Source organism: Pogoniulus pusillus, chromosome 8, assembly GCF_015220805.1.
Source record: "Pogoniulus pusillus isolate bPogPus1 chromosome 8, bPogPus1.pri, whole genome shotgun sequence".
In the NCBI taxonomy this organism is placed as follows: Eukaryota; Metazoa; Chordata; class Aves; order Piciformes; family Lybiidae; genus Pogoniulus; species Pogoniulus pusillus.
Window position 1 is genome coordinate 12,769,243 of NC_087271.1, and position 288,358 is coordinate 13,057,600.

Sequence of the window (288,358 nt, forward strand, 5' to 3'; positions counted from 1 at the left end):
GGAGATGCTCAAGTCCCCCAGCCATCCTCATGGCTCTCTACTGGAGTCTCTCCAGTAGGTCCCTGTCTCTCTTGAACTGGGGACCTCAAAATTGGACACAGTATTCCAGGTGTGGTCTCACTGAGGCAGAGTAGAGGGAGAGAAGAACCTCCTTAGACCTGCTGGGCACACTTTTCTTGATGCATCTCAGTTGTTGTTGTTGTTATTGTGGTTATAATCTCTCATGGCCTGAGTTTTTTCTCTCCTGCCTTTAGCTTTTTTTGCCCAGGTGCCTGCATGTTCTCATCTATTTCCACTTACCACTAACAGATTCCTCCTTTTTTGTTTACCATTAACATCCACCATTAATGTGCACATATCAGTGACACATCTAAGTATATGTGTGTGTGTGTGTCTATAAATATTGTGTCCAGTTCTGGGCTCTCCAGTTCAGGAGGGTCAGGAATCTACTTCAGAGAGTCCAACAGAGGGATACAAGGATGATGAAGGGACTGGAGCACTGCCTGATGAGGACAGGCTGAGAGACCTGGGACTGTTTAGTCTGGAGAGGGTATCTAATGAACATATATGAATATCTGAGGGCCAGGGGTCAGGAAGAAAGGAACAGGGACAGCCTCTGCTCGCTTGTGCCCTGTGATAGGACAAGGGGCAATGGATGTAAACTACAGCACAGGAAGTTCCACCTCAACATGAGGAAGAACTTTTTTACTGTAAGGGTCACAGAGCACTGGAACAGGCTCCCCAGGAAGATTGTGGATTCTCCTTCTCTGAAGACTTTCAAGCCTTATCTGGATGTGATCCTGTGTGATCTGCACTAGATTATAGTCCTGCTCTGTCAGGGGGTTGGACTTGATGATCTTCAGAGGACCCTTGCAGCCCCTAACATCCTGTGTGCAAGATGCTAAATCTACAATACTGATGCTTCCACCTTCTCTTTTTACCAAGCTTGCTTATGCAAAACAACATTGAGGCTTCAAGAATCAGTTATCCTACAGCATGTCACAGCCTACACACATCCTACAGCCTTCAGCTCACCCCAGTTCAGTTTTGCTCCAATAATTCCTTCTACTCCTTCATTTTATTCTTAATTATTTTCAGTGCAGAGAAGCTTTTCTTTTTTCCAGAACCTTTGTGCTTTCGAAACCTGGTCCCTCATTATGTATAAATAGTACTGGTCAGAGCTTTTCTGTGTTTGCACATAGTGTCATGCTTGCTGGCAAAGAGACAGCCTGGGAATAGGTTATGGAGTCCCTGCCCATCATGAGACTGGAGAGTTGCATATCTAAAAGGCAGAGGAAGCTGGTTTGGGGTTATTTGAAGGGGGGGATGTATCCCTCCTCTGCTCCCAGCCTCAAGAAGAGGGGGAAAAGCCACTGGAGACCAAAGACAGCTTTCATCAATTGAGATGTTTCATTTTGTGTTGGCTTTTTTCTCTTAAACATCCTTTGTTTTCTAACAATAAATCATATCCTGAGGCAAAAAGCCTTTAAAAGGATGGGCTATGGAGTCTGCTTCCCTTCTCTGGCTGGTGAGGCAGGCCACCAGCTGACAGCAGCCATCAATCTGCAACTCAGCAATCAATCTATCTTTATCTGTCAGTGCAGGACCAGCACACGAGGACTCTGGCTGTGCCAGCCTGCCATCCCCTGACAGCTCTAGCAGTGCCCAGGGCTTCACCAGCACCAGTCCCAATCTCCCTCACTGCTTGCACCCCCAGAGCAGGCTCCCACTGTCTCAGGCACCATCACTTTGTGCTCCCCAGCATGTTTGCAGTCAGAGGGCTGAGAGCACAGTATCTGAGCTACGTTGCTCTTCAAGTGCCCTCCCAGGATCTATGAGAGAGTGGGCACTTCATCTCCTGCCCCTCCAAAAAGCCAGCAACACTAACGGAGGCAATAGCATCTTTTCCAAACAGACAGTCCAACCAACAGCCTACTTGTGGGGTGAAATGTCCCATAAGGTTTCAGAAATCCCAAGCTGCTCTCCTTTTTTGTCATTGGTGGCTATTTCTACCTCCTGCCATTTACCTCCCAGGCTTCCAAGTTTGCTTTGAAACGTTTGTGCTGCCAGGAATCAGCAGTTTATGGTGGCACCGACGTCTTCTGTTTACCCTCTTAAATATTGTTCCCCAAAGATGTCCCATTAAAGCCTTCTTAACTGCTCTACATCATTTGTTATCCAGAATATTGGTTGCTCTCCCAGAGAGATGACTGTGGTCCAGCTCATGTGTTCCTTCAGAAAATGGACCCAATGCTCCATGACCTAGAACACCTTTGGTTTACCTCCATTTTACACCTTTTGCCCCTTGGTGGTCTCTCTCCCCTGTCTTCTTTTGCTTCCAAGATATGTGCAGGGATCTTGCCACCGATTGTCTGAACTTTCCTCTCCTTCAATTCCCTCCTGAGAGTTCTTGATGATCTGAGAAGTATTTTATGAGGCAATTTCATTCATGCCAAATGTGTCATAACCGATGGATCCTTGCCTACAGCCATCAGAGTCCAGTTCAGCCTCTCAGTGATGTTTGTTGCACTGGAGCAAAGGAGATCACACACAAGCCTGTCATACTTCTGTCCCCTCTTCTGCATCTGGCCAGGCAGATTTGTGGCTCCATTGCCATCGCTCGCTCACCTGGAGTCTGTAGGGGTCATCAAAAGGGCCATTATAGACTATCTGTGTCTTTCCCATCCTAGTTCAGGGTTGAGAGCTGCTGGTCAAGAGCCATACTTCAGTATCTCATGTCTTCTCCATCAGCACAGGCAACATCTTGCCATCTGCCTGCAAGTTTCCATGCACCAAGGACAATGTGATGCTTTCTCAATGGATCAGGGTCCCTGCTGGGCCACCATCCTGGGCAAATGGCCTCAACGCTTTGGGGCACATTCCCCTGCTCCCTCATGCTGCTGGCTGGTGACATTTGACCAGCCACAGTAACCAGAGACATCATTTGAGATGGGTTGTCCCTCACCTCACTGCAGCAGGACTGCAGACACCATGTTTGTATATCAAGGCCATGTGGTAGTAGGACAGAGAGACTCAATGGTCCCACAGGGCAGGCCAGCCTGGACATTCCTGCTTCATGGTATGCTCAAACAAGCATATATGAGATTAAGCCGTCCCATGAGCATCCCCAACTAGAAATGTATGTCCTGGCATGTCAAGGGTCACTAAAGGCAGGTGCTGCCCCCAGGCATGGTTACAGCAGAGGGCCCCCAGTTACTCCCTGATGCTACTGGTGATCAAGATCTGTCCTTGCAATCATCCAATTCTCACTGGATCAGGTCTGTGTCCCATGAGAGGCCTGTCCTGCTCAGAGCAGATGGGGCAAAAAAGTCTGCCCCACCTCACAACCCCAGGAAAGGGATGGGACCACAATGAGGTTTCCTCCAGCTCTTGCTCTGTGCTGGGTTTGGAAAAAGCACCTGGGTGCTTCAGAGTCAACTTCTCAGGACCAGGGCTAGTGGAGTAGAGACAGTGGTGAGATGAAAGGAGGTGGAGGTTCCTCAAGGAAATGGAGAAACCTACAGCTTGTAAACCCTTTCATTCCTCCTGGCACAGTTCAGGGCAGGCAGCAAAGCAAAGGGGAAGGCATGCTGGGGTCTTGACAAGGAGCTGCCTGGAGCTGATGTCCCAACCTCTCTTAAATTGTCCTTCAGCACTTGTGATTTGCCTCAGATGAAGTCCATTTGCCCGGGCTGGTGCATACCCATACAGGGGCTAAATGAGAACCACCTATAACTCCTCCTCCTCCACCTCCTCCTCTCCCATGCAGGTTCATTAAGGCCTTCCCTAGCAAAACCAGGCTACTTTTGGGGGGGAATGCCACAGCGTTTGATATTTTCCACTCTGCGTGTCAAGGGCATTTACAGTCGGCGTCAGGCTGTTCCGTCAGTCTGAGGGAAGCACTTTGAAGTGTTTGTGGTAGAGGCCACATGTGCAGTCAAGATGTGCTGCTGCTGGGCTCCCCAGCCTCTGGCTGCCTTTGCATTCCCAGCACCATGTGACAACCGACAACACGGCTTAACCCTTTTATGCTGCTGTCTCGTCCTGCTTGGAGATGGGAGACAGTGTCCTTGCCCCCACCCCATACGTATTCATGGCCATGCCCAGGAAGCCTGGGTCCACCCTGCTTACTTTCAGAGAAGCAAGAGCACAGCTCAAGCAAAGTCATTCGGTGAAGATGATGAGATGGAGCTGGGAGGCCTTGAAGCTTCTGGTCCAAGAAGAAGATCCAATGCTAATCCTCACAGATGCTGCCAGAGGTCCTGCTTTGATGATGAAAGTAGCATTGCTTTGCCACAAGCAGCTGTGAATCCGCTCCCACCCTCACCCATCCTGCAGTGGGACCTGAGAAGCAGTGTGGAAGGAATCCCAGTGGCTGCAACACACCAGGGACATCCACAATGACATTACTGCCCCTGCCTCTGGCTTGACAGATGGTACGTGATGAAATGGGCAGCACTTGGGCTGCTGCCCAGGGACCTCTGGGCACACGGTGAACAATTGCTGCTGTTTTGCCTTGGAGGCACTGGTGGGAGCCTGACAATGTTTCAAGGAGCTCTTCCCAGCAGCAGTGGTCAGGGCTGAATCTAATTTCTTTGTGTGGGGCTTGCACAGTAGTCATGTAGCACTTTGCTGTAGCTACAGGCTTCAGGTTATTTTCACATGTCCAGAGAGCACCTTGGAGAAGAGTTTGCTTTGAAATGAAACGTGGGGATCAGCAAGCACAGCTGCTCTTTGAGAGAAGGAAAGGAGCAGCCTGTCAGCCATATGCCTGTCCTTGGCTTCCTAAAAAGGCTGACAGGACAGAGTCGAGAATTCAAGGGTTTTTGTTTCACCAAGTGCTTCTTCCTTGGTGCCCAAGAGGCACCTTCTCCCCTGGCTCTTCACAGGTCCCCAGAGCAGGAGGAGAGTGGGCTTCTTCAGAGAGACTCTTGGCTTCAGTCCTTGTGGCTGGAGCTTCCATATTCCGCTGGCAGCCCCTGGCTGGCTATCAGGAGCTGGTCTTGGCTCACATCTTTGGAAGTCCCATAAGACAGAAACTCAAACTTCACAACCCCATAAGCCTGTCTCTGCTGGGGGCTCAGCTGCAGCCTCTGTGGGGTGGTTTTAAATCTCAGCAGATTCTCAGTGTAATCTGTGCAGCCTGGACCCACTGCAGTGATAAAAAGGACATGAAAGCCAACAGGGGAGGAAAGAGAGCTGTGGAAAAGGCAGAGGCTTTCCTGTGCAAGCCCAGAACTTAACAGCTATGAGCTAAGGGAACAGGAACAGGGATGTGAGCTGCAGTGAGGTAGCTCCCACCCTTTACTGCTGACACAGCAGTGGTCTTGGGGGGCTATAGCACTGCCCCACTCCCTTGACCCTGCATCCCCAGAGCAAAAAGCAGAGCCAAGGCTGCCAGCACATTCCCCATGCTGCTGCCAGTGGCATCACATATCCAGGCGGGAACACTGCTCCAGAAGCTGAAGTGTTAATGCATGGCACAGAAAAGAAATAATCATCCTTTTCATTACTGCATCGAAGAGGGTGGAGGCCCGGGGGAAGGGTGTCATTGTGCTGGCTCTCGCTTGGCAGGGAAGTCTTCTGGGCTGCAGCTTCCTAGAAAAGTTGAAGCCAAGGCATTATCCAGTGTAACTGACCTCTCCTCCTTCCATGAAAGGCCCTTCCCTCCAGTTAATCTGAGTCCCAGAAACTCTTGTCTTCCACTCTGATTTCCCAGCCCGTGGCAAAGTGTCTGACTCAACCCACATCTCTCTTAACACAGCTCTTCTTCTTTACCAGGATGAGTGACTCTCTTACCCAGAGAGGACTTTCCAACAGCCTTGCCTCTGTGTTTATGTGTTTTCATGTGCTTTTCTGCTGAGCTGGCACCAAGAGAAGTAGCATGACATTTTTTTCTGATTTATCAGACTTTTCTGATTCATCAGGCCACTTCAAAGTCCAAAATACCCAAAAGGTCAGCATTAGACTCATGATTCCTGGTGCTGCCCCCAGAGCATCAGTGGTACAACCTGATAAAATTAGGATCCATTCACAAAACTTCAGCCATTACCTGCTTACGTTGAGTTTGTCATGGGCAAGAAGGGAATGCAGGATGGCTACATCAGATGGGAATGGCTGCCCAAAACAGACCTGCAATCACTAGACAGCTGGAGTAAGCACTGAGCTGGCGGGACCTAGCAGATCCACACTGGGCTGCCTGGCAGCTGGTGATAGCTATACATAGTGGAGATGAGCTCTGCCACTTGGTGGCTGTTGTTCACCAAGGAGCTTCAAAGCCAAATCAAACCAAAGCTGAAATGGAGTAGGGGAAAGAGGTCTGAATGGGTTTTCAGGCCAGTTTCCTAAGGAAACACCTCTCTTATTTACCCTCTACTTATGTTTCCTAATCCATTTTGAGCAGATTGGTAAGTGTCGAAATCCATTTAGTCAAAGGGGCAGACACCTCAGAAAGCAGTAAATTAATGACAATAAAACACTCTTATGGGGAAGAGAGATCACAGAATCACAGAATTAACCAGGTTGGAAAAGACATCTAGGATCATCGAGTCCAACCTATCACCTAACCCTTCTAATTAACTAACCCATGGCACTAAGTGCCTCATCCAGCCTCCTCTTAAACACCTCCATTTCCTCTTGTCCTGTTGTTCATTACTTGGGAAAAGAGTCCAATGCTAACCTCATTACTACCTCTTTTTAGGTAGCTCTAGAGAGATAATAGTGAAAATAAAACATAGATGAAAGCTGCATTAACTCTCTCAGCCACGCCAGTTTCTAAGCACAGACTAGAAAGTGCTAGAATATAGAATATAGAATATAGAATCAACCAGGTTGGAAGAGACCTCCAAGATCATTCAGTCCAACCTAGCACCCAGCCCTATCCAGTCAAGTAGACCATGGCACTAAGTGCCTCATCCAGTCTTTTCTTGAACACCTCCAGGGACGGTGACTCCACCACCTCCCTGGGCAGCCCATTCCAATGCCAATCACTCTCTCTGGGAAGAACTTCCTCCTAACATCCAGCCTAGACTTCCCCCGGCACAACTTGAGACTGTGTCCCCTTGTTCTATTGGTGGGGGCTCTGTTAGGCTGAGAAGATGAATAACTTCACTTTCATTAGACACCAGGAGACAGCAAAGCTGGCTTCATGTATTTCACAGACTCACTTCTTTTATAGCTCTGCTTCAGTACAGAGAGGGGGATGAGTTTCCAAACTTAGTCACTATAGTAGGTGCAGATTTGGCACATTATGCCACTCTTATTTTGACCCTAAGCTCATCAGAACAGGAGTCAGAGCTTCCTATGGGTCTGCAGAGAGTTAACCTGAGTTGCACAGAGATGGAGATGGATGCCCTTCTGCCCTCCTGACAGCAAACCTAGAGTGGTATGGGAACAGATGCACAAGCTCAAGGAGCAACTGTCCACTGAAGGCAGCTCTTGCTGCTGGAAGCCTGCAGTCCTCTGACCTTAATCCTGCCCTGGGATCTGCAGTGCTTTCCAAGCCAATCTTGTTGACTCAGGACAAACCTGAAGAGCTAAAGCAAATAGAAGGCAAAGACACTACACGAGCAGAAGGCATTCCTGCCTATAGCACATTAGATTTTTTGATCTGAGGGATCTTTCTGCTGAGACTTGTTTTCCATTTCTGATAGAGTTGATACTTGGGGTAAAAATCAGGATTTTAAGAATTCTCGTTTTTCCTTTTCTATTCCTCAAAGGCCACTCCACTCTTCTGTCAAACTTATGACACCAAGGGCAGGTGGATTTTCTTCCATCTCATAAACCTCAGTGAAGCTGATTTCTCAAGGCCTGAACATGCCATGGTCTCCAGTTGTTCACAGAATCACAGAATTGTCAGGGTTGGAAGGGACCTCAAGTATCATAAAGCTCCAACCCTCCTGCCATGGGCAGGGGCACTTTCCAGTAGATCAGGTTGCTCAGAGCCATGTCCAGCCTGGACTTAAAAACCTTCAGGGATGGGGCTTCCACCACCTCCCTGGGCAACCTCTTCCAGTGTCTCACCACCATTATGGTGAAGAACTTCTTCCTAACATCTAAATCTCCTCTTCTCTAGCTTGCATCCATTCCCCCTAGTCTTATTACTACCAGACAACCTAAAGAGTCCCTCATCAGCTTTCTGGTGGGCCCCATTCATCCCTATCACCTTTGATGCCAAGGTGATAACTGTGGTTTGGGCCATGACTGGGGAATGAAGACAGCTTTCCCTTTCCATGCTCATAACACATCATACCCACTTAACCGTCCATGAGGTGCACACACCTGCAGTTCAACCCCACTGATGGCACAAGGTCTGTTAAAGGCAACATTCCACCCTTGTATAAAACCCCTACTCAGCTGATCACAAAGCACTTTGCAAAAGCTTGCTTATTAACCTCCACCATGATCCTGAGTAAAAAAATAAGAGAGAGGAGAGCCACCTCATGTGCTATGGAGAAGGAGGCACTTTCTGGGGTGAAACAGAGGCATTTAACAGAGGAGTGCTGCTCAACATAACACACCAGTCAGAAATGAAATGAAAGGAATTAAAATCGTGGTGAATGAGGGGAACTTTAGTGTGATTAATCACACTGAAACTTGGCTAAGACAACCAAGAAAGGCACCATGTGATTTTTATCAGGCTCTCTTAGGGCTCTGTTCATGTCAGTATGACAGGTAACACAGCATCCCAGGAGAACGGGCTGGGGTAGTGGGATCAGTACTCAGCTTGGGAGGGAAAGGGCTGGGCTAAACTTCCAAAAGCAGCTGTGTGATTGGGGTTGTTGGACATGACTCACTGCTGCCCATCAGGCCTGAGGTAGATGCCTGAGGGCAGCACCTCTGCTGATTCACTGGCTATGAAGTTCATGGTCCTTGTGACTGCAGGGACATGTGTCGCTCAAGCTGTAACAACTGCTCTTTGTGTCACACACACACCTACCACTAGCACTGAGGTGCTCTTTTGCCATTCTTACTGCTCAAATCATGTCATTTCAGGCAGACAAGACAAAGTCGTGCCTGGCCTTTATCTGCAACTTTATTTTCTCATTAATCTCTGCACCTTGCACTGCCTGCTTCTCTTCAAACCTACCATTCCTTTAGAATAGCCCTCAGCTCAGCCATACCCTCCAGTAACCTGTGCTTGCAGCCAGTTTGCACAAAATCAGAGGCAGGCACAGCTGCATAATCCTCACTGCTGAAGAATCCCAAAGTGGTTTAGAAATAACCTGGAAACTACACACTCATCAAAGCTGAAAAGCAAACTCTACAGAGTTGCAAGATGTACACTGCCTGGTCACCAAAACAGAAACATCCCAGGATGACAATACTGGCAAGGAAGAAAAGGTCAGATAGAGCTAGTTTTCACTGCAAGACTTCATGAGACAAGACTTCTCCAATCCTTTCCTTCCAAGAACTCATTCCAGAGCAGATTGTGTGAGACTTAAGGGCCCCAAACCAAACTGGGCACTGTGTAAACACAGGTTATTTTGCAAACACTATCAGATCAGCATTAGGTGATGGTAGGAGATGCAGAATGAGCTTGTATAACTTGAATGCAGTTCACAGGTTGTTTTTTTTTTTGGACACGAATATTTCTAGTAACTATTAGTGCCAGCTCTGCCAGCCCTGTGCCTCCATCCAGGCCACATACCACTCCGAGGTGGCTTTTGTATCCTTGTTGCAACAAAGTATTTTAGCCTACTAGGGTTTATTATTCTTTTATATACTGAAGGGCTTCAGCCTAATCTTTCAATAAACAAAAGGAATCTTTCAACATTTCAATGCTGTTGTAATTGGCTCCAAAAATAGCACCCTCAGAGCCACATTTCTTAAACTTCTCAAATCCTAGGATTAACCTTTATTCAGAGAAAAATAATAATCCAAAGACCAATTTGTATAGTTTTCATATATCAAGTCAAATAAACAAAAGGCTAACATTTGAAAGTTAATCTATAGTAGCTCTTATTTTCTCCCATTTTGTTTTCGTGCTTGCTTCTGTGTTGAAGGGGAGGAAAAGAGGCCACGCTATTGTTTCATGAGACACCACTGCATGTTTTATAGACCACCAAAGGCCCATGGATCGCAGACTGCCACATTTTGTCTTCAACTCCTTCACATTGCCCACCCAAAGGAGCTGTCTGTCTCCTTTGGGGATCAGGTGCTCTGCACTGCTCCGTTCATGCTGTCCTGTCCTTGCAATCACTGTGTATTCTGTTTATACCCTGGATCCATGCCATGCTCCATATACTCCACCCAGGTCAGCTCCACGGCAAAGTATCGTTGCCCAAGGGATGCAGAATAATGCAAGCTTGTTCTGTATCTTAAAAAAGACTGTATGTGTCCTTTAGGAGAAGATGAGTTGTCCCCACTGCTCCTCTCTTATCACTAGCGATGTTTCCTGCCAGGAAAACTGACCTGGCTGCAGCCCTTTCTACAACCCCTCCCCAGCTCTCTCCAAACTTTGCAAGCAGACTCCTTGGCACCTCCAGTTGCCTTCAGACTCTGTTAGTGTTGGCTGGCTGGGACTGATAGCTTCCATCTCCTTTCTCCTTGTTTCATTAACTGTCACACAGGGGTTTTAATCTTCCCTGGAACCAAGCCCTACCAAAAGATTTACTCTGCTGCAGTGCTCTGTTTCACACAATTGCCTGACAGAGCTGTGCAGTTGGTAATGAGCAAGGTAAAGAAACGCATTAGATGCACTTGGGATATGGCATTCACATATTGTACTTTCATAAAGGTATAGGAATGGAAACATTCCCTATTTTGATTGTCCCAAAGCCATGGGAAAAAATGGAATTTAGGGAATTGATATGTCTGGGATAGATGTCAGCTCTGATTTACTCACATTTTCACCCTGATCTGAAGTATCTTGGTCAGAAATGTAAAACTTTTATAGAAGACATGAACCAAATCAGGCCCTGAAAGTGCTGGTGTCCAGCTAAGAGCTATCTCAGCTGGCAGTCTGAGAAACATGAAAACAAAAGAACTGGGAGTCAAATCAGCCACAGCAGCTCTGTAAGAAATCTATTCTCTTCCATTCCAGCAACACCATGGCTAATACCCACATTTGCAGGCTGCCTTCTGACCACAAAGTGCCTAAGGTACCAGAACTGCATGAGTTAGCATGTAGGGGTTGGCCTGGCTCCTGGAAAGAGGATGTGCTTTATCATCAAATCCCAGCATGATTTGGTATGGAGAGGCACAGAGCGGTCAAGGCAGAGTGGTGAGCCCAAGACAGGATTGCCTTTGGAAACAGTATGAAAAGAAAATATCCTTGCTAGCATAACCTCTCCTTCTAGTTTAACCTCCCTGTTCCCTGAGAGAGTGCAAACATGCCTGCACATATTTTAGGCATGGCAACTCACTTAGGAAGACTCAGATGTAGTGTAAGTCCAATTAAAGCAAAACAGAATAAAATCTCAAATTATTTCAATGTTTCAGAGTGAGAAGTTTGCAAATCCACTGGTTACTGCAAAGTTGTGCTGGGAAAAATATGGAATTCCATACTACTTTGCTGAACTCTATGGAAGTTCTGCCATTACCAACACATATAAGCATTAATTAATTGAGCTTCATGCCAAAGACATTTCACTCTTTTGCCCAAATCCTGCAATTGACTTTTTATATGAAGACCTTTGTCCCTGCAGTGGTGCCCAGTGAACTTGCACCAGCAAGGTCCAGAAGCTCACAGGAACGGGTATCTATATTAACCTTGCTGACATTAGCATGAGTTCAATCAAGAGCAGAACTCAAGGAAAATGTCTTATTACATATCAAGTTGGAGGGTAGATAAAAGCTTTTTTTAAAAATAAACTCATGAATAAAGCAAACCAGAAATAGCAGAGCAGAGGAAACAGCTACTTTATGATAGCTCCCCTCTTTGAGAAGGCGAGTGCAGACACCACAAAATCATTACTGCTCAAATAACTGAACCAAAACACAAACTTAGGCAAACATTTAACACAGAATATCACCCAGAATTGTTTCTCTCATTAAAATTCCCAAGCACCAGGCAGTAAAGGTGACATGTTATGCCCATGTCACTCATCCCTAACCCCCGTTCAGAACGAGGGAAAATTGTGAAGGTGTTTTTTTTACATATATATATAAAGTTGGACACTGGAATGGGCTGCCCAGGGAGGTGGTGGAGTCGCCATCCCTGGGGCTGTTCAAGGCAAGGTTGGACGTGGCACTTGGTGCCATGGTCTAGCCTTGAGCTCTGTGGTAAAGGGTTGGACTTGATGATCTGTGAGGTCTCTTCCAACCCTGATGATACTGTGATACTGTGATAATTTTTTTCAACGTATTTGAATATTAACCAGGGCCCTAAAAAATCTGGTAGCATAAAGCACATTTATACCAACTCAGTCTTCCACCCCAGCAATGCGCCCATGGTTCTTCTGAGGTGGTGCTCTGCAGCTGAGCTCTCTGAGGCTTTGTCACACAGAGTTACCAAAGAGCAGATACTGGCATGCTTTTTTAAAACTCTCTGGAAAGTAATTTGCTCTCTTATGTTGAATTTGGTTGGGACAGTGGCAGGTATGGACTTCAGAAGGCTCCCACACACACCATGAAGACATTTCTCTGCACAACTTATTTTTCTTATATATAGTTAGAGTTCTATTCATATGGCAACCTACAGAGAGAGTTCAGATCACATCCTTTACTCCCCATGCATACTAATTACATTGGTTAATTACCTCAGACCTACGCCTGCATTCCTTCTGTTCACACTTCCATTTATCTTATCTACCATCTACACCTAAATGGCAGACCATTGTTTTATACTAAACTAGGCTGAAATATGTCATTACCATACCCTTAAATGTAATTCAGGGCATTCAGCTAGAAAGATTGCTTTTGATGCAAAATACTTTTTTATCACCTTCGTGAAGCTTTTCTACTTCATCTCATCTGGTTCCTATGGAAATCAAAAGTCTTCCAGAACTCCAAATTCTGTTTCACAGCCAGTGTTGGGAACGCTGATCTTTTTTTCCACACTACCTTCTGAGATAGTATTTGCACATAAATACTGTTCTCATCTCGGACAATACATTTGAAATTATTATTCATTATGCTGGAGACCTTCCATGTTTCCACATGCAGCTGATTTTTTTTCCCTTTCCACGTCAGAAAAAACAAACCAAAAAGATCTCCTGTTTGCTTTTGCCTTCATCCTCTGACCTTTTTTTTTACATGTTCTTCTTCACCAGAATTCTTCTTATATTAAGGAAAAAAAAAAACACAAGCAAAACAAAACCAACCAAACAAAAGCCCACTGAGAAAATAATAAAAATTGGCACCTTTATGGCCAAAACAGCACTTCCAATTCTTGATCCACGGGTGGCTGCCAAGGTTATAAAAGAGCTGGAGAACCAGCTATTCTTAAAAACTCTCTATTTAAAGTTGAACAATGAAAGCGTAAGTGCTCCAAAAGGCATAAAGAAAGTTGACAGGGATCTTTGCCATGGTTTGGGAACTTCTGTGTTAAGGAACAGAGAAAGAGCCCAGAGTTGCATGACTTTCATATAAGCTATGATGACAAGACCAAAAAAGTGACAGATTTTCTTGCTAAGGTGAACATCTCATATGTTAACGACAGGTAAAAGAGCCCTGCTGTTTGAGTCAGAATCAGTATGGCTCTACTACATACTACCCATTCCACAAACACAAAGGGATGGTCCTGCTTATTTGCTCACTGAGCTTCCTGAGCTTGTAGCTGGTGCTTTGTCGCTGCTGTCACTCTCTCTCTCTCTCTCTCTCTCACACACACTTTGGGCCTTCACCTCACTGCTGTCTACAACCTGGGATAGCACTTTCAGGTGTTAAAACAAGCTCAAAACACAGGAAAAAAACAACACTACCCATTAGGCACTGCAACAGCAGGGCAGGACTGAACATCAACGAAAACGATGTGCTTCCAAGTCTTGTGAAGAAACATCCTTCACCTGTAGTTGGGAGGAGGATGCAGAAGGGGAGGTGCATTAGAAGCAGCCGGATTAGGCTAGGCAAGGGGGAAAACAAGGATATTCTTGCACTGCCCTATACAGATAGTCTGTGAAGATCCCACTTGTCCTGAACAGTGGCCCAAACAAGGAGCAGGCAGAACACAGCACTAGATTAGAGCCACATGCTGAGATCAAGTGGTGAAAACCTTTCGTGTGTCTCAGCATCTCTCCTGCAGGGCACCTCATGAGCATTTGCAAAGGGTTTACTTTCTCTGCATGATCATTCTTGAGATAAGCATAGAAACTTAACGGTAACATAAATTTCAGCTGTCCCCTTGCAACCTCCTCATGCACCTTGGGATTCTTTTGGATCTTTTCAGCTGTTCACAGAGCCCTTCTTCACCTCTAAAAGAGCAGAAAAATATAGTTTGTTATTGTGCGCACAGGGTTGTGAGATACAATGTATTGTTGAGAAGATCATCCTCCTATTCCCTGCAAAGGAGGCACAGCATTAGCCAAGATCCTGTGTCTTTCCCTCTGCTAAATTAGCTACATTTTGGACTTTTTTTCAGGGCTTATGCAACTGGGAGAAGGCTAAAGAGGTGCAATGAAGGGCCATGAGTCTCTGGGTTTTGCAGCCAGAGCACCCATGGAAAGAAGACCTGCCATAGATCTGACAGTAATGGGTGAACCTTCTTTCAGAGGAAATAAAGCCACACTGGGAACTTCCCAAGAGAGCAAAAGAATACTTCCAGACACTCAGGTGGAGCAGCTTGCTGGCTCCATCAGGTTGATGGACTTGGCTGGTTCTTATGCTCCAGCTGGCCATGATCCTGAAGTCTGCAAAGCCAAAGGCAGAATTACTGAATTATTGGGAGAAAACAGATAGCTACATGAGCTTATAAACGGTGATGCACACATAGATATGTATATACACACCCCACACACATACATATGTGCACATCATGGAGTAAGCAGCATCTCCTTTAGTAAGCTTGCAGGATATATGAACTCCTAGCAGGACTTTAACCCCTATGCGTTATTCTATAGTGACCTAGCTGGTCCCTGTGTTGGGCACATTAACTCTGTAGCAGAGCTGTGACATCTTGCTGGAAGACATTTAAAGATACATTTTTATTAGCTTTTGCAGAAGAAACATTGACTAAATGTTCCTATCTGAAGCTTGCCCAACAGCCTCACATTCCCTGGGTTCCTCTGAGTCCTCAAAGTCTTTCTGTAGCAGAAGACAAATCTCACTTCCAGCTCCAGTCTTGGTGCCAGGCTTGCTTGCTAGGCTCTTGACTTTTTCAGTCCAGAACAGAGTTCCTGCTTACATCAGCAGTAGTTGGCCAGGAGAAAAAGAGAACAATACAGCCTTTATAGATTAACAATATTTCAATTTAGTAGAAATGATGCAATATATAACATGGCTCAGAGAATCAATTTGTCCTTTTTTCTGGATCCTTGCTTTTTCCATAATTTCTTATTCTTCTTTCTTCAACTTCCTCGTTTCACTTCTCCTTTCTGCATCTATCTCTTTACCTCCTTTGCTCTCTCCTTTCTGTTATTCCTTCATTCCAACAGGTGCCATTGTTACTCTGATGGCTCCACTCCAATCCCTACCTCTATTTTATCTGCACAAATCACTGCCAACAGACCATGTGACTAGAGATGCACTCCAGTGTCCTGGAAAGGGATGCATAGAGCAAAGAGGATGGAACTTGAGGAGCGGGAGGACAGGCATACGCAAGAAGAGTTGCAGGAAGGAAAAGCCTGGGGTACCTACATTGGTACAAGAAAAGAAAAGAGCTCTCCTCCAGCACTGGCAGAAAGAATTCCCTGAGCACATCTGCCTGGAACTGTCAGTCCAAGAAAAAATATATTTCATAGTGGGAAGGAGAAAAATAAATAGGAAAGTGTTTCATCTTTGGAGTGTTGGATATTTGATCTTATCTGGAGTGAGCGTTTGTGTACATGTGCGCATACGTCACTGTTGTTACTTTATTACAGAGTGCCATTATGAAACTTCTCTTACTAGTTTCCATAAATCCTCATTTTCAGACATGTGGTCACTGGTTTAGGGAATATTTACAGTTAAATGCCTCAGTTCCTGCAGATCCAACTTTTCTCTGTTTCAGTTTCAGGACTACTTGACATAACCAAAACCTTTGCCACAGGTATCTCAAACATTGCTCTTAAAAAATATTATCCTGACCAAAATTGGGGGTTTGGCCTGTGTGAAATACTAAACATCTTTGCAAAGCTGCAATTAGGCTGCAAGTTACTTTGCCTCTTCAAGCCTTAATATTTAGGTCACATGGAACAGTGTAAGTACAGACAAAACAACAGCACTCATGGATTGCTATATTTGTTCAAACTCACCTTTGGTTCTTTTCCAAAAGCCAGCCTCCCATCTGACAGATGATGTGCTGCTCTCCTTACCTGGATGACTGCTCAAGGAAGGAGGCATCCATCCTCCACAGTATGTATAGACCTTGCATTAAGGAGATGCCCCTCTCAGGCCAGGACCCAGAAGATGCCATGCGACCTAACAAAACTTGACCAACCCATCTACATTCCTGTTTAGCTACCATAAGGTAGCTCTTGTCTTGTTAAGATTTGTCCTGTCAAGGCTACCTGACAAACAAAAACAGTTTGAGAAAAGAAAATTTCCTTGAGCCCATTCTGTTCTTGTTAACACTGCCAGCACATTCTTCTTTGCTCTTTCCCAGACACCAAGGACAATAGTTTTACACCCCTCATTATGCATAATGACATGCTTCCAAGTCCCAGAGGCAAGCACAAACACAGACTTCCTAATATTACAGGTACACTGCAAGACATGGAAAACTTTGAGGAGAGATAGTGACAAGGTGAAACCCACATTCTGCATTCCCAAGGCCCTGAGAAATGCTGTGTCCAGCAGGAATAGGGAGGTGATCATCCCCTTGTACTCAGCTCTGGTGAGGCCACACCTTGAGTACTGTGTTCAGTTTTGGGAACCTTGTTACAAGAGGGATGCAGAGGTGCTGGAGAGAGTAGAGAGGAAAACAACAAAGCTGGGGAAGGGACTGGAGAATAAATCTTATGAGGAGTGCCTGAGGGAACTGGAGATGTTTAGTTTAAAAATGAGGAGGCTGAGGGGAGACCTCATCACTGTGTACAGCTACCTGAAAGGATGCTGTGGAGAGACTGATACTGGTAACTAGTGATAGAACAAGAGGGAATGGCCTCAAACTGCATCTGGGTAAGTTTAGACTGGACATTAGGAATTTTTTTTGCCCAGCAAGAGTGGTCAAGCATTGGAATGGGCTGCCCAGAGAGGTGGTTGAGTCATCAACCCTAGATGTGTTTAAAAGTCGTTTGGATGTGGTGCTTGGGGATATACTTTAGGGTGAACCTTGTAGAGTAGGGATATCAGTTGGACTTGGTGATCCTGAAAGTCTTTTCCAACCTGAACATTTCTGTGATTCAGTGATTCTGAGTGCACCAAAAAGCTCTGCAGCCTCTCCCGTTTCCTTGGAGTTCAGCCGCCTGTGCTACAGGCCAGCTCTGATATGGAACAACTGCAAGCCAGGATTGGACTGCTCTGAAAAACTGAACCAGCAGCAGGCAGAATCTGCATGGCTTGATCCAGGAGGTGCCTTTAAAACTGGGCCCTAGATTTTGGTCTTTGCCTCAGCTACTTTGCAGGTCTTACTGTGCTCATGCACCTTATTGATCCTGATTCTGGATGTGGTCAGAGAGGTGTTCCCTATTGCCCCTGAAAGTGATCAGATCCAGGAGCTGGTTGGTGAGGTACTCCTTGCTGTGATGCACATACCCTGCTTGCTCTACACCAGAGTGGGCAATTTAAGCAGCCATGCTGGTTCACATCATGAGTAGGTAATGATCACATCCTTCAGGCTATCTTCTTGGATAGAAACTGACTGCAGATAGAACTGTTCATGATATAAGTGACCTTTTGTCTTCTCCAGAACAGGAGCATGCTGAAGATCAGACTGCTGCCCTTTAAAAGAAACAAACAGGGAATCATGTCAAAGAGAATCACAGGGAACTTAATCCCACCATTGTTCTTCCTACATTCACTAGGCTTTTTGTGCCACTGTTTTATTTTGACATAATTTTTCTTTATAGTTTTCTGTTCAGCATAAAGTGATATGAGAGCACAGAAACCCACTATGAGGACTGGAGATAGCGAAAGCCCTCCTGGATCATCTGTTTCAGAGCAGGTCTCATATCCATCCCCCAGTTTTCACTTGCTGGAAGGCTACTCAGCCATCTGTTTGCAATTAAAGTCCCAGTTCCTCATGGGCTCACAGCAAACAGTCTGCTTCACCTGAGTCACATATCTAAAGGGAATTCCCCCAGACAGGATTTGCAGGCCATATTCAGTGGCAGCTCTAACACAGGTATTAGCCATAATGGAATCCATGTCAATTACAAGTTCATCCATTCGCTTTTCCATCCAGGCCTCCCACTCAAATTTCAGAGATCTTCTAAAATGCAATTTGACCCATTTTGGAATGGAGAGAGTTCCCTAGTCACTCCATTTGAGACCAATTAGGCTGTTTGATTTGGGATCCTTTATCCCTCAGTGCTCTTAGCCTGTCTGTTCCAATAAATGCTGCAAAAACTTCCAGAGTCTGAGATCCCTGCATGCTTTGTGGACCCTATTTCCTACCCAGTAACTGCATTCCCTTTACTCCTCTTTCACTGACCTGAGTCAATCACAGACCCTGGGGTGACTTTGTGCATACCAGTGCTCCTTGAACTGCCCTTTAACTTTGTACCTGTGAAGGCCTTGAGGATGAGGAGGTGGGATTCACTCATCATGCTTTCTTCTGGCTTAACAGCTCAAAACAGTCTCTTTTGAGGCTAACACACAATGTGAATGCACTCTCAGAGTTCATTTTTAATCAGCTTCACTGATTTGTTTGAAATATCGATCAAATCGTAACTGCTTCCTTTCCAACCACCCTATGGACAGTCCACTCAGCTCGTCTGGGGAGCATTCCAGCTTTCAAACTGAGGAGCAATCACAGATTTCCAGTGGTTACTGGAGCTCAAGGTTTTTATGTGTCATTCCCAGATGTTTCCAGCTCCTCATGTCTCTGTAGAACAAGCTGACAGTGTGGATTCAAGGCTGGTAACAGAAACAAGGTCACAGGCTGTGAGAAGACAACTGTGTTCAGTTCTGGGCCCTCCAGTTTAGGAGGGACATCGAAATGCTTAAGCGTGTCCAGAGAAGGGCGACGAGGCTGGTGAGAGGCCTTGAGCACAGCCCTACGAGGAGAGGCTGAGGGAGCTGGGATTGTTTAGCCGGAGAAGAGGAGGCTCAGGGGTGACCTTATTGCTGGCTACAACTACCTGAGGGGTGGTTGTGGCCAGGAGGAGGTTGCTCTCTTCTCTCAGGTGGCCAGCGCCAGAACAAGAGGACACAGCTTCAGGCTGTGCCAGGGGAAATTTAGGCTCGAGGTGAGGAGAAAGTTCTTCACTGAGAGAGTCATTGGACACTGGAATGGGCTGCCCGGGGAGGTGGTGGAGTCGTCGTCCCTGGAGCTGTTCAAGGAAAGGTTGGACGTGGCACTTGGTGCCATGGTCTAGCCTTGAGCTCTGTGGTAAAGGGTTGGACTTGATGATTTGTGAGGTCAGCAAGGGGTTGGAACTGCATGATCCTTGAGGTCACTTCCAACCTAAAACATTCTGTGATTCTATGAATTTCTATTTGAGTGTTACTTCTGGGTACTTCCTGACTCAGGAGTGCCAAAGCTTCCTGTGGGCTCCTCCATAGGGCATTTTGCTTATCCACTTCTTCAGATCAATGAGAACCACAGGTGTCTCTTCCAATCCTAATAATACTGTGATACTGTGTGATACTCTGAAGACATCTACTTGACTAAACTCAATAGTCTTTTTAAGTTCTCTGCACTTTCCAAACCATTAGAGTTTGCAAGGTTTGTGAAGTCAGGGTGCACTCACAGTACAGAAATAATTAAAGCCTAATACAATGTAAACCCTTGATTGAGGCATGAGTCTGAGCACATGTTTAACTGTCACCACAAAGAAGACAGCTTTCCTCATTAGGGACCCAGATAAATTGTTACAGTAAGCCCAAGACCTGTCAGAAGAGAAAGGCTGGAATCAGCTCTTCCCTCCTGAGACTCCAGGAACAACCTTGAACTTTCAGTCAGGGAGTTTTTTTTCAGAATCCAAATCTGAACTTGACTCTGAATTTGGCTGCTTGCCCCTCCTTGCACACGGCAGACCTAGCTCAGCTGAAGGCCTTTATGGCTTTGTGCTACACCAGGAGTTCAGAATCCATATCTGGATTTTGTAGCCTGGGATCATCCTCAACGTTCTCAGCTTCAGAACTGCAATTCCATTTGCTTTACATCACTTGTGCAATGCTTTAGGGGAAGAAAAAAACATACTAAAAACAACCCCAACCAGTAACAATCCAAAAAAGAGCAGCAGCACTGCCCCAGCACTGTCCCAGCAACACTCCTCCTCACGGAGCAAGGAAGAAGGCAATTAAGCCTAGCAATACCCACATCCTTAGTGCTTTGGGCCTCACAGTATTTTCTCCCTTTTTTCTCTGCCTTTCTTTTGGGGGTTTTAGCTAATTTTTTATCACTTTGACTTGTGCTTCCTGAGAGACAGAGACCTTGGTGGTATCCTTGAAATGTCTACTCAAGATTGGAGCACACCCAAGAGGTGGCTTTCAAGGCCCCTGCAAGCCTCTGAAACCCCACACTTGTGCACATGTTTTGCAGAGGGGGATGGCTGCAGCTGGCACTGCAGAACTGCCCTTGGGACAGGTTTGTCTGGCAGTGACGGAGAGGTGCTGGGAGTGAAAAGCAAACCATCTTCAACCTCCTTCTTCCTTGGTTTCGCTCTGGTATTTGGTTGTAGAGAAGTCGTTGTGCTGCAGGCTAGGCTCTGCCCCTATTCTGGGTGATCACCAGGCTCTCAGCAGCACACAGGTTTCCTGAGCCTACAGCACTGCCTCCTTTGGGGGTCTTCCCTGCACATCCTGAACCCAGGAGCTCTGATACCACCCCACAGAAATCAACCCTCCATTCCTCTCTATCTTGCTCACACTATTAATAAAAGAACACATCCCTACCCCTGCATCCTTTAAGTTAGGGATCATCTCTTCAGTGACACATGACTGCCAAAACCCAAAATGTGCAAGCTCTGCAAAATTTTGTAGCACTGTTACTTCTTATGGTAGGTTGCATACAACTTACAGACAGTGTTCAGTGCATCCCCATCCTCCTCAACATCACCATTTTTGCACAACCTCTTGAATTTGGATAGAGGCTTGTTGTTCACATGCAGAACAAACCAGAACACACCAGAATCATCATCCATGCCAGGAAATCTATCCTGCTCCATTCTGTTTTACTCCATTTTTATCCTTGTAGATTCTTCCTGCTTCCTTACTGTCCCCTGCTTCCTTACAGAAGCCTTCTTTTCTGTTTCCCTTCATTGCCACCTGCCTTCCTCTTCTTTCTGGTCCTTCATCTCAGAAGCCTTTTCCATTATTTTGAATTCATTTGCTCTTCCAGAGTGAGTTAGAATGTTTTATACTGGTGACAAGATAATACTTTGAAAATAAGCTTCTCATAGTCAAACTGTGCTGATAGATATACATAAGGACACATGTTCCACTGACAGCAAGTTTCTAAACAAATACATTTCACACTGGAAAACAGGAAATTACAGAACACTCAAAAACCCCACGGAACCAGATCTTTCTTGCACTATAGAAAAGTTTTCCTTTGGGAAAGATGAGGTTTTCTTTGCTTTTCTCCAGGACAAAAACATTCAAAGCATGTACTTTTTAATGCTTGCACCAAAACCTGACATGCTTTGTTTAAAAGTCTTCCAGTGAAATGTCCAGTGTGTCCCATAGCTGGGTTCGTTCCATAGTCATAATCCATATTGATGGTGGTAAGGGTAGTTATGCTCGACAAGAGATACAATGAAGAACTAACAACCATCCTGGATGTTTTGCCTTGTCCCAGCTCTCCTTCACTGCAGAGGCCCTCCTGTGCTCTGATCTTTTGGTAGGAAGGAATAACACGTTATTTGTTATTGGTTTCGCACCAGCCGTGGAATCTCATTTCTTGTGCAGCCTCCCAGGATAACCTTGGGTTCTTATGTGCAGATGAAATATGGCTCTGTTGGTGCATGTTGACAGGCCCTCTCCATGGGCAGCTTGCAATGAAACTCACCCATGGCATTCTGGCACCATTCTGAGCCCATTACCTCTGCTCCTGCTGCTTCTGCTTCCTCTGGCATTTTCAATGTTACCGTGGAATGAGGAGTGAGCCCCAGAAGGGGCACATGCCTGGAAACATAGCACTTGTCCCGCTGCTGCTAATAACTACTGACATTTGGTTTTCCACACCTCCACATAGGTGAATTAAGCTTTCTTTTGTTGTGCAGAAGAGTTCGAGCTCAACCAGCAGAGTGAACAGAAACTGAGTTCTGGTGATATTTGGATTGGAGACTGGAGTTGCACCTTTGATACCGCAGCTTAAACCCTTCTGCACAAACAATTTTGGCTCTTCCCATTGCAGTTTTTTGTGCTGCCAAACTTCGGCACTGAATCAGGAAGAGGAAGAGACAAAAGAGATTAAAGTGTGAGAATTGTGACACGTTTTTCCTGGCTTTCTGGGGTTTGTTAGGTTTTCAAGTGCAGTTGGTTCACTGCAGTAAGAATTTCCCTGCAATCAGAAGGACAAGGAATATAGCTCTGGAAAAACTGAAAACCTGAAAGGTTTGAATAATCACACACTAGTGTCTCATGAACAGCCCCGAGCCTGAGAGCACACCTCTAGTCAGTGATATCAGGATCTGTAATGGTTCCCCACAGCATCACTGAAAAAATGTTTCATGTTTGCAGAGCAAATTTGCATCCTTGATGTAAGAAGCACATCATAATGCAAGGGTGGTGAAACATTTGTCAGCCACCTCTCTTTTAAAGAGAAATCAGCATGGAACAGCAAAGGCTATGGCCATCTCTCTGAAAACCAAAACTATTTCTGACACAGTAGGTAATAATTAAAAGATTCTTATTGAGGGGGATGGTGAATTATTCTTGACTTGGGCAGGCTGTTGCCCAGTTGGACGGAAAATCTCTGAGAAATTTTTTATGATGCAGCAAGGTACAGGGAGACCCTGGCCTTTCAATGAGTCTCTGTGACTCTATTGTAAACATAAAGCATCACAGAAGTAACCATATCCCAACAGGAGTTCCAATATTTTGGCCAGAAACACTAAAAATCCAGAGCACTGTAGGTTGAATGTCCATAGTCACTTTGCTCCCACTGCAAAGCCAGTCACTGGCAGTAGGAAGAACAGCCTGGGCTTCTTGCACCTGGGAAAGAACAAGCCCAGGTATCAGTATAGGTTGGGGACTGATCTGTCAGAAGGCAGTGGAGGGGAAAAGGATTTGAGTGTCCTAGTTGATAAGAGGTTGACCATGAGCCAGCAATGTGCACTTGTGGCCAGGAGGGGCAATGCCATTCTAGGATATATTAGAAGGGCTGTGGCTAGTAGGTCGAGAAAGATTCTCCTGACCCTCTACTCTGCCCTGGTGAGGCCACATCTGGAGTACTGTGTTTAGTTCTGGGCCCATCAGTTCAAGAGGAACGTGGAACTGCTTCAGAGTGTCCAGCACAGAGCCACAAAGATGATTAAGGGCCTGAAATATCTCTCTTACGAGAAGAGACTGAGGGAGCTGGGGCTCTTTAGCTTGGAGAAGAGGAGACTGAAAGGTGACCTCACCAATGTTTATAAAGACGTAAAGGGTGAGCGCCAGGAGGCTGGAGCCAGGCTCTGCTCAGTGATGCCCAATGACAGAACAAAGGGCAATGGGTGGAAGCAGAGGCATAGGAAGTTTCATTTAAATATGAGGAGGAATTTTTTCACTGTGAGGGTGACAGGACACTGGAACAGGCTGCCCAGGGGAGTTGTGGAGTCTCCCTCTGTGGATATATTCAAAACCTGCCTGGATGTGTTCCTGTGTGATCTGCTATAGGAGACCCTGCACTGGCAGGGGGGGTTGGACTGGATGATCTTTTGAGGTCCCTTTCAGTCCCTGACATTCTATGATTCTATGACTATGAGCATCCCTTCCCTTGAAGCCATTTCAGATTGTTATAAAATGCTTCTTCAACTTGTCCATCAGCCTAAACATCCATTCTTCAGAGATGGCTTTGTTCTTCATTCAAACTTTGCTTCCTAATCATCAGATACACAGAAGCAAAGTGGTCTTTGGTCATCCCAGACAAGTTCAGAGACTTACTCCACCACAAGACCCCAGCAATGTCATTAAACCAAGCCTGAGCTCCTGATATCACTGGTGCAAGTCATTGGGAGTCCACTGCTTTCCATGGGGAGAGGATTTCATACATTGTATTTAAGCTACCACTGAGTTCAAAGGCAGGAAGCCTCTCAGTGTAGGGACTAAGGAAGCCATGAGTGGCACTAAGGAAATTCAGAACCCTCAGTCTTTGCAAAACAAGTGGAAGATTTTTTGCCTAGTAACAAACCCTACAGTATCTTTTGTTTTGGAAAATATGAAAACATTTCCATATAAGTTTCTCAAAAATGCAGCCCTCAGGATTCTCATGTTGCCCTGATGCTGAGAAATCCCTCTGCTCACTCTAGAAAAAGAGAAAAAAAATGAGAGCCCATGGAGTGTCTGAAAGATGGCAGCATCCTCAAGTGTCCCTAGCCCTTGGGTAGAAAGCTAAGACTTGTTATCCCTGTTTTGATCCCAGGTTCCCAGGGCTTCTTGCCAGCTTTTTGGGGGTCTGGCACCTCTAGGGGGTTGTCTGTGGGCTTCCCGTTCCACAGCATGATTGAAAAGAGCACAGGGCCCCCAAGCCCTGGAAAAGAGCGCAGTGGCCTGGCAGGAGAGCAGGCTGTGGCTCCTGCAGACTGGCGGCTGGAACTGGGCTCACCATAACTGAACCACTCTCAAGAGGGATTTCAGCAGTGACGAAAGATGAGTTCCTGACAATGAGGAAAGCTTTCCATTACAAACATCTCAGATCCAGCCCAAAGGCAGCATGGCACTCTGGCGAGGTGGCAAAGTCCTCTGTGCAGCCCAGCAGACACACCATGAAAGGCTCAGGAGCCACCTCAGGTCTGCCACTGGGCAGACAGGCAGCCTTTCCAACTGCCTAGTGCCCACCAAAACACTGGGGTTAGCTATCAAGCTATTCCAGCTCCCTCCATAACCTTCTGCAGGGATGCTCCTTCCTAGGAAATGAGTCGCACCTTACAGAAAAGCTGAGAAGCCCTCTAAAGGTGCCTGTCTGAGTGTAGACTCAGCAGGAAGGCAATTGCCTCCTGGCAATGCTGAGTGCCTTAACCATGGGCTATGGGGCAGCAGGCTTATGCTGTGCTGGCCCCACGGGAGCACCGGGTGTCTGGCCCATCCAGCTTTCCCCCAGTTCCCTGTTTGCCTGCACCTCAGCATGTTGCTTGCACACGGAGGGCGGGTGGGTCCCCATTACAAGCAGGCACAGACTCACAGTTTGAGCTCATCACAGATGGCCTCCATGCTTTCCTAACAACAAGAAGAGCATGTGGGCAGCAGCCACCACATAGGGAAGGGAATTTGCTTCACAAACCCCATAGCTATCCCACAGCAGAAAAAGACAGACCAGGAACCCCTCCAGACATCTCAAGTGGGTTTTCAAGGCAACATTTGGGCAGAATCTTTGTTCCAGGTTTTGCTTCGAGTTGATTTCTTAAGTGCTTATGCATCCAACCCTGGGCCTCCAGTCTCCAGCTTGTGCAAGAGCTTTTTTCTATGTCATGTCCTAATGTCCACATCACAGAGTTCTCCTGCACCGTTCAGTGGGCTCTGCACAATGCCTGGCAGAAAGGAATGGGACAAAATCTGTTGACAGATCATCTGTGGAAGGCCTGAACTTCAGCCAAGACAGATAAAAATAAAAGAAATTAAAATAGTTGTGTGTGTGTTTTATGAAGGGAACATTTATATTTTTAAACTAGGAGTAATTGTATTCTGTATCTGAAATGGCATCTGAAAGTGATTTAGTGGAACAATGTGGTTTCTGATTGGTGCTTGAACTAGTTCCAGAACATTTTTTATAATAAGCATCATAAAGATCCCAATTATCTGATCCTTTTTCCTAACATGGTCAGAGAGGATGTTTCCAAAGAAACAGCTTTTGGGGGTTGTTGGTTGGTTTTTTTTCTTCCCTTTGTGGCATTGCTCCTGCAAACATTTGCATACACTCTTAATCTTGCGAGTAGCCTTGGAGAAGTGAACCAAGGCAGCCCTCAGCAGCAAAGCTAATCAGAGAGTAAACTACTAATGCTCTGATTTGCTAATCAGGGCAATCCATAGACTTTGAGAGGAAGGTTTGCTGGTTATTCTGAGAGCTGTTCAGGATGCATTTACGATTCAATAAAGGAGGCCCCGGCATTACCAAAATAATTACTTACTCAAACAAGCCTGTAAAACTCAAGGACTGCCCCAAATAAAAGGAGGCTTCCCCTGCTCCAGTTTAATAACATAAATCTAATGAAATGCATCTTGCTGCCATAAAATCAATTCTACAGGCCTTAGAAACCACTGATTTACTAAGTGGGCAGGGAGGTCAGATCCTGCTAGGGTCTCAGAGAGATGAACACATGGAGAGAAGTTCTAATTCTGCAAGTTTTTCCACCCACAGAAATGGAAAGCAATTCAGCATCTTACCCTGTAACTTCACTCGCCAAAACAAGACACACAGAAGCAGCAGGCGATGCTACAGACTAAAACAGAGCCATTTTGATGATCACTCAGTAAAGGGGATAAATAATGACACTAAACCCCACTGTCTATTCTTGGCAGTAATGTTCCTGCCTGCAAAGCTGGCTTTACATTGTCAGCATCCAGTCCTCTGGTGCTGGGACCCTGCAGGAGGGCTGGCTGCCACATCCTGGGCACTGCCTTTCCCAGGCAGCCCTCACCAGGCTGCAGGCACGAAGCCAGCCCCACGCTGCGCACCAGACCTCCTGCTGCGAGCACTGCAGGGCAAGGCCAGCCAGGCATCAGGATGGCAGCAGTTACAGAAGGCAGCAGGCTGGCAGGAGCAGCAACAGGGCCTACTCCAGGACAGATGATTTCTTCCTGACAGAAACAAGAGTCTCTGCCTTCTTCCAAGCATCTCTTCCACTTTTAACCCCACAAGAAACAGTCCTTCTTTCCTGAATTAACTAGCTTTGGCTAGGTCCTTCCTGCCACACACCACAACAGGGGAACCACAGGCCATTCTGGGCACCAAGTATCTGTTCTCCTTTCAAGCACCACTTCAGTTTCCCCATTTTGAGCAATACAGAGTTTGATATGCTGCAGAGAACAGCTGTCTGCCACCCTAACACCCACACTTAGTAACTAAGACCTTGCAGGGGTTCTTGTGACAGAAAGGGCTGGAGGTCCTCTCAGGTTCCTTTATCCACTTAGTTCTTGTCTGGAAGAAGAAGACTCTTCTCTATACAGAAAAGCAGAAATACCCAAGAAGAGAGCAAGAGAAATTGTCAGGCACTTACTGTTCAGACTAGCTGTAGTTATGGGTAGGTGTAAGGGATTAATCTGCTTAATCTCACACAGCAGGGCGGCCAGAGCTCCAGCAGTGGGCTTGCATTTGTAGTCAAGAGGAACCAGCAGACAGCTTGAAAAATGCCAACTGACTGCGGGTATGAACTGATAGAGACCTTAAAACACTCCTCATAACACTGTTCCCTGCTCCCTGCAAACTCACACTGAAGCCCACTGTGACTTTTTAGCACTTCACCACTATCCCACACCCAACTCACCTATAAAGTATTGTCAGACCAACCCTGGACGGTGCTCAACCCCTGTAGGCCCCAGCACTATGTGAGGCTAGTTAGCCTGAGTGTTTGGGTGGACCTGGAAGTGTCACCTAACTGCAGCAGCCACCTTGTTATCAAGCTGCCCCTGGTTGCTCAGATCATGTTCTGATGATGTGTGAACACAGAGGTGGCCAAAAATAAATAATAGAAGACGCCTTAGTCCCCTGAGCAGTGAGGCTCCCATGCCAAGAAATAGTCTTGCTTCTTGCTGCCTCTTTTTGTGGTGGTTTTCCTGAGACTGAAAACGCTCCTCCACTGTAGAAGATGCAAAAAAAATCCTGCTGACCTCAGCACTGAGTTCCATCTTTTTGAAGCTTTGTTACGCCTCTAAGATAATTTATGAGGTGTCAGGATTTTCCGACCACAAATGTCTTGGACGAAAATGGGTTTTACACTACAGATGCCATGAAAGAGAAGCGATTTCAGTCTGTTTTTCCTACAGCACTGTCTGTGTCCACAATGAAGCACGGGTTCAGAGCTCCTGGAGATTATTTGTGTAAGAGCTGTTCAGGCCAGAGCTCCACTGAGACTCAGGCTGGGTCTGATTCCCCACCTTTGCCTCATTGCCCTGATCTTCTCTGTTGGGAGGGGAACTCCCATTTCCTGGTGCTGTGCCACGAAAACACAAGCTTGCCAAGTTATTCTCTGTATGTGTGTATATGCATATGTGTTGAACAAGCCAGCAGTACCAGAAGTATAAAGATCCCTTAACAAACCACATTTTGCAACATCCACAAGGATCTCCAGGGGATTTTTTCTGGGGGGGTTTGTCTGTGGATTTCTCTTCCCCATGCATTAGATTTTCAAGGGGAAAAAAGGAAACCAATAAATAACCCCAAGAACCCATCCCAGCTGCCTCTAATCCAGCATGCACCTCAGACTCCATGAAAGTGTTCTTGGGACGACAGCAGTATTTCCCTTGGCTGGGATGCCCAGCCTCCTGGCTCCTCTGCAGCTGCAGAGCTGTAGACATTCCGCTGAATAGTTTGCAACCCTGCCTGCCAGGAAAACCCAATGTCTCCATGGAGAAATCTCAGCGGAGGAGTTTGATACTCAATCAGGGATGGAAAAGAAGGGAGGTTATGCCTCCCTGAGACCAATGCCTTCCCTAAAAAAAAAAAAAAAAAAAGTAAAGCAAGAAGGGAAAAAAAGGGGGATCATATTCTTACAGACACGGGCCCAGACACACCAGTAGCATTGGTGTACAGTGTATTGCTTTGTGTCAGGATGAGCCCAAGTCACAGGGACTTGGGCCAAATGTCTGTTTAGGTCAGTGGGAGTCTATCGGCTTTGGATCAGGTCTAATGTTTAGTTCTGGAGCTGAACTTCCGAAAGTCCGGGTACGCTTGCACCTTCTGGTGTGGGGGGCTTGCTTTGACCTGGCTTTGAGATAGGAACCAGCTGCAAATGTAGGCCTCCAAGCATGTTCTAGGAAAGAGGTTATGAAAGAGTTCCTTCTTGCTCAACGCATTTATTCCCTGTGAGCCAGGCTCCAACATCTTCATTAACACTGAGCAGAACCTTGCTCCAAGAGCAGTTATATTGATTTGAATGGCACTATTCAAGGAGTCAGCAAGTGCCTTATGTCAGCAAGGGTAGCACCATCTAAAGGTCACATCTGTTTGCTTCACTGACATAAATGAGATTTTCTCTTTCCTGCTATTAGCACACACTGCTACAGAAAAAGCACATTGGGTTCCCTTCTTACTGGTACCTCTTCAGCAAAATGCTGGTTACAGAATATTCCTTACTGGTAACATGGTAAGAAGCAAAAAGTGCAGGAGCTCAGTTTATAGATCTAAGAGCTAGAAAAGTCCTCCTGCTATAAAAGGAAGCTGTGGTGAGCTTGTAGTTCCTTCCTGCTCATTGCTCTAATAGCCTCTTGTCTGCTTTTTCTCCCAGAGTGAAAAATAGTACCTGCATTCTGCAAAGGCAGAAGATGGGCACTACTGCTTACCTAGACCTTTGTGTTGGCATCTCTCCCTAGAGGTCATTCTCCTGCAAGCCACGGACATATTTAGTCACTGTAAAGTCACATAGATATTGTGCTAAGAAGGCTAATTGTATCCTGGTGTGCATCAAAAGAGGCATGGCCAGCAGACCCAGAGAGGTGATTCTGGCCCTCTGCTCTGGTGAGACCTCAACTGAAATACTGTGTCCAGCTCTGGGGCCATTCGCACAAGGACAACAACCTGCTCAAGCAGGCCTAGAGGAGGGCCACAAAAATGATCAGAAGGCTGGAGCACCTCTTCTACAAAGACAGGCTGAGAAAATTGGGGATGTTCAGCCTGAAGAAGAGAAGGTCATGGGAAGATCTTAGAGTGGTCCTAGAGTACCTGAAGAGAGCCTACAAGAAAGCTGCAGAGAGACTGTTTATAAGGGCATGTAGCAATAGGATGAGGGGCAATGGTTTTAAAACTAGAGCAGATTAGATTTAGATTGAACACTGCAAAGAATGTCCCTTTACCATAGGGATGGTGGAACACTGAAAAGGTTACCCAGAGACACAGTGGAGATATCCTTGAAGACATTCGAGATCAGGCTTGATGGTGGCTCTGAGCAATCTGATCTAGTTAAGGATGTCCATGCTTACTGCAAAGGTGCTGGACTAGGTGACCTTTAATGGTCCCTTCCCACTTAATGTATTCTATGATTCTATGGTTTGGCACCACACTTGGTAGAGTTAGATAATGGTTGGACTCAACAATCTTAAAGATGTTTTCTAATCAAAATGATTCTGAGTACTAGGCTTGCTGTTTTGGATGACTTTGGCAGAACCAGAGAAGAGATCACCCCTGTGGTTGCTGACAAAGGCAACCAGCCTCCTAGCATAGTGCCTGTGATGGGCAGCTTGTATCAGCCTCATGAACTGCCTGATTTGCTACCCAAATTTCTGAGAGACCTCCAAAAACTAGCTTTGAACCAGGCACTTAAGACTGTCAGACAGCTGAATGAATCCCAGATTTAGATATTTAAGTGTACCTGATTCACACAATTTGGAAGCTGTGCTCCTAATGCACATTCACACTTTTGAAAATCTCATCCAAAACACATCCAAATCACCCAATATTTACACATTTGGTTTTCTTCCTTTCAGGACAGTGATCAGCTCTTGACCCTACTTGTTTCAGAGCTGAGTAATTGCAAATTACTCACATAATTTTCTCCACAGCCACATCAGGTTACCCAGTCATGTCACTAAGGTTTGTCACAGGCAGGTTTTATTTTCTGTTCTTTATCCTTTCCCCAGGGAGGTAAGGGTATTTACACTGTGATATTAAGATGAATCATCATGACCATTGAAATTACGCTTCCTAAGAAACAAGGCTGCCGAAAAAGAGTGGCTGTGTCTGTAAGGACAGGCAAAGCAGTGTCAGAGCCTCTTTTAGTTCTGAGGAATGCTGAATGTGCAGCTCCTGGAGGCTAGCACTTGCAGAATAAATGCACATGACTTTGCTGGTGTCAGCAATGATCTGTACCTGATAGTTGTGTGCAATGCTGCAGTGAGCCCAAGCAATCCAATCCACGTTCTCCTTGCTGAAAAGAAGGGGAAATACCTCCACACTCAATAATAGTCAGCTTTTCTCATCGCTTCCAGCAGCTACTATGACTCTTTGAACCTTTGAACACATTTTGTATAAACCTCTCTCTTTCATTCTTTTTTTTTTTGTGTGTGTGTGTGTACTTATTCTACACAGCATTCTCAGATATTACAAGCAGGTATCCAAGAGTCTTGCTGCTTTTCCAGCAAGCACTGCAAGGTTTTATGTCTGCAGCAAATTCTCCGTTTCCCTGGTCTCACTCAGAAAACTAACCTGATGGTGTAATGAGAGTAGGTGACACTGTTGTTTGTCAAGAAAAACCTTCTGGGGGAGGTCAAGAAGAGGATAACCTCTGCTTTTTTTTTTTAGGATCAGTTCTGAATGGACAGATGAGCATAGAAGAGTTACCAGTCCATGGAGGTAAAAGGTCTTAAAAAGAGGACAGCTGAGTTCTGGAAAACTGCTACAAGCAAACCTGAGATGACCTGGGAGTGAAAATAATGGCAGGGCATGGAAGCTGGCAGAGTAGTTTGTTTGCATACATTTCACACGCAAGGGTGGGTCCTGCTTAAGATGTGAGGTCTGACCTGCTTTTGAGGATGTGAAGGGAGGAGATTCTGGTGTTTAGTTCTGTCCTGACACTCCCAGAACCTAAAGGCTTTGTGATATAAGTTTCAAGAGATCTGGAGATTAATATATGTAAACGTAGGGAGTACTGAAGCAGTTTTTTGGAGGGCAGGTTAAGCTGTTTTGTAAGACACAGCTGATGAAAGACCACTGTTGCTTTGAGGAGAAAACAAAACCAGACAAAGAAGGTTGCTGCAGAGTCAGCAGTTTCAACTCAGGTTTCCTGTGTCCCAAACTAGCACTTTAATCATCTCCCTTCTCTGTGAGAAGAAACGAGTATCAGAGAATGAAGTGAGTCTCCGAAGTGAGTCTCCACATTCTTCTAGCCCAAGACAGAACTGTGTCCATTGTTGGGATTAGCCCCCTAGGAGGAATTACTTCTATTCAATTTGTGTGTGTCACAAGCAGATAATGTTCTGGGTGGTATTTCCCTCTCTTCCCCCAATCTTTCTCTTTTATGACCACATGACTTCACCCCCTCGTGTGAGTGACAGTACCCATTAGACTAGACCGTGATGCAAACCAGCTGTGTGGAGAGAAGGGGAGGAAGGGAGTGGGGAACAGCAATTTAGAAAACAATTAAGAACATCAATTCCAATTCATTTGCTTGGCCAGGATAAGTAATTTCTAAGAGGTAACTTGATCTGTAACAGACTGAGATTAAAGGCGAACTCCATTATCTCTAGTTTACAGTCTGGAGGAATTTGTTTTAACTGGTTACCAAGGAGGCTGCATGGAAAAAAATAAAAGAAAAAAGGAAAAAAAAAGGAGAAAACCACCCCAACCTTTGCCTTAAAAATCTTAAACGTCTTAAAAATCTTCTTAATTTCTTATTTTAAAGGGCATGTTTGGATTTATGAACTCTCCAAGAGTATGGTTGCATTGAATTGCAGGAGGTACAGTTCAGCTTTTGAAAACAATTCCTGCCTGCAAGGGCTTAGAGATGCATTTTATCAAAGTCACTTGTCTGTTTTACACAGCTGTTCAAATTTTGGTGTGGGGTTCAGAAGCAGATTCAGCATTCTGTAGAGGAAGCAGCATGGTCTGGAGGAGAACTGTGAGCTGAGCACCAGGCAGCCCTGGGTTTTCTACTGGCTTTGACACTGCTGCACTCTGTGGCTGTGAAAGGTGATTCCCTGTTTTGTTTTACCACTGCTGTGAGTGAAACAGTGGTAAAGTACTCAGACACCTCTTAGAGGTGCTATAGGAATCCATGAGTAGATACCCTCAGTGTCCCTTGGGATACCGAGAGTATTAACCCAGGTGTGCCATGGAGAGGAGTTGTAACCCAGCAGACACCAAGTTTTCTCCTGTATTCATGCTAGCACGTGGGATGATATCAAAAAGTGAGTAGATGAGCCACTAGTTCTCTACTGTGGAAACACCACACTCTAGGGCTCTCCATTTCCACTTCCCTCAGCTCTCAACACTTTGCCATGAACCTAGGTCTTAGTCTTTGCCCCAACTCCTGCAGGTCTTGATCATCCTCGTGCAGAATACTACAATGTCAAGAAACCAAGACGCTCTGCAACTCCAGAGCATCAAAGTGCTCCTCAGACCATTGGATTCATCAGTTGGAAAGCCTTGGTAATCATCCTGGGCATTTCTCCTGGGAAACCAGAAACAGCAGCCACTGTGCTTGCAGGAACATAGAGGCTGCATGTGTCCCTGGACCTGATGTGAGCAGCTTGAGGGTGGGGTAAAAGCAAACATGGGAAAAAACGTCCATGAGCTGGCTCAAAGTTTAGAGTTGGCCCTAGATCTGCATTTCCCTGGCTGAACTCAGACTTCCACCTTCCCTGTGCAACTTGGTTTGTCTTAGGGACAAATCACATTGCTGCCATCATGAAACGTCCAGCCTGTGCTTTATTCAGCTGCACCCCTGTTAGCTACCTAAGGGTTGAGGGTGATGTAATTGCCTCAGTGGAAACAGGATCTGAAAAAATGTGATGTGATGAATTTTCCTGGACCCCCAAAGAAATTAAGACGCAGGCTCACAGCCCAGAAAGGTTACCCACCCAAATAAATACATGTCAGCCTCCCTCTGTTGCTCACACACTCTTACCTTCATCCACACCAGGAAGCTGAGCTATTCTCAGACTCCATTACAGGCCCAGAATGAACAGGTTCTTCCAGCCAGTCAGCATCTCCCATATAGTAATTGCTTTGGTATGGGCATCTGAGAACAAGACAGAACTGTGTATGCTAGAAATATTCTCTTTGCATAAACTTCTCAGTAGACTTACTTTTGTCTTCTTGCCAGGAAATACATTTGGGGCCTCTTGCTAACTTCATATTTCTTTGATTAGAGGGGCACAGGCGGATTGTTCAGGTAGTTACAGGGAAAGCAGTGAGGAGAAGTGAGAAGCCAGAAAGCCCTCTATAAGCACATCAGCTCTACAACAGCATGTGACCACCCCACACCATAGAATCATAGAATCAACCAGGTTGGAAGAGACCTCCAAGATCATCGAGTCCAACCTATCACCCAGCCCTAGCCAGTCAACTAGACCATGGCACTGAGTGCCTCATCCAGTCTTTTCTTGAAGACCCCCAGGGACGGTGCCTCCACCACCTCCCTGGGCAGCCCATTCCAATGGGAAATCACTCTCTCTGGCAAGAACTTCTTCCTAACATCCAGCCTATACCTACCCTGGCACAACTTGAGACTGTGTCCCCTTGTTCTATTGCTGGTTACCTGGGAGAAGAGGCCAACCCCCACCTGGCTACAATGCCCCTTCAGGTAGTTGTAGACAGTAATAAGATCACCCCTGAGCCTCCTCTTCTCCAGGCTAAACAGGCCCAGTTCCCTCAACCTCTCCTCATAGGATTTGTGTTCCAGGCCCCTCACCAGCTTCATTGCCCTTCTCTGGACATGTTCCAGCACCTCAACATCTTTCTTGAATTGAGGGGCCCAGAACTGGACACAGTACTCAAGGTGTGGCCACCATACCTCTTGCAACAGCCACACTTCCAAGGATTGGAAAGGAATGGGGGCAACCCATCATGATAATGTGCTTCTCCAGAACAGCAAATGTCATGGTGGATAACCTTACAATCTGAGAGCATTTAAGCAACTGTGGCAGTTACAGAATTAACACTCTAGTTTCATTTGATATTTTAAATAACTGTATTGGATGCAGAAAAACAACAATAAGATATATCTATAGAATTTCATTTGTTTGCTGGACTAGTATATAGTCTGCTCTGCAAATAATTTCTTTCTTCTTCCCTTCTGCCTACTGCCTGGCTTGCTTCTTAAATCCTCTGCACTGGTTTCTGCACTAACCTTGGCTGTAACAACAGCTGCAGCCTTTTCAGTTTACTCACAGCAGGGGACAAGTAGAAGGTGACTGTTAGCCCCTTCTGGGCTTCATCCAAGGGGTATGAGGTGAGGAACAATTCAGGGGGGTCCCTGTGAGGATCTTCATATTATTTCTAAATTGTAGATACATTTTGTACATATACATTGTATTATATCCTTGTAAATTTAGCTTGCTATAAATACATTGCTTCGTTTGTTTCTAAGTCATCTGAGCTGGTCTAGTAAATTTATTTGGGGGTAATTTCAACCCATGGCAGCAATGCAATGCAGTGAGCTCCAAGGTGAAAGAGGGGCCATTAAACAACCACTACCACCACCAAGTGATTAGTGGAATATCAGCAAACAGCCAAAGCTGGTTTGTTGGATGGGTCAGGAATTTAAGAAAGCAAGAATACAGTCAGCCAAACTGGAGTGCAGCCAGGAAAAGTGAGTTAACACCTTTGCTTTGCCAAAGAACACCCTAGCTCCGTAGTGACAGCGAACCACCAGCTCCTTGGCTTCACCACCTGCTCAAAATTCTCTAAGGTGGGGCACAGATATTCTGTGCCCAGCTCAGGTCACGATTACTTTGTGGCACTTAGTTTCTACTGGGCCAAACTCGTCTGTGTGCACAGCTCCCTAAGTTAGTACTCACTAGCCTCCTGAGGGTCAGTAAGAGTTTGCTAAAGCTCTCTCAAGAGGCAAGGTGATCCAGACACTGCAGAGTACTGCATCTGGTGTCCTGGAGAAAACAGCCTCCTTCAGAGTCTCACTCATTAAGGCAGCAGCCACAGTAATCCAAACTCCTTTGATGGGAAGGGTAAGTGAGGAGATTGCCAAAGGGAGGATTAGCTGATGGATGCCTTGAGAAGCAAGGGTGTCACACATGGATTTGTGTGGGATTTTCACCTCGGCCGCCCTGGCTGGAACTCCCAGCCTACCGTACCAAGACACTCTCCTTGCAGGTCCTGTTTGGCTACTAGCAGCCACAAGGCCCTGACCGAGGGCTGGTTTCTAGCTGTCATTCTCAGCTCCCCTGTGAAGCAAAGGTACACAGTGTGCCAAAGAAAACCTAGCCCCTACCTGTGGAAAACGTACCTGTTATACTCAAAGGGAAGTGGCAGCTTTGTCTGGAGACAGAGTTGATTCATGTGGGATTCCCAACTTAGCTACTCAGTTTTCCCAGGCCATTGTTTTCCCTTCTACAGCAGGGAAGCTCCTCTCTTCTGTGCACCCTGCGAGACCTATGGATGAAAGCGCCGGGAGCTGCTTTGTGCACACTGATACTTCCAGCACATACACCCAGACTGTGTGAGAGGCAGCAGGCTTCTCACTAAAGCCCTGTCAAAAGGAGTAGCACAATACAGTCTATGACTCTGCCTCCTCCTTACTTGTCACCTTTGCCTGCACCTTTGATTTCTGCCACTGTGCTTGTATGGCTGCCTCAGGCTATCTGTGTGCACTCTTTGGCAGCAGCAGGTGAGACCCACTTTTACATTCTTTCTGTATGTGTGAGAGTTTTCATTCTGAAAGAACAACTTTCTAATTTTCGTGGTGCAGTCAAGCCTTAAAGGAGCCTTAAAGCTCAAGTTCAAGATTACTGTTTCCTAAAATGCCACTACCTGAAAGCCATGCTCACAGCGGGTTGTCTGACAGTGAGAATACTCCAGCCTGGCAGCTCTCCTGCTGTCTCTGTCCTTTCCCACCACAAGCTTTGCAACTCACACACGACCAGCACAAGGCCAGAGCTTCTTTCTGGCTCCTGAAGCCAGGTGCTAGGTGCTGTTTTGTCTGCCCTTGTCTGACAAGCAAGGCAGAAATCTGAAGGGGAGAAAAGCATGCTGTGCTCCTCTGTGTGCTGCCAGACGCCCAGCACTGATCTGCCACACAGGAGTACAAACCCATCCATGGCTGTGTGTCAGCATTTCTGTCACAGGGTACATTGGAGCAGAGTAAAAGACTACTTGTAACGTTATTGTTAAGAGGTTCCCTTGGGCTGTTTTCAGCAGAAATTTGAGTTGCTTGTTTTCCAGCAGAGGATCAGTTACAAAAACAACACCAAGCAGAAAGGCTTTTTTGAGAAAGAGGCCTCTGTTTACTATGTTAATTTCAGGGAAAGTTATTTGGGAGGAGAGAGCAAGTAGTTAAATCCATGTTTACCATGCTGGAAACCCAAATCCCCTCTATTTACACAAATAAGAGAGAAAATGGTTCAGTGGTATAAGCACATGGCTGTGACTAAGGAGAGCTGGACTGGTTCCCTGCTCCCTAAGGCCCTGCTTCCCTCAAAGTGAGATTTTATGTTAGATATATGGTCCCACCTGAAGACCAGATCACTAATCAGCAGGATATTCCTAATGTCAGAGCATTCCTAATTGCCCAGGAACATCGGGTGGACTGTATAGTCTTGTGGAGGTACTGGCCTTGCTTCCCTGATGATTAGGCAGTTGTAATAACCAGGGGAACTAAACAGCTTAAGGCAGGATGAATGTACTCTGCTTCCTGGGGTTCTCACACATGCAGGGAAGTTAACTAGTCCTTCCCCACCTGACAGTGGGGTGGAGAGGATCGGTACACTAATTATTACAGCATACTCTGATGCTGAGATGCTAGAGGGCATACAAGCCTGATTGTAAATAGATCTGTCTACCTGTGAAGGTAGTAACATAAAATAGTCCACTGGTTCCTTAAATCCTGTCTGTTGTACATGCACCTGCACTGGCTGTTCCTTGGCTGCTTTACATCACCACAATGATGTCCTAAGCCACCTCTTGTGGGGCGGTGTTTCTCTCCTTGCTGTAGAGAATGCAGCTTGTTGAAGGAGAAAACAAAGCTGTCTGTGCTGAAAAAGCACAGAAATAGAGAGAATAAATTACTGATTCCACCTGTATTAGGGCAAAGGTGGGGTTTGCTTTGCCCATTGAAATCAGAATTATTATGTACTGCAAACTGAAAGCACAATCAGACATCAGCTTGGGGACCTACAAGATTAAGGGGAACAACATGACAGAATCTGAAACCTACCTGAGCAGTGAAATGACTTAGTGTAGGGCGAGAAAGTAGAGTCCCTCTGATCACAGACATGGAGCAAGTCAGACAGCAGACTGGCTCTACAGACACCATCCAAACAGAAGCCTCTTCAATAGCCTACATTTTGCCTTTGCTGAATGGTCAGGCCTGCCTCTCTCATCAAATCAAGACAGCCCAAGTACAGTTCCTCTGGGAACTTTAATGTTTCACTAAATCACCTGCTTCTCTTGATGACTGCTGCTTCAGAGTTTCAGTTGCTGGATCCCAGTGGGGATTTTCTTGATGGGGGTTTATTGACTTCTTGTTACCTTGAAGTTACTGCAGTGGCAGGAGTCACAGGTAGCTCCTGGAGTCTGTTTATTTTATGGGTTGGATTTTTAAAAGTTTACCAATGGTACTCTGATTTTTGGAGAAGCCACTTGTAGAATTAGCAGTGCACTCATGTACTGATCCATAAATATAACTACTGTGTTATTTAATAAGACCCAACAGATGGTCATGCCTGGCTCATTGGTAAATTTCACTTAAATACATAAGAATGACTCGTCTGAATGTAAGACTGTCCTGTAGGTTCCTTCTACAGTCAAGTGTATGGGATAACCAACTCAGGAGAGAAGAAGCTTTCTGGAAGAAGCTGATCTCTCCCCAGTGACCATCATGAAAGCTTTGACATTTACCACAACCTCAGATCAATGTCTTTTGGATGTCCAAATTAGGTGAGAAGCATCTCATGCCTGGTGTGCCCTGTGATTACAAGCAGCTATAGAGAAGGGAGCCACAAGGTCATGACATCTTAGCTGATCCTATGTACCACATTACAAAATCTTTGCATGACTGAGATGTTTCAGATACAAGCAATATTAATTCAGAGAGGCTAGAGCAGATCTGAGTAGGTTTTACAAGAGAGACATAGCAGGTGTTACTCAAGAGATTATACCACAGAGTGCTGGGATAAAGCCAGGTTGAGCAGATGACATCCAAAGCTGATCCAGCAACAGTTGCCTTGGCAAATGATGTTGAACCATTTCTTTGTGTGGCTGGGGATCCAGATTACTTAACAGCCCCTGTTCCACTGCAGCAGATGCCTTGTGAAAATCTGGCAAGACACACATATTCCAAAGACCAAACAGGTCACCTTGGCCAATACAAGCTGTGTACCATACATGTGTATACATCTGTAAAACTGTTGACTCTGTCAGTACACACAGTGAAATCTTCCAAAGATTTTGAAGCAAGATCTGTGATTTTTTACTTTCTGGAGATGCTGCTGTAGTATGTTTGTTGATCTGTTGTTGGAGTGTGGGAGGATTTTCATGTCGGAAAACAGAAAATGTCACCCCAGCAGCAATGGCAGCAGGAACTGAAGCAGCTCCAGCAGTGTCAGGCTGCATGTGCACACAGAAGGCTGCACAAACAATGCTGTGCACTGCTTCAGACAGGCTCAGCAGCCCTTGTGACATGTGTGTCATTCTGGGAATCTCTGCTACAGATCTGGAAGAGACAGTCTCTGTATCAGGATTTGACATTCATAGGGCACTGTTAGAGGTTAGGAAGCAGGCAACAATCACACATAATGGACCTACAAATTAGTTCAAGCCAACTTTCAGAAGGACTTTGCTATTGCTTGAATCTTTAGTGCATTTATGAGAATGGGATGAGTGCACAGGCCTACCATGAACATCTCCTGCACTGGCAAATTTTCTCCACTGTCTGCAAAGAGAGCCTACACAATTATTTCAGATGGGATATCTCTATTTAAGTCTCTCAATTCTTGTGAGATTATTTGTACATAAGATGCCTACATTTCCCTGAGGGGTTTACAAAGACATTCTAATGCCTAACTTTGGCCAATTGCTTTAGAAATCCCTCTAGATGCCTACCTCCAGTGACAGGTTTTCAAATCTGGTCTGCTAGGTAATTTTGAAAATGTAGTCTTGTGTGAAGCTCATGTTCCTACAAGCCAAATCTTCGCAGACATCCAAAGACACCAATAGGTAACTGCTAAGCCACTCATAGGACATATGCATTTTTAAATGCCTCTAAAACCCTTAGTCTCAGGAGCCTCAAAATACACCAACAGGTTGAAATGCCTGCAAATTAAACATTTTTTGAAGTGAGATACAGGGAAGACTTTCCAACAAATTTCTGTCTTTATTTTGCTGCAGGCATACACCAGGTTTTTCTTCCAATGCTTTGGAGGGAACAGAAGCTGTTTACATTCATGAATACTATGTTCAGCCTGAGCCCTATTCTTGCAGGACATGTCAGCTTGGCCTAATAAGCAGGCTAACCACAACCATACTGTTTCAATCTGCTCCAAGTATAACCAGAGTAAGTTTATGTCTGCCTGCAAAACACTCTGCAGCTCCTGTAAGTGGCCTGATCTGTGGAGGTGTTAATCATTCACAGCTACTACTTAGGTAAAGCTGTAATGCAGCCTGGATCACTCACTGATGCCTTAGTTTCCTTATACCAAACACAATGATAAAGCATATTTCAAAGCCTAGGCAAGTATAGTACCACACAAATATTGTTGTTTATGGTGATGGTGAGAATGTGAATGTGGTTCGGTCCTGCTCTGGCAGGGGGGATTTGATTTGATGACCTCTGGAGGTCTCTTCCAACCCCTAAAATCCTGTGATAAAGGTCTGAGAGTGCCTGCTGGATGTCAGTTGAAGGAGATGTGTATTAACCTGCATGTTTAAAGCACAGCATGTTACTGCTCTCAGATAAACAGAATATCCTCCTCTTAAAACTAAAGGTAATCTCTTTCCCTCCAGTGATATGTGGTGATGACCTCAGAGAACAAACTGTATTTGGCAAGTGGAGGAGGGATTTTCTTGGCAACTGGGACAAAGCATCAAAGGAAGAGGAGAGGGATGAGATGCAACGCAAGTGGTTTTAATCACACATAACAGTGAAGTTCCTCTGGACAGGTCTACCATCTGATGCACCATTGTAAATGTTCTGGGGAGCCTAGATGAAGAGAATGGAAAAAGCAAGTGAATGGCATAAAGGTATTCAGGGAACACAGTGGCAAAGCTTTAGTCAGTTGGCACTGTGCAGTGATGTATTACTCCCATTATTGTAGTGCCCTGGTACCAGGACTCTGAGTTTTACTGGGTGGTTTGTTATCCAAATCCACACCTTTTTCTTGTTTTGACAGTCACAGCTCCTCAGATCACACTGCACTTCTGTTTGATATTAACAGTGATCACACAGTATCACCAAGGTTGGAAGAGACCTCACAGATCATCAAGTCCAACCCTTTACCACAGAGTCCAAGGCTAGACCATGGCACCAAGTGCCACGTCCAACCTTGCCTTGAACTGCCCCAGGGACGGCGACTCCACCACCTCCCTGGGAAGCCCATTCCAGTAGCCAATGACTCTCTCAGTGAAGAACTTTCTCCTCACCTCGAGCCTAAATTTCCCCTGGCGCAGCCTGAGGCTGTGTCCTCTCATTCTGTTGATGACACTGAATTCATTACTTTCACTCCCACTGTACAACTGCCAGGGAGAGGGGACACTCTTATTTCAAAACCATTCAGCTCTGAGGTGGTCTGAATTGCTCTGGAGGAGCCAGTTTCTTCTTCTTGCCAGTTACAGAGTTTAAGGTGGCTGCTCCTTAGGCCAGGCACTCTGCATAAATGGATGGGATATGCCTGAAGAAGGGATAAGTCTTGACAGGACTGTTCCTCTTGAAACAACTGCCCCTCTGGAAATTGCTGACTTGTTCCATTAAATCTGAGGTCAGGGAATGTACTGATTTCATTAGTGTATTTTACAGGAAACCAATGTTTCACTTGAGCTTATTACAATCCTATATAATGTATCATATCATCATCTCAGATAACATTTCTGTTTAGATTATACAAACAACCAAACAAGACAGTCAAACTAAACTTATGTAATATGATAACTACAGTATTTCTGAAACTCAACAATTTAGAACATCCATTCAGCAATACATTTCAAAGTCATGTCTTTCTCTTCCAATTAGGAATCAAAGGACATTTGTAATGTCTGAGTTGCCTTCAGAACATGAGCAGCTTGACCTTTGATAGATGCTGGAGCTGCACAGTTGGGATCGTCATTCAGACTGCTGCAGTAACTGCTTCCCTACATTTCGTTTGGGCTGCAGCAGCATTTGGGGGCTACTGTCAGGGCTTAAGGATTTCTATTGCAAGGAACCTCACATTCATAGAGTCAAGATAATAGTTTGCCTTCAATCACACAGAACATGATATTGGGAAACCAAGCATCACCAAGAGCTTTGGTGGTGACATAACAGAAGTGGGCTTGTCTGTGCTTTGGCTAAGGTTTGACCTTAGTTGGTAGTAGCCTGAGTGAAACATCTAATTGAAGGACTGTGTATTTCACTAATTATCTGTCAGTGATGAATGGAGGCTTAAGGTTGAAGGACCCTGAAGGTTCTGTGAACCTTGCCTCAGGCAGGGTTTTAGTCTTGGATTAAATTCTTTGGTAGTGTCAAGATCAGGAACAAGTTTTAAATAAGCACCAAACAAATGGGATTCAGACTCCTCCTGCAATCTGATGAAGCAGGACTCCTTTAAGTGCATGACTTAAATATACTTGAAAGCTGAGGCAGAGCATTGAACAGTCATTGAAGACCAAAGAACAACTGATACACAGACGATTTCGAAGTACGAATTTATGTTTGAAATTTGAGATTCATTATAGTTATTACTGTTGTTAAATACTATGCTAAAGTCCAGAGAGCCCATAAAATTTAAGCCATGAATAGCCCTTACTCAAATTCATCAAGTCTTAAGGGTGGCCTACACTGGTTGACTGAGAAATCTTGAATTAAAATATACCTTGGAAAAGGAGGAAACCAAAATATTATTCAGTCTGCAGCAACCACATACATTTAGGGCCCCATAGGGCTTGTGTTTCTTTACTCCTGAGGTTCATTATGTCACCAGAAAAGCTTTAATATTTTACTGTGGAAGCAACATAGCCATGAAACATTAATTTCCAGGAATGTGGGAAACACAAAATTCGAGTTTTTCTACAAAATTAAGATTTTACTTATCTCTGCTCTCACATAGTTAAGGTAATCAATTTTCATTACATGTTTGTGTATTCACAAACTTGGAAAGATGCACTAAAGATGGGAAGAATATTTTCACCTTGAAAAATGTATTTCACTGCTAACAATACCAGTCATTTATATTTTACCTTTCATCCTAAACCACTTCATATTCTTTATCTACCTTGGAACCACTTCTCTCAATACTGAATTGCACCCACTCTGGTGTGTAAAGTGAAGAGCTGATACATTCTGCCCTGTGAGATGTGGCAGCCATCTAGATTTGTATAGAGGTGCTGTCTGCCCTATTTCCACAGTATTTCTCACTACTGTAGTGACCAACACCATTCAGCTACGTCTGACCCAGACACAATGGCATTAGGATCTCCAGTAGTCCCTAAATATTCTGCACAATGGCAGGTGTCTCTGGCTGGTACTAAAAATGGCAAAGGACAGAATGATTTGTAATACACAAAAAGGCCTTTCCAATATTCTCTACTGTTATTGTTAACCACTGTTAGTAACTACAGGACTGATGATGCCTCTGTCCTGTAAAACAAATGAATGGGTTTCCTTCAGATACTTGCACATACTCATATGCATACAAAGACCACAGCAGCTTTTAACAGCCTCAGCAAAATGAAGCATTGTGGTGTCTTAAAGGGAATTTGAAGCACTTTGTCCTGCAGACAATTTCAGAATGCAAGTGTTCACCTAGAGATTTTAACAATGCGATATTGTAAATTTATGTCCATCGCTCATTGATCAGAATGGAAGAATTAGCCAAAACATTCCAGAAGCATCTGTGCCATGGGGACTATAGGTTCCTAGATTATATGACAACCCACAATATTCACCAAATTATCAGGGTTGTTAACATTAGTGCTACAATTAGCAATGACGCATTCAGAGAACAACTATTGGGTAAGATTTGATGGCAGGAAGCCCTCTACCATAAATTGGAAATTACAGTATCATAGAATCATGGAACAGTCCAGGCTGGAGGGACCTCCAAAGGTCATCCAGCCCAACCCTTGCCTTGCAGTCAGCAGGAACATCCTCAACTAAATCATGTTGCCCAGAGCGCTGTTGAGCCTCATCTTGAAGATCTCCAGGGATGGGGCATCAACCTCCGGTGTTCTGCCACCCTCATAGTAAAGAGCCTGTTCCTGACATCCAGTCTAAATCTGCTTTTCTCTAGTTTGAAGCCATTGCTTGTCATCCTGTCACTGCAGGCCTTTGTAAACAGTCTCTCTCCAGCTTTCCTTTAGGCCCCCTTCAGGAAGGCTGCTATTAGGTCTCCCCGGAGCCTCCTCTTCTCCAGGTTGAACAACCTCACCTCTCTCATCCTGTCCTTGTGTCAGAGGTGCTCCAGTCCCCTGATAATTTTCAGGCCCTTCTCTGGACCCACTTGATCAGGTCTATGTCCTTCCTATATTGAGGGATCCACAGGTGGATTCAATAAGCCAGGTGCAGCCTCACCAAAGCAAAGTGGCTGAATCACCTCTTTGGATCTGCTGGCAATGCAGCTTTTGATGAAGCCCAGGATGCGATTCCCAACGTATGCAAGCATACTGCTGGGGAGAAGACAAGTTATGCAAGTAAAACCAAAACTGGAGATTTGTCATCAAAGGATAGCAAAGTGTGCTAAAATCCAGCTGAGAGGTGTCCCTATCTCGTTATTTTCGATGTCAGTTAATCTAACACAGATGTCAGTATCTGACACAGATAACTGTGCCTACAGTCACATGGAGGATATTTTATAGAGCACATCTCTATCAGAATGTAGAGTTTTGTCATAATGCAACTCTGTAAAGTCAGATAAATTTTGCCAGAACTGCATTTCAGGGGAATGAAACACAATAAAGACTCTGATGGAGCCAGGAGTGCCCATTCTAATGTTACAATTGATTTGTAGTATTCCAAACAAGCCAACTTTAATTTGCTCTCTACTGCATCTCGTAACATTTTTAGCACAAATTATTTTAGATGTCCAACTCAAGAGTTGCATTCAATTTTGATGGATTGAAAAATTTTAATCAACTTGCAAAATCTGTGGTTGTGTGGTTTTCCTCTAAAGAATTTCAAAATTCTCCCTTCTCATCCTCATGCAGAATGAAACAAAACTTCAAAGTCTGCCTTTTTATTTGGTTGGTTGGTTGGTTCTTGCAAAACAAACTCCTGCCTTCCTGCACCACTATCTGTGCCTCTATGAAGGGGATAAGAAGCTTAATGTGTAGTTTCTATGAGCCTTAAGAAGATGACATGAGTGTTATTTTTGAATCCAGGATTATCCAAGTGCTGTTGGAATATAAATCATGGATGCTTTTGGGTTACACTAATACCCTTTGCAGTTCAGCACAGTTGTTAATACAATACTGTATTAGTTCTTCTTAGGTCTTACTATTAACACCTCATGAAATCCCATCAGCTCTGCATCTGGAGCCACACTTGTTCTGAATATGGGAAAGAAAAAAATTTACAGTGATATGAATAATAAAGAGAAGCTTTCAAGTGGTTTCCATTGTGAACATTTTGAAAAATATTTTCCAGAGTGTAATTTGTGGGGGCAAGCTTTTGCCCAAAATTTCAGTGCAAACATGCATGTATTTGTCAGTTAAGTTTTCCCCTGGAGTCCAAAATCCCTTATGCACCACTACTGTTCTACAGTGGAAACATCAGGAAGATAAAGTAGTTCCTAGAAGTGCAAAATGGACCAGGTTGTCTTACTGTCTAAACTGACAGAAATGGAAAAAAAACCCAAACCAAAAAACACTCAAAACCCCCAAAACTGAATAGCTGACGGCAACAGTGGTTAAAACTTCCCTTAACACTTTTGGCTGAAATATTCTGAAGTACAGATAGTCACGGCAGTAAAATTTGGGTTAGGTGTTCCAGAAGTTATCTGAATTTCCTGCTTCAGTCATCTGAGAGATCCTTCTTAAAGTCCAAAGACATTTAAGTGCCATAGTGAAAAGCAGGCTTACTTGTTAACATCTCATACAGAACACTCCAAAATGTATTAGCCACTACAGAAATGTCAGATCTAAATATATTCTATGATTTGATTTTATCCAGTATTGACTTCTTAATGAAAGAGAGATCTGGCTAGGCTAGGAGCTGTTAGAAATGCTTTTAAAGATGGAGAGAATGATGAAGCAGGTAGGATTAAGAAAAAGACTTTTCCCTGAAGAAGCTCCATTGTGATTCTCTCCTGATCTTTCAGCAGTTGCTGCCCTAGAGCTGCAGTCGTAGCAGTGAATGGTTAGGAGGACTCAGCTGCTTTTCTCTTTCCCAGTCCTGGGCTTCATCCATAGTCCAGTCTCTGCAGCCTCAGTACACAATCAGGAATGTCCAGGGTCTTTCTGCATGGCCAGCATCCATACTGGGACACACTGCTCAGGGAATCCCTCCTGCCTCTCCTCTCGTAGGATAGTGAGTCCACTCATTTCAATGAGGCTGTGGATGATATTCAGGTCTCTGATCACACTGCTATCCAGACAATCCAGGACACAGCCCTCCCTGGCTACATTGTCCTTGAGAATGATGACACCATTATCCTTCAAGCCATTCTGGCACCGGATTAGAAAGTGCAGGAGATCTTTATCTGTCAGATATCCTACAGGTAAAAAGATGGAAATAGATCACTATTAAGCATTCAAACAGACTCCTCCTGTACACATCCGAATGGTGCCTTGATCCAAGTCTCTATACCCCGTTTATTGCAGGAGGAGATCAAGTCCTGACAGACTTAATTATGAAATCTTGAGTAAATCAACAAGACCAACAGTTACAAATGCAAATCAGCATTCAGCCTCCATATTAGTTGTAGAAACAGATGAGGATAGAAGTCAATGGGAACAGTGGAGAAAATACTGCATGATGAAGGATTCTTTAATCTGGTAGTTAAAAGTCATAATAAGAATCAGTGGTAGGAAGCTGGAGCCAAACAAATTCATACCGGAAATAAGTGACAACAATTTCACAGTGTAATGACCCATTGGGAACTACCAGCAGAAAAGTGCTGTTTACCACCTCTTGAAGTTCTCAAATCCAGCATGGTTGAATTTCTCAATATATGTTTTAATTGAACATCAACTGCTGCCTCAGCACAATATGTTACTGAGATTTTGAGTTTTATCCTTCCTTCTCAATGATCAGTACTTCTGAACCACTGAGATCACTAGTGCAGGACACAGAGAAAAGCAAAATGAAAGCTCTCATATGTCAGACATCTCAAATGAATTAGCATGGACAGGTGGTCAGAAACTGAATGAAAACTTGAAAAAATTTGTTTGTATTTTCTAGTCAAAATATTTAGTTTTCCTGATGGAAGATTTAAACTTTGATTAATGGAAGCTGTCATTTCAAAACCACATTTTGATATAGCATGCCAGGTTTCTTTAACCAACCTCCCCTCCCCTCCCAAAAAAAAAACCACACAAGAAAAAAGCTCCAAAGCCTACATTTGAATACCTTTCAAGTTGAAGGAAAACAGAAAATTCTGTAAGAAATGTAAACTATTATTTTTTCATAAAATAACAACCTGGGCTCAGAGACTTATACTTACAAATCAAGATTGCATTAACAAGATGCATTAGAGCTTTTGAACGCTTAATTTGGAAACTAATGTGCTCCTAACACTCAGCTTTTAGGCTAGCTTCTTAAGAAGATGAGCTCTTAATGGTGTTACTCTCTACCACACAGTCCTGCCCTCACTCCCCCAAAAAGCACTGAGTTTGTTGGCATGATTCAGCCAAAAGAAGGGTAAATGTTTGTTTAATGCCTAAGATCACTACGTATTTCATTGAAATTGATGGAGGAAGGAGATTCAGATCTGTGTCTATGCTAAGGAAAAGGCACACGTTCTCTTTGTTCAGCCACATAGCTGATCAGCACAGCCCCTGACCAGTCTCACATTGAGTTGGATTTGCTCTCAAGATGTGGTAGGAGCTACCTTTACTGCAGTGACTGGTAATTCAAGAAAAGCAAAATTTCAAAAGCAAGCAATACCATTCTGAAGCAATATGCCGGCACAGCTGCAAAGATGTGTTCTAAGAAGCTTGGTTTTATCACTTTTTTATGACTGTGTAGAGGACAAATAAGTGTTTCTGAAGAAAACCACCTCCTGTGCTAGTACCTCTGCCTCCATCTTGGTAAGAAAGTCTCCAGGGTTTTGGAGAGAAGTTATTTCTTTGGGCCTTCTCATTTGCTTTTGAGCAACAACTTCTGCACCATGGACACTTGGGTTCAGAGATTAGGAAAAAACTTTATTTTGCTGGATGTTAGGCAGTTAGGTACCACGGTAGGTTTTCTAGAAAAAAAAAAAAATAACTCTTTTTTGTTAGGTTTGGGGAGTTTTGGTGAAGAACATAGCCCACATTATCTGATTGTCAGTCTGCTGCTCTTAATGCTGCAGGGCATTCACTGTGGAGGCTGCAAATGAAGCAGATATTTCTTATATGAAGGGGGTACTGTGGGACATAGTTAAGTCAACCTGTTTGATAAGCATCAGTGTAAGTCTAAGACATGATTTGGTTTATAGGTAGTGGTGATTTCACTATGGCTTTTTTTCAGATTGTTTCCTGAAATCCCTGCTCACAGATGAGGCTGACCCTGTGTATCTGGCCACAGCACTGGCAACTAAGAAGGAGAACTGCTGCTCAAAAAAACCTATATATAAGGGCTACTTCTTAGCTGCACCTTAGTACACAGGCTGCTTTTAAAGAACATGAAACTTCTTCTAGTACATGACCTGAAAACAAACAACTTGATTTGTACCCACTGTGGGTGTGGCTAAGGAGAACTCTCAGAAGCCCTTTGTGACATTTTAGGAAGCAGTCCAAAACACCTGAGAACCCTCTTTTACAGCTGCATCATTCTTCTAACATAAATTTTAGCACAGGCTGTATAACTCTCTGAGATGTTTGGATGGATGAATCACGCTGAACTAACCTGAAACCCACTGAATCCAGATGACATCATATCTTTGTGGGGCTGGAGTGAATTCCTGGAGGCTTTTACAATAATACATCTCTACTCTGTCCTCCTTGCCCTGTAGGTAGTTTGGGACCTCAGCCAGGAAATTCTCCATCATATCCACCAGTTCCACGCTCTTGAAAACTGGTAACAGGACATGCTTGCTGATACGACCTATCCCAGAGCCGCAGTCCAGGGCACGGTTGGTACCAGCTTTCCCCACTCCCTGTGGGACACAAGAAAATCATTTGAAAGCTGAACAATACCATCTGAGAGATCATAGCAATTGTTACCTCTACAGCCTTCATTCCATCAAGCCTAGTGTCTTGTCTCCTTATTTGTGCAGGGCAGGTGATTCTACCAATTTACTTCACTCTGATGAGACCTCACCTGGAGTACTATGTCCAGGTCTGGAGTCCTCAACACAGGAAGGACACGGACCTGATCAAGAGGGTCCAGAGGAGGGCCACAAAAATGATCAAGGGGTTGGAGCACCTCTGTTACAACAACAGGCTGAGGGAGCTGGAGTTGCTCAGCCTGAAAAACAGGAGGGTCCAAGGAGACCTAATAGCAGCCTACCAGTAACTGAAAGGGGTCTACAAGAAGGATGGAGAGAGACTGTCCACAAAGGTCTGTGGTGACAGGACAAGGGGCAATGGCTTCAAACTACAGAAGAGCAGATTAAGATTGGATGTTAGGAACAAGTTCTTTACCATGAGGGTAGTGAACACTGGAACACGTTGCAAAGGAAGGTAGTTGAGGCCCCATCCCTGGAGATATTCAGGGTGAGGTTCAGCAAGGCTCAGGACAGATACACAACATCCTGTGTTTGGAGAAGATCTTGGAGTTGTAGCTAACTTACAACAACTGCAGAAGTTTGGAATGGAGCATATACAGAATTTTAGTTTTAGGTACAGAGACAGGAAAGATGGTTGAGTAGATTTTGCTTAACTGTTCCATTTCTCTTCATAAATATCATCTCTGGACAGAGACCAGTCATGAACAAATGTGGTACAAAGGCTATGTCTATGAGAAATAATGAGTCACTGTAAAACGAGCTTTATAATGAAGGCTGTTTTTCACCTCTGAAGCTTCCATACTGGCTATAAAAAGGCTCTTAAGAGCCTTCTGCTGTTTTGTAAAACAGAAATTTTAAGTCTGTACTTGCAATGACTGTGGGATTGGAGCTCCTGTGGCCAAAGTTATCTGTTAAATAAATATATTAAAAGTACATGTAAACACCTTTACCCTGTCCCCTGAAACTGAGTAGTGAAGTGGATGCTATGGGCCAAAGTTGCTGCTGCAGCTTTGCCGCTCTTAAAGGAAGTAAACCCTGGAAGATCCCTGCTCTTCCTGCATATTGAGAGACTCTGTCTGTCATGGTCAAATATAAATCACGAAACTCACCACTCTTTTGGCCCTGCTTCAGTGAGTAATTCAGTAGATTATTAAGGTCAAAGGACAGCACCACCAATGACATGACTATGAATAGCCCAGCGGAGCATCTGGTTACATGGAGTAACTATAGAAAGAGCACAAGGGCCTCAAAGGCTCTCACCAATCTCCAAGGCTGCTGGTCCCAATTTGTATACCTAGGAAGATTAATTTCCTGATGTATGCAAGAGTCCACAAGCCTTCAACCCTACAGGACTCTGGAGACTACCTGCTTGTAGTTAGCCAGAAAATGTGAGCCATTCTTCATTCACAGGCTGCACTTAGGAGCATGTGGCTTTTACTGAGGACCAGACTAAGTTGTAACAAGGAGTTTGTGAAATAAGGAACTGCATCTCGAACCTTTTCAAGGTGGATTTCCATACTGTTTGCTGGCAGATACACAGAAGTGTACACCAATGTGATTAAGCAAAAATATTTGAGGGAGCTGGTGAGCAAACCAGGATGATTCACCAAAACAACTAACAGAATTCAACAAAAAGTTGTAGAACTTCTTTGATATTTTTGTTTCAGAGAACCAATAGTCACAGTACCTCACTCTAAACAGAGAATTAATCTCCCATGTTGTGCCATGGTAAGGACCTCCAATCTCCATTTGCCATCAAAAAGAAGGAAAGGAAACAATCATGGGAGATGAGGCTTGATCCCACACTTCACTGAAAGGGAGCAAGAGCATTGCACAGTCAGTTGAGAAGCCCTGTGAAGCACCACAGCTCCATTTGTAGTGAAAATGTTGACATAATTCCATGTTCAGCTAATATATTTTCAGTTTGGAAGTGCTCAGAGCTTTGACAGAGTATTAACATTTTCTTTGGAAGGCAATCATTTTCCCAAAAGCCTAACTGAGTTGAAAAGCAGGTTCCTTATTTAAAAAAATAGTATAAGTGAAAATTTTAAGCCAGAACAGGCTTTGAATTTTAAGGTTGACTGCTCCTCTGATTACCTGCTTCCCATTTCTCAGAATCACTCTCTTTTAGGACATATACACACCCAAAAATTCCTTAGAGCTAAAGAGGGCACTACCAAATTTCCTTACAGATAAAAAAGCTGTGGAATATGTTCGTGATGCTACTTTGGGTCTTGCAAGGGCAAGAAGGTAGTGTAGATATGTAGGATAAGAGAAATCAGAGTTCAAAAAACATATACAAATCACAGTGATTTCCTTCCCAAATTTAAAAAAGAAAATAAGGAAGTTTTCAACAACATCTCTTCCACCCCTCTGATCAAGCAGGAGAAAAATCCCTTTAAAGAAGCTTTTCATTCAGTAAGTAACCAGTCAGGCAGGTGAAGCAAGGGCAAGAAAGGGAGAAAGCATTTAGGGTAAATTTGGAACTACAAAGTTAATATAGTCTCTGTCTGTATTATTTCATACACCTATATCTCAGAACTCTCCTGAATTAATAGTTTCTTTGTTCCATTTATTCTTCTTTTACATATTACCTCCGGATTAGGCACTTGAAAACACAGTGTCTGTGGACATAAAGTCTTTAATTGGCATTAACACATTGACATAAATATGCAGTGGTACAGCTCTGCTGATAACCCTTCAAATACGACTGTACCTAAAACAGCCTCTAGCTTGTCTGTACAGTTCTGCTGGCTCAGGTAATGTTGCTCTTGGTTAGAGTTCTGCCCACACACACATAAAACCTCTTAACTTGAGCACAGTGGCACTTTTAACTCAGTTTGACTAGCCTGGGCAGGAGACAGGCTAAAATATAAGTGAAGTCCTTAGTCCATTCTCTAATTTCTTCCATGTGCCCAGGCAAGATAAATTCTCTAACAGTAAAGAAATCTGTAGCTCAGTTTACAGTGGTGCTAAGAATCATGCTAAGAAATGCCATACATGAAGGTATGCAACATCAGTCATGTAAGGAAAATGTCACTGTGTGGCATTTCCACATCAGCCAAACTAACTCCAGAGGGGTAATTTGAGTGGAACTGGGCACCTGGTTTTTAAGGAGCTTTAGTTTTGCCAGAAAATAAAGTTTTGGAAGAACTCTCTAAGAAATGGGTATTTGAAATCTAGAAAGCAGTTATACCCAAAAAACATGTGAAAGAATGTTGAAAATGTCAAGATATTCCTTTTCTACAGCTTTCAAGGAAAAAAACCCAAACTTGTCCATTTCTCATTTCTAAACAGCATTTTTCATTTTGGAACTGACTTGAACACTTGAAAACAAAGGGAAAAATTTTGAAGAGGGCAAAACAATTAAAGAAAAAGTGAAATATATTCAGCTGATCTGAAACTACTTGTAGAGCCATAAATGGGGAAGATGTAACTCAAATTAGCTGCACAATAAAGTCACTACTATAAGAAAGTCAGTAAATATCTGTATCTGGTTCAGTAGGATGCAAAGTGTAGTAGGAAGAAAGGAAAATAAACCACAGTATAACAAATTGACTGTATCTCAACAGAGACAAGCCACAGCAAACTCAGAATTGGCAAAACATGCAGATTCATTTCTGAGCTTTTTTGTTTCCCCTTGTTTGATCTTGGCCATTCAGAGTATCTTTTCTATTCCCAGTTATTAATAGGAGCAGGAACTCTGCTCTGGAGTATTTTGTATCTGTCATCACACCTGATGCACTGGGTATGATTTCTCTTTGGCATGTGAAACCCTGCCACTGACTGTACTTTCCTTCTGGGGTCTTGAAGATGAGAAAATGTAATAGTATGATATAAATCTGCTGTTCAGGAAGCTGAATCTATATTATGTCCTAGGAAGTGTGAATTTTTTCCCTGAGTACACCCTTGTGTACCACTTGCATTCCACAAATGTCTTTTAAACAAGACTCAAGTCAAATTTAAGGGATAATTCTTTGGGCTGGCTCTAGGCTTGCCAGTTGCATTTTCTTTCTGAAAATACCATTTTACCACTGGGTTCAGCTGTTGCTTAACTTCCTCCGCATTATCTTATTTCGTGTTTGTAGAAAGCCTGATACAGTGAGGCACTGAAATGCTGTGAAGCCTTTTTGCATTGATCCAGATGTCTCTTCATAACAAAACTGTAGCTGTTCACTTGTGTATTACCACTCTAAAATCTTCCCTCTATCAGGTATAGCAAACTCTGCCATTAGTTTCCCTTTACTGGTGTACAGGATTTCTGTCTGTTGTTGAGCCACACTCCTTTTCCCTCCCAATCCATTCAAACTACACAACATCTAATTAACATATTGAGGGTTTTTTTCCACAGTAGATCATTAAGACTGAAAAAAAGGTTATCTGGTTATCCCAAATTTATACATATCAGCAGAAAATAACAGATCTATGTTAGCATTACATAGCACTAGTCATTAAGGGAGCAGGAGAACTGAAGAATAGGTTTTCTGGTAGCTTTGTGGATTCTTTTGCATTTAACACTGTTGTTGAGCTAATTCAGTGGGCATTTTCCCTGGGAAAAGGGTATGGGCAGGCAGAAAATGATCAGGCCACACTTTTAAATATCTGCAGATTCCCAAAAACACATTTAGGCATCAAAAGGATTTTCTGAAGCCTAAGTGCCAAAGTGATGCTGCTATTGTAGGTGCTTTTAGAATTCCAAAGCAGACCTTCAAAGATGTTTACAGACCTTTAGAAACTGGCATGTAAAAGGGCCCCAGTGACATTAGAATGTTAAATGATTTTTTTTTCCTAAACAGAAACTCCACTTTTAGTCCCCCTACTTTTCCAAATGGATTGCAGGAATTAACACTTGTAGACAAATCTCTCACTGAAGCCAGCAAGAACTTTATCATGAAAGGTCCCAGTCCTGCACTGAGAATTAATCTCACATCCAAATACAGCAGTAAGAACTCCTTGCATAATCCTGTTTGCAGCTTTGAAGGGTAAGAAAAGGAGGCAAAACAGGTAAATAACCAGACAAGGCCTGGCAAAATATGTGCTCATGATGATGCATGACCTGGCAGAATACAATTACTAGACCCAGTGAAAGTCAGTTACAACCTGTGACTGTATATCAAATATGACATTTGGTGCCATTTAAAATCTATGTGACTGGGCACGGTGCATGTCATTTATGACACATCACCACTGTTTCTGGCAGAAGATGGAATTAAATGACTCACCCCAACAAACTTCCTGAGAAACTCCTGGGAGGATTCAATGTCTGTATTGGAGAGCTCAATGTAGTCTCCCATCATGCCCTCTTCTGTGGCTGGCACCTCCTGGTAGAAGTGTTTGGCCCTGGCGTAGAACTGCATCTCCCCATTGATAACTTGACTTGTCAATGCGTAAAGTTTCACTGCAAGCAGATAAATCACTATTTTATTGTTAATGACAGATACTTAGTTTATTGCTCTGGAGGCAAGATGCTGAAGATGTATAAACTTGAGTTGAGCCTTCAAATCAACAAGCTCCTGTTTCTAAAGCAAAGGTGGAAGGAAAGGTGTTGGATAAAATCCCACAAGACCCTGAAGGGATATGGCCCACCTTGGGTTAATGCAGTGTTTTGCAGGCTCAGACATCGTTTTTGTCATCATGCTATATTTTCACATCAAAGAAAAACAGTTTCAAGTTTGAAGTGAACATGCAATACCAAAGAGAGTGAGGGGTTTGATGTGCTCCCAGAAGAGTTGTGGGTGGCATTTAGTGCTGTGCAGGGTCATCACTTCTACTATCATAAGCCTAACTGCTCTGCAGATTTCCATATATGCTTTCTAGCCATTGGCACTTGCACTGTACAGAATGTGCCCCAAGAAGAAAGTGGATGAATTAGGACCTTGCTCTGGTTTATTTTTAGTGATATACTGTACAGTCTGTGGCATGGCAAGTAAGCTGAACCAAAGAGCAGATAGTAGTCTAGACCTAAATGAGTATACAGAAGGGGAAAAAATTTAGAAAAGACAGTCCTAAATTTTCATCTGTCACAGATCAAGGAGTGAGATAATCAGTGGGTGATATACAGGAAAGTTCCTGTGTGCCAGAGGCTTGGATGTTTCTTTCCATCGCTTGGCTATATTGCTGGTAGTATACAGCAATGCTAAGTCTGAAGTTGGTTTACTAAAGCTTGTGAGCTTTGCTGGGCAAAGGAGTATTTTCTCCTATTCTTAAAAATCCTCAGGTCTGTCCTCTGCATCCTTGGCTTTTTCTTACTTGATGTGGACTGGTATATTAAAAGCAGTAATGTTTTGCAGCTCCAAAATCTGGGCTGAGGCAGGCACAACCAGCACCTGTCATTGTCTCATAAGCACATACAAGCATCTCAACATTTCCATGTGTACAAGACATTCCAACACAAACACAGCTACCTGCCTGCAACAACTAAGCAATAAAGAGAATGGAATTACACTGGGAGTATATCTTCCTTGCGAGCATCACCTTGCAGTCTGAGTCCAGTTCTGTTGTAGATTTCCAGCACACTCAAGTAAGTGAACAATCCAGCAGTGAACACTTTTTGGTTTACAGAGAGCTCCCTGCCAGTTGCACAAGGAGAAAGACCAGGCAGCAGTGCTTTGTCACTGCATCTTTAAACTGCCACTGGAGATGCTGCTTGGAAGGGTTTGGATAGGCCATGCCTGGCTTACACCAGCTGCAGAACAGGAATTATGCCCTCCATGCAGAGGATGAGAGCTAGGCCAAGAAGCCCTGAATATAAGCCTGGAATGTATTTATTGAGGGCAAGCAAGCTCAGCATGGAATGATAAGTGTGTGCCTGCCCATCCTCAGCAGGAGAATGACATTTTGGAGGCAAATGATGGGGGGATAAAGGAAGTAGGATGGGGAATAATTACCACCAAGGACCACTCAAAACAGAATAGTGCTATTGGGTTACACATAAGCAGCATGCCCAGCATATCCTTCATCCAACAAAAGCAGCATTACTAGCCCCTCTTGTCATCACCTGCTTAAGTCAACTGCTGAACGGATACTATTAAAGCTTTAATCCATTACACATTTATGTTATGCCTGAGAAATTTATACCACAAGAAGCACTGAGCCCAGCAAGGGTCAAACCTGGGAGTTTTACACACTCCACTGATTATATTCACATACTCAGAAGAAACCATTTAGCTGCAGAAATTAATACAAAGGGAGCAGCAGCCAATCTCCAGCACATGTCAGCCAGGGTGCCTTCCAGAGTCTGGGAAGAACACACCACCAGTGACTGTGATTCTTCCAGTAAATGGTCTTCATCCTTCCCCATGAGCAGCACCATCTTGTTTTCTCTATGGCTCTTATTTTCTCCATTTCAAGATGCCAGCCTGCCTGGCAAACAGAAATGAATCTCTGTCTGCAAGAGGCTTTGCAAGATCTCCCATGTAAGAGTCTAATGATGATATGTAGGGCTTTTTTAATGGACATATCAAGGGACAGTGAATTATCTTGCTCTGTTAGATTAAAGGGAAAGGCATTTGCAGGCTGTCGGCACACTAGGATAGGGTATTGCAGGCAGCTGGCAGCATGAACAGCAAATATTCAGAGACCTTCTACTGAAAGCATGAGCCTGACCCAAGGCAACACATGGGGATGATATGCTGTTCAGAATATCAGATCTACAGTGTGTGCTCTCAGATTTCTCCCTCAAACCCAGTATCAGCCTTGCAGAATGCCTGCTGGGCCTTGCATGCATACACCAGCTGACTCTGGCTCCTCCCAGACTATCTGAGGCCCCAGAGCTCTGCCTTACGTGCTGGCATTCCAAACCAGCTCTGTGCTTAGTATCAAAAAGGTCTTCTTTATGAATCAAATTTTGCAAAGACCTTTTAAAGCAAGTCTCACAATGGAGGGCATGCAAAGACACAAGCTAAAGGGTGTCACTGTACCTGAAGTCTTCTGCAAACCCACAGTGTCACTCATGCAGTATGTGATCTACAGAGATATCTCCACCTCTTGCTCCCTCAGCCTTACTCCTCCCTCTCATGAATCTGCAACACTGCCAACTCTCCCAATGCACAACCCAATTTTCCAGACATAGCCCATCATCCCCACTTCTGATCTGCCTCACAGCTGGGCCTGGCATGCAGCCTCCTGCAGCAGAACCAGAGGGAGGAGGAGGTTTACAAGCTTGCAAAAATCTACCCCAAAAGAGAAGTGCAAGGGGGCACACATATCCCTGGTGGCAGTTAGTGTTGCAAGTCTGCTCCACGGTGCTTCGCCCTCATGACAGGACATGCCTAGCCAGAGGCATCTCCTCTCTATGACCCATGTGGGACCATCTTGTGCATCAGGAAATTAAATACTTGGGAGGTCAGTTACAGATGCAGAGCCTGATTTCAAAGCCTTACAAAGTAGGGCATAGGCAGGATAGGATGATGGAGGCTGCCAGTCTCAGACACTGGGCAAGGCGCATCTGTCTTTCACAGACAAGGTTTTCGGTGTTAGGGTAGGTAACTTCTAAGGTTTAAGGTTAGAAATGTGTTTCTAGTAAAGTACCAAGAAACTTTTTTCATGGCACACTTGGTACTTTAGCAGAATCTGCTGGCAAGTCCCCCAAGTGAAGATGGTTAAAACAAACGTCCTGCAGAACCAGACTCAGCATAGGAACTGGCTCCCTAAAGGTCACTCCACAGTCATGAGACCTCAGTAATTTCCAGTCACTGCAAGCACAGTCTCGATGCAGAGTGGTGTCTAGAGCTGAATGCCAACCCCTGGACTAGACAGAAAGACAGAAAATATCTACCTAAATTGTTTTTGCCCTGAAAAGTTCAAAACATTATCTCTAAGATTTTCTTATGGATTGGTTAAGATTTTTCTTTCCTAGCACATTGGATCTGGATCTCTAGAGCAATGGACCACTTAATATGTAAGCCAGGGTGCAATCCCAGCCTGCAGTACACTGTCCTTCAGTTCTTGGTTGAAGGGCTTACTCAGCTAAAATTTGCCTGGCAGAGTCAAATGCTGCAAGTAATTCTTTTGAAGTTTTTATTTGTGAACATTATCTTGTAGCTTAAATTGCTTTCTGCAAGATATTGAACTAATTCCAGTTTGGCTGAGTACTCCCTTTTAAATGCAACATCTGCTTTGTTCATCAGCTGAAAAAAGAGTTATCTGGGGTGCAGGCTAGAATTCACCTCTCCACTGTGGTCTGAGAGCCATTTAAATTCTGCTTTATAGAGGATTAACATCACCCACCCCCAAACAAGATTTTACTTGCACACATGTGCCTCACGCACGGAAATATTTGTCTCTATGGACCAATCATGTAAGTTTTCCATTGCAGATCTCACCCCACTGGGACTGAGTCCCATAGCCCACATAAACACATGCATTATTTCCAGCATCTGAGTAGCTCCATTAGTGTCCACTGGGCTTAAGGGCATTCACACACATCTAAGTACATTGTTGGATCAGGGCCTAAAGTTACTCATGTCTTTTATTTATAAATGCTGCCCTGGTCAGTAAAAGTGACATGTTTCTCTTAACAGGGTGTAATACCAGATATGCCCCACTCCTAAATAAACATGCTTAAAAGTGCTCTACTACTGAACCTAGCAATGGAGTAGGAAGAGTGCGCAGTTACGGGAGCTTGAAGCAAGCTTTCAACCACACTGACCCCAGGCAGCAATTTCAATGTGAGGCTTGATTTTGGTGTTGTTATTCATGTTTAGGGTTAAGCTCACATTGACTACCCTGCTAGATCACAGTCTTTAGTGTTGCTTTAGTCATCTAATGCTATTTACACAGTGATATCTGGATCTGGTCTTGAAGCTTGAGAGTTTTGGTTAATTTCTGCTCAGTTCTACTACAAACTGATCTGGAAAATATCATTCTGCAGAGATGTTCAGACTCACCATATTTTGTCCTCTCTATGCCAGAGAGCACTGGATCACAGGACAATCCAGTTTGGAAGGGACCTAAGGTCTCTAGTCCACACTTGTTCAAAACAGAGACAGACATGAGGTCAGCTGAGGTTCATAAGAACTTTCTTCGCTTTGAAAGCTTCCAGTGATCAAGTGACTCTGGTCAATCTGTGCCAATTCCTGACTGCACTCACAGGACAAGAGTTTTTCCTTATAGCCATTCTGAACTTCCTTTGTCTCCATCTATGGCCACTCCCTCTTGTTCTCCTGCCTCACATCACTGTGCAGAGCTCAGCTCCATCTTTTTGATGATCTTCTTGCAGGTACTGGCAGGCTGATACATGGTCTGCCTGAAGGTGTCTCTTCCAGCTAAACATGCCCCATTCCCTTAATCTCTCTTTACAGGGCATGTGGTACTGTTTCCTCAAGGACTTGGAAGGTCTTCCAACTCAGTTCATGTCATTTCTTGCACTGGAGGTTCAAGACTTCAAGCATATGGTGTAATGACTGCTGTACAAAATGGGATGGTCACTTCCCTCCAACAGCTAGCTATGCTTTTACTAATACAGCCCAAGATACTGTGGGGGTCACCTTTGCTGCCAGGACACACTGCTGGTTGATAATTCAGTTGCTGCCTACCAGCCAGCCACTGCCCAGATTGTGTTGCTATTGCCAAAGCTTCCTCCTTTCCAGGTGCAGGACTTGGCATTTGCCTCTGAATTTGGTGAATGTGATTTTCACTAGGTTCCCACTGTCTCTTTCCACTAGTCTGCTTAAGCGCCTCTGGATGCCAGTCCTGACCTAGAGCTTGTACACAAATCCTGCCAGCTGGTTTCAGTCTGGAACTGTGATGAGCAAGGAGTCCTTTACCTCCTCCAAGTTATCAATCAAGATGTTAAACAGGAGTGATGCCAGGACAGACCCCACTGAGATCTGACCACAACTTTCTGACTCAAATCACCCAACCACTTTTCCTCATCCATCCAGACCATGACAACCTGTAAAGCTTCTTGGATGTGTACTTACAGCACACAAGCTAAACCCAGTATCTGTCCATATTGTATGTTTTTATTTCATGACATTAACCACAGAATAAATTACATCCTGCATGTTCACATGAAGGCCGAATGCACAGTACCTCTTCCATGGAATTAAATTGATTTGGATAGGCTGGCAACAAGCTTGTCAGCTCTTTTAGTGAAATTTTAATGATCCAGGTCATGAGAAGTCTGGCAGAGAGGATTTTCAGTCTGATAGAAACATTATACCAAGCTTGATGGCCAAGAATGGAAATTCAAATAAAATTCAGTCAAGAAATAAAATATAGTTTTAGAAGAATGAAGTATTTATGCCTGAAAGCAGCTTAATGATGGACTGATATCACTTATTTGCAGCCCTTAAACCGAGGTATTTTTGTCTTCATAAATATATACTGTGACGCATTCATAAGTTACAAGCATTACACAGGAGGTTTTACATGACATTCTAAGCTCCACGTTCATAATGGTATCTTCCAGCCTTAAAATGTTCTATTAGTACTTACATTAACAGTAACACTGTAGGAAATCCTGCTCAGTTTCTAATATGCTGTGTTTATTTTCAAAATAAATGAAAGAATAACATTGTCATAGACTTCTTGAGATCCCATCGACCTATAACTGCCTTGCCTTCCTTTCCATCGTTCACAGCTACCTACTACTAGGGAGAGGAGTATTTATCTTCCATGTTTCATTTCAAATAGCTGCAGTTATTGCTGCACTTGAAAAGCCAGATCAAAATACTAAGATAACACAGAAATGCTTTTTCTCTTTATGTGACTCAGGAATTCTACCATCTAAGCAGAGTTCTCACTGGGGTCTGTAGAGTTTCACACAATTAGGTACAATAATCCACTCTCTTAAAATGGACCATTCAGTTAGGAAGGAACACTCAAGAATTCCTCATGAAGAATAGCTTAATAGGCTGCACAAACACATCCTTTCCATCTTAAATTCCTACAGTTGTGACACTGAGTGGAAGTTGAATAATTCTGCTCACAAAGTGACATCCTAACATAATGCAGACCCATGTCAAATATACGTGTTAGCTACACTGTTCTGTGGAAATTTTGTTTGTTACTCAGGATCAAATTTTCCTAAGAAATGAATATTCATTTTCTGCTTTTAAAAAATGGTATAATTTTTGGCATCCTGTACTGGAGGTTTTCACTGAAATTTGGTTATAAGCAAACATTTTGGATGCATTTTCCTCCCAGATAGCTAATGGTAGGTTAGACAGGCTGCTGCATAGATAGGGTTTACAAAGACCCTTGAAAAAAAAATTTCAAATCATTGCCTTGTCCAAAACAATGAAAACGACAAGGACACACTGAATGACAACACCACAGGTATCAGGCAACAGGAGTAAAACTTGTAAGCTCTGCTCATCTTGCATTTGTCCTTCTAAGTCCCAAACAGGTAAATGCATGTTTTACTTACATGGTGACAAAGAAAGAACTATCACCAGAAACTAAACTTCCTTTCACTCTTGTGGTCTTTCCCTCGTACCCCTCTAACCATCTGTGGGGTATTTGGGGAAAACAACCTGATACTGAATTGGAGGGAACTGAGAGGGAGAGAGAGTACTGAACAGTTCAGCTAGCACTAAGGTGTCTCTGGCTGTGCTCTCCAAACTACTACTTAACATCATTAATATGTCTGCACTCTACCATCTAACACAATTTATCTTTCTAAAGCATGGTCACACACACACACAGATGCTCCTGCCCACCAGCTACTCACCCAGGGGAAGCTTTTCCAGCAGATAAAGGTAACTCTGGAAGAAGTCATTTCGGATGGCCTTATGCAAGATGAAGGACATACTGTGCCGACAGAGTTCTTCATCTGTCTTGTGCCATCGTGACTTAAAGGCCAAATGTGCTGCTTTATATGCCATGGTGAAGATGTTTTTTGTAAGGGTGGACAGTTGCTGTGGCTGCTGCTGTCTGCAGGACCTGTCCTTCTGAAAAGGCCGAGAGAGTGTCACTTAAATTGTGGCAACGTGCTGTCATTCTATATTGGGGTGTGTGTCTGGAGCAGTGCAGGGTGGAGGCGGGCAAGAGGGAAGTAAGAAATGCTGGCTGTTGGCACTGGCTCAGAGTAATCTCTGTAGTGTCGCCCTCTGAAACGAGCAGGTGCTGGAAAGTGATAAAAAACTCAACCAGGAAATTGCTGAGGTGAGATAAAACATATCTGCTCAAAAAAATTAGTGGCTCTAACTCAATTACACTTTTTCTAATCTATTCTGCCTTCACTTTACAGGAGCTCAGATATTATCCAGAGTCATCTCCCTCTTCTACATCTCACAGGGCGATATTGTTTCTTTCTTTCTCCTTTACTATTTGTATTTCAGTCTGGAGCACTCAAGAGGAACACCAGAAGACAGAACATGGACATGCCTCTACACGAACTGGATGTCCTCATAAACTGTAATTATAGCAAGCAAAAAGAAAGCAACAGATTTAAGTTCATGCTTTACCACTGTATATGGCAGGGCAAGCTACTCTCCATACACAAAATCTGCTGAGGCTCCTTGAATCTGTTTAAATTGTACAAATGATGTCATCAGCTGAGGCCAGCTGGAAGACACTGCTGTCTGGGAACACAGGAATGATGGTAAAGCCAGGGAAGGATAAAAACTTCTTGTTCTAGCTAACAAATTACACAGAAGAACAAAAGGAGATAAAAACTGCCTATTAACAACAAATATATTGGCTACTAAAAAGGATTCACAGGTCCAGGCCATTACAGTGGGCAAAATTCTAGAAGAGAGAGGAGTACAGCAAGAAGCTGAAGTGCTCCAAGGATGGAGAATGCTAAGTTTCTGAAAAGAGATGTATATCACAAGTATGACTCATCCCAGAGGACTATCAGGCCCTCATGGAAAGAGAGACAGGTACTGCTTCAAAACCTTGTTTACCCCTTGCAGTTAGGCACTTGATGCATTACACCTTCAAGCTTCCTATGCTGCAAAGGATATGGGGTCTTTGCACTGGCCTCCCCATGATGGGTTTCTCCTTCCCAAGCTGTTTATTCCAGCACTCAGTCTCTGTATCTTTGCTTTGATATTACTTATTAAAAGTGTTTAGGGAAAAAAACAGCCCAATGTATTACCACCTTTCTTGTTTCCCTAGCTGCCAGCCTGTACTGCTCTGTCTCACCTAACTGCACTTGCATGCTGCTCCCCAGGCTCTTTCAGTCTATGTGATTGTTGGTGAATAGATCAGGGAATAAACCTTATTCAGAAAAACAGAATTATTTGTCTTTAAAGTGGGATCAGTTCCCTGTTGGAGAAATTCTTGTTAGCAGGGCACACAAGAACTGATAAACATGAGCAACCCATGCTGAGAACATCCTTGGAACCCTGCTAGCCCAGGAAATCGAGCTGTAAACAACTGAGCACCCCACACACAGCTGCAGTGGGCAGAGACTAGATAACCAAGGGGGCTGGAGTGAGTGGTTGGGAAGGCCGACCCTTAGAATGTTGTGATAAGCTAACCTATGGATGCCTTACATGTAACTCTGGACCCTCTGACTGTAACCAATCTTGGTGGAGCACGCCTCTTGCTAGAGTGCATATAAGTCACTGTATCACGGAAATAAAGTGGATTTGACCATCTAACCATATTGGTGAACAAAGAGTCACTTTCCCATAGCGCTCCACCGAACGGTTTTCCCAACAGTTCCCCAATCCAGCCTGCAGCTCACACAAGGGAATTTGTCATGTGCGACAGTACAGGGACTAGAGCAGACACCTGGAATGGTGGTGTGGAGGTGTATAGATATATATATATATATATACACACACATATATAGCTCCACAGTATACTGTAGCCCTATGAATTATGCAGACCTTCTCACTGTGTCCTGTCAGAGAGGTGTCCTGGAGGCAGTAATGTGCAGTTGAGGATGAGGTGGGGAACATAGCAGTGGTTAAATCAGCTCTAGTGCCACTGGACTAAAGACAGCTCTTCCTTGAACTGACAGCAATGTTCCTCATGCAGTCTTAGAAATTTCAGCCACCCCTTGAAATAATTCTGTCTCAAATATCTTCCTGGTTATGGTTCTGTATCTATCAGAGAAAAAACAGGCTCTCTCCAACTCATTTAGAAACATCTGGGCCCAGACAAAATCCTGGTGTATGTCTTGGTATTCTCACAAATCTGGCCCTTTCTCTTTGCTTATCTATTTTCATCCACTCACCAGCTTCTGTGCCAGGAAGGGATGAGTCAAGACAGCACACTAATGCTTTAGAAAGATATTGCATAAGCTCACTTTATCACTCATAAAAGACATCCCTAGGAACTCAGAGTCCACCTGTTACACATTTGACACCGTGTTTCAAACTGGCCGTGGCTGTAGTTTCAGCAATGCCCATTGTGTAGCCAAGTGACCTCTGTGCTCACAGATAGCAGTGACTCCAAGCACAAAACCTAAGCCCTGACTTGCCCTCATGGAGTCAAATGCTGGAATTGCACTGTGGAAGGTGCTGGGACTGCACTCGACAGCCTTGACACTCAGTGACCTGGGCTTTTACATTCGCTAGGAGGTTGTGAAGTGCAAAGGCAGAAAAAGTCTTTCTGTGAACACGTGGGGTTTAATTCTCTCTTTGGAGCATCACATTTGGGTTCCCCAGTGCCTACAAAGTGCCCCAGAGACAGTGATTTCAGTGAAGCTCTCTTGATTTATACCCTCTGAGAATCTGGCCAGTTATGGCAGTGAACACATACACATGGGAAGCAGGGCATATTTCAAAGTCATTCCCTATCATCTCAATGTCCTGCTAGAGATCTCATAGCATACTTCTAGCTCACATTCCTTGGATAAAACAGGTATGTGCAATCATGTTGTGCATGTCTCTAACAATGTTTAAACCTATCCACCTCAAGTAAAGCCCAGAACTATTTCAAAGCTTACATCAAAACAGTAGATGAGGTAGAGAGGGAAGTTTCTGTGGTGGAAGGTCCAAATTATACCTAAAATACATATCCAAGACATATCCTAAACATCTTGCCCTCCCCTCTCCTTCTCCCCTTCTTCCCGGGTGGAAGAAGCGGGAGAACAGGCAAAAGCCTTGGCGCCTCTCCATCTGCCACAGAGACACCATACTTGGCCTTGTTTTGCACCCTGCTTTGACTTTGGTAAACATAGGTCATAGATGCTAGGCATGTGCATCTCCCTTTTTTGGTGAAGTAACCTAGAATTGGTTTCAGGGGTGTTTTTCACCTGTTGCTATTGGTCAAAGTCACTCGTCAAAATGCTTAAAAACCTAACCAATTTGTTTGCTTGCCTTTGTTTTGTCTGCTGCCTGTTTGCCTTGAGTGCCTTTGCACCGAGTGTAGCTGGGGACTTGCCTCCTCCTCGAAAGGAAGACCTGATCCTACCCATCTTCCGCACGAAGGGACTGAAATGGCTTGCCCCACGCTGGGATACAGCTGCTGCCTGAGCTCAGCCGAGCCCGAGTCCGTTTAACTCTGGCCGAGTCAAGGTGACGACCTAGCAACGAACCAGAAACGAGCTGCAACACCAGGCCCTGCCGGCTCGCCGCTCCAGCCCGAGGGCCGCCTCCTTTGCTGTACACAGTGCTCGATGGGACTGCTCCAGCCTGCAAACCTGCATCCTGCTTTACCCAGGTGGCTGACCACTCCGACGACCTCCAGAGAGCCACGGAGGATTTGCCCCGTGCCTGTGGGTCTTCTCAGACAAGGTGCTCAATTTGAGCCAGGCAAGCAGCAAAACCCCGCCTGTATCATCACCACGTGGAAGGCCAGCACATGGCAGGGACTGTATTTTTCCCTGCTGATGCTTCTGCTTATATCACAAATACTGAGACTCTGACCAGTGAGTAAACTAACTCTCTTTTCTGAAATTTGTGAGAGTTTATGTTTAACCCTTAAGCAGCAGTTTGTGCTGCATGACTCTCCAGTCTCCTAAATCGTTTAAATTTAATCTGGCTGTATATATACATTCTGCAAAAATAGTTTACCAACAGCACAATAGAATCTGTGTGTGCTAATTGTAAATAAGTTTTGGGACCTTTTCTTTACATATTTAATAAACTATTTAATACCTTTTACATCAGCCTCATTACAATTCACTTCTAACCCAGATTCAACCTCCTCCTTAACAGTCTTACCCCAGTATCACTCAGCAAAGTTAGTTTTCCTTTTCTGAGACACTATAAAACCCATGAGGAGGAACAGGCATAGGTACATTTGCACCTCTCTTTCCAAAGTACTATTCTCAGCCATCTAACACAAATGTGTTAGAATCAACAGTTCAGAGACTTAGTTTTTCTGGCTGAATGTTGGTTGTAACTCCTTTAGATATCTTAGTGGTGTGTTTGACCTACATTAATTCTGCCCCACACAAAAGAGCAAAGATCTACAGAAGGGTGCATAAATACTAACTTAATTTATTCTATTTGCATGTAATCAAGATTAAGTCCCTGTTTCAAACATCTCTGTAGTCTAGGAGCAAAAATCTACAGAAGGGTGCATAAATACTAACTTAATTTATTCTATTTGCATGTAATCAAGATTAAGTCCCTGTTTCAAACATCTCTGTAGTCTAGGATTTATTGAGAACACACTAGTGCAGCTAAGCAGATGAATCACAACAGCATCAAGCCTTTTAAAGCACTTTCAGAGCACTTCCTATTGCTGTAAAAGGTTAGGCAGAGACATAAATTGGTGCCTAGAAGTGCCTGAAAAAAAATCACAGAAATAGCAAGTTTCATTCAAAAAGTAGATGCTATATTCTCTGCCTATTTCTCAACAACAAGCATCTTACTATCTTCCCCTAAGACCAACTCACAACTGCTTCACGCTGTCTCCTAACACCATATTTTGACAGTATTGGTCTACCCAGAAGCTGCAAACAATTCAAACACTTTTATATGCCCTATATCTTAATTGACAAGAATTAATGTGGGGCTCGAATATGGACACAACAGCACCCATACTACTTCTAGAAGTGGAGCTGAAGTGTGAGTCAACACATTTCTCAGCTTCAGTTCCCTTTCTCCAGTGGCCACTTGACTCTTTCTGAAGCTGAAGCCAGATAATCAGCATTTTTCTTGGTGGTAGGGACACTGGAGAATCTGGACAAACTGAAGCTCTGCACCAAAATAACAGCAGGCACAGCCATAATGTATGACAGTCACTGCTCCAAACAGCTTCTGGTCTAAACCAAGAAAATGTTGGTATTTATGTGGGAAAACAAATAGTTCTTCCATGTGTCACCATCTTCTTCCCCATGAGATCAGGCAGTTCTGGGACATCAGGTTTATAACAGATTAAAGTGAAAGATCAGCTGAAGCAGCTTCTTATTAAAATACCTGCAGTTGATCTCTGCCTGAGGGTAGCAGGTTTAAAATAAGGTATCAGATGGCTTATGATGAATCACTGCAAGATCCAAGGCAGATCTGTTTGATGGAACATCAGCATATCTAAAGAGGAGGTGGACTGATTTTTGTATTAGTAGGTAACTACCTGCCTCTGTGGACCTGAGCTGTGCACACTACTTCTGATGCACAGAAAAGAAAAAGAAAAATACAGGCAGTAGCTCCACATAATCATGTGGGTCACAAAGGGTCAGTTTTGCATTTAAATTACTGTGTTCTGCTTACAAAACACCTGGTATGCAATCTGATTTCCACACAGACAAGCCATTAGAGTTGCTGTAAGATGTCTCTTTATCTTAAGGCCTCTATATTAATTCTTCTCCCTCATCCTCACACCTGGCATATGCTGTTAGGAATGGATTTGGTTAAAGCAAGTAATTTTTGTTTTATCTTTGACAAGTTTTTTAAAGTTCCTGAAAACCACAGGATCACGTTGCTAGAGGAGGCACAGGCAGAGAGCAGCTGCAAATCAGACAGCAAGTGGGAACCTTAGAAACTGACTGCTGCAGCCAGAAAAGCAACTGCCTATTTTGTTCTGGCTGCAGCTTTGGTAGCGTATTCAGAGCAGCAGTGTACAGCACTGTCTGGGTGTGAAGCTGGTAAACAGTAATAGGATAATGGATGCACTACTTGTCTGACTTGGTGAAATCTAGAACTCTTAGTCACAATCTTCACCCACCAAACATCCACTCATGGGTTCGATTAGACTCAGCAGCCTGAGGCTATTTAGTTTGAAAAAAAGGAGGCAGAAGGGGAACCTCATCACTGTCTACAGCTACCTGAAAGGATGTTGTGGATAGGTTTTTGCTAGTCTATTCTCACAGGTAAACAGTGATAGAACAAGAGGGAATGGCCTCAAGCTGCCACTAGGTAGGTTTAGACTAGATATTAGGAAATTTTTTTTCAGCGAATGAGTGGTTAGGCATTGGAATGGGCTGCCCAGGGAGGTGGGTGAGTCACCACTCCTGAATGTGTTTTAAAGGTCCTTTGGATGTGGTGCTCGGAGAGATGATTTAGAGTGAACCTTGTAGAGTAGGGTAATTGGTTGGACTTGGTGATCCTGAGTGTCTTTTCCAACTTGAATGTTTCTGTGATTCTTCAGAAGTATTATTGTGAAAATAATTTGGGTTTGAATTAAGTGTGAAATTGAGGAAAAAAGTGTTTTGGTTTGATGAGAAACTGAAATATTTCTCTGTTCTCACACACACACACACACACAAATCTCTATCAGGCCAAACAAAATGTTTTGTTTGCAGGGCTGCTTCCCTTCTTTATTTGTAATTAACTTTAGGCAACTTTGGTTTCAGCATATCATTTACAAGTGCTATTTTCACCAGTAGACTAGTCGGCCTTGCAAAATCACTGTGGCAAAAGGACCCAAGGAAGTGCAGAGCAAAACAGGTCCGTGGGCAATGACCCAACCTTGGGATAGGACTTCTGATCTCTCATGAGAAACCCTTGCTTTGAACCACATTTCCAAAGCAGAGTTCACTGCCTGTAGGTCAGGATGACTCATGCCCTTCAGGGCATATCCTGCACCATTCCCATGCGCTGCTTTCAAGGGTGCAGTCCCAGCAGCAATCTGTTAGCATTTATACAATTGGAATTTAGCAATATGGAATTTCATCTAAAGCAACAAAACACAGCATGTGAGCCCTATGGGTAAATACATTATAATTCATGTAAATTAAATTGGCCAGAGCTTTATCCCTATGGAGAGAATACACAGTTCTTTCACTTTAATCCATCCAGCTCTGGAGCCAACACTAAATTGCCTTTTCAAGGGAGCAAATGAAGCCACTCTTAAGTAGGAGTGGGAGCCAGTCTCATCACGTCTTAAGCATTTGGACAGTCACAGCAGGACCCTAATTTGGAGAGCCATAAACAGTATGCTAATGTAAATAGCAATATTTGGGGGAGGACTCCTGCGTGCTTTGGCCGTGAGGACTTTATTTGGTACAGGTTAGGGACTCTCAGTAGTGCTGGAGCTGAAGGGAAGGAAGGGCAGGCTTCCTGATGGAACTGCAGCAAGGGCTGCTTAGCTGTTCCTGATAAGAAGCATGACAGCTGTGCCCACAACATCTGGTTTTCATTGAACCCTAGTGAGAGTTCCTTGCTGAGTCTCTTCCACCCCATATGTGGTGGTTTAATTGATGGAGCCTGAGAAGGTTTTTAGGTCCAGCATGGAATGCTGCCTTTCGCTGTGATATGTGACTCCAGATACAGTATGGGTTGGGCTGCTCAGCACTGTTTTTTAAAAGCATTTCTTCTCAATATTGAATTTTGTGTCTGTTGCCCTCTGTTGGCTCCAGTGCAAGACAAAGCCTCTTTCCGAGGTGGAAGCTAACAGAATCTTCTGTCTGATTGGCAGGAATTGTGAGTTTTTGAATATGCAGGATCAAGCTAGCTTTAGCCTCCTGTATGCAGAGCTCAGATCCCTGCATGCACAGCTCTGCATTTAAGAACACAGGCACAGGTCTTTAACCAAGGAGGAAGGGGTCTCCACATGCCTGTCTCAGCCACTGTGGACTGCACATAACATGAGAATTTTAAGGAGTGACCAGGGCAGATAGTGATTTGGTGAGGTAGGATAAAGAGGATGTTGCACACCCAGGAAACAGCACTAAAAACAATATAGAGAAGCTTGTGAGAGAACTGGGCAAGTGAGAGAGAATTCTTAATGTCTTTCAGCTCAGGCACACAGCTGCAGAAATGCTTTGGTAAAAAGTCTCTCAAGACTTTCTTTTCAATCCCAAAGCAAAAGAAAGATGGCAAGCTCCTCCTGCACACAACACTGCCAGAACAACATGCCTTCCCACTTCCTCTCAGCTGTATCCTTTCTACCTAAGGCATATGACTGACTGCTCAGACCAGAAAGCATCCCGGCCCAGTTATCTTGTCTCACAGCAAACAGCAGCAGTGCCTTGGGAAACAGCCTAAACCCATTGGCCAGGAAATGTGCTTTGGGTGGTACTTAGCACTTACATGCTGCTCCTGCGTAGAGCCAGAGCACTTGTTTTCCTGAACTCTTAGAAGACTGAGGGATGAAGACCCATCATACTTTAGATGACAGGAGAGTGGTAATGCCAGGAGAGAAAGACTTTTTCTGGAGTGTGAACATCATGACAAATAGAAACTCCAACCTGAGGAAGCAGAGATTGCAATGGATAAAATAACAGATCTGTAGAAAGAAGTAATGTGAGCAGACTGTGGGTTAGAGAGATCATCCAACCTTCTGCAGTATGCCCCTCTTATAAGAGAGGCTGAGATGTAAAGGTTCAGGCTTTCACACTGAGGCTCTATAATCGCCACACTTGCTGACTGTGGTGGCCAACGTCAGACTGCCATTTCCCTGATCTGTTACAATAGCACATTTCACAGCAGTGCTAGAGAGCATCTTTTTTGTTAAGATGTTTAAAACTAAACGGGAAAATAAGTTGTTCTGTGAGCCACAGAGCAACACGACAGCTTCTTTTACATTTATGTGCTATTGCTTCTACCTGAAATAAGCCCCACCCTCATTTGCCATCTATCAGGAAAGATCCACCCTGGACAAGAATTTGCTTGTGCTGCAGCCAGTCTAGAGTTGCTCTGGGACAGCTTGGCCAGCCCATTCATCTGTGCTATTTGTCTGGCTAGTGTGCACAGAGTCACTGACCTCTTGCTGCTGCCAAAAAGCTGAACTCTGCTTAACTCTCCCTTGGTGCAGTCCCTATCATGGGTCTTTCTCATCTACCCCGCAGCCAGAGCTCACAAACCTCTAAAAACTTAATTAACTTTCAGACTCTGTGCACATCTTTCAGTGGTGACTGCACTTGGCCAATATGTCATGAAGTCATTAGAGGGAGGAAGAAGAGACATGATAAATGCATGGATAGGTAAAGCAAGATAAAACTAATTTCCTGAGGAAGCCAAATGAAAACAAGCTGAAAGGAAAAAACAAAAGTTTATTATAGGGAACAAATCTGACAAGAGACCTTGAAAGGCCTCTTCCATCTTTAGCTCCTGAGAAGGAACAATCTGGCAGATACTCTGTGTGCGTGTGTGTGGGCAGAGCAGCATTATGAGAAGGGGTCCTGAGCTGTAAGCAGCATTTATAGTGGATCTGTACAAGTATCACAATTATTCTCCCCCTGCACTTCAGACAGATTGTGTCTATAACGTTGTTGGCTTGGAGAGCCTTCATCCTTAACACATCTCTAAGTGTGTGGAGTCTCCCAATGCCAGGAACTATGCAGTTAAATCCTGTGCACACCTTCAACTTAGTTTCTGGAAAACTAAGTGCTAAGTGTCAAGGGAAAAGAAAACTAGATTAAGCCCAACTCCTGGACAGCATAAACGCACAGGAACATGGATTGCAGAGCCCATAAACACATCTCTTCTTGTGAAAAGCTGCTCTTACACAGATGAGTGGCTCAGAATTTGCAGAAAACCACTTTTATTCAGAACTGCAAGTAGAAACCTAAACGATCAAGACTGGAAACTGCTTGCTGTGTATGAACACTTCCTCTCTGAGCTCTGAGGCTAGAACCATTCAAAAAGCCAAATGTATATGTGTTGTCCTTTGGAACAAAAAATAATCGAGACATGAAAAGTTTGAGATGGTTAAATGTTTCCTCCAGAGGCTAGGGATTAGAAGTCTGGGCAAGTAGCAGAGGAAGAAAAAAAAAAGGAGTAAAATAAAAGAAGGAACTGTTAAGTGACCTAACAAGGGAAACTTAAATCTTATTTTTAAGGGGCTATGTTGTACTAAAGCTTGAAAAATTAAATCCACAGCTGTCTCTTGAGGACTATATCTCATGAAGAAAGCTTCAAGCAAGTTTATCATGTATCCAACACCTAGACATTGGACCTCAGGGACTACTAAGATAGTATTTCCTCTGGATTAGCAAGAAAGCTAGCAAGTGACATTTGTTTGAGACTAACTTTAAGTTTAAGGCATTTTCTTATTATAAAATGATAAATGGAGAATGATCATAGTGGGAAGGAAAATCCTTGCAGTTTGTAAATCTAACACATCCAAGCTATTTCTTTTAAAATGCACTGTTATCTCTTAAATTAGTTATATTTGGTGACATCAGTAATTTGATGGCTTTACATCTATCATCCTCCCAGTGAGGATCCACATGCTCTTTATGAGCAATAATTTTAATCTTATAATCCTCTTTATGAGGAATGCTTTTCATTTCAGAGACCATGAGCACTGGTATTGAGACAATGTAGTCTGTATAAAAAGTTCAAAAATTAAACCAACACAGGATGGATCTGGTATAATCACAGAGCTTTCTTCTCTGGGATTCTTCATCACTAGCCAATAAAGTCCAGGATATGTTGAAATGTCATTAATTAACTCATCTCGCTGTGCCTTGCCATGACAACTGCTATGCCTCTGTGTTGCAGGGAAATCTTATGAATCATATGAGATGTGATACTTAGCTGGAGCTGGGTGAACTAAGGACAACTTTAGTATCTTGCATATGAAATACAACAGCAAATTGAGTTTTGTACAGGAGGCATGAGATAAAACTAAAGACATCTATACAAACACCAGTGCTGGAGTTTTGTAGGGTAAAGCACATTTTATTTATGTATTTTTCACTTTCTGTGTCTGTCTAAAATACACTGGTGTGAGGAACAGACCACAGGTCCCCACAGGAGCAGCCTGTGGATAGGCTATGGTAATCCCACATTATCTCACTCTGCCTATAAAGTGCATCAGTAATCCTGAATTACACACCTGTGTGGTATTCTGTGCCTCTACAGATGTGTATGTAGGAGGTGTAACAAGAAGGCATACATCGCAAATTTAAATGGGGAAAGTGAAATGAGGGGAATCACCTAAACAGCTTACAGATGGCAACTAAATTAGTTGAAAGCTGAAGGATTTTTTTTTTTTCAACACACAGCTCAACAGTGCTGTAAAACTTCCATTATTGTAACCCAGAAGCTCACAAGAAATAGCAATTACCAGAGCTGAACTCCTGGGCTCTCGTATTGTCTTACTCATGGGCCAGCCAGATGAGCCTCATATCCTCCCCCTTCCCCTGGTGTCCAGACTCCTGGAATGTACAGCTGGAAGGGAGAAGAAATATTCTTCACTCCATGTTCCCTGACATCTCTCAGGTTTCCTGTTGTGTCCTACATACACCTTGTTTTGAACATCATCCCCTTTCTCTTCTCACAGCCTCCTTCTGATGCCCCATAACTCTCTTGCCATTCCTTCGTTGTGTTTCACAGCCAGAAGTGCTTCTGGCTGTCTCTGTGTGGAGCCACCTAGGGCAGCATCACTGCCCCTCAGCTCAGGCTGTTTGCAAGTCCTCTGGAAAAGATACCCTGCCTGACATAACTCCATCTAGGACTGATAGCCTAGGCGGAATATGGGGTGGGCTCTAGGCAGCAAGTAGGCATAGCCTTAAGGCTCTCCTAACTACAAGGGAAATGCAGCCATAGCCCTCCTGGCAAGTCTTTGTTCTCCTGCATCTTGTTTCTCACAGTTTCCCAGTTGACTGCCATGTGAGTTACATTTTTTCTTTCAGCTGTCTCTGTTGCAAACATTCTTCAGTTTCCACTCGAGCCATGCTGCCACAGATAGTTCTGAAAAACGAAATAGGCTGAAAGGGCAAGTGCACTACATCGAACAGAAATACAGCTTCTGCCCTGGTTCCTGATGAGTCACAGAATCGCAGAATTATCAGAGTTGGAAGAGACCCTAAGGATCATCTAGTTCCAACCCCCCTGCTATGGACAGGGACACTTTCAACTAAATCAGATTGCTCAGACCCACATCCAGCCTGGTCTTAAAAACATACAGGGATGGGGCTTCCACCACTTCCCAAAACTGACTCCTTACCCCTCCTACCCGGTAGACCACTTCCTCTATTACTGTCAACCATGATGTAAATAAAACAAATTGGCATAAGAACAGAATCTGTGAAAGAATTTACACACACTCATCATCCACACTCTCTTTCTTAAAGCCAGGAGAGACTGTCATGACCATCTAGTTTGCCCTTCAGTACACTACACACAAAGACCCCAATCCATTGATCCCTGTATGAAGACCAGCCTTATCACAAAACAAACAGAAGGATTACTTCATCCCTACAAACAATATTAAGTCATCCTTGTTACCTACTCAGCACTGGAAAGGCTTAAGCTACAGTACTATACCCAAGTTTGGACGTGGCTCTTCAAAAAAAACATGGGCTGAGCATCTTTGATAGAACAGCTGAATGGTTTTCTTGCAATAACAGCAATTCAGTCCCAGAACAGATTTCCCAGGAAGACTATAACACAAATCACTGGAGGTGATATTAGTGATAGGAGTAAAATGAGGACAAATTATTTGGTTTGGGGCAGAGGGATAGGCTGAAAGAGATTCATCACAACTTGCTATGAAACTGTGAGTCTGTTTAAGCTGAAGCATTGGTTTCTGAAAGGCATCTGCTCCTGGCATAAAGACTGGTAATAACGGGGAAGCACACCCCGTTAGCCTAAGGTAAGTTAATCCACTGGTTAAATGCTGTCCTATTAAAATTGTACGCTTGAATTCAATGATGAATTAATCTAGAATAAATGTCTCTCTTTCTCCATACATTTCTCATATGCTTTGGTTAAAATTAATACTGCTATCTGTGAAAGGGGCAACATTTGCCCTTGTATGAAGAACAAGGCTAGTGTTGTTCTAGCATAGCTCAAAAACTTAAGAGAAAATTATTTTGGCTGTAAAATGCTGTGCAAAATCTTCACTTTTTCTAAGGAAACAGCCATTGTCCAAGATATTTTTAACAAGCTGTTGAAAATAGAAATTTCCCTTTTGAATCTGTTTGAAATCAGTAACTTTTTTAAGTCAAGTCACCTGAGCAAAATCACTTCAGCTAACGTACTTATTCCTTACTGTCTCTTTCCTTATTTTTCACATAAAAATGTAATTATTTTTGAGTAAAGTAGAAGGAATTTGATGGTCATGTGCAGAATCCTCCCCCTTTGATTTTGTTTTGAAGGGAGGGATAAGGAAGAGGGAGAATTCCAGATTTATGATCAAATATAGATTTATTCAAGTGTAAAGGAGACCCCTTCTTGAAAACACTTAGGCTGGCACTTAACTTTATTACTGTGGCAAAATTAAGCACGTGCTTGAGTGGTTGCAGAGTCAGAGCCATAAAATGTCATAGCCTTTATAGCTGTGAGTCTGCTTTCTGCCTGCTGCATCTAATAAACATTAAGAGGTGAAATCTGTCCCCATTGGGGTCAATGGTAAAACTCTCACTGACTTCAGTAGCACAGGATTTTGCACAAGAAATCTTGGCCAGTGTCAGTGAGGCCCACAAGGTGACAGAGACCAACTGCTTGCTCATTTATGGTCACTTTTGTATTTAATTTTCCTGTGTTTTCCTTAGTCCACTTAAAATAAACCCAAACTGAAAGCACATCATTTGCCCTTTGGATAGGGATACTGCATTTCAGGTTGTTTGCCAGAAAATAAGTACAAACTTAACACAAAAAATCTAATGCACTACACATACTGAACATGCACACAGAACTTACTGATGGAAGGGATGTGGGTTTGTGATGGACTTGGTAATGTTAGGATAATGGTTGGACTTAAAAGATGGATGATCTTCAAAGTTTTTTCCAACTAGATGATTCTATGAAAATATACAACATGCTGTTCTGTGTTGCTCACACCAAAATTCCTTAAAGGGTCGATCCCTTATGGAAGAAAAAGGTAATGTAGCACCACTGAAGTACATTTTATATCTTCCAACACTTCTTAGATCAGCCTTGCTTAGGACATGAGTAAACTGGTATTGTTTTTCATAAGTAGCAACTCTGAAATTTCAGGTCAGGCACTGAAAGCCTACGCAGATGGTTGCTTTGTCACACCAACAGCTGAGCTTGGGTGCTGTGTTTCTACCTTGCAGGTTTGTGCAGGTATGCACATGCAGTCTGTAACACTCCAGCTGCTGAAGAGTGCTGAGGAGCACTGAGGCACAAAATGGTGGAGGTCAGTTTACCACTCATTTAGCCAAGTGAACGAGGACACAAGGCCATCAAACATGATCACTGGCACAGAAGTGAGCAGTTCTGGTATGACTAAGTCAAGGGAGAAAACAGTAAACCCTTTGCTTAAAGAATTTAAAAGAAAGCTTTGATTCTCTAGGAATAGGTCTGCTTCTTTTCACATCTTTACATTTCCTTTCTGCATCTGAAACAATGAAAACCTACAGCTAATTTCCATCTCATTCAGACCAGCAAATTAGCTGTCAGTGTTGAATTAGATACATTACAAACCACAAATCAAGCTCTCCATAGAGAGTCCTGTTTCCATTTTTGTGAATCCTTCTGTTCAAGGGTAACAAGAGCACCCAGTATTTACCAGCACAATCATGTGCCATATTGAAAATGCCCTTCTTTTGTGCATATGTCCCTGTCACTGCTGATCAAGAAGGCCTTCAAGAATCACCTTCATCTGTGTCCCAAGATTATTTTCAGACAGAAGAGGTAAGCTAGACTTATCCTTTGCATGTCAAATTTTGCTTTGCCTCATCTCACTTCCTCCTTCCAATATAAACTTTTAAGCTCAAGGTTTATTACCTCCATACCTAGATCACTTACTATGTGACAGCACATCAGAACACCATTATCTCCATTCCCTACTGAGCAGCACAGTCTAATCACTTGTTTCTCTGAATGTCATGCTTTCAGATTGATGTACCTTCTTTCAGTTAATAAAAGGCCTTAAGGAGGTTTATACATAGTTCATTTTCACAAGGAAAGTATCCACTGTTTTTCCCTTGATTTCCACCTGTGTTCTTTTTACCTAAGAGCAAGACACAGTCTTCAGTAGATTACAAATCTCAGGGCTGCTTTGGTTTCTTAATTCCACAAGGCAGAAATTAATCTATTACATTTTAACAATTCCATTTGCTAAAGAAAAGCAATGTTAGTTATTTTGTGTGCTTTTTCACAATGTAAAGAGATCTGTGTAGGATTCAGTGGAACTCTGAAGAAATCAGACCCCAAGAAATTTTCAACATGCAGCCTCATGGCTAAACATCAAAGGCTTATATAAAGCTCACTGAAGATCATGGAAACATCTTGTTACTTCAAAATCAGGCTTAGCATCAGTACCTCTCAGTCAGAATGAATTTGTTTCATTCTAATACAATAAATTGGAAGAAATAAAACTAAGTTACCATGAGACAGTCTGGTGGATGTTGCTCCAGTATCACAGAGTGTATTCTCTCTGGTTAAGAACATCTGTCCACATCTGGAGCAGAAAATAAGTATTTTTTCATAAAAGCTTGCTTTCTTTATAACATTTAAATGAGTTTTCACTATTTAAGAATTATTTCAAAGAATAAAAATGTTCTTTTTTTCACCTACACTTACTCTACAAAAATGTTGTTGTTCATTTCTTCTCTTACTCTGTATTAACACTTCTGTCTTTCCTCTTGTTTGTCCACTTGGTTCATCCTTTCACCTAATTTGTCCTCATATCCTTTCTTCCTATTTTGATTTTCTCTGCAGCTCACATGCACTTTTCCACCCTTCTTTGCATTCCCTCACTAAAAAAAAACCAATATTACTTCTACCTGACTCTAGAACAGTATTTATTACAATTGCTCTAAAAAAAAAATTCAAACCGCTAAACCACCCAAACAAAACAAAACAAAAAGGAGAAGCTCAGAAATCTGATACATTTCACCTTCTCTTTGCAACTTGATTACCCTTCTGCTTCAAATACCACTCTTTCCTTCTCCTTGAGTATGCTTCTAACGTGGCAGTGAGGGGAACATCATGTCCTATGGTAAAGCCACATAATCTTCATAGAATCATAGAATGGCTCAGGTTGGAAGGGACCCCAGAGATCATCTGCTCCAATCTCCCCTCCATGGGCAGATCTCAGCTAGACTCAGATGCTCAGGACTTCATGTACCCTGATCTTGAACACCTCCAGGGAGGAGGCATCAACAACCTTCATGGGCAGCATATTCCAGAGTCTCACCACCCTTGTACTGAAGGACTTCTTAAGATCCAGTCTAAAATTACTCTTTGCTCATCTTATAAACCATTCCTCCTTTTCCTGTTGCTAGACACCCTTATGAGAAGTCCCTCTCTAGCTTTCTGTAAGACCTCTTTAGGTAGTGGAAGGCAGCTACAAGACCCCCTGGAATCTTCTCTTCACTAGACTGAACAACTCGCTCTCTCACAGCCTATCCTCACAGCAGAGGTGCCCTTTGATTAATCTTTGTGGCCCTCCTCAGGACTTGCTCCAACAGCTCTGTGCCTTTCTTATGATGGGAATACCATAAATGGATGCGATATTTGAGGTTGGGTCTCACAAGAGTAGAGTAAAGAGGCTGAATGCCCTCTCTTGACCTGCTGGCCACACGCCTCTTGATTTATCCTGTTATAACAAGCAGGATATAAGAAATTGCATAGAGGAACATCAGCAGCTCAGGAGAAAGCTGTAGAACCAGACCTTGGGAGGCATTTGTTTTTACAATTTAATTTTAAAAGAATCTATCATGCAATGCAAGGTTTTTAGTGTTTGCACTACATGGTTTTCTAAACCCAGCATCAACTGTTAGTTACTGACCAACAAAATTATCAGATCTTGGTACTGCTCATGGCTCAATTGCTACAAAGCTGAGAGATTGTCACTTGGACTCTATTAGGCTGAGACAGGCTCTAACAAACAGACAATTATAGCCCAAACACCATGGCATGACTCACTGCAATAAATACTTATTTTCTCATATTTTCAGGTCTCACATTCTTTTGTATCATTCCCACCCTGAAATCTTTTGTTTGCTTTTTCATAGGTCTCTAGAAGTATTCTCAATTTGTAGGCATATGTGACCAGATTAAAAAAATTACCTTCTCAGTGGAATATGTGGAGAGTGTCAGATATTTAGACTGAGGAAATATCAGACTATTTATTGATATGACTTAAGAGTTGTAGTTTTATCTGAAGGGCTCCTTGAAATATTTGAAGAACTGTTGCTCTCATCAGGTAGTCATATATAATTTTTTCTTTATGATGGTCATTAATAGGAAATATTACTGTGATAAAAACAGAATAAGTTTCATGTTCTAGCACTGCTTTGTAAATTTATTGCTCTAAGGTAGCACTTTATCTTTTGCAGGGTGCTTTCTTTTTCCATTTTTTGTTGAAACAAAGAAAGGGCATGGAATACTGCAAAATATTTTTTGCTGCTCTGTTACAGATTATGAAATATTACATATTTAGTCTTCAATAGGAGCAGAAGATATTAAGTGTTGATTCATAACATTTTGCCACAATAAAAATACAAGCTTAAGTTTCTGACTATTATCTATTTCTATATTACCTTTATGACTCTGGGTAGACAGCCACTTCACCTATATGTAGTGAGGCTGCTGTCCAGCAAAGAGCATTCCAGCAAACACAAAGATAGATCTACATGCATGTTACAAGCAACTGTTGTTAGTTGCTACAGAGTGGTATTGTCCTTTTATTCTGAAACCCAGCCAACCATCTATGCTCCTCAAATAATTCTTGGAATAAATAAACTCAGTAAATCCCATACAACAGTTTTGATGAATTTTATAAAACTAAGCAGAAATGAAAATCCTACTTTGAGTACAGAGTTCAAAAAACCAACAAGACAGTACTGCCTCTGATTCTACCTGTTAGCCATTGACTTTATAACCATGTAAGAATGGTAGAGATTGGAAGGGACCTCCAGAGATCATGAAGTTCAACCTCTCTGCCAAAGCAGGATCACCTAGGGCAGGTCACATAGGAATGCACCCAGATGGGTCTTGAAAACGTCTAGAGAAGAAAATTTCATAACCTCTCTAGGAAACTGTTCCAGTGTTCTGTCACCCTTACAGTAAAGTAACAGGTATGAAAGAGATGTAAAGGTAAAATTGTTCTTGACTCCCCTGGGGGTCAAGGACCTTTGGCCATGCCCTACCTGGACCCTTGCTTTCCTCAGCACCATTAAGTTTGCAGGCCTGCAGGCTGCCATGTCCCACTGTCACTCTCATGAAGGAGCAGGACATGCTGAGCCAGCGGTGAGTTTTGTAACATCACCATGGGGGTGCCAAGGCCTGTGGGGTCATCTACACCCTGTCTGTGAGGGCTACGGTGCTTACCTGGCATGGTGGTCAGAGGCTGTTATCCAGCCATTGCACCTGGAGGTGCAAGAGGAGCCTTGATACAACATGACACGGCATGGCACCTTCATGGGTACCAGCAGGGCTCATTCTTCGGCCTTGCGGTGAAGCGAAGACGGGGCCGGAAGCCACCACTGCCCCTCTTGCCTCAGGCCGGGGTCAGCGCCTCACCCAGCCTGCAGGGGGCGCCTCGCCGGAGTGGGCACGCAGTGCGCATGCGCGCTGACCGCTGCGGGCCGCGGCCGTGGCGCGTGCGCGCTGGCAGGCCGCGGGGCGGGGCTCGCGCTCTCCCTGGTAACAGCAGCGCTGCGGGGCCGCGCCCGGCCAGGCCTCCCCCCGCCGCCATGCAGGGCGAGGACGCCCGGTACCTGAAGAGGTAACCGGGGGAGGCTGGCTGGAGGGTGTGTGTGGGGAGGAGACGGCTGTTATGGGGCTGAGGGCGCGGCAAGTTGTGTTGGGGGGGTGAGGGAGAAGGCGACGATGGGGCTGAGGCGCGGCAGTTTACGGTGTGTGGATGGAAGAGGGCTCTGAAACGTCAGGTTGTTCTGAGGTGGGGTTTGGCGTCAGGTGGGGCAGTGGGGAGTGTGCGCGGTTGAGGGGTGGGAGGCAGGTATTGAGGGATGCTGTAGGGCGTATGGATGGGAGGCTGTGGTTTGGGAATGTGCAAGGGAGCTGAGGTTGTGGGGCATTTTAGCCTGACTGGGAAGCTGTGGAGTAGGAAAGCAAGAAGAGATTGTGGTTGAGGTGTTGCAGGTTATTGGGGACTGTCTAGGGAATGGATGGGTGTTGGAGGTGAAAATGTTTTGAGGGGGGAGATCATGAGGTGGGTGTAGGGATTGAGATTGAGGAGTGACAGGTTTGGAAAATGGCATGAGGTTGTGGCATGAAAGAAAGGTAAGTCGGAGTCTTTGGGGTGAGTGGTCTGAGAGTGGGAGAGAAATTTGTTTGGGGTAGGTTCAGGGTTAGCTGCCTAGTCGGATGGGCAGGAGACTTGGATGGGGACTGGGAGGTTGGGCTAAAGATGAGTGAAGATTATAAAGTGTTTTTAGGGTAGGCTGAGAGACGGGATGGGTAGCTTGCGGCTGGTAATGGGTTAGAGGAAAAGTGGTGGCTTGAAGAGATTCAGTGGGTTTGGGATGGCTGTGGTGGAATCTTACAATGGGCATTTCAGATGAAGTACTGAGGTAGCAAGTTGAGAAAATATGCTATTAGGAGATGAGTGGACGGCATCATCGTGTGGATATTAGGAGGTGAGATAGGGCAGGCAGTTGCTTTGGCTGGTGACTGGGAAGGGGCTTTTAGGCAGTAAGAGCAGGTTCAGGGTGCAGCTACGAGAGGTAAACTGATTTGGAGGAGATACTACAACATGGCATGGCAGATTGGGAGGAAACAGGTGGGATAAATGGATTGGCTTGGGAGTTGGGATGGGACGGAGTGTGTCTAAAGTGGGTACCTTGGTTTGATGTTAAAGTTGTGATGAATGAATGGTGCTGTTAACTGACTATTTGCAGTGAGACCAGTCAACCTAAAACACACGGTTTGAGTAAGCAACTGATCTCCATAAAAGCTCCATCATTTGTGGCAGAACAGAAGTGCTGTCAGTCTCAGAAGATGTCAGACTATCTAGGCCTGTGTTAAGATCTAATATGTGAATGGTGTCATATTTTCCTACCACATGGATGATTTTATCCATCATATCCTGAATCCTGTGGAGTTCCTGTTATTTTTTTTAACTTTAGCATTTGTGAAAGTTCTTGGTTAGGATGAGTTTTGGGTTTTTTTTTTTTAATCCTCTTGTATGCCACATATTAAGACCCGTAATTAGAAATAGTGAGAAAAATACCCTCTTGATAATCTTGAATGTTAGCTCTGTCATATAAATGATTATGTCAGATAAATAATGCCTGTGGTTTAATAAAAAGCTGTAACTTAAGAGCAGCACCTATTTTTAGCCTTGCATGTTCTGTTTGTGCCATCTTATGTGATTTTTGGAGGAATCGTCTTTATCTTGCAGTCATCTTGAAATAAGCATACTGGTACCTCTTTTTAGAGAGCACAAACAAAAAAACCCACTTCCTTTGTGCTGTTTAATGTGACTAGATTTGTGTGGAAGTCTGGTACTCCTCTGCTCTTGGTTTCCCTTTGTCATCCTTCATGAGCAGTCATCCTCCCACCAAGCCTGGCTTGCTAAGAATTGTTACTGTTTTTTCAGCCTTATCCATGCATGCAATTTGTGCCACATGTAATTAAGGTAGTTTGGGTTTGGTTTTTCATCCCAAAGGAATTAGTTACTAAAGGGTATTTGCACACTGGCTTTGGTTATGTGAGCTTATCTAGCACAGCTTTTGTCTGTAGAAAGGGCCTTCCTCTTTTAAACGTTTAATAGAGCAGGATTCTTGTTGACAAAGCAGGCAGTGAAGTGAAAGGACAGACTGGTGTGTGCGAGAGTTCCCCAGTGCATTGCTACTTCTACCAGATATAAGAATGTCCGTGTTTTAAAATGTTGTATGGATTGACTGGGTACTTACAAAGTCAAAATGGGTAGAAAAATCAGTAAAGCAGATGTTTGTTGATTTGGGAAGGATTTTGGATTTTTTTGGGGCGGATTGTTTGTCTGTTTTCTGCTGTTGTTTGGGGGGTTTTGTAATGACAGCAGTCTGAATGTTATGCTTTACAAATGGAAAACAATTTTAATGGCTGGGTTGTGCATTTTAGTGTATGTCTTCATACAGTTCACAATGTAAGATTTTTCAGACAGGGAACTTGAAAGTGAATTGATTTATGACTCTATTAGGAAATAGCTCAAATAGTGACAATGGTAATTAGTAAGAGAGGGCAGGCAATCTCTGCAGATGTAAGTTCTTCAGCTTACCCATCTGCACATCTTAAGGAAAAAAAATAAATATGGGAAATGCTAAAACTGTTTAAGCAGTCTTAGGCTGAGGATTTGTGGGTCACTAAGCTCATCAGTGGCTTAATGCTGCCAAAAGGAGGAGGTCTCACTCCTTACTCTTTATCCCCACTCATAGATAGGAAGTGTTATTTCCTTTCTGTTGAAAAAACTCCTCCTGCTCAAAATATGAAGAGCTTCCTATTGGATTGCTGGAAGTGCCTGTGAAAGGGATTGATGAGTCCTGAGAGTGCACCAAGGTGACTGCTAGGAGCAGGGAGAATGTGAAAAAATCTAACCTCTTGGCAATTATGAGCTGTTAGTTCAGATTAGTTCTTGTGAAACTATACCAAACTCCTCCAGGCATGCTTGTTCTCTACCCATTATTTTCTCTCTCCCTCTCTCTGTAATTATTGCCAACCTGTCATTTAACAGAAGTCTGACTGTTAGGAAGAGCATTTGTCGATCTCGGTAGATCTAAATGTGAGAGAAGTATATTTGGGATGAGGAATGACAACTGGTTTCTTTTGAAATTAATTTTGCCATAAGCTTGCTGCCTTGCATGGCTGGATCTTGTGGGAAGAGGGGACAGACTGTAATAAAGCCTCTGGTTTCAAGTAATGTTAAAGGAAAAAACACAAGACAAAAAATCTGAAGTGCTAAATGGGATTCTGCTACAATCTCACCAAGGAGCATGTTACTCTTCAGCAGTGAGCTAGGTATTTGTCCCAGAGTTCTACGTCCTTGTAAGGCTGGTAGTTGAACTAGATGCTTCACACAGCAGACCTTTCTGAGGTTTGTGGAGCTTTTGGGGCAGCTATATTTAAAGGTATCTTCTGCAGTTATGTTTTGCAGAAGGGAAAGCAACCACCATAGTACCTGGGTAGATGGAGATCCAAACATTTTCTGAAGAGAGTGGTTACGCTAAGGACTACATCTGGGTTTGCCATCATTTCTAGCTCTTTGAGGCGCAAGTAGTTTTCCCTGGTCTAACTGCTCAAATGTCCTAACTAACTGCTATCTTGTTTATGCTGGTATGGCTATTGGTAAAGCCATCTGTAAAACTGCTTATTGACATGATCTGTCTGAATAAAACCCCCAACACTCAAAACCCCAAAGCAAACAAAAACCCCACCCACACGCCAAAACCCAAACTCGCATTAGGGAGTTGCTTTTAATCTGCAGTAATTTAGCAGCCTGGTGTGACTCTACATACTCTTCTAGGGGAAAAGCTTTTCCAACCAAGACAGAAGTCTGTAACTAGTTTTGGGCTGTAGTTCTGTAACTGGTTTTGGGATGTAATTCTACTGTCACTTGAAAACAGAAATTATATTGTGGCCTCATGGCCTTTGTGTCTCTGCATGGCCACAGTTGTACTTGATGATATCTGTTGATCTGGTAATCCCCTGGCAACAGTCATAATGAGGTGAAGAACAGTAACAAAGTGGTTTGTGCTTTAGGAGAGGGTAGTTAATTTGAAATTCAAATTATTTGTAATTAATTCTTGATAGATTTTTATTTGTTAATATTTAGCCAAGAGAGTCCTTGAGATTCAGAAATTTCCATTTTCTGTTTTAAGTGTCCACCCTAGGTTGATACCATAAGCAAAAGATTTCTCAATACTGACAATTTAACAGGAAATCAGTGAGGAGGTTCACCTTCTTTGTGAAATGCATCCTTTTTTTCTGATTGTAATTCCTTAAGAGAGCTGAGTGAGACTGAAATCAAAGTTTTGTCTTGTTTATTTCTTAATTTTGTGACTAAGGCTTGAGTCATGGCTTAGTTGTTTTTGTACTAGAGATAATAGTCAAGAATATGTCACTAGCATTAAGCTTTGGTATTGCATGAAATGTGGCATGAAAGGAGAGCAGTGCTTGGGTTTCAAGTCTGAATTAAACAGGAGACAGATCATTGTTAGTTGTGTATATTCTGGTATGTTTTCTGAGCTTTTCAGTTAATGAGCAATTCATTATTTTATTTTTCTTCATGGCAGGAAGGTAAAAGGAGGCAACATAGATGTGCATCCATCTGAGAAAGCCCTCATTGTCCACTATGAAGTGGAAGCAACAATTCTGGGAGAGATGGGAGACCCTGTGCTGGGGGAACGCAAGGAATGTCAGAAAATGTAAGGTCATAGCAAGTTTTGATAACTACTTCTGTTTTCATAGTCATAAATACAATAACTCAAAGTATCAACAGCCTGTGAGAAATGATGTGTTCTAACCTTTATAAAGCTTAGTGCTAGATTAATAGAGGTTTTCAAAACCGGGAAATAACATAGTTAACATCTACAACCCATGTATACTGCTTTTTAACCACACTTTAAAGTCTTTTGTAAAGAGAAGTGATTATTTCCATTTTATGTGAAGGGAACTTGAGATCAAGTGAAGCGATCGGTTCCCACTCAAATAGTGGCTGATGATGGAACAAGTAGTGCTGTTTGAATCCTCTGATAACCTTATACTCTAGCTAGTGACTTGGATCTGCCACCCCCACTAGTGATTTCACTACAGTATCTGTATTTTTGTTTTGCCCAATATCTTTATTCTAAAAGCATTAAAACATACCCTATTAGAAAAGCCCAGAAAAGCTGTGATAGCTTTAGCTTCCAAGCTGCAAATATGGACCTTTCCATTGTTTGTTTTTTGAGCTGTTCTTGAAATTTTAAGTTGCAATGGCTACCTGTGTGAGTACTTATAGGAAGAATAATACAGTAGAAAAATAGAATCTTCAAATTCATTCAAGTTTTTGAAGATACTAGAAATGTTCATCTGTTTTCAGATGCATCGACATAGCTTACATCTGTGACATGGTGGAATTCCGTTTTGGTCCATCCCATTCTTGATGCCTACAGTGATGTCTTATGCTTGTTGCTTGTGGACCTGGCTGTGGACCTGCCAGAGCTGTTGCAGATTCCTGACACTGCCTGTGCAGGCAGATGAACTTTCTTGTGTAGTCAACACCCATAGTTGTTTCTCAATGTTGTGTGCAGTATTTTTGGGTGTATTGCAAGTAAATTACTGGCTGATGTGACTAAAACAGTTAAAAGAAATCTATTCATCCATCTGCATTTAGATACCTTTCTGTGTTTCAGCATTCGGCTAAAGAGTCTAAATGCAAATACAGATATTGCTTCACTGGCTAGAAAGGTGGTTGAAGAATGCAAACTCATTCACCCCTCCAAACTTGCAGAAGTAGAACAACTGCTATATTATCTGCAGAACCGAAGAGATGCCTCAGCAGGGAAAGGTAAATAATACAGGTGCAAAGTAGCTTGTTACTGGGCTGGTTTAGTATTCAATAACTACCGTCTGAGGTTTTTCTAACCGAGGTTCTAACTTGCTTGATATATGAATTCTTTAGAGATAATGGGAATGGGGACAGTGTATAGCTGAATCTCACTTAGAAAAAAATTACAATCTTGGTAGAAGATTTAGAGAAATTATCTTTTTAACATTCAAAGGTTGGGTTTTTTTCTTGCCTAGTTAAACTTAGTATTGATGCTTTCTGTCTGCCTTGTGCTTTTGCAGGGCAAGAGAGGTACAGATTCCACTATTTGGTGCAGCCTTTTCTTGCAGTATATGCAATGGCATCAAAAGACTGTATGAGGATCTTCCTAGGAAGATCTCTGTCATCACCTATTGCAAGTGTGGATAGTATTCCTAGGCTAAATTTGTGCTGTCTGGCGTGAAGGGTTTCACGTCTGCCAAGCTTTGGTACAGTGTAGCAGACAGCTTCGATAGTTCTCTTACGTTCCTGGTTAACAAGTTACTGGGATCAGTAACTTTCTACTCCAGGGCATTTTGCCTGGTACTGTTTGTCTTAAGTCATCTTAAACTTCCTTCTCAGGGTAAAATTTAATGTCGGATCCTGTATTACTGTGTGGTTAGCAGGGTTTCTTGCAATCATGAACTCTGGTAAGCTTTGTTCTCAAGTTGGATACTTGTCTTAATGGGATGAATTTAAAATACAGATTGTTATTTATATGTTTTTTATTGCTTTGCTTGGAACCAATTTGCATGTTTTACCCTCCTTTATTCAGTATATGTGTATTTGGTATATACCAGGGCAGCTTGGCCACAGTGTACAAGCAGAGTCAAAGCTACTAAGGCACCTCACTGTGGAAGTGAGATTTGTCACTCCAGGCTTTGTACTAAAGTTTATTACCCTCTGTCTCCTGCTGTCTGGGCTGTAACTGGTCATTTAGATTGAGAAGTCAAAAAGCATCTGAGGGTTTATTTTGTTCCCTTTGGGTTGTTCAGTTTCAGAAACCTGGCACACCTTAGCTGTGTTAGTCTGACAGGTCAGCTGGACACAAAAGAATTTTGACCTTGATTTAACTGGAGTGTTTACTATGAAACTACTTGGTATGGTGATTTTTTTGTGTATGAATATGCATAACTTAACTACAACCATGTCTTTTTCTTTATAGAAAAGAAAGAGAAAGCCAGTAAGCCAAAAGATCCACCCCCATTTGAAGGAATGGAGGTAAATATTTGTGTTAGAAAGGAAATGCAAAGCCCAGTTCTTTCTTAAGTAATCAGTTGTATAAGGGGGATGAGGAGAGGAAATGCTAAAATCTGTTGGTTTGTTTTTCTTGTTTTCGTTTTTTTTTTAAACAAAAGACTTGGTTTGGAAATACACCAAATGGAATAAAAATCATCTCCATAAAGGGTAAAATATTTGACTTGCATACTTCCCCCTCCAACTATAGCACACAGCAGGACAGCAAGTTGGGTCTGGAACATCGGACAGGACACAGAGAGTTGTCTGAGCATCCTTTGTTTCTTGTAATTAAATCTTCTTGCATTTCCTGGTGTTCATTGGCAGTGGTTCTGAATGTGTGGATTTATTTATTTCCCCCCCCCCCCTTTTATTTTCCCCTAAGATCTTAGCTCAAAGCTACGAACTCTTTCGTCTTATGTCTGAACAATGTCATGATTTATTGTCTTGAGTTGACATCTCTCTTTCTCTGTACAACCCCTGCTTTGGTGCTTGCCTTCAGATTGATGAAGTTGCCAATATCAATGACTTGGATGAGTACATTGAATTACTGTATGAGGATATTCCTGACAAGGTGCGCGGCTCTGCCCTCATTCTGCAGCTGGCTAGGAATCCTGATAATTTGGAAGAACTGCTTATCAATGGTAACTTTCAACCCAATGGTAGCTTCTCTTAATGTTATGCTGTTTATTTGTGGTGCTTTTTTTCTCAGGGGAAAAGTAGTTCACCATCATTTTGGGATTTTCTGTAGTTTGCTAGAATTTGCTTTCCAGTACATAATAGGCTGTCTGTCAAAGCCCAGTTGGATCTCTGTACAAGAGGATGCTCCTTAGGATGTTCTTGGGTGAGCCTAACACAGAAATCTTTCTAACCTCAGTAGGCTTCAGCTATTGCTTTTTTGATCCTAATTATTTTGATACTGAATTAACTTCAGTTGGCATTACGGCCAGAGACAAGAGAATGTAAAGTTGCATCACGGAGATCAGGATTCAAAAATGGTATTTGTAGGCTGACATAAGTGCCTAGTTTCAAAGAGAATTAATACATTGAATGTAGATGGATCACCAAAGTGTTTCACTAGCACACCACACTCTTTCTGCTTATATGGATCCATTTAAAAATTATACTTGAATGCATAGTATGATGTTCACATTGCTGTAATTTTGTGTCTGCATACATATGTGTTGTGCCATTTGCATTTTGAGAGCTGCACCAGTGTGGAGTAGTGTGTGTAAATACGTAGGTGTACATGTATAGACATTTCCATTTCCTGTTGCCCTCTGAGGGAGTAAAAGCATGTAAATGTGTCAGGCAAACAAAAGATAAAGATAATCCAAGCCAGACCTCCAAAGTGATGGCAAGTTCATGTCTTGTTAATGTAGTAATTTTTTTGCATGCCTGCTCTGTCTCTTTTACTGAGCTCTTATTACTTCCATATTCCTCAAGTAAATCAGTCTTCAATGCGTACTCTGCCCACCTGCAGTGTCAGCAAAGCAGATTACTGTAAGAATTGGATTGGGAGGGGAAGAGTAAGCAATCAAATAATGGTTTGTCCCCATGAGTAGTTGTGAATATTCCAGTACTTGAAATTGCCAGTTGCTGCTTTTCTCATTCTGATCATGTAACATGATATTGTAAAGAGGGACTAGACAAGGGGTAATGAGTGGAAAAGGGGAGAAGTAAGCTGAAATATGACAAAAAGTACTACAAACCAAAGTATTAATACAGGGAAGAAAAAGAAGTGGATGAGCTGTCAAGGTAGAATTTTAAAGAGATTTTGAAGTGAAAATGCTGATATTCTAGGTAGAGGTCACAGTGTAGTATGGAACATACAGCTAACACAGGCCATGAGAAGTTAATGTTAGTGGTGGTTTAGGATGACCTGAGTTGCAGTTTTCCTTAGATATTGCCTCTTCTTAAGGTTTGTGCCTGGCTGACCACCCAGATTACTCTGTATTTTCATACTGTGTCCAAACAGAACACAATTATGAGCAGTGCTGCACCTTAAAAGTGGGATACCTCTGAAAACCTGCCATTAGAAAATAGAGAGATGCAGAAGATATATCCAAATCCTGAGTCTTGTAGGACAAAAGTGGGGAGGTGACATGCTGATGGTCATCTACATTTTGTTCCATTTCAGAAACTGCCCTGGGTGCACTGGCTAGAGTGCTGAGGGAAGACTGGAAACAAAGTGTGGAGCTTGCTACCAATATAATTTATATTTTCTTCTGCTTTTCAAGGTGAGTGTAGAGTTTCTCTGTACTATACAGATGTAAGGACCATCTCTCTGCTTAGCAGCTTTTAATTTTTCTGCATTGCACTAAAAAGCCTCACTGAAACAGGAGAAAGAATGCTAAGATGGAAACACTTCTAATAGATGGCAAAACTGAGGCAAAAAAAGAACCTTCACAGAGCTGGGAAGGAACTGGTAAGGATACTGACCTGTAGCTTGTAGGCTGAGCTGCAACATCAGCATTCTTGCAGGATAGAAACAGTATTCAAAACTGGAGTGCTTGCTGTTATTTGGCTCTGTCAGTGTTTCAGCAGACAGTGCTTAGAAATAGTGTAAATAGAATTTGTACTGCAACTTGATTTTAGACCTCTGTTATGTTTCTGGTGAGTAGAGTGTCCCCTGAAGCACATAGAATACAAGAAGTGGGCTGTCTGGAAAACACTTTACATATTACAATGGGAATATGTCTTTATTTTGACTTGGAACAACAAACTTGCTTGTCCTTCTGCAAGTAGGGAAAAAATATTCATGTTTGCAGGAATTGTTTTGAAATAATTTTCATATAGAGAAGTGTTGTAATGGGACACAGAGTAAGTAACATTTTTAATATTTCATGTGGTACAGTATTGGGATGTTGCTGTCATAGATGTCAAAACAGTTTTGGGGTTGTTTGCATTTATTTTTTTTCCTGACAGATTTTCCTTCACTGTAGTTTTTCTCAGTTTCATGGAATAATCACACACTACAAAATTGGAGCTCTCTGCATGAATATCATAGATCATGAACTGAAGAGACATGAGCTTTGGCAGGAAGAACTTGCTAAAAAGAAGAAGGCTGATATCCTTTTGAAATACTGGGGTAGGTTGATGGTTTCTAACTCTTCCTGATAGCTGTTGTTGAGTTATATGCAAATAAGGATATATCAACTTCTCTGAAAATGGTAGAATTTACTAGAAAGTGCAAAAGGTAATTGCAGGCATGAAAAATACCAAAAACGAGAAGTTCAATCTATTGAAGAGGTTAAGCTGAAGCTACTAAAACAAGGGGGAAAATCACCTTTATTTTATTAGCAGTAGTGATGTCTTATGAACATTTTTGAGTGACTGTTAAGATATAATAATCTAAGATTAGGGGGAGGAAAAATAAGATGCTGTAGATTACCGGTGTAGCAGGCTGTTGCTGAGGCAGCATCTTTACACTGGCTGTTCCATAGATCTAGTGTTTGAATAACACCTTTGAGGACAATAGTCATCAAAACGGTATTACTTTTAACTCCTTAACTTCTACTGTTTACTTGATGAAGATCCTGAAAATCAAACTCTCAAAAAAGACTGTGAGAAAACTTACAAGAAATATCAAGGATTGGTTGTCAAGCAGGAACAGCTACTCAGAGGTACCAAATCCAAATAGCAAATTATTTCCTTGTTGGTGCATGTGGGTAGAGGGTTCTAGTGGACACTTACCATAATCAGATTGTTTTAAATGTACTCAATAAGCTGATGAATATAGAAGAGCATTGCCAATGAATAGGGGAGAATGTGAATACTTACTGAGGTTGTTTGACAGCGCACTATTTCTAAAGTAATCTGTCAGTCATAGAGGTAAAATAGCAAAAGCAATCTACTTTTTCATGAGATTGGTTTGGGTGGAATTGGATATTTTGATTTTTTTTTTTTATACATTTGATTTTAATTTTTTTAACTTAGCATAACTTAGCCTTTCTCTGACCCAGGGTGAATAGCTATTGTGCTCAGTTTTTCTGCTAAAATTAATTTAAAGTTGGGTTGAAATTATCTGAGTGGCAAAGCTTTCCTGAGAAAGGCTTTTAGTGGATCTCACTGGAATCAACAGGGGAAAAAAAAGTATGAGAAGTTTCTAGTGATCATTGTTGGGGTGTTTTGATTCTGTGGGTATTGTCTGAGTTGGTTTTTTTTGTTTTTTTGTTTTGTTTTTTGGTTTTGTGTTTGGTTTGGTTTTTGTGGGTTTTTTTTGTTGGTTTGGGAGTTTTTTGTTATTTTTTTTTTATTTCAAAGCCACTCTTAGAATTAATCTTACTAAGGCTTTCTAAACAGGAATCAAAAGCATTTATAGTCAGTTTCCTTCCAAAGGCATTAGGAAAGGAGCAGAATGCTTCTGAAAGCCTTGTCAAATGCATATGTAGAGATTCACTTAGTTTTATTGTCTTTGAACTGTTGTTATGATTTGTATTGGACTTTATTAGTTGCACTTTACCTGCTCCTGAATCTTGCTGAGGACACTCGCACTGAGCTGAAGATGAGAAACAAGAACATTGTCCATATGTTAGTCAAAGCACTGGACCGTGATAACTTTGAGCTGCTTATCCTGGTTGTGTCTTTCTTGAAGAAACTCAGCATTTTTATGGAGAACAAAAATGATATGGTAAGGCTCATAGCACACTCCTGCAAAACTGGAAAGGTGTGGATTCCAAAAACTTTGTGTGGTTGGAGAGAAGAACAAGACATCCCAGTCCCCGCCCTAAACATTCACAGCATTAATTATCCTCTTTTGTTACTAGTTACATCAGTAAAAGAAAACTACAATATCCAGCCATAAGATATTGCAAAATGTTTTGAAGAATTGTCTTCTCAAACAGTGAAGCTACAATACCTGAAATTCCAAATTTTGACCTCAGCACCCCAAAGTCTTTGTCATACTCCCACTTCTGGAGATGCCCGTGAGCTGTCTCCCAATCTAGACTCTTTTGATTGTCTCTGATGTGTCTTGGAAAGAGAGGTATGATCCTTCTGCTACACTGATTTTCTTATTTCTTAGTCAGCTTGGTCTTCCAAGGCACCTCACAACTATTCTTTTACTAATGGTGCCCAAGAACCTTTTTTTTTTTTTGTGAAGTCTCAAACTTCTAAAGTTGTAGCATTTTTGTGACTTGAAGCTCTATCCAGGTGTCTCCTTCACTGGTATCGCAATGGATTTAATAGTCACATGCCTTCACTTCTGGGCCTGTTTTGCCAATTTGTTAAATGAAAACCATACATTTTCCTTATCCAAGACGTAATCTGAGAGTAATGTTGCACTCGGATTGTGAGATTAAAAGATTTGTGTAAATGCAATGGGGAATTAATTGCATCTTAGTTACTGGAACTGTCATTCTCACGTGTGTGTGCTGAACATTGCAGACAAGATATCTCCCCTATTTATACAGGAGTATCCTATTTCTCAACAAAAATCAAGCACCAAGCATGCATTTTGGGGGAAACGTAGACTGTTTATTAGGTGATTGCTCATTGATATAGTTTATACTTTTGTAGTGTCCTGAAGGACTTCATTAGGAGAATAAAGATTAGCTGTCCAGCCCCACTAATTTGCTGGCACACATTGTGTTTGATGTTGTGGAAAAAAAGATGAACCAAAATTGTTGAACTTATTGTATTCTAGAGTGTTTTAATGATTTTGAGAAGACTTGATAAAGTTTGCATGCTTGAGTTCAACTGTCTGAGCATTTCTTACTAATAATAAAGATGATACTGTTTTCTCCACAGTGGTATTAAGGAAAGCTACCAGTGAAGAAGAAGGTGCTCTAATATGTGTGTCAGGCAATAACAAAAAAATGAACTAAGATTCGTTGTGCAATGCTTGATTCTAAGTAAAACTGAATAATCCATGTGTATTTATAGCACATTCTTTCCTTTGGTACTCAAGAGCCATATTAAATTCAAAGCAGTGAAGTGGGAGTTCTTGTTCTCTGATTGGTTTTGATCAAAGGTATCCAGTCAGTTGTTTGATTATTGCAGTATGCTGTGTGGGGAGAGATGTAGTTTCTTGGTGTTTGCTCTGTCTATTTATAACTGAAAGGCTAGTTACATACGTGCAGAAGTACAAAGAATGCAGAGCAATTTTATGTGCCTACTTTTGGCCAAAGTAGGTTCTGGGAAATGAAAAATGAATGCATTTAAAAGATTATGTCAAGTAAAAGAGAAATGCTGCTTAAAAGATGACAAAAACTTCTTGAAGTCTTGCCAGTCAATGCTCATATGTCTTCTCTGGCTGGTGAAGTGAACATGATCTCAGGAACTGATACTACTTCTCAGTTTCTGGATTCCACTTTTTAATTTGAAAAGTGATACATGTTTCAAGATGACTTTCATGCTTTCATTAAATTAACACACAGGATGGCATGCCTCTTCTGAGTGCACATGCAATATTCTCTCTAGGGGTTCATTTGAAATTCATAATGAAAGGTCTCAAATTCTTTAGGATGCCAATTTTCTGTCTTTCTTCATCGGGTATCTCTCTGACTCTAATGTCAGTTGCTCCAGGGTTGCTTGTGTTTAAGTTTAAATAAGTTCCCCCTCCCAATCTAGTCTTGAAAGTGATGTCTTGACCACATTCTTGCAGTATTCCAACTGTGAGGAATATTTCCAAGACATTTGAACTGTTGGATTCAAAAACTATTTAATCAACATTACCCAGTAACCCAGTCTAGAAGACTTTAACCACAAAGACATAAGCAAAACTGCTTCAGATGAAAATGCATTGACAGTCACTGCTATGAGTACAAATTGGATATGTATTTGCATACACATCCATGTAAATATATAAAACAATGAGGAGGCTTCTACATGGAAGATGAAGCTGAGTTTGGATGGATTATGGATTTTTTTTTTTCTTGCTATGCAGGTTGAAATGGATATTGTTGAAAAACTTGTGAAAATGGTGCCCTGTGAACATGAAGACCTGCTGAACATCACTCTTCGACTCTTATTAAATCTCTCCTTTGACACAGGCCTGAGAAATAAAATGGTACAAGTTGGTCTGCTTCCCAAACTCACTGCACTTCTTGGTATGAATTGTTTGTTGTTTTGTTGGTTTTGGTTTTCTTTTTTTTTTTGTTTGTTTGTTTTGTGGGGTTTTTTAGTAACATAGATATTTCATCAAGGACAGTGAAGCTGGTTGCGTTAGTGTGCCTAGAAGTTGCTATAGCACTTTTTCACAAAGAACCTCCTCACTACCCCCAACTTGTTGTCATTAAAGCTCCGTCTCAGGTGGTGATTTGAAATGGAAGGTTAAAATAATGTGGTTTCCAGTAGATTTTTATTCCTAGGTTCTCTTAAAGTGGTCTTTAAAGTAACTTTGTTATCTACCTGGAAATCGTGTGAGCTGACACTTGTAATTTGGGGTAAGCATGTAGGAAAAAATAGTCCCCAGCTTCACAGAGTTGAAGCTGATGAACCTTCCAGTTACCTTTTTATGATGCTTGATATGCCTGCTGCCTCTTGTTATCTTAATGATCTCCACATACGGGGTTCAAGCATTTCCCAGTGTTGTAGCTTCAGCTCTGTGCAGTACTGATTTTTAGAATTCATCTTGTAAGACTGTTACCTGTGTTAAGATCAAGTGAGTATCTCAGGTTGAAGTGAAACTTTATCTGTAGGAGAAAGCCATAGAGGCATTAAGGAGTTTGGAGAAAGCAGAGAATTGTCTAATGCCGTTGTTATTAGGAGGCAGTTTTCTTGCCCTTTGTGTGTTTTCTGGCTGACTAAATGTTTAGCAGGATTTGTTCATAAGAATTGTTGAGTGTTTGTTTGTTTGTAAGAGTCAGTGATCTCATGGAACACTGATGCAAAGCATTAAAGCTGAGATGTGTTGAGTTCAGGATGTGCTAGATCAAATGCAGCCAAATCTGGATGTGATTGGAACTACTGGAATGCAGCAGTGGATCTGAGTTTGCACTCCTGGCTCTAGAGTCTCTTAGGATTGTTTGTCATCTCAGTTTCACATTCCACCTCAATATGGCATTATTGCTGCTTAATACGCAAGCCATTACTATTGCTTTGTAAACCTTCGTCTTATTGGTTGTTAATATAACAGCTACCTGATGTATCCTGAACTGCCTCAGGGGTTCTTATGCATTCTGCCCCACAACTATGTTTGCACTTGGTATCCTCCTTTGTGCTGGGCTAGGAGGAAGAAGAGAAATGGCATTTGGAATTCTTCTTCTTTGTACTTCCTTCCTCAAGTCAATGTCACTTGGCAGTGAACTGAGAAGTGGAAGCTCATAGAATCATAGAATCAACCAGGTTGGAAGAGACCTTTAGGATCATCCAGTCCAACCTAGCACCCAGCCCTATCCAGTCAACTAGGCCATGGCACGAAGTGCCTCATCCAGGCTTTTCTTGAACACCTCCAGGGATGGTGCCTCCACCACCTCCCTGGGCAGCCCATTCCAATGCAAATCACTCTCTCTGGCAAGAACTTCCTCCTAACATCCAGCCTATACTTTCCCCGGCACAACCTGAGACTGTCCCCTTGTCCTGTTGCTGGCTGCCCGGGAGAAGAGGCCACCCCCCACCTGGCTGCAATGTCCCTTCAGATAGTTGCAGACAGCAATGAGGTCACCCTGAGCCTCCTCTTCTCTAGGCTAAACAACCCCAGCTCCCTCAGCCTCTCCTCATAGGGTTTGTGTTCCAGGCCTTTCACTCAAAAACCACCGCAACAGATAAAGAAGAGCTCCTCTAACACGATGGCCCCGACACCATTACAGTGCCAGGAGCACCCACTCCCTTTCTTAAGCTCTGGCCAGGCAGGCCCGGGGGAGCCCCAGCAGTCTCTTCCGAGCCCCCAGGCTCCCACACCCCTTCGCTAGGCCGAGCATGAGCCCGGCTGCCCCCGGCCCCGGGTGCTCACAGCTGGCTCCGACAGGACTGCGCTCGGGGCCTCTCTTGTTTGAGAGAGGAACTGGCTAGGTAGTCAGGTTCAGCTTCTGAATGTAAGCTTTTGGAGCAGGAAGTTGCCTCTTTTATTTGTAAACCAGTTAGTACTGTGGGCTAAGGCTGGGGCTTCTGGGTGCTAAGGCATGACACCAATTAATGAGAAATCCCTGCTCCCAGAAATTTCCTGTTTAATATAAGAGTGAGACTAAACTCATCATCCGCTTTCTGATTCCAACGTGGAAAACAGAATTTCTTTTCAAATGCCATTGTTTTAGACTTTAGATAGGACTGTTGTAGAAGGCAGTTCAGCCTAGAAGAACTGGCTGCTAAAATTGCTGTCTATTCCTGAAGTGGCTATTAGGGTCATCTACAGCAAGTTCTGCAAGTACTTCAGAAGCTTCACTGGGTCTACAGGTGGTTCTTTTTTCCTTCACTAGGAAGGAAAAACACTAGGAAGTGTTTGACTCATTTTATTTTTCCGTAAAGGCATGTGCTGTTAGCCCTAACTCCTCCCTGTAGCACTGCTTACTTTGCAGTGTGCTGGTTAGAAAACGTGGGTAGGAATTTGTCTCTTGATGTAGCGCTGTGATTCACAGGGCTCTTCTTGGTACAGTGATTCAAATAATTTTCAAATGCATTAGTTTGTGTATCCTGTCCCAGGGAAGCCTGTAGCCTTAATAATAAAATAATTGTATGCCAGATGCCTCTTTTATACAGGTTGCTTGGATTTTAAACACACTTTATTCAAGTCTCTACCCTTCGAATTGCATTTGCAGGTCACTTTAAAGTGCTAACACACCTCAACAGCTGTTGACAAGTTACCATGCAGCTCCTAATGCTCAGAGATCAGGTTTGTTGACTCAGCCTACTGAAATTTAGCATTTGTGCATGCTGTGCCTTTGAGTCTTTAGCACTGGCTTTGAGATGAGTATAAATTAAACATAGTAGGTGTTTAAGAGGAGAGTTGAAATTGCAAGGAATTAAAGTATAGGATTTGTCAGGCAGTGGTTTAGGGCTGATCATTCAGGAGGCTGCAGTCTGCTGTTCCGGAAGATGTGCTGCTTTCCCAAGGAATGCTTCGTGCCTTGGGCATGGGAAGGGTGGAGGCTGGAAGCAGAGAAGATGAACTAGCTTCAACCACGCTATCAGGAACAGACTAAGTAGGGCATGGCTGTATTGGAGAAGAACCGTCTTCCTTTCTCTCTCGCTTCAGAGCGTTGAGGCTGCTGTTGAAAGCATCACCATGAGACATTCTGCTTAGTCTTGGCTTCCACTTTAATTAGCCTTTTCTTTTTAACAGTGCCAATGCCTGCTTCCCGATGTAGCTTTGCCAGTCAACACCACTTGCTAGTTTTCTCGGCTTCTCTTCACAAGTCTAAAGTATTGTGTATGACAATGCTTCTCTTGCACCCTTCAGGCACCCAAGTTAATCAGCTACAGCTGAGCTTGTCATGCTCTGAATCTCAAAGAACTGAGGCAGCTGAGGGAAGTTTGACTTCAGACTTGATCATAATAAGGAGCAGAGCTGTGGAGGCCTATGAGGGATAGCCTGCTATGTTCAGGCCTCTTCACATACAAGCTGCTTGAAGAGAGATTAGAAAAGATTTTGTTGATTTGTATAACTTAAATTCTTTACCTGCCTTGTAGCATACCCTGCCTTGTAGCTGTTGAGTCATCAAGGTCCCGTGGAGCACTTTTATTGTACTGGTGGCTTTGATGTAATACTTAGAAATTATGTTTAGAGTGACCTGTTTTTTAGTACATGCTCTTCATAAGCAGCATGCTGTAGACTGTTGTGTAGAGGTTTGGTTCACTCTTACAGTACTTTCATTTTGCTTTGCATGGCATGATTCAAGTAGAGCACAGCAGAGGAGCTTGGTGATCAGTGTATGTGCTTGCAGAAAGTATTATCACTGAAAGGGGGAAACATAGAGATGAACTTCAGGAAAACTTACATCCTTCCTTTATCCCTGGGAATGATTGGACATTGTTGGACATAAGGGAAAGATGACCATTTTCCATAATTATTCTGCTGGCTGTGTGATTAGTTTCTAAAGTAAATGCCCTGGCAGCAAACACAACATTGTCTACAAGGAAGAATAAAACCCCCTCACTTCTTGTTTGGTCCAAATCCACTTTGTTTTTCAGTTAACTGTCCAAACCAAATGCAAAAAATTTAGCACAACTCTCTTAAGTGTATGCACAGCTTGTGATACACATTCTTCTAATAAGGGTGCTATTTTATGCTGTGTATGAGCAGTTTCTTGGCCTTTGTGAAGTGAGACAAATAGTTCTTCGTTCTCAGTAAGAGCAGGCAGTTTGTGCTGCAGAACCAGCTGAGTGCTGCAGTGTGCCGTGACCTCTTCTTAGTGGACCTGTGTTCAGAAGGACCCCAGCTCCTGGGAGTGTGAGGCAGGTGGTACTAGGGTTTCTGTGTCTGACCATGAGTAAGGTGTTTCTCTCAAAAGGATAGAAATAATAGGGAATGGTGCAGATGCTGTTTGCACAGAGAAACTGTGTTGCTGCTCAGAGGGTGAAAGAAGGTCAGGCTGCATTTGAGAAAATAGGTTTTCGCTACAGCGTGTGTGTTCATCCCTTTGAGCTGCTGGATGGTTTTTAGGTGTACCAGTTGCTTAATATCTTGAAATGTCATTTTCTTTTCAGTTCCTAGTGCAAGCCATGCTTAACGAATGAGAACCTTTTATGCTTGGAAGTCAAACTGAAGTGGCTCCACTTGGTTGCTCAAAGTTACTATCTGGGGATGACTGAATTAGTAAGTAGGTTACGAAATACTACCAGTTACAGACTGGGCCTAAATGGGACACGGAGTGCAGAAAGATTGTGCATATGGCTGTGAAAGTGTTACATAGCGCCAAGGTGTTCAGACGCAAAGATTTTAGGTGGTGTGGCTTACGATTTGCAGTGTAGATTACAGTGATTGAAAGAAAAGTGGATTTGTGGGTTTATATTCAGCCAAGTAGATGAGTGTTATATGAAACAGTATGGTCAGTCCCAAGCAGCAATAGTCTACTTTTGTTGGTCACAGCCTGTGTCAAGCCTATTTGCCTTGCTAATGTGAACATCCTGGCCTGATAGTGTTAGTTTCTCAGTGTTCCAAGGGTTAGCATAAGCACGCTGGTGAGCGCTGCCACCTGATCTTATGTAGAAGTCTAGACTGTGCAACAGCTTGTGGACTCCAATGGTCAAAGTTTTTTTTAATGAGTTCTTTATTGAAGCTGAAGATAGTCAGAGTAGAGGGTAACTTTAAGAGTCTGATTTAGTCTTCAATGAAGAGTGTCTTTGCTAGGTTCATTGGTAATTTTAAGAGTTTTTTATTATCTAAAATATTTTCTGGAAACAGCTGAAATTCTTTTTATATTTTTCTATACTTTACAAGTTTCTCTTAATGAGCAATGAAAGAATTGCCCAACAGTTGTTACATTGGATTTCTTAACAATCAGATCTTGATACATTGTGCAGCTAGGCTGGATTATATGCTGTCTGCAGTTTAAAAACCCAAGAAGTACTTTGCTCTTTAATTAACGGAGTGCTGTGGGTTTTTAATGTTCCATTCCTTTTATGAAAGTTTCTTTTAAGGTGGCTTAACATCGATGTGTTCTTTTTATGAGTTCACTTGGCCTTTTTGTAATGAACTTCTTATGGAGCTTCACACATCTGTTGGAAAATAGAGCTTCTTATAGGCTACTGCAGTGTTTTTTTTTCACTTTAATAGGCCTCGTTTATCCTATAAAGAAACATACATTTTCTTACCTGATCAAGTGAGCAAACAATAGGGGTCAGACGTGGCAAAGACCCTAACAAAAAGCATATGTCTAGCCATCAGGGTGAGGTAAAGTCATATCGGGATTGCTTGAAGTTATTAATGGCAGTAAAATTTATGCTTCCTCCTGTTTTCCCAATTAAATTGAGAAACCTTTTTCTCCTAAGGTGATTCTGCAGCAGCTGGTTCAAATACTTGTTGTGTGAATATTGCCTGAGGTGTCTCCTTTATAGAAGAGGCTGGCTGAAGCACATTAAGTAACAGTTCAGCTACAGGGACCAGTCTGTTGGAAAGCAGTAATTATTAAGGGATTTATTTTAATGTTAGTGTTTTTAGCATTTTTGGTATGGCTAAGGCTTAAAAAAATCCCAGCACAATAACAAACAAACAAAAAACCTGAACAGAAGAAACACAGTACAAATGAAAGATGTTTCTTCAGTATTCAACTTCTAAATCCTTGTAAGAAGTCTGAATAAACCTAGCATGCAGACTTAAGGAGAGGGATGGGTGCACAGTGTGCTTTGTAACCCAGCACTTATTTTAACTGTAGAGTAGACAGCAAAATTTAGTGTTATTAAAGAAAAAAATGATGACTTCTGTTGGGAAGTAGGGATTTTGGAGAGATGCAAATATCACTAACACCGTGTTTGAAGCAGAAATAGAATCCTAGCTAACTTTAAGATAAAATTCTTCACCATATCTCTGGTTCATGCTACTGGTAAATGGTAGTGAATGATCAGGAAAGAGGGACATCATATTTTAAATAAGCTAACAGGTTTTTGAAGTCTGTTGTCTTCTGGCTCCTTTAACACTGTCTAGAGTTGAAAACAGTGTTTTCCCAGGGTTTTTTTAGCTATTCTAGAACCATCCTTGCTAAGCTGAACACTCAGCCTTTGACAGTTGGGTGAGCTGTGATGTGCTGCTCACAAGAGCATCTTTGTATTTAGCTGTGTTGCTAGCATTTTTTTTTAAATGAAAAGGGGAATTCTGGTGTAACACAAATTAACTTCATGAGTGTTGACTGAAAATAAACTGCTTATGGCAGCAGTAAGGGTGGGAGTGGGCAGACGGCAACAAGCTAAAGATGAGAGAATTGTGTTGTTGGAAATTCACCAAACTGATGAATTGGAAGAATCTCCTGACCCAGTATTTCTACTGTGGAGCTTACAATAAATGATTGTGTAATTGTATTCTTGTAACTGTTTCTTTGCATATTGCAAGAGAAAATGACTACTTTAACCGTAAAAAGTAAATCTAGTCATCTTCATGAACTGTTGATATTTGAAAGCTTTACAGGGCATAACTTGGGTGCCTAAATCATGACAGAACAGAAACAACCAGTTCTAGTTTCTTGGAAAATCTCCATAAAGAAAGGGTGGAGATCTTCTACTCTTAATCCATGGTAACATCTTCATAAAGCCTGTATGAGAGCCAAGGTAGAAGACAGAGGAGTGCCTTTTCCAGAGCCCTAGTGAAGCCTGCACGCAGAGGGATGGTCTCAAAGGATCACATGGAACAATTTTGCAGATGGAGTAGTCCCATAAATCCCGGGGCTTTTACAAGTTCAGATGTAAGAGGGATGGTTGCAATCTACTTTCTCTTTTGGAAATGTGGAAACATCTTAACTCACAAGTTTCTGCTGGTTATCTAAGAGGTTCTCAGATGGTCTTCTCCAGGGAAGATCCTCATGCCTGCTATGGTAAAAAACTGTTCGCCAGCTGATAGGTTTATCTTCAGACCTTTTGAGCTGATGGGGAAGAAATATGCTAACACAAATTTATTGCACTATGGTGAGTGGGAGCTGGTATATCTTTATAACTAATTTCTGTTCTTTAGTGTCTGACATCTGACATTACATGATGGGTTATAATTTTTACATACTTGAATAGTCTCATTTTGTAAAGCAAAATATTTGAGGCTGAGGCATCCTTTTATTCTTTTTAGGAAAGCAGTCAGACCTTGGAGAAACTTGTAGATCTTAGGACATTACCTTTTAAATAAAAAAACCCTGTGTTTTCACAATAAGAAGAATGCAATTGAATTGTTTACCTTTCTGCCAGGACTCCTCAGTGAGAGTGTGCTATTGCTTGCACAGCAGTAGTGTCTCTTGAATAATACAGAGGTTAATTCTTGCTGTCTGGAAGACTCAATGGCTCAATCAATGTTTAACACCACTTGTTGTGCTTAGTAGATTTGTTCTTTATCAACTCTGAAGCCCAGATAAAAACAGTTCCCATTTCTATGCAATGAATCATCCCTTTCTCAGAGGGGAAGGTAGTATCCTGCATTGGTTTTTTGCCTCCTTCTGACAGGAGCATTTTGAAGTACAACTGCGCCATCCATTAGCAGATTGCTCTGCTATAGAGCTGTACACACACTGAGCCAGGGAAACCCCAGCATGTGAAACCTCAATCTCTTTCCATTCCCAGTGAATTCTAAACAAGATTGGAAGGGATTTTTTAGAGCAGAGAAGTCATGAGTATTTTCTAGTAGCTGCAGTTGGAGCAGTTGATGTAGTTTAATGAAATATAGTGCATATATGGGAAACAAAACAAAACAAACATGTCCTATAAATCTCCATTTAATTGTGCAGCATTTAATCTGTGTAGCTTGGTGGAAACTTTTGAAGGTACAGCTTTGTGTGGAATTTTTTCCACCTATTTTGGAAGTAGATTTTTTTTTTTTTAGTTCAAACTGAGAACCATCTCTTAATTTCCAGTTTATTGTAATAACGATAGTTCTTTTTCTATCCCTTGCTTTCTTCCTTAGTCATAACCTGACCCAAACCAGGTATGTTTTGTGGAGAAAAAAGAAGTAGCTTTATCTTCTTCCTTCAGGATAATCCTGTTGCCTCTTATTTTCTCCCTGACTTGAGCTTCCAATTGCTTTATCTCTGTTTTTTTTTGCAGTGTATGGTATCTTCTAAATAAATTGGCTTCTATTTTCTGTGAGGATTCACATGAGTTCCTACACTACAAAAATAGACATTTTTCTGTAAGATTAAGCTTCAAAAAGGGGTATATCTACATTCAGCAACGTGCTATGGTTTATTGTCTTTTATGAGTAGCAATACTGCAGTGAGGTGTTTGCTGTATATTTTTCAGTCTGTCGTGCATAGAGCTCCAGGCAGAGAAACTGAGCTTGGGGTTCCAGCTGCACAGCTTCATTTTTGTCCATGGCTGCAACATTAAATAACTCAATGCAAATTCATTATTTATTAGTCTTTTGGCTTAGGGTTCATCATTATAATTCTTTCTCTGTTTCATAGTATTTGTTTCAGATGTGGCATGTGCTTAGTTCTTTGAGGGGAGAAAAAAAAAGCCAAACAACAACACAAAAGGCACAACCCCCTAATAAAATACCACACAAAGCAACTAACCAAACAAAAAATACCCAAACAAACCACAACCACAACAAAATCAGGGCTTTAAGTGTGGCTTAAGGAATTAAGCCAGTTTCAGGTAACAAGGATGGCACACGAGGAGTTATTAGTATGTAATTAATATCACAGTGTATTATTTACACTGCCTGATCTCCTTGAGTATGAGCAGATTTGAAAATTCTTCCAGGTTCTCTTGATAAAATAAACTGATATATCCAATGTGATTTGTCTTTACAAATGTAAATCAAACCAATATGTGTCTAAACCACACCTGGAGTTACTTAGTCCAACTGTTTCAGAGCAGGTTTCCAAGGAATAATATGGGTTAGAGTAAGCAGAGATACCTTCCTATCACTTTTTTTTCCCCCCTAAGATCACTTCTAGTTGTGGTAAATGTTACTGAACTCCATCATTTCTGACAAGTGTGAGACAGCATATAAATCCGATACTCAGTTTGTGCCATTCTTATCCATCTAGATTTCTTCTTCATCTAATTCTGCAGCAGATTTGACTTGAGAGTATCAGGGTTTGAAACTGAAATGAAGATTCACTCTGCCATTTTAATAGGTATTTACCTTGGTTTGTCTTCTGGTTTTGATTTAGCGGAGTTAATGTTTTGCACATGAGTTGGATGAGGATATATGTTTGTGTCTGATGTGGAGACATTGATGATTCCATTAGAAATGGATGGGTACTTGAATTACTGATAGTCTTACATTTCAATAATTTAGTCCATAATTTATGTTCTCATTTTCACTTTAGTATTTAAAAGCTGAATGCTGCTGCTCTAACTTAAATTGGCATTTCAGTTTTACAGCTTTAGGGCTTCTTTTTTTGTTACTGTGCAGCTGTTTTTTAAAAATTTATTTTATTTTAAGTTCACAGACTCAACCAAAATGTAGTAGGGCCTGATCTTAAGATCATAAACTGATTTGTTTGTTTGTTTGTTGGTTTTAAATTTTGCCTCTGCTACTAGTACCATTTAGATCATTAACCTTAGTAAAAACTAAACATGGAATTCAGGCATTGCCCCACAGAACTGGCACATGGCTTCTTGTTAATGTTCAAAGGCAGAAAGTCTGAAGCCATTTTGAACTCAGAACCCATCATGTATTTATTTCCCTCTCTAATTTGCAGAAAACTAGTTGTGAAAACAGCCCGAGGGACACGATATTTTCCATCCCAGCTGCTCCAGCTGAACTACAGCTGCAAAAAAAATCTGAGTATTGTTTCTATAAACTGTTGAGTGTATTTTATAACACAATAATTCCCACAAAATCAGTAACTGCAGTTAATGACTGGTTTGTTAAGGCATTAACTGCACTCAGCTGGGAATGACCAATTTCTCTGGAATGATTGTATAAGAACTAAGGATAATTCAGTAACACTTTCAAATAATTATTTGATTTATTAATGGCAAATTCTTGTGGAAGTCCTATCAAAGCATTTGTGACCTTCACATTTAATATCCAATGAGTTCATTATGATTCATGTTTTATTGCCATAAATACCAGAAGAATCCATAATGACTAGGCCATTATTTTCCAGGGCTGCCCTTACTGCTCTAGGCCATTTGGCTATTTCACCTTCAGCCATAAAAAGCTTGATACTCAAAAACACCAGCATTTGTAGGCCACAACTTTCTGGCATCCCACCAAAACTTTGGTGATTTTTATGAACACATTTAGAGATCTGTTTTTTCTTTCTATTGCTTTTTCTAGTTAGGGGAACAATTGATGCCTACTGTACCAAGTCAAAACAAAGTCTTCCTTCCAGTTTGCTTTTTCTTATGTGGCCTTCAGCAGTGGTAAAAAATAGCAGTTAAGCCTTGGAAAGCTTTTCTCCAGAGAGGTACTGGGCAGGATTTGAAATGTTTACAGCTAAATCTCTAAACAGTGATTGGCTTAGGGCTATACTCATTAGTGTTCACGTAAGTATAAACTGATTTTGGAAAAGTAAGCTTGGTGCTGGCATGTTCAAGTAAGAGTAGCTGCCAGTTTGTATTTTTAGACTGAGGTCTCTGTGTAGAAGGATGGCAGTTGGCTGGGTGGAATTTTCAAACAGGATGTCGCTTCTTACCTTTTTATACACCCTTCAGCCCAAAAGATGATGCTTAGTGTTGAAAATGCTGTAGCTGTTGAGTCTGTTCTCTGAACTAATCTTCAACAAACTGGTTTTGCATGATTTCCAGTCAGCTCTCTAATAGGCTGCATGCTTCCTAATTGAGCACAAGATTTACAATTGCATTAAATCATACTGGCTGTGCTTAGGAACAACAACCTCTTGATTTTCCTGAAGCATTTGATTCTGTGGATCATGAATTAGAATCATAGAATCAGTCAGGGTTGGAAGGGACCATAAGGATCATCTAGTTCCAACCCCCTTGCCATGGGCAGAGCCTCCCTACCCTAGATCAGGCTGGCCTTAAACACCTCCAGGGATGGGGCCTCAGCCACCTCCCTGGGCAACCCATTCCAGAGTCTCACCACTCTCATGCTGAATAACTTTCTCCTCACGTCCAGCCTGAAGTGCCCATCTCCAGCTTCGCTCCATTCCCCCGATATCCTACAAAGTCCCTCCTCAGCTTTTTTGTAGGCCCCCTTCAGATACTGAAAGGCCACAAGAAGGTCACCTGGGACCCTTCTCCAGACTGAACAGCCCCAACTCTTTCAGTGTATCCTCATAGCAGAGGTGCTTCAGCCCTCTGATCATCCCAGTGACCCTTCTCTGGACATCCTCCAGCACGTCCACATCCTTCTTGTAATGGGGGCTCCAGAACTGGACGCAGTATTCCAGGTGGGGTCTCACCAGAGTGGAGTAGAGAAGGAGAATCACCTCCCTTGACCTGCTGGCCACGCTTCTCCTATCACTGTTCTACATGAGAACTGAAAAAACAACAAAAGTTTCATTTTTTTCTCCACCAAGGTTCTTCCATGGGGAAAGTGGGACTGAAACTTCTAGACATCAGCCTGACAATTGGTCCTTTCTGGGAAATTAAATTAACATGAAATTAAAACGTATACACAAATATTTAGAAGCTGCTTTAGTTGCATACTGTTTTATTTTAGCTTTAATTCTATAGTTTATTTTCATCTTTAAGTTAGTGGAATGCACGATCTTTTTTCTGTTTACTCACAATTCAAAAAGACTTCCTCACTGAGCCTGTGTAATTGGTGCTTGTGATTTAAATGCTCTAAACCCTCCTCTCTGCCCTGTGTTGACAGTAGGACAGGGGAATTCAAGGAAAATGGTTCAGTTAACTGCACAGCCAGGAGGTACTTTAAATTCAACTCTTCTTTATCACAGAATCACATAAACATTCATGTTGGAAAAGACTCTAAGGATCAGCAAGTCCAAGCAATATGCCTACTCTGCAAGGTTTTGTGTGCCATGAAATCTACCTCACAGGACATACTCCGGGAGAATGATTTAAGTGCCGGAGTCATTAAAAACTAACTCTTGAAGAGTTCATTTAGATACAATCAATTTATTTGAATTCTTGCAGCTTTTTACACATTAGATTGAGTATCCAGATTGTCTGAATTATTTTTAGTTGTTTGGAAACTGAGGCACTGTTGTCATTCAGCACTGACACACCCAAGGTGTTCTTCGGGCTTCAGAAAAGTTGTGCCCTTTTTATAAAAGCAAAGATTATGCAAAGAAGTTCTTCTAAAAAATCACAAGGTCTCTGCTGCTGCAGTAGTCTGTTGTGCTGGAAAATAAGCTACAGATATTGTCGAATACCAGGAAACTGATTTCTCTACCAAATATAAGGCTTAGCTGATGCTTTATCTTAGCACTAATGAGGCTTGCAGAACAAAGGAGGAAAAAAACTCACCGAGGACAGATACTAAACAGCTGTAAGATAACATCGTTCTTGTTGATTGTCTGCCAGTTCATACCTGCTGATGATCTGGTCCAACTTCACTCTGGTTTGTTTTTCTTGTTGCTGTTCTGGAAAGCCAGTTTTCCTCCCTTTTGTACTGGCTCACCCTTTACTTCACATAGTTTCCTGCATTATCCAGCAAAGTGTAGTTGTAATTTGAGTCTTAAATTTGAGCCTCTGTAAGTTTGAGTCTTAAATAGAGGCATGGAAAGAAGTGTTAAGGGCAGTGTAAACAGTTCTTTTCCTAGCCTCATGAAATTTTAATGCATAGTTTACTCTAAATTTTTATGTTTGCATAGGAGAAGCCTTTAGCTGTATGTCTGGGAAGCTTACTTCATGTTGGGTTTACAGTGTCAGTGAACAGGTAGAGAAGAGGACCAGTCACAGGAGAAGCACAAAAGATAGTAAACGTTTTGTTTGCTTAAAACAGAATGTCTATGCTTTAGCAATTAGTAGTTTTGTTTTATTACCAGCCAGAGAGGCTTGCAGATTTGGGCATTATCTTTTGTCCAGCTGTGAAGTGTGCAGAAGGTTGTGAATACAAGTCTTGGTTTTTTGCAAACAGATAAGAATCCAGAAGAATCTGGAAGGTCAGCCAAATTTTATGTTGGGTATGGGAAAGAATACAACACTTCGGTATGGCAACTGCCAGGAGGGTTTCACAAGGTCTTTTTTGGTAATTTAATTTGGAAAAAAGCACAAATGTGCATTCTTAGAATAAGGGCATCATATCCTTGCTGCTTAAAGGAAATTCCATCTCCCAATGATGTATGCACAAGAAAAATCTGTTTTGGTTGCCGTTTGAGGTCTTGATACTTTGCCAAAGTGTTAACCAGATACATTCTAATTTAGGTTAGACTGAAGTGGAAGGTAGGATAGTTTTGATCACTTGTATAAGAACAGTGAATAAACTGAATTGATGATCTTATTACATCCTGATCTAACTAAGATGAATGTTCAAATGAATGCTTTATCCCATATATGGCCAGTGTCCTGCTAATGCAAGGCTAGAGGAGAGCTCAAGAGAAAGCTCAGTCCAGATTTCAGTAATGAGTCAGAATCAAATTCATCTGTGTTGTTCTTAAACATTTGTATGTTTATCTAAGGTTTTATAGAACCTTTCAGTTAAATATTTCACAGACTACTCACATTAACTGCTTCAAATTCTCTTGACAATCTTTTTCTCTTTGGGAAGTACTAATGTGAAAATCTATGAATGTTGTCTTTGCAATGTATGAACACAAAAGGCACCCACAGGATAATATTATCCTTCAGGTTAAGAAAAAAATCAGTTTGTGACTTACTTGAAAGGCACTGGATTCCTTCTACGACACTTTTTACCAGTTGTTCTTATTTTTCTCTGGCAGTGGTACGTTCTTTATCAGTTCACTTTGAGACAAGCTTGTTTTTTCAACAGGAATACCCACAGCTAAATCGACATTACCTTTGATATTTAATTTCCTACCTGACCTATTGTTATTGAGTGTTCCTTTCACAAAATAGATCTCCTGCAAAGTGAAGTTAAGGAAGTGTTTTGAGGTGCTGGGGAGAGGGGGAGTAGTTAATAATGGCTTTGTTGCGTCTTTGTACAAATTTGTGGTAGGTTTGGACAGGCCAGGCAAGAACCTTTCATTAATGCCATTCTGATATATTTTTCTCCCTGCTAGGTAAGACTTCTTTGCTTTGCATTTTCCCTGTTTAAGTGTTTACAACACCTAATATATCAAGCTTTTATTAATAGGATTGTTTTTGTTTCCTCTTTCTAGCAAATGAAAACTACAAACAAGTAGCAATGTGTATTCTGTATCACATAAGCATGGATGACCGCTTTAAGTCAATGTTTGCCTACACAGACTGTATCCCAAAGGTATGTGCTTGTATGGATGATGAGGTGGTCAATGCTCTGTGCCAGTCGTCTCCTCACTCATAGCAGAGCGCGCACTGACACCCACAGGTTACATTTGGAACAACCATGATAATACCTGGTCGGTAAGGGACCGCCTATTGCTGGTCCAGAGAAGGGCCAGGAGGATGATCAGAGGGCTGGAGCACCTCTTCTATGGAGACAGACTAAGAGCTGTTCAGTCTGGAGAAGAGAAGGCTCCAAAGAGCTTTCTAGTATCTGAAGGGGTCTACAGGAAAACTGGGGAGGGAGTTTTTAGGGTGTCAGGTAGGACTAGGGAGAATGGAGCAAAACTTGAAGTGAGTAGGTTCAGGTTGGCCGTTAGGAAGAAACTCTTCTCTATGAGGGTGGTGAAGCACTGGTGCAGGTTGCCCTGGGAGGTGGTGGAAGCCCCATCTCTGGAAGTTTTTCAGGCCAGGCTGGATGTGGCTCTGAGCAACCTGATCTAGTGTGAGGTGTCCCTGCCCATGTAAAGGGGGTTGGAGTTAGGTGATCCTTGAGGTCCCTTCCAGCCCTGACAATTCTGTGATTCTCTGTTCTCTGTCAGTTCTGCTAACACTTGAGCTTCATCAGTGAATTGTAAAAGTACAGGTGACCTGACAAATTTCTACAGAAGATCAGGAATGCTTGAAAGAGATTAAAGCTTTTGCACAGCAGGTCCTTAGGGAACGTTGTGGAAAGTATTTCCTTTACAGTTTTAGGAGGCATTCTTTTCTGATCCCATTGGGTATCAAAATTTCAATGTCTCCAGTATTACAGGATATGAACTGGAAACCAGCCAAGCAGTGTTATGTTGCTACATGACAATTCTTTTTCCGACTGCACGCATATACAACAGGAGAGACTTGAGGACTGTGGAAAGCTCTTCACTGATCATTCGGACTACTTTTTGTTCCTTAATGTTTTGTCTCCAGTCATAGCCTTTGATCCAAACACAGACAATATAATGTGGTTTTGTTGTTTGCTGTGTTTTGTGGTTGGTTTTGATTTTGTTGTTTTCAACAAGTACCAAATCTTCACTTCCTGATCTTTTTCTCAGTCCTGAGAAGGCTGTAGTTAAGAATGCTTGTACTGCAGAAGTGTAAAAAGCTCTTTGGTAGTTTTTTCAGATCTGTACCATGATAACTTGTTTCCTTCCAAACATGTTTTTGATATAAAATCCATCCAGAATGGGAAGTTGCCATGGAAAGTTTTTTAGAATGTTTCTCGTCATCATCTCATGACAGAAGTGGTGATGTTTTTCCAAATGCAGGAGGATTCTGCAGGATGAAGTGGGGAGAACTAGTGGGAATAACTTGTCTGTGGTACAAAATGGTCTTGTAAACATCCTGCTGACTGTTTTTCCTGCCATAAGAAGCAACTGTATCTTAAGGCATTTGCATGATATAAGGGACCTCCTTTGTTCTGAGCAGTTACCAGCCAAACCAGAATTCATGCACTGTGTTTCGGGACTCACATATGATGTGCTTTCAGGAGGTCTTGGCATGGCTTTTAGATCCCCAGTGCCAAATGTGAAGAGCTGTGGAAACTTCAGTGATATCATACTCTGAACTTTGAAGAATATCGTTGTTCTGACAGTCTGTGAGTGCTCATACAAGTGCTTACAGAGCTAGAGGAGCAGCAGACAAGTCCACTACCTTCATTGGATAAAATTGAAAGCATACCTGTGGCTGTTGATGCTTTAGTGGTCACTGCCAGCTGTTCTAAATGCGCAAGCTGGACAACCAGAGCTTGAACTTTAGCAATGAATGTTCAAAATTAGAAGGGTTAATAAGGACAGCAGAGGTGGCAGAATATATGGGGAAGTGGATAAGGCATCAGGAGAGGAAAACAACCTCTTTGAAAGGACTCCCTGCCATGTCATTCCACCCAGAAAACCAAATTCTGTTTTTAATAGTAGGTTTGTTGCCTTTTGATGAAAGGTGTATGTCTGAACTGGCAAATACTCAGTAATGAATGCTGAGCTGTTGTAGAAGGTGATGGAAAATCAGTCCCCTGCTGTCCCTTGGAGCAGGCAAAGTGCTTGATGAGGGCTAGTGCGTGCTGTCCCAGGTACACATCCTCATGGATTGCAGGAGTTAGTGGGTGCTATTCTAGTAAGAGTTAAAAGTGAGTATTAACAGTTCATTCTTGTTTAGACCTCAGCAATGCATGTTTTGTTTAAATAGGTGCAAATGCCATCCAGATGCTTATAAAAGCCTTTATTGGTAATAACCTGGCCAATCAAAGGGCATGGTTAGGCGGTGATGTCATGGTGATATTTAATATTTTACCGCAGAGCAGTGTGCAAGGTCCTCTGCAGCTACCCACATGTTTTCCACCACGGTTGTCCTGTTTGGCCCCTCTTTGATCTATAAGCTTCTTTTCAGCTTAATGCTGGTAAACGTCCTCTCTTGACAGCACCCTTTGCTCCTGTCCACCATTATCTGCTGAAGTTCAGAAACCAGAGCATCACTTCAAACAGCAGAGTTAGGGAGTAGCCAGTCAGGAGAGATTCCTGAGGCATGCAGTTCTGGCATAATCATTCAAAGATGTTTGAGCTGGGCTTGGGGAGGGGGTTGGACAGAGGTGTATGTGAACAGAGAGCTGTGGGGGTTGGCCTCTGGTCACTGGTAAATAAGTGAAGGCAGGTGCCAGAGAGTCTAGACACAGTGATTTCAGTCCTGGTCTGTGGTATCTGATACTCAATATGGGACTTGTCTGATTGAACACTACTGCCTCTTCATTGCACATGCTGCAGTCTTTTTACTGCCTTCCTGTTAAATCAGTAAAAGATGACAATGGACATAGTAAAAGCAGAACAAATTTAATTTTAATATTTCCTATTTGGCAGCAATTACTCTTCCTTTTGAAGTGGCACAAGAAGCAATCAAATTAAATGAAGACATAATGGGAAACATGGAGCTTGTACGAAACTATTATTTTAAAATTTGAACAGCTTTAATTGAAACTGGATATATTTTTTTCTTTTTATAGAGAAGCAGTTCAGTAATTAGCAGTGTAATCCCATCTTGTTAAACATCTAATTTCCATGGATTTTTTTTGTATTGTGTAAGTAATGAGAATGTTTCCCTTCAAATTATTTGAAGGGTTTTTTAAAAATCTGGTTTTAAAGGTTTTGTAACAGAAGAGTTGCAGGGGGTGACTTTTGAATGCTCGTGCTCTACTTGTTAAGTGGCAGCTTTCTTCTCTGGTTAATTCAGTCTTACATGGCTGTCAGGCTTATGGATTTAATAAACTAGGGATTTTATAAGTTCTTAAAGCATCTCAGGAGAATCTGATTATACCTTTTTAAGAAAGGGAGGAAGAAATCAATGACAGCTTTTAAATTAGTACATGAAAGTCTCAGAAATAAAAAGGGATTAATAACTGTTGTAACTTTTTTTTTTTTAATTCGGGTCTATTTGGAACAACAGGCTGTTTGCTGATAATAGAAAAACATACAGAATTACTCTAGTAAAATACTTTGGAGTGAAATTCCTGCAATCCTATTGTTCTTCTAGCACCGTCCACCCCACCCCCCTCAAATGGATTGCTCACCCACTTACTCTAATTTTAAGTGCGTTGCAAACTGTCTTTCCACCAGGGGGCAAGCACACAAATATTTAATTGTTGGTTTCTTCTCCCCCCACCTCTTTTTGGCACAAACCAAGCTACTTTTTTTTTTAACCTTATGCCTCTCTTATCTTTAGGTTCAGTTGTTTCTGCTTCCAGCAATCTCAGACTTGTCATCACATTGCTTGGTATTAACTTGCCTTAGGAGCTGAGCAGATAGGGTGATGTCCTGCGGCCCCTCAGTGAGGAAGACATGCAACCTATCTGCCGTGGTTGAAAGTGGAGCAAAATAATTGGATGTATTTGAGTCATGTTTGTATGTTCTACATGCCTTTTGAAAAAAAGTTCATATTGAAGAGACTCAAGAAGAGATAGCCTGTGATGTCATGGACAACACAGGTGCCAGGTGTATAAAACGAGGGCAGTCCATTATGTTACTTGCTTAAGGAACCATCTGGGAATTCATTGACACCTATTAAGCAGTAGGAACAGGATTACAGACAATTGTCTGATTGTGTTAACCCAGGTTGTTCTAAGCTCTTACAAAAGAATAGAACTGATACTGGGAAGTTTTTGTTGTATGGCAGGATTCAGGTCAAGCAATGGAATCTGCAAAGATGAAGCATTTGGCTGCAGATACAGCTGATTTAGCTAGGAACGGTAATTCACAGCAAAATAATGGTAGAATTATTCTGCAATTAAGTAGTCTGTTTAGAGTCATAACTGTATTAAACAACCAAGTACTGCTCTGACTTCCTGGCATTTTTCTATCCATCCATTCATGACTTTACATTTATTTTTACTGTCGTCTTTTTTTTAACTAACCCAAGTTAAGTTAAGGTGATGAGTGGCTGCCATTTTTAGGATCTTACAAACATTGTTGTCCCCCTCAAACCACATTGCCAAAGAATGGAACTAATGCATCTTGTGCACTTGACCTCTGTTAAGTTTACTGTTCCTATGGAATTTCATTTTTTTAAATGTTTTTAGTTTTAAAAAAAGCTTCTGTAGTTGCTATAACATTTCTAATGCTCTGGAAAGATTAATGACTTCAGTGTGCCTGTGTTTCTTGGCAGTTAATGAAGATGCTTTTTGAATGTCCTGATGAGCGAGTTGACCTGGAACTTATTTCTTTCTGTATTAACCTTGCTGCTAACAAAAGAAACGTGCAACTCATCTGCGAAGGTAAGTGTACTGAGAGTTTGCTGTGTTCTTGGAGACGGCAACACTTTATCCAAGTATTTTTATAAATTCTTACCTGTATAAATAATGTATATGTGAGCTCTTTATAAATTCATGTATGTATATGTATTGTTAAAAAACATAATGCACCTTTTTGGGTAATGATTGAAAGCAAATGGTTGTATCCACCCCGAAACTGGCCTTGGTGGCAGCTTTTACACTGAGTAGCCACACCTCTTCTGTGTGCATGTAGTTGTATAAAACACAAAGATAACATTACTGTGGAAAACTGCGGTTGTATGGAGATCAGGATTTTGTCTTACTTGATGCTGAAATCCATTTTCAGCTAACAGGTGTTAGCTGTACCAAATGAATAGCCTATTGATGTAATTTGGTTGCATCTCTCCGTTTTATTTCTTTCTGTTTAACTGAGTGCCTTTGGAGTTCTGGTATTTTGTTAAATGGCATAGGTGAGTTCTGAATTTCATTCAGTAGCTCTTTAGATTGCTTTTAGAATTTCATTATTTTCATACTATCCTTTTTAAGTGGAATATTGTTATTGAGTAGCTCAGATTTTCATTTGTGCTCAAAATTTTCGCTATGAACTACAGTAAATTAGTAGGCTTTAAAAGGGTCATTTACAATCAATGGATTTGGTGGCCAACAATACCCACACAATGATCTCCATGACTGCTAAATAGTATTTTGAAACCATAACAATGTGTTTGTTTCGTGTCACGGAATGACAGAAACATTCAAGTTGGAAAAGACCTTCAGAATCAGCAAGTCCAATCAATAACCCTTCCCTACAAGGTTCACCCCTAAACCATATCCCCAAGCACCACATCCAAAAGACCTTTAAACACATCCAGAGTTGGTGACTCAGGGTTAGTGATTCTCTTACGGGAGAGAAGTCTTTAAGCTGCATCTCCACTGACTGCACTGGATTGTGGGTTCAGATCTAGAACCTTTCTTGATCTGAATAAATAATTAAGCACACCTGAAATAGTTATCTGACTTTTTTAATGTCCCACCAGTGCATATGGTAGTTATTTTAAAGAGAAGCTACTTACACAAAGCACATATTTTCAAATGAAACTTTGAAGGAGACAGTTTCTGTCTAGGTTCTTCACTTTTTCCTTCTAGACTTTTAAAAGTTAAAGATATTTCTTTGTGTATACATATTGGTCTCTTGAGCGACTGGTGTTTTCTTTGAGTTTAGAATGTTTATTATTTGGAAGACTGCCTAAATGCTTATTTCTTTGTAGAAAATGGTTTGAAAATGTTAATGAAGCGGGCTTTGAAATTTAAGGACCCATTGTTAATGAAGATGATCAGGAATATTTCACAACATGATGGGCCAACTAAAAGCCTGTTTATTGTAAGTACAGTCTACTGGAACCTTATGGAAGTACAGTTTACTAACTTATGGAATCTCTGATTCTTCCTACTGGAAAGGATTTGCTTTGGAGAGCTGCATTGTTTTGTCTTTACAGAGTATCCAGTTTAAGTTTTCTTGCCTGTAGTGGGTTGATTTGTGGTTGCTTGGTTTTTTGTTTGTTTGTGTTTTTTTTCTGAGCTTATCTCGGTTGGTAGATCAGAGTTTGGATCCCTACTACAAGGAAAATAGATCTTACTCTGTATTGCTGCTCCAAAGCAAACATACACAAACAAGAAGACAAACCCCCAACCCAAGTGCTGGGTTGTCCATTGTAACAATTAACAGTTATCCTAAATCTCTGCTTCTGGAGCTAGAGGGCAAAATAAAATGAGGCTTTTTTCACTGTGCCAAGTAAATATTTTGAATACTCCCTATTCAGTTTACCATGTAAAGCTGCCCTTTCAAAAGAAAGGAGGGGAACACAATATCCTACTTCTGGAAATTTTAAACATACTTTTACAATGGGGATTGAATATCAAATTGTCTTAAACCAGCATGGAATTAGTAAGTAGAATTCATGATTCCTGTGTTCATGTCCCCAGAAAATCTTGTAGCTGTCTCTTAAAATGTTTAGGGGAGGTTGCCCATTACTGACACTAATGTGGTATGATGTTAGCTATCTTCTTTTCCTTGTTATAAAACAATGTGTTCAAACTGTGGCTAATTTTGGAACACCTGAACAAATTATTCATATCTCTTGAAAGTTAAAAGCCAGAGAGGAAGAAGGCTGAAATGTTTTCTTTGATTATTCAGCTAAAATAGAAACTGCCACATTAGCTCTCATTTCAGGAAAAAAGTCTCTTTAGTGTTGTTTTGAGAACTAGTTTTGATCTGACCGAGTTGTGAGCTCTTCACATCTCCACTGTTTGTTGTTGCATTTTCTTTAGGATTATGTTGGTGACTTAGCAGCTCAAATATCAAATGATGAAGAGGAAGAATTTGTGATTGAATGCTTGGGAACGCTTGCAAATTTGACCTTACCAGATCTGGACTGGGAACTTGTGCTGAAAGAATACAAGCTGGTTCCCTACCTCAAGGACAAACTAAAACCAGGTCTGTACAAAGCTTGGTTAGATATTGAAATAGTGTCTCAAAGACTGCTTAGAGTGCTCTTTCATAGGAGACTCTGCTTACTTTTAAAATTTGTGACTGACTGGGGGGGAACATAACGCTGAAGAATAGAGTCATATCTACAGTATACAACTGCCACAAGATAAAGAATTTCTAAGAGGTCACACTGCCTCCTGACTTAACAGGTTCTGCGGAAGATGACCTCATTTTGGAAGTGGTGATAATGATTGGAACGGTTTCTATGGATGACTCCTGCGCTGCTCTGCTGGCTAAATCTGGAATCATCCCTGCACTCATTGAGCTTCTAAATGGTATATTTCCATGTTTGGCTTGTTTTTCAGAAAGGTTTGCTGATGTAGCCGTGTTGTAACTGATTGCATCAGCTATATCCTCTTGTGAGGCAGAGGTGAATGTTTTGTATACAAAAGGAGGAACGATTACTCACTTACTGATGAGCTATCTCATAGATTGTTTTTTTTTTCCACAACTCTTGCTCTGGTCTTTCTGTTTGACTGGAGCAGTCATTTTGTGTAGTCAGGACATGAAATCTCATGCATACCACTGAACTGTCTAGCTGATATGTAAGAGCTGGGCTTTTCCTAAGCATCAGGAGTTTATTATTGTGAGATCTGAAATTGTGGGTTGTTTGGTTTTGTTTGTTTTTTTTCTGTTGCAGCTCAGCAGGAAGATGATGAGTTTGTCTGCCAGATCATCTATGTGTTTTATCAGATGGTGTTCCACCAAGCCACCAGAGATGTCATTATCAAGGAAACCCGTATCTTTTCAAAGGTTAAACACCTAGAATTACAGTACTTAATTTGCCATCACTTATGTTAGGCCAGTAGTTCTCTTACATAAACCTCCTGATCTCAGAGGCTTCTCTGTAAATGGTTTAAATGGCTTTTTCCTTTAAGCTCCGTGGAGTATCTAAGAAGCCATTTGGGATGTTGCCCTTTGTCTCCTGTTTGGACTCCTAGGTGGCTAGCTTCTAGGAAAAGAAAGAAATCTCATTTCTTTTTATATTTGTAATGATGTATTAATGCTGTCACTTGCACAATAGATTATCTTCAATATTTTTGAGACAAATATATTGGAAACATTTCTTCTAAAAGCAAGGAAACTCCCTGAAGGTCACAAAAGTAAGTATCCAATGACCAAACCATTCCACAGGGTCTTTGTCTTTTGGGCTAACATATTAGGTGCATGGTCTCCTATAACAGAGCAGAGTGTATTTTCTCTGTAATGGGCATATAATTTTTCTTCCTTAGCAATTTTGAATAATATTTGGGTATCTTAAAATGTGATTAAAAGTCCCAGTATTTGGGAGAAGGCTGCTGAACTTCACATGTGATAGAAAATTTCCTGAATATGGTTCTTAATGAAATTTGCAGTTTGAATAACTCAGGCCTGGGATGGGGGGGAAAGGAGGGCAACAAAATAGAGAACACAAAAGCTTTTATCCTTAACAGTTTCTTTTCAGAGGCTCCAGCATATCTTATAGACCTGATGCATGATAAAAATGCTGAGATTTGCAAAGTTTGTGACAACACTCTGGATATTATAGCGGTAGGTCTGATTGTTTCATGAGAGCTGAATTTTTACCTATGCCATGAAAAATATTCTCCATTTGCAAGTTACAGTAGCTTCATTATTTTAGAATTATCTGAAGACATTCCTGAGATGGACAGCTAATAAAATAAATACAATGACAGTCAATTATCTAGTCTGTGTACCAGTCTTCCAAAAAGTCCATCTGCAATTTGAAAGGTCACACTTTACGCTGCAGACACATTGTAAAGAGTATTCTTTGTACTTAAATTAATCACATCACATTTAATTATTTCTTAATTTTCTAAACAAACAGCTCTTATTACCCAGCAGCTTTTATGCAGCCTTTCTACACTGCTCAATGCCAATATTTGTTCCAATAAGAAAATATGAGCAGTGATTCTGAAACCAATTGTTTTCTACTGGAAGAACAGTCAGAGTAACCCTGAGTTTTTTTCACAGTCTTCAGTTCTTAGGTTTCCTTTAGCTGCATGACTTGGTTTGTCCAACTGTCCATTGTTCACAATCAATTTTTGAGACAGTTGTTTCATGTTGAACAGCACTTGGAGAAAAGAGGGAATACTGAATTCTGGAGTGATGATAGTTTATCAGCTTGTATAGCATGTACAGTGTGAAGAGTCTCCTTCAGGACATCCTTGCCTATGAACATGGCTATTTCTCTGGTGTTCTTCATTGAAGTAAAGACATTGCAGAACTGATTCCACTTAAAAGTTGCATTTCATTGCTAAAATTCCTCCTGGCCTCTTTAACGGAATTGATTTCTTTAGTCAAAAAAATAAATGTAGCATTTTGTAGTGTCTTGGGGTAGTACAGACTGTACAGCCACTGGATGTGGAGAATCTGTCATGAAATTAAATCCTTTACCCAAAAAAGGACTTGAACTATGAGTCAAGAGTAGTGTTTTTAACAACCTTAATGCCTTTTTTTTAATATACTTAGTTTTTCTGTAGTTGAATTATATATATTGCAACTTGTTCTCTCAAACATATACAGCATAAGACCTAACTTAGAATCATAGAATCAATCAGGCTTAGAAGGGACCACAAGGATCATCTAGCTCCAGCCCCCCTGCTGTGGGCAGAGACACCTCACACTAGATCAGGCTGTCTAGAGCCTCATCCAGCCTGGCCTTAAACACTTCCAGGGATGGGGCTTCCACCACCTCCCTGGGCAACCTGTTACAGGGTCTCACCACCTTCACAGTGAAGAACTTCTTCCTAACATCCAATCTGAATCTACCCATTTCTAGCTTTGTTCCATTCCCCCAAGTTCTATCACTACCTGACATCCTAAAAAGTTCCTCACCAGCTTTCTTGTAGGCCCCTTTCAGATACTGAAGGCCACAATAAGGTCACCTTCTCCTATCCAAACTGAACAGCCCAAGCTCCCTCAGTCTGTCCTCATAGTAGAGGTACTGCAGGCCTCCAATCATCCTCTTGGATCATCTCTGAACATGTTCCAGCACATCCATATCCCTCTTGTAGTAGGAGCTCCAGAACTGGATGCAGTACTCCAGATGGGGTCTCACCAGTGCAGAGTAGAGAGGATCACTGCTGGCCACACTTCTCTTGATGTAGCCCAGGATCTAGTTGGCTTTCTGGGCTGCAAGAGCACACTGATGGCTCATACTGAGCTTCTCATCCACCAACATCCCCAAGTCCCTCTCCTCAGGGCTACTCTCAAGCCAGTCACTGCCCAGCCTGTATTGGTGCTTCGGATTGCCTTGACCCAGATGCAGGACCTTGCACTTGGTCTTGTTGAACCTCATGAGGTTGCCTTGTGCCCACCTCCATCCTGTCCAGATCCCTCTGGATGGCATCCCTGCCCTGCAGCATGTCAGCCTCACCATGCAGCTTGGTGTCATTGGCGAACTTGATGAAGGTTCCTCAATGCCACTTGTCCATGTCATTGACAAAGACGTTAAACAAGACTGGGCTCAGGACTGATCCCTAAGAGATTCCACTTGTCACTGGCGTCCACTGGGACTACATACATTGTCCAATAGCATATTTTGTCTTTTTCTATTATGGTCATTAATAATGCCTTCTAATATTAGTCTTTAAAAAAGAAGTAAAATGGCATCACATTTTTCATGTTGGAACTGTTTTTATCTGGCTCTGGCTTTACTTCATGGAGGTATGGAATGAAAGCCATTAGTGGCAGAGTTGTTGACATTAAGGGCAAGATTTCAAATAAGGTTCATTTGGCCTTATTACTTATGATGGGCATTAAGTTCAGCTTAGTAAGATCAGTTATTTCCAAGGACATCTCCAGTGGAAACAGTAGAAATGTTTTTATCTCATGGGTGATGCTGTACAGTGGATGTTTTTAACACTTGTTTTATCTTGGCACCTGTGCAATTTCCAAATGTCTTGGGCATTGACTAGTTCATGTGGGGGAGCTTTACAATGTGGCATATAGTATACATGTTGCTTAGTAATACTAGTAATATTTTTTTCAGTAACTAGATACTACTATCTGGAAGAGTAAATACATGAAGGCAGCTTCATACTCAGACATCTGAGTTAAACGTGCTTGGCTTTTTTCTTTTGTAAGATGTAATCTTTATGCTAGCTGTGAGTGACTGAGAAGTGTGATGATAAAAGATGGGAGAGGCTTCTCAGCCTAGGGCCATGAGGAAGAATAGAGGAAGGAAATGATGTGGCACTGCTGTTATTTGGAGGAGAAGAGATGACGTCAAGCACATACTGAGAGTAGTTTGTGCGGTGGAGAATTTTTTTTTCTTTAATTGTGTGACAGTGCCACACTTACAGTAGTGTCTCTGAGTTCTCTTTCTGTAAAAGGGCTATTTACCTTTAGTAGCTAGCTGTTGGGTTTTAAGCTGTGTGAGCTCTAACGAACACCATGTCCTTGTGAGGAATACAAAGCACAGCATGTCCTCTTTTCTGGAAGACATAGAACCAGCAATTAATTGTTTTCTTGGCAGTGTTGTAAGTTGGTTATGCTTTGTCACTCAGAACCAAAAATCACAGGCTAAAAAGGCAGTACATCTGGATGCTGATGGGAGAAAACATGAAATAATGTTATCAGAACCTCAGATCTTCATAGGTGTTTTGCCAGCTCAGAAGATTTGGTAAAGGAACCTGTAAACACTGAGGTGTTTGGTTGTGTGAGAGTTTTACACAACCAATGCCTTCTGAGGTGTCTGAATAGACATAGTCTCTTAGGTTTTGTGAAACTTCTTATCTGTGCTAAATCCACAACCAGAAAAGCTTAGATTTTCAGTCTCCTTGTTCCATGTATGCTGATAGGATTAGTTCCTTTGATGATAGAAATCAGAAACTAAACATTGGAGAAGAGAGATTAGAAAGTAATTTCTTCACAGAGAGACAAGTGCTTCTTTCACTCATCAATAAGCTCTATATAGTGTGATTGAAATAACACTGAAGAAAATCAGATGCCTTATAAGCCTCAGGGGAGAGATACTTTCTATAGTAAGGTAATTGTCACAGAAATTATGGAAATGTTACACTAGTGATGATTTGTTTAATATAGCTTGGCTGGACTCTGCTATTGATGAATTGAAACAGATGTGCTGCTTTAGCATACTGGGGAGTCCCAGTTTTGCACTGCTAGATGCAGGATAATCCCCTTCAAAGAGACAGTCTGTGTTGATCATTTGGGAATGCTTCAGTCTCCTGTCATGTGCCAAGACTTGACACCAAGCAGCTAGTTAGTGGACTTGTACACCTAAAACGGGACAGGTCTTATGGTTCAACTGAAAGCCTGGAATTAGCAGCTGGTGTAGGAGTCTCAAGCAGATGTTAGGTCACTCAAGTAGGTGTCTCAGAAGCCTGGACACCTGCAACTCAAAGCTTGTGGAAAGAAATGTCAGTTTGAGATGGTTTTACTCTTCAGCTTGAGATGGTTTTACTCTTCAGCTCAGACAATAACTGTCAAGATCTGAGGGGATTATTAATCTCACAGATTTCTATTCTTTTTCTGCCCCTATCTCTGTTTTACTGCAGTTAAATGATTTTTTCATAATTTACCAAAAGCATATTAACCAGATCCTTGAACTGTCTGAGCCTTCCCCCTCCCTATTTCCCCCATTTTCCTACTCAGTGTTTTTACAGCTTTAAATCAAGGCTTGTTGTACCATCTTGTTTCTCTTAGGATCAAGAGTAGATCATTATGCTTCCTGCAGAAGTAAACAATTTCTAGATAGCTACAGCATTGTCCAAGTGATGTAGGAAGAGCCTCATGACTAAGGTGTTTTTTCAGTTCTTGTTCTTTGCCCTATGTATTTATAATGAATGCCAAACAACATCTGCCTCACTTGAAAAGCCATGTTAATGAATGACTTGCATCTTGACACATTAGCTAAAAGCCTTGACACACATCCTACGTGTTGGGAATGCTGGAATTTCACATAAGCAAAAATGTGGTGTGAACCCTTAGTGCACTGGGATTTGGGGCCAGCTGTGCAAGATGTTGGCCAGCTTTTGTAGAATCAAGGAAAGGCAGACCACAGGGATTTGGTGTTGGCTGTATTTGAATAGGCACCGTACTTCAAGAATAGATAACCTTTGACTCCAGCTTGGTGTCCTCTTTTCATGAAGTAATCATTTCAGGAAAAAAAGTTCTCCCTTAAGACCCTCACCTTTCTACGGTGTCTCTTGTTCCCCTGTTATCTTTTTAACAGTCTTGAATACGGGGAGGTAGGCAGAAGAGCAGGTAGGATGTAGAGCTGCAGGCAGATCAGCTTCTGCATTGCTAAATTTGCAGTCAATCTGTTTTGATGTTGATAGATTTTGTGACAAAGAGCACGCACCCAATAAGAGAGGGTTTAACTGCAGAAGGATAACCACTTGCATGCAGTATTAGATAGGCCAGGCATGTGCTGGTTGCCTTTTGTCTTCACATAAACCTATCGTGGACAGATTTCCTTCTAGCATTGGTGCCTGCTTTTTGGAGTTTTGAGACTACGAAGGTGAGCCAAACCATTGTTCTGTGTTGCTTTCACAACAGCTTGCCAATGATTGGCTTTACATACCTCCAAAGGAAAGAAGAAGAGTTCCATTCTTCAGCTCTTAACAATATAGGATCCCTGTGAATGTGTTTTATGTTGGGACCTAAATTCAAAGGGCATGGAATCATGCTTTGTGTCACAGGTTTCTACTAACTTCCCATCCAAATATATTTAGTGATGAACCTGATTGCAAGCAAGTGGCCCAGGGTTGCACAGGTGTAAGTGTTAGAAGGATATTTTCGGCCTGTGAATGAATTACCCCCCTGGTGTTGTAGACACCTGTAGAAGGTGATCTGTAACATCTGTTTCTCTCCTTGGTTTATAGAGGCACATGGTTTAAATGACATGCCTAACTTTTGGATAGCTAGACAAGATAAATACTTGCTTTCTAAATGAATGTTTTAAGGATGAATAAATAATGAATAATGCAGCATATCACCAAGTGTAGCCTTGAACACAAGGACATTCTCCTTACTGTAAGGCAGTTTTAGCTTTGTATGAGGAATTACATCAAATGAACCCTATTACAGACCCAATTAAAGGGCAACCACATTAAAGTGAAAAGGACAATCTGTTTTTCATCAGCTGTGAGAGAACACAAAGCAGATCTGTGTAGCTCTATGTTATCCTATAGTGTGTTAATAAGATACAAGGTGTGATGGAAGCCAGTGACAAAGGGAACCCCTGATAGGGAACAGACACACTCTGATAATAGGCCAGTTAACGCTTCATAGTATTTCAATGGTTCAGCAGTAAACAAAGTTGGAAGCAGAACTTCAAAAAAGATGGCACATTCCTTGCAGAGTCAAACCATATATCTTCTATGACACTTCTGGATTTATGGAAACCGAATGTTAAAACCAGTGATGTCAAGGAGCTCCAAAGAGAATAAAATCAACCTTTGGAATTCCTCCTTTTATGTTTCTGAACATAGAATATTGGGGGGGGGGGGGGGGAGGTGTGCAGGAGCTTGGAGAATAGACACATTCTGTCCACCTTTTTCTTGTTCCTCCCCCCCACTGCTTTGTTGATAACCTTACATTTAAAAGGGCTGGAGGACAAAAAGCTATGTTTGTATCTCTTGATATTTAGTTTCCAGTTTCCATCTTTGGAGCAATTCCTTAGTAAAATGCACTTTGTGTGCTTGCAAAACAAAGCCTAACCAAAAAAGCTCACCGAAAATAAAAATATATTTTTAAAAAAGGTTTTAATAGCTCAGAATATAATTACTGGAGGCTTGCTGTGTTTTAGGGAATTGTTTTGCTCTGAACTTCTTTAATTTGGTTTCTTTGTGCCTTTTGGCTGTAATGCTGCATTTACGGCTTTTCTTCCATTCCAGTGTTATTCCATTAATCATTTGCCTAGTGGTGTTTCTGCACATTTCTGTGGAAAATCTACAGACATATTCCTGATCTAGCAGTACTTAAATGAACTTCTTTGTGCTGGGATTATGTAAATCCTTATAGATTGTTGCGAATTGTCCTTTTCTAGCATTGTTGCCAGGGTGAAACTACTGACAAAACTGGTCATTGACTCTGGTGCAGTCACTTCTTTGTTCTTGGTGTTCATTGGTAATGAAATTAAAGGTACTAATGCAACAAAGTAGCCAAGCTGCTTGAAGAGATGACTTCTAATTTTAAAATAATGTGCAGATGTGCTCAGTCTTATAGCTGTTGATTCATCACGTGTTGCTAAACCTGTTTTCCAAAATGTAGATGAATGATTAAAGTAAAATCCCTGGGAGTTTTAAACCTCTTTTTAAGAGGGGAAGCATAGATTACCTAGGAGTATTCTGCCCTGCTGTCATGGGCTAAAGAAAAAATGAGAAGTGTTATAAATAAGAAATGTTAACTGATGTTCTTAGGAGGGTATAAGAAGTTCACGTCTACTTGTGATGAAAGTTCAGTGTGTTTAGATGGAGGTGTCGAATGGAACAGTGATGCTGGGCTGGTGGGATCAATTTGGGGTTGTAGCTTTGGGAAGATTAAAACCTTTTCAAAGTGCATTTGTGTTAAATGTGAGTTAAGTAATTTAACTGCTGGCCTTTCTGCTTTTGAGAACTTTCAAAAGTAAACAAAGTTAGGTAAAAGGGATTCAGCTTTCCCACTGATTACTCTAATTTGCTGTTCACTAAGTTGTTTATTTTCCCCCACTTCTTTGGAATCGTGATTTCTGGGAATAGTTGTCTTCAGACTGTGATACGATTTCTGGCAGTTATAAGGGTGTTTCTCTAAAGCTTGTAATTCACAGCTACTGGAGACTGACATAATAGATAGCCCATAGTTTAGCTCTGGCAGAAACAGCAAAGGAGATGTTTCCAAGATGCTGGTCAAATGTCATCACTGAAAGTCATGCCCTTTTGTTTTTATATGTTTTATAAATCTCAGAGATGAGCTTCTTTTTCCAGAGGAGCTCTTGTTTTGCACCGTTATTTCTACTGTTTCCCTTTAGTTGAGAACGGAAAGTGAAGAGATCAACAGGCAGAAAGGGCACAAATTGTTCTTTCCTCAGTCAGTATGAGGCATCGGTGTGAGTGTGTGTTGGGTTTTGTTGTTTAGGGTGTTGTGGTTTTCCTTTTTTCCTCCCTAAGGTTGCTGCATTACTGTGTGGCTGACAGAAATCTGGAATTTTGCTAGAGGTCACTAGGAACCACAAGTATCTATGGAGCCTACAGATGGCATATGCAGGAGTCCAGGTTTTGAACAGGGCCAATCATGTGCCAGGATGGTGTGGAGGGGAGTTAAAAAAGTCTAGTGATTAGTGTTGATGAGAGATTAAATTAGAGAAATATAGAATGTCACAGGCTGGTCAGAGCCCCAGATCTGCGGATACTTGCATGGGCACCCCATCAAAAAGGAACTCTGCTTTAAGCCAAGAGAAATAAACTTGCCATTTCTCCAAGTAAAACAAAGCTCTTTCCACTGCTGTAGAATAAGGGCTTGTGGTTGCCCAGCGTGACATGATTCCTGATGAAGCGTTGGATGCTCTATATGCTCATTATCAATGTCAGAGGAGTCTGCCAAAGTAAAAGGGTGAGCTGCTTTATGTGCTGTCCACTAGTCAGAGGGGTGGAAAAAAAAACAGGGTAGAGAGAGTGTTACCTATGTCAGGTTAGTAGCAGTGAAGACAAAGTAGGTTGACTGTTAAGTCAGTTTAAAATCTCAGATTTAGTCTGTAAGAGTTTTCAGATGCTTAACCTGAGTTACTGTAGCTAACTTATTCTGGATTCACTGCTAGTTTTTTACCTTTGGTTATAGCCAACTTTTGAATGTCTAGCTGGAGCAGACAAGATGTTGCTAATTCTGTGAAGGCTGTTCATCCCCATCAGGGCTAAGTAAAACAGATATTAAAAACCTTAAACTACTCCAGCAAGATCTTCAAGGAAAGTCTGTCTAGATCATGCATTAACCAGCATGAGAATCAAGAAATTATTTTCTGTCTTTCTCTCCTTTGTAGTTAGTGAAGTGGGAGTTGTTTTGTGAAGGTATTTCTTCCCACGAGCAAAAACATTTTAGTTCTGAGTGTTACTCTTGTTCACAGTCCCTTTGACTGAAAAAGTACTAGCCATGGTGAATTATTTGTGAATCTTCCCAAATGGATAATATCTGCAGATTACATATGGAGATGAGTTTCCTATAGTTTGCTGTGCCCTGTCTTTCCAGGACCGTTGAGAAACTGAGTATTATGCACAGGTCTGCGTTCCCTCAGTGGTAATCAACAGCCCACATGGTCTGGTATGTTTAGAAAAGGCTTCTAAACAACTGATTGCAGTGACCATAGATATGGCACTTCTTTATGATATTCCTTTGCTTTGAATATCACCTCACTTGAGTGCAATTAGGCTGTGATCCAGGTGGAAATTTCATGCAGATATTTTGTTTCCATGGTGACTGAAAGCTGGATGCTGTTTTCTTCAACCTTCTAGAGAAGATCCTCTTGGATTTTAGTTTTGTGTCTTGGATTCCCATCTGCTCTTTATTACAAACATTGTGTAACCTTTTTGTGGGTGTTCAATGTCATACATAGGAAGCCATTATAATTTAAGAAAGCCGTTAGAATATTTAACGAGAAGTTGAAAATTAAATCCTGAGTTCTTACTGAAGCTCATTAAACAAAGATTTATTGGTTTTATCACAACCATTTTTGCTAGTATTGTCTACTAACCAGTTGTCCCAGTGAATGCTCATCTAACGAGGATGTGAAGGGTATTTGGCAAATCTTAGTAATTAAGTACTGAAATTACAGTAATCAGCTACTCTTGATAAGCCAGATGAGGAGACTGTGGTGATGGAACTTCACTGCTCAAAGCATGAGTTTTTTCTGGATGCTGTAAAGTTACAAACCATGAAGGGAAGATTGTACTGCTGCTTGCACAGAAGTAGAATAATGTCCAGCACTTGCAAATCATTCCTTTGTTTGCCTAAAGCACTCTGGATAGAAGATTTTGAGTTGCTGAGCTCAGAGACTTGCATCTTTCACTGACATTAAATTCCTCTGCCATTTCCCGTTAAAGCAAACAGCTTCATATATACCTCATCATAAAGTATTGCATGGTGATTTTTAACAGGAATATGATGAAGAATGGGCTAAAAAAATCCAGAGTGAGAAGTTTCGATGGCACAACTCTCAGTGGCTGGATATGGTGGGCAGTCGGCAGATGGATGACAGTGAACAGTATCTGTATGGTGATGATCGTATTGAGCCCTACATCCACGAAGGGGATATTCTGGAGAGACCTGACCTCTACTACAATGCAGGTAAGGCAGCACGTGTTAGTGTTCAGGACTGGGACCATATCCTCTGTGGTTGGAAGAGGCACTTGGACTGAAGCTGTAGAGAGAATCTACTTACTCAAACCTGGGGGACAGTTACCTTTTGTGTCACTGGGAGCAACACTGATGCTAGCCAGGGATGGTCGTGTCCTTGTTAGGGTGCTAATGGTGGATTGAGTCTCCTTCTCTGGAGACTTTCATAACCTGTCTGGATATATTCCTGTATGACCTGAGCTAGATTCTATGGTCCTGCTCTGGCAGAGGGGTTGGACTTGATGATCTCTGGATGTCCCTTCCAACACCTAACATCATGTAATCCTCTGAGTACTGTATATCCATGATCTTCTGAAGCATTACAGATCTACATTCATCATTTCAGCTTTATTAGTATTGTTTGTATAATTTGTAGTACAATTTATATTTATAAACAATTTATAATTGTTACTTATTGATTTATTAAATTTAATAATAATATTATAATTACTGTATCATAATTATATTATAATTATAATAATTGTGCTATAATATTGCAATCAATATAATTATATTATAACCAATTAATAATACCTATTTTTAAAGTATTAATTATTATTAATTAATTTATAATTATAGTTTTTATTTGTATAATTTTGATTGTCCTATATCTAGGGAAGCATGTGAATCTCTTGAGGAAGTTCTTTTTTCAGTTCCTCAAATGAAAAAAGTCTTACTACTTGACAATTTGACCAAATTAGTTAAAATAACAAAAGCAAAACTAAAATGATTCTGAAGTAGAGTTGGCTGGACTTGATGATCTTAGAGGTTATTTCCAACCTTTATGATTTTATGTTCTTATTTATGATTAATCCATTTTGTACAGGGAAAAAAAAAAAACAGAAAAAAGAGAATTATTATCATTTGGCTTAATGCTATTAATAGTACAAAATGGCACAGTCCTGGGGGATCTCAAGTGGAATCTACTCTGTCTCTCGTTCCATAAAGATTTGCAGTTACTAAGAAAACAAAAGTTGCCATGCTGATGTATACTGACACTGATGTATTTAGTTCAATATTGCCAGCTATTTAAGAGGAAGGTTCAGAAAACTCAGCAGGAGACAATGGTGAAATTATTTGTCCACTGAATTAAAGGCTTTGTAGCTTTTCATAACTAGGAGTTGGCGTATGCTCTCAAACTTACTGTTTAGATCCTTTTCAAAATCCTGGATGACTTTATGCACATAGGATTATTTCTTAATTATTATTTATCTTAATTGTTGGACTTGAGACAGGGTTTTTTTTTGTTTTCCACACAAGTGTCCAGTCCTTTACTATGAAACATGAGTCACAGAACTCTGACTCTGGATAAATTTGCAGGAATGGTATTAAGAAAAACAACCACTAAAACCCATCATCTTTGCTTGCAGCTCTTGTGGGAAAATAATTGGGCAAGACTTCAGTAGCATCTCAAAAAATATTCCTAAAGGCTATCAGAACGTAAGGATGCTTTCGATTACCTATGTCAGCCACAGCATAAAGGGATATGCTTTCCTCTTTCAACTGTGTGCCTTTATCTTGCTCTGTTAGACCTACAGGGTTAGTGTGAGCCCTGTGTTGTATGGTACCTGGGTCTTGTGTCTCCTTTGGGCTTCGTCAGTTAAAGATGTGCCAGAATTCCTCTTGCAGTCTCCCCTTTACAGGTCTGACTAATAAACCTTTGCTTATTTCATAGGGCCATTTCTTTTCCTAAACAGTATGAGCTAGAGATGGAGTGGCAGTAACACTGCATTTCCTGGATTTAAATCATTTATGTTACAGGCTTAATGTTATTTGAACAAAGATTTTTCTGTTGGAATTGGTATTTGACCAGGAAGGAGAGGCAGGTTTCCAGTGATATGTTCTGCAGATGTTTGAAAAGTGCTTTTGTTTTTAAAGGTATAAGAGTAGGTGATTATATTCAAAATATAGATTCACTTCTCAGATTCCTTCTGACAAGTGCCAGTAATGGTGTGCTTCTGAAGTGTACTAGATTTATATTTTTGAGATATGGTCAGGGGAGACATAATATTCCTTTGAAAAGGCTATAGGTTATTGTACCAGTTGGAGTAGTCATTTGGGTTTTTGAAGGACTGAACGTTACTAAGTTAAAAAAACAAACAAAACAAAACTTTGTGCAGTCAGAAATTAAATGCTTGTATTTCATTTTGGTGTATTTAGAAATGACTGAGGGCTGATGCTCAACACGAGCTCCCCCTCATCCGTAACAGTGCTTGAGTTCACTGATGGCAAGATGAGTTCCTTGTTGCAGTGACATCACAGCATGTCTCCTGCTTAGCAATTTAAACCTACATGAAAAACTTGATAGAATCTGTGAGGTTACCTTCATGAGCTGGGTGCATCTCTTGCTCTGCGTGTACATAACCCTAACTTATGTTGAAATGTACATAGCAACGGAAGTCCTTTTGCTGTGTAATCACACCATATGCAGCTGATGCTCTCCATGTGCTTTCATTTTCCTATAAATTCATGTGAGCCATAACTCTGAGTGTTATGGTTTGAATGTTAACACTCTTGATTGAAGACACTTTAAGAAGCAGTAGCTCTAGCCTCAGAGTTAAAACATAGTGCTCGCTTTATCAAGATAAAGATAGATGTTATTTTGAAGTCTCTGCTTTCAAATAAGTTTTAACCAAATCTGAAATGTTATAATACATAGTCCTTGGAACTTAACTGCTTTTTGTTCTGAAGTGCTGCAGATATGAAAGTGCTAATGTTCTCCTTCGTTTTTGTTCTGTTAAAAATACAGACTAGGTGATGAAATAGGAAAATGTGCCCCAAGTGGTGTTTATGGCCATTTCAACTTTCCTTCCTTTTTGGTCATTTGACAGCCGTAGGATAGCACAGGGCACTCCTGTCTGGCTGAACGTGCTGAAAGACAGCAGTATCGATCTGTGCCACGTTACTTGCCTGTCAAGTAATACTCTTTCACATACTGTGTGCACATGTATGCAATTAGAATATAGCCATGTACATCTGATCGTGGCTAGCATTTTTCATTTACAGTCTGTTAGGTTGTATTCAGCTGCTTTCCCATGAGGTATTATCTTCTAACTGAATTTCTGTAGCACCTCCTCAAATGTCTGTTAGAAATCTAGATGTGTCAATCCTATTCCTTTTATCATTTGTCACTACATTATCTTCAAAAAACATCAGGTAAATTCATAAAGCACAGGGAGATTTGTTTGAATGCCTGAGTCATCATCTCTAAGCCTTATGTCTGTAAGTAACTTTCCACTGCTTCCTGCATAGGCAGTTTTAGTAGTTTTGCAACCACAAAGGTTAAGCCAAGTGGCCTGTGACTCCTTGGATCTTATCTCTCTCTCTCTCTCTTAAAAGTGGAATGGCATTTGTAACTTCCTGGTCATTAAGAATTTCTCTCTTCTCTGTTAAACTATTGAAGTATCAGTCTGCATGTACCTGTTTCTGCTCTGTTTTTATTGGGATGATTTCTCCGTAGCAAGTCTATGATTGTTTTTATAGAAACAAACTGATGTAGGATCTGTTTTAATGAAACAGATATTTTTATGTGATTAGAGCCTAACTAATTCCCAAGTAAGAAGTGTGTCCTTAATATTAACAAGAAATGTGTTCTGTGAATGGGGCCAGGAAAGAGCTAAGCTGGGCTCTCATTCACCTGAGGTCAGTTCACTGACTACTTCAAAGGCACTCTGGATTTACACTGATAGAAAGGAAATGTTAGCTTCTGATTGTCTTCCCTTCCTTATAAAGCAAGCAGAGACTGGAGACTATGAAGCCTGTAAGTAATAATATTGGCTCTGTAAGTGCCGGCATCTTTACATGCCAGTGTTTTAATGTAAATGAAGCAAATGAAAGCTGTAACTTGTGTTTTTGAGAGGATATCGTGTGAGAAGACCACCATTATGGGAAATAGCTGGAAGACATCAAAATATGGAGGAGATAAAATAAGTTTGAAGTTGCTTTCCTGTCTTTCTTAACTTGTTTTGAGAGAGTGATGAAGAGTAGAGTCTGAACAATTAAGAGCTTTTGCTGCTTTACCACTTTTATGCTGTGGCCTTTATTCTCATTTTTTCTCTGGGCTCATCTGCCAGACAAGATGGGCATGAGGAAGAAGGGGTAAGAGACTATTTTTTAGGTACAGCATTTTTCAGGTCAGTAGGCTAAGCTCATTCGAGTCCCAGTAATGTTGCTGTTTTTCAGAGTTGCTGTTGCTTGACATTCCTCCTAGCAGTGCAAGTTGCTAATGAATTTGTAAGAGAGACCAGCACAGGTTGTGTTGCCCACTTGCCCTGAAGTCATGCTCCTTCATACAGTCACCATATCTGTCTTCTTTTTATAGATGGCCTCGTAGCCCCTGATGGAGCAGTCAGTCCAGATTTCTTTGGTGATTACAATCTTCAGAATGGAGACCTCATCGGGCAGCATCCCTTCTCCAGCAGGTGAATTGCTGTTTGTTTGTAAAGAGGCATACAATCCAACAGTGGCTAATCCAGTTTCTTTATCAGGCTTCATGTATGTCATTCAACAGTTTCTGCCCCTATTGCTGTAGGAATGATTTACACTGAAGACTTCTAGTCTATCTTCTGAATTCTACATTCCTTTTAATATTAACATGTGTGCTACAATACATCATAGCTTCCCAAAAGCTATAGACTAGAAAAGTAAAACTAGAACACAAGGCAACCACGCATCATGCCAATTGCTCAGATGCTGTTCAGACACAGCTCTTGGGAAATATCTAAAGAGAGGCTTGAGCAGCTGGTTATCTAGAAGACTTTAGTTTCCAATAGTCTTACATTATTAAAAGTAAATTTCTCATCTGTCAAAACTGTTTCTGTGGGTTTGGGTTTTAGTTGTTTCTGTTTTGTTTGGACTTTTTCCTTCCCTTAACCTAAGCCATCCCAAGGTATGTTCACTTAGGTTACTGATGGCGCTGAAAATTTGCCAGATGAGCAAAAGATGTTGGCTTGACTTTTGGGAGATGTTTTCCTGAAGTCCCTCCCTGGTCAGTGACCTCTCCTCTGAATGTTAGCAAACTGTTCCAGTTTGAATTTCTGAGTAGGCATCTCCACGAGTTCAGAATAGAAAAGACTCATTTCAAAGAATGAAATCTTCATGGGTCCTGTGGTGTTTAGGAAATGCCTTTTGTAGAGCATGAATTATGTGCACTTATTAGCAGGGAATACTTCAAACACTTTACAGACAAAGTACAGAATTCACTTTAGCAGGAAACTATCCGGACAATCCCCGCTCATTTGTTGAAGTTGTTTCTTTCCAAAGGAAGAATGTTATTTTCACAACTGTAGTCACCATTTGTAAAATAAGAGTAATTCACAGTATATACAACCAAAGGAAAAAAGATATTTACTTCCTTACTTTGAATTCTTGTAGTTGTTAAAGGGCTCTGGACAGTTAGATTTGTTTGATTACTCTACTGGAAAGCTGAATATTTAGCAAGGGTGGAATAGTGCTGATGTTTTAGAGAGCAAATTAAACCAACTAAAATACCCAAATCGTGAAAAAAAATTAGGACTTGAGGTGGATCCTTTTGAAAAAAGGAGGTATTTATACTCAGTAAGGATGAAGTTCAAACCAATGTGTATAACTCTTTGCACAGAGCCTGTTTGAGCAGGTGATAACTGACACTGATCATTTCCAAATGCACAACCTTTGTTTTGGAGCATGAAGGTGGTGGCTATTACTTCCCTCAGTTTCTTTATACACTACTCTTGAAGTCTTAGTATGTGACTTCCTATTTTCACCTTTCAAAATAGACAACCCAGGAGATGACAGATTTCTGTATTAACCAGAATGTTGTATGTCGCAACAGACTTCATGGACTGCTGGAGGTCAGAGGGAAAAGTGTATAGGGTGAAGCTTGCAGACTGCTTTGTTTACTGTAAACTTAGATGCAGTCCTAGTCAGGATGCTCTTGTTTTGCCAAAAAGCTTTCGACTGGGGCAAAAAAAAACCTCTTGAGTGTCCTTGGGTAAAAGTAGGTTACTCAACCTCAAATTTCAGTTCCTTATCAGAGACTACTTGCTACATTAGTAAGCTGTTTTTAAATCTGATTGGATTCCAGCTAAAATAAGTAGCAAAATACATCTGATGCGTATGAAGTTAAAATATTTGTAGAATTCTCATGTAATAAGGCAATTTGGAGGCTCACCTGAAGAAAGAAAACAGAACAACTTCAGTTTGGCTAATGACAAACTTGGTAATTACCCATTGATGATAGGCTCATAAGTACTGCTTTTTCTCAATGGAATTCTGTTTCTAGGAAGACTTTTTGCTATATGATTGCTCCTTGGATTTATCTGCAGTCCAGACACACAGTCTAATTGGAAACAGTGCGGGCTGCTGTGAATGTTTTGTCCTATTTGTAATAGAGTGGGGCTGGATTGTTTGATAGAATAGATACTGGCAGTTGAGCAGCGAATCCCAGTTTTCAGATGTGTGTCATTATTGTTTTGAACTTCTTGGCACCAGGAGCCAGGATTTCCTGATGCTTAGAGCTAATGTAAAATGCATTAGTGCTCCAAGGCATGAGCCATGGAATTGCCAGTCCCATGAGTTTGGAGAGTCAGGCCCTCCCTTTTCCCCAATCTGAATTGGTGTTGGAAGGTAAAATCATACGTGCTAGAGAGCCTAATTAAAAATAATAGCAGCAAGTCAGGGCTCTTTTTATGTGTTGCATAGTGTACTTTTCATCGATATCAAAACATAATTCTAGGGTATTTTTATGCTTGCAGTTTAAAGCTAACAAGAACCTGATGTCAAGGATTTACTTTTAACCAGTTCCAGCTTTTAATAAATCAAGATTTTGGTTATAAAAATGGTTCAATTTTCTCTTATTAATATTTGAATATGCTTTCAGAATTTCTTTTTTTTTTAAAGGCAAACTGGGTTATGATTTGCATAGACAACTAGCAAGCCACTTAATAGTACCATGATTAGTGAATTCAAAGAGAGATGGGCTGATAATGAGTAGAAGCATGCTTTTTGGTCTTTTCATTTGTTTCTTTTTTTGTTTGTTTGTTTGTTTGTTACACATTTGTTGTGCTTCTGTCTTCTGGTCTTGGCCTTTTATATTAGGCTTTTAAATTCTGTAACAGAAATGTTTTTTTTGCTAAGCAAGCAGTGGGGTGACTTCTGAAGGAGACTTTTCCTTCATTTAAGACCACCTCGTGAAATTTGAGGTAGGTGACAACAATGAGCTGACTTCTTGCTACTCAGTTTTGAATAATCTAATCCTTTCTTCTACTTTCTGCACTCCTATGAGGAAGATTTAGGATATGTTACCTCTTTAATTTCTCTGAGGTTATTTCCTATCTTTGCAATATGCTCAGACCAGATCAGAATTTCCCATTGCCTACAGGAAAAACTAACAATTCAATCAGAAAGACCATTTTAGTGCTTGCACATCCCTGAGAAGCTGAGCCAGTGCTGAACTAGTGTTGGTGCCCCCAGTGCATTTCCAGAGTTTAATTGTTTTCTGGTTGCCAGCTCATTTTGAGGCAAAGAAAAAGGGTCTGTGAGGAGGGGTTTTCAAGGACTACAACCAAATGCAAGTTGCCTTGAAGATTTTCACTGTGAGCAATACTTATTAGTACTTGTGCAAGGGAGCTTAGCACACAGCAGCTGCCATACATCAGATTGCTATACCAGTTACACTGAGCAGACAATGAAACCCACGTGCTTCCCTGGTTGCAGGATGCTGGTTGTAGCAGGGGTCTAGGGCAACATCTGCCATTGCAGTTCCATGCTGCAGTCAGGAAAGTTAAAGAGAATTGAAGAAGCAGCTGTATCCAGATGTACAGTTGATGAAGTGGTTGACATCCTTGTAGCCAGCAGGAATATTAGAACTGTCTTGTGTCAAGTCCCTGTCCCAGGAAACACTTGGACCTACATACCTAGACCTGCTGCACAGTCTTGAGTGGGTAGGAAAGTCCTTTTTTCAACAGAATAGGAAAACAGGAGTTTTGAAAAGTTAGGCTGTTTATAGACATCTGCACTTAGTGGATTAGCACATTGGAGTTTCCCTCCCCCTTAATTTTTTTAAGAGGAACATGAAGTAATAGTATTAGGAGTAAGAACATCTACAGATCTGGTGAATTTGGTGGAGTATTTTAGGGGCTGCATTTCTCAAAGACATGGCCTTCCCTTCTAATGCTTTCTTGGGCATCCTTTGAAACCTGGAGTACTGACTACTGCCAAGAGTTGAGAATGCTACCATGCATGATCAGTTCCTGCATCATATAGTACAGAAGGGAATTTTAAGAGTATCTATCCCTAGATTCAGATTGTATATTCCTTGCATGCTTGCTATTCTAGGCACATCCCTAAGCAAGCAGGAATTACTGTTGTTTCTGTTGATGGTCAGCATAAAGGAGAAGCAGCACATAAGTGAAGACCTGGAAACCTGCCATTTTTCTTATCCTGCCACCATCACTTTAGGGACTAAAGGCATTGTTACAGCTAAAAATGCTTCATTTCTGTTAATGTACCTCATGCATTTTACAGCTTGAGAGTTTGCAGCTCTGCTTTCTGAACTGTATTCTTAGTGGCGTTGTACTACTGTGTATGATGTCTATAAATAGAATTACTTCAGAATGTAATATGCACAGAAGCAGTGATAAAGTACATAAACAGCCTCTCTTGTTTTCCTCAAAGGTTAGGAGCAGAATGCGAACAGATTGTAAGGTATGTTTTCCATTCAGGAGAAAATAACATGGCTGAGGAGACTGCTTTGACAGCTTGTATCCAGGTTTTTTTCATTGGCTAGGAAAAGACTTTTGTGATTAGATTACCAGCTTTGAATCATCTTACTGTCTTTCAGAAGCAGATGGGCATTAGGCATAGATTTGAAATTTTCATCAGTTATTAAAATGTGTATTCGAAGCTCCTGGTTCTGATAACTCTTAATAGAGAGTGAAAGTTTTATGATTGTAGCAAGCAAAAAAATCCCTCACCTTTGGCTAATGTGATGACAGCTTAGTGTCTGAGCTGTAAGGGATAAAGACCAGCTGAAAGACATCTCCAAGAATCTATGTCCATTTATCAAATTTTAATCACCTTCTAGTGCCCAATTACTGTAAGACAGAAATGCAGTAACAACAGCTAAATATTTTATGAAAGTTATTCAAAGCATTTTTTTCTACCCTTTGGGGAAGAGACCACTTTTTAAACTTTCCTAGCTATAACCAGATACAGCATAAAATTTAGGTGCAAAGGCAATTTTTTTGTTAATATACTCATCAGGGTTTGCAAATTCTCTCAGTAGCTTTAGAAAGATTAATAGTTAGGAATGCTGGAGCTAGCCAAAGCCTTTTTCCTTCTCAAGGAAATTTTCTGCATTGAAAACCCATTAACATCATTACAAAACATAGCAGAGCTGCCATTGCACAGTCTTTGCTTTCCCTGAAACAAGGCCTTTCTGTGCCTATGCTGCTCATGGTGTGTGCACTCCAATCTCATTTCAACAGAGATCTGATTGAAGCTTCTTCCCAGGAAGCAGTGAGGTTTGGCATGTCAAGCAAAACCAGTTTTATGGGGTGACTGTCTGTCTCTGTCCTTGGTGGAACATCTTTTTCTCTTGACTGAATTTATGCCTAGAACTGTAGCTGCATTTCTTCTGTTGCCATGGCAGGTCATTGTGATGTTTTGTGATCTAAGTATGTGGAGCCAGGACCTTGCAGACTGCTATGCGTTGACTTCAGTTAAGCTGTGTCTGTTGGCAAGTACAGGCGTGCATAATCAAGCTGTTGTGTCTTCAGTTGATGGAAACTGTGGTGATTTGGGCTTCAGTAACTTAATATATGGCTGTAAGTCCTGATGGGAATTAGGGGAAGGCTGTTACTGTGACTTAGCTTGTCTCTAGCTAAGCTACTCAGGTGCCAGAAGTCCACACTGAATGGCAAGAGTAGTTATATCCGCAGGCTTTTTTGGTTGGGTACCCTGATGAAAATCAGATGTGAATTTCCATGGACAAAAGTCCTAGGTCTGTTGCCTTCCATTCATGTTGACTCCTGCAATGTGGTGTGAACTCCTAGCTGTGAGTCACAGCTGAGTAGCTCCTGTTCTGGTCAGCTACAGGAAGTGCATCAGATGATGGCAAATGCTTACCTTCTGTATGTTTATCAATATTTTAAATGATTGTACCTGTAATGTATATCCAGCATCAGCATTTATTGCTATCTTCCATATAGATCCTTATGTTCAACTAGATTTGCTAAAAGCAGTCACAAGTTTGACTTCTCAAGCATTGAAGCTGAGATTTCATCACTTCATTGCTTTCATCTCTAAACCCTACAGAGTATATTGGTGATAAAAAGAACCTTCTTCCTTAAGGAGAGGAGCAGAGGAATTGGTGACCTTGCTGCGGACCATCTCTCATACATGTTGGATTTTCAATAAAGTCATAATTTATTTATAAGTTTGAGCATTCTCTTCCCACCCCTCAGAAGCTAAATGCCATCTCTGCAGGTGAAAACCTAAAGCTTTAGCAGATGTAAAAGTGAGCTGCTCAGGCAACCTTCACATCTGTCAGTGACGGAAGAAACTTTGTTTCATGTTACTTAGAAAGATTAGCTTAGATAAAAATGCTGTCATCTGCAGCAGAATTGAAAGTATCCACATCTCTTTCCTCCTCCTTTGAAGAGGCAATCATGCTTTCCTGTCTTAGAGGTGGACATGTTAGAGAGCATAAAATATCTTCATTAACAGAACGAAAAGCTAATATAGTGGAAATTACCATAACTATATGTTTCTATTTGGAAATATTGTAATGTAGTGATATTTCTGGTGGTTCTGTGCATTACTTTTCCTTATGTACATTTTGTTTTAAAAGTAAACCCAAGGAACTTTATTTTCTCTCTTTTCTCTCTCTCTTTTTTGCTCTCGCTTTCTCTCTTTTCTCTTCCCTCTCGCTCTTTGCGCACCCTTCGTGTGCACCTGGCTCATTTCTCCCCCGCCCTTGCCCCTTGCAGTATGTTTCACAGCATTCTGCTCAGCTTCAACCATTTGGACACTATTTAATTTGCATTTCCCAAGAGAATCGAATTAGGTTTTATTAGTAAATTGGGCCTATAACCTTGTAGGCAGGTTTTATTAGTTTATCACACATCAGTATTAGCAAATTGTAAATCCCACTGAAACGAATTTGAAAAAGTCTTAAAGAGAAGCCCAGAACCAGTGAAGTTCCCAGAGAGAAAGGCTTGGTTTTATTTTAATTGGGGTTTTTTGTTTGGTTGGTTCTTTTTTTTTATCCCACAAAAATATGAATGGTAGCAGAGTCATATCTCTTATCATATTCTGTTGTCTTAACTGCCTACATGTTTAGTTTTAAGAAAGTTAAACTGGATGTGGTCAGAAGGATTTCGCTAAGCTTCTGATATGGCTTAACATAATAACAGAGATAAAGCACACTTCTCATTTGGACCTTACAGCAGTTACTGACTAGTCACGTAAAACAGGCAGGTAAGTTTCTTTTTGTTCATCAGTGCCCATTCAGGCAGTACATATGCTTGGAATTAAGGTCTGGCTTCCAAAAGATCATAATAAGCAAGTAGGAATTGCTGCCTTTTGCAGGAATTTGATCACAGTCTGGGAATAGCTTATTGAAAGACTTGCCTTGATTTCTTCAAATCTTGGATCATGGCCTAAATCAAAATTCACTGTGTGGTTGTTTTCCTTCAGTACTTCAATGCGGGAGTGGTGCTTCCAGAACATGAGTGCTTCATTGCTAAGAGCTTTTGAATGTGAGCTTGAATTTCTCTGTGTCTAGTCTAAAATATCCATATCAGTACTAAACTAGAGTTCTCTCTTTCCTACTCCTGGATTTGTAAGTAGTGGTCATGTTTTCTTCTAGTTGTCACTTTATAACTTTTTTTCATACTGTGTTCTCAGATCTATGTTTACAGAAATTAAATACTGCAACTTGATCATGTTATAACCCAGTTGAGTTGTCACTACTATGTATTTTACCAAATTATGCTGTTTAGATGTGGACAGTTACTCTGGCATTTTTGAAGACCAGGACTCTGATAATTCAAGAGGAAGAAAGTTTTTCTGTGACCCGTATTCATCAATACTGTTTTGCTAGAGTGTGTAGATCTATGCATACTGCAGCATTAAAGGATTAGGACCCAGCACTGCCCATAATATGGGAATGTTCAACATAAGGACAATATTCCTCATATCAGATATTCCATACTCAGCAACTTCTTTTATGTGCTTGGGTGCTTACTTGTTATTATTCTGTTCTTGGACTGTATCAGAAGCAGCTTCCAACCGGCGCTCCTTTTTATCTCCGAACACACAATGTCCACAGTGCAGCATACAGTTCTTGCTCCAAAGAGCTAACACTTAAGACCTGAAGGGAACCAAAGACAAGAAGAGAAGTTACTCATCCAGAGTCAGGTGGCAGAGCTTGGAGTAGAGCAGTGCTCTTCTGACGTCTCTCACAGTGCCCTGATGACTGGACCACACCACCTCTCCAAGGTGTGTGGTCCGTCATCACGAAGGATCGCGTTGCACTTCTTTCATTGACTGTAAGAGCTGTTTAATTGCTCTGAACAATTACCCCAGTATGCTGAGAGATTAAATAGCTGGCTTGGAAACATTTTAAAGGTGCAATTTTTTTCAGCATGCCATTTAGGAAGAGAGTTTGCATTGAGGTTTTAATGCTCTTCAGCTCTTTCGGAACATAGGATACTTGGGCCTCTTTCACTTGCAGTTACTTCTCTTCAGTTTCTTGGTAGTTGCTTTTTTGTGTTACTATATTCCACCTGCCGTTGGCCTCATTTAACTGACATGGTTTAGGTGGCTATTAAGAATTTTAAAATAATACTAAAATACTGTAGAAGTTAGCTCAAGTCCTTTGGAATGTCTTACCAAAAAAGTCCCCCCAAACCTGGGCCTGTCTTTTCTGAAATGTAACATTAATTCCCACGTTGTGTCTGCTGCTCTTAGTCCCTCCAGATGTGCTACTAGGAATAGACTGGCTCCCTAGTTACAAGCCATCTGGGCTCTGTAAACTGATTTGCACTTATATTAAACAATAAGTGAACAGAATGCGGAAGAGTTATTAAAGCAAATGTACATTGCTTATAAATCTCAAAGTAAAATATTAAAATGCAGTAAATGGGAATGGAATGTGCAAATGAAGACCTGCTTGGTTTTTAATGAGTTTAGCTGTGACCTTCTCGATTTCAAACGAAATAAAACAATTTTATTTTTCTCTTTAAAAAAAAAAAAGAAAAAGAAACTATAAAGCTGCTTACAGAAGTATCTGAGACAAAAACAAGGAAATATAATGTTCTAAACTTGACTGGTCCAAACCACTCAAGCTGCTGTGACAGCTCATAAAACTGAGAGTAGTTTTTAACTGGACTCTGTTTTACGTTGCCAGAGTGAATTTTCCTTGCAGGAAGTAGCCAGAAGGTTTATTTAGTTTCCAGACTGCCGCTTTGATCTTTCCATTCTGTCACTTCTCAGGTTACATAGCCCTTTTTCACTGCAGTAAATCTGCAACAGTTAATGAGAATAAAATTTCCTCCTTCTCACTGATCGCATGCTGTTAAATGCCAAACCACAGCCAGCAGCATATTTGCAGAATTCAGCTGCACTGTACAAAAACAGCACAATCAGTTTAATCTTGTTGGTTTTGTAATTCATTTTATTGAGCTTTCCTTTTTCAAGTGACCTATTTTATCAAGACAAGCAGTTGCAAGGCCAGACCTGGAAGAAAGATTTAAAACTGTAATAAAGTGAAGGGTGTTTTGTATGCTATGGATAAGCAATGCTCACAGGATTCAAAACAAAACCCACAATGAGTAGTTTTTTTTAACCCTGTGTATCAGTTGCACATTTATGGCTATTATCAGAACTGAATATATGCTGCAAATAAGTCTCTGGTATAAAAACTAACATTTCAAATTTTTTGGTCAAATTGTTTCAATTCTAAAATTTGACTCTACAAATCTTCCGTTTATCAGCTTCAGCTGTTGAAGTCTGAACCACCCTTTTCTCTCCCCTCTAGAAAATGTAGACCTTTTTTTAACCATGAAATGAGGAGGGGGGAGAAATAAATAAATTTAGAGTTTATTTGCCTTCTGGGGTTTACATCTTATATTTTTTTCCCCAAGACTCACTGCCTAGTCCTTGGCCTGGAAATATTTTTCTATTAATTTAGTTAACATTTTATTTTTTTAATATACATATATATAATAGTGGTACTTCCAGGCCCCTGTTTTTGTATTTCATTTGTTCCCTAATATATCCTGTGTTAGCCCAATGTCAGAAAGCAGTAAGAGTTTTACTTCCTGCTTGGTTTACACCAAAATTGTCACTGATCTGAAATAGATTTTGACAAGATTTCACTAGAGCCCTGTGGTTGAAATCTGGACAATCATCTACAGTGGTAAAAAAATATTTAAAGTTTATTCATCAGTAATATTGTCTTTGCTATGTGCGCTCCAGTGAACACTGCAAATCCCCTAGTAATGTTAACTTTCAGAAAGGGCTTTGAAAGCTTTTATTGCCTGCAGCTGTAAGTCAACGCAGAACAGATTTTTTGACCCTCCCTCCAGCATCTGGATTCTCATCCACATGGAGTTGCCCAGTTCTTGGTGCTGTGCCCTGAAGACAGCACAAGTGTCAACCCATAACCTGCTGGCACAGCTTTTTTTGGTTGTTTCTGCACAAGAGGGAACATTCTCCCCACTTGTATTAAAGCACAGAGCTGAGTTGCCATGTTTGGACTTGGGAAGCTTGTGTAAATATTCAAAGGAACAATTCTCCAGCTTCTCAATGCGAGGCACCAGAAACTTCCATTTCTGCTTCAAGTGCTTATCTCACAGTGCATTTTCACTGTGCCCCTGCTCTGTAAGCTAGCACAAGAAACAAGAAGCACTTCCCAACTGGAATTCTGATGAAATTCTGATGAAAGATGTGGACCAGATCCTGAGCTGCTCTAGTCAATGACACCACTTACCTCCATGAAGTTGCCACTTCAGGATCTTACTCTGCTCACGCTGTTGGATGGAGCTTCTGTGCCCAACATAACACTGGTATTGCTGGAGCTCAGTGAAAGAGATGCTTGAAACCATTCCAAGCCAGGCATGTTATTGGTTTAGGGCAAGATTCTCCAAGTTAGGGAGATGACAGAAATATTTGAAACTGTGCAAGGAGAGAGAGGAAGCAGTGATTTGCTTTTTATTGCCTGCTCCTCAGGGCTTTTTTATTTGTTTTATTTCTAATTAGTTTTTTAAGAAATGGATGTATCTAATCAGTAGGTTTGGCCAGTTGTCGAGTCAGCAGCACAGGAGATGTTCCCATCAGGCATATAATGGGAATTTGGAACTCATTCCAGCTCTGACTGTGCACTTGACTGTTTAACAAATTCTATAGAGAATAGCTGAGAAACTCCAATTTGTGTGCCCGGGGTTTGAGCTTGGGTCAGGGAGTGCTGGGGGAGTTAGCCCAACTGATGCCCTTCAAAGAAGCAAGATGACTTTAGGAGACAACTTGAGTTAGTGAGTGGCTGTTTTGCCCCCTGGCTGTATTCTGGATTGGTTGCTTTTTCTAGCACATCAAAAATGCTCTTTCCCCACGCCCCTCCCTAAGGGGTGTTACAGAATAAGCAAAAGTCTTTTCTATCTACGTCAGTCTGAGCCTTCTTATTACTGTAATTTGTCCCTTGCTGTCTTTAATGGCTGGGGTGTTTTTTTCTTTCAATACCCCAATGGGAAACTGAGGTCATGGAGAAAAGGAGCACCTTGTCCAGGATCACACAGCAGGTAACTGACAGAGCAAGAAACTGAGCCCAGGTCCTAGGCTGCTTTCACAGAGCTAGGATGGCAAACTCTACAGCTTTCAAGCAAGGCTCTTACTGAATTTGGCTAAGCAAGGTCATTTGGTTTGAGTTTAGTGCTTGCTTACTATTCAGCTGGGAAATATATTTTTTTTTAATTCTGTCTCCCCACCAGTGAATTTTGGCATGCTTCTTGCTTGGTGCATAGTTGGAGCCTGCCACAGAAGACACAGTGCTCATTTCTCCACAATTGTCAGAGTTGCATTTGTTTATAATTAAATGGCAGAAACATTAGTATTGTGCCAAGATACAACTGGGCACCAACTCCAGAAGCAACTGGAAACTCTTAAGTCATTAAATGTGCTGAAGAAAGCTGGATCATGTGGAAGAAGAGACATGATCATGTCCATATCATGATGCAGGAGTTATGATTGCACAGGTTAATTCTGGCATTTGTTATCGTTTGAGCAGGTAAATTACTACTATTTAAGGAATATGAATATTCAGTGCTAATGTACAGATAGATGTGGTGTTTGATGCACTGAGCATAGTCCCAGTCCCTGCCACAAAGTTCCCCTTCCACTTGAGTTAGAGGCACAGAAAGCATGGGGGAAAAAAGCTTCATAGGTGGGGGAGAAAAAATTGGGGCCACAGGAGACAGAATTTTAGAGATTTGTGGTTTACAGTTTAACGTCATTACCAGCAGTGGGAGAATCTACAGTTACAGGGCATTATATAAAGAAGCATTGCTTTCTCTAAGGCTTCTCAGTTGTTTGTTGTTTCTCCATAACCCATATTTGTGCTCCTACTCAGAAGGACAGAAAATTTATGGTCAGTGAAGCAAAGCCAGAGGCAGCTGGCACATAGTAGTAAATAGGATCATCTTCTTAATCACTAGACTCTCTAAGCTAGGGGAGAGGCAGCCAAGCCTTATGCCATTTCCTGATGCCCTCCACTCTTTCATGATTGGTGTTAGGAAAATGGTTATGCCATCCAGTGTTTAGCTGTCAGTATCAGCAGAAAGTCCAAACTGTCCATGGGCTTCAGGAGCTTTGAGCCTTGGTTAAAAAGTTCTGGTTAGCTGGTCTCTGAAGAGGACTTTAGAAGCTGAAGGAATTCAGAAATGTTTCCTACCTCTGACGCTTGGATGCATGCCATGCCTGATTCCTCCTGCCTGTCAAAGCCTTGATGCCACCAGTTCCCCCCTACCCCTTTATGCTCTTCTCCCTGTGGTAGGAGGGAGGCTGCTGCAGCATTTGCTAACCAGTCTCTTAATCGGGCTAGCAAGGCTGTAGTCTCTGCTGCATCTAACATCTGATTGTATTGCCCTGCACTGCAACTGTTTCAGGTCTACAGTCTAGCACCTTTCATCAGTGCTTTAAAAAAAACCCTGGGAAAAGAAATACAGACTTCACTGCTGGCAAGCTCCTATGTCTCTCATTGGCAAGCACTAAAAACAAACTGCACCTTGGTTGTACAGGTTATAATGCTGTGCATGTCTGGAGATAAGAGACTGATGTGACACTTCTCTGGCTTAGGTACCTCCCGAGAGAAAAAAAGCCCTTCAGTCTTCCTCTGAACATTGTTTGTTATACACAGGTGTTTGATAGAGCTTTATGGATTACAGAGGTTTGTGGCATGAGAGTTTATAAGTCCAATATAGAATAGTGACTGTGCTGTGTGCTATCAGTTGTACTGTCACAGGTAGCTTCACAGAAGGGAAACACCAGTGCCTCAAGGGTGTACTGGACAGAATTCTAAATGCCTGCTTGGGGTGAGCTGGGGAAGGCTGGAAGGTGGAAGATAATGTTGTTTCAGAAGCAATAAACTAAGGTATGTAGAGGGAGAAGGTGCAGAGTAAACAGCAGGGTTGCTGTGAGCTGTACTGATGTCAGACTCCTGAAGAATGCTCAGAAAACTTCTGGTTCAAAGCCTATGCTCTGGTACTCAGGAGTGATTGTGTATAGCTGCAGGTGTGAGCAGTGGCAGCAAGAAGACATGCCAGATGTGTGAAGAGGGGCTGCCTACTCGTGCCTGTAAATGAACCTTCTCAGCAGCTCAATTGAGTCTATGGAGAACTTCAGGTGCAATTCCTTCATTAGGATTTGTCAGAGTCGCTGATGAGTTGAGTTGTAAGTAGCAATTGCTTGGGCTTACTGATGTCAGAGGACATAGTGAATTGTACATTTAGGTACTTAGTAAATAGATTTCATTTTCAGTACATTTAATAAAATCATAAAGTTATTTCTCCAGTGAGTAGCTGAGAGCCTGTTAGAGATGACACTGGTGTAGAGTAAGGAGAGGGAGGATTTGGCAGTGTTTTAAGACAGATTTGGGATGAAAAGAAATGTAGCTGAAATCATGGCTGTGGTGGAAGCTCCACAGGTATTCAGCTTGGATTTCATTTGTAGTGAGTAGTGATTTCATGCCACTTTAGTTTTCTGTTACCAACCATGAAATGGATAGAAAAAGATGAAATTTGGACCCTAAAGTGTACACTTCTAAACTGATGTTTCACTCTCTAAAGTGAAGAGACTTCCTGTGTCACCTTTGCCTGTGCAGTCAAGTCAGTCTGTTACCCTACAGTTCAGCACAGTTACTGCCGTAGTACTTCATGCCTCTTTCCCGAGCACACAGGTCTGTTTCCCAAACAGTGTTTCTTACTGGGATCACTCTGAGATCCATGCATCCTACTGGAGGCTTTCGAGTAGGACTTAAAGGGGTTAGCTTTGACCAAGAATTTTCCTAGTGAGCCAGGATTGGCCCTTCTGAGGCCCTGCTGACGCCTGAGGAATTAGTACCCATTTTGGAGCCACTTGTCAGCACCAGCACGAGTCACAGCGTGAACGCTGGTGTGGACAAGCTCAGGTGTCTATCACCTGAGGCTTACAGAAAGCAGCCCTGCTTTGTGGCCGAGCTGTAGCCAGTTGCTAACTGCCATAGTTCAGGCCAAGCTCAAGAGCCTCTCTCTGTTCCTGTACCAGGCACTCCTCAGCAGCACAGACACCTGAAGGGGAACCCCAGCAGTGACTTGCTGGACAAGGGCTCCCTGTCTGAGCCTGCCAGGTCTCTCAGCCATTTCACAAAGCCCATCTGATCTCTGAGGTTCTGGCAGCAGGAGGTTAAGTAAGTATTCTGTGGATATGGTGGGATGCTGGCTGTCGTTTCCTGCGGTAAGGGTCCTAGATGGGGGCATATCAATTTGGATATTATGAATCAGAGTAAGTATCAATAAGCAGAGCTGTTAAGAAATTTCTCCTTGCTCATGCACATCAAGAACATTGTTGTCTTCGGCATGTGTTCTTCAGTTCCCTAGCAGTGCAAGCAAATTGGAAAGTTCAGCTGTCATTTGGGGAAGGTCATAGATCACACTAGCAGCCTGAGTAATCCAAGAGGTTTTAAGTATCATAGCATTTAGTTTAAAGTGAAATTTGCTCTGACAGGGGCTGGCAGGCCAATAGGAAAAAGAAATATTTGTGCTTGGAGAAGTGCATGTGTAGAGACCATGAGTATAACTGATGGCTGGAAGTGATTTCAGTCTAAAAAAAACAAATCATTAAGAGAGTGCGTAGGGGTAAAATACACAGTTCATATTTTAAAGGGTCTCAAAATGAACCAGCAACTGAGGTTAGCAGCACTCAGTAATTAACTCTGCTCTTCACTGTTTAACTCCATCAGCTCCAGACCTGGTGATAAACCTTGCACAAGAAGACAGTTGTGCTTGAACAATGTGCTTAGCAGGCACCAAACTCTCTGTGTGCATGTATAAACAGCTGGAGGTGAAGGCCATGGCACAAGTCATTGATATGGGGAGTTCTTGTAGTGCTCTGTACCTGCTATCCAGCTGTAGGGGTTGGGTGCACTTCTGGCTAAATTCATAGGTGAGCAGGCATGACTAATGGGAGAAGAAAATATCAGTTCAGGGATGAGCATTGCTGCCTTGATGGCATCACTATGTCCCTAGCATTGGGAGGACAGGTTGATGCTTGGCTGCATAAATAAGGCATTTATCCTAAGAGCAACTTTTGAAGATGATTGCTATTATAAATCTAAGAGCACATAGCACAAATCATAGGCTAGGTCAATTGTTATCCAATAGGTGTTTATGGCCAAAAAGCTGCCATCCTTCCTGGCTCTACCCTTCTGCTGTTCTTGGCAAAAGTGGCCAGGATTCATCAGGACCCCTGCCTCCTCCACAGGTTATACTTGGTGGAGTCATTGCCTTTAGCCTGCTAGCCTCCTGAGTAAGTCAGACTTCAGCCCACAAATGGGTGTTTGCTGTTTTGTTGCCCTGCCACTTGGTTACCTCCTGGGTTCAATGGCGTTTCCTTAAGAGGACAAGTTTCTTGCTAGGCACTGCCAGTGTAAACAGTCAAATAGGCAAAGCTGGTACACTGCAAGAGAACCAATGTATCAAAATGGAGCTGGCTTCTTTTTTTTTTTTTTTGAGGCATGGGCAAGCCTTCCATTTACTTAAGAGAAACATTTAGATAGGAGAGAGTGATGATTTGATCAGGGTGTTTTAATGTGATGTTCTTGTCCCTTTTTTTTAATTTTATTTTTTGAAGTTTCCAAAGCAGTGATCAGTTGATCCATCTCTTCCAGTTTTCATCAGGACACTAGCATATGTCTAAAGCATTTGGAAATAACCGATACTTCTCAAAGTTTAAACTCGAGGGATCTTTAACTAATTAATTACACACTTCTTTTTTAAATAAGTAAGATTAAAAGAAATTATTTGCTGAGAATGTGATGGAAACAGTATTTTCCTTGTTCTCATTATCAATTTAAATACATTTTAAAGTCCTTTGAATGAGGATTGCTAAACTGGGACTTGCTGGGATGACTCCGCCTGTAGTGATAGAGACTTACTGCCACCGCGTGGCCCACTGTCGTTATTACACCTCACCCCACGTCTCAGCGACGTTTTACTTTGATCGTGTCTAACATAGAATCAGGCAGGTTGGAAGAGACCTCCAAGATCATCCAGTCCAACCTATGACCCAGCCCTAGCCTGTCAACTAGACCATGGCACCAAGTGCCTCATCCAGTCTTTTCTTGAACACCTCGAGGGATGGTGACTCCACCACCTCCCTGGGCAGCCCATTCCAATGCCAGTCACTCTCTCTGTGAAGAACTTCCTCCTAACATCCAGCCTATACCTCCCCCGGCACAACCTGAGACTGTGTCCCCTTGTTCTATTGCTGGTTGCCTGGGAGAAGAAACTGACCCCTACCTGGCTACAGTGTCCCTTCAGGTAGTTGTAGACAGCAATTAGGTCACTCCTGAGCCTCCTCTTCTCCAGGCTAAACAATCCCAGCTCCTGAAGTTCTTGACATTCTGCAGCACCAAAAGAAGCCACAAGAAGAACATTCTGCTTTGTGACAGGTGTCTCAGGATGCTATATTTGTGGTGTCACTCTGCCACAATAAGTCTGAGGATGGCTACTGCTGTCTTCCTTGGAAGCCAAGGCATAGCCCCTCCTAGCTTGACTTGCAGTCCTCAGCATCCCTCCATAGAGAATTCACAATCCCCAGTACCCACAACTACTCACTCACCAGCAACATCATTCCAGAATGATATTTGCAATAGTTAGCAGAAATGCACAGAGCCCTTATTCTGCCACATGAGTAATAAAACCAGTTTCTTCCCAACTACTGCTGTTATAGTTACAAAAAAAAGAAAAAGGGGCATTGAAAGGTAAACCTAGGAAAATGTTTTCTGTTAAAATATCTCTTAATTATAAATCAGCCTTAGATGCTTCAAGGATCTTTGGTGAAAAAAGAACAATGGAATCTTTAAAGGTAGCTTAAAGGATCTTGCTTCTTTGCAGTGTTATGTCTCTGTGGTCCCTTGCAGCAGCATAACAGAAGTGGACTCAGCACTTCCAAATCCCACAACACCTTCTTTTAGTATGTTATTAAGTCATAGTACTAAAAGGAACTCTTAAAAAGTTATTGTTCTAAGAACTCGTTCAAAGAACTGACATTGTTTTACAGCAGTTATCCAGCATGTTTGTTTTCTGACCTGCTAAATTTGTCGGCTTCCTGCTAGGTCCTTGTTGACATGTTCAGAACTCTGTGGCCTGCATTCTGAAAGCTACACCTGAGCCCAGCCCATGAGAAGGCAGTTTGTGTGTCTAATGTCTCTGCATATTGCAAATCAAAAACAGTGGTAGAAGCAGGGCCCATCCTCTAAGGTGACTGCAGGGTTTGGTGTTGCTGGACACAAGAGTTAGGTACAGGTAGTAGCAGGATTCCTTTTAATATGTTCTTTCAGGGATCTATTAAGGCTTCAGGACTGCTAATGAGAACACTGCTGTTTGCCAAGTGCAAAGGAGAGGCCTGGAGAAGATGTTTCAGAGGTCAGTGGTACATTTGCTAATGGACTTAAGAAAGAGCAGTAAGACTTTGGAGTGGATACAGGAAGGAATAGGTGGTCAGAGGAAGATGTGAATCTAGAAGTGTGAATTCACATAGCTTTGCTTTACTACAGGCAACACCATGGCTGCTTTCTGCTGAGGGGACTGATGGGTCTCTAAGGTCAGAGTTACGGCTCTATGTTTGAAGACAGGGGTGTGGCCAGCTGAAACACAACATGCAGATGTGGAAATAGAAAAACAGTTTCAGGGTACTGCATTTCTCAAGATGCTTTCAGGTACAACAGAATGATTTTCTTAGCAGTCTGGCTTGCTGCCAGTCTGCTCCTACCCTTTTAGCCTTAAACCTTCCACCTTCACCTGGTTATCAGAATATCACAAGTGACAAGTTTCTTGAGAAATCAGGCACCAAGGATCATTGTCTAGGACCTCACAGAGGCACAGTCTGAGGAAAGTGTCTTTGCAGAGACAGAGTGATGAATGTGGTCCCCCAGCACTTCAGCTGAGCCTTTTAAGTCCAACCAATTCAGCAGTGCCAGCTTTTGCTGAGCCAGGGCCTGAGGCCCACCCATTGTACATCTTCTGGATTGGTTGTTCTTTCCCAGCCTTGACTGTTGCATAACCCATGTTCCATATGTGTAATAGGCAGTAATGAGGTTCAGCTTTTCTCCACTCCAAAAGCACTTTGGTTCTTTGTGTTTAGACAGTCTTCAGAGGGCAAGTTCAACTCCTTTCAATGCATCTTTAGTCAGACAATAAATCAGGATCCTTTTCCATTTGTTCTGCTACTGAAGTGGAAGTTAAGAAGTGCCATAACTGTGAACAGGCAGTAATCCAGTATCTGAGGCCATATTCATTTTCCTTCTACCTCCTGCATAAGAGTTATTGTAGAGCATGAAATATGTGCCACTTTTCCCAGCACAGTTCTTGTGCTTCAGTATCTCCATTGCTGTGGGACTTTTTAGGTGTAAAAGATGCTGTTCTGTATGAAAAATGAATTGTTGTGTGTCATCAGGGCATGGCCTTTCAGTATATGATGAATTATTTCTGCTACTGGCCACCACTCTTGTGTTCCACCAGGAGCACTGTCTTTACTGTGCCAGATAGTCTCACTTTCTCATTTCTAGCTGGTATTTTCCCAGAGCTTCTGACATCTACTGAAGGAAGAAATAAGCCTGTGTGATGGTTTGGGTGTTACCCACACACACACTTAAGAAAATCACCCAGAATTGAATGAAGCTTTATACTTACAGCTTAGCACAATGTACAGATACTTACAATATATACAGCTATAGATAGAAGTATACAAGTTAATAAGTAATACAGAAACACAACAGCCCTCCCAGGAACCTGAGTCCCCAGGAGAGGCTCCCAAGCACCCTTCCATCTTCTTCCCACCCCTCTACCTTACCCCAGACTTTGCCTTACATTTAAGGTGAGTTTGGAGGGTCGGCCAGGGGGGGTTAGGAAGCAGAAGGATTAGTCAGGCAGCAAGGTAGGTTAGAGAGAGAAAAGTGCAGCCTAAAAGCCAGAGAGCAAACTCTGCATTATCTATGTTTGTGTTCTTGTTCTTATACATCTCAGCAAGCCTATGGGTGAAGTAGACATCATCATTGTTTCCTTTTCACAGCCTATCATTCTTCTCAACAAAATATTCTAGCTAGGCTCAAACTAGCACAGCTTGTTCAGAAGTACAGGGCAGGGCTACCAGTGGGCTCTACAATAAGCATGCTTGAAATCTTTTCTGAACTATATGTTAATGTACAGAGAGAGAAACTGATTCAGAGAAGTAAAGTGCTTTGCCAGCAAATCCATAAAAGCATAGAAGACTTCTGTCTCTTCTGGGATTTCTGTTTGACCTGAATTTTTTTTGTGTTGATTTCTCTGCAGCATTTCTTTTCCTACCAAGAGACAAGGAGATGGAGCAATGCTAGCCAGAAGGGAAAGATGGCTGGCTAAGTTGCCTGACAAAAGAGATGGAGACACCAGCTAGCTCTCTTTCTCTACAGTACACAGCTCTACAGTTTGTCTCTTCTCTTTGTTTTGTAGTGTGGGAGTTGATGGATTTGGTCAGTCCCCAGGGGTTCCTGGCCGCCCAGCCACCGCATATGGATACCGCCCGGACGAACCTTACTACTACAGTTATGGGGCGCGATAAACCAGCTCGCTCTGCAGTCCTGCAGCAAGCAGTGTGTGCATAGCCAGCAGAGGATCTGTCCCTTGGTAATGCATGATTGTACCACAACAGGTCCAGCATTATGTATGCTTTGGCATGTGTAGCTCCAGGTAACCTTAGCCTTTCCTGGTCCAGCATTGTTGTGACAGTGTTTGCTCTTTGTTACTTTTTTTTTTGTACAGTATTTGCTCTGTGATTTGAAAGCAGGAATTGGAGAGCTACTGGACTGGAAAGTGTCACATTGTGTATATTAAGCTACTAATTTAATTTCTATTAAATATAAAAACCTGTGTGGTCAGCAGTGGTGAATGTGTTCTAACCAACATTGAGGTTGTTTTACAAGGCTTTAAGAAGAAAGCTTCACTTGAAGCATGTTTAACATGGACCATTTCCCACTAACACTTAAGTAACAGGAACGCTGTTAAGCCTCAGCATCTCCTGGCACTGCCCTGACACGTACTTACCAAAGTCCAGTCCTGGGTCTGAAGACGTTAATAATGGAAAGATGGCACAGATTCACTGCCCTGGAGCTTCAGATGTTTACCATCTAGTTTAAATGCCTCAAAACACAATTAGAAGCTAAAACAAAATACCTTTAGCATAATGTTTAAATAGAGTTCTGGGGGTTCAGAGAAGACAGCCAGCCACATCCTGAGGACTAGCGAGAGAAAACAACACTGTAACTTGGCTCAGAATCCATCTGCAGAGCTTTTCCCCCAGCTTCCCCAACTAAAATACAGACACAGCCTATCCTACTTTTTCACAGAGTTTAAGTCAAATCTAAGCAGTGACCACTGACCAAGCAGCAGAGCCAGGCCAAGACACCTTTGTGTTAGTCTTGCACTGTGATGGTTAGGATGTGTTTTGAAACATACTGTGTGCAGAGTTCTGGCTAAAGCCACTCTTGAGTTCTGTCCCCACAACCATAAAATACAGGAGAAAGCCACAGCCACCCAGGCAGCAGTTCAGATTTTCACTTTTGAAAAGAAAACCTACCTCCAGCTCATCATTGTTGTGTAAATGGCTGTTGATTTCAAGAATGGTTCCTCTCTCCTTCCTCATTTCTGGCTCAGAAAATAGCCTTGCATCAGAGGCTGATACTGCTAAAGCTTCTTCACCTACGAAGGTGATCTTCAGAGGCACTGGATTGTTTAGGAAGTTGGAAGACTGTTAGTCTGTCACTTTACAAACCTCTTTGGAGTCCAGCCTGTTTGGAAAGCTTGCCCTGTCTCTTGTGAGCATGCAGGTACTGCTCTAAGCCCTGTTGCTCTCTGTGTTCCATGCTGCATGGCTGGAAATGATTCTAAAATTACCCTTGGTGTTTCTTACCAGTTTTCAGCCTCCTCCCCATGCTGGCACTATGACTTATTTGCTGGAGGTAGGTGGAAGAACGGTATGGCAAAGATCAGTATTCTTAAATACCATCTTAAAAGATGTCACTCTTAGGGTGTTACCCACCCACCCCCCTCCCCCCCATTGTAAATCACCCAGACTCGACTCAGCCAGCTCTGGAAATTGAATGAAGCTTATATTTATAGCTTAGCACAATATACAAGCAGATACTTACAATATATACAGCTATAGACAGAAATGTAGTTAAAAGGTAATATGGAAACGCAACATCCCTCTCAGAAACTTGAATCCCCAGGAGGGGCTCCCAACTGCCCTTCCACCTTCTCCCACTCCTCTCTACCTTACCCCAGACATTGTGCCCAAGGAAGAATGGAGGGTCGGCAAGGGGGGTCAGGAAGCAAGTGGATTAATCAGAGAGATGGAAGGTGAGGTTAGAGAGATGGAGCCCAGAGCCCGGACAGAGAGCGGCTACCTTATCTATGTTTGGATTCTTGCTCTTATACCTCTCAGCAAGCCTATGAGTGAAGTAGACGTCACCATTGTTTCTCTTTCACAGCCTGTAGTCTAGTTCTTCTCACCAAAACATTCTAGCTAGCTTCAAACTAACACATCTTAAAAATCATTTTCTATACAATTTTTAACTTTTGTTTTTTGTAGTTTCTTAGGACATGTAAGTTCTTACACTGCAGAAAAATGGAATCAGGCATTGGAATGGACTGCCTGGGGAGGTGATCGAGTCACCAACCCTGGACATGTTAAAAAGTTGTTTGAATGTGGTGCTTGGGGATATGGTTTAGGATGCACCTTGTAGAGTAGGGATATTGGTTGGACTTGGTGATCCTGAGGGTCTTTTCCAACCTGAATGTTTCTGTGATTCTGTAATAGGTTTCTGGTGCTGTACCTTTCTAAATTCTTTCCCTTGGTCTGAACCCATGCTCTGCCTACCTAGCAGTTGTGCCACATTTAGTCAAAAGCTTTCAGATATTTTTATAGTTCTAGCTGTGTGATAAATTACCCAAATGACATATTCAGACTTGGGTTTTTCTTCTGAGGCTGGCACTCACTCATCAGGCTTTCCCAGAAAATCAGAAGTTATTTAAAGCAGTTGCCCTTGTAGAATGTGTTTTGGAGGGAAGGAAAGAAAAAAAGTGAGTCCGTGGAGTATATACAAACTATCAATGAAACCGAAGAAGCCTTTTAATTGGAAGCTTCAGGTTAACGAGGAACTACAGTTGAGCTTCAGCAAAGCGAGTGGGTGTCTGTAATTGTAATACAATTGTGACCATGCTGAGAATAAATGGCAGTGGAAAAATCTCTGGCTGCATTTTTAGTATTCAATGTTAAGAGTTTATGAGAAAAGAATAAAAGATCAAGTATTCATAGCTTTGCCTGGCAGCAGCTTAGAGAAGAACATCATTTATCTGTGAGCAGAGCTTGGTAAAAATTACTCAGCACTTAGTAGCCTGAGGACAGAGCCTGCTAGCCAGGATGAAAACCAGCTGTGCCACTATACTCTGTAAGGCAGGAAAGAGGCTGATTTTCCCCTTAATTACAGTTCCTGAGCCAAAAAAGGGAAAAAAGATATGAGCACATAGACTTTCAATCTGCATCACATTTCCTGTGGGTGTCAGAGGCAGACTGGAGAGTCTGACCTGTAGGGTAACTTCTTAATTATCCGTATTTGTGGATTCAGACCCTGCGCACTTTATCCTGCACAAAGTGGGGCGAGGAGGGATCCACTTTCTTTTAGCAACTTCCACAACTTTTGTCCTTTCCTCTTTTTCCTGCATTCTGTCCCTCACTTTGTGTAGCTCCTCTTTTTTTTTTTTTCCCTACAAGCAGCAATCTCTGACTATGCCAAGAGTATCCTCTTTCCCAGTCATGCTGCTAATTAATTAATGAGTTTGGTTAGGCAGGTATTTTGGATATAATGAGGCTGTAAAGTCAACAGCACAGTGAAGTAAGCACGGGCTGAGACACTGGTAGGTCTGTTGGCTATTCAGGCTTTTTGCGGCCATACAGTATCGTTTCAGTGAGCAATGTACTTAATGCAACAGCCTAAGATCTTGTTTGACAGTATTACCTGTACCACACTGAAGCTTTGGAGCTTTCTGGGGCAGCAGAGGGCAAGAAAAGGCAAAAGACAAAAAATACCCTTGGCCTAGAGAGCTTGTGAAGGACCTGATGCAGTCTTCTAAATTCTGATATGTGCACAGAGCTGTCTGGTAGCAGTTTAACACATGCATTTCATTCTGGAATAAATCTGCCATGATTCTGCTTAATTTAATTCATTCTGGATAAAATGAAACAGGAACAAGATTTATTTTACTCTGGAATAAGCAGGACAAGCTCTCTATAGATACCAGAGGTTCCAAGCCTCACTGGCAGGTTCTTCAATGGAATTCCCACTATATACCACTGTTGAGCCGTCATCTCCATGGGAGAAGGCTGAGAATACCTAGAGTCTTCACTCCTTCCATGACCATCCTCTAGAAAATGCAGTAGAGATGATTTATCAGTGCAACTTAGGCTGCAGCTGTCAGATCTTAAAAGCTGTTCCAGTCTGCTCATTTTTTTCTTTTGTGAGGTTAAGGAGAAAGCTTTGGAGGCAACCAGAGGGGTATTGGAGCTACGTGCCTGCATGGGCAGTGAAAGACAGCACTACATGGCAGGTAGTCCACAGGTAGAAGGTGATGTTTGCAACCAGTCAGTCAAGAAATGAGAGCTTAAATGAGAATGTGGACTTCAGACCCTGGAGTTGGTACACTGCCATCACTGCCACCTAGAAAAGACAAACTTCAGTTTATCAAGAAATGGAGTACCTTAGAAATATCCTCAGCAGGAAAAAGCTCCTGTTGTGCAGTTGTAACTAACATGACCGTGCAGCAAGAGAGCATTGCTGGAAAAGACATCAGCTGCAGTTCAGGTTGGTGCTGGGAGCACCACCTCAGTCCTTTTTCTTCCCTCTTCCCTTTCCAGAAGGCCTTGTGGCCTGCAAGAGGAAGAGCTGAGAACAGTTCTACAGTGCAGATAGTAACAGTACTGCTAGCTGTCCCCTTAGACCTTACAGGCTCTATTCCATAGATGTGCTTCTTGCCCCATCATCTTCTAGATACCAGCAGTCTGTATGTCCATTATGCCAGCCTTTTCTTACCCAGCTGACTTAACTAGTTACAGACCTAGTGAGACACTTGCTAAGAGCTTGGTGATCCTGCAAGTTCCCTGCCTACTATTTCTTCTTCTTCTCCTGAAAGAGAAGGAGGGGGTTTCACATCTACCTCACTAGGTCTTGAGTTACTCTCTGGCAGAGTCTACGTTGGCTGTGCTGAGGAAAGGCAAATTGCAGAGTTTGAAGAACAGAAGCCCAGCTGCTGTGTTTGCACAGTGCCAAGCACAGCAGGGGCCTGGTCAGAGTACGTGCCCCAGTATCTTCAGTTTGAGATGGACAAATGAACTCAACATGGGATAAGGAGATAAAGGGAAGGAGGCCATCCAGCAAAGTATATTATAAATGGTGCAGAGCAGCCAAGGTTCCCTGAGAGCCACAGCCTGAAGCTTGGAGCCAAGTACTATGAGGAGAAACCAGTTGTTGCTTATTAAGAATTGTTTGTCTTTATCTGCAGTTGTTCAAGTCTTCCACATTCCTGCCTTTCTCCTGCCACAGACACATGCACAGAGGACATACAAATTCATGCTTGGGCCCTGGAATAAACTGTGGTAAGGAATGGCTGCAGACCCCCTTATTTTGTGCTTTGGGACCAGGGTCCTTTGGTGTGACTATCCCATTTGGGCTTTAGCTTCATCCCTTTTGAATGAGGGAGATAGCATATCTGAAGTTATTTTAGTTTCTGTCCCTATATGTGTTGTGTTACCCCATAATATATGACCAACTTTGCCTCACACAAGCACCCCTCCTGTACCCTCACTTTTCTGCTTTGTTTAAAAAGACCCAGATCACCCAGCTGCCAGTATGTCCCTCTGCCAGAGGAATGGACTCCTCCTAGCACTCTGCCCTTTGTCACCCTGACAAGCCAGCTCACAGACCTCCCAATGTGTGGCTCTAGAAGAAAGCCTTCCTCTGGTCTAGCTTAAATAGATCATGGAGCTCAGCTGAGTGGAGCTTGGGTGTGGAACCGAGGGGAATCTCTTCTGTCACGATACCTCCGTCTCTGTCATGCTAAAGGCACTCTAACATAAGTGACTGTGTGGCTGGCAGACCTGTGTCTCTGGGAGCATCTGCACTGTCTGTGCTCTAGGCATGGACTGGAACTCTGCTTGGAAAAGGGGGAAGAATATGCACTGCAGAGTTTGTGCCAGATTTGACAGCACAAAATTTAATGGAGGCCAAACTGGTGGAGTTTAGTTACTACAGCAAGCCAAGGAGTTAAGCACCTCTTAGACCACCTTTGTTAAACCACTGCCATTGCCATTAAATCTTTGTCTAGACAAGGCCACAGGTATGGAGTGTGCTGCTGGGCCCTCCTCACTCTAAGCATTAGGTTCAGAATGATTAAGCAAACCACATCCTAATGCCCTGGCGCTGCATGAAACTGGAATAACACTGGCAATATGAAAATAGTGTGTCAGAAGCCCAGACCTCCCACTGCACTGCAGTAATTCCTTTCAACCTTCCTTCTGCTGTCCAAAACACTCACATGAAATCTCTCCCCAGAGTCCTCTTACTCTGCAGCACGGAGAGCAATTAGTTTTAATGGCATTAAATAGATCTCCTTATGATGCAGGAGTTACACCACCAAAGCAAAGGCATGGGGCTCAGGGCAGTGGCGCAGGAGATGTGTTAGACAGACCACCTGCCTCGCATACACCATTTTCGCCCTGTCACCCACCCCTTGTTTTGGGCTGGTGGGGAAGCTAATGCTTGAGTCCCTCTAGCAGCGGTGTGGGAGCTGAGCAGGGAAGCTGTGGGAGGAAATTAGCTTGCTAAATGGTGGTGGTGAAAAAATGCTCGTGGATGAAAAGCTGTACACGAGTCAGTGATGTGCAGTTGCACACTCACATCCTGGGCTGCATCAAAAGAAGTGTGGCAAACAGGACAAGGAAGGTGGTTCTGCCACTTCACAATGGTCAGACCCCATCTGTGGTGCGGTGTCCAGCTCTGGGATCCTCACCAAAGGAAATACATGGACCTGTGACAGTGGGGCAAGAGAAGGCCACAGATCAGAGGCATGGAACACCTCTGCTGTGAAGAATGGCTGAGAGGGTTGGGAGAAAACAAGGCACCAGGGAGGCCTTACTGGGTCTTTCAGTACATAAAGAGGCCTATAATGAAGATAGGGACAGACTTTATAGTGGGGCCCGTTGTAACAGGACAAAAGGTGATGGATTTAAACCAAAAGAGGAGAGGTTTAGACTAAGGAACAAACGTTTCATGTTGAGGGTGGTGAAACACTGGCCCATCCAGACTGCCCAAAGAGGTGGCAGATGCCCTGTCCCTGCAAATATCCCAGGTCGGGATGGACAGGACTATGAAGAACCTGATCCAGTTAAAGATGCTCCTGCTCACTGCAGGGGGGTTGGCCAAGATGAGCTTTAAAGGCCTCGATCCAAACCATTCCATGATTCAAAATGCATCCGAGGACAGAAAGTTGCAGTTACGTTCCACGGAGGCAGACACCTATTCCCCAAGCATCCGAGGCCCACAGCCCACAGGCGGCGCAGGCCGTTCCCACAAAGCGAAAAGGGCTCTGACGGCGGGTTCGGCCCTCCCGCAGCGCCTGCGCTACGGCGCCGCGGACACGGAGGACGGAGCTGGCCGGGCGGAGCTCTGCCCGCCGGCCGCTGCTACGGAGCCTGCAGCGCAGGCGGGGGCCGCGGGGCTGTCCCGAGCCCAGGCTGCACACGGCGCTGCCCTGCGGCTCACCTCAGCGCTCCGCTGCGGCTGCTGCGAGTCCCGCAACAGAAACGGACACTGCCGCGGCGCGGGCCACGCCCCCTAGCCAGATGAGCGCCCTCCCTGGCGCTTCGCTTCGTCCGTCCCGCCGGCCGCCAGAGGGCGCGCAAGGCTGCCGGTGGCGCTCTGCCTCCCTACCTCTGTGATGCACCGCTTGCCGGAAGCGCGGATCGGCGGCCGGGCTGTGAGGAAAGAGCGGCCGGCGGGACTGCGGCGGCGGCAGTTTTCTCCGGGCCGGCGGGGAGCAGGTGCGGAGCGGCCAGGCAGCGGGAATGATGGGGGCAGGGAGTGGTGGGTGGTAGAGGCCAATGTGAGTGACCGCTCATGAGGGGCTGAGGGAAATGGGGGTGACGGAGAGGGTAACCAGGGCTCTGCTCCTCCACCCGCCCCACGTCCGTCGAGGACCCGGCGGCCCCGCTCCCCTGGCGCCCGGGCAGCGAGTGTCCAGACTGCCCCCGATCTGGCGCTGCCCACGGGGGGTGAGACCGGGGTGCGGGCACTCTGACCTCCGCCTGGGCCGCGGTCGGTGCCTCGGGCCTCTCTGAGGGCGGCCGTGGCAGCCCGGCTCACACGGTGGTGACACCGTCCTCCCTTCGTGCTCGCGTTTGTAGCTTGCAGGTGTCACCTGCGACGGGGGCAAAACCTCTCGCTTCCCTGGGAAGGAAGCAAACGCCCCACCACCAGCTGTCGTTGTTTTCAGTGCCGCTGTAGGCAGTGGCGTTGTTCCCGTTGGCTAGCGTTCCTCTGTTGTTTCTCGGGAAGCTCTCCCTGTTGAAATGCCTGCCCTGCCCCGCTGTCTGGTGTCCGGCGTTGTGCTGCCCCTCGGAAGGTGCGAAAAATCACATCCTTTCCCTGAGAGGCTGTTGCCCATTGATCGCCCACCTGCCCGCCTTCGTGACACTGCTTGCGCAAGGTGCCCTCTGGACGTGAGAGCTTCCGCGTCGAAAAGCTTTGTGCCTTTGGGAGCAAAACTGCCATCGCCTCTGACAGCGGCTTCCAGGAGGCTTTGCTGGCACAGGAAGCGGTATGGAGAGCGAGGGAAAGTCGGAAACCGCCTCACTTGTAGCTGTGGAGCAGCAGGGCTTAATGTGTGTGTTTTGGGTGGATACCTCGTACGTGAGAGGGTAGCAGACTACAAAGAAGCTAAATTGAGATTCAGGCTGTTTGTAGTGGCAAACCCAAACTGTTCCAAGCTACCAGTCCCTCTGGCTCCTCTCCATCCCAAAGCGTGCTGTGTTGTGTACATCTCATGTTCATGTTTACATTTGATGAAAAATAAGATATTAAAGGGTTCAATGTGGGTAATACTCTTAGCCCACAAAGCACACACAGTCTTTACACACTGGAGTTGTGTGACTGACAGTTTATCTTAGCATCAGGGGAGTTCTGTGTTTTAGTCCCACCTGGGTGTACACCTTTGCAAATGGTTTGCCTGCTGGAGTTTCAGCAGCCAGAGTGTCCTGGGGTACTGTGAAAAAGAAATAAACCAACTACAGCTTTCTCAGCTGATGCATTCCTGAAAAAATCACAGAATCACTGAAACATTCAGGTTGGAAAAGCCGCTCAGGACCACCGAGTCCAACCGATAACCCAATTCTACAAGATTCACTCTAAACTATATCCTCAAGTACCACATCCTAACAACTTTTAAATACATCCAAGGCTGGTGAGTCAGCCGCCTCCTGGGCAGCCCATTCCTATGCCTGACCACTCTTTCCCTGAAAAGAATTTTTTCCTGTATCTAGTCTAAACCTGCCCTTTCACAGCTTGAAATATGGCTTGTGTCTCTGCAGTCTGCTACTGCTGCTTGGTTGGTAGAACCTGCTCACTTCAAGGTGCACAGTGCCTGATACCAAGAGGGGCTGGGCTCCTCCTGAGAGGTGGTTACCTGGAGCAAGGGATGCTTGTTTGGAGCTGGTGATTGTGTGGTGGTGCTGGAGTAGATCACTGTGATTTGAATGACTCTGATGGTACAATATTTCTGAACTGTGAGTGCCTCCAAAGCCAAAGTTGTCAGTGGTGAGTGTGTCGACATGTAGTTGCAGGAGCATGAGGCACTAGGTCAGCTCAGATACTTTTATATGGTTTGTGCAGAATCTGAGCAATAACTGCAGTAGAGACAGGAACAAGGCAGTGCTGGAAAGAGCAGGGAATGCGGGTGAGTGTACTCAGCTGTGCCCAGGAGGAGCTGCTGGTGCTGTTGCACACAGGTGTGGAAGGTTAACCTGAGCTGACCCAGAGCAGAGTTCCTAGGGACCACTGAGAGGAAATCCTTCATCCTGGGGCACTGTGAATCCCTCTGTGCCAAGGAGTTCACTAGAAAGCCCTTTTTAGAAATGTGTTTGACTGTTGCCTAGTGCTCCTTTTCCACCTGTTCTCCACTCTGTAGTGCTGGGGAGCTGCAGTTTAGGCTTCTATAGCTTTTTCCTTACTGTTTAAAGATCACACTAAAGGAACCGGCACTGAAACGGTGCAGACCCATCTCTCACCACAGAAGGGATAGAACAGTGGGAAGTTGAGTGTTCTGTAGTTAATTTAGTGATAGATTTTAGGTGTGTCAGGACGCAGAAGCTCAATTTAATAAAAACCAAAAGATAATTTCAGACCACAGTGGTGGTTGTACACTCTGGAGGGTTAAGATTTGCTCACATAAAACAGTTAAGAGCTGTAGTGTGTTCTGGTTCCTCTCCCTCTGGTGTTTCTAGGGTCCGTTCCCCACAGCACACCTGGAGTTGTAGGGACCTGATTGTTACAGAGCAGTTAGCTAACAAAGGCAATTAAAGGATACATGAGCAGGGGTTTGTATGAAGCCTATTAAAGAGGTAGCATTCTGCTCCTTCCCAGTGCTCCTGTTGGCTAGTGAGGTTGTGCAGTTGGCACATTTACATTTAATAAAAACACCAGATCCTAACATGCTTAAATATAGGGCATTTTGTGGAAAAGGAGGAGTTACCTAAAGTAACTATTTCTTAACAGAAGCCTTGGGAATGCTTGGGAAGAATCCAGGGAACCATCTCTCTCCTAAAAGCTCCAGGTGCTGCTGACCTCTGAGCTCCTGAGATCTAGAGGTGCAGGACAGGGACCAGAGCAGCAGATTTGCTGGATCAGCTCAATCATGGAGTGGAGAGACTTCTTTGCTGGTGTCTTCCTGAAGCCTCATGACACGGCTGGAAACAACCTCTATAATGATATTGTCTTAATTGCACAAAAGGCCTGGGAGTGGTCAGCTTTTTCCCCACCTCTCCTGAAAACTGAGGTTGTTCTCTCTTCTCTCATTAGAGATCATTTGCTAGCCTGTGTGCAGAGCAGTGCTTGGGGTCTGGGCCATGGACTGATCACAAGCCTGGCTACAGAGCATCTGCTTGGTCAGTGCTTTCTGAGAGAAACTCTACAATCAGCGTGTTTGTTTTACCAGTTGTGTGTGCAAGGAAGCACAAAAATCTGTGTCAGTCTCTTCCTGACAGAGGCTGTGGAAGGAAGGAAGGAAGGAAGGAAGGAAGGAAGGAAGGAAGGAAGGAAGGAAGGAAGGAAGGAAGGAAGGAAGGAAGGAAGGAAGGAAGGAAGGGAGGGAGGGAGGGAGGGAGGGAGGGAGGGAGGGAGGGAGGGAGGGAGGGAGGGAGGGTTGGCAGGTAGATGGAATATTTGTCAGGTGGGGAGAGGGTAAACTGGGAGTAAGAGGGAAGGGTGTGCTGCTGGAGGAGGTTTACCTTACTGTAACTTCACTGAAATCCTCTCTGGCTTGGAGAGGTGAGCAATGGCTGCTTTTAAAGCTGCAAACAGGTGCTGCTTGTGCACTAAGGCCATAGCAGTCACAGTTCCTATATGCTGCCTGGTCTTAATCCCAGTTTGATCTCTTGAGTAGGTGTCTGCATGACTGGCATGTCCTGTGGATCCTGGTAGTCACATCAAGGACTAGTTGTGGATGCCATATGGTCTGTTCATCTCTGGCAGAGCTGGTGATATCGGGTGGTGATGCTGAGACAGAGGCCAGGACAGTCCTAACTCCTCTTAGAAGGAAATTCTTTACAGCAAGGATGGTGAGACACTGTGAACAGGTTGCCCAGGGAAGTTAAGGCCAGGTTGGATGAGGCTTTAAGCAACCTGGTCTAGTGGAGGGTGTCCCTGCCCATGGCAAGGAGGTTGGAACTCTACAAACAATCTTTAAGGTCCCTTCCAATCCAAACCATTCTATGATTCCACAGTTTTAGAGCTACCCACTTGTTGTTCTGAACTCACTCATGGACACTGGATTTCCTTTACAATGGATGGAGATTTTATTCTTGTCTTTCAGCTGGGAGGATAGTGGCATCAGTAGGTTCCTGATGACTGGCTCATGCTTTGCAGAAAATGCTCTGAAGGTGAACTGGACAGTACCCACCGGAACTAAGCCTGTCTGAAAAAAAATCTTCCTTCACCCCAAGGCCTGTTTGTCATCAAGAGGGGACCTCTACAGCAGCTGAACTCTGCAAGTGATGGGCTCAGAGAACAGTGCTTTAAAGAGCTACACACTGGAGGAGTCGCCGTTCACACTGCCAACGGGACATGCCATCTACCCAGCCGTGCTGCAAGATGGCAGACGTGCTTCTGTCTTTGTCTACAGACGAGAGAATGAAGATAAGGTTCACAAAGCTGCCAAGGTACTGCACAGAGTCTGCCTGGGGCATGCTGGTCAGAGCTGGCCCTTTTTTTCCATAGAGGGCTGGAAATCAGTTAACCAGGGTCAAACCCTTGGGGAGTGAGGGCAGGAGAAAAGGTTGAAAGTGCTGTGCAGAGTGTAGGAGTGGGGTGGCAGCTGTAGAGCTCATTATGCACCACATGATGTGAGTAGTGGTGGGGAGCGAGGTTCAGGTAGCAATACCTGTGTTACTTTGCAGAGTGATGGTCTTCTCCTGCATGTCTGAGTCAGCCAGCCAGTCCTCCTTGGGTGGATCCTTTCCAAAATACTGTGTTTATTCAGTGTAAGCCTTTAGCTAGATGTGTTTAGAAGGGTTCTGCAATGAGTGGGTGAGTGGGCTGAATGTGTGGTGAGGAGCAGGAGTGGGCTGTCTAAATCCAAGCAGAAATGGTACAAGGCTAAGCTATGCAGCCATGAGAGATGGCTTGGAGGAGATCTAACAGGTGGTTTTGTTTCCGGAAGCACCTGAAAACCTTGCGCCACCCTTGCCTTCTGCGCTTCCTCTCCTGTACTGTGGAAACAAATGGGATCCACCTAGTTACAGAGCGTGTCAAGCCTCTGGAGATGGTCCTGGAGACACTCTCTTCAGCAGAAATCTGTGCAGGAATCTATGATGTGCTGCTGGCTCTTATCTTCCTCCATGACAGGGTAGGTACCAGTAGCAACACTCGTCAGGCTTCTTTAGGAGTCAGGTAAAATGTACTAGGAGAATATTGTCCCTAAGCTTGCTCTGATCACCTTCTCCTTCCTGATTCCTCACAAAAAAGACAGGCCCACACCTGATCTTTTAGACTGAAACTACTGAAATCATTGCTGCTTTGTAGGAAGGAGGGTGACTGAAAATGCTGTGGGGTTTGAAAGAAAGGGAGTATGTCTCCACTGATGAATTGCCATCTGTTTGTAGTGCTGCTTGCTTCAGGGGAATGGAATTGCTTGGCCTTGGTGTTCATTTACATCTGTTGCCACATGTCAGACATTGGTGTCACTGCTCTCCTGTTTTGGCACCATGTGTTTGTCCAGGACTGCAGATAAATCTCAGCTCAGACTGCATCTTTGTGTTCACGGCTGGAGATCTTCTCTAGATGCGCAGTTGCATTACAAGGGCTGTGACAATTAAAGTTTTGTCCACTCAAGAACCCCAGCCCTTCTGCCTGGTACCTGTTAGTCACCTACCAAATCCCAAAGGACCTTTAGAATTCTGTGCTTTTGGACAGCTTTCTTTCAGCCCCTCGCAGCACCTTGTTAATGCTGATCAAGAATTTACATCTTTATCTATCCCAAGCCTGTTACTTTATTCTTTATTTCTTCTGTTTTCTTTTTGGTGTGTTTTAGGGAAACCTAACCCATAACAATGTCTGTTTATCATCCGTGTTTGTAAGTGAGGATGGGCACTGGAAGCTGGGAGGAATGGAAACAGTCTGTAACTTCACTGAAGCCACCCCAGAGGTAAGAGCCAAGCAAAGGCCACCCTCTTGATGGCTTGCAGAAGCTGGCCAGTTATGGGTGTGAAGGCCCAAGTCTTTCCACTTTCCACTACTAAAGGCCCAGTCCTTTACTGCTGAATGTGTTGGCTCATGTCCAGCTGTGACCTGAATCTTTGTTCTGAGGACACTTTAAGTATAAACTACAGTGTCTGTATAAACAGAAGCTAATTCCCCAGAAAGCAGCTACTTTTGCTAAGGAGATGACTGGCTGGAGGGATAGGGTCGTTTAAGAAGTAAGAAATTTTTGCTCTTCTGGTCTGATTTCAAATAAACTAAAAAGACTTTTAGTGTGGAGCAGAAGGATCTGGGTTGGAGCTAATCGATAAGAAAGATAACTGAAATGACTCTTTAGCTTTTTGCTGGCAACTTCATTACTTGTTACTGGTCTTAGTGGAAAAATTCCTGGTTTGATGTGTGCTGCATGCTGTGCAGAGTCATTGGTGCAGCCTGGCACTGTAAATGTGTATTTCTTCATCTCCCAGAGGACCCACAGATTCTTCAAGAACTGTACTGAGTGTCCCTGACATACATCACCTTTCAGAAGAGATCAGGTAGACATGCCAGGTGCTGCACAACAATGCCAAGAGCATGGCAGTAAAACCTGACTGCTAAAGCTCCTTAAATCCTCTCCCCATTGGAGCAGCTGCATGGGGATGGTAGGATGAGGCCTGAAAGGGTGAGCTGGCTGCAGTACCCTGTCAGCTTGGTGCTTCATGCCTGTTCCATTTGTGCTTCCTCTCCACAACACAGCCTGCCCTTGTGGTCAGCTCAAGGTGCAGGGGCAGACTTCTGCCACCTCTTCAGCCTGTTCCACAGAGCACAGAGAAGTGCCTGGAGCAGCTCATGTCTCTTCTCTCCTTGCAGTTCCTCTGTCAGGTCAAGTCAGTACGAGACCAGTCGTGCATCCCTTGCGAGGAGATGGTGAGTAACATCCCTTGCTGGAGGAATTTCTTGTGGTAAGGAGTAAAAGTGCAATGCTTAGCAAATAGTTTTCATTCACACATTTTATTTCCTTATGCCTGAATGGTAGGAAGTGACTGTTGGATAAAATCTGAGGTTTGCTCTTGTTCTTCCAGCCCATCTCTTATTGGGGAATGGTGTTGTGCACAAGGAAGTGATGGAACAGCAGGTTGTGAGGGTTTTTTTTCATGCTTTAATGCTTCTACATCACCAAAGCTTTGCAAAATTAGAGTAGTTGCTGAGATTGTCCAGAGCACTGTGGTCCCAAGGGTGTCCAGCTCTGTGTAACAGCTTGTCTGTCACTTGTTAGGCACCTCCTATCTCTTAAGCATCCTGTGCATTGCTGGAGGAGCTCTTTCTCCCTCTAACGATCCTGTTTCCATAGAAATGTTGGAAGCTGCAGTTGCTGTGTGCATTCACCAGGGAGCCGTTCCATGGTTAGGTAGTTTCTCCTTTGGGTTATAAACTCCCCAGTCAGTGGAGGTGTTTTTAGCAAATGCCTGTAGGGTACTTAGTGGAGCTCTGATGCTATAAAAGGAATTGGAGAGTGTATATGGTGGGGACAGGGATAGAGACTTCTGGAAACTACCAAGTATTTCATTAACTCCTTCCTTGCTGATCTTCTTGGATTTATTTTCAGTCTACAGAGTTCAAAATTCTGCCCAACAGCTGTGGGCACGCGAGGGATGCCTACGCCTTTGGAGCAATGGTTGAAAATCTCCTGACAGCCCTAGATGATCAGGGTGAGGAATGACACCTCTCTGGTTTGCTGTCAGCAGGCCTCTCTAGCTTCTTTCTTGTGTGTGCTGAGCCATTTGCTGTGTGCTGCAGCTGGCAGGTGTGCTTCAGTTGGCAGAGGTGTTGCAGGTTCAGTTGCCATTGTTCTTTATTTGCCAAGTTAAAACACAGACTTTGGCTTCTGCTGTTTTCCGTTTTTCCTGCATCTAAATGTGGCTTTATGGCTGGAGGTCACCAGCCTGTGGAACATGAGTGCAGCAGTCAGAAGTTTGCTTGGTCCTGCCCCAGCAGCTGCTCCATCAAGGGCTGTGGAGGTGGGCATGTGGGTGTTGTGTACCACAGCTGAGCTGGGGGTGCTGTGTCTTAGCAGAGCAGGAAGCCTTTTGGGAGGGCAGCAACATTCCTTTGTGCCCTGATATCCAAGCAGCTTTGGATGAGAAATGGAAATGCTGTTGAAATGCTGTTTTCTCTTCCTTTAGGCATAAGACAGGAGATAAAATAAGGTTATGGGAGGGTGAAGGACTTCTGAACATAGCCTATTCAGTGCTGAGGGTGAAATCTAACGGTAGGTGCTCTGGATTTCAGTTTCAGCAGATATTCTCTCCAGCTTTCAGCAAACCTTGCACTGTACACTGCTGAATCCAGACCCAAAGTCTCGTCCACCACTGTCCAGCTTATTGTCTCATGAGTTCTTCAGGTAAGGGAAGGAATATCCTTGCCTGTCTGGGTATGTCTTGATACTGCCTGTTGCTGTGTAGCAGCTGTGTGACCTCTGTGAAGGTGCATTACTCATCAGGTGGTGTGTGCAGACTTACTCTTGCCCTCTTTCAGGGATTTTTGACATGGATATGCCTTAAATTAAGAAAGCATTATCAGCCTTTCAAACGAGGTGGCGACAGAAATGTGTCCTGTAGTTGTACACAGTCAGGTGGATCTCCCCAAGCTTGTAGGAGGTGGTGGGAAATGTTCTAGAACAAAAAATCGTTAGTGATACTGCCAGAGCAAAGCAGGCTCTCAGATAGCCACACAGAGCTGTCAGCTGTCACCTCAGTGCTACTGTAGGTGGTGGCATTAGCATAGGGTGGCACTTCACTCTCCTTGTTGCCCTAGTCAGATGGTCAAATGAGGCTCATGATGCGTTGGTGAGATCTCCCTGTGAGCTGCTGGCTTCAAAATGCAGCTTTTGGGTTAGATAGTCACCACCATGCTGGTGTCCATGGTCCACCTAGCACTTGAGTTGCATTCCTCTGTCTAGTACTCACTGCTAAATGAAGGATGGGGATTTGCCATCTCTTTAGTTGTGGGTGGGTTTAGCATCAATAAGGATCACATTTGACAGCCTTCATTTTTGTGCTTAGGAACGATTTTCTCGAAGTTGTGAATTTTCTGAAGACCTTAACATTAAAGTCTGAGGAGGAAAAAACAGAATTTTTCAAGTAAGTGAGGGAAGTGTCATCTGGAAGCTTCTTACTTAAGAAATACTTCTGCCAAATGGGATATTGTGAGGGAACCTGGGAAGGCTGGTGGCCAGAGAGGTAGTTCCTCAGGTGGCAGACTGATTGCTTTGGCAAAACACTGCTAGCTCTCTAATATTTTGGGTACTCCAGCCAAAGTAATGATCACATCAGAGGAGATTCTTTTCACTCCCTCCTTCCCCAGTTTCTCATGCATGATTTGGTGTTTGGAGCAGCAGTACCTGGTGGGCTCTGCATCATTCCGCACTCTCTGGCCTGCAGAGTGCCGCCTGCGCACAGCTGTACATGCAGCGGTGTTTGACCTGCTACAGCCCCAGCAGTGTTGCTGGAGAACTGGTTAGAAATAGGCCTGTAGTGGCATGTGTCACTTCAGGGGTGCTTCTCTGAGTCCTGTCTCCTTGCTAGCAGCTGGGCGGAGTATCTGCAGGACCAGGAAGAGAAGCCATACCAGGGGCACAGGGACATGAAAAGGAAAGAATTTTTCCCTTGTTCACATTTTAATTGAGCTAATTCGTGTTGTGAGGGCACAACTTCTGTTATGTTATCCATATATAACAGCAGCATTATGTTAACCAGGTTCTCTTCCACCTCCTCCAGCAGCACTGTCCCATCTCCCATTGCACCAAAGCAATGGGAGAATCGTTTGAAAAGCCCATCTGTGTGCTGTATTGATACAGTAGAGGAGAAATCATGGTCTAAGCATATCTGCTCAAGCTTTGGTCAGCAGGTCCTCACTGGAGCTGTCCTGGGGTCTTTTTGCTGCTGACAAAGGCCATGTGCTTGCCCTGCTTCAAAGCACTCTTAAAATATGAGAACTTCTTTTAATGTGCTGCAAAACCCCCAACCTTTCCCCTGCCTTGTTCTTAGAAATTGCTTAGATGTGACTTTGCAAGAATGGGAAATCTGGCACCAGGCATGTCTTGAGGCTGCAGGTTTTTTCCTTTTATGCAAATCTTGTAAGCTGCCAACGAGAGGCTTTCCAACAAGACAGGTTGGGTGAATTAATCCTATGGAGCCAGCCCAGCCTGGGTAAAGCTGCTGTATGTAACAAATGTCTTGGCTGCAGCAGTGCAGCATCTGCAGGAAATCCTGTTGTTGTGGTCCTCAAGAAGTGTTGTGGAAGTGAAAGGCTCTGTAGCCATGGCTTTGGGCCTAAAAAAATGAGAAACTGAATTGTTCTTTCTTTTTTCTTTACAAAGGAGCTAGGGTGTTCTTACACAGCTCTTTTCCTTTCTCAGTAGTGTGAGACTGAGTGAAGGATGTGAGAAGAGAAAGCTTCGAGGAGACCCTATAGTAGCCTTCCAGTATCTGAAGGGGGCTTACAGGAAGGCTGGGGGGAGCCTATTTACAGGGTCTTGTAAAGACAGGACGAGGGGTAATGGGTTTAAACTGGCAGAGGGGAGATTCCAACTAGATGTTAGGAAAGGGTTCTTTCCAGTGAGGGTAGTGAGATACTGGCACAGGTTTCCCAGGGGGGTTGTAACTGCGCCCTCCCTGGAGGTGTTCAAGGCCAGGTTGCATGAGGCCTTGAGAGACCTGTTCTGCTGGGATGTGTCCCTGCCTGTGGTGTGGGATTGGAACTAGATGATCTTTGAGGTCCCTTCCAACCTAAACCATTCTGTGATTCTATATCTAGCAGCCGTGTTTACCAAGGGAGGGAATGAATACTCCCTTCAAGACAGAGCAGTGTTGCCCCTTTATTAGACAGAGAGGCCTTCACAGCCTGTGCAGTCTTGCTCTTGGTCTCCTCCAGGCCTACAGAGCAGCAGTAACTGCTACTGGCGTTTTAAAAATTAAATGCTACCAGGAAGAGCAGTTGCACAAAGCAAACTGTGACTTAAATAACCACAACCCATGCTCTCTTGGCCAGCCCTAAAATGTGTTAAATGGAAGTAATTTCAAAGTGGGATTCACTTTTTGCAAGGGCAGCTTGCGTCTGGTGGGCGGAGGAGGCTTTTCTTAAGCAAGAGGAGACTTTTTTCAGTGCACCAGGCTGTGGGGCGAGAGGACAACGCTTCTGCAGCAGTAACCTTGTAGCACTTCATGGGAGACAGCAGCTATGAGGCAGTTTTGATGCCACAGCAGCAGGCAGCTTCTTGGAGTGGGGAGCCTTTGTGTGCCAGCTGTGGGTGTGGTGGTACTTCTGGATGCACTTCTGACAGCCCTTGAATCTCGTGCAGGGTTTTACAGGGTGTGTCTCTGCCTCTGTTCCATGTTACCTTTGCCTGAAGGCCTCAGGCAGGCCAGAGCCTTGTCCTTCTGGCTTAGACTACCTGCAGAGCCAGAGGCTGTGATGGGATAGTGTCTCTAGGAGATGAGGCAGACGCAGACACAGGCATAAACAGAGGCTAGAGCAGTGTGAAGGGAAACAGCCAGGAAAGCATAGAAGGCTGCCTCCATACTAATTGCTTTCTCCTGGAATGCAGATTCCTGCTGGACAGGGTGGCCGGCTTGTCAGAGGAGCTGATCGCATCACGGCTGGTGCCTCTTCTACTCAATCAGCTCGTGTTTGCAGAACCTGTAGCTGTCAAGAGTTTTCTTCCTCATCTGCTGGGTCCAAAGAAAGGTGACCTTTAAATACTTAATCTCACCCCAGTTATCACTGACAGGTCTGGAATGAATTCATAGCAGTGGCTTCATTGAATTGAGGGAACAGTGACATTTATTTAACCAGAACAAATACTGTAACATGCAAAAATGGAAAGGGCAGCTGTGTGCTTCCTTGTGCTGTCCACTGCTCTGCTGATGCTGGAAGGAGAGTTGGAAATCGTCTGGGCTCTTTCCCAGGTTTCTGTGTCACCTCAGACTTTCCCAGTGGCTTTTCCTCTTCTCAGTTATCCTCTACCTGCCCTTTTTCTCCAACCACTGCACTCATGTACAGGTGCTCAGTCTCTTCTCTCCTGTCAGAGGTGCTCAGCATGCCTTGCTGGATCTTCAGCAGTCTCTGTCCCTGCTGTTTGACTTCTTTCTCTTAAGGCTTCCTAAATAGCCACTGGTGTCTCAGCTGAGCCATACCTGTCTTGTGACTCCCTGAGCATTGGAAGTGGGCACTGCCACCTCTCCTCCTGCCCGTCTCTTAACATCCCTAAAAAGCTGTGTTGGCAGCTGAGTCTGCTGTGGTTTCTCAGGGAGTAGCTCCTGGGTGAGCTGTCTGTCATTGCTGAAGCAGCCTTTTCCCGTCTTCACCTCTCTTCCTAGAGCAAACTGGAGAGAGCCAGACCAGCTGCCTCCTGTCACCAGCCTTGTTCCAGACACATGTCATTCCTGTGCTGCTGAAGCTGTTTGAGGTTCATGAGGAGCATGTTCGAATGGTGTTGCTGTCTCACATTCACGCCTATGCAGAGCTGTTCTCCCGGGAGGAGTTGAAGAACATCATATTGCCCCAGGTTAGGCACAGCAAAACAGCACACAGTGTAGCCTGGAATACAGGAGTGTTGTTGCTTGGGTTGGTCTTTAGCTTTAATCTCTTGGTGCTCGCCCACAGGCAGCCTGCAACCTCCCTTCTGTGCAAGCCCTAATCATTATACTCCATCCTGGCCTGGTTTTGTTAAACCTGGTGCCCTCTGTCACACAGCTTGTGTCAGTATAGAGTCCCAGCATCACATGGATGGAAAGTGACCTCTGGATATCATCTAGCTAAAGGAGGGTCATCCAGAGCAGGTGGCTGAGGTGGATTTTGAAAGTCTGTAGAGAAGAAGACTACAGCCTCTCTGGGCAGCCTGGTCCAGTGCTCCAGCACCCTGAGAGTCAAAAAGTCTTTCTTTACATGAAATCTCCTGTGTTCTTATTTGTGCCTGTTGCCTCTTATGCTATCATCAGGCACCACTGAAAAAGAGTCTGAGCCCAAGGTCAGTTACAGCCTTGACTGGCAGCCTCACAACAGGAGGTTGTGTTTGTTTTACATCAGAGCTATCAAGAATGAAGGAGGAATCAGCCCAAGCTCAGGGAGCGTTGGCACTAAGGTCAGCCACCCTTTTTAGCTCATCAAAGAGAAGGCTGATTCCGTGCTACAGAATAATGTCCAGGCTCTGCTGTGTGCTGTGGGAGATTATGGAAATGAAATTTGCTGCAAATATAACATTTAAAGGGGAAAGAAGTCAAAAAAGCAGAATTGTCTGTTCTTGGTAACATGATTATATTCTTGCTGTAGGTACTGCTGGGCCTTCGGGATACCAGTGACTCTATCGTCGCAATAACCCTGCACAGCTTAGCAGTTCTTGTCTCCCTGCTGGGACCTGAAGTTGTTGTAGGTGGAGAAAGAACAAAGATTTTCAAGAGCTCTGCACCGAGTTTCATGAAAACAGCTGATCTCTCCCCAGAAGGTAAACAACATGCTCATACTGCCCAAGCAGTGGAGGCATTGTTTCTTGGATGGTTAATTGAAAACAAGCTGTGGCAGCTAAACTTCAATTCCAAACGAGGTGCTGTTTGTGGATACAGAAGTGATCATAGAATTGTTTTGGTTGGAAAGAAACCCTCTAAGCTCATGGAGTTCAACCATCATTTTACATGTAGGAAATATGGAAAAAAAATTCAATCTCTTCTTTTAAGAATCTCTGTAAGTAAAGGAGATTAAGGGTGTGTGTTTGTGAAAAAACTACTGCTCTTCTAAAGCACTTACAGATTTCTTCAGGTAATTGCTTAATATTCCCTCTATCCTTCATGTTTGTAAAATCAGTACATCTCATCCTTTCCCCCCATTTCTATTCATAGATTGGAAAAGGAATACGAACTTCCCTATTTTATCAGCTCTCAGGAGACTTTTCAGCTAATCCAAGTGAAGACTTGGCACCTGCCAGAGCACTCAGAACCAAGTGTACAAAGAGAGAGCTTTGCTGGATATTCCAACCTAGAATGGCTGTGACTGGAGGCAGTCGGCTTTTTTTCTACTGTAGGTGTAGAGGCACAAAGTGAAACGTGCTAAAGCTCAATTGAAGCATCAATGTTGGTGATATGTGTACTTACAGCTACCACCCTTGATTAAAATCTGTGCCTGGCTCATGGCATTACTTTTCTTCATGTTATTTTAGCATTTGGCTCACATGCTAACCCCAGGTTTATTTTGAAGAAGAGATTTTAAATTAGACCCAGCTACTGAAAAAAAACCTGAAAAAACAACTTCACTCTCAGCAGTGAGAGAGGACCTGCAGAAGAAAACAGTCCTACAGGCCAGACACATGAGGCTTCATAAGCTATTTGCTGAAGCTTCTAAAAGGATGTACAGAATCATAGAACATTAGAGGTTGGAAGGGATCTCCAGAAATTGAGTCCAAAGCAGGACCTCCTGCTGCTGAAGCAGAGCCTTTTCTTGCAGCATTATGGGGAGGGGGCAGGTTTTGAGTGTTCTTCCCCGTACCACAGGCCCTGCATCTTTGGCCATGCTGGTAACTACAGCCTAGGCAGGTACAACTGGCTGGGAATGGAGGTGAGCCACTGGCCCACACGATGCTGTTTCGATATGGTGGCCACAGGGTCTCACACAGCTGAGGCCAGTACTGGTCAATAACTGCCACAGCTCCCTCCAAGCAACTGGGTGCCAAACTGTCATCACTGACCTAGTGAAGCACTTAGCTGAGGTGGTACAAGGGAGGCTGTCACAGGACCTGCAGCATAGGACTCTTGTTTTTGTAAGCTGCCTTGCTCCTGTCCAGGCAAAAAGGAAGGGTTGTGAGTCATGTGAGTTAGTCTCAGCAGTTCACAGCATGAGCAATCAGTTGCTGTGCATTTGGGTGAAGCAGGGTGAGGCTGGGGGTTGGACCCAGCCCAGAGCCAGAGACAACATTCCTTAAGCATCTCCTCTGATTACAATAATTTTGTTCATTGTGTGTTTCTTGAAAGAACACATCAGCAGAAACTGCCAAAATGTGCTGGCAGAGCTGCAGATGGCAAGCACAGAGGAGTATTTTCTGAGGTACAGCTCAGGAGGTGCAGCTGTTGCACTGTTGCCCCAGCCTTTACTCAGCATTGCTTGTCAGTATTGTAAGTAACAACATTCAGTGCTGAGGGCAGATTCAGCTAAAACTGACAACACACCTTGTGGACCTGGTGTCCTTTCTCCTCTTCTGTCTTGCAGGGTCCCCAGGTCATGCTGTAAGCAATCAGAGAAATCAAAGTTCTTGGACCTTGAAAAACCATTCTAGTATGTTCCCAGCTGCTGGAAGTATACCTGCCAAGAAGCCTTCTGTGCAACGGGACAATCCACTGTCTTTAAAGACAGGTAAAGCTTTGCCCTGGCTCTTGCTTTTTAGAAATCAAGTGCCCTACAAATGAAGTCTCACTGGAAAAGATGCTAGTTTTCCCTGCATGCTGAACTGAAGGAGATTCAGTGAACCAAGGAAGGCAGCAGTGAAGGAAGACTGATGTATGACTTCTTAAAGAACCATTACTTGGGCAGCTGAAAGACTGCTGTCTGGCTCCATTTTCTGTTTCCTTGCAGCATGTTCTCTGCTGCTTTCATGCCTCCCACAGTTTAGCACATGCTAGATTTATAGGTCATGTTGTTCTCTGCCCTCAGAAGCTACCGCAGTTTACTTTCATGGCCATTTTCAGGCACCTGTAGCCTATCAGCAGTTTGTCTTTATTGCCACAGGGCTCCGAGATGAGCACCCTCTTTCACAGGCAGGCAGGTGGCTGGGTTTTCTGACTGAGAGGAGTTCAGCACCAAAGCCTCTTTCCAGTCTGCTTTACTGGCTTATTTCTGTGCCACGTGGTTCCTGTGATGTCAAGCTCTAGGCACAGCTCTGTACACTTGCTCTCTCGAAATGAGTATATGATAATACCTTTGTGTTCCACAGGTCAGCAAGACACTCAGTCCTCCCTGAATGGAATTCCTGGAAGTGGTAATACACTAGGGAGCAACAACAATTCCTTGACTACCTCTGAAAAGCCCACAGAGGAGTGGCCAGACTGGAGTGAGCCAGAGGAGACAGACACTGAGAAAACTGTGAACATTCAAATTCGGACCCGAGAGCTGCAGGGCAGGGTGGAACCTTATTTTGCTGAACATGACATAGAGGAAAAGCCCTGGGAAGACTTTGAGCCCAGCAGCCCTAGTCCTGAACTGTCCTCAGTAAACTGCCTCACTGTGACACAAGCTGATGCAGTCGAGATGCTAAGGCCCATGCCAGCTACACACCAATTGAGTAAAGAATTCAGAAACCTCAGGCTGAATCTCCCCACTGAGCCCTGCCCTGAAAACAGATGGAGCAACAAGTGGGACCAGCAGGAACAACTGGGAGAAACTGTGCTGCCAAAAGCAACCTTTCAGGAAAGGTTGAAGTCAGCATCAGAGTCTGGCCTAGGAGAAGAATTCACGATCAAAGTAAAGAGGAAACCTGTGCAAGACCCTGAACTGGACTGGTTTGCTGACATGATCCCAGACATTAAACCTTCGTCATCTGTCTTGATTTTACCTGAAGTGAGGACAGACGCAGTTGTGCCCAGTCACTGTGGTGTAGCATCCAGCAGAGAAAGTGCTTCCCAGAATGTGTTGTTTTCATCCAAATTTGCAGCAGCTGACATTGTTGAGGTAAGAGGCGATAGTGGGGTTTAAGGGACTGCACACTTTAGAGGATCCTAAAGCATGCACACATGGCCCAACACACTGTTTTAACACCAGCAGCTCCTTAATCAGAGGGTGGAGAACCTGAAGAAATGTCAGCAGCACACATCTGTGCATCTGAGTCTTTACCTGTGAATACAAGATGCTGGTCTCTGAATGATGCGTATCAGGCAGCAGGTAATTCAGCAGGCTCTTAGTACAGTTAAGGGAACGAACAACTTTTGCAAGGCATCAACTAAGTTCTAGCTCCAGTTTTCAATTTGTGCTCCTGCATCTTGGGTGCAAGGAGCCTACACTAGGACAAGTGAAAAACAAGGCTGGATCCTGCCTGCTGAACAGACATGGTCCCATGCACAACCAAGATGGGGTTTGCAGGCATGAAAGAATGCTCAGGTCTCACTCTTGCTTCTGGTTCTTGTAGGGAAACCTAATAGCATTGTAAATAAAGGGCCAGGAAACTGGCACCTCAGGGGTACAGATTAAAGCTTTTTGGGTGCTTTGTTTTCATGAAAGAATGGAGACATTTCTTCATTTCAGAGAACCACAGGTGTTGGAAAACTGCACCTAAGCAAACAGTGAATTCCCTCTAGCGTCATCACAGAGACTCCAGGGCTTGCTTTTGTTTCCACAGAGTGAAGGTGTCATTGCCAAAATTGCTTACCTGCACCACCAAACTTAGCTAGGGAATAGATGTTGATTTCAAGTTGGTTTGCTAATTCACCCTCAAGAGAGCTACCTCAGGGGTAGCAGGCAGCACAGGTAGAGGAGCCATAGATGTAAATTAAGATTGTTTACAACATTCAAAAATAGCACACTTGATATTTTGAGATGCTGTTGTGCTATCAACCCCATTCAGAGGGGAGGGTCACTTGCTGTAATGCAGTGTACAAGTGACAGCCTCACAGCATCAGCATACAACAGGACAACAGCTGCTTCTAAGGGGAAAGCAAGCATCTAGTTGACAGCAGCCTGTTCTTAATGCAAAAATGACTGTGGTACAAGGAACTCTTGCTTCAGTTTTAAGGAAAAAAAAAAGACTCTCCCTGAGTTCACGCTTGTCCTTAAGGTGTTTCCTTTTGAAGTTAAAGACCTTTTAAAACAGAAAAGTGCAAATGCTGGCACTTCACTTTTGGTCTTAGTCATCCAGAATGCTGGAAGCTCCTGTCTTGCTCTGCCCTTACAGCTGCCTGACTCCTGTGACTATACTCAGGATAGGAATACAGCACCCAAGCTCTCTACAGCTACTGGAAAGGAGGTTGTGGTGATGTGGAGGTTGGTCTCTTCACCCTACTGTCAGGCAATAGCACAAGAGGAACTAGCCTGAAATTGTGTCAGGGGAGGTTTACATTGGATATTAAGAAAAATGTCTTTACTGAAAGAGTGGTCAGGCACTGGAAGAGGATGTTCAGAGAGGTGGTGGAATCACCATCCCTGGAGGCATTCAAAAAGTGTGGCCATGGCACTTCAGGACATAGTTTAATGGCCAAGGTGGTGTTAGGTTGACAGTTGGACCTTAGAGGTCTTTTTCCAACCAAAACAGTTCTATGATTCTATAATGTTGGTAACTCTGTGTGATTCTAGGCTGAAGCTGCAGGCTGGGGTGAAGAGGAGGAATTGAACTGGGAAGATGTTACTAACTGGTGACAGGACTGAAAGTGACAAAGGCAATGTGTGATGTGCTGGATTCTGCAAGAGAAGTTGCTGCTTCCCAAAATACAACAGATGAGTACCTCAGTGCTGCTTGGGCCAGAGGGCAGGCACTTGCTGCAGCAGCCACAAGACCCTGTGGGGCCTGACATCCTGCAATGGATGTTCCTTTCCAGTCTGTGCCAAAACCTGCAGGGGTGAGGCCTGTACTCAAGCAATATGCCCAGCTGTGGTGCGTGCCACTGCCACAAGACAGAGGAACAATGTGATGGGTCTGTTGGTGCCGAGTTGCTGCTGGAGGCCAAGAGTGGTATAACTGATTGTTCCAGAACTCATCCCTGCTCAGAAAAAACTGCTGACAATAAATGAAAGTCACGCTCAGTTCCTTGGCTGATGTGCCTTTTTCTTGGGTTTCCTTTTTCCCCTCCTTTCCCCCCAAAATTAAAGCCCTTAGAAATGGCTCCTTTTAACATTTTAGCTATGATTTTAAGATGAATTTTCAGTTTCCTCAACTTATTTCTGTTTATGTAATTCTGTCAGTGGAAGGCATAAGAGGTGGGAGGAACCATGCAGTGAAGGACCACTGCATGCAAACTGCTTCAGTGCCCCTTGCTTTCTGCTCCTAACTGTGACCAATAAAGATATCTTCATGTGATGACCCTCCCATGCAGTGAAACCAGCAGCAGAGGTACACTCAGAGAACAGCAGAGAGCCTTAAGTGATTATGGAGTGCATTTTAAAATTAAGATTAAAACCTACTGCCTGGTCACTTATACAGAACAGGAACAAATGTAATTGCTGCTGTTAGAACCAACTCAAACATTTCATGGGATTGTATTTTCAATACAAAGATGTTTATCATCAGTACACAGTAGTTTAGGAGAGTGAGCTCTACACCAGCAATATACAGAGAGCTTGGGATGCACAACAGTGTCTATTAAAACCTTTCAGTCCTTCCAGCCGGGTAACTATGAAATTCAGGCCAACATCTTGCACCTCAGGTCCTTTTGGCACATTAACCAAGACCCAACAGAGCACGGCCCAGCATCACAGCTTTTTCTTCTCCAGCAGTCACATGCAAGGGCATCTCTTCCCTCAGAACAGGGAGCTGAGCTGTGTTGCTGTCTCAGACCTGCTGAGCACCTTACCGCACGCAGTCTCTGAGGGTGGCTATAGCTGTATGCAGAGTCTCCAGTTTCACTGCAAGCCAAGCAGGGGGTGAACCTTTCTGGAGCAGCAGCTTCACAGCCTCCACTGCTCTCTCCATCTTGCTTACTGCTGCCTTATACTGCTCCTCAGAGGGCGGGTGACATGCTCGTTTTGCCAGAGGCTGCAAATTTAAGTAAACGTGAGACATCATTTGTAATGTTCTACAGAAATCTTCATCCAAATGCAAGAAAACCTTTAGCTGGAGAGGAGCTGCAAGAGATTCCTCCCCTGCCCTGTGAGAGTTCTTGCCATCTGGCAGGCAATGCAGAGCATTCAGGTAGAATATTAAGGGCCAGGAGTGCACACAGAACACGAAGGGCAGCAAGACCATCTCAAACCTCTTTAGATGTTTCCCAGAACTGATAGAAACTGACAGTAGAGCCTAGATAATTTAAAGAAGTGCACCTACCTCTCTTGTTGACTCCAGTTCTCCTTCTGTTTTCTTGAACTGTGCGCTGCAGATAATCCTCTCCTGCTTCAGGCGTTCTGTTCGTGCTTCCTTTGGCTCTTCTACTTGCCTCGTCTAGGGAGAAAGCCCCAGGAGAGGTAACTAAACCAAGGCAGCATTACCACCCTTCATAGGCTCATATGCTAGAACAAAGGGGAGGGCAGGAGAGATCTTAACAGGTAAATCCAGGATCTCGCAAACTTTTAAGCAAGAGACTGAAGTTATCTACAACTTTGGTGTAGCATCACTGCAGCCATCAGCTAATGACCTGCTTGTCAAAAGCCTGACACCCTCCCTTTGGTTACAGCATGATAACCACCCTCTCTGCCCCCTTATCTCTGCCCTGCATGAAGAGCCATCTGTTCCTATGGGTGTTTTTTCTAACCTGCAAGTAGGACTAAGATGTTTCATGCAAGTTCATTTAACTTTCAGAAACTGATCCAGAAGTAACAGGGAAGGAAATCACAGAAACCAAATTATGAAATCCCTGTCTTCTGAATAGACAATTGCTCTGCTAGCACAGTTACTGTACAACTACCTGAGGGGTGGTTGTGGCCAGGAGAAGGTTGCTCTCTTCTCTCAGGTGGCCAGCGCCAGAACGAGAGGACACAGCCTCAGGCTGTGCCAGGGGAGATTTAGGCTCGAGGTGAGGAGAAAGTTCTTCACTGAGAGAGTCATTGGACATTGGAATGGGCTGCCCGGGAATGTGGTGGAGTCGATGTCCCTGGGGCACTTCAAGGCAGGATTGGATGTGGCACTTGGTGCCATGGTCTAGCCTTGATCTCTGTGGTAAAGGGTTGGACTTGATGATCTGTGAGGTCTCTTCCAACCCTGATGATACTGTGATACTTTTTTCATTTGAAGAGGAAAAAGCAAAGCACTTAAGGCAAAGGTGGGAAGTACTGGAAGAGCAGGGTGCATAGGAGTGGTAGTTGTTGAATCTACTGATTAAAGCAAGTAGGAAAGTTCAACCAGATCCCAGTTAACAAAATAATTTGTTTTAAACTTATTTAATCACCATGCAGATGTTGTAGGTGTATACTGCTTGTAATGGCTGGCACATCAACTATGAGAGCAGTAAAAGGGTCCAGCAACACACATACCTTAGCCAGAAAACTAACAACTTTGTTCTTAGCTTCTTCAGTATTCAGGCACTGAGGAACAACATCTTCATGGCTCGTTTCCTGGCAGAAATGTTGAGTAATAGTTGTTCAGTACATCCGTATTAACAAAACTATAAAGTAGAAAAATGCTTCTGTGACATCCCTTCCCTGTTGCAACCAATGCTTATTCTTCCTGAATCACTTAAAACTGCATCAGCCCTCATTACTTGTGACGCACAATAGCATCTGTAATACTAAGATCCAAACCGATTAGTGAAGAGCAGCAAACGTTTAAGACAGAGCCAATACCTGCAGCCAGAGTTCTGCTGTGCTTACCTCTGCAAAACGTGTGAATGCCTCCAGTGCATGTTGCTGAATCAGCCAGGTCTGGTCAGCAAGCAGAGAAGCAAACAAGCACGACAGCTGGGGGACAACTTGCCTCTGGAAGAGGAACAAATGCCTATCAGTTCCACAGAGTGAGTTGTGCTTACCGTACCACCATGATTGATTTACCAGTAAAGAATTACTCTAAGGTTGAAGGAAAGATTTGTGAAATGCCAGAGTGCCACTGCCCTGTCCAGAAAGAAAAAAAAACAAACCACCAACCACAAACAAAACAACATGAAGGTGACAAGTTCTGTTCTTTCTTGGAGTTTCAAATGCCAGACCTTTCTGACTGGTAAGAAAGAGCAAGCAAATGAAGCCAGGCATCCTGCATGTATTCAGCACATCTCAGCAAAAAATAAAACTGCCATTGACCATTACTAAGTCTCCAAGATCACTCTGTCCTGACACTCCTGTAGGTATTTAATGAACTCAATCTTTTAACTTTAGATCCAAATATATCTTTTCATCAGGACTGAAAAAAAATCACTAAGGCCACAATTATATTTACCTGTGCTTCTTGTGGTATAAACACTTTTCCCACAGAAGAGAGAAAATCCACCATCACCAGACGAACATGATCAGGTGGATCCAGCTGGAAGAGGGAAGACTGCAGCAGAAACACCTGCAGAAAACAAACCCCAGCTAAGCTCCATGAGACAGCACAGGCGAGAACTCCTCTGTCTCATCTTTATATCTGAGGATAACACTTTTAGAAAATGGAAGATAATAGGAAGTAAGCTACAGCTTGAATAGATCTGGTTAAGATAAAGCTGCAGCACATTTCAGAAAGAGACAAGCATGCTCTACAGCATATCCACAGATCTCTGTTACCTTACAGAGTAGAGGGAGTCTCAAAACAATAATCGAAGTGCCATATGCTTGCTTTAAAGACCAGGAAAGTAATCAAGGAAGAAGTAAAATTAGGAACCTCCATGTATTAAGTGAAGGACAAACTCTGAAATAATTCATGAAATCACAGAGGAATTGGTTTTGGGGGTTTTGCAGGGAGTTTGTGGTTTGCTTTTGGTGTAGTTGTTGTTGGGTTTTGTTGGTTGGTTTTCTTGAGGTTTGTTTTGTTTTTTTGTTCTGTTTTTACCTGAGTGATCAGTCGAGCATCTAATGCTTGGATGAAATATTCCAAAAGGTGAAGTAATAAACACAGTGTCTGCTGGAGATGTGGCTCCTCTGAGACCTTCAGCAGATCATAATATATTAGTAACACTGCAGTTTAGCTTATGGAGTTACTACTTTAAATTCTTTAAGTTACAGAAGCATTCCAAAATCCTTAGCCAAACTTCACACACACAAACCAGCACATTGTGAGCAGCAAGATAAATATTACAAGTCAAATGAATACTTCTAGCCAGTGACATTTTATTAGACCTTTTTTTATTAGTAGTATTTCCTATACCTCATCTAATTCTTCCAGTCTCAAACAGCTAAGACTATTGAAACTAATTATTTTCAGTTAACATCTTCACAGAATGGTTGAAGTTGGAAGAGATCTCTAATGGGCACAATGGTGGCACTTCTCCCCCCAACTATCAAACTCCTATTTATCCACAATATGAACCATGGCAATTCTTTTTTCTTCACTGAAACTGCAGGGAAAACAGGTACAGAGTCACCTTACCAACTTGGTCCCAACTCTAGGAGAAGGTTTACCAGCTCTGTGAGTTTTCATGTGCTAAGCCATTAAATCACCAGAAGTTTTGTTCACATTCAAGATTTTAAACGGCCAAATTTTAACTGCTACAAATCAGAACAAGGCATTTCAGACTTCTTGTTAAGCAAGTCTGAATGTGATGGTGACAGATGGAGTAAAGAGGAGACACGCATGTACACATTCAGGGATGTTCAAGCCCTGCTTCCCAGAGCACACACCTGCCTCATACATAAACTATCTAAGAGCAGATAGGCAGCAGTTACACTGTGCTTTACAGAAAATCTCCATCTTAAGTAAAACAGCTTAACAAATACACAAGACAACAGCCTCTCACAGCCAGCAGAAAATTCTCTTACCTGCTTAGCCTGTAGAAAAGTCCAAAACTGCCCAAGTACTCCCAAGACAGATGCCTGAATCTCTGCTTCCAGGGTGTCACCAGCAAAACTGCAGGCAGCCAGCAGGACAGAAAGGGCACTATTCTAGGAGGAAAAAAATGTGTAACACCAAAAAAAAAAACACAGGTAAACCAAACCAAATCCCAGGCTCCTATTAAAACACCTAAAATGATACCAGATGCATGAAGCCCAATGTGCTGTACCAGCTGCACAGCTAATCCACCAGGCCACTGGTCAAAAGAGCTTCCAAAGCCCTCAGTTCTGTGAGTTTTACACAGTGCCACTGTCATGAGCTGCATCAGCAGGTGAAAGCTGGCAGCAGATACTTCACAAAACTCCAGTTTCACACTTACTCATTAGCAAGCATCATCCAGATTTGATGTCACATAAATACAGCCAGGAGTTTAAAACTTGGAAGTAATTGTATGACAGAGCAGAAATCAGAAATTCTAAAGAAAAATCCACCTGCTCACCCAGAGAGCAAGCAAAGATCTCTGCTGCTACCCTTAGTGCAGGGGGTCCTAAAGTGTTATGTACTAAAAGAAAACATTAAAATGAAAATTCTTGTGCATGTACATGCTAAGTAGGCATGGATAAAATCTGTGCAACCCACAGGAAAACAGTACTGAGAGGATGGCAACAGCATTCTCAGTTTGGAAACCTAGAACTGACTCATTAGAACAAACTGAACCAAAGACCCTTTACCACAGGCTGCAGCTCTCCCAGAGCACGGCTGCTGCTCAGCCACCGCCGGCATTGTGTGAGCCCAGCCACACAGAGCTGACAGGCCACTTGTTTCCTCAGGCTGGGATTCAGGGCCTTGAGGGATACATGCTGCCACACAGGCAGGTTCTCCACCTCTTCAGGAAGAAACCTGTGAGCAAATTCTACCTGCAGACAAAAGATAACAGGAAGTAAACAGACCTCTCAGAAAGTTCAGAAAGTTTTAAAACCAAAACACACTACTAGTTTGCTTTAGAAATATAACAGACACAAAAAACATAAAAGCTTTTGTTTAAATAAAAATGCAACATTTTATATATAAACCTTCTAGAACTGCCACCTCCCTTGTCACACACATGGCCATCAGAATGATTAAGCAATTTACTCTTTCAACTGCTTGAAGCAATGGACCTACTGAATAGAAGGAAGTGCTTTTGCCTCCCTGAGCTATATGGAGGTACTGATAGGAAAGGTTACTACTCCTTGGATCTGGTGACTTGAGATTTGGGGCCAGCAGTCACAGATGAAAGAACAGGACGTACAGCTTCAGCAAATGTGGGCGATGTGGTGTTTTCACACTTAGTAAGAAAAAGCATCTCACTGCCACCCAGTAAGACTTCTGTTAGAAAGGTCTGAGTTTGGTTCTGCACAATTTGGGATCCACTACAACAAGGTAATAATCAGCACAGTGTTGGGTACAGCAAGCAAGCACTTAGCTGCAAGAGGATATTCTAACAGGGCACTGAGGTAAACCTCTTCTATTCAAGGCTAAGTGTATTGGTGTTAAACTTGCCTGATGATCAGGAGCCATCAAGAACAGCATACGCCTCAGCAAGACACCCAAGGCAGAGACCTGGTAACAGTCACTGGGCCAAGACTTTATCTGAATTGGGGTAAAAGAGTAATGAATCTTATTAAAGAAAAAGTCACCACTCAGGTCTACAGAAAGTAACTCCTAGACCAATGTGGGATCACAGCAGTGACACTCTAAAGCAAGACATTCTAGAAACACCAGGCATATTGTTTTATGCTTTTGCAGTACTGCTTCTGCTAATCATTAACCAGATTGGGAGAATTAAAACCATCTTCACATGGATCTGGAAAAAAAATTAAAATGTGTCTTTGGTCATTTAAAAGGTCTGCTGGTAGAACTAGGATTGAAACTGATGGCAAACTGCAAACAGCAAAGTGATTCTTACCAAGCAGGTGATCACACTGACATGGTGAGCACAAAGTTCAGCAGTTCCATACCTGGAATGTGAGAGACAGCCTTGTAAGCCTTTCCTACTCATTTTCAGACAAAAATGTTATAAGTCTTTTCTGAGAAAGAGATATTTCCTCTAACATATTTACACTCAGTACACACAGACAGTTTACTTGAGAGAACCATGAAGTTCTGTACTATGATGGTGGAATGCTGGAACAGGTTGCCCAGAGAGGTGGTGGAGACATTCAAAGTCAGGCTTGATGGGGCTCTGAGCAACCTGATCTAGTTGGCAATGTCTGTTTACTGCAGGGGGGTTGGACTATGTGACATCTAGAGATCCCTTCCAACCCAGTGCATTCTGTGATTCTATTCTACAATTCAATTACTGAGTAACAGAAAAGGAAACGGTGTGTTCCCCTTACTTGGGTCAGTGTAAAAATGGTTAAGCCACTTCTGCTCCTTGCTTTCACAATATGCTTTGTATCTGAAAATAATCCAGTTATGGGAATCATGTATAACAACAGAATTAGATGGATCTGTGGAAGTCCTGTTTGACCTGTAATAAAAACATCTTACCTGGCAAGGAAGCACCATGAGTCCATCGCCAGCAGAGATGTGATCATGCTAGGACCCAGCACAGCATCCAGCAGAGCATACTCCTGAAGAGAAAATCTACATCTAAATTCATGCAGAAACAAATTGCAGGCACATTATTTTCACTCCACTAATTACCAGAAAGCCAAATAAGATTTTCAGCTTAGCCGATTTAAAATGTTTTAAGAACTCACTTTCGTGCTCTATATTCAGCTACACCTTTAGTTGTGCATACTTTAATGTACCTGTACTTTACTTCAGTGGGCTGAGGATCATGTGCTTGTCAAATCTTTCACACAACTTGTATTTAAAAAAAGAGGATTTATTTTTTAAACCAATGCATTGTCAGATTTCTTGCCAGCTTTCTCAAAACCAAATAAAACCTTTTCCTCTTTAAGGAAAAAAAATAATTTACCTTAAAGAGGAAAGTACATTCAGAAAAAGAACCCAGCTCTTAACTTCATAAAGATTTACATTTATCTGAAGGCTCTTTTGCTAATGAGTGAAAAACTTTTCAAAGCATTATACAACATTAATCAAAGCCCAAAATACTCTTTTAAAGTTGAAAATTTTGCTTTTTGCCACTTAATTTTTTCTTAACTAGAAGCACAGTAAAATCTACCCCACAACAATATAATTTACTCTACATGTTGAATGCCATTTTATTACTTCACAGCATAGACTAACAAAGTCAGGTAAACTTAATACACAGTGAATGCTGCAGAAAAGAAAGCACTGAACTTTTATAACATCTTGACCTACCCCTTCCCAAGGAGAAAAAAAAAAATCTCCTCCACTGCCACTGAAATTGTCTGGAACTGTATGAAGCTTTATTTTCCTCTTTCACAGAAGTGATATTTGCTGTATAACTGAACTCCAGTTAAGGAGCTGTATCATAGCTGTGCTCTACACAACCACTTAACCTCTTTCGAGCTAAATCATGAGCAAGAAATTCATCCTTTTTAAAACAGTACCTATGCATCACAGGAGCTGAAGAGACAAGCAAAACACAAGCTTACCAGCTGATGAAAGTGTGACGGGAGTGTGGAAGCAATGAAGGAGCACAGGTGGATGCAGACATAGTGATAGAGAGTGATGGGAACTGCTGCCTGTCCTGTACTGATCACTTCTGGCAAACAAACAGGGAAAGAAAGTTCAGCAGAACAGTGCTGGAAACTGAAAAAGAGAGATGAAAACAAGGACAGGCTGCAAGGGTAAAAGAGAAAAAAAGGAAGGGACAAAAAAAGAAAAAAAAAAACCAGTTGGCTTACAGTTTTTAGGATTTACAATCCTAAATCCCACAGGCAACATCTGTACTACAGAATCTGTCTCTGACCAGAAATGATGGCAGTAACTTCAGTGCTTTTACACTGTATTGACCTTCCCGACCACATTCCTCTCTCGCAAATTCAGTCTTCAGGCATAAAAATAAAAGATTTTAACTTAGTGAATGTTCCAGTGAGTTCTTTGGGGACCAGGGAATGCACTCACCATGGGTACCCCACAGTTTCAATACTTTATTATAGCTTAAACACTAAAACCATAATGAGAAAGGTATACTGGAGACCACAATACCTATGGCTCACATGCTACAGCCATTGAGGGAAGAGTATATGGGAGAAACTACAATGCTGAATAAGATATGACAAACAATCCCAAGGAGCTCTACTGATTGAAGGGCAGGCTATACTCACCCTATCCCACTGGCCAGCAAAGCTCCTGATACATAGATAGCAGAGCTGGTCAGCTGCCATCTCAAAAGGTCCCCACCATGGACCAGCATCTGTTATGCTGGTGAGACTGGTGCTACTCACAGTTCAGCCACCTATGCTCCTGGTTTATATGTGTTTGATATTCTGTGACATGTGGCCAGTATGTGCCAGAAGGCTGAACCAAGGAGAACCAAGCTCCTCCCTTATTTCACAATTTGTTACATAACAACTTTTCCTACTGCCCACGCACATTGTTGGCTTTGATGGTCGCGTGACCACCTAGCGAGGGGAGCCCTCATAGTCTTCAGCTCCCTCTGCAGCTGCTTGTCACTGCAGAGCCTTTCAAGGTCATTGCTGGCTCCACATACTCTTTAGCCAACACCACATTCCAGCCTCTGATTACAGGGATGGTACTTGCAGGCTCTGTTTTCCTTAGATTTATCACTTGAGATCTCACAGACACTGTTCTTCTCAGGTCTTATATCTGGTAATCTGGCAACTGTTGGCCTGTTGCCCTAAGTCAGATCAACCACATACCAATTCTTCTCTCTTACAGTGAGGTATCAACAAATTAGACACATCTTTCTCTTCTTACCCTAGAAACATTCCAATTATATTCCTTTCTTGATAAGCAAAGCCATCTCTGGCTCTGTATCCTTCACTCCTGCAGGCCTGAACATCAGATCTTGTTTCTCTCAGTATAAGGATGTAAATCCATTGAGTCTGATGGATTTAACTATTTGGTTGCAATTGAACCCTCAGCAGCTGAATCTGTCTGTTTACCTGTACAGACTGATTGCTGTGAAATTAAAACCTTTCTAGTACCTTTTTCCTGTGATCCAGAGAGTTTGCACATCTTCAGGCTGAGAGGACAGTTTGTCCATTATGGTAATCAGGAGGAGACACTGGGGTAGCTGCTGCTCAGGAGGAAGACCTGCAGAAGTTTAATTTAAAATGTGATGCCATTTATACCATTCGCCCTGGTCAATATATCAAGTGTGTAAAGTGACTTCTAAGCAAGTGAGAAACAATGAACAACTAGTGAATTATAAAAGTTCTCAATAAAACAATCACTTCTAAACACAGATGGAGAGAAAACTGAACATTTCATCATCAACATTGTTTGAAGAGAAAAAGAAATGCTCTAGTGGGTAGAATCTACAATATTCCAGTTCTGAACTGCCACTACAAGATGCTGCAAAGGAGTTACCATCTGGATGCTTCATGATTCTAATCTCCTAGGAAGTACTAGATGCCTCAGATACCGTAAAGACAAAGTTTTCTTCTAAGTGTATGAGGATAATCATGAAGTCAGAGTATGCACACGGGAGAGAAGTCAGCCAGCTATCTCAGAACTGGGACATGTTGGTCAAGGCAGAATCTGTGCTGTAAGGTCTGAAAAAGCTGATAATTTTGCAGTTTGAAGGCTGTCTGCTTTACACAGAAAATACTTCATTCAGGAAAAACACAGCTGTCTTTCCCCACCAGCAGAATAGCAGAAGCCTACATTGAAAGATTGTGACAAATGTGGACTGACATTACACAAAACAGCATAACTGACAGGATTTCCATTAACCAGGTTAACATTGAGGAGACTGAGTGCTTTGGAAAATATGTATTCAACAACATCAACAACTCTCTATTATTCAAATGTTCATCTGAGTTAAGGTGCAACTACCTGTACCACAGAACATACAAAAGAATTAGAGACAGGCAAACCAGGACAGAATATTACTTTGGCCCATAATCAATTTTGTTCCCTTAGGGATGCTTACATAGCACTATTGCAGTGGCAGCTGTATTTTCAACCCACCTAACTTCTCACTTAACACCTGCTCCATGAAAGGGCTAAATGGAAGAAGCTGGCTGATGAGAGGCTCCAGAGCCACAAGAAAAACCCGGGATATTTCATCTCTGTGGACTTTGCAGATCTCTGGAGCGTAGAGACTGGGAGGAAATTTGCTGAGGAGGGACAAAAAACACCAAAACATTAAACAAACAGTCTCAGTAGCATTTTCAGTAACATTATTTTTCAAAAGAACTGACAAAAAAAGGCAAATTCATTATTTCCTTGCTGTTGTGAAATAAATAACAGAATTTCTCCCCCATGTTAGAATATCTATCGTAGCCTGAGAGTTACAGCTCTGAGTTTGGCCTCTGGACTAAGCATCACAATCCAACATTTTACCAAATTACTGAAAGAAAACCTTACAAGCTCCACAGAAAGTGTGTGCAAAATACATATCAGATACAAGGAGGAATATACTGAATCACAAAAAAAGGCCAAGCAATGAAAGCCCAAACACCTGTATATGCACAATCTGACAGTCATAAATGTGGCAGCACTAATTCAACACAGGATGCTAATAAAATGGTATCACAATTTTTTTGAAGGGAAAAAAATAACCATGAGTCATAAAAAAGAAAGAAAAAAATTTGGCAGTATGAGAACAAAGAAAAATAGATCAATAAGTTAAAATCTTCTACTCTTGCAGCTTATAAAGTGATGGTAAAAACACTACCTTCCAACACAAAAATCCTGCTTAGCTTTGATGAGTGAACAAAAAATTATAATTGTCCACTTGAGGAAGATCTGAAAGGTAGCTAAAGTTACAAGAAGGAACCTGTAAATAAATATTCACCCAGTCTTGCAGTGAATCATGCAGTGAACTCACAGGTGCATCTCACCACAGAGGCTGGTTTCAATTCCAAAACGGAGGACTGAAATCAGCCCTCTGTTATAAACTCTGCTTCTTCACCATTACTGCAACAAATGGAAGGTGACTTTTCTAAGAAAAATGATAAGCTGCTTGCAGACAGTCATGCTTTAGGAGTAGAACATTAAAAAAAGCTTTTGCTTCCAGGAGAACCACAGAGTCCTTTTGTGAGATTTCACAAGATGTTAAACACAAAAGAACAGCCCTGAGAAAGTGTCAGGATCTTCTGTTTCCGCTCCTTTCTCCCTTCAGGACAAATGTCTCCACACTTAGTCTGAAAGAAGAAAATCTGCCAAGTGATGCTGCTGACACCTGTGTCTAGTCTTGGATTTTCTCCTTTACCATAACTTTTTTCCTATACCAAGTTCTGGTAATTTAGTCATACAGGAAACAGAGAGGAATTTGTATTGCTAGGGAATAGCAACTCTGCATTGCCTTGGCTCTGCATGCTTTGACCAACTTCACAATGCTGTTTGTTGCAATGTGGATGGTGCACTGCTGAGTTGCTCCAGTTTAACTCTAACTGTATCATGGCAAGGCAACCACAGGGCAAATCCTACCTTTGGGAAGGACTAGATTTTGACTTTAGGAATGAAAATCCTCAACTGAACTTGCATCAGTAGACACAATGTTCAGAACAATCAATCTGCACACTGTACACAAGTTATGAAACACTGACATAAGTAACAGCAAAAAAAACAAAACAAAAGCACCAGCTCTGGAACAAGAACATTTCAAAACACTCGTGACTTTAAGAATGCAATATGGAGCGATTAAGATACTACTGATTAGTTTTCTGTACTTCACTCACCTGTGTATCTGAAGAAAGAGCTGATGTAACTGAGAACACAAATCAGAGAAGAAAGAAAGAAATTCCTGCAAAAGTCATTGAATTTTGAATGGTACTTTTAATATAAAATAAATAATTAAATACACCTTCTTTCTGTTCTTGCTATTATCTGCAAAAATCAGTGAAACCCTAACTATCCACAGCACAAATCAAGCACTGGAAAATGGATTTCTATGATTAATTACAGTACATGTAGATATAGTGTAGGTAAAACAAATGTATAGGCTGATTTTAAAAATACCGGTTAAGTAGAGAGCTGCAAAGATCTGAAGTGCTCTCATACATGCTGTAAGGCTGTTTCTTTTGTGTTCCCAGAGAAACCCAAAAGCCAACAACAGCAAATTCCTCCGCCTGCTTTTACTCCACGGGACAGAACAGATGCAGAATGCACTACCACTGCTATTCTCACAGAGCAAAACTGTTACACGTGTGTTTTTAAAATGGGTAGACTTACAGCTTATCTTCTTACAGCAAGAAAAGTAAAACACAGAAAGAGAGTGAAAAGGGCCAGGGCAAGAGTTGGAAGTTAGCGTCAGAGCAAACAGCAGCACAGGGGCATTTCCTCTTATTGCTGCCATGTCATTTTCAATGGTTGGAATAAGCAGCAATTCTGAAAACTTGGCAATGTTTCATCTGCCTAATTCTTCCAGATAAAGGTATTACTGCATTGATTCAAGACTGTTTTTAAGGTCTGGCCATCTACCAACTCCTCAGTGACATCACTTAAAATGATTTATCATTCTTGTTCTTATGATAAATTACAACACTAATCCTGCTCAAGCTGTTGAGTATATACAGGTGGGAGAACTGTAAGCAAGTTGTACATGGAGGTTCATTTTATCAACCATACAGCATAGTTATAAATTGTTAAGGTATGCTTAGGTTTAATACTAACATAGAATTCAAGTACTAAAACCTACCTTGGTGTAGTGTACAAGGGAATTAGCAAAGAATCGGCACAGCTTGACTGTCTTCTGGAACAGCCTAAGGCCAGTGCCCTCCTGTCAAAAAAAAAAGCAGTTCTAAAACTTGATATGCAGAGTAATACAGTTAGATTGTTAACATTGTTCAAGTGCTATTTTAAACCTGATCCTCTGCAGACTCTGTATCTATAGAGGGGAAACCTAAAAATCTTCAGTATGACTTAACATTTTTATAGCAATATTCAGAATTGAAAGATGATCTTTTGATTGGCCTCAAGATCTTTTCCAGTGAGGAAATAAATAAATAAAAAAAACCCCAGAGTACTGTGTACAGTTCTGGAGTCCCCAACACAAGAAAGACATCAAATTGTCAGAGCCAGCCCAGAGGAGCACCACGAAAATGATCAGACAGCTGGAGTACCTCTGCTATGAGAACGGGCTATGAGAGCTGGAGCTCTTCAGCCTGGAGAAGAGAAAGCTTTGAGGAGACTTTACAGTGGCGTTCCAGTATCTGATAGAGACCTACAGGAAGGCTGGGGAAGGACTATTAACAAGGTCTTGTAATGACAGGACAAGGGGTAATGGGTTTAAACTGGAAGAGGGGAGATTGAAACTAGATGTTAGAAAAGGGTTCTTTCCAGTGAGGGCAGTGAGACATTGGCACAGGTTGCCCAGGGAGGTTGCGGCTGCTCCTTTCCTGGAGGTGTTCAAGGCCAGGTGGTATGTGGCCTTGTGCAACCTGTTATAGTGGGAGGTGTCCCTGCCTAAACTAGAAAATCTTTGAGGTCCCTTCCAACCCAGAATCATTCTATGATTCTATGTTGAAATCTTATTTTTAGTGCCTCATTAAAACATCTGCAATGTAAACAAAGTTATGGGCTTCATTTTCACGTGGTTCCAAAAGAACAAGGTATTCTGCTTACCGCACAAATTAACATTTAAAAAAACAAAATACAAAACAAATAAAATACAGAAAAGAACCCCATGTGATGGTTTGGGGGTTACCCCGCCCCCCCACACTTTGTATTTGCCCCAGCTAACTCAGACAGACCCTGGGAATATAGATGAAGCAATTTATTTACAGCTAGCAGAATTTACAAGCAGCTATTTACAATATATACAGAAATATACAAAGGATAAACAATACAAAAGCACAACTCCCCTCCCAGAAACCTAAGTCCCCAGGAGGGGCTCTCAAACCACCCCAACACCTCCCCCTGGCCCTCTCAACCTTACCCCAGTTCTCAGGAAGAAGAGAGGTGCAGCCAAGAGGTTAGGGAGCAAGGTTAGTGGGAGCAGGGTTAATGAGATGTGACCAGGTCTAAGGCAAAAGCAAGAGTGAGAAAACAAAATGGAGAAAAAAGTCTTTCTTCTTCCCAGAGTTCTCAGCGTGACTGTGAGAGAAGTTGACATCAATTGTTTTCATTTCACTGCCTGTTATCTAGTTCTGTTACCAAAACATTCCAGCTTGCTTCAAACTAGCACACCCCAAAACACTGCAAGCAATAAACCACAAAGCATTACTCCTCCCCACGTTCAAATGGCAGCTTTGGTAGATTTTTAATTCACCTCTATCTCTGACATCTTCATTTGCTCAGCCACTTGCAAACAGGAGGAAAAAGAAAGAAGAGTGTCCTTGCAGAGGTCACTAAGGATGTCACTGTGCTTCAGATGACACTGCAGCAGAGAACAGTGCTTCAGACTTTGCCTAGAAGACAGGAATACAAACAGATATTTACTTGTCACATGTGATCCAGACATAATTCCTCTATTCAGGGTTTTACACAACCCCGACTGCTGCAATATCCACATGCACCAAACCCAGAAATTGACAGAGAACAACCCTCTTCATAGCCATAACTGAAGCACAGAAAAGCAGCAGGGCCCAAGTGCAAGACAGCACAGCTCAAGTCAAAAGCACCTATACAATTGCAGCTCAGATCTCTCATTTATCCAGACAAGTGTTTCACATTCTCTTCTGCACTGTAATACAACTCAAGCTTCTATTGCTCTTCACACATCATTTCTGTCTACCTTCAGAAACAGTGCCATTAATACTTTTTACTAGTTACATTTCTAAAATAAATCTCTACACTTTAATTTCTAGCTGGATTGAATTCTCCGTTTTCAGTGTCATTTGAAACTCTGAATGTTGAGTGATTGAAACATTTTAAATTATTCTCTGTTTATATTACGATAAAATCCAAAGAGTTCACTGACATACTTGATTATGAACTTCCACGTGTTGGCATGAAGAGCATGGTCCATATTGGAAATGACAGAGCAGATCTCCAGCACAGTATGGATTACTGACGAGAAAATAAGAACAGCAACAACTAAGTTAAATCAGATTCACAACTTGACAGCTATGCCACTCTCCTAGGAAAAGAGCTGCCATCACAAGTACAAGGGACTATCACTGCATTGACACCAAATCAGGAAAATCAGTCAGTGTTGCCTCTTTCCTACAAACCTGCTTGACACACTGTACTAGTTTGAGGCAAATTGGAATATTTTAATGAAAGAAATTAGATTGTTTTCTTTTTTACATGGTCATTTCCACATCTCCTTATATATCCCATAGTGAAAGTTTCAGGAAAAATAATGGAATTATTTCAAGCTTCAAAATCATAGAGTCATCAAATTGCTTAGGCTGGGAAAGACTTTCAAGATCACAAAGCCAGCACTGCCATGTTACCACTAAACCATGTTCCTCAGCACCACAACTACACAGCTTTTAAATCCCTCCTACAATGTCAACTTCACTACTGTCTTGGGACAGCCTCTTCTGGGGCTGAACTACTCTTCTGGTGAATAAATTACGCTTTCTGAAAGGCTGGTAAGAACAGCAGGAATTCAGTATGCTCAGAACCTTGTTCTCACAATTCAGACATATTCTCCGTAGAAAAAACTATTGAGCAAGACTAAGAGTATTTGATCCATATATACCCGAGACCATATCGGCGATGTTATCTTTAGTAGAAGCAGAGTCCAGGGAAACATTATCAAGTAATTCCATCAGCTGCTTCTGAAGAGAGTAAGTTTCCTTGAACATAGCTTGTAAGAGGTCAGAAATCAAGTGCAGATGCCCACAGTACACTGATTCACTGTCCTTTAAGAAACAGGAGAAAAGATGGTTCAAACAAAAGTTCAGGTATCACAACCTGATTTTCCACATGCTGAAAACACCAAAAACTTTGTCACATAAAAAGGACCCCAAGGTACAGCTGTACCTACTTTAAGTTAACACACAGCCAGACTTGTAACTTCTGCTACCATCGGGTTTGCTAATACAAAATGCTATTCACCTGCAGCTTTGTCAACAACTGCTGAAGCCTGCCTGGCCCCAGCATGTTTAGCGGGCTTTGCATTAGGTCTCTCTCTATGTATGAACCCAAGACCACACTTGTAAGCAAAACACTACTGTGTTAGTACCAAAGGAAGCAGCATTCCAAATATTTCCCAATATTTTCAAATTAGAATTGTTAGATAAATGTTATGGCATCTGAGTTTGAGTCCTGACATGGAAAATTGATGTAAATGTTTAAATAAGAAAGACTAATTGAAAAGTGAAAATGAAGGCTAGCTGTTGTGTCCTTAAGATAGACCTGTTTTATTTTCACTGCTTTAGAGAGAATTACTGTTGCATCTGAAAATCCAAATATGAAACTGATATAAGTCACTCATCATAACCAATGTGAAGACGGATCTCAGCGTTCACAGTATCAACAAGGTTGGAAAAGACCTCACAGATCATCAAGCCCAACCCTTTACCACAGAGCTCAAGGCTAGACCACGGCACCAAGTGCCACGTCCAATCTTGCCTTGAACAGCCCCAGGGACGGTGACTCCACCACCTCCCCGGGCAGCCCATTCCAGTAGCCAATGACTCTCTCAGTGAAGAACTTTCTCCTCACCTCAAGCCTAAATTTCCCCTGACGTAGCTTGAGGCTGTGTCCTCTCGTTCTGGTGCTGGCCACCTGAGAGAAGAGAGCAACCTCCTCCTGGCCACAACCACCCCTCAGGTAGTTGTAGACAGCAATAAGGTCACCCCTGAGCCTCCTCTTCTCCAGGATGGAACTCCACAGAGATAAGGTAAGTAGTACTGTTTTGGTAACAGCTATCTGAAGAGCAGAGCTATCACAGAAAGCCTGTGTTCACATGCAAAGTGTTCAACTGACACTCATGTAAAATAACGGAATAGGAGAGTCTGTGCCTCTCACCACCAGGTCAGATTTGCTGGGCAGGCAGCTGGAAAATCCTCTCTGTGCTTGTGCACTAAGTGATTTAAATGCAGTTGTTAAATAGTTTACAGAACGTAAAGAAAAATCAATAATTTGATAACAATATTACATCAAAACAGGATCTGCCTACAAAGTGTTTTCTAAAAGCCATGCAGCCATGTCCTCCTAACACAGACTTACCTTGCAGTGTGTGAAGGTGCTCTTTATTACATACAGCACGGAGGGCGGCAGGGTGCGGATGCTCTCCAGGGGCACATGCTCTTGCAGGGAGCAGATGTAGCGGACACAACCAGTCAGAGTTTCCAGCAGTTGCACCATAGTCTAAAAGCAAGAATAAACAAGAAGAAGCAGTGCTTTTTACTCCTGCAATAATTTAAAAAGCACCTTTTCTTAGCTGAACTGGACCTAGATTTTCCATGGCATTTCAAGTTCACTGTTATCTGTATACAAAGTAGTTTGTTACAGATGAATGAAGCTCCATAAAATAATATCAAACAATTCCAGAGCTTTCCTCTGATACTTTCAAAGTTTTCTATTTCTTTTGACTGCTTTTCTCAATTTAGAGAAGTTTTAAAACTCTGAATTAAGTGACCACAAAAACAGTTGCCAGATTCCTTTTGTAAATATGGAGGATCAAATCATGTTTGCATTAGGAACCTAAACAGAATTTGAGATTTTTTTTTTAATTCTGATCAACATCACATGCTAGATGTAATCAAATCACACACAAAATGTTAACTGAACTTCCCCTGCAAAGGAATATTAAATAAAATTTTAACCAATTAGCTAGTAGCTAACAAAAGCCCTCTAAAACCTTCTTAATTGCTTAAGTAAAAATCAATCAATCATGTAAACATTCCTGTGGCAGCTAGTTTCATGGGACTTGCCTGCAGAAGATTCCTTATGGTGCTGCATAACTCTGTATTCTGGCTGGTTAATTCTTTTGCCTCAGTGGATAATTCATACATCAAGTTATCAAACATCTGTAGGGTCTGTAAAAATGTAACAAAACTTAAACATTTTATTTATACATGTACCAAAGTAAATACTAACACTGCTCTCTATTTGCTTGCTTCCTTGGCACAGAATCATGGGCTACTGAGATAACTCACAGGAGAAAATAAGCCTTTTTAGTATTTAAATCATAAAGCACGATATAAGGAAGCAGCAAACAACACCTTATGATTTTCCCAATTTATAGACAGACGCTGCTGCAGCTGTTGTTTTTGTTAAAATCTGTTAGAAAAACAAACTTCATACTACCAAAGATGTTTTACTTAGTTAAAACTATGCTGTTTTAAAAGGATTTTCATTTTGTGTCAGAAAAATTAAGGGTGTTTTTTGTTAAGTATGATCATTAACAGTTTGAATATATAAAGAAGTAAGTTTACAATCATTTTATTTTGGTAGAGGTCTTTGGATATTTGATAAGCGTTACTTGCTGAGACTGCAAAGGCAGTGAGGTACCTGCAGGCACTTGTAGGATACTACTTGTAGGATAGCCAAGGGATCAGGCCCAGCCAGCATGGGTTTAGGAAGGGCAGGTCCTGCCTCACCAACCTGATCTCCTTTTATGATCAGGTTACCCGCCTGGTGAATGTGGGGAAGGCTGTGGATGTAGTCTACTTGGACTTCAGCAAAGCCTTTGACACTGTCTGCCACAAGAAGCTCCTAGCCAAGCTGGCAGCTCATGGTTTGGACAGATTCACTCTGTGCTGGATCAAGAACTGGCTGGATGGCAGAGCTCAGAGAGTGGTGGTGAATGGTGCCACGTCCAGTTGGCAGCCAGTCACAAGTGGTGTTCCCCAAGGATCAGTGCTGGGCCCAGTCCTGTTCAATATCTTTATTGATGATCTGGACGAGGGCATTGAGTCCAGCATCAGTAAGTTTGCAGATGACACCAAGCTAGGAGCAGGTGTTGATCTGTTGGAAGGTAGGAGAGCCCTGCAGAGGGACCTGGACAGGCTGGATGGGTGGGCAGAGGCCAATGGGATGAGATTTAACAAGGCCAAGTGCAGGGTTCTGCACTTCGGCCACAATAACCCCAAGCAGCGCTATAGGCTGGGGACTGAGTGGCTGGAGAGCAGCCAGGAGGAAAGGGACCTGGGGGTACTGATAGATAGTAAGCTGAAGATGAGCCAGCAGTGTGCCCAGGTGGCCAAGAGAGCCAATGGCATCCTGGCCTGCATCAGGAACAGTGTGGCCAGTAGGACAAGGGAGGTTATTCTTCCCCTGTACTCAGCACTGGTCAGGCCACACCTTGAGTACTGTGTCCAGTTCTGGGCCCCTCAATTCAAGAAAGATGTTGAGGTGCTGGAACATGTCCAGAGAAGGGCAACAAAGCTGGTGAGGGGCCTGGAACACAAATCCTATGAGGAGAGGTTGAGGGAACTGGGCCTGTTTAGCCTGGAGAAGAGGAGGCTCAGGGGTGATCTTATTACTGTCTACAACTACCTGAAGGGACATTGTAGCCAGGTGGGGGTTGGCCTCTTCTCCCAGGTAACCAGCAATAGAACAAGGGGACACAGTCTCAAGTTGTGCCAGGGTAGGTATAGGCTGGATGTTAGGAAGAAGTTTTTCACAGAGAGAGTGATTTCCCATTGGAATGGGCTGCCCAGGGAGGTGGTGGAGGCACCGTCCCTGGGGGTCTTCAAGAAAAGACTGGATGAGGCACTCAGTGCCATGGTCTAGTTGACTGGCTAGGGCTGGGTGATAGGTTGGACTCGATGATCTTGGAGGTCTCTTCCAACCTGGTTGATTCTATGATTCTATGATTCTATAAACTGTTACAGTACAGCAACAATCCTTGCTCAGGAGATGCTTGTTATGAGCTACTTTTACTTCAATCTCTAAGATTTACTACAGAATATAAAATAATGGAAACCAAGCAGCCATTTTTACCAGCTTCTTAAAATACAAAAGCTGAGTCCTGAAACCTTCATCCCTGTCTTGCTTCAGGTAGTATATAATAATACAACTACCACAGAAAATTCTCCATCACTCAATAAGAAAAAAGAACAGATGTTAGGCTAATATGATCTAAAACATTATTCTACATATTATCAATAATTTTCACATTTATTAATGATATTACAATTTCACCTTGGGAATTTTATAAAAAGTCATATTTGCTTAGAAAGAAATAAGAATATTTCTATTACTGAACATTAAATGCAGAACAACCTATGTCCAACCCTTTTGCCACCATAAAGGGCAACAATCACAGACACAACCCAATGCAAAACTGTTAAACCTTTTGAAGAGTAAAATTTAAATAGCAAGTTTGGTAGCCAAAGCAACAAATTTATCATGAGACCACAAAAAAGAATCACTGCATTCTAAGCAGGTTTTAGCATTGGACTGACTGTAAATTCCGTATTTAACAGAAGCTGTCATACCTTAGGTAATACTTTTGAGAAAAAAGTTTGTTCTAAATCTGTGAGGCTGATATGTGGCAAAAACATTTCAGTCAGGATTCTCAAAACCCCTACAAATAAAAACATTTAAACATTACACAAAAGCAACATACAATGATCAAAACTAGGTAGCAACCTACCAGAAGCAAATGTATCAAGCAGAAACAGATCAGGTATTTGATTTGACATTTAACTACTACCTGAAAAAGCAAGGACAGCTCCAACAAACATAAACCCAGCAGCATCACACCTGATCACACTCAGCTGGAGGCTGAGCACAATTGTTTACCCATGGAACTACAATTTTACAAGGTGCAAATAGTTGTCCATTTATGCAACTTCACAGTGAATGATAGCAAGACTCCTTACGGTTACTTATCCTCAGGTATTGGAAGAGTTTTGCCACCTGTAAGCTAACAGCCAAAAAGACTCTAAAATACAAGATAAAAAGCATCCTTCTTTCAAGTACCTAAAAATCAGTAGTGGGAAGGGAAAAACATATTTACGTGCACAGCTTCTTTAAGGGCTTTTAGAAAACCTAATCGACATGTAATTGCTGTAACGTGCTAAGCCCAGCAGGACTGCTGAAGACCGTAGAAATCATTAGTTATTGCTTAAGTAATTTTAAGTAACGCAGAATTTATAATGCAACTGCACTACAATGTGTAGGAAGAAAAGGCACTTGTCACCACTTACGAATATGCTCAGCCCAGTCTTCAGACTCTTCATAAAGCGAGTAAAAGCGTTAAAGAAATTCCAACTCGTTCCAAGGTTCCGTCTTTAAAGCATCTGCAGAAATCGCATTACGTTTTCTCCCAACCTCCTATTGAGACTTCATCCATGGTTGGGAATTGTCAGGGATGCTCGGCAATCACCAGTGCAGGCAAACACACATCAGTACCCGCACGGTCAGCACAAGAGTAAGCCGAGGGGCGCTACCGACACTGCCAGATGTATCACACTATTTTCTATCACGGACCTTTAATTCATTGACAAGCTGTACTCACTTCCAGTCAAATACCAGCCTTTCCGTTCTGTGTCACCCCTTATAAAGACTGCACCTCTCTCCCTCGCACAGACTTGCTTGAACTGTGCAATGCTGAACGAGACACGCCCCCCCCCCCCCCCCCCCCTTTTTCGGAGCGGCCCCCCAGTGCCACCCAAGCCGAACCGCCCTCCTGGGAAGGATATAAGGAGCCGGGGCAGGACAGCGGGTAACTCTCGGCGGCAGAGGTCATAATCCCAGCCTCCCAGCTCCTGCAAGAGCAGCTCAGGATCTCTCTGAGACATGGCGCCGACTTCATCCACCTCAGCGCTCGGCAGTGGCGGGAAAAATTCAGCTCGGCATCCCGGCAGCCCCCGCGGCGGGAAGCGGAAGGAGCTGCCAGGGCGTGTGGGGGAGCGGGGCTGCCGTGGGCTAGTGCGGGCGCAGCCGGGGGGCATCGGCTGGGAGGGGATCGCCGTGCCTGGCTTTCGTGCTTCAGCCGACGGACAGGGAACAAACCTGGGCTTTGCCACCCGCTGGGCGCTTTGAGTTTACATCCCTGGGCGTCTGAAACGTGAGTTTACCGGAATACGCAGCTGTCCTCGCTTCCCTGCATATGTCCACGTTACCGACAGTGACATATGTGCTCACTCTTAGCACTTGTCCCTTCATAAATCTAAGTGTTAGAAGGTGTTTACTTGGGGATTTTTTACTTAGACTGCTACAGCGAAACGCTTTGTTCGTGCTAATACTTGGCAGGTTAATGATGCACAAAACTATCTGCTCTGTTTCCAGGAGTAATTCACCTGACTCGGCAGAAGATCTGACAGTGCCCGAGAGGGAATTCCGCCGAGTGAGAATTAAGAAAAAACATCTTCGGGAAGGGAGGGGAGGGGGGGAAAGTGTCGTTTTATCTCATAGATGAGTGACTCTGGCTGTAAAAAATTAAGGTGACTTTATTTTTTTACTGTTATTCTTGAAAATGGATTTTCGATTCAATTTTTTTACTGATGAAAATGAGAACAAAGAAGACACTCATGATGAGACAGAGCTGTACTCTCCAAAACACAAGGAGGCATCCACAGAGGAAAGCAAGCAAGCTGCCACAGGTAACCATCAAGATGACACACCAAAGACGAAGTTCTGTTTTAAGGCTGCCAAGGAGCATGATATTCCTAAAGATCTTAACAAACTATTGGAAGATAAAGTCCTGGAAACTGTGTCAGACATGCCTTATGTAAAGGTGTCTGTGACATGTTTAAATGGCTCTGATGAAGAAGGCATCATATCTAAAAGTGTTTCTTCTCATTCTGATCTCATCCCAGGAGTCTATGAAGGAGGACTAAAAATCTGGGAGTGCACCTTTGATCTCTTGGGCTACCTTTCTGAGGCTGAAATACAGTTTGCTAACAAGACCGTATTGGATCTTGGCTGTGGGGCTGGGCTGCTGGGAATAGTTGCTTTAAGGGGTAAAGCTGAAAAAGTTCATTTTCAGGACTACAACAGCACAGTGATTGACAAAATAACCTTGCCTAATATAGTGGCTAACTGTATAAATGAGGGCCATGACAGGAAAACCAGTATGCCTCCTTCAAAGAGGCCCAAAGTAGCAGAGTGCTTATCTGATGTGCCCACCAAATGCAGACTTTTTTCTGGAGAGTGGTCTGCAGTCACCCAGCTTCTGTTAAGCAGCAACAAACCCTTTTCAAATTATGATATAATACTCACATCTGAGACCATCTACAATCCCGACTATTACAGTGCTTTGCATGACACACTAGCTCAGCTCCTGGATACAAATGGCCGTGTGTATTTGGCAAGCAAAGTGCATTACTTTGGGGTTGGTGGAGGTATCTACCTGTTTGAGAAGTTTGTTGAAGAGAGGAATGTATTTAAGACCAGCGTGGTTCAAACGACTGATAAAGGACTACAGCGATGTATTCTAGAAATGGCCTTTAAAGGTTCCAGTTAAATCCACTGGACCTGCTAAAATGTCCTTAAATGTTATAATCCTTATGTCTCTGCATTTTCCTCTGCTGAGTTACTCTATTTTGACAGATTAAGGACACTTGCTAGTGAAATGTTTGACAAACCCTGATATCTGACTAAGAGGACTCCTCTGATTCTGGTTTTCCATTAAAAAAAAAAAAAAAGTGTTTTTCTCTTCCACTTAAATCAGCACCTGGTTATGCCAGTTGTCATTTGTATGTATTTTAAAATGAAGCAAACTGCTGTACCCCTCTCTCATTCTTTACCAGAACTGTCCTGAGCGCAGCCTGAACAAAATCATTCAGCACCCTAACAGTGCAGGAAGCAGGCCCCGAGAGTTAGACTCCTAGCTCATATCCAGTTTTAAGTGAAGCAGCAGATCCAGGCTGGACTGGAAACACACTTGTGTGCTTTGCTGCTCTGCCAGCAGAGGGTGATGTGATTGTATTGCTTGTGTCCTGTTGCGATCGCCATCTACAGATCTTTGAGGGTGGTGGTACAGTGAAACACTGCCCAGCGAAGTAGTGATGTTTAGGTCACATCCCTTTATTAATTCTGAAATGGAGTATTTTTCTCAGGTGAAATCAATAAAGTTAGCAGTGGGGTTTTCAGGATTCCAGAGGAGTTCTGTCCTCAGAATTCAGCAGGTAAATGCTGAGAGGAAGCAGAATTCCACCTTTAGGTTTGTAGGCTGGTTGTTGGTGTTTTCAATATCAATACTAGTTTCCCTATTCTACATTAAGACTTTCTCTACCTACCAAATCACCACCACCCTAGTGGCAAGTTTCCTGCTTCTCTTTATGGTCTAGAAAAAATGTTTCACTCACTTGTAATGCTTTCAGTTACTACTTAATAGCTACAGAAATCAGCATTTCCTCAAAGGACATGCCACTAGGAAAAAAAAGCACTGGGAAGATCCTCAAAAGTATTTTTTGGTAACAGTAAACCTTTCCATCAGGCCCAGTTTCTTGTATATAAAAACCTACCCCACACACAGATTGGGTTGTAACTCAATTTATCAGCTCATTGCAACTTATCAACCCTTCCATCCCCTCATTTTCTGAAAAAAAAGTCATCACGTTAAGAAATCCTATTTAAACTATGTCTTTCATCTAAGTGTTGTGGAGAAAAACTTTAAAATTAGTCATTAAACACCTCAGGAAACTAAATATAAAAGCTTCTTGGTTTAAGTGGCACTATCTTCACTGTTGGGTTCCCTTTTAAAGACTATTTTCTAGTTTTGGGAAATGAGGATCTATCAGTTTTGTATACTGGCACCAGTTAAATGGCATCCCTTACAGTTTTACTTAAGCTTAGGGGGAAAAGCCCATGAGGAAAACCAAAGCAGGAAGTGCCCCATTTCCCAGTTATCAGCTTATATGCTCTTCTTGGTTACTCAGTACACAGGCATTCAATAAGGTTCTGAAATTGAGCCCTTCCTAAGAAAAATAAAAATTAAATTTGTTATCAGTATATAGCATTCTAAGTGGTGATCACTGCACAAGAGCAGATGCAATGCTGGAGAGGAAAGTCCAAACTGCATGAGGGAAAGCAGGTACCAATCAAGAGACCTGCACCATCAGGTTCAAGAGATCCTGCTCCCATATGATGACTGAGATGAAGTCTAATGAGTAATAGAATGATCAGAGGATGAGAAAAGGAAATCCCACACTGCCCAGGCAATCAAAATGGACACAAAAGGGTGACATAAGATGGATTATTAGTGTAATAAGGCAGCTGGGCACTGGACTAAAGCCTCTTAAATTTTACACTATGTACTTCAGGAGTCACAGGCACACTGAAAGAAGAAGCCACTACACAGCACCAGATGCTGGTGGGTAAGTCATGGAAAAGAGAACAACAGGTTTTATATACAAACATATTTTGAAAGCTGCAAGTCAGCAGTGTCAGCATAAGAATAAATAGTACCAACCTTGGAAACCACAACTGCGTTCAGAAGGCTGGCAGGACACAAAGCAATGGCAAGTGCAGCAAATAGTTTCAACACAAATGTAGAGCAACATTCCACCACAATGGGATAAAGCAGGTGTTCTAAGTTAATTCAGGTACTGCCTAGATGTGCTGGGTCTGGCTGGAAGGTTGTTAACCAAGGTAATTGCTGCTATGAAAAAAGAGAAAGACATCCTCACAGGGAACAAAAGTAGTATGGGGGAATCACAGTAAAACGAGTTTGACATTGAAATTAGTCTGCTCTGGGGAAGAGTCTTACAGAACACAAGATTCTTGCTTGTGTGGAATGTGACTGAATTTTCAAATATATGGAATAAATCAAAGATCACTGATGAGGATCTGTTAAGTCAATCTTCCTCTCCCTCCCAGTATTTCTAAATGTGGATAAGAAAGCAGAGAAGCCAAGAAAACAATTAAGGAAACCAAAAGCAGTACAGTCAAATGATGAGGGAATAGGTTTGCGCCTGTGGTGTTTAAACTGATGGAAAATCTGTTAGACAGGACTGGATGAAAAATAAACTAAGAGTGTTTAATTAGATTGCATATCAAAAGGAGAGAAAAAAAGGCTTAGAAATGCAAATTCTGCACAAAAACATGTTCTGAAAATTATCTGGGAGTTACCAACTGTATTATGAGTTAGAGCAAAGTCTAGTTACTCCAGATTCATAGTAGCATACATAGACACATGCAGTTTTATTTATCAAAGTAGAGCTCACACGGTTACCAGATTTGAACTGGCTGTGTTCAGAAGTAGTTGATTTATTTCTTGTTGGCTGACCAAGTGTACACTCTCTCCAGTACATCCACAGTCGCAGAGTGATCTGCTTTTCCACAGCCCTGCAGGAAAGAACAAGGCTCATTAGACACATACAGCAAGTCAGTCCACAGAACCACTCAATTCTTCTCAACACAAATTATCCAGTTATTTTTAGTTTGGACTCTTGATCTTTGAACTATCTCATAAGTAAGCCAGACAAGTTTTCCAGCTAATATTTGCACTGTGATTCAAACTGCCAAGAATCACCATACTACAGGGTAAAAAAAAACCCAGAAGGGTTGGAAGGGACCTTAAAGATCATCTAGTTCCAAATCTTCCCGTCATGGGCACTTACACCTTCCACTAGATCAGGCCGTTAAAAGCCTTACTCAACCTGGCCTTAAACAGCTCCAAGGATAGGGCATCCACAACTTCTCTAGGTAACCTATTGCAGTCTCTGACCACCCTCACTTACAAAACTTTTCCTCTTAATATCCAATCTAAACCTACCCTCTCTCAGTTGGAAACTGCTAGTCTTCATCCTAACCCTACACTCGCTATAAAAGGTCTCTCCCCACTTTTCATGTACACTCAGTTTGCTCATCTCACTCTCCTAGATGAGCTTATCAAGTTTGGAAGTAACACCTGACAGATACTGGACCACTTGTCATATTCACATGGGACACCTATAAAGGGGGTACAAAACACGCTTCTAAGCACAATTCTCTGCAGGCTGGGGGCTCCCCTCCACCTCAGCTTCCCTGGAGAATCGGCCGCTCCATCCCGCCTCTGACGGAGAAGTCAGTGAAGCAGGGGGCCACCAACAGCCTCTTCCCCAGCCCCGGTCCCACCGCCCATCACACACTGTGGAATTCGGCTGCCTCGGCACTGTGGACTGGTGTGGATGGCTCATTAATAGCAAATTGACATATTTAGAATATTCCTTTGTAGCACTGCTGTAAGAGCATGGTCTTGTATCAAGTGCTTACTCCAAAAAGTGAATGTATTTGCAGTTTAAAGAGTTAAGTTTTTCTCAGTTCCAGAGTATCTCTACAGCTGAGGTTCAACACAGCTGCTTCTTGAAGTGCCACATTGTAGGACACTTTCGTATGAGCTATTCTATTCATCCATATAAATAGAAAGCAATTGCTGACATGAATTTTGCCACCTATATGATACAAAGCCAGTGCCTGAATACACAGACATACATTAAGGTACATGCTACATACATTAAGATGCATGAAAATCATTAATAAATTAGATTATCATCTAAATAAAGCATCTAGAGGTGCTTTATTGACATTTGTTTTATGATACAGTACTTCATAGTTAAAGTTGCTTACTAAAAATCTGTTAGCAGTCCCAAGCCTTAACAAACATTTCTAATATTTTGCTATTTTAAGTACTGTTGTTGACTATCTTCCTGGGCACAGAACAGCACTGTCACTACACAGCAAATAAGCAGAGGCCAAACAAAGAAATTGAAAAGGTGAGAAAGGCTTTAAATAGAAAGCAAGCCTATCATCTGAGGTGTTGTGGATCTGCCAAGGCAGGCAGGGAAGGTGATAAAATCTGTCTGGGTGAGGTGCCTGTGCTAGTTTGAAGCAGCTAGAATGTTTTGGTGAGAAGAACTAGATTACAGGCTGTGAAAGAGAAACAATGGTGATGTCTGCTTCACTCATAGGCCTGCTGCAGTTGTGGGACATCTTGACAAAGGATCTGAAACTGCCAATTGCTACTCAAACTGTACACCACAGGCAGTACAGAACTAACCATGACTCTTTGTTGCCCATTTGTCAGCTGATTCGTCAATTGGAGAGTCAGGCCGTCATCGAGAAAACTCATTCACCTTTCAACAGTCCCATCTGGCCTGTGCGCAAACCTACGGGCGACTGGAGACTGACAGTTGACTTTCGTGCCCTCAACGAGGTGACGCCACCCATGAGTGCAGCTGTGCCGGACATGCTGGAACTCCAGTACGAGCTGGAATCGAAGGAGGCTAAATGGTATGCAACCATAGACATTGCTAATGCTTTCTTCTCTATTCTCATAGCAAAGGAGTGCAGGCCTCAGTTTGCATTCACCTGGAGAGGAATCCAGTACCAGTTCAACCGTTTGCCTCAGGGGTGGAAACACAGCTCAACCATCTGTCACTCAGTCATCCACAATGCACTGGAGAAAGGTAAAGCTCCAGAGCACATACAATTCATCAACAACATCATTGTGTGGGGCCAAACTGCTGAGGAAGTCTTCGAGAAAGGTAACAAAATCATTGACATTCTGTTGCAAGCAGGTTTTGCCATTAAGAGAGACAAGGTCAAAGGACCTGCCAGAGAAATTCAGTTTCTGGGAGTGCGGTGGCAGGATGGTCACTGTCACATTCCTCAGGATGTGATCAACAAAGTCTCCACCATGGCAGTTCCCACCAATAAGAAGGACACTCTATCTTTCTTGGGTGCAGTGGGATCTTTGAGATTACACATTCCTGGATTCAGTCAAACTGTCAAACCTCTGCATGATGTGACTCATAAGAGAAACAGTTTCGAGTGGGGACCTGAACAACAAGCAGCCTTTGATCAGATCAAGCTGAAACCACCCTAAAAGCCATGGGGGATGGAACTTTGAAAAACTGGGACAAGCATTTGGCACAAGCAATCTGGTTGGTAAATAGTAGAGGTCCAGTAAACAGACCAGGACCTGCACAATCACATTTGGTACAAACAGTAGATGGTGATAAAGTTCCTGTTGTACATAAAAAGAATCTGTTAGGGAAAACTGTTTGGGTATTTTCTCCTTCGGGCAAAGAGAAACCTGTCCAAGGGGTGGTGTCTGCTGAAGGTCCTGGTCACACATACTGGATAATGCAGGAGAATGGTGAAATCCAGTTAGAGAAGTCTAACTTTAGCTGAGAGAGTTTAAATTCAGAGTGTACAATACAAGCTGTTAGGGGTTTTCTGTTCTAGGTACCATCGGCATCCAACAATGAAAGAATCTACAAGAGAATCTACAGTACGTGAGCACGAACCCAACATTACCTGGGAGTCCCTGTTCTCATCTCATCTGTGAGGAGATAAACTATTCTGAGCTTTTGAATCACCTACATCTGAGATAGCCTGAATGAAGTGTGAACTGAACTTGTCATATTCATTAGTGTAAATATTGTTTTAGAATAGACAGTTTTCAGCAATACCCTGAGTGAAATAGACAGAGGTGGATTGTGCTAGCTTGAAGCTAGCTAGAAAGTTTTGGTGAGAAGAACTAGATTACAGGCTGTGAAAGAGAAACAAAGGTGATGTCTACTTCACTCATAGGCTTGCTGAGACATATAAGAAGAATGTAAACATAGATAAGACATTCAGTCACTGCCTGGGCTTTGGGCTGCATTTTGTCTCTCTAACCTAATCTGATTAATGCACCTGCTTCCCAACCCCCCTGGCCAACCCTCCATTCTTCCTTGGGCACAAGGCAACATCTAGGGTAAGGTAGAGAGGGGTGGGAGAAGGTGGAAGGGTGGTTGGGAGCCCCTCCTAGGGACTCAGGTTTCTGGGAGGGCTGTTGTGTTTCGGTATTACCTTTTAACTTGTGTATTTCTGCATATAACTCTATATATTGTAAATATCTGCTTGTATCTTGTGCTAAGCTGTAAATATAAGCTTCATTCAATTTCCAGAGCTGTCTGAGTCTAGTCTGGGTGATTTCCAAAATGTGGGGGGGCGGGGAACACCCAAACCATCACAGTTCCCTTCAGGATCAGAGAGACCCCTGCAGAGTTGGATATGGTTGCTCAAACATGTCCAGTAGTTAACAGTTATTGTAGTGTTTGTTCTTTTAAGTTTCTTTCAAGCAATCCAGAGGGTCTGGTTTTGTTTTGATAATTTTTGTACTTGCAGTTTATACTTTGATTGTTTTGTATACTGATTTAGCCTTGCTTATCTCTCCTTGAAGCTCTAGCATTAGAAAGGTTTTATGGACCTTGCTTATTTGAATGATCCTTCCCTGTTTATTTTTAACTGGAAAAGGACACTTTTGTTTCCTTGGGTGTGGAAGCCTGTCGCATGTCTGTACCTGTGGAAAACTTTATTACTCCATTTTAGTTATGATGTATGGAAGGAACTGGCAGCAAATAGTGGTAATGCTGATAAACAAGGGCAAGGATGGTAAAGGAGATGCTTAGGGCACACCTTAGAAGCTGGCTTTAAAGGAAATTGTTCTCAACAAGGAGAGTAGGCAACTGAGTTGACTTAACATGGGTTTGAACATTCGTGTTTCTGAGTTAGCAATAGGCAAAGGAGAACTTTGTTAATGCTCTTAGTGCTTTTCTAGCGAAGCACCCCCTTCACCCAAAAGTAGTTTCCTACACCATTGCATAGCTACAAATAAGAGCTAGAAAGCAAAACTATCAAGAAAAATAACAGAAGTTTTAAGGCTTTATTTTTTAGCGTCGTCCATCCTGGAACAGCAGCTTGTTGAAAATGGTCAGTCCCTTAGTTAACTCGAAGGCACTTCAGACACCAAGTAAATACTCAGCAACCATTTATTGTCTGGTCTTTGTTATTTTTACAAAAAAAAAAAAAACCCAGATATCAAAAACCAGGAAAAAATTCCAAAGTTCCCCAACAGTGTTACACAAATGAATTGCAGGAAAATGGCGAATGGAAATTAAGTGTTTCAGTCCTGACCCTAAACCATCAACAGCCACCTGAGGTCTGCAATGTCCTGGCCTTTGCTGTGTGAAAGCTGCTCTTCCTTCTTTTCAGGATTGCTGGTCCCTCTGGGCTGGGCTCCAGCATAAATGGACCATCAGTTCTATCCTTCCAACTGCATGATGGACAACTATAACCTCCCTGCTGTGGACCTGGAACCTGACTGATCACAAGGAACCTGAGCAGGCTGTAATACGAGAGGGTAAGAAAAATGCTCATCTCTCTGGAATGATAATTTGGGTCAGAAAGAAGTTATTTGTTTGCTGTCCTGTTCAAGGTTGTAGGTTCAGAGGTTGACCAAAGGAAGCACGGTCTCCTTACCCATATTAGTAGCTGCCTCACTTCTCAAATACAGATCTTAGGGCAAGACATTGCTTGGCTGGGAAAGACAATTAAGACATTGCCCTCAGTCCCTCAGCACCTGCTTGGAAAGTCAGGTTGAAATCAGCCATAATTACACACAAATGCCAATCACCCTAAAGACAAAGATGTATACATCACTAGATGCTGTCACTGAAATGTTCATCAGTACCAAATATTCCTGTTAGAAACAAAAGTGCACCTTCATAATTTTCCAGAATTGAACAAAAAAAAACCCAAACAAACATAGAAAGAGATCACAATATGCACTACTGGTCAGGTACAAAAGCAGTAGAGAGAAGGCAAGCTGAGAGACAGGCATTGCCCACAGGGCAGCACAGCATTTGGCCATCTGGGGTTTGCACCAGCACTTCCCAGGCCCTGGAGGACAGACAGCTGCTTGTTGCTGGATTTAAACCGTTTTCCTAGCAGTCAGAATGCACTCCTCCAGCAGCCAGCGGCTGGAAACAGAAACATGGAAATTAACCCAGGTCAAGGTACCTACAGGGTGAAACCACTGATCACAAAGCCTTTTGGCTGTGTTTCAAATGAGCATCTCCCCAACTTTTACACGATAAGTCACACAGCTCAGTTTTAATTGGACGCAGTAACCACCAGTTCTTCATTTTTTGTAGGTTCAGGCTCTGGCTGTGCTAGCAGCTTCCTGAGTCAGAGGTGATGGCTGTACTTGTGCTTCCTCAGTGTTGTGGAGGCAGGGAATTAATGTGGCCGAGTCAGGAATTTTTATATAAAAATAGAGTTACTTTATTTTCCCAAAAACCCGCCCCCAAAACTATATATACAAAGATTAATTTAGTTTTAATTACCAGATTCAGTTGCCTCGAGAATATCTACAGGGATGTCATCGATAATCTGACTATTTTGGAAGTCAGAAGTTGGAAAAGGCTTTAGCTATTAATTAATAGCGTTTTTCTTACTAATAAAGCTGAGCCAAAATAACTCAGGATCAGGCTGACTTCGTCCTGCGGCCTTGTCTCTCTCTTCCCTTTCAGCAGCTGCAGGAGGGTCGTTAAGACTTGTTAGGCTTTCACAATGGACCTTAATGGCTGTAGCAGTCCTTGAAGCGCTTTCTGTATCCAGGCCAGGCGAGAGGTGGGGGAGAATTCTCAGGCAGGCACGAACGTCCAGGCAGTAACGAACTCCAAGCGGGACGAACTCCAAGGCGGGAACCCCCAAAGGCGGGAAGCCCCCAATATTTATACCCTCTCTAGAGAAAGAGCAAAGTTACCACACCTTAGGCGTGAAAGGGCACAGCCAATCCCAGCCCGATTCCAGCGCGGGCACTGCACGGGGCACTCCTCGTGCGGGCAGGACCCCTTTGCTCACCTCCTCCATGCCTGCAGGGCAGGCGAGAGTGGGGAGGAACCAGGCGGCTTTTCCTTTCCCATTTCAAGCCACAGAGGGGGAGCAATTTAGGGGTATACAGGACTCCAGGACACTCAGTTGTTCAGTGCCAGCTCTGGATCAGACACAGGCACCTGGTGATGTGTGGAGTTACCCAGGGCACACAACACACCTACAGCCCAGGCAGGAAAACACACAAAACCTGATCTGGCACCAAGTTAAAGCACATGATAAATCACCAGAGGATACAGATGTTTTTACATCAAGGAATACCCTAAACCTAACTTCCTAAAATCACACCTGGCAGAGTTAGTGGGGTTATAGAAATAAAAAAGGAATTTTGTAGGATTGTCAGGGCTTAAGGCTGTAAAAAATATAATTGAAGCAAGAACTGATTTTGTTCTAGCTCAAACCAGGGCAAGGAGTAAGCCATGAGTGTGTTGGTCCCTATTCACCTTCACTGCCTGGTTCTTTGTGTTGATGAGATGGTTCTTCAGAGCTGCCTGTAGTGCAGCAATCATGTGCTCGCAATTCACCCAACAGAGTGTAAATACAATGTGTGTGCCCCATGGTTAGTAAGTACAGTTTAGTCCTGAATTTGGAAGACTGGACACCACTTTATTTCTACTAGATTGTAAAGCAAACCAACCAACCAACAAAATCAAAGTACATAACTGGTTCTATGCCTTTTGACAAAGTAAAGTACTAGTCACAGGATCATTTTGGTTGCTAGTAAAGCTCGAAGGTCATCGAGTCCAACTGTCAACTCATCATCATTATGCCAAATAAACCATGTCTCAAAATGCCATGTCTACACTTTCTTTGAACACCTCCAGGTACCTGACTTCACCACCTCCCTGGGCAGCCTGTTCCAAGCCTTGACCACTCTTTCAGTAAAAAAATGTTTCCTGACATCCAATCTAAACTTCCCCTGGTGCAACTTGAGGTCATTTTCTATCCTTCTATCAGTTCACTACAAGTCTCTTTCAGCTTAGAAAGCTTCTTGAGAACAAATTGTGGAACATTTTAGTGATAAGACTAAAGCGGCCTCAAGTTGTGCCAGGGAAGGTTACAGAATCATTGGATCATAGGGGCTAGAAAGGATCTCATTTAGTCCAACCCCCTTGCTAACATAGAAGAATCATTGGAACATAGAAATTTCCCTTTATCTTATACTAAGAAGTCTTAATGGGATTCAAAGTATCCAACTCAAGCCCTTAACTCCCATAAGTGACTTTACACATACTTTAGAACTCTCACCATTTTTGTGTACATATTTTGGAGATTCCCCTGAAACCTGTGGAGCTGCTTGGCTCTCAGTCATCTGATTCAGGTGCTGGAACAGGTCCACAGAAGGTCAGCAAAGCTGGTGAAGGGTCTGGAGAACAGGTCCTGTTCACAGCAACTGAAGGAACTGGGTGTTTTTTTAGTCTTGAGAAAAGAAGGCTGAGGGGAGACCTTCTTGTTCTCTACAACTCCCTGAAAAGATGTTGGAGCCAGGTGGGTGTCAGGCTCTTTTCCCCAGGAACAAATGATAGGGCAAGAGGAAATGGCCTCATGTTGCACACCAGTTTTAAAACCACTAAGTTAAGTTGCTAGAGCTAGAAAGGGAGCTTGGGTATATATCACCATGCCCTTGGTTGTGAGGGGCTGGTTCTGCATCTAATGAACCTGTCTGAGCATCTTCCTTATTTGTGTAATGACGTTATCCTGTTGCTGTGCTTCACAACAGAGAAACATAATGGACATTAGAAGTCAGGTACATAACATCTGTGACCACAAAAAGAGTGAAACAGTAGTAGAAGCATTGACATGGAGGTGAGAGGTGTTTAAGGTCATGATGAGAACCAAGCTACTGTTGTATTTTTAGTCAAGTACATAACATTGTGACTACAGAAAGAGTGAAAAAGTAGTAGAAGCAGTGATGTTACAAAACGAACCAGCATGTTTATACACAACTAACATTACCTGGGAAGGAAACCCTGTTTGCTGGGAAACAACATGTTCTTGCTTTAGTTGTCCCATTCTTTAAGACCTTTAGTATAGTAACAAATACAATTAGGGCCACAAGAAATGACCAGAGAGCTAAAACATCTCTACTATGAGGGCAGACTGAGAAAGTTGGGGTTGTTCAGACATTTTTTTACAAGAAAGGTGACAAAACACTGGCCTAGGTTGCCCAGAGAGGTGGTAGATACCCTATCCCTGGAGCACTGTCAGGTTGGACAGGGCTGTAAGTAACCTCCTCTAGTTGCAGATACCCCTGCTGACTGCAGGGGGATTGAACTAGATGACCTTTAAAAGTCCTCTTCAACCTAAGCCAGTCTGTGATTCTCTACTGAATCACAAATTGAAAAGAAAAAACACTGCTTTGAATAACTTCTTTTTCAAGTTACCTTTGGGTTGTGTAGATCCTTGCAACCTTTGTTATCCTATTAGATATTTCTTACTCATCAGAAAATTACACAGCTTTGTGAGGTTTCTCTTAATGGAAGGCAACAGCCCTAGGAAGAAAAAAACAAACACAATATATATATACGCACACCATACATATCCACATACGCATGTGTGTGTATATGATCCCACCCCACCATTATTAAGGAAACGTCTGGTGGCAAAACTTTACTCCTGTATCAACATTAACAACCTTTCTCACAGGAGGAATTTAGAGTAACTCGTAGGTTCCAGCACAGTTGCCTCAGCTAAGAAGCTACAGTCCAGCTGTAGTTGTGGTTGTAACTTATGGACTGTTTGTATTTTACTGATAGAAATTGGCTTAATGGCAACAAATGAATTGGAGGTGATTGGAAGATACTGAGGTTTGAGGTTTACTGCTAGGTGTTTAGGTTTGAAAGGTGTGGAACTAAACCAGGTCACCTCCAGAAACTTGTGCAGTAACGATTTTCTTACATCTACAGGTATCCTCATAGATATGCAGTGTAGTCAAACAGGAGAAGCAGACATGTGTTGTGGAGGCAGGAATTAGTGTGTGGCCGAGTCGGGAATTTTATACAAAAATAGTTATTTTATTTTCCCAAAAACCCGCCCCCAAAACTATATATACAAAGATTAATTTAGTTTAATTAGCAGATTCAGTCGCATGAGAATCATCTACAGAGATACCACCAATAATCTGACTATTTTGGAAGTCAGAAGTTGGAAAAGGCTTTAGCTATTAATTAATAGCGGTTCTCTTACTAATAAAGTTGAGCCAAAATAACTCACGATCAGGATGGCTTCCTGGTGAGGTTTGTCTCTCTCGTTCTCCTGCAGAAGGTATTCAGCTCTTACGAAGGTGTCAATGGGGAAGCAATCCTTTGAAGCTTTCTGTATTCACCTTAGGCGGGGGGGGGGGGGAAGGGAGTCTCAGGCAGACACTAACGTCCAGGCATGGACGAAATCCAAGGCGGGAACCCCCAAAGGCGGGAAGCCCCCCAGTTTATACCCTTGCTAGACAAAGGGCAGAGTTACCACACCTTAGGCGCGAAAGGGCACAGCCAATCCCGGCTCGATCCCAGCGCGGGCACTGCACGGGGCACTCCTTGTGCGGGCAGGACCCCTTTGCTCACCCCCTTCATGCCCGCAGGGCAGGCGAGGTGGGGGAACCAGGCGGCTTTCCCCCTCCCATTCAAGCCATGGAGAGAGAGGAATTTAGGGGTACACAGGACTTCCAGGACAACATGCTGCCTGGATTAGTGGTTTAGCACACTACTGCAGCTCTAACATTAAAGAACACAGAAATTCAAACGAGCTAGAGAGGGAGCTTGGGTGTGTATCACCATGCCATTGGTTGTGAGGGGCTGGCACTGCATCTAATGAACCTGACTGAGCATAATCCTTATTTGTGTAATGACCTTATCCTGCTGCTGTGCTTCTGTAGTGGAAATTAATAATCAGTTATTAATGAATTTTATTATTAATATTCAAAAAAATCAGGAAAATTCCCTGAGATTCTTTGGATTTTTGGTTGACAGGAAGTATTTGCACAGAATTAAAGTTTAAACAATCAGAACTTGGAAAATAGGAATGCAAAAACAGGAAAAATTGTGACTATGCTTATGGAGTCTTAGCATTAACTCTAGCATATGTACTCATGACACATGAGAGCAGCCAAACAGAGAGGGATCTGGGGGTGCTGATTGATACCCGCCTGAACATGAGCCAGCAGTGTGCCCAGGTGGCCAAGAGAGCCAATGGCATCCTGGCCTGCATCAGGAATGGTGTGGTCAGCAGGAGCAGGGAGGTCATTCTGCCCCTGTACTGGCTAGACCACACCTTGAGTACTGTGTTCAGTTCTGGGCCTCCCAGTTTAGGAGGGACATTGAGATGCTTGAGCATGTCCAGAGAAGGGCGACGAGGCTGGTGAGAGGCCTTGAGCACAGCCCTATGAGGAGAGGCTGAGGGAGCTGGGATTGGTTAGCCTGGAGAAGAGGAGGCTCAGGGGTGACCTTATTGCTGGCTACAACTACCTGAGGGGTGGTTGTGGCCAGGAGGAGGTTGCTCTCTTCTCTCAGGTGGCCAGCGCCAGAACAAGAGGACACAGCCTCAGGCTGCGCCAGGGGAGATTTAGGCTGGAGGTGAGGAGAAAGTTCTTCCCTGAGAGAGTCATTGGACACTGGAATGGGCTGCCCGGGGAGGTGGTGGAGTCGCCGTCCCTGGGGCTGTTCAAGGCAAGATTGGACGTGGCACTTGGTGCCATGGTCTAGCCTTGAAAATTGTGGTAAAGGGTTGGACTTGATGATCTGTGAGATCTCTTCCAATCCTGATAATACTGTGATACTGTGTGATACTGTGATACTGACACTTTTTGATCCCTGAGTGAGTCTCCTGTACCAAAGATGCTTTCAAGCTCAGGATGATGATCCTGAAGTAAAATACAAAGTATTTCAGACAGAGGGAAGGAGAGAAGAGATGCTGCTGCTGAGCTACTAAGGCAAGCTGCGTACATGTGGCCATCTCGATTCCCAGTTAACGGAAAAGGAAAGGCAAGAAGGCACAAAGGCATAGTTTCTTAATCACTCCCCTTTAAATGCTTCATTTCGAAAATCAAACTGGCCAATAGGCACTAGCACCGTTGTTTTGGCCAATGAATTCAAAGCTACATGCCTCCTTTCACCACACAGGCAAGTTGAGGGGCAGCACAAGACACCTGACACGTGGTGCTAAGTCCCCAGCCCTCAAGGCTTTGCTCATCTGACTCAACTTCCCAGACCTGCAACAGGAGGAGGACAGCAAGGGCTAAACTGGTCTGGGAGGATTTATGCCCTACCAGGACAGCTTCACAACAGAGAAATACAATGGACATTAGAAGTCAATGTATTGCTAATTACATTTCATAATTGCTTTCAAACAGACATGGAAAATATTCCATTGTATAACAACACCTTAGCAAGACAGGGAGCATCCAGTGAGGCTGGAGAGGGCAAGTCACCATTGTACAGACTGGTCTATTGGAGTATGGGATATTTCAGAGGCAGAACAGGTAAAAACAACTGAAACCATCACACAAACAACTCAAACCCCCCCAAATCCCAGCCTCCCCAGATCTGGATTTCATTGCACGTGAAAGATAGAAATCTCATTTAGAGGTTACTGTGGTGGGCAGTAAAGCCCTAGAATGTTGTTTCAGTGGAATGTATGATTAAAAAAACATAATGTGGGGACCAGTTGATATGTTTCTATGGCTAATTGTCCCCTGTTTATTTACAATTCTCTTCTCCTCTCTGCAAATCTAAACATCACTCAAAAGAAAGCTGCAGTAGAAGTCTGATCTGGTGGTGCCTACTTTGGTCTGTAGCAGGGTAAAAAAATCCTTGTAGGATTTGGTGAAATCAGTTAAAATGAACATAGCATTCAAGAAAACTAGAGGCCCATAGATAAACTGAATTCTTGCTTCACTTGAATTGCTTCCCTTTTCACTCAATGAAGAGAGTCAACAAAATGACAACTCCAGTCACTATCAGCACTTCCTCAAGGAATTGATACAGGGACTATGACAGCAGCCAAGCAACAACAGCAGTAGTCAGAGGGATTTCTGTTTAGCTGGGGCATGCTGCTCCCCAAAGCTGGGAGTTGTGGGAACCCAAGGGAGTAGTTAAAGGAATATTTAGCTGGCCTTCACATCTATGAGGGAGCCTGAAGAGTGGTAAGTGATGGGAGGTCTTGTTGTACCTTGGAAACATGTGAGAAAGGATGGGAGTGTGGAGATAACAAAATGCTGCATTGCTGAAGCAGATGGGAAAAGCGGTTGGGGAAATAACTGTTCTTTAGAATAATATGAAGCAGCTGGGTTGAGGATTGGTAGACTGTGGGAAAGTGAAGCGTGCAAACCTCTCAATAAATAGGTGCTGGTTCAGCAGTTTGAGGCCATTTTGGCCCACCTGTGGCCATGGTCACCTCATGGTCTATCAGCTTGTATTTCATCTGTGTTGAGACTGGCAGGGTCTGGAATCAACATACCGCACAATATGCAACAGGGAGTCTTTAACAGGTGTTGATCTAAATTTGTTCAAGTGGGTTGCTTTCCAACAGCCATGGAAGATATGTTGGTGGAGGCCTCACAAAGGACGGCAAAAGAAGACTGCAGCAGAACTGCAGCAAGAAGAGTGTCCAGCAAGGCTGGAGAAGACAAGTCACTGTTGCACAGGTTGGTCTGTTGGAGTATTTCAGAGGCAGAACCAGTAAAAACAACTCCAATTGAGTCAAATACATATGCTCTTTCCCACTATATTAAGTTACTGTCATTTTCTTCTTATTATTAAAGAACCTTTCTTCGGTGACTACCATCCCATGTAATGGTAGTGGCACTGGTGCACCAGAACACCACACCATGATAAAGCTTTTACTTCAACACAGAAGAATTGCCTTTGGTGTTACATTCCTTGTAGGTGGATACTCATTTCATATGTTTGTCCTTTTCAACAGCAGTTTGTTCTGAAACTGCTTCTGATGCCTGCTGAGCATGAATACATGAATTCAGTGAAGACTCTTCTAGTTTTGCACCACAAAATTATGATGTGGAAAAGCAGTTTGCAAAATCTGAAGCATTCAAACTGCTCTGCTCAGTTTTACAGGAGAAATCAAGAGGCTCTGAAAAATCTAGACTTTGATTTGTATGCTATGACACATTTCAGTCAGACTTTCAAAGCCTTTCTCCACCTCAGCACATTCTGGATCACTTCAGTATTAGACAAATAAATTAAGTGCACAGTGGGGCAAACAATCAGGTCAGATCACCCGTGACAGCACATCTCAGTCTTGGCTTCCTAGCTTAAAATATGTTCCTTGCTTTCCTCATGTTAACAGCTGCAAGTGGCAACAGTCTTTCCAAGCCAGCCCCTCTCATGAGATAACTGTTAATAACACTTTGTGTGTAAATATGTAATGCACTGGCTGTTAGCACTGAGGTTCAGATCTGAACTCTCTCCTCCAAGCCTTACTTCTTGCATGGTAACTTCTGTACTCAGTTTCTCTCCCTGAACCCAAACCCTGAACTATGGACAAAGCTCAGGAGGCAGCTTAACCAATTAGTGTGCTCAGATTTGTTGTTATCCCACATTTTCCTAACAGCCTCTCATTGTGATGATTGGTCCTCACCTCAATCCACCACTTGTAAGGGACTGCTTTTAGTTGTTAACAGGTTATTTTCCCACTTTCATTACAGTGAGCCTATTTGGTCTGATTAACACAGCATGGGGAGAGCCGAGCTCCCTTGCAGTCATAGACGGTATGATAGACCAGAGTTCTTGTGGTTTCTGGTACTTGTCGAGTATCCTGTAGCAAATTTTATGTAACTATGTAAATTACTATGTACTATAGGGAAGAGAGAGCTTGCATACAGAATATTAAGGCATAAATCCTGCCCAGCTTTGATCCATCAACTGTCCAACAGGCAACATACGAGGAACCTGGCAACACTTAGAATGATGCATCCTACTCCTGTCTACTCCTTCCCTTCTAGGAGCTCCAAGTACATGTATGCAGCTCTGAAACAGGTGTGTTTCCTGGCCAAAATAAAACAATGGTAAGCATGGGTGATTATAAGCTAAATTAAATAACCTGGCCCTAAATTTCTTTTTCCAATATCTGAGCACCCTGGCGACAGTAAGAATGATGCATAGTGTTCCTGTCTACACTTTCCTTTTAGGAGCTAGAAGCAAATGTATGCAGTTTTGAAATAGGCTTCTTTCTTGTCTGAATTAAAACAATAGTAGAGAAAGGGTGTAATAAGCTAAAGGAGACCAACTAGCTCCGAATTTCTTTTTCCAATGTGTGAGGATGCTGGCAACAAGTAGAAGGATGCATCGTATTACTCTCTACACCAGTCATTGTAGGAGCTGGAAGCAAAGGTATGCAGTTATGAAATAGTCTTACTTGTCCAAATTAAAACAATATTGAGCATGGGGTGTTATAAGCTTAAGGAAAGTACCTAGCCCCAAATTTCTTTTTCCAGTATGTGAGCATCCTGGCAACAGTAAGAATGATGCATAGCATTCCTGTCTACACTTTTCTTCTAGGAGCTGGAAGCAAATGTATGCAGCTCTAAAGCAGGCTTCTTTCTTGTCTGAATTAAAACAATAGTGGGAAACAGGTGTTACAAGCTAAAGGGAACCAACTAGCCCCAGATTTATTTTTCCAATATGTGAGCATCCTGGCAATGCATAAACAGCATTGCTGTTTTCTCCTTTCCATCTAGATGCTGGAAACAAGTCTGTGCTTTACTTAAATAGGCTTCTTTCTCAGTCACATAGAAGACGTGGGTGAACATGGAAGGTAAAAATGAAACCATCTAGCCCCAAATTTCTTCTCTCAGTGCATGGCAAACCTGGCAACAGTTAGAATGATGCATAGTATTCCTGTCTACCCTTCCCTTCTAGGAGCTGGAAGCATGTGTATGTAGTTTTCAAATACGCTTATCGTTCAAGTATATAGTAAAGAACTTCCTCATGCTGAGAAGTAACTTACTTACTGTGATGCAGTTTACATCCATTTCCCTCACAGGGCACAAGTGAATGGAGGCTGTTTTTGTGTTTACTTCCTTATGTCTTACTGAATGTAGAAATTATTTTCATTTACACTTCAAGACTTAAAAAAACAAACCAAATCAAACCAAAACCACCCCACAAAACTCTCTAGCCAGACTCAGGATAAAAAAGTCTCTAGCCAGACTCAGGATAAATCTATTTCTTGCTATACGCTCTTATTCTGAGTTTCTGGTTTGGTTGGCAAACACTTAATAATAGAGTCCTTGGGTTTTGGCTCTATATTCACCTAAAGAACAAGACAGCGTATGTTCAAAGATGTGATTGTGACAGACTCTAATAATAGGACACACACAACAGCTCATCTTAATAAGTCTTACAGCTAAAAATAGGATCATCAAATACCAAAGTTAAGAAAAGTGTATTTATTGGATGCAAAGTAGTGCATTTCATCAATATCAGCATGGAAAAGAACATCCTATGCAAGATGGAAGATCACTGAAGATGGTAAATAGAGGACATGAAACGTGACATGTTTCACTATGTCCTAACGCACTTAACATCACAGCTCAGAAATCAACAAAGCAGTCTCCTCCTTTTGAAGCTTCTGACGGACTCTCTACCTTGGCGTCCCTTTCCCATATTCAGTGGTGAGAAATACTCTGCATGTACCACATTACCAAACATACAAAACAAATAGACACACACCAAAAAAAAAGTCGAAAAAGCAGTAAGCCTGTCTTCACTGCCGGCACAGAGAAGAGCAGCTCTTTCATGGCAAGATACATGTCACACAAACTCACACACTTCTGTATTTCATACATACGTTGCCTATACAGGTGGCAATTTATTTTTTTCCCAAAAACCTATTTTTAATTAAAAAAGTGAAAAGGGAATGAGGAAAGTAGATACCACTAAGATTAGGATTCTGGACTTGTGAGTAGTATTTATTCCCACCACGCAGGACTGTCACTTCTCAAGTGGGAGCCACTCACTTTCATTAGTCCCTTGATGTATGGAAGCTTCCTGAGGAATTTTTATTAAATGGGAAGTTACTTGACTGAAATATAGAGGGACTTTGCTCTCAGGTGTTAAAACAAACAAATGAAACTTTCCAATGTCAGTCAAAACCAACCACTTCCAGGATCTGAACACACAGCTAGTTACCAGTTTTTTCCCATTTGAGAAGCTACAGTGTGATATGTCATTACTACTTCCAAGTGTTCTGGATGAAGGACTCATTCTCAAGACTAATACACACTGAAGGCAGAAATTATTTAAATGTATGGGTATGTGGCATCTGAAATTCAACAAGCCATGCAAATATGAAGTTATTCCAGTGCAAGACTCAAAAAATAAAACTGCTTCCTTAATTAAGCATGGGCATTAATCAAATCTTTAAGCCACACAACATTAACATGCATCACTTAGCAGATGCTAACATCAACTTTACTTCTTGGCACTTCTGAATCACAGAATTACCAGAGTTGGAAGGGACCTCAAGGATCATCCAGTTCTAATCCCCTGCCATGGGCAGGGACACCTCACACTAGATCAGGCTGCCCACTGCCACATCCAGCCTGGCCTTAAAAACATTCAGGAATGGAGATGCCAACACCACTCCTGGGCAGCTTGTGCCAGTGTCTCATGACCATCGTGGTGAAGAATTTCTTTTTAATGTCTAATTTCAATCTGCCCTCTAGATTGGATCCATTCCCACCAGTCCTAACACAACCTGACACCCTAAAAAGTCCCTCACCAACTCCCTTGTAGGCCCCCTACAAGAGTCAAGAGACGTGGCAAGCTTACACAGAATCTCTGAAAAGCAGAGAAAACATTTCTCAGCTCTTAAGAAAATTAAGATACATGGATTTGCTACTGTAACATTTATTATTTCATTCAAAACACCAGACAGCATCAGTGTTGTTCACAGCAGATCCCCCCAGACTCCCTTCCCAAAGAACAGTGGTGATGATGAAAACGATAGTTGCAGTGACCTTCTGTTTCAAGTCCTCCTCAGCCTAGGAGGAAAACAGTTTCTCTTTTGATTACACACCACAGGAGCAGTTACGAAGTCCACCGCCACCAAGCTACCTTCATTCTGTCCCACACTGCTGAGAGAGAGTCCAAAGCAGGGCGAACATCCAGAATGGTGAACTGGTAGTTCTTGTCTACTGCTCCACCATCATAGTAATCAATAACGTAGCGCACTTCTTTGCCACATCGGTCTACAATCCAGTCATGCCTGTCAAAGGGGAGCTCATATCTGGAAGACAGGCAACAGACCATGTAGATAGGTATTAGGATGGGCATTACAAACCTGGAAGAGGTACTAGCATGAGATTCCCACTAGTACTTCTATCTTCTGGGAATTCCAATTCTTAAACATCTTAAAATTATTCCTACACCACAGGCTCACAGGGAGTTAGGGATTGGAAGGGACCTCTGATGATCTTCCAATCCAACCCCTCTGCTAGAGCAGGACCAGAGAATCTAACACAAGTCCCACAGGAACACATCCAGACAGGGATGGAAAGGCTCCAGAGAAGGAGACTCCACAATCTCTCTGGGCAGCCTGTGCCAGTGCTCTGGGACCCTTCCAGTCACGAAGTTCTTCCTCACGTTGAGGTGGAACTTCCTGGGCTGCAGTTTCCATCCCTTGTCCCTTGTCTTACACCAGGGCACAAGTGAGCAGAGGCTGTCCCTGTCTCTTCCTCCCTGAACCCTAGCCCTCAGATATTTATATTCATTGCTCAGATCCCCTCTCAGCCTTCTCCCCTGTAGACTAACCATTCCCAGGACTCTCAGCCTCTCCTCATCAGTCCCTCCAGCATCCTTGAAGCCCTGCTTTGGACTCTCTCCAGTAGATCCCTGTCCCTCTTGAACTGGGGAGCCCAGAACTGGGTGCAGTATTTCTGATGGGGCCTTACTAGGGTAGAGCAGAGGCAGAGGTGAAGCTCCCTCAATCTGCTGGATACACTCTTCTTAATGCACCCCAGGATGCGACCGGTCCTCTTGGCCACAAGGGCACATTGCAGTCCCACAGAGAACCTCTCCACCAGGACTTCCAGGTCCTTCGTGCTTTCATACACATCTCCCTACCTCACTGAAAGATCTTTCCTGGCCACATACCCCATCCAGGAACGTATTCTGGCTCTTGGTGAATACTCCTTTGCTTTGCCTCCAAACCGCATCAGCGATGGCCCACATGGACACTCCCTGTGCATACAAAGAGGTTTTTAATTTTGTTTTTTAAGAAAGTCTTGAAGTTTAAACCACTGTGGTAATTTGTTTTAGTAGTAGAAAAAACCCAACCCAAAACGCAACCAGCTTTTTTTGTGTTTGTTTAAAGATTTTTAAAGTCTCCCAGTTTCTGACATCACTTACCGATGGTAGGACAAAGGACTTTTGGTATGGTTCACACTACAGTTCTAACTTATCAACAAAGGAGTTCTCAGCAAACCTATTCCACAGATTTAACAGATTAAAGAACAGAAAAGTGTCACCCAAACTACTGTGTAACAAAGACCATGGAATGTCAGAGAACAATTTCTACATACAGAATGCTTAACTAGTCTGTATCTTGTCTGAACAGAGACTATGCTGATATGGAAAGTGACTATTTTATACCAGTCAATTTTTCATCTACATTTACACCCAGTAGCAATTCCATAACAAGAAATATTTCCATTTAAAAAATCCCAGATACAAGAAGTTAATTTCTCAAAATCCACACTATACACACACACCACCAAAATGCTCATCAGTTTTATCAGCATAATTCTTCATCTAATCCTCCTCCATATTAAGCAAAATGCAGGCTCCTACAAGGCCATCAATTTTGAGATGCATGAGCATCAGTGTATTTCCAAAAGAGACATTCTATTGTCAAAGAATTGTGGAAGCAAAACCTAAACTAAAGGATTTGCTTTTTGATCTATACATACGTACACAGCATGAAGAGCTTCCCACTTTAAAATCTCCTTCCACGCTTGCTCATTATTTTGGTTGTGAATCTTGATAATGTTGGTCATGTCTTCACCTGTTATGTCATCATCTTTCCACCTCCACCTAAAAAATGAGAATCAGCAAACAGTTTACAATCATTACAGCACAACTACCGCACCTTCCTCAATTTATCCGACAGGCTCTTGAATGAAGAGGTTGAACATTCCACGCAAATACACAAAGGAAGTATGAGAGTCCTAGTGGAAAGAAGGATGCCCATCAGCCTGCAATGTGCTCTGGTGGCCAAAGCCAATGCCATCCTGGGGTGTATTACAAAGGCTATGTTTAATAGGTTGAGAGGTTCTCCTGCCGCTCTATTCTGCCCTGGTGAGGCCACATCTGGAATACTGTGTCCAGTCCTGGGATCCTCAGTTCAAGAAGGACCGCAGCAAACTGCTTGAGAATCCAGTAAAGAGCCACAAAAATGATGGAGTGGAACATCTTTCTTATAAGGAGAGCCTGAGGGAACTAGGACTGTAGCTGGGAGAGGAGGAGGCTGAGGGCTGTCCTCATTCATGCTTATAAAGGTGGCAAGCAGCAAGAGGCTAGAACCAGGCTCTGCTGGGTGATGCCCAATGACAGGACAAGGGGCAATGGTGGAAGTTGAGGCATAGAAAGTTCCATGGAAACATGAGAAAAAACGTTTTTACTGTGATGGTGACAGAACACTGGAACAGGCTGTCCAGGGGCACTGCGGAGTCTCCCTCTCTGGAGATATTCAAGACCTGCCTGGACGTGTTCCTATGTGATCTGGTATAGGAGATTCTGTCCTGGCAAGGGGGTTGGACTGGATGAGATTTCGAGGTCCCTTCCAGCCCCTGACATTCTGTGATTCTGTGAAACTTCTGGCACATATGCTTAAGCATCTTGAAAACTAAATTTTCTGTGTTAAAGTGTACTTAACGAAAATCCTTGTCACAGAGATCCATAAATTCTGAACAAACACTAACTGGATCAGTGTATAAACACAGGCATGTTCACAGTACATGTAAAAATGCTTCAGATGAATCGCCCTGGCATTCCAAAGTCCTGTGTTCAACACATTTTGCATACACTTCAGAGATGCTTTTCACCTCTCTGACCTGCCCTGTGACTACACAGGTGCTACCTTTTCAGCAGGCATTCAAGAGTCCACAGGATCAAAGCCCGTGTGCTCAATATAGACTGCCTGTGACGGTGTCTTAAGAACAATACCAATACACAGAACAAAGAATTGCTGGGTTTTTTGATAGCAACTGGAGCTCTTTGAGAACGGAAAATAATTAGAGAAGAATGAGGTAACAGCAGTGTGGAAGGCTTTCTAGGCCACAGTCAGATCTTGCCTACACTGAACTCTTGTGAAGTCTGAAAAAATCTATTTGTCAAACAGATTAGCACATCGGTGTTGCAAAGTTAAATGTTGTGACAATCACAGGATTTTTAGTATCAGTTTGTAGGAAGCTGACTGAGTATCACGCAAGGTTTGTCTATGCCTATGAACTGTCTTTCAAGAACACTTTCTGAGCTAGCAGCAGTTGCCTGACATTCCCTACCTGCTTGCTGATCACTGCTGGAGTTACAGCCTTTGAGACCAGCTCACTCTTTAAAATAAAGCTGTTAATAAACCCAGTAATTTTTAGAAGACTTAGTTAATTATTTACTGCTTCACATTCAGAAACTTTTAAATAATATCAACAGATTATTTGATGAATTTCAGGCTGGCAGATCCCAGCTAATAATTCAGTGTATTTACCCCTTCCTTAGCATAGCATTCCAGAACATTTGCTCTGAGGGGTAGACCCATTTCTTGTCAGAATGTGCTCTGGGAATGGAAGATTCTTCTCTAACAGTTGACAGTGGAAAGGGTTGATCTGGGGATGGCTGCTGATTAGGAGGAGGCATCTAGAAAGCAAGAAGAAACAATTAAAAAAGTAGACCATGAATATTTGTGTTGTGGTGTTTGAGGAAAATCAAAGCACAGTGAACTGACTGCCACAAAGACTCAAAGTTCAGATTTTATTTCAGTCCACCAAGATGATCTTTTTCTTTTACAGTAGAATTCTTTACCTAAGTTTGACATCTGAAGACTGAAGAAACCCCTTTACCTCAACTTCAGCTTTGGAAAGAGAAGTGATTGTTTTAAATCAGAGGAAATATTAGAGAGAGCTGATTCAGAACTTACTCATACTGCTATTGTACAGAACCTGAAAGCCCCTAGTGTAACACAAAGTTGATGCATGTAACTAACACAGGGAAAAAGACAGCAAAAGGTATTTACAAACTGGCAATCTGGCTTTTATCAAAAAGATTTAAATTTGGAAAGAATGTTCAGATGTAACTTGTTTTTATACAAATATTTGCACATGAAATGAAAGAGCAGTGTTAAAAATTTAAAAAGAAGGCAATCTGCCGGAGTTTCCACCTTTAAGAGTACTACTACTGACATTGTGGAGACAGCATTTCAGAATAAACAGGACTGAAGAAAACATCTGAAATAAGCATAAGTTACCATATTGCTTGGATCTATCTCATCCTTCACTTGAGATGCACTAGAGTTCACCGGACAGGCTACATATTCATAAGCTCTTTCTTGATGTGCAGGAACATCCTCTGTGTTCTCAGTTCTATGATCAGGAGTCTTCATGTGCATGGGACAACCTGAAATAGAGAGGAAAACAGTATACAAAAATACATGAGAAACGTGAATCAGTTCATTAAATGCTCATTTACATACAAAGTGGTATTCTGCTTTTTCTTTTGAGCTTTTCAACAGTTCTTTGCTGCATTGTAGACCCAAACACCACAGTTAAGTCCCAAGCTTCATATGTAGCCCTTGAATGCTCATTTCTCACCCAATGCTGGCCCCTCTACTGAACTCTTTGCACTGAAGATCTCCACGGCAGTATTAATCCAACAGGTGTTTACTGTGTCAGCAGAAAAGCTGCAGACATTGACTTTATTACAGCCGCTGCTTCCTTTTTCCAGATGCATGTTTGAATCTCTGTAGGTGCCCCTAGAGCTCTCTGACCCCTGTAAAATTTGAGTCAGAAGCAATTTGCAGGTTCTACAGCAAGCACCTACTGTCACAGACTCACAGGAAGTTAGGGATTGCAAGGGACCTCTGATGATCTTCCAATCCAACCCCTCTGCTAGAGCAGGACCAGAGAATCTGACACAGGTCCCACAGGAACACATCCAGACAGGGATGGAAAGGCTCCAGAGAAGGAGACTCCACAACTTCTCTGGGCAGCCTGTGCCAGTGCTCTGGGACCCTTCCAGTCAAGAAGTTCTTCCTCACGTTGAGGTGGAACTTCCTGGGCTGCAGTTTCCATCCCTTGTCCCTTGTCTTATGCCAGGGCACAAGTGAGCAGAGGCTGTCCCTGTCTCTTCCTCCCTGAACCCTAGCCCTCAGATATTTATATTCATTGCTCAGATCCCCTCTCAGCCGTCTCCTCTCCAGACTAATCAGCCCCAGGGCTCTTGGCCTCTCCTTATCAGGCACTGCTCCAGTCCCTCCAGCATCCTTGAAGCCCTGCTTTGGACTCTCTCCAGTAGATCCCTGTCCCTCTTGAATTGGGGAGCCCAGAACTGCACACAATATTCCAGATGGGGCTTCACCAGGGGCAGAGAACTTCCTTCGATCTGCTGGACACACTGCTCCTAACGCACCCCAGGATGCATTGGTCCTCTTGGCCACAAGGCCACATTGCAGTCCCACAGAGAATTTCTCCACCAGACTCGCAAGTCCTCTACAGAGCTGCTCTCTACTCTCCATAGAAAATGGCTTGCATACTGTTACGCTCAACAACTGACCCCTTTGTGTGAGGTTACTTGAGATTTTTGCTAAAGGAGAAAGTCGAGTTTTCACTTGTAGAATTCTTTTTTCCTCAAAATATTTTTGCCCTGCTTTTCAAGTAAAGAGTTTATTTAGTGTGAGTTTAAGAATAACTACCGCTTATTTTCTCCTGATGCATTGGACACTGCGAAGGTGGAGATGCAGTCTGGTGTTGAAGCTTCGATGGACTCAGTGGCTGGGCTGCAGCAGCCGGGGCAGATGCAGACAGACCCATGGCTTCCAGGCGCCAGGTGTCTTTAGGGCAATCTTCTACACAGAGAAAAGGCAAAGTTCTTCACGCACAACTGCAAGGCTTATTAATCAGGGGGAGTGCAAGAGCGGGCATGCAGCTGCATCACACATTAGAACGTGAAAGAAGAAGTTCGTCTCAAATAGTAAACGTCCAGCCTAAACACACACCCACGGCGCCCGCCAGGCCTAACGGCGGATCAGCGCCTGCGACAGGTGTGCGTTGAAGTGCTCCTGCCGGCAACATCTGCCTATAGACCGCCCACCGGCACCGGAACAGGCTCTGCCCGTGCGCCCAAACGCGTCGCAGCCCTGTGAGGCCTGCACAAAGCAGAAACACCCCCGCGCATGCTCCGCGACCAGGAAGCGCCTCGTGTAATACCGCCGCACGCTCCGTGACCGACCTCACAGCTGCCGGCCGCCGGCAAGGTCAGGTCCGCTCACCGCGCTCGACCGGCCCGTCCCGGAGCGCGCGCCCGCCCACAGCACCCACCCGCCACCGCCGCCGTGCGCCAGCAGCCGGCGCAGGCGCCCCCTTCTCCCGCTCCCGCTTCACCTCCCGCGGCACGGCGCCCCCGCGCCCAGACCCGAGTGCAGGACGAAGCCACGCGCCCCTCCTCGCGAGAGCGCGGCCCCGCCACGCGCCTGCGCCCGCCGCCTGCTCGCGCTGGGACGCAGCCCGTCGGCGGCTCGGGGCGGGCCGCGCTGGGGGCGGAGCGCGACAGGCCGGCTGCTGGCCGCCAGGTGGCGCTGTTCTGCCGGCAGCTCCCGCCCAGGGGCTGCTCCCTGCCCAACGACCGCGGTAGGAAGCAGAGCCACCTGCTGGCGGCATCATTCCGAGGCCCGGAGGTCAGGGCGCTGCGGAATGAAACAACAGGTAACTCACCGAGGCTCATGTTGAGTGTCCATACAGCTGCCTGAGCATGAGCTACCTGCCTTGATTGTGAAATTGCCATCCCCTATGGCTGCAAATAACGGACAAAATCCTGACTATTAGCAGCATTCATCAATGACCAATTAAACCTACAGAGATATTAAGGTGCCTTAAGCCAGTTTTTTAGAACACTGAACAGCTCAGAAAATGATCTCATCTCTTGTAAGAAGATTTGCTACAACCACTGCTTTGTGTCAAAGGCAGAAGATGCAGTTTAACTACGCCGCTGAGATATTACACACAACACTGGAGCGTGACAGTGCAAAACAATGCAGCTCAGTTTGCAAGGAAGAATGCTTCACCGCGTCCCTCCTTGACTAAGGAGACAAGATCTGGCTCCGCGGTAGGAGCTGCAGCAGCCAGCTCAAGTCCTTTGGAGCTGTTGCAGTGAACATCCTACAAGGTGGACTCTGAACAGGCTGTCTGAAGCAATTAGAACTGATTAAAAGAGAACTGATCAAGACAAGCACTCATTATAAATAGATAACAATTAAAACTGATCCAAAATGTGTTGGTTTGAGGGTTTTGTTTTCCCAAAACATTCTATTTCATTGGAGCAGTTAAAAGTAGGAGGGAATTAAAGCTTGAAATGGCCCAGTTGATACATTAACTTGGGATGAAGAAAATCCAAATTCGAATCTGGAGGAGGGAGTCTCTTGAATGGTCTGTATGTATTCCAATGTAGGAAAATAAATGAGTGATTCCCTCCCCTTTTTAAAATCATCAGAAAGGGTAATAACAAATTCTAAATCACACTGAAGCAGTTGTGTCAACCATCTTTTTTAAACTACACTGCTACCTAAATTTAAAACCATATTTTTTTGCATGCTCCTCTGAAGAGTGCTTTTGAGAATATATTCACATGCTATCTTTCAAAATAGGATCAATCTTACTAATGAGGACACTGCCATTCCATGTGAACAAAGAGTAAAAATCTGGGAGAAAATCCAGTATCCATTCTTTCACTCATATTTGTCCTTTCACATGGAATTACTAGCACAGCATGTTAAGAACCTGGAGTTAGGAAGGTCACACCACATCTGTAACTGAGTCTCTGCTGTATGACTTACAAAACATGATTCCCTCCACCTCTGCCCAAGCTTCAGACATATTTGGCTCTGCTGAAGCTTCGAGGACTGTACTCACAGTAACAGCACTGAACAAGATAGAATCATTTGATTCTTCTGCTGCACTTGACAAGACTGTAGCCTTTTGTAGACCAACTGCCATCTCTGCTTCCAAACATTTCAAGTCTGTGGCAGTGACACTAAGGTAAAAGGTATTGAGAGGTAACTTCTCTCTGATCCTCTCAGACCAGGAATTGGTTCAGCAGCCTCCTCTCAAAGTCTGTTACCTTGTTGTCAGTATGCTGTCTCCCTGCTTTCCACCACCACACTCCACCAGAAGCAACAACTGCATCATTTATGAGTCACTGTTTAGAAAATAGTTTTCAGTCTTTACAAGACAAGCCAGGGGAGCAAAACCATTTTTCCTCAAAATAAAGCATTACAAAGAACACCAAGGTCACAATCTCGAAGCTGACAAGCTACCCTTAAGTAAATTACACTGTGAACTCCAGAAAATACTCACAACATAACACCACCTTAAAAAAAAGATGCTCACTGTGAAGATTAAATAACTTCAAACAAAAAAAAACCCAAACAATAAAGTTATGAAGAATTATCACATCAGTCTAAGTACATAAAGTCTTCAGCAAGAACACAAATTGTAATCAAATAAATGAGAAGCAGCTTTGCTCCAGAACCTATGTAAGAAGTGGACATACAAAATATTTTCTATACTCTACCACTTAGGCAGGGGTTAAGCGAGAGCTGTTGAATTGGCCAGGTTAAGAAAGGCTCGCTGAAAGGCACCCCTTGTTCCCAGCCATGCTCCGTCCTTCCTCTCCACCATTCAGTGTTTAAATGCTGCCCAGTACCAATACAAAAGCCTCCCACCGAGTCCCCATTGTCCTTCCTCAGGCATTTGGAAATCTGGCCCGTATAGCATCTGACCTTAAAAAAACCCCAAAACATCCTCAGTCACTTCCCAGCTGTGGATAGAGTTTTCTACACTATCAGTGTAAAATTAGTTCCTGAGAATATAATTTACAAATTTAAAAAAAAAAAAAAAGGAAAAGAAAGAAGACAACAAAACCAAACCCATGCAAGATGAGAGGAATAAAGTAAAATCCAGTGGACTGTTTCGTGTTTTCTTCTAGTAGTTTAGCCATCACATAGTAGAAAAGCTCACGGTAGCACAAACAACTCCTATGCTTGGAAGCTGATGGTTAAACTAGCAGCAGCTTCCTCTCAGCATGCTCAGAACAACCTCCAAGCATTCAACACATAATTCATGATTCCGAAGCATGGCTTCACTGCTGCTCATCTCAGTGTGCACTAAGGGTCTGTGACAGGCATTGCATTGGAATGTGCTGCCCAGGGAGGTGGTTGAGCCACCAATCCTGGATGTATTTAAAGGCCGTTTGGGTGTGGTGCCTGGGGATATGGTTTAAGGGTGAAGCTTGCAGAGTAGGGTTAACTGGACTTGATGAGATGAGGGTCTTTTCCCATATGAATGATTCTGTGATTCTCTAGTTTATAAGAGCAGCTCTTTAGCCACAGAGACTCCAGACAACTGGCCAGCTTATATTCTGAAATATGTGATATTACAATACAGGACAATATGATTACACTGTCCAACAGAAGTTGCATTCCTGGCACATACCATGTCCCACATACAATTACAGCCTTTTAAAATCCAGCCACATGAACAACAATGTAGCTCCAGACCTCACACTCCCTCCCCACAATACAAAACTTTAAGATCCTATGTTATTAACCACTTGCTTTTGAACTGAACCCAAACCTCCTTGTTCTTTAGAATCACAGAATGGTCTGGGTTGGAAGTGATCTCCAGAGGTCATCCAGTCTAACCCCCTCTGCAGTCAGCACGGACATCCTCCACTAGATGAGGTTGCCCACAGCCCTGTCCAGCCTCACCTTGAATACCTCGAGGGCCACAACCACCTCCCTGGGCAACCTGTTCCACTGTTGCAGCACCTTCATGGTGCTTCTAAATCAGCTCTGCTCCAGTTTGAAGACATTGCCCTCATCCTGTTCCTGCAGGCCTTTGCAGTTCCTCTGTTGGGATTTGGGCAGAATTGAGCAGTCTGAAATAAGGAGAGCAGGAAGGATAACATTAGGTTATTCTAATAAGAAAGCACAGCTGCAGGAAAAATAACCTTGAGAAGGCTGGTAGAGAAGCTGCTATCTGCAAAAGTTAGCTGTAGCTAGCTGCACAAGGGGGATTTAGGGGGGAGGTCAGTCAGCTCTGCCTCTGTACGTGTGGACAGCCCATATTTCTGCTATGTAACCTATCAGATTTATACACGTTGTATTTGCCACTATATAAGCATCACTCTTAGCTTCAATAAACAGTATTGACCATATACATCATATTGATGTGAAATGTGTCATACTGGGTCCCTGCACAGATTCTGAGAGAAACAAACACAGCATTTCTCTGCAGCCTTCATGTAGCCCACTTCAGGTACTGGCAGGTCGCTATTAGGTCTCCCTGGAGCCTTCTCTTCTCTAGGCTGAACTCTCCCAGCTCCCTCAGCCTGTCCTCGTAGCAGAGCTGCTTCAATCCCCTCATAATTTTTGTGGCTTCCTCTGGATTCTCTCCATCAGGTCCATGTCCTTCCCGATGCATCCATTACAGGTACATAAGCTATTACCATATTAAGAAAGAAAACTTCACACAATAACAAATTCTGTCTTCCTTTCCTTTATTATGAAGTACCAATACCTTGCATACAACATGCAATTTATTGCTTATTGACATTATTGCATATATCAAAGGGGAAAAAAAAAGTCAATACCATTTTATGCAAGCTTCTAAATTGTTCAAACAAAACACAGAAATGCTTTGCAGTATCACTGAAATGCAAACAAATAATTATGATTTTAATAAGTAAATTTAATCCCATAAAACTCAAATCATTCACCTTACAACAATTGATTCCTTTCATCACCAATCTGCAGAACTGTTGTATTGCATTTCGAAGTTCTTGTGCAGTGGGTAAGGATTGCTGATTGCTACAGTCAAGCCACATCCCTATTTGAAGGGAATGTTGTGATCCAGAGGTTGTGTGACAATGTTAGTCTTTACTCCAAACCAGATTGTCAAGATTTACCAGAAATCAGTCAAGCAAAATTTACAATTTCTGTCTAGCAAATTTACAAATTTCTAGTCTAGCAAAATTTACACCTAAGTTAGATATACAGATCAAGTTTCTTCTTAAACTGATTTTAACTGGAGGCTCTGTTCCTTCTGCCTAGTTCATTTGCTCGCAACAGGTTTTTGCAGCTTGGTTTTCTGTGATGTTAGTTCTGCTTACGTGTTAACTTGTTCTCTGTATAGGAACCTGTCACTGTTTGGTACATGCATGCTAGAAACAAACCCAGGCTGTTCAGATGCGTGCATATTAATTAAGTGTGCAAATTAGAGAGTCAAACTCATGATTAGCCCTTTCCTCTTGTGAAAGTGGGATAGTTACAATAAGCAAACCCAATCTGTTCTGCACTGCATTCACAGCAGTCTGTCCTGTGTTGCCTGTATTTGTATGAAACTTTTGCATTCAGACCCAGCACATTTGAAAAAATACCAACATTTAGAAACTTGGAAGACAATTTACATGCAACATGTTCCGCTTGGGTGCAGATTCTTCTATCATTAAACATTTACAGGCTCATAAAAGCATGTCCTGCCAACAAGACAATGGCTGACATCCCACACATAGATGAGAAATAAAGATACACTGCAGAACATTTTACTTGCTTTCATATTTTCAATTTCAGTAAATAGAATGTTATAAATAGTACATGGAATCATTGCATGCTTGATACCAAGTCATGCTGAACTCTTCAGAATTTCCTGCCTTAACGACATTTCCTTTTACAGGTAGATTAAAGGTTGATATACAGAGTTATTATCAGAAGCCCTCTTCAGTGCAGGACATCACGTGATGAAAGTGATCTCATAGAATCATAGAATCAACCAGGTTGGAAGAGACCTCCAAGATCATCCAGTCCAACCTATCACCCAGCCCTATCCAATCAACTAGACCATGGCACTAAGTGCCTCATCCAGTCTTTTCTTGAAGACCCCCAGGGATGGTGCCTCCACCACCTCCCTGGGCAGCCCATTCCAATGGGAAATCACTCTCTCTGTGAAGAACTTCTTCCTAACATCCAGCCTATACCTACCCTGGCACAACTTGAGACTGTGTCCCCTTGTTCTATTGCTGGTTGCCTGGGAGAAGAGGCCACCCCCCACCTGGCTACAATGCCCCTTCAGGCATTCTCAGAAGTTTCAACAAAATATTTCTTATACCAAACAATAAATCTATTATTCTTCATAGCTACCTTGCACTTTGTCCCAAGCTATAAAGTGCTTGGTTATTACAAATAGAGCAAGAACACCAAAGGAGGTAGCTGGTAGAAATTCATAGTGGCTAAGAAATCTTACCAAGCATTACCACCTAAGAGTATGATTCGCTGTATAATCCCAGACCTCTCAACACTCCAAACAGCACATCTTTCATCTTCTCTGCCACAACAAGAACTTTGGAGTTGCTTTCAGAAAACCTTAAGCCCTTCACCTGTCCACCAAAGAGATTTTATCTGGGTTTGGATGAATGATAAAGTTCATAAATATTGATCACTATTTCCATTTGACTGTTGTCAAGATCTCAGCAATTAGGTACTCTTCTCTTTCCAGCTGTCAAATACGCTCCATAGAGAAACTCCACTAAGAACAAATTCTTCCTCATGAAGTTCCTCATAGCCAAAAAACAACATTGTACAGTAGGGTTTTAAAAATATTAAAGAGGCTTGCCCATACTTTTCAAGGTCTTCTACATTTGTATTTTTAAAATCTGAAATCCTAATCCCTTTCTATTAATTTCATTGATGGCTTTCACCAGCAGTCAATATGTCAGCACATCTTAAGGTGGAGTAATTGTCCAACTGTTCTTTGTTTTCCTCTGAATGGCTCTGCAGAAGCAGCACAAAGTCATTTTACAAACTTTGTATTAAGTTATCTTTTACATAAAGTTTGTAGGTATAGATACTTGTACCCAAGTCCTCTTCATGCTGCAAACATCTGACAACCTATTTCTAATAACCTATTTTATACAACTGGAGACTTTTTTGAAAGTAAGCCTTCATTTTCTACGGGGAACAGAGTTACAGAAATACTTATAAACCTTTCTCCTATGTGTTGCTCTGATGTTGTCCCAGTCACAGCAGTAGGCTGACATCTGGATCTCTGTACTTAAGTTCTCAAAGTCTCCTCCACCTTTCCTCTCGAAGCCTGCTTGATGGCATTTCACAGAATTACAGAACTGTCAGGGCTGGAATACACCCCAAGAATCATCCAGTTCCAACCCCCCTGCCATGGGCAGGGACACCTCACACTAGATCAGGCTGCCCACAGCCACATCCAGCCTGGCCTTAAAAACATCCAGGGATGAGGCTTCCACCATCTCCCTCAGCAACCTCTGCCAGTGTCTCACCACTCTCATGCAGAACTTCTTCCTAACATGCAAGCTAAATCCACCCTCCTCTAGCTTGGATGCATTCCTCCCAGTCCAATCATTACCAACAAGTCCCTCCCCAGTTTTCTTGTAGCCTCCTTCAGATACTGAAAGGCCACAAAAAAGTCTCCTCAGAGCCTTCTTGTCTCCAGACTGAACAACCCCAGCTCTCTCAGCCTGTCTTCATAGCAGAGCAGCTCCAGCCCTCTGATCATCCTCACTTTGCCCATTTGTCTAAGCTTTTAGGTTTTAGTTCTACTGTAAGTACAAGTAATCTTTCTCCTATCATTTAATTAAAGATGGCAGTAATTACATTCCAGGCTGTAATTAATTTGTAATATATCTGAATACCCAATTTGGAATTTAACATTTATATATAAACTCAGCTCTCCTTTTCCTGCACACAGGATGTTCCTCACTAGTCAACAGATTCTGGGTTTTGAGCAATTAAATTATCAAATTATTGAGCTCACACAACATCACAAACACTTATAGAGCCAGAGTAATTTTCAGAGATGTAGATCTTAATACTGACAAATGCACACAACCCATAAAGCATCTCTGTGTGTAAGGCTCTCCACTGCAATCCACTGGAACGAAGGCTATGAGTAACTGCAAGCACATTTCCTCTCTGCAAGTGCTGTATCCACAAAACAATCACCAAAGCAAATCTTGACCTACCATTCCCCTGATGCAGTTCTGAAAGTGGTATTTCTTCAGCTTTTGATGAAAAAGTAAAACAGTAAAGCCATGGGGGCTTTATTTCATCAATATTTCACCACAGTTTTAATACAACAAAGTGCAATTGAAAAACAGGTGCTGCAGCTATCTAATTTGCTGTATTATAAGCTTTTAATGGCAGGTAAAAAGTGTCCTGTACTAATGTATTTGGTACATCACAACAGCCTCTTTTCTGTAGTCCTTGCCAAATACACAAGTGGTAATATTTTTTTTTATTACAAAGTTGTCTTCTGACACACAGTAAATGCATCAGAATATAATACATTTTTAAATAAGAGATTTTAAACCTAACACATTGTAAAATATTGTATGAATTACACTAATTCAGTACAGCAATCCAAAATATTTAAAATAATTATTCCACTGCACTTCCAGTCTGGATTGCTGCCCAGAGCATACTAGTGAAGGGGTTTTCTGTTTATTTTTACCATGATTTCAGTATAGTTTGAATTACTTCTGTTGTGGGGTGCTTTCATCAGACACAAGTTTATGCAGAAGTGATGGAAATGGACCATTTTAATGAATGCTCTCCATTGACAAGGAAAAAAATCACACACTGAAACATCAGAGTAGGCAGGAAGAGGTGAATTTCAAATTTATCCTGAGTTATCCCCTTATGAGTTGTTCCAAATCATCTTACTAATTCTACTTCCTGAATAAAAAATCCAGACTTCTGCATTTATTCTCCAAAATATTTGAACTGACTGGAGTTAAAACGTATTTTAGAAAGCAACAAACTATTACAGAATTATTCCCTGATGTAGTGACTTAAAAAGCAGAAAATAAAAGTAAGGCATTCCTTTAAAACATAAAGGTGATAGAAACATGAAGCCTTTGTCTGTAGCCCAGATTTTGCACTGAAATCCCTATTTTTGATGCCAGGTTCTGCAGATATAAAAGGGAGTCCATTTCCTTCAGCAAAGCAGGTCACAGGATCAACTCTTGGAAAACAAACTTACCCAAATAATGTCCTAAGCTCACTCACAGCAAAGAGCTGAACAGATTAGTTGCTTACTTTCCTAGGGCATAAACAGATCTTTTGTCTGAAGGCTCGTAAAGTTTTAATATGCACAGAATTAAGAAAAAAAAAAAAAGGGAGGTATTAACAATCCTTTAGACCTCCCTTAACAAGGCAGGATTGGAAAACCTTTTTGGAAAAAAGCCTGCCCAGATAAAAGGTAGAACCACGCTTGCATAAGTGCCTATGACACTCACCCAAACAATACTGCCTGAAATCATTTCACCCGGAGAACTAAACTATGATTTAAAGTAAGCAAAACAAAACCAAGCTACACACAAATAATGTATAAATAAACTAAACCCCAGAATTCCCTCCAGTTGTGTTAAAAATCGTAGAATCACAGACTATCCCAGATGGTATGATTCCCCTCTGATGCCCTCCAAGCCTTTCACCTCTGGACATAAATGTGGGTTTAAAAGAACAAAGATATGATGCTGTGCCTGCAGAAGTGATGTATCATGCTACAGAGCTCCCAGGCAGCTTTACCACAGCTTGGCACAGTTATGTGATTAGCAGGAAAAATGTGACATAAAGCCTCAATGTTTCCTACCAAATGGGTCATTTCTGTGATAAAAGAGAAAAAAAATATCACTCTCAGTTACACCTCACCCATAAAGACTTTTATCTCTTCTCCTACAAATACACAATGGTTAAAAATACTCTGAGGAGAGATGCAGCACTTCCCAAAGATAGCAGCAGCAAAGCAGGAAAAAGCACTCCAGTAGGAATTATGCTGTTTCCACACATCATTTACCATACCATGAAACCAATTTCACAGGCAATTCAGAAGATGGACTCTTGTAAGTAACCTAACATGGCAAAAGTTAATCCTTCTCATCAAAAATCAGAGAATTCTCACAATTTTAAGCTATCCTGTACCGTTATAATATAGCATTTTAGATAACACTATTTTATACGTTTCCCAACGTTGTTTGCATTCATAGAAGGTCGAGCAAAAACGCAGTTAGATTTCAGAGAATCAAAGCTAAATTTTTAGGTTTTCTTACAAATTAAAAAATTGCCAAGAATGAAAACTTTGATTTTTTTTACTCCTAGAAGAAAGCACAGAAACGTGCCAGGAAAATTGCACTGTACCAGAAATCCGAGGAGGACTTTTGTCTTCTAAAAAAAGAGTGGTGTTGGTATTCACTGGGTTTATAAAACACTTGAATCTGAGAAACCTGAGTGAGACACTTGGAACACACTGGTGGACAAGAAGCAAGTAACCAATCTGCTGATTTCTCATTTCAGCACCTTGCAGCTGCTTCGAGCAGACAGGTGGCACTGGGTGGTGTGAGCTTTTGCTGTCATTCCTCAGCAGACAGGATCTGTAGAGCATGGCCCTGGGTGTACAGGCAGTGTGGCTAGGGAGAGAGACAGGCCAGCAGAGAAGTCACAGCTTGCTTCTGTCAAAGGAGCATTCCAGGACAGACATGTGCACTGCTTGGCCCAGCTGGGGCGGCGCTCATGGCAGGAGTGCCAGGGGATGCACATGCTTCTAGTCGGATTTGCCATTTCTATCAGTTTTGGCTTCCTCTTGTCCAATAAGACAAATGACTTTTTGGCAACCTTTTGCAATTTTGACCATCCACATGACATTCATAACATCCAAGGAAACGCTTGAGATAATCCAGGCACTCTGAGCTGCAAATCCTAATCTCTGGAAAGCCTCTGTTCCAAATGAAGAAATGACATGGCTGTAATATACAGGCATGACAGCAATCCTCACCACAAAGAACACAACTGTCATCAGCACACCATTGATGATGTTGGCCTTTGAAGATTTAGGATATCCCAGTACTTCAAAAAACCACCTGTAAAACAAGTATTCACAGATAACAGGCAGACTTGAAGTCATATCATTAAAAACAAACAAACAAAAGATTCTACTTCATGTATTTTTAATTAATCATTTCACTCATTAATTGCTTTCACCCTTATAATTTCTAAATTATTGCACTGTGTCTTGGTTTAGTTGCAAATTCTTCTGCTTGGCTGCGTTTTTTTCACCATTTAATCACAGGGATAGAATCACAGAATAGTCTGGGCTAGAAGGGAACTCCAAAGGTCATCCAGTCCAATCCCCTCTGCAGTCAGCAGGGACATCCTCAACTACATCAGGTTGCCCACAGCCCGATCCAGCCTCACCTTGAATATCTCATGGGATGGGGCCTCAGCCACCTCCCTGGGCAACCTGTTCCACCGTTCCAGCACCCTCGTGGTGCAGAAGCTGTTCCTCACATCCAATCTCCATCTGCTCTGCTCTAGTTTGAAGCCATTGCCCTTGTCCAGTCCCTGCAGGCCTTTGCAAACAGTCTTTCTGCAGCCTTCTTGTAGCCCCCTGCAGGTACTGGCAGGTCACTATGGGGTCTCCCTGAAGCCTTCTCTTCTCTTGGCTGAACGCTCCCAGCTCACTCAGCCTGTCCTTGTAGCAGAGCTGCTCCAGCCTGCTGATCATTTTTGTGGCCTACACTGGACCCTCTCCACCAAGTCCATGTCCCTCCTGTGTTGAGGGCTCCAGAGCTGGACACAGCACTGCAGGTGAGGTCTCATCAGTGCAGAGTAAAGTGGCAGAATCACCTCCTTGGATTGGCTGGCCATGCAGCAGATACCCAGGATACTACAGAATAAGACTGCAGAACCCTGATTGGAACTGCAAACCATCTGACAACCAACATGCACTGTGTCAAAAGCTGTAATTCTAACCTTCTTTTTAAATGATGAACATAAATGTATTACTTTGTTACTGTAATTGACACCAATGGGTTTGTTTACCTGAAAGCAATTCTAGCATTGTATTTGGGTAATACAGCTTTGGTAATCTGGATACAGCTTCAATTTCAAGTTTCTCAGACTTAGGACTTTCTGTTTATACCTAAAAATCCAGCTTCAGAACTAGCTATTGTAAATGGCACTGGATCATGCTACAGTGAGGTAAGGAAAAAGACACCAAAAAAATCTCTCTCCCACTACTGCAACTGGGTTGTAAAGGGACTTAAAACCAAAAGAGTCTTTGGATAGTAATTCCTCAGCAGACAGGCATAATTTATTCATTGCCTAACACACAGAACCTGCAGGTTGGATTCTAGAGAAAGTAGTAAAAACCTCCTCTACTTCTTTATCACAGGCTCACAGGATGTTAGGGGTTGGAAGGGACCTCTTGAGATCTTCCAGTCCAATTCCCCTGCCAGAGCAGGACCAGAGAATCTAGTGCAGGAATGTGTACAGGCAGGGCTGGAAAGGCTCCAGAGAAAGAGACTCTACAACCATTCAGGCAGTCTGTGCCAGTATTCTAGGACCCTTCCAGTCAAGATCTTCCTCACGTTGAGGTGGAACTTCCTGGGCTGCAGTTTCCATCCCTTGCCCCTGATCCTATGCCAGGGCACAAGTGTGCAGAGTCTGTCCCTATCCCATTCTTCCTGACTCCCAGCCTTTGTGTTATTCTGTGCATTTGTGTATAGGTATTAATATTGATCTATACATGTGCACTATTGCAAAATAAACTGAAAATTATCTGGGGTCACACAATTCCATTCTAGGATGACAGTGATATCTTGCTTCTTTTCCTGGTTCGTGATAATAATAATAATAATAATAAATCCTTAGTGAAAATGATGGCTTTATTATAATAATGAATCACCTGAAGACTAACAAACAACACTTAGCTGTGAACTTTGTTGTTCAGTAGTTTAATTTTAAAATGGCATTTCTGATGAAGAAGCCTAAAAGGAAATAGGCAGTGAATATGTTAGCTGAGGTGACTATGTAGGCTGGGGGGGAACCTCATTGCTCTCCACAACTCCTTGAAAGAAGGCTGTAGTGAGGTGGGGGCTGGTCTCTTCTCAAAGGCAGTAAAAAGACAGAGAACGGCCTGAAGTTGTGTCAGAGGAGGTTTAGATTGGACATTGGGAAGAATTCCTTCACCAAAAGGGTTGCACTGGAACAGGCTGCCCAAGGAAGTTCTTGAGTAGCCATCCCTGGAGGTGCTCAAAACACATGTACACATGGAACCTCAGGACACCGTTTAGTGGGCATGGTGGCACTGGGTTATCAGTTGGACTCAATGACCTTGGAGAGCTCTTCTAACCTTAACGATTCTGCACTGCTGCAGCTACAGCAGTAAAAAGGTTTCCACAGCTAATAGTTTCCACATAGTAATCCTTAATTCAGTATAAAAAATTCCCTTCAAGCAGACTTTGAACAATTAAAAATCTCCTTCCTAAATCACAGAAATAACAGAACAGATTAAGATTTAAAAGAACTCCACAGAAATTCCCCAGGCACTTACCGCTGATTGACAAAAGGAGTCGAGAACTCTGCCAGCAGACGGAAGTTCCCAAAGTAAGCCAACAGACCTCTGCTCTGATTAGCAAAACAAAACAGACAAAAAAAAAGGATGACGACAGAGATGTGAAGTCTCCATTTAAGCCCTCAAGTATGCACATAATGATAGAACATCTGAACGTCTTTATTAAAATCCAGTGGGGAGCCCTTTGACCAGCTGCGGCCAACCCCCTCACCATTTCAGAATGTGGTTTACTACACAAGCTGCAGTTGTCCTTCCAGGTAGCTCAAATCAATAGTTCCTTACTCAACTCTAACTCTTCCAAAGATTTATTGGAAGTGGCCACAGAAAGCTAGCTAGAGAAGCATTCATTGGTTATAATGAAACTATTACTGTGTAAGAGGATTAGAAATACTCTGGATTTCTCAGTGTTTAAAACGAGCCCAAACGGAAACACTGCAAGTTAAAGAAAAGCATTCTCAACTGCTTTAGTAACATCATCTGCCAAAGTGAAGATGAATTCCCAGCTCTTGCTTGGCAGCAGACAGGGTGTAGAAAGCCCTTTCTTCTCTATGCCCCACTGCTAGGGAAACCCTTTCCAACAGCTCTCTGTCCTACCTTGCCGTGCCCTGTAGGCGAGATGAAGAACACACCTTCTCCATGCCAGTGTCCAGGTAACACCATGGTACAGGTACAGCCATACACCTAACTGAGCACCTTCCCCTAGAGGACAAAGTACAGCCTATTCTCTGCCTTATCACCTGCTTATGCTGAAACAGTTTCCCATTACACCACGTCTGGGCAAGCAGCAGTTTGCAGATGCAGAGGTAAGAAGATTTTATTTTTAATAGAGTCTCCTAAACACCCCTATGGAGTGCATGGCAAGACTCCTCTTCCCAGCACCAAGCATCCTAATGCCCACTACTTTAGGCATTGCACGTTGTTTCACTTCGTATCAAACAGAAAATCTCCCATCTTAATCAAATTCTCTGCTATCTTCAAAAGTAATTTTTGAGCTAAGATACTTATATCTGAAGATAAAACACACAGACACCAAAGGGCACAGCTTTATCCACATACTAAGAACTGCTCTAAAAGAAGCACACATCAACGCCACACTTTCTATTTGCTCCAGAAACAACTAATGAATTCTCTGCACCAGGGAATAGCCTTGGTAGGGGTATTGTCCTATCCCCAGTATCCAGCTCCAACTCACTTTCATCCATGATAATATTAGAATAAGTAAATATCTTCAACCCAAGACAAGAGTATTTACTTAGCAGTGTACTTACAGATTCATGGATTCACAGAATGGTTTGAGTTGGAAGGGACCTTAGAGATCATCCAGTTCCAACCCCCTGCCATGGGCAGGGACTACTTATCTTAGAATGGTTTAGGTTGGAAGGGGCCTCAAAGCTCATCCAGTTCCAATCCCCCACCACAGGCAGGAGCACCTCTCTCTAGAACAGGTCACTCAAGGCCTCATCCAACCTGGCCTTGAATGCCTCCATGGAGGGAGCAGCCACAACCTCCTTGGGCAACCTGTGCCAGTGTCTCACCCTCACTGCAAAGAACTTCTTCCTAACATCCAGTCTAAATCTCCCCTCTGCAGTTTAAACCCATTCCTCCTTGTCCTGTCATTACAAGACCTTGTGAGTAGTCCCTCCCCAGCCCTCTTGTAGCCCCCTTCAGATACTGGAAGGCCACTCCAACGTCTCCTCGAAGCCTTCTCTTCTGCAGGATGCAGAGCCCCAACTTTCTTGGCCTGTCCAATACAGCAAAGCTGCTGCAGCACTGAGCATCTTTGTGGTCTACTCTGGACTCACTCCAAGAGTTTGATGTCCTTGTGCTGGGGGCTCCAGAACTTCAAACAGTACTCCAGCTGGGTTTCAGGAGAGCAGAGTAAAGGGGCAGAAACCCCTCCCTTGCCCTGCTGGCAACGCTGCTTTTTCTGCATCCCAGGACATGGTTGCTATCTGGGCTGCATGTACACACTGCTGGCTCATATTGAGCTTTTCATCACCCCAGACCACCAGGTCCTTTTCCTCAGGGCTGCTCTCAGCCATTTGCCATCCAGCCTGAAGTTGTGCTTAGGATTGTGCTGACCCAGGTGCATGACCTTACACTTGGCCTTGTTGAATATCATGGGGTTGGCCTGGGCCCACCTCTCCAGCCTGTCTAGGTCCCTCTGGATGGATCCCTTCCCTCTAGCAACTCTGCTGTGCCACACAGCTTGGTGCAATCTGCAAGCTTGCTGAGGGTGCACTTGATTCCTCTGTCCATGTAACTGACAAAGATGTTAAACAGCACTGGTCTCAGCACTGACCCCCGAGGGATGCCACTTGTCACTGGTCTCCAGGTGGACATTGATCATCACTCTCTCACACCATTTAGCCAATTCCTTATCCAGCAGTGCTCCACCCATCCAGTCTGTGTTTTTCCAGTTTGGTGACCAGGATATCATGTGGGACAGAGTCAAATGCCTTACTCAGGTCCAGGTAGATGACATCAGTTGCCCTTCACTTGTCCACTGTTGCTGTGACTTCATCACAAAAAGCCATCACATTTGTCAGGCATGATTTACCCTCGGTGAAGCCACTGCTGGTTACTGCTTTGTTTTCCATTTGCCTTAGCAGAGCCCTCAGGAGGATGTGCTCCGTGATCTCACCAGGCACCAAGGTGAGACTGACTGGTCTGTAGTTCCCTGGTCATCCTTTTTTACCTTCTTGAAGATGGATGTTTACCCTTTTCCAGTCAGCAGGAACTTCACCAGTCTGCCATGACCTTTCCAGTATGATGGATAGTGATATCGCAACTTCATCTGCCAGTTCCCTCAGGACCTGTGGGTGGATCTCATCAGGCCCCATGGACTTGTGCACATTCAGACTCCTTAGGTGTTCATGAACAAGATCTTCAATTATAGTGGGCAGATCTTCCTTCTCCCAGTCCTTTCTTTTGCCCTCTGGGGCCTGGACATTGTGATTGGATCCCTTGCCACTGAAGACTGAGGCAAAGAAGTCATTGAACACCTTAGCCTTTTCTATATCCTTTGTCACCAGCTCTCTATTTCCTTTCTGGAAGGCTTCCACATTCTCCCTAGTCCTCCTTTTCTCACTAATACACCTGAAGAAGTTCTTCTCCTTCCCCTTAATGTTCCCAGCCAGATTTAATTCTAGCTGGGCTTTAGCTTTCCTCACCTAATCTCTGGCTGCACAGACAATTTCTTTGCATTTGTCCCAGGTTACCTGTCCTACTCTGTCGGCTACTTCAGCCCCTTTAAACCATTACATGAGAAATCTGACCTAGGATTCACACAGCAGCCAGGGAAAGAGCTGCAGGAAATGAAGTAAATTGTATTTTGTAAGATTTCATTATTTACTGAATGAGCTTATCAGAAGATATTTGGGAGCATCAGGTTGGAGGTCAGTCACATGGGCATCTTTGAGAAACTCCTGCAGCAGCAAACAGCAGTTAAGTTCTTATCCTAACAGTATCCTTCTCTTCCCCTTCTCTCTTCAATGTATGTGCACCTGTGAATCATCCATTCCTCCTCCAAAACAGGAACCTTGAACAAGATGTCTCAGGGGATCACTTTGTGTCATGACAGATTTTTTAAATAAAAAGGAAAAAGAGACCTAAGAAAAAGCACCCAGCTGACTGTAGTAAGCCCACTAGAGTCAGGGATCACTGACTGTGGCCTTGCAAATACAATCCCAAGCAGCACATAACCACCTGAAACCCTTTCCTTCCAATTTTTCAACTAAATATTCAGACTTGTGGTTTTATTTGAAACCCTCTTCTATCACCACATGAAAAACACCTCTGTCAACGTTTATCTACAACAAAAACATAGGACAGTTTTAATTTCAGCAGTTAAATAAATCCCACCTTTTTGTGGAAGGACTGTAAGATGGAAAAGGCATTGCACTTGTGCAGAAATGACTGCTAAAGTAGTATTTTCAGCTACCACTGCTCTCTAAATAAATATTGCTTCCATAAAGCTAATACACTGACTAGGGGAAAATCTCATTTAAACATTAGATAAATAAGACCTATAAAAGCATCAAGCTTCAATCCCATCTGCCTGTTATGCTACTAGAAAATACAGCACTCACCAGTACAAAATAGTAAGCATACAGAGCTGCCAAGTGATGGAGTACAAAAAATTTGTCACCAATTGCCTTCCAGTAGTAAATAATAAGCAATAAATCTACAAGAGAACATAAATAATGATAAATTACTGTTTATTATACTCAGAATAGGGTCTCTCAAAGTTTTAGAGGTATAAATGCCAATGCATGGCATCATTAGAAACTGTCTGAATTAATTATCTCTGAAGATAACATGTTTATGCTAAAGCTTTTAGCAACAGTATTCCTCCAACAGTTGCCTTAAGTAACTACTTACAACATCGATGGAAGTAGGCAGGGAATAGTTTATCTTAAATATCTTGCAAGAGGTGGAACTCAAATATCTTAACAAGACTTCATACTTATGAACCCCAAACTTTGGAACAAGTAACCAAAAAAAAAAAAAATTAAGAGGAAGAAGGCTACAGGAGACACAGCCAATACACAAACACATGCAACATGTGCAGGGAACTGCTATAGGGAACTTCAAAATCGAAAAAGTAGATCTATTAGCAGACAGAGAACCAGTGACCAAGACATTTTCTAAGGGGCACTTGGAAGGAGAAGTACATTTCCTTGATTTCATCAGAAACTTTCCAGCTGCTGCAAAAGTGATCCAGTGGACCTGAGAAAGCTTTGACAAAAAAAGTTCCTTCTTCTCCCATAAGGGGCTGAGATTTCACAAGATTTTCTTTTCTGTACTGGGACACACAATTTCTGCCCCTATTTTCTCCAAAGAAGTACTCTGGACTGGAATATTGGTGACCAAGGTTCCAAATCATTTTATCTCTGTATCTTTTTTATCTGCAGTAAGCTTCTTGATCTCTTTTCTATGAGCTATCCTAAGGGAGGACTATCACATGACACAGCCGCTCCACTTCCCCTTAATAATTAAACATTAACTACAAAAGGATGTGAGACAATGAGCGGCCAGGGTCAGGTCTCTCTTCTAAGGCATTCATTAATTCATAATTAAAGTCCAATGCATAATTATTCAATATATACCAGTGAATTTAAACAGGGGCCTGAAGTTCTTATGGGAAAAACAGAGACTTAAACTAACCCACAGTGTAACTGAGCATGCTGATCACCAGGTTATCAGTTCCACTGGAGTGGAAAAATAATTAATCCTACAGCCCAGTTTCTCAGGAGAGACTCTGTTCTAACATTAGAAAGCTTCTGTCAAATACAAGTCACAAGTTTTTTTCTTTGTTAAGTCAGCATTGTCCTCTCCTCACACATCACTAAAAAAAAAAGTTCCAGAGCATTTTGTAGCAAAATTATTTGATAGCAAATTACTAAGAACACAAAACATATGTAGGGATAAATGTCATACCAAGACAATAAATTACAATTTCCATGGCTTGTATATGACCAAATTTTGGCTTTAAAGTGAACTTAAAAGGGAGTCAGGCAGGACCCCATGACATCATTTGCCTTGGATTGTAGTGAGGACTTCTAATACTCTTCTGCCAGCATTCTGAGGTTACAGAAAGAAACATGATAGAAGAGCTACAGATAGCTTGTAGATACCCTGAAAAGAGGCATAGCTTTAGCACCTTCTCCAATGCCTGAAGGCCAAAAGCCAGCTGGAGTCAGTGGTGTTTATCAAACCATCAATACCACAGAGTGGCATTTCCTTAGTGCTTGGTGAGTTATCATGCCATCTTTTACCTCTGCTGGCAAGAGCCTGTGATTCCACCACAACCCACATCTCCATCAGGAACCTGAAAAGCCACAGTGGAAACTGTGTTGTATACATCTATGGCATCTCCATATAGACAGGTGTCATGTATTACAGACAGACTGCATAGTTACCAGAAATGAGGTATCCTGTGGTAATAGCAATGTTCAGTTTCACAGTTGAAGGGTCCCCCCTATAAGCATAGAAAAAATACAGTTACAGCCTTTGTAGTCTGTAAAGGACATACACATTCCAAACACATCACCTCCATTAGGTCACTTAATTCTTGGCCCATCAGTGAGACATCGTGAGATACACTTAAAAGAAAAGTCCTAGTTGTGAAAATTGGTTCCTCCTCCCCCCAGATATAGGACATCTACTAACTACCCCTCCCTGCCTTGGGGTAGAGACAGTCCCAAGAGCCCTGCTGGAGACTACAGCTGAAAACCAGCAAGTACCCTGAGCTGACTTCTCTGGAAATAGAGGATAAAAAAGAACAGCCCAGGCAGTGTCTGTTAGCACATCAACTGTCACTCTGCATCTCCATTTTTATTCTTTTGCCAGTGTAAAACTTTGTGAAGGATGACAAAAATATCTTGCTCAGCTTTTCATATTCATACGAGGATGGATGCTTATAAGGATAAACAGAGTAAAAGGAGTCACAAAAGGAATTATTTGCCAGTTCTCTGAAGCCAAAGAACATTCAAAGGTTTTCAGTTTCACAGCTGTTCTTTTCCTTTTGGTGCCAAACATTCAGCAGGCAAGGATCTTAGTAACAGACACACACACTTCAATTTTCCTAGGATGCTGGACAACCCAAAACTTGTGAATACAGCTCAGGAAAGAAAAGAATCTACATTACAACAAGTAATATTTGGTTTTTTTTCCACTGCTGTCCTCTTTGCATTCCTACATTGAGGAGTTTGGCAAGCAAGTCTCTTTCCTCATCAGGAACATCATACAATTTTCTACACTATATTATGTGTATGATCTGCATATGTTTTATAAGTATGTACTAAGCTTCAAAGGAATAAATCTACAGATTTAGAAACTGTGGACTGCTCAACATGCCCTGTGGAAGCCACCTCCGTTGTGTCCCACAGGACACAATCTGCTCTAGGTAGGCCTGCTTTGGCGAGGGTTGCGGGGGTGGACTAGATGGCACCAAGCTGTGGTGGCTGTGTCCATCTGCTAGAGGGTGGGGAGGTTTTGCAGCAAGACCTGGACAGGTCAGACTTGTGGCCAAGGCTGATAACATGAAGTTCCACAAGGCCAAGTGCCAGATCCTGCACTTGGGTCACAACAACCCCATGGGGAACTACAGACCTGGGGATGTGTGGTTGAAAAGCTGCAACTCTGAGGGGGACCTGGCAATGTAGGCTGACAGTCACCAAACATGAGCCAGCCGTGCCCAAGTGGCCAAGAAAGCCAATGGCATCCTGGCTTGGGTTAGAAACAGGATGGGCAGCAGGGATAGGAGAGGATCATCCCTGTGTTCAGCACTGGGGAGGCCACATCTCGAGTGCTGCACTCAGTCCTGGGCCACTTGCTATAAGAGGGACATTGAGGGGTTGCGGTGTGTCCAGAGCAGGGCAGTGAGGCTGGAGAAGGGCCTGAAGCAGCTGGGCTGTGAGGAGGGGCTGAAGGAGCTGGGAGTGTTCAGGCTGGAGAAGAGGAGGCTGAGGGCAGACTCTACAGCTCCCTGCAGGGAGGTTGGAGCGAGGAGGGGGCAGCCTCTGCTCCTTGGTAGCATGGGGCAGGAGCAGAAGAAATGCTTTCAAGGTGCCCCAGGGGAAGCTCAGGCTGGATGCTAGGAAATACTTCTTCCCAGAGAGGGTTCTCAGCCATTGGAATGGTCTGCCCAGGGCAGTGCTGCAGTCACCATCCCTGGAGGTGTGTTCAAGCAGCTTGTGGAGCTGGTGCTTAGGACATGGTTTGATGTTGACTCTGCAGTGCTGGGTGGAAGGTTGGGCTAGATGAGCTTGGAGGGCTCTTCCAACAGGATGTTTTCTGTGCTTCTGTGATCTCCAGTCTTTCAACCCCTACCTTTCTGTGATTCTATGTTATAAAGCTTTTGAGGAAACAGGAACATAACTGTGCCTAGAACTACCTCCAGTACAAAGTCTAGTTTAGTAAGACAGCAGTCAAATGCTATGGCTTAGGTACTGTTTTTTGATCCTCTTGGAATGAAACAGTGAAGAGATCTCCTATATTATTATATATTATTGTATCTGTTCACTACATTTTCAGGCTTTCTTAGCATCTAAAACTAACAGCTTCCCTGAGTGAGAGAGTAGATTACAGGAAAACAGAAGGACTCACAAAATCAGAGTTTTGCTATTAGGTGAGCAGAAATGTTACCAGCAGAGCCTAGAGCTCACTCCATCTCTTCAGAATGGACACTGCAACTTGAGACAGGAACACTTTTCTATGGCTTCTAAAGTAGGTTTCATGAGCCAAGTAGGTCGTGGACTCAGTGCTTGTCCTACTGCTAGACACTCCTATGAAAAGTCCCTCTGCAGCCTTCCTGTAGGATCCCCTCAGGTATTGGAACACAGCTCTGAAGGTCCCCCTGAAGTCTGCTCTTCTCCAGGCTGAACACCCCCAGCAACCCCAGCCTGTCCTATCAGATCTTGTGAAAATAACAGCTAGACAGAGCATAGACAGACACATTCTCACAACTTCAGCAGAAACTCTGCATAGCACAGCAGTTGCAAAACTGTAACTCAAGTTTTAAGTGCTCCCAACACATTTCAGCATCTTCACATTCTTCTGCAGAGAAGATGCAAAGGACTGAGTGTATGAAATTGGTTCCTTGATATTGGTAAACACAGCTTAACTGGATGAGACATGGAATGGTTCATTTGCTTGTTATTTCTCTAAGAATGGTCACCTTAAAACGAAACTTCTCTAGACTTTGCAAACCAACACCTCAACAACGCATGTGGCTGACCTGCCCACTTATGACATCCCTTCAAGAAGAGTCAAAGCTAGAATTTCAAAATCATCTCAATCAATAGATAACTTGGAATTTAGTCTAAAATGTTCTAGATTTCCTGATCTGTTTCCTTGACTGGAGAGTGCAATGGAGCTTATGAGCCTTGGAGTTTGTAGTTCTGATGCAAGAAAGAGCCATGCGTGACAAACAGGGAGTGACTGGAATAAGCCAAAGGGAAGAGCTCTCTCTTTTGTGATTGCTAAGGAGGTACCTGTGGCAAATTAACAACAGGTGAACAGGCACAAGCAGATACAACAAACACAAGCCCACATGACTGACTTCCTTCAGACTTCTTTGCAAACATAGAATCATATCAAATGCTAGTCAAACACCAAATTCTGATCAGTGTAACAACTGTAAAGCCATTATGGATGAAAGGTCACATGAAATAGCCTACCCTCCTGTGAAGCTACAATTTAATTCACTTATTTACACCTGCTCCCTTTCCTTATCTGATTTCTACCACCTCCAGACTTTCTGACGTGTTACTTTCACCACCTCAAAAACAATTTCTACATCAACTATGTCAGCTAGTCTGTATTACCTACAGAGGAAAGGGGAAGTTTTATGGGGAGCCCTCGACCATAAAAAAAATAAGTATACATATACAACACTGATGTTTCCCTGTAACTTACTAATGCTCCATGGAATCACACAGAATCACAGAATGTTAGAGACTGGAAATGACCTCAAAAGACCACTTAGTCCATCCTCCCCACTGGAGCAGGATCCACAATGTGGGTCACACAGAAACATATCCAGGTGGGTTTTAAACATCTCCAGAGAAGGAGACTCCCCAACTTCTCTGGGCAACCTGTTCCAAGACTCACAAAGTTTTCCCTTCTGTTCCCATGGCACCTCCTCTGCTTGCCCCCAGTGCCCTTATGTCATGTCACTGGATATCACTGAGCCGAGCCTGGCTCTGTCCTTCTGACACTGCACTTCACATCTTTACAAACATCCACTGTTAGGATCTATCCCATACAGTTTCAGGCATTACCTGACCACATCCTTCCTCCCTTGAACGCAAACCCTTAACAGGAGTCCTGAGACCTTTCAAGACATATGGTTATCATCACTACCATGTATTTAAGCTTCACATGAACCCAGAAATCAGGAACATATGTAGAGGCTCAGAAATTGCCATTTTTTTTCCCAATTACACAGATATCTTTAAAGCCTGTAGAAAAGAATTGACTAGATGCTGTCATACAGTCAATGACTGCATGGTGGCAATAACTAAAGGGAAAGAGGATCTGTATCAAAACCTCACCAGTAGTCAAATACCAAAGCATCTGTGTAATGTTCTCAGACTACTTGCCAAGAACAGCACGAGAAGGATAGTGAAAGATTCCTGGACATTCACACACAAAGAACTGAAGCTACATTCACACATGTTTCTTGTGTTGTTAATAAGAGACCCCCCCAGAAAGTTTCTGCATCCTTCCTGTCTGTAAATGACCAAGTCCAGCAGCCTAGGTCTGCATTTCAAAAGGGCAATGGATTTCCTGACTAAGCAGCCTTGCAGCAGTCCAGCTGGCATTTACCACAGAAATTGCTTTCCCTCCTCTTCAGTCTTATTCAGTTAAAATAGATGTGGGATTCAGCTATGAATCAATAAAACAGATTTGGGGCAGGGAGGGATGCTTAAAGCTCTACATGGTCAGCTAAGGCTTTAATTATTGTGTACTGGGAACCAGTACGACATAGGAGGGAATGCATACACTGCTAGTCATTTTGGTTTTAGTCATCTCATTTCAGAAACCATCTCCTTTTTAACCCCCTTTTAACCATTCTGGCTTAACTGACAGGAGAAAGCCTAATGCAAAGTTGCCTTTTACTTGGAAGCTGCATGCAGTACATGTAAAGCCACAGGCAGTGTAATGCTTGGTCCTCCTTTGAGGTTATTCACTTGCCTGAACGTGAATTCAAATTATTACAACTGTTTTAAATATACTAAATGATACTTCAAACATTTCACATGTATTAGTTTAACAACTAAAAGCGATTTGGCTTCACACCTGGAGTGCACACTTTTAATAGACAAACTCCTGAAAACACCAAGACAATTTTGACAGAAACACTTTACAGAAATACTTCCATGAAATGACCCTGAAGCTATGCTTTAAAACACACAGATCAAATGTATTTCTACTAGAATTTAAAATATGTAGTTTTCCTTACTCTGCCATAAGTAAATAAAACCACTGATAGTGGTCAACATATCAGAACAGAAAAAAACATGAAGAAATACAGACAAAAGGCCCCCAAATGCAGATGGCTTTTATCTTGTCAAGTTTACCAGTTTTTCAAGAGAGACGAAGTTTCCAGTGCAGCGCACAAAAACATCTAACATACTAAGAACAAAAAGTAGTCCACTTTCTGCCTAATTTAAACTTTTCCCGGACTCAGACCAGGGAAATTTCGTAAATGTGAAGACTCAATTTATTTATCATCACCAAGAGGCTTCTATTTCTGCTATTCATGACTTCTTTTGTACTGCTTAGAACACGGTCTAGTCAAAAGAGGAGAAAATTTTCCCTCTGATAAAGCTTACCACAACAGGCACTGAGAGAGTTAGAATATACTACTTTTCAGCACAGTTAACATCTCTCAGGAGATACTCAGACTGAATTTGCTCTCACTAAAGAAACTACATTGCAATGAAAACAAACAAACAAACAAACCCAAAACACCCAAAAGAGCAAACAATTTTTTTTCCTTCTCAATGAACACAGAATAGCTTAGGTTGGAAAAGACCTCCCCACCATGCCACCCCGCCGGGCAGGGACATCTCATTTGCTTAAGGCCTCATCTAGTCCAGCTTTAAATACCTCCAGGGAGAAGGTGTCCACAACCTTCCCTGGGTAACCTGTCTCACAGTCTTACCATGCATACTAAAGAACTTCCTTTTTAACTCCAGTATAACCGTGCTCTTCCTCAGCTTCAAACCATTCCCCCTTGGCCTGTCTCTAGACCACCTCAGAAAAAGTCCTCTGCAGCCTTCCTGTACTATCCCTTTAAATATTGGCAGGTAGCTGCAAGGCCTTCCCAGAGTCTTCTCATCCCCAGACTAAACACCCCCAGCTCCCTCAGCCTGCCCTCACGGCAGAGGGGCTCCAGCCCTTGGTTCATCTTTGTGGCATGCATTTAGTCTTGTTAGCAAACAAAAACTTCATCTGATTCTACAACTAAAACAAATTCCTACCTCAGGATCATCATCATCAGAATCATGGTAAGTGGAACGATCTAGATGAATCATTTTATCCAAAAGCTCAAGATTTAAGGGCTGGGTAACAAAAGGATGCTGCGTAAATACAACACACACATAAGATGTCTTACCAGAGTCGATCAGCATTAACGGCATCATCGTACAACAAAATATAAAGGCAAAAGCCACCAACTACCAAGGCATGGAATGTGGACACTGTCCTGAAAGAGAGAGCACAGTCACAACAAGGTCTGCTATTCAGAGCTTAAGGTAGGATCTTTCCAAGGACAGCTGCAACTCCAACCAGATACCTCTGTGGAAGACAATCATCTTCATCTTTTCTTTGTGCTACATTGAACCACATATACAATAAGAAGGAAAACAGCCAAAAAGAAGGAATCTATCAGATTGGAACAAGGTGAAGGGGATGTTAAATAGAAAGTAGAGTTTTCGAGTAACCAAGTTCTACGTTTTTCTCCAATTACTCTATATATTAATGAATCCTTAAAGACAGTATGACATCCAGGTCTTTAACAAATATTTTCTGTATTGACCCATTTCCTGGACAACTGGCCCATGAGTCCTGCAGCAGCAGGCACCTCCTCACAGGCACCAAATTAATAGATGGTAAATCTGCCAAGTTCAGGCTTCAGTGGAAAACAGCCTTTAAACAGAAAATCCTTTTAAGGAAAGTTGCAGAAAGGTTTTCTAGTGCATTGAAAGTAGATTCTGGTTTTCAAAGACAAAGCTTATATGACAAAAGGTCACAGCCAAGTACGCAAGGTGTAGCAGCTACAGATCTGCATGGGCTAGCAGCTCACAGCTTTTATACTCCTCTTATCCTACACAGAGTCACAATACTCAGAGCTGCCTTGCCTGCTCTTGGGTACCTTCTGCCCCAAAGACATTAGTCTTGGGAATACAGGCTGCATGCACACTACAGATAAACTCTGAATGCTAACAAGCATTTGACTAGAATTACCTATTTACAGAGGCCCCAGCAGGGTTTCTGCCAGCACACAGGCCAGGGCCATTCCTGCCCCTTGGAGTTCACATGTATTCTCAGAAGGTAGAATAATGCAATGGGCATGGGTCCAGTGTGTGTAACCTTGCCCCTCCAGCCATGGATTTAACACTACTATAAACTACATCTAATACTGTGTAGCTGCTGTCTGCTTTCCTACTTTTTAAGTGGGACTAAGAAGGAAAAAAAAACTATGTGCCAGAACAGTTCTACAGAATCACAGACTTGTTTGGGTTGGAAGAGATCTCCAAAGGTCACCCAGTACAATGCCCCTGCACTCAGCAGAGACATCCTCCACCTGATCAGGCTGCCCACAGCCCTGTCCAGCCTCACCTTGAATATCTCATGGGATGAGGCCATAAACATCTCCCTGGACAACCTGTTCCATCATTCCAGCACTGTTCTGGCGTGGTGCAGAACTTGTTCCTCACATCCAATCTAAATCAGCTCTGCTCCAGTTTGAAGCCATTGCCCTTGTCCTGTCCCTGCAGGCCTTTGCAAACAGTCTCTCTGCAGTCTTCCTGTAGCCCCCTGCAGGTACTGGCAGACTGCTGTAAGGTCTCCCTGGAGACTTCTCTTCTCCAGGCTGAACACCCCCAGTTCCCTCAGCCTGTCCAACCCCCTATAATTTTCATGACCCTCCTGGAATAGATAGAATTTGAAAGAAGGGAAAATATTCAGTGATGCGTGATCTGAAACAGCTTTGTTGCACATTCAACCACGTACAAAATGCACAGAAATGTACAGATGCTGTTAGCTATTAAGCTTGCTTTTGCACATATTGAATACATCCATTTGGAAGTTACTAATATTTTAAATGTATATAAATTACTCTCAGGAGTCTAAATTCTATCATGCAAGATTTGAAAAAAAAAAAAAAAAAGCCACAACTTCCTCCTTCCTGTGGAAGATTTTGCATGGAAAGGGTAGGTTAGAATCCATACTCTATTTCCAGGAGTTATACGATTGTCTACTGGCATGAGCAGATCCTGTACCTTGTCATATAGAAGTCTTTACTCACTACTAGTTTAAAGAGTGTCAGCATATTATTTTCAACTGCTCTTTCAATAATATCAAAAAAAAGAAGCTTAATATAATCTGAACAGGCAATTGTAACAAGTTGGATGAGAATATTTACTAACCATTACAAGCATATAGGCTGCTTCTCCCCCCCTCCATTTTTAACAAGGGAACTAAATTTAGTTGACAGAATTTTAATGGCATTAATAGTTTAATTAAAATATCTACTCTTGTCCACAGAATTAATTAATAGTTTAATTAAGAATACCTACTCTGGCCCACAGAATTAATTAATAGTTTAATTAAGAATATCTACTCTGGTCCACAGAATTAACAAAGGTAGGAATTTTGCTTGCTTATAAACTAAGGCTGACATATAATACTAGTGTTGGAAATATACCAGGCATTGCTGAGCTTTAGGAAAGGATAATGCCAAACAAAGTAAAATCTGTCCTAGAATACAGCTCACTACTTCACAGTTGGAATCTTGGGGATGGCTGCTTATCCAAGCCTTAGTGTTTAGAACACAAGCTACACACAAGTACAGCACTTGAAGGAGAGGAAAAAAAAACACACAAGAAACAAACAGACAACAACAACAACAAAAAAACGCACAAAAAAAGCAGATTTCTGTCTGAACTCTGAAGTTTCTCCACAGAAGAGGAGACAGAAGAAGGGAAAGAGCACAAGATTCCATTCTCAGATGGAATCTTTGTCATGCAATCAAGCTCTGTATGTGTCCTTGACATTGCTGACGAAGACTTGCATCTTTCAATTCCTCATTAAACTGCAAAGAAAAATACTGCACAAAGAACTTGCATACTTGTTTCTTTATTATTGGAATTAATATCAGGATTTTTTTGGCAACTGCTTAATAGCAGTCCAAACATTTATGGCAGAAGGGGTGACAGGCATTTATCCACAGCAGTAAAGTTATGCTACATCTGGGTCAAGTACAGTTTTTAACTCATTGAGTATCTGCATACTTAAAATTCCAGAAGCAGTTACTTCATTGGTTCTCAATTCTTGGAAGGTCAGAATGAACAAACTGACAGCATGGAAAACACAGTCAGCTCAATTGCTTGATTAAAAACACCTCCAACTCTAACAATGTATTTTCAGTGCTACAGCTCATTTCAGGCAGATGCCCTATGCCAGACTCAGCTGAGCTGATAAAAATGCACAACCATCCTCTGTGCCAGTTTCCTTCAGGGCTGCCAACAGAATCATTTGTGTGGGCGCTCACCACATCAGTTTAATATAGGGCAAAACAACAATCATCTACTTTTAAATCATTTTGGTTAACCAACTCATTTTACTGGGAGAGAGTAACTCTCTACCTGCAGAGTACATACGTGTCCATCTACATTCTCTGAACACAAAAAGGCACTCCCTTCATTTTGGTGAGGCACTGGAGCCATGAGACAGCTTTCCAAAACACCGTATTTGGTTAGCAGTCACCAATCAAGCTTTGTGTAGAAACCCAAGTACAATCAGCTTTCACTTTGTGCCCCCTCAGGCGCAACATCAACAAACTGTTGATGAACCATGTTTTGCATTTCATGCCCTTTAACTCCAGGACTAGATTGAGCACTGGACCAGGGCTCATCTGTGTACTAACACCTATATTCTGCTATCAAGCTCAAGAAAAAAATGTGGAAAGCAGAAAAAAAAGACATAGACGGGGGTGCTGTGTTAAACACTGTACTGCAAAGTAGCCTAGAGATTACAGAGCAGCTTATTTCCAGCACACTAGTGATGTTCTAAACAATTCCTATGTTATTATGCAAAGCACTGTAACTTGGCATAGTGCTGCCAGGCTTGGAATAAGATCTCAGAAAGCCTATTATGCAATCCAGGGGCCACTTGATGTGGTGTAAAGAAAGCAGCAACAGAATAACAGTTTAGTTTAGTTTCCTTGCCTGCATCTCTATTGCTGTCTGTAACAGAGAATCCTGATTTGCACTCATACAATGAACTGTCATAGCATCCAGCTCTTCTGGCAGATAGGCAAGTATGCAAAGACTGAACTGGAATTCAGACAGTGCCTTTAAGAATGGTGCAGGTGGGCATTTGCCAAATGGAAGGGCAAGACGATTTGAGTTGCTAATGCTGTCCAGGAGGATGGAAATGGCTTTAGAAGCATCCACCTGATAGTGCCTTTAAACAGCAGGGAGGAAGCACAGAGCTATGACTAGGGCAACTGGAGTGCAGTGACAGCCACACACTGCAAATGTTTTTGCTTCAAATTTGAGAAACATCTGAATAATATTTTAAAGTTGTAATAGCCTACTCAAGCATCAAGTTATACTGTATCAAGTAATTTCAACTGGAGAACCTTGTGCACTATATATACCCTCTCAGAGCAGCACATTGCTAATAAAACCTCAGTGATTATGTCATTTGCAATTATTGCCCTGTATTTCCTTTATGGCTTAAAAGGGAGGCAAGCTCCCAGGAATGACTCACAGGTTTAAGAGCAGCATTCTGTTTGAGGAGCCATGTGTAATGGAGGTAGATCTATCCCAGGGATGTAAGTGCAGCAGCACAAAGAGAGTGAGGAAAGGTTTTAGACTGGGTTTCCACCACTCCTTCCATGAATGTGTACCCTGTGTCTGTCACAGCTTCCCCCTCCTCTTCTTGCAGTCTCTTTCCCCACACACATAGAGATGTACCTGTATAACCCTACCTCACTCCAACATTGCATCCAAGATTCACTGAATTCCTCAGAGAACCCTAATTTCTACAGAGCAGGAGAACAGTAATTTGGTTTGCATCCGAAAGCATGACCAGAGAGTCACTAAGAAGGAGATCACAAATAGACTGCAAGAGTTTGTATTTTCACTTGTGCTTGGTGGAAGGGAATTTCGTACCTCTTCCCTTTACCAAAAAGCGTCACAGAGAAGCCATTTAAAATTAATCCACTGCAGTTTATAACCTCTCACAAGACACTGTTTCCTTTTTTACTGACTTTCACTAGAAGTGTCACTGTCTAACAAAGTGGTTAATGCACACTCATACAGTGCTGGGTGTTCAGGAAGAGGCCTCATCATGTTACATTCAAAGTCTGTCAAATGACCAGTAAAGCTGACTCTCAAATCTGTACATGTGCTTCACTTTCTACAGTTTTAAATACACACAAAGAGGTTGTTCAGATGCTGACAATTTCAGGTAGCTGTAGTTTGTTTTGAACACTCTACCTGGAGTTCCATTCAATCTTCCTTTTGGGGCTGAGGCTGTTAAAACCAGGTGTTATTCGTGCTGACACCCAAGAGCTTAAAACATGGAACAGGAGCTGAAACACAGTAAAACTGGCAACAGCAACACCAATAGTCAGGTTGCTGAAGGAAGCCATTGTTCTTCAGCCTGTGAAGAGAAGCAGAAGATATTTTCAGTCCATTCTCCATTTAACCATGGAAGCAGCCAGAGAAAGTGTTTTTGGCGATTATCAATGGGAATATTCATCCAAGTTTCTACCTGTTCAACATTTCCACTTAAGTGTTAATGGTTTAAAAGTATTACCGAGCTTTAATACGTAAAAGTTGCATATTGGAGTTTTTCAGCATTTCAATACTATACATTTTTGTTGCCTGAAGTCAGGTGCATTTTATCGACCCAGAAAGGGTATGGAGGACGACTGACCAGTGCAACCACCAGCTCAGAAGCTTCCACACCTGTCCTAAGAAACCACAAAGTTAAAATTCACCTTGCTCTTACCAGATCAACTGCTTCTGGCAGGACTTAAAAAAAGCAACAACATCAGATAAATGAAGTGGAGAGATGTTCAGGTCAGCCTCAGGTCTTACTGCAGCTTTCACTGAATGGTCTGGGTTGGAAGGGACCTCCAAAGGCGATACAGTCCAACCCCCTCTGCAGTCAGCAGGGACATCCTCAACTAGAGCAGATTGCCCACAGCTCTGTCCAGTCTCACCTTGCATATGAGCTGCCTTGCCTGCTCTCGGGTACTTTTGTTCCCAAAGACATTGGTCTTGGGAATACAGGCTGCATGCACACTACAGATAAACTCTGAATGCTAACAAGCATTTGACTAGAATTACCTATTTACAGAGGCCCCAGCAGGGTTTCTGCCAGCACACAGGCCAGGGCCATTCCTGCCCCTTGGAGTTCACATGTATTCTCAGAAGGTAGAATAATGCAATGGGCATGGGTCCAGTGTGTGTAACCTTGCCCCTCCAGCCATGGATTTAACACTACTATAAACTACATCTAATACTGTGTAGCTGCTGTCTGCTTTCCTACTTTTTAAGTGGGACTAAGAAGGAAAAAAAACTATGTGCCAGAACAGTTCTACAGAATCACAGAATGGTCTAGGTTGGAAGGGACCTCCAGAGGTCATCCAATCTAACCTCTTCTGCAGTCAACAGGGACATCCTCCACTAGATCAGGTTGCCCACAGCCCTGTCCAGCCTCACCTTGAATATCTCATGGGATGGGGCCATAAACATCTCCCTGGACAACCTGTTCCACTGTTCCAGCATGATGCAGAACTTGTTCCTCACATCCAATCTAAATCAGCTCTGCTCCAGTTTGAAGCCATTGCCCTCGTCCTGTCCCTGCAGGCCTTTGCAAACAGTCTCTCTGCAGTCTTCCTGTAGCCCCCTGCAGGTACTGGCAGACTGCTCTAAGGTCTGCCTGGAGCCTTCTCCAGGCTGAACACCCCCAGCACCCTCAGCCTGTCCTCAAGCAGAGCTGCTCCAACTCCCTGCTCATTTTTGTGGCCTCCTCTGGATCTGCTCCACCAGGTCCATGTCCTTCCTTTGTTGAGGGCTCCAGAGCTGGACACAGTACTCTAGGTGAGGCCAGAGGGGAGGGGCAGGATGCCCTCTCACCAGCTCTGGCCATGCTGCTTTGGATGCAACCCGGACTGCCACTGGCCGCCTGTGCTGCAAGCTCACACTGCCTGCTTGTGTGCAGCTTTTTGTCCATCAGCCCCCCTAAGTCCTTTTCCTCAGGGTTGTTTTCTGTCACCTCTTCCCATAGTCTGTACTGACAGTGAGGAGTGTTCTGGCCCAGGTGCAGAACCCTGCACTTGCCACGGGCTCACCTCTGCAGCCTGTCCAGGTCCCTCTGGATGCCAGCCCATCTCTCTGGTGTATCGACAGCACCACTCAGCTTGTTATCTGCAAGCCTGCTGATGGTGCCTTGGTCCCACTGGCTATGGCACCGATAGAAATATTTAATAGTACAGGTCTCAGTATGGACCCTTGAGGGACATCACTTGGCTCTTTATGTTTGGATACATCAGTACTTCTCAATTTGCACTTTGTTCACATTTGAGGATTTCTCTTTGCAATAGCACTTTGGATATTGTATTTGAGCTTCCTTCTTCATGTGAAAAGCTAAACTTTGCCCAATTCCAGAGTACACTGAAAAGCTTCCTCTCATCAGAGCAAATGCGCCTTTCAGATGTTTAGCTCTTTCATGAGGTCTAAATAAATAGCTAAACAACTCCAAATGCAAATGTTGGTCTCCAAAATGGTTCAGACATTTTCCCTGAGCTGCCAGTGTTCTGCATGACAGAATGATATTTTCCCAGAAGCCACAAACTTCTGAAATACACTTCTGGTTTGATGGTGTCATCAAATATTCCAAGCCTAGCAAAGCTTGCAAACTGACAAAAAGTCAATGTCTATTAAGCTGAACAAAAAAAGGGGGGGAAAAAGCCAAACAGCTTAATTTAAAATTGTAAAATGACTATTTAATAGCCATTTCCATAACTGCTGTTACTTATAATTACTTTTAATGAAGAAAATATCTAAAAATAATATGAAGACGTAATTTGACCAAGGCAATCATAACACACTCAAGTCCACCTTTAGTTCACCTGCATTACAGAGTGTGTTCACTTTTCAAATCAGATCTGCATTGCACATTGAAAGAAACTTGAACTTCAGGGGAAAAAGAAGTCCACTAGTTAATAGCTTTTAAAAAAATTAAGCATAACACTCTCACTTGGTGGCACAAACCGTGAGTCTATTTACACACAGCTGGCATTTAAATTAAGAATGTTAACAAAAGATGGATTACTTAGATCAGAGAAAAATAATACTTTTTGTCTTCAAAGACTTAGAAGCAGAAGGTTCAAAGGACCACAAACTTTCCCCCCCCCTATATTTTTCCCTGAAAATTGAAGACCAAAAAAGAAAGTAAAATATCTGAGAACCTTCTCTGACTAGTACCCACAGTGCATGCTACAGCTATATAAGCAGAATGCAGATTTGCCAAGTAAAAGCTGCATCTCTGCCATACACATTTCAACTGCTTCCATCCATTCCTAGGCACTCTACAGTTCAAATGTACTTGGTGCTGCTCAGTTTAACCAAAAAGCAATCCGACAGCTTGCATGCTCTGGGACAGTTATGCAACACCAACCAAAGGGCAGCAAGAGGCAGTGACTAGAAGATTCAGCTCCAGAGCGCGTTTGTACTGCAGACTGAAATCCTGATGTACACACGCTGCAGCGCATTGCAACAAACTGGCTCTCTCCACCTGTTTACCTGGTGACCTGAACTAGCTCAGCAGCTAAATCAGCCTTGCTTACTCTTTAAATGTTAGTCTGTTTGGAGGTGTCGCTGCTCACTGTAGGGGGCTGAATAAGATGACCTTTGAGGGTCCCTTCCAACCCAATGCAGTCTGTGAATCTCAGGAAATGAAAACTTCCTGCACATTCATTATCCCTCAAGTACTTCTCACAGTGTTCTCCACCTACTTCTCTACTGACTGATAGAAAACACGTATCAAATCTTATGTCCCTTTTTACACAGTTTAAAGTACTAGTGAGAATGAGTGTTAAGCTTGATTTTCTAAGACTTTTCCAGTTGAAGGAACAAAAGAATCAATTCCATTTCCTATCCCCCAGTTTAAACTCACTGATAAGCTCAGTACAGTGTCCAGATCAGATTCAACTCCTGAGCCAAAAACTTCATTATTACATCATCTCACTTGCAGTATGCAAGTCTTCATTTGGACCACATAAAGGAAAAAAAAATCAGTTGGTCTAACTCCTAAATGAAGCCAAAATGCATATTGAAGCTGATTTCTCTTCAGAAAGAGCAAAACCACTGAACATGAATCACACTTACTTAATCCTTTTGACTAAAATTATAGCAATTCTCATGATGCTGCTGGTTCTATTAATCTGCACTAACTACACTAGTGCCTCTGAGTTGCAAAAGACACAATCTCCTGGACAGAAGAAATGCATTTTTTGGTTTGTTTCCTTAGTACCAGTAGATTTTATAATAATGTTTCAGCATGTGAGAGGTGCCCATTTTAGCACAGCAGATGATGGAAATTACAGAATCACAGAATTGTCAGGGTTGGAAGGATCAGCCAGTTCCAACCCTCCATCCATGGGCAGAGACACTTCACACTAGATCAGGTTGTCCACAGCCACACCTGTCTCAGCCTTAAAAACATCCAGGGATGAGGCTTCCACCACCTCTCTGGGCAACCTGTGCCAGTCTATCACCACCCTCATGCTGAAGAGCTTCTCTCTAACATCTAATCTCAATCTCCCCTCCTCTAGCTTGGATCCATTCCCCTTAGTGCTATCACTACCTGACACTCTAAAAAGTCCCTCACCAGTCTTCTTGTTCCCCCTTCAGATACTGGAAGGCCACAAGAAGGTCTCCTCAGAGCCTTCTCTTCTCCAAAGTGCACTACCCCAACTGTCTCAGCCTGTCCTCATAGGAGAGGAGCTCCAAACAAAAAGCCTTCTTACAAGAAATGCATTAGAAAAAGCTTTTATTTGTTCTAAGGAGCCTGCACAGGAAATTAGTTTTAAGAAAAAGTTCTTTTCATGGGAAGTTCATGACCTGACCTTTAGAAACATTAGGTACTTTACTTCTTAGAAATTTTAGTAGCAAGTTCGGAATCACGATGCCCACAAAGGAGAAAGGTATGATGGCAGCAGAGAAAATTAGTCACCCAGCCTCTGTAGCCGGTATCACAGACACTCTGGCAAAACTGCTTTCAGAAGGTGATTTCAAATATGCCTATCAAGGTGCTGGTTTAAGTACGGGTTAAGTACTGAGCCCACAAATAACTTCATGTTTTGCTTGGGCAAATTAAGAGTGCTGGTGGAGGAACAGATGTAAACACAGCATTTTATGTGAGACGAAGAGCTCACTTTTTTTTTTCCTCTATCTCTATATTGTTTTCAACAACAATTTTCCTGTATAATGTGAAAATTGTTATTTAGCAAATTTTCTTTTTATTTAAAAATAACTCACTTTGTCAAACCAAAGTTTATCACTTAAAAGGAACGTAATAAGCCTGTCATTATGTAGGATTTCTTTGCATTCAGTGGTCACAGTTAGGAAGCCTTGAAAGGCTGGGTGCAAAGAGGTGTTTAGTGTAACTATTTTTTTAATCCAGGAAGAAAAGTCCTCTGTCTAGTTTGGTTCTTGGCCATTAGTATTTTAGTAGTGATCTTTTCTAGGCTTACTCAAATTTAGTATCTTAACCATTCAGTCCAACTTCTGCTCTTGCGGCTTTTTGACAAATAACTGTCCACAAACACTTGGAACTACAAATTTTCAGCAAGGTATTGCTTACATGTGTTTAGGGCAGTTATCAAATTGCTCTGTTGACCCTAGTTAATTTTGTAAAAGCTAGTACCACAGCTTTTCAGACTCAGATGAAAATATGCTATCAGCATGGCTGTGGTTTTCTGACAGTTCTATTTCTACTTAAATTTAAAGGGAAAAAACTTCCAACAATATTCAAATTCAACATTCATTCACCTACAATATGAAACCATTATACATTTCTGACAGAAACAAGTCAGCACCTCTTGAATGAGGACAAAGAAGAGTTACTGTGTACCATCAATGGCATTCAGCATTTATGTTCTCATTTCACTGTTTCCATGTCAAATTTTCACACCATAAAACCATGATAGTCAAATGTCACAAGATACGTGCCAAAAGATATAGCAAGGTGTTGCACAGGCAGGAGGCCTGCAGCTCTTACTTTCTTCAAGGGTCGATTTCATGATAAGTGAGATCAATTTCCAAACAAGATTACACCCTAAAGCTGTTAGTGATACCACAGAACATACATTCACCCCTACGCTCTCTTGATCAGTTTAAAAGTGAAAGCCAAATCCAATCGTGAAACCCACCACCCTAACGTGCAGAGAACAGCCTGAGACTACTGACTGCTAGTAGGTTTTATAATAAGCCTAGTAATAAAACATCTGCAGTGCTTGAGTTTTGCTGTGCAGTTGGCTCTGAATGGTAGTTTCTATTGATTCAGGGAGATCAGACATACTGCATTTGGTATCCAACTTACCTTAGCAGGCAGCATTAAGTACAAACATAGAATTCAAGCTCCTCACACCTTCAGCCATTCCCTTTGCTATGCAAGGCTATTCACGCCCCAAACTCCATTCTGCTTGCTGCTCTCAAACCAGCAGAGCAACTAGCAGACACGGGTAAACAGGGGGAGCTGTGCGGTGCGCTGTCATTTACCTGCATTCATTTCCTCAAAACCCGCAAAAAGTTTGCAGTCAGAAAGCAATAGGGAGGGGGGGAAGGCCCTCAAGCACGGGGAAGGTTCCGAGCCGCAGGGGCAACAAGGGACCCTGACAGGCTAACTCCCGAGCGGCGCTAACGAGAAGCGGCCGGTCGCGCCACCCGTGCCGGGCATTACCTAGCTTTCCCCGGCAGCCGAGGTGCCCGGCGTTCACGCCGTGCCAGCCCACGGCGGCAGCCCCCGCTGGAAGGCTGGCAGACAGCCGCCACGCACACCCGCTGCGCTCGCTCTGGCCGTGGCTATCCGCTGCTAGGACACCTGCACAGCGACAGCCGCTGTACTTGGCGCTATTCGAGCGGCTACCGCCACCGCCTGAGGCCCGCGGCCCTCAGGGGCGGCGCCACACAGGGGGCGGCCGCAGCGGAGGGAGGGAGGAGAGGGGCCGCTCAGCGCAGCCCTGCGGGGTCGAGGGAAAAGCTGGCACCGCCCCCACCCCGACAGCCCCGGTTCGTTAGCGCCCGGACGATCGTACAGGGCCCTTTTCTCTCTCCCTCCCGCTCTCCCAGCCCGCCGCACCTAGGAGCGGGACTACTGGGGTTGCGCCTCCGCCATGCCTTCCCGCGGCAGTGGGGACGGGACAGCCCTTGCCAGGCGCAGGATGCTCCGCCGGTGGCGTCGGGAGCTCCGGCTGCGGCGATCGAGTTACAGCAGGCGTAGCCTTAAAGGAGCCGAGTCGCCGCCGCCACCTGCCGCCCGGCTCTGCTCGTCGCCTTTGGGAGGAAGGCGGCTACCGCGGCTACCACGGCCCCGCCTGCCCGCCCGCCCGCCCCGCGCTGCTTGGCCGCCTCCCTTCTGCACAGCAGCTCCCTTTGCCCCTCACCCCCCGGTGTCGCGCCGCCGCGTGTACTGCGCTGCCCGGAGCAGCGGGGTCTCTGGAGCGGCGGGCTGGCAGCATCATCGCGGGAGCGGGCTGGGCAAACGGCAGCTGTGCTCACCAAACTAAATCAGTTATCCGGAACCGTCCTCAATCTCGCCGTCAGCAAGGCTCCGAACAGAAGGCACGGTCTGTGCGGGCAGCGCGGCGCGGCGAGGAGGGAATCCACAGCCGGCCGGTGTTCCGCCGCCCCCCTCCCCCCGGTACCGCAGCGACCATTGCGAACTCAGCAGCTTGCTCTCCGTCTCTGCCATATTGCCAGAGTCGGTGCGTGTGTGCCCCAATGAACTAACAGCCCCCCAGATTCTGCTAAATGTAGACGGCTGAGCGGTTTATGTGTTGGAAGGAGCAAAAACCCCCAGCAAGCACCGCATCTGTCGGGTCAACATCGCTGCAGTCCCCGTGCCTTGCATTTACACAGCCCCATTGTGTAAAACGCCGCCAGAAAAACGCTGAAGGGACTGTTTGTACCCTAGCAATCCAATTATGCTCTCCTTGCCAGAACTGTACAGCACAGAAGCTAACACAGTCATCATGGAGAACAGGTATTGCTGATACTGGCAGTTTTTTGAAATTAAATGCTGTGGTTTTTGTCAAACTATTTTTCACTTTACATTTTGAACTGTTGCATGGTATTGAAAAATCATTGAGAAGCAAAATGTTGACAAAGGTAAATGGACTTAGGTTTTTACCAACTCAAAAGCATAATGGTCAGGACTCTCTTCCTCTTGCCACACTTCTGTCATACACATCCTAAGCCACCTCAACTGTCCATTTCCACTGAATATTATTGACCTTTCAGATCAATACTTTGAAAATTCTCCTCTCTCGAGCAAGGAGACGTTGAAGGCATCCATACATACTTCATGCTACAATAAGCTTTGGCTGAGAAGGAAATCATCTATCCCAGCTATGTATGCTAATCTGCCCTGCAGAATGTCATGGCAGGAATGCCACGGCTTAAGCTCGAACAGAAACTGATGTTGGTTTGCCCTACTGTGCCAACCCGTGACATGCAGAAACTGGGGTACTGATTAATGAGGCATTCCTGCTGCAGAAAGGGCAACCTGTAGGAGGTAGGAGATGGGCAGGGCGCACTGCCAGTATTTGTAACTGCTTCGAGTCGACTTGTCCTAATCCATCCGTGAGTATCAATTAGCTGCCAGTCAAGTGTTTGTGTAAACATCCCAACTTCTCTAGTTTGATTTTCAATGGACTTGTGCCTTCTGGCTGACCAGCTTTTGGCTTTTGTTAACAAAATTCCACAAGACATTCTCTGCTGAGCGTGAGAGATCTCATTCCCAGTCTTCCATTTCAGAAACAGATGGACTAAAACTGCAACATTATATTGATGTTTCTTATTGAAATTAGAATTAAAACTTTGTGTTTTACTCTGAAGCCATAGTATTTCATTATATAATGGAAGATTATATTCTGTCTACAGTTTTTAGTGAAATAGAACAGCTACTAAAACCTAGGATCTGCATGGTGGGATCATCAATCACATTTAAGATGACATAATAAAAATTCTAAGGCAATTTTTTTCTTCAGTAATTTGCTTTCCACAGAACTGTCCTCACTTTTTGCTTAATCCCACATCACTAATTTATAAGTTTCTTTATATGTACTCCTTGCCTTCCTAAGTTGTAAGAGCTATGACAGCAGTCATCTGTGTGGACGAGCAGTGGTGACAGATGATGTAGTATCAGTAAAGGCAGGAAGGTTGTCTGCAGGCAACAACTCTTTCCATTCATGGCTAAGAATCAGAGGCGCTGAGCAACAAGCTGTCATGCTTTAAAATGTCTCCCAACTGCCTGAGGTCGTGATCATTCTCGTAGAGCACAATGAGAGCCGGTAGATTTTTAATAGGGCAGCCTGTGACCTGGAATCTCCATTGTAAGAGTGTGGCAATGCCTAGCAGCAGGGTAAAGCAGACAGCCAGGAGTGGTAACAAATAACTCTACCAGAGACCACCTAGCAAAACTCTAAGCCTCCAAAGAACCCATCACCATTATGCGCTTACAGGTTAGGGAGCATCTAGAAGGGAAAGCAGATTCTCCCAAACATTTGTATCAGGCCTGTGTTACACGCAGACTCCCAAAGAACCCCTTTGGCCCTGTGTGCTGTGTGGGCGACAGAAACGAGTCTGACCTGCCACACTGCTCCCTCTGGGCCTATGGCCAGCACATTGTCAAGCACACAGCACTTCATGACCAGAGGCAATGCCATCTTTCAACAGCCCAACAGCATGTGCTAGGTTGACTGCAAAGCCGAGAATGGTGAGGTACTGAGTGTTCCTGGGTGTCCTGGGTGGCATGTGAGCATACAGCGGGAGGTATTTCACATTTTTTACATAAAGGATTTTGCAGGTAAAAGAGAACTGGGGGTTATGGAGGTGTTGCAGTAAAAGGGAGGCCTGTAGACATGGTTAGGTATGGCTACCATAAGTCCAGGTTGCCTCTTTTCCAACCATAAATGTTCTCCAGGAAGATTTTGAGAACAACCTGTGTATCTGGGGTTGTTGGTGTCTAGTAATCTCACCGGGCTGGATATCAGTGCATAGAAGCAGCCTCACGTTGCATGTCCCATGTCCAGCAATCCCAAGGAGATCATTGGAGCAAACACACCAGGTCTCTGGCTTGGATCCATCCCCCCCAGTCTTATCACTACCCAACACAGGCCCTAGTCAAAAGTCCCTCCTCAGCTTTCTTGTAGCCCACTTCAGATACTGGAAGGCCACAATAAAGTCTCCTTGGAGCCTTCTCTTCTCCAGACTGAACAGCACCAACTCTCTCAGCCTGTCCCCATAGCAGAGCAGCTCCAGCCCTCTGATCATCCTTGTGGCCCTTCTCTGGACACCTTCCAACACCTTCAGATCTTTCCTGTAACAGAGGTTCCAGAACTGGGCACAGTGCTCCAGGTGGGATCTCACCAGAGTGAAGTAGAAGGGGAGTCTCTTGCCCTGCTGCCTGCACTTCTCTTGATGCAGCCCAGACTTCAGTTGGCTCCCTGGGCTGAAAGTGCACAAGTTGTAATGAATGTTTAAAGCCTGATCAGTTCATGAAAGAAATTGTATAACATGGTGTGGTAGCAGCAATGGACTAAAATTAATGACTTTAAAATGGCTTACTTTTATTTCCATCTTAAGAGGTTCTTAGGTCCACCTGTCACCAGCAGGAGATATACCCAGAAAATCACTTACACATGGAAGAAAAATATAATGGAGTGGAAAGTACATATGAAAGAGCAAGCACGATTATCCTTTCACCATTGTGAGTCAAGAGTACCCGCACCAAAGCCAACTAGTTACGCTATTGTGAGCAAAGCATCAGCTCCATTGTCTGAAAATTGTTCTGGCTACCTGTGGAGTCCAATCACAGAAAGTGTAGGCAGCTAATATTAAAGCATTTCATTCAGAAAGCCCAAGATTGAAAAAGAACACTGAAAAGAAAGGATCTGAATTTTATTTTATCCAAAGAAGCTGAAGAGTGGCAGGAAAATGGTGAACAGAAAAGAGGGAAAAAAAAAAACCAAAAACCCAAACAACCCCAACGATCCAACAAAACCTAAAAGCCCCAAACAAAAAACCACCTCATTTTCTAAAAAATTCTCCCTCTGCCCCCCAGAAGTTGCTTAGAAAACCAGAGTGAATCTCTGTGCTTTGTGGGTATTTTTAAACACCCTGCATGCACCCAGTTACCAGCTGCTGGGCTGCATACTTCCCTGAAGGAAATGCTCCATCTTCATTGTCACATTTCGTGTGTTGATGCACACTGTCTGACCTGTACTACATAATGTGAGTCTTACCTTTCCAGCACAGGTCACCAGAATGTATCTGGTCACATTTTTAGGTAGCAATGTCCTAAACAATACCCTCACTTGCCATTGCTTCAGTTTACTTCCTTTAGACATCCCCTCACATTTTCATCTTAGGTCAGTTAGTTTAGCTTTTCTAGATCCTGTCACCTCCTCATTTGAAACAGCATTTCTGCCAGTAGTACTTACCCTCAATAATGGAACAAAGGCTTGGTTATGAAAAGCTGTCTGGTCACTAACCCCTTCTTGTATCTCTGCCTCCCTATTGTCGATACACCAGAGGGACAGGCTGGCATGCAGAGGGACCTGGACAGGCTGCAGAGGTGAGCCCAGGTGAACCTCATGACATTCAACAAGAGCAAGTGGAGGGTTCTGCACCTGGGCCAGAACAATCCTCACTGTCAATACAGACTATGGGAAGAGGTGACAGAAAACAACCCTGAGGAAAAGGACTTAGGGGGGCTGATGGACAAAAAGCTGCACACAAGCAGGCAGTGTGAGCTTGCAGCACAGGCGGCCAGTGGCAGTCTGGGTTGCATCCAAAGCAGCATGGCCAGAGCTGGTGAGAGGGGATCCTGCCCCTCCCCTCTGGCCTCACCTAGAGTACTGTGTCCAGCTCTGGAGCCCTCAACAAAGGAAGGACATGGACCTGGTGGAGCAGATCCAGAGGAGGCCACAAAAATGAGCAGGGAGTTGGAGCAGCTCTGCTTGAGGACAGGCTGAGGGTGCTGGGGGTGTTCAGCCTGGAGAAGGCTCCAGGCAGACCTTAGAGCAGTCTGCCAGTACCTGCAGGGGGCTACAGGAAGACTGCAGAGAGACTGTTTGCAAAGGCCTGCAGGGACAGGACGAGGGCAATGGCTTCAAACTGGAGCAGAGCTGATTTAGATTGGATGTGAGGAACAAGTTCTGCATCATGCTGGAACAGTGGAACAGGTTGTCCAGGGAGATGTTTATGGCCCCATCCCATGAGATATTCAAGGTGAGGCTGGACAGGGCTGTGGGCAACCTGATCTAGTGGAGGATGTCCCTGTTGACTGCAGAAGAGGTTAGATTGGATGACCTCTGGAGGTCCCTTCCAACCTAGACCATTCTGTGATTCTATGATTCTGCAGTCTTCTTCCAGTTTTCCATCTTCTCCATTTCTCTCCACATGCTGTCTCTTTCATCAAGCACAGCTCACCTGCAGCATTACCTTCTCTATTAGGAATTCTGTCCTGATTTTAACCATCCAGATGCTGCTGTGGCCCTGTAAAACAGCATGCTGTGAGGTTCTTGTGCTGCACTCCAAACTGTGGCACTGATCCACCATTGTGACAATACATCAAAGTGCGTTAGGACAGATGTTTTGAGGATGAGCCACAGCATTCACAAGATCGACATCTTTCATGGGTTACCCCAGATCATTCACCCTCCTCTTGTTCCTTTCCCTCCCTTTATCCTCTCTTTTCTCATTACATTTTCCCTTTCTGTCACTTTCTTTTCTTTCTCCCCACAGCATTCTCCCCTGGCTTCCTTCACTGTCTGCCTCACCTTCCTTCATGTCTTTTCTTTCCTGTGATGTGCCTGCACAAAGGACTGTAGCACAGGCAGTTTTGTTAAGTGTGTCCTTGGATCATTAGTAAACAAAGCTGCACCTGGGTGCATCTTTGGGATCAAAGTAAGTGTCTAAAAAGCCTTCTTCAAAGGCTTAAACCAAAGTCTCGAGATTAACATGACTTCTTGATTCCCTAATCTCCAAGATGGAGCAAGCCAGAAGCAGCAGGAGGAAGCCTGAAATAATACCATATTCTCCACATGCACATAATTCCTTATGCCCTGTGAGAGTCAAGGCTCTTAGCAACAAGAGCACTGTAGAACAGGATAGTGACTCTAATTCGATGATGTCAGAACAGCAGAAAATGAAAGAACTTTGTAATGGCATGCAACTGAGAAGCATGAAAGCACCAAGCTGTATGGTGTGGCTAACACGCTGGAGGGAAGGGATCCATTCAGACGGTCACTAACAGGCTGGAGATGTGGGCCCATGCCGTGCCAGTCTCATGAGGTTCAACAAGCCCAAGTGCAGGGTTCTGCACCTGGGTCAGGGCAATTGCAGACACCAATATAAGCTGGGCAGGGATTGTGTTGAGAGCAGCCCTGAAGAAAAAGACCACTCTGGTGAGACCCCAGCTGGAGCACTGTGCCCAGTTCTGGAACCTCTGTTACAGGAAAGATCTGAAGGTGTTGGAAGGTGTCCAGAGAAGGGCCACAAGGATGATCAGAGGGCTGGAGCTGCTCTGCTATGGGGACAGGCTGAGAGAGTTGGTGCTGTTCAGTCTGGAGAAGAGAAGGCTCCAAGGAGACTTTATTGTGGCCTTCCAGTATCTGAAGTGGGCTACAAGAAAGCTGAGGAGGGACTTTTGACTAGGGCCTGTGTTGTGGTAGGCCTGATGGGCGAGAAATAGGCTTATACATGTACTGACATGCCGAGACATGTTTTTCTCCTGTGGTAAACAAGATACACACACTTAGCTTGTGCCTGCCTTGTGCAAGGCCTGTGCCTTTCCCAAAGTTGGGTAAAGCAAGCCTATGGCCTTACCTAATATGGTCAGGTTTGGCTAACTGCCATTCTGATTGGCTATTCTGTGTCTAAAGGCACACTGATCTCGACTCACATTGATAAAAAGAGATAGAGAGGTAAACACAGTGTGCTCTGCCCTGCTCTTTGTGCCTGCTGTTGCCTGCTGCTATTGCATACTGCCTTATTGTTTGCCTGGAAACTCCACTGTCGTGAGTTTACCAGGAACAGGCTCTAAATGTTTCCATGCGATTGGCCTGCATAGGCAGTGTGACATCATTCTGAGACTGCACATGGCAAGACATCCTGCCTGCACCTGAAAGTCTCCTGCTAAGACTAGAAGTCTTGGAGATACACAGATCATCCAGAGGAGCCAGGAGACAAGGTCAGAGATTGTCTGCCTCCTTTCCCCAGAAGTCTGGGAAGAATCACATCTCAGTGGCCAACAAGACAGAGTCCCCTGAAAGTGTCTGGGTACTGTCTGGGACTGTGGCTAGCCCCACAAGTCAGGTAGTAATAATTTTGTGAGTGAATATTTAAAAGCGTCTTTGTAATCCTCCATTGCCTTCTGCCGTAGGCAGAAAGAGCTCCTTGAGTCCATCTGGTGGGCAAGTGGTATATTGACCGCAAGTGGCATTTGACCACAGGAATCTTCTCTTCCAATTAGTGTTTATATATTTTGCTAGTTATTTTCTGTAAAATGTTTTCATGACAGTTCAAAGAACCTATTATTATTAAAAATAGTGGTCAAAGTGGCAAGAGCTCTGAATACCAAAATTAATAAACAATATTAATTTTGGAAAAAAATACCATCTCGCATTAATTAATTTCCCCTTCATAACAGCCTGTAGTGATACAATGAGAAGGAATGGATTGAAGCTTGAGCGTGTCCAGAGAAGGGCGACGAGGCTGGAGAGAGGCCTTGAGTACAGCCCTATGAGGAGAGGCTGAGGGAGCTGGGATTGGTTAGCCTGGAGAAGAGGAGGCTCAGGGGTGACCTTATTGCTGTCTACAACTACCTGAGGGGTGGTTGTGGCCAGGAGGAGGTTGCTCTCTTCTCTCAGAAGAGAGCAACCTCACCAGAACAAGAGGACACAGCCTCAAGCTACGCCAGGGGAGATTTAGGCTTGAGGTGAGGAGAAAGTTCTTCACTGAGAGAGTCATTGGACACTGGAATGGGCTGCCCGGGGAGGTGGTGGAGTCGCCGTCCCTGGGGCAGTTCAAGGCAAGGTTGGACATGGCACTTGGTGCCATGGTCTAGCCTTGAGCTCTGTGGTAAAGGGTTGGACTTGATGATCTGTGAGGTCTCTTCCAACCTTGGTGATACTGTGATACTGTGATACTGAGAGCAGGTTGGGACTGGGGATTACAGTGAGGGTGGTGAAACACTGTTACAGGTTGCCCAGGGAGGTTGTGGATGTCCCCGCTCTGGAGGTGTTCAGGGCTAAACTGGATGAAGCCTTGAGTGACCTGAGCTAGAGGGAGGTGTCCCTGCCTATGGTGGGGGTTGGAACTGGGTGAGCTTTAAGGTCCCTTCCAACTCAAACCTTTCTGTGAATCTATGAGTCCATTAGTTCATACCATGTTACAGAGACTGCTCCCTGAGCCTGTGTCCTCGAGTCCTGTATACCCCTAAATTTCTCTCCCTCCGTGGCTCAAATGGAGAGCAAAAGCCGCCTGGTTCCCCCCACCCCCTCCCCTGCCCTGCAGGCGTGCAGGAGTTGAGCAAAGGGGTCCTGCCCGCACGAGGAGTGCCCCATGCAGTGCCCACGCTGGGATCGGGCTGGGATTGGCTGTGCCCTTTCGCACCTAAGGAAGTGGTAACTCTGCTCTTTGTCTAGAGAGGGTATAAATATTGGGGGCTTCCCGCCTTCGGGGGTTCCTGCCTTGGAGTTCGTCCCCGCCTGGAGTTCGTTACTGCCTGGACCTTTGTGCTTACCTGAGAGTTCTCCCATCTCTCTCGCCTCGCCTGGATACAGAGAGATCTTCAAGGACTGCTACAGCCATTGACACCCTTTGTAAGCCTAACGACCCTTAATGGTCCACCTGCAGCTGCTGAAAGGGAACGAGAGAGACAGACGCACGAGGAAGTCAGCCTGATCATGAGTTATTTTGGCTCAGCTTTATTAGTAAGAAAAACGCTATTAGTTAATAGCCAAAGCCTTTTCCAGCTTCTGACTTCCAAAATAGTCAGATTATCGATGGCATTCCTGTAGATATTCTCAAGCAACTGAATCTGCTAATTAAACTAAATTAATCTTTGTATATATAGTTTTGGGGGCGGGTTTTTGGGAAAATAAAACAACTCTATTTTTGCATAAAAATTCCTGACTCGGCCACACATTAATTCCTGCCTCCACAACAGCATGCTACGCAGGAATTGCATCAAGCTGCAACATGTAATTTTGGTGGCATCTACTACAAATATTCTCCTTCATAAAATCATGTTCAGGATGCGCCCAAGCAGTTACCAGGCCTGGTATCATAAAAGCTACATGCAGTGGCTCTCCAGTCACGCTGTCAAATGTAGTAGGTTAAAGAAATACGTTAGCAATGTGGCTCATGCCTGTTAGAGGAAAACATTTTCTTTGAAAATTGCTACTTTGAGTCTAAATTTGTAGGTGGCATTTGGATCCAGGAAAATTTCTAAAAACAGCCTCCTCCCTCCTCTCCTGCTTCCAAAGACTATGTATAAAGAACTTAGCATCACCAGAAAGAGAGAAGCCTTTAAACAGTCAAAGGGAAGAATACTTTATTTACTGAGGTGGTGCAAGCTCACAACCACTTCACTGTCAGTCACTGATAGTAGTTAGACATCATGTCACACCACTGGAAATTCAAATGTAAAGCATGGCCAACTTGTATGGGAGAAATGATTCAAATTTGATAGAGAAGAAATCTCATTATTTGGGGAATTTGGTTCCACTTTTTGGCTGCTTAGGACGACAAGTGTTTAAGTGTTAATTTAGATACAAAGATTCATGGCATTTACAATGAGGGCCATCTTATCACAGTATCAAACTATCACAGTATTATTAGGATTGGAAGAGACCTCACAGATCATCAAGTCCAACCCTTTACCACAGAGCTCAAGGCTAGACCATGGCACCAAGTGCCACGTCCAATCTTGCCTTGAACAGCCCCAGGGACGGCGACTCCATATATGACAAGAAGCACAAAACTAACTGTAATGTTAGCACAAGTATTACAGATAATATTGATTACAATTACATATCAGAACATCTAAAATAGCATTCCTATCATTGCACTGACTCAAAAGACAGTAAAACTGCACTTAGCCCAAAGTAATTGACAGTAACTGCTGTTAAAAGCAACAATTTTTGCCACAGACTGGCACTGATAAAATCCTGATTCTCCCATCAAGTAAGATCAGTCAGTAGCATATGTATTTATCAGCAGCCTGCTTCATCTTGTCCCCAGCAAATCCCAATAGTCTAGTCCACTGATGTAATTAAAAATCCTTTCCCTTCCCAACAGCAGAACTTGTAATTTACAACACTTACAATACTTTTACTGTTCTGGAGCTTTACAGGTGCAGCTTGCACTTCTAATATCACTAAATAGCAATACAAATATCACTGCCCTTAATGGTTTTAAAACCACCAATGTTGTGGTCTGGGTTTGCACCTCAACAAATTGGAAATTTACCCCTCCTTGAGTAAATTTACTGCACTACTCAGAATTTTGGAAGTTAAATGCAACTATAATTACAAAAGTAGACTATGTATGAATGTATAAAAAGCAATAAACACATACAAGACAAACTGACATATTTACACTCAATAAACAACACAATACCCCCCTGTACAGTATTTCATCTCTCTCCCCTGCTCTGGATACAAGGCCCACAGAGGCTGCACAGAGCCAGCTGCTGTTGCTCCTTCCCCCTCCCTGCACCTTCCAAAGCCAAAACAGAATGTGGCCTGCTTGCAAGGTCAAGAGCAGAGATAGAAAGCAGCCAGAAGTCAAGCAGAAGGCAGCCAGAGAGAGAAAGGGCAAGCTCGTACAACAAGCAGACCAAGGGAATTAGATAAACTTATCTTATGGTTATTCTATGTCCAGTCCTAAAATTGTTTATTCTTTAGATTGGAATTCTCCAGAAAAAAACAGGCAATAGCCTTAAAACGGCAACAACCATAGCATTTGAAATAGAATCACAGAACTATTCAGGTTGGGAAGGACCTTTGGGATCATCAAGTCCAATCATTAACCCTGCTTTACAGAGTTCACCCCTAAACCATATCCCCAAGCACCACATCTAAATGACCTTTAAAAACATCCAGGATTGGTGATTCCACCACTTCCCTGGACAACCCATTCCAATGCCTGACCACTCTTGCTGGGAAAGAATTCTTCCTAATGTCCAGTCTAAACCTGCCCTGATACTGTTTTCTGCAGAAACTGAGGTGTGTAACTTATTTTGTTTCTCAAATAACTTCTGTGAAATTATTAGGCAGGAACTAAGAATAATGCTTAGATGCATTTAATACATGACTGAAGTTTAGCACATTAAATGATGTCACATTATGGGTTTTCCACTAGAAAAGCCTAAGAGATTCCTGCCCTCTTCCCCACCCAACTCCTTCTACTGTTTTGCTAGTTTACCCCTCAGTTGTGCTGATGCAACTGTTGGTGGAGCTGTACTCTAAGCCAAAACAAGGCAAAATGACCTTAGGTAAGCAAACATGAGCATGTGATTGCTCTTATTCATAGGTCTATTTTTAGAATTTTCCAGTAGAAGAATTACTCAAGATGACAGTTAAGAAACCATGAATATAAGCTGAATTTCAGTTGCATGGGAAGACTTTCTTCTCAGTTACAAGTTAGACCACTGTAAGAGGAATGAGTTGGTATGTGTTTGATCAGAAGTGGACAATGGGCCAATAGTTGCCAGGTTACCAGAGATAAGAACAGGGTCTGCAAGCTTTCAAGAAGTGATAAATCTAAAGAAAACAAGAGTCTGCAAGTGTCATCCCTGTAACCAGAGGCCGGGATGTGGTGTCAGCTAAACAGTATGTGGAGCCAGCATTGACCTTGAAAGGCTCCACAGAGGGAGCTGAAGAATGAAGAAGGCTCCCCTTGCTAGGTGGGGGGGAGCCAAAGCTGACAATGCGCATGGGCAGTAGCATGTAACAAATTGTGAAGTAAGGGAGGAGCTTGGTTCTCCATGGTTCAGCCTTCTGGGATATACTGGACACACATCACAGAATTCTGAACACACATCACAGAATTCTGAACACATATAAACTGAAAGCATAGGTAGGTGAGCTGGAGTGGCACCAGTCTTACCACCATGATGCTGTGGTTCCCAATGGGGACGCCTGCCTTTTGAGACAGCAGCTGACCAGCTCTGCTAGCTATGCATCTCAGAAGCTTTGCTGGCCAGTGGGATAGGGTGAGTATAGCCTACCCTTTGACCAATAGAGCTACTCGGGATTGTCATATCTTATTCAGCATTATAGTTTCTCTCCCTATGGCTGTAGTATGTGAGCCATAGGTATTGTGGTTTCCAGTATACCTTTCTCATTATGGTTTTAGTGTTTAAGCTATATAAAGTACTGAAACTGTACCTGGAGTTGGGGGGGGGGGGGGGGTACCCATGTGTGAGAAGTGTTCCCTGGCCCACAAAGGACTCACTGGAACAACCATTTACAAGTGGAGTCTCAGAAAGTGAGTGACCATCGGGTAGCTAAAGCGGCCTATGTTTAATTTTAGAGGGGAAAAATTACTTTTCTTTATATTCCAATTACAGCCTTTCCCACTGGACACAAACCAAACCAAAACACAAAGGTGGTGAGCTTTCCTCAGTTCAGTTTAGTTTCATCTGAAACCAGTGTCATTTTCTGATGAAACCTTCACCAGATATACTAGTGAGCTTCTGCAGAGAATATTCACATACAATGAGAACTGCAGAAAGTTTTTTCTTCAGAAAATTTTCTCACAAGTGGGAAATGAAAAAAAAAAAACAACACCAAAACCAATCAACTGTAACATTTTATCAAAAAAGTTATTTTTCCTATTCAAGAGTTTCAGAGTTTTCTTTTGGAAAGCAGCAATCAATTATCCTGAATGAGTGTGGTTTATTTCTTATTCAGTAAAGAAGTTCAAAGCTAAATCCCTGCATCAGGGCAAGAAGAGCCTCCAAGGGCAAGAAGAGCCTCCACTCCTTACTGGACCAGGAGGGGAATACTATAACTGATGATGTAGAAAAGGCTGAGGTCCTGAATGCCTTCTTCGCCTCAGTTTTCCACAGTAAGGAGGGAGGAGTTCAGGGCAAGTGGCCTCTTGAACTGGGGGATGGGGTTGGGGAGCGGTGTGTTCCCCTGGAAATTCATGAGGAATTAGTTCAGGACCTGCTGAGCCATCTGGACACCCACAAGTCCATAGGACCAGATGGGATCCATCCCAGGGTGCTGAGAGAGCTGGCAGCTGAGCTGGCCAAGCCGCTCTCCATCATTTTCCAGCAGTCCTGGCTCACCGGAGAGGTCCCAGGAGACTGGAAAATGGCCAACGTGGTCCCCATCCACAAGAAGGGTCGGATGGAGGAACCTGGGAACTACAGACCTGTCAGCCTGACCTCAGTGCCAGGGAAACTGATGGAGCAGGTTATCTTGGGGGCAGTAACTGTGCACCTGAGAGATGGCAAAGGGCTCAGGTCCAGCCAGCATGGGTTTAGGAAGGGCAGATCGTGCCTCTCCAACCTGATCTCCTATGATCAGGTGAGCCGCTTGGTGGATGTGGGGAGGCCTGTGGATGTGGTCTATCTGGACTTCAGCAAGGCCTTTGACACTGTCCCCCACAGCAAACTGCTGGCTAAGCTGTCAGCCCATGGCTTGGATGGCAACACTCTATGCTGGGTTAGGAACTGGCTGGAGGGCTGGACCCAGAGAGTGGTGGTGAATGGTGCCACATCCAGCTGGCGGCCAGTCACTAGTGGTGTCCCTCAGGGATCTGTGCTGGGCCCCATCCTCTTTAACATCTTCATAGATGATCTGGATGAGGGCATCGAGTCAGTCATCAGCAAGTTTGCAGATGACACCAAGCTGGGGGCAGATGTGACTGAGTTGGAAGGCAGAAGGGCTCTGCAGCGGGACCTTGACCACCTGGACAGATGGGCAGAGTCCAATGGGATGGGGTTCAGTAGCTCCAAGTGCAAGGTGCTGCACTTTGGCTACAACAACCCCATGGAGAGATACAGGCTAGGGTCGGAGTGGCTGGAGAGCAGCCAGACAGAAAGGGATCTGGGGGGTACTGATTGATACCTGCCTGAACATGAGCCAGCAGTGTGCCCAGGTGGCCAAGAGAGCCAGTGGCATCCTGGCCTGCATCAGGAATGGTGTGGTCAGCAGGAGCAGGGAGGTCATTCTGCCCCTGTACTCTGCACTGGTTAGACCACACCTTGAGTATTGTGTTCAGTTCTGGGCCCCCCAGTTTAAAAGGGACGTTGAGATGCTTGAGCGTGTCCAGAGAAGGGCGACGAGGCTGGGGAGAGGCCTTGAGCACAGCCCTATGAGGAGAGGCTGAGGGAGCTGGGATTGTTTAGCCTGGAGAAGAGGAGGCTCAGGGGTGACCTTATTGCTGTCTACAACTACCTGAGGGGTAGTTGTGGCCAGGAGGAGGTTGCTCTCTTCTCTCAGGTGGCCAGCGCCAGAACGAGAGGACACAGCCTCAGGCTGCGCCAGGGGAGATTTAGGCTTGAGGTGAGGAGAAAGTTCTTTACTGAGAGAGTCATTGGACACTGGAATGGGCTGCCCGGGGAGGTGGTGGAGTCGCCGTCCCTGGGGCACTTCAAGGCAGGGTTGGACGTGGCACTTGGTGCCATGGTCTAGCCTTGAGCTCTGTGGTGAGGGGTTGGACTTGATCTGTGAGGTCTCTTCCAACCTTGGTGATACTGTGAAATACTGTGATACTGTGATCAGTAGCAGAGGTATCAGGAACGGCCCTTGGAATTACTGCATTTGCATCGCTTTCTGTCAAATGACTTTCCAGGGCAAGCATGCTGCTTCCTCTCAAACAAACAGCTTACACATTCACTTGGGCTATTATTAATTTTACAGACTGGAGGACAGTATCCAACAGTCACCAGTGTCTTCCCACAGAATTCCTGCTTCACATTATTTAGCTGATGTGATTGCAACGTACTCAGCTTTGGGATAGTTAGTGCTTTTCTACATGCATGACTGCTGCTGAGGTATTGTCACAGCACCTGACTGATAGGAATCCATCAGCAAGCACACAGCACAGCTCCATGTGTAGAGAGCAATCTGCTTCCTCCATGACTCAAATAGTTCCGGGAATGAAGTATCCTTGTTACAGAAGGCCAAAATAGGCCTGATATGTGTCCTGGCTTGTCCAGGCATGATCCCTTACTCTCCCTTCCCCCTATGTTGCAGTGGGGAGCACTATGGGAAGAGAACCAAAGGTCTGGAGCCACCCAATCTGCTGCAGTAAACAAGGTGCATACACTTGTTGATGCATGGCCTGTGTTTCCCCAAATTTGGGTAAAGCAAGCCCCTGGCTTCACCTAATGTGGTTAGTTTTGGCAAAGTGCCACTCTGATTGATGAATCTCTGTGGCCAAATGGAGCCATCAGACTCAGGCACTCGATAAAATACGAGTGAAGTTGTAAACAACCCACTCTGCCATTTTATTTTGCCATGCTGTGCTGCTTTTGCCTTGCCACGCTGTCATGCTTTAGATCACCTTTGCCGTGTAACAACAAGCTTTGATGCTTTAAGCTTGTCCACCTGGAAACCGTGCCTCAGTTTACCAGGGAAGAGGCATTAAGTGCCTTCACGCAGTAGGCAAGAGTCATTGCTGAAAGCTGCCCCAAACCCATGGCCAGCCTAGCGTAAACTGAAAGCGGTAAGCTCCTAGATGGAGAGAGAACTGCTTAGAGAGGCCTCACTGCAGCCTGCATTGTTGTTGTGAGGCACTCCAAATACTTTCTTCCCTGCCCCACCCCTTTCAGTCTCCGGAGGTTTGAATGAGGGGAATAAAAGGCACGAAAAACTGCTTCCCCTCCTTGCCTTGCAGGCTTGAAGGGGGAAGAGCAAAGGTATCTTTCCACACACGTACTGACTCATGGGAAGGCCTGCACTGGAATCAGCTGGTGGTTGGCTGGATTCTTTGCACACAGTGTGTATGGCAAGTGGACACTTTGTCTAGGAAAATACTATAAATAGAGTGAGGAAAAAAGTGTGGGGTTCCTGCCTTTGCAGTGTTCCCGCCTTACAGAGTTCCTGTTTTGGAGAGTTCCCGCTTTTGGACAGCTCCCACTTTCACACTGTCCTGTGCAGTCTCGCTCTTGCACAGTTCATGCCAGCTGCTCACAAGTCTGCAAGCTTGGCAAGTCCTTAGGTCTGTTTGAGAGAGCTGCCAGTGGCACCTGGACCCAGCTTCTCTCAGACCACACCGCAGCCTGACTTCCTGCTTACTACCCTATTGGCATACTGCCGGTGGAGCACCTGGCTACAATGACTCTTTGTTCACCAATATGGTTAGATGGTCACAGTCTGCCGCTTTATTTCTGTGATGCAGAGGCTTATATGCTTTCTTGCAAGAGGCGTGCTCCACCAAGATTGGTTACATACAGAGGGTACAGGGTTACATGTAAGGCATGGATAGGTCAATACACTATAACAATCTGAGGGTCAACCTCTGGGGCTGGCTAAACTCTGCCCACCTGCAGCTGGCACTCCACCCCCTGCAACTGCATGTGGGGGGTGCTACCCTGTGCCTGGTATCTAGCTCCCAAGATGGATTCAAGGACACTCCCAGCACGGGTTGCTCATGTTTATCAGTTTTCTGTCCTCTGCTAGCAAGAATTTCTCCAACACTACCCAAGCTGGGCAGTGTGCCAGCAGTTTGGCTTCTCCCCTGTGCTGCTGAGGCAGTGCCACTCCATGAATCTTTGCCTCATGGAATCTGTACCTAAGACACTTGAACTTAATTCCACGTGGATCTGAAATGTGGATATAACTTGCAGCTTCAGAGGCCACTGGCAGAGAAAATCAGCAAGGGGTCATCACAAAATTCCTACCTCACCTCCGTGTGTAAAAGCTGTTTCCCTTAGATTTTCTGCTCAGCCTGATTTGTAAGTGGGCTAAAACTGCCTTTCCATTTTCTGACGTTCTTAAATCACTAAACTTGCCCATAAGCATCCTCATGAATGTTTCCTGACTGAATTGGAGCCTGTAAATAAACCTTAACCAGTTCCATATATAGTTTGGAGATGGGGTTTTCAGGAAAAATACATCTATTTTTGTAATTCCTGCCCCGGCCAGTTAATACCCAACCATATCAGTAGTGAGAGAGCAGGTTACTGCTACCAGCAAGACATCATCTTTGCCAGCACACCTGCGAACCTCCGTGCCAAATCCAGGGCCCTGGAAAGGACATCATCCGCACAAGAAGGGACCAAGATCAGGTCAGAAACTGTACAACCACCAGCACCATGCCAGAGTCCTGGGGAAACTTCAAAGGCCTCCAACTGTTATCATACCACCAACAGCAACTCTCCACTGGGTACTGTCTGGGACTATAATGCAGCCCCAGAAACCTGAAGATACCAGTTTATGAGTAAATATTCTAAAAAACCTCTTTGTCATTAAAGCTTTTGCTTTGATTCTGTTGATGGTGGATGAGAAGCTCAATATGAACTAGCAGTCTGCACCTGCAGCCCAGAAAGCCAACCAGATCTTGGGCTGCATCAGGAGAAGTGTGGCCAGCAGGATAAGGGAGGTTATTCTCCTCCTCTGCTCTGTTGAGACTCCATCTGGAGTACTGTGTCCAGTTCTGGAGCCTCCATTACAAGAAGGATGTGGACGTGCTGGAGCATGTCCAGAGAAGGGCCACTGGGTTGATCAGAGGGCTGGAGTAGCTCTGCTATGAAGACAGACTGAAAGAGTTGGGGCTGTTCAGTCTGGAGAAGAGGAGGCTCCGAGGTGACCTTATTGTGGCCTTTCAGTATCTGAAGGGAGCCTACAAAAAAGCTGGTGAAGGACATTTCAGGATATCGGGGAGTGACAGGACTAGGGGGAATGGAGCGAAGCTGGAGATGAGTAGGTTCAAGCTGGACGTGAGGAGGAAGTTCTTCACTATGAGAGTGGTGAGACCCTGGAATGGGTTGCCCAGGGAGGTGGTTGAGGCCCCATCCCTGGAGGTGTTTAAGGCCAGGCTGGATGGGGCTCTGGCCAGTCTGATCTAGGGTAGGGTGTCCCTGCCCATGGTAGGGGGGGTTGGAACTAGATGATCCTTGTGGTCCCTTCCAACTCTAACTGATTCTATGATTCTATGAACTGATTGTACCTTCTGCCTTGGCAGAAAGGAGCCTTTTGAGCCCCCCTGTAGGGCAAGCAGCATATTGCACCACAAGAATCTCTCAATTAGCGTTTGTATTTTGATAGTATTGCTTAACTGCTTGGATTGCCTGTTCCCTGTGTAATATCCACCACCATGCATTCCAACCTTACAAGTAAGCTTTCTTGTGAGATTAATATTAATAAATACCTTTCACAGTTTATTAATATTTGTGCCTGGTTATTACTATTAATAATCTAATCCATATTATTATGGCAATCCCTGGTCCAGAACATTGCATCAAATGAGCAAGGAATTGCCATAATAAAAAAATCTAATACAACTATGTCACAGAGTCACAGAATATTAGAGATCATCCAGTCCAACCCCCCTGCCAAGGCAGGGCTCGTTCACCCTCACTGTAGAGAAGTTGCTCCTCATGCTGAGCTGAAACCTTCTGTGCTCAAGTTTGTACCCATTGTTCCTTGTCTTATTGCTGTGCACCACCCAAAAGAGGTTGGCCCCCTCCACTTGACCCCCACCCCTCAGATATTGATAGACATTGATCATATCCCCTCTCAGCCTTCTGTTCTCCAGACTAAACAGTGCCAGGGCTCTCAGTCTCTCTTCATAGGGGACATGCTGAAGTCCCCTGATCATCCTTGTTGCTCTCCACCGGACTCTCTCCAGCAGATCCCTGTCTCTCTTGAACTGGGGAGCCCAAAACTGGACACAGTATTCCAGGTGTGGTCTCACCAGGGTAGAGCAGAAGTCCCACTGAGAAAATATATATTTAGTACTGCTATACTGGAAGTGAGATCTTCATGGGCTCTACTCAATTTTCACAAAGGAAAAAATCAAAACCTGTAAAACTTTCTGGTAACTAGGTTGCAGACTGTTCTTCAGTCTTTAAATACTTATTTAAACCAGTCTCATCAATTGGGCCATCTTCTCTCAAGCCTTTACAATCTGCTGTGCACAATACCTGCAAGCTATATTCCTTACTCAAGCAGAATTCACAACATGAAGATCTCCAGTACTTGTTCTAGGAGTTTAAGAGGCAAATTTAACAGTTAGCTTATTAGACATCTTCACTGTCAGGATCTTTGCTTTGCATCCAATGAGCTGTCAGACCTTTAGCTGTCTAATCCAAAGAACAGGTATTTCCCTGTATGCATCACTCTTATTTTTTCCTATTTAAATGACCTAGCAAAACAACAGGATCACAGGATGTTAAGGGTTGGAAGGGACTGCCAACCCCCTGCCAGAGCAAGACCAGAGAATCCAGTGCAGGTCACACAGGAACACATCCAGAGCTGGAAAGGCTCCAGAGAAGGAGACTCCACAGCCTCTCTGGGCAGCCTGTGACAATGCTCTGGGATCCTTACAGTCAAGAACTTCTTCCTCATGTTGAGGTGGAACTTCCTGGGCTGCAGTTTCCATCCCTTGCCCCTTGTCCTATGCCAGAGCACAAGTGAGCAGAGGCTGTCCATGTCCCTTCCTTCCTGACCCCCCCAGCCCTCAGCTAGTGATAGACATTGCTCAGATCCCCTCTCAGCTTTCTCCTCTGCAGACTAACCAGCCCCAGGGCTCTTAGCCTGTTCTCATCAGGCATTGCTCCAGTCCCTTCAGCATCTTTGTAGCTCTCCCTTGGACTGTCTTCTATAGATCCCTGTCCCTCTTGAACTGGGGAGCCCAGAACTGGATGTGATATTTCAGGTGCCTTCACCAGGGCAGAGTAGACAGGGAGGAGAACCTCCCTTTGTTGGGTTTGGGTCAGTTTCTCGTTAATTGACCTAAATAGCCTTACAGAAAAACTCAGAAGGGGAAGTATGTACAAACAGAAGAAATTTTGTGAAAAGGAGAAAAGTATTTTTTATTAGGTTCTGCTGCTTTGATTTCAAGACTGTTTCTGTGAATTAAAAGCCTAAACCAAACCAAAACAGTAACAACAAAAAAGGCAGCTCTTTAACACCTCTTATGGTAGGAAAAATAAGAGCAAAGGGAAGATCAAAATAAGCCTTGGGAAAAAACAAACAAACAAACAATTACTAGCTATAGCCCCTCTGGCAACCTGGGACATTTTCAACATCAGTGGTGTTATTGTCACCGAAGAAGGTATGTGATACATGGAGATTTGGCTTTCACACAATAAAGTATTCATAGGACTTAATCAGTAAAATAACAAGATAGCCAGAGATGTTAGGAGTTGCCAGGGTGTCCAGAACTGAAGATAACGGTGCTGCAGTGAGCGTCGGGAGTATCCAGGAGGCCTCTATGAATGATGTTCAAAGAAAAGACAAGAAGGCAAGTTCACCTTGTAAAGAAGAGAAGCTGTTGTTTTGATAGAAAGGACTAAAGAAAGGTGGGGGCCAAGGGGCATTAGGAGTAGTGCTTAAAAAACATGTAAAAGAATATTCATGAAGATGTATCATGCAAATACAATGTTATCCAGTCCTGATCCTATATAAACATTATCACCTGTTGTTAGGGTATGCCTGTAGCAATCCTGTTATTTGCTATGCACCCAGTGCTGTTTGCCTTTATTTTATAATA

At 43.1% G+C, this 288,358-nt stretch overlaps 7 protein-coding genes across 12 annotated transcripts; 3 read left to right on the forward strand and 4 right to left on the reverse strand.

Annotated features, from left to right (window-relative positions):
• Nucleotides 1-44,920: 44,920 nt before the first annotated feature.
• Nucleotides 44,921-81,366, reverse strand: NTMT2 (N-terminal Xaa-Pro-Lys N-methyltransferase 2). Its single transcript, XM_064147283.1, has 5 exons — nt 81,186-81,366; nt 78,236-78,309; nt 54,921-55,096; nt 49,377-49,626; nt 44,921-47,040 (listed from the first exon to the last, which is right to left on the reverse strand). Exons 1-5 carry the CDS (start codon nt 81,275-81,277, stop codon nt 46,766-46,768), a joined length of 867 nt encoding a protein of 288 aa, XP_064003353.1. The 5' UTR covers nt 81,278-81,366; the 3' UTR covers nt 44,921-46,765.
• A 106-nt stretch (nt 81,367-81,472) lies between these two features.
• Nucleotides 81,473-153,738, forward strand: KIFAP3 (kinesin associated protein 3). Of its 3 annotated transcripts, none has more exons than XM_064147286.1 (20): nt 81,473-81,582; nt 86,090-86,221; nt 87,191-87,345; nt 88,529-88,584; nt 89,102-89,243; nt 90,740-90,839; nt 91,545-91,690; nt 92,136-92,225; nt 93,054-93,232; nt 95,489-95,651; nt 110,337-110,437; nt 115,105-115,213; nt 116,479-116,591; nt 117,539-117,704; nt 117,908-118,033; nt 118,399-118,497; nt 119,203-119,288; nt 128,852-129,041; nt 133,411-133,510; nt 140,769-143,009. In XM_064147286.1, exons 1-20 carry the CDS (start codon nt 81,551-81,553, stop codon nt 140,854-140,856), a joined length of 2,373 nt encoding a protein of 790 aa, XP_064003356.1. In that variant the 5' UTR covers nt 81,473-81,550; the 3' UTR covers nt 140,857-143,009. The 3 variants fall into 3 exon arrangements, with proteins under 3 accessions (XP_064003356.1, XP_064003354.1, XP_064003355.1); XM_064147284.1 differs by lacking the exon at nt 140,769-143,009 and adding an exon at nt 153,314-153,738 and having other exon boundaries at nt 81,476-81,582; XM_064147285.1 differs by lacking the exon at nt 140,769-143,009 and adding an exon at nt 153,314-153,738 and having other exon boundaries at nt 81,476-81,582; nt 91,545-91,669; nt 92,127-92,225.
• Nucleotides 153,739-160,777: 7,039 nt separating this feature from the next.
• Nucleotides 160,778-179,625, forward strand: SCYL3 (SCY1 like pseudokinase 3). 2 transcript variants are annotated; one of them, XM_064147287.1, is made up of 14 exons: nt 160,778-160,952; nt 165,049-165,341; nt 165,842-166,027; nt 166,712-166,825; nt 167,728-167,784; nt 168,464-168,566; nt 169,147-169,258; nt 169,920-169,997; nt 172,463-172,602; nt 173,235-173,422; nt 174,187-174,358; nt 176,110-176,253; nt 176,831-177,564; nt 179,179-179,625. In XM_064147287.1, the coding sequence occupies exons 2-14, from the start codon at nt 165,177-165,179 to the stop codon at nt 179,239-179,241; spliced, it is 2,256 nt and encodes a 751-aa protein (XP_064003357.1). In that variant the 5' UTR covers nt 160,778-160,952; nt 165,049-165,176; the 3' UTR covers nt 179,242-179,625. The 2 variants fall into 2 exon arrangements, with proteins under 2 accessions (XP_064003357.1, XP_064003358.1); XM_064147288.1 differs by having other exon boundaries at nt 165,126-165,341.
• Nucleotides 179,626-180,062: 437 nt separating this feature from the next.
• On the reverse strand, nt 180,063-202,133 carry FIRRM (FIGNL1 interacting regulator of recombination and mitosis). Its single transcript, XM_064147291.1, has 24 exons — nt 202,030-202,133; nt 201,535-201,574; nt 200,821-200,909; nt 198,310-198,414; nt 197,603-197,743; nt 196,128-196,290; nt 195,403-195,487; nt 194,748-194,886; nt 193,176-193,256; nt 192,217-192,281; nt 190,502-190,650; nt 189,514-189,622; nt 187,996-188,182; nt 186,959-187,041; nt 186,375-186,426; nt 185,969-186,058; nt 185,158-185,343; nt 184,414-184,536; nt 183,488-183,583; nt 182,900-183,013; nt 182,341-182,445; nt 182,005-182,085; nt 180,863-180,976; nt 180,063-180,574 (listed from the first exon to the last, which is right to left on the reverse strand). Exons 1-24 carry the CDS (start codon nt 202,126-202,128, stop codon nt 180,389-180,391), a joined length of 2,682 nt encoding a protein of 893 aa, XP_064003361.1. The 5' UTR covers nt 202,129-202,133; the 3' UTR covers nt 180,063-180,388.
• METTL18 (methyltransferase 18, RPL3 N3(tau)-histidine) lies at nt 202,055-206,116 on the forward strand. Its single transcript, XM_064147289.1, has 2 exons — nt 202,055-202,397; nt 202,619-206,116. The coding sequence occupies exon 2, from the start codon at nt 202,806-202,808 to the stop codon at nt 203,793-203,795; it is 990 nt and encodes a 329-aa protein (XP_064003359.1). The 5' UTR covers nt 202,055-202,397; nt 202,619-202,805; the 3' UTR covers nt 203,796-206,116.
• A 17,704-nt stretch (nt 206,117-223,820) lies between these two features.
• On the reverse strand, nt 223,821-230,685 carry LOC135177391 (holocytochrome c-type synthase). Of its 2 annotated transcripts, none has more exons than XM_064147292.1 (7): nt 230,577-230,685; nt 229,889-230,041; nt 228,446-228,594; nt 227,690-227,838; nt 225,901-226,020; nt 225,082-225,168; nt 223,821-224,215 (listed from the first exon to the last, which is right to left on the reverse strand). In XM_064147292.1, exons 2-7 carry the CDS (start codon nt 230,004-230,006, stop codon nt 224,017-224,019), a joined length of 822 nt encoding a protein of 273 aa, XP_064003362.1. In that variant the 5' UTR covers nt 230,007-230,041; nt 230,577-230,685; the 3' UTR covers nt 223,821-224,016. The 2 variants fall into 2 exon arrangements, with proteins under 2 accessions (XP_064003362.1, XP_064003363.1); XM_064147293.1 differs by lacking the exon at nt 230,577-230,685 and adding an exon at nt 230,425-230,446.
• Nucleotides 230,686-234,730: 4,045 nt separating this feature from the next.
• TLCD4 (TLC domain containing 4) lies at nt 234,731-267,935 on the reverse strand. 2 transcript variants are annotated; one of them, XM_064147295.1, is made up of 7 exons: nt 267,750-267,935; nt 260,873-261,038; nt 255,760-255,849; nt 249,554-249,612; nt 247,721-247,815; nt 243,609-243,682; nt 234,731-241,134 (listed from the first exon to the last, which is right to left on the reverse strand). In XM_064147295.1, exons 2-7 carry the CDS (start codon nt 261,025-261,027, stop codon nt 240,819-240,821), a joined length of 789 nt encoding a protein of 262 aa, XP_064003365.1. In that variant the 5' UTR covers nt 261,028-261,038; nt 267,750-267,935; the 3' UTR covers nt 234,731-240,818. The 2 variants fall into 2 exon arrangements, with proteins under 2 accessions (XP_064003365.1, XP_064003364.1); XM_064147294.1 differs by lacking the exon at nt 267,750-267,935 and adding an exon at nt 267,351-267,712.
• Nucleotides 267,936-288,358: the final 20,423 nt, after the last annotated feature.

Coding starts and splice junctions, on each gene's coding strand:
- NTMT2 (XM_064147283.1), bottom strand. CDS start 81,277: ATGAAGGTGCCATGCCGTGTCATGTTGTATCAAGGCTCCTCTTGCACC. Junction 78,310..81,185: donor GCCTCTGACCACCATGCCAG/GTAAGCACCGTA, acceptor TTTCTGCTCCAG/ATGTGGACAGATGTTCTTAA. Junction 49,627..54,920: donor TTCTCAGGAAGTTTGTTGGG/GTGAGTCATTTA, acceptor TGTGTCCCACAG/GGAGTGGGGAAAGCTGGTAC.
- KIFAP3 (XM_064147284.1), top strand. CDS start 81,551: ATGCAGGGCGAGGACGCCCGGTACCTGAAGAG. Junction 88,585..89,101: donor CCCCATTTGAAGGAATGGAG/GTAAATATTTGT, acceptor GCTTGCCTTCAG/ATTGATGAAGTTGCCAATAT. Junction 119,289..128,851: donor ACACTCTGGATATTATAGCG/GTAGGTCTGATT, acceptor GATTTTTAACAG/GAATATGATGAAGAATGGGC.
- SCYL3 (XM_064147287.1), top strand. CDS start 165,177: ATGGGCTCAGAGAACAGTGCTTTAAAGAGCTACACACTGGAGGAGTCG. Junction 172,603..173,234: donor TCTGCTGGGTCCAAAGAAAG/GTGACCTTTAAA, acceptor CTCTCTTCCTAG/AGCAAACTGGAGAGAGCCAG. Junction 174,359..176,109: donor AGCTGATCTCTCCCCAGAAG/GTAAACAACATG, acceptor TCTGTCTTGCAG/GGTCCCCAGGTCATGCTGTA.
- FIRRM (XM_064147291.1), bottom strand. CDS start 202,128: ATGTCTCAGAGAGATCCTGAGCTGCTCTTGCAGGAGCTGGGAGGCTGG. Junction 188,183..189,513: donor CTCTGGATCACAGGAAAAAG/GTACTAGAAAGG, acceptor TTACCCTTGCAG/CCTGTCCTTGTTTTCATCTC. Junction 185,344..185,968: donor TGATGGCTCCTGATCATCAG/GCAAGTTTAACA, acceptor TTTTGTCTGCAG/GTAGAATTTGCTCACAGGTT.
- METTL18 (XM_064147289.1), top strand. CDS start 202,806: ATGGATTTTCGATTCAATTTTTTTACTGATGAAAATGAGAACAAAGAA.
- LOC135177391 (XM_064147292.1), bottom strand. CDS start 230,006: ATGGGTCTGTCTGCATCTGCCCCGGCTGCTGCAGCCCAGCCACTGAGT. Junction 226,021..227,689: donor AATGCTATGCTAAGGAAGGG/GTAAATACACTG, acceptor CTCATTTTTTAG/GTGGAGGTGGAAAGATGATG. Junction 224,216..225,081: donor AGAATACGTTCCTGGATGGG/GTATGTGGCCAG, acceptor CCTGTCTTCCAG/ATATGAGCTCCCCTTTGACA.
- TLCD4 (XM_064147295.1), bottom strand. CDS start 261,027: ATGGCTTCCTTCAGCAACCTGACTATTGGTGTTGCTGTTGCCAGTTTT. Junction 255,850..260,872: donor AAGATTGAATGGAACTCCAG/GTAGAGTGTTCA, acceptor TCTCTCTTTCAG/GACAGTGTCCACATTCCATG. Junction 249,613..255,759: donor GTTAATGCTGATCGACTCTG/GTAAGACATCTT, acceptor CTATGCTTATAG/GGGGGACCCTTCAACTGTGA.